Genomic DNA, 241,960 nt, shown 5'->3' on the forward strand with positions numbered 1-241,960 from the left:
ACAGAGGGACATGGATTGTCAGGCTCAGTGACAAGGGAACTCTGTGCAGGCCTCCTCCACTGCTTTGGCCACAGCTGCCAGTGGAGTCTCTCTAAGCTGGTAAACTCCAAAGTTAAAGTTAGAGAGAAATGAAGATAACTATACCCTTCACTCATGAAGGATGGATAAATGACAAGATGAGGAAAGCCTGGCTAAAAAAAACAAACAAAAAAACCCACTTAAACCTTCCCAGGCTCCCCTACTGCATTTCATTGATATCTTCCATATTTGGTAAAGAAACATGTAAACAGTAACACTGAAAATCTAAAATAAAAGGCTTTATTTTCTCCAAAGAGCATTTTTTCCCTTCTTTTTTTAAATAAAAATCTCTTAACATTTCTCAATAAAATCAAAATATACAGCAACCATGTAATCAACATTTTTTCTTCTACTTGAAAAAATATATGCATCCTTTACATCAAAAGCACACATTGATGACTTACAACACAAAAGCTTCATGGCTGTACAATCCTAAGGGTTCCCACACAAACATGAACACACTTGTGTGCACAAGAAAGGAAGCACACAACTGGTGAACTGTTTGTTCAGGTGGTAACACCTCAAAGCCTTTGTTTTAAGGATTTTTAGCATGGAAAGGCTGGCAAATCCCAGCAACTGCATGTTATGAGCCTCTCAGGGCTGGTGGAAGTTTCCTGCATTTAAATGTCTCCTAAAGGTTCTTCTTGTTACAAGCCTAAGTGTCTACAGCCACTGGCTAATTCTTCTAGCAAATTTCATTCTCGAGAATTGAGCTCAGCTTTGGACCCATAAGAAGTCACAAGAGAGGGCTTGATGGCAATCCAAATTATTGCCTGAAGAGTAAGCAATGAACAGCCAGAAGCTGAGCACTTCTCTGGCACAAACAGCTCCATTTGATCCTTCTGTCAAGTGACTGAAGTGCACAAAGAACTGGAACTCAGGATATCAGCACAGCATTCACAAAACAGCTGGAAGAATGAGATGGAGAAACCATTATCAGGCTTTGGCAGGGAAATCTTCATCTCAGTCCTCACTCACTGAAGTGCTACAGAAGAGGCTGATATTCAAAGGCTACGAGGTGAAAATTCAGAGGCTCTTGTTTAAGAATGGTAAATGGGGACATATACCCATAGCCACCACCATTTCCTACCATCCAAAATGGTAAGGTAAGTTACACAGCATTTCCCCCACATCACCATTAAGAATTAAACCAACTGTAAATTAAAGGGATGTCAAAAGACAGTTTTGAAGGATGGTAATAGGAGGCTCTGAGGCTTATGCTCGCTTGTCAGCCCTTGCTTCCATTGAATCAAAGATTCTATGTTATTCTGCATCCTAGAACACCCAGATCAATGGCCAGAAATCAATGTCTGGCTTTCTTTTCTCCTATTTCCTACACATACAATATGGTGCACCTAGGACTGACAGTTCAAAACATCCTGCCAGCACCCTCAGTGTCACACCAGTTTTGCATTAATGTTACCTTCACATTAACAACGTCTTTAACACCTGCCTGCCTTGTGAAACAAGGTCTAGCAGCAACAACTCGTGCAGTTCTAGAATTATTTAAAGTGGAATGTCACTAGTCATTCGCTGCTGCTGAGCTTGCACAATCAGGTGGAGCTGTCTCTTCGCAATGGCTGTGTTCAAATCCCACAGAAACTCCAACAGCTTGCCCTGGAGGAGAATCTCCATGGGCACGAACTGCAGAACCTGCTGGGGAGAGTCTGCGTCCAGCAAGGAAGTCATCAGTGCATTCAGATGCTGCAGGTACTGCAGAACGGGCGCGGGGAGGCCTCGGTAGCCAACGCAGAGCAGAGCGGCGCTGCTGCTCAGGGGCTCCCGCGAGGTCGGGCACGCGAACGCCACGCTCCTGAAACAGCGGTGCAGGATGAACACCAGGCCGGCTGTGAAGCGCGTCAGGCAGGAGAGAACAGGCAAAACCAACGCATCTCCTGCTGCCAGCTGCGCCAACGAATGCAGAACACACTCCAAAAGCTGCTGCTGGTACTTGGGTTCTCCGTCATACAGCAAGGAGAAGCTGAAAGTCAGCAGCGCGGCTGCGTCCATGGGCTTTATTTCCATACTGGCCTGGCCTTCTGTGTCACACAGGGTGGGAAAGCCCACCACAAGGCACTTGAATTGGTCACTACAACTTTCATTTAGGACTTCCTGATGGCACCTGGAAAGATCAGACACTTTTGCCAGTATGAGTTCCCCAGGAAGAACTTCACAAGAGTGACAAGGCTGCAGCATTGATCTGCTTTTCAGCCTCCCCCCACCCAACTCCTTCACAGCTTCATTAAGATTTTCTAAGACCTGAACATCACAAAATGGAGAACACTTTACTCTTGGCAATCTTTTTCCTTCCAAAATGTACCAAAAGCTACATTCAAGGTTAGAAAATGATCCTTCCAGGATGCACATGTTCCCAGCATTATTTACACTATGTTCCTCAGCCCACTGATTAAAATAGCCCTTTGACACTTTATCATTCCATGTCAGGGTTTCCATCATCTTCCTTTCATTGTATGTACTAAAATATTTGTTTCTTTGCCCAAACCATTTTGCATTCATGCTGCAACCAGCCTGGGATTTCTTGACAAGCCAGTTATTTCTGCCAATGGGTTTCACGTGGAACTTTTGCATGAAGAACTCTACTGCACAGTCTCTTAACTTGTTCAGTTTCACCTGCTCTGCTTCCTCCATGTGCTCAAAAAGACGGATATTCTCAGAGATAGTCTCTACCTGGCACTTGTGGAAGAACATGCAACACTCTTCATGTGTTTTAAGGAATGATTCTGGAAGCATATGCTGGGAGAAAAGAGCTTTGGTGACCATTTCTGTTCCAAAGTTCTGTATCATTTTAGGAAGAAGCAGATGAAGGCTTTCTCTGCCCATATAGCGAAGGCAAACCACATAGGCCTCTGAGTTTCCAGCTTTGCTGGTGGCTGGTTTAAAGACATGGACCTCTTCAAAAGAGCAGTTCAGCAGAAAGAGCAGGTTGATAGAACAGTGTTCAAACAGAGTGAACATCTTCAAAACAAAGGATCCTCCAGTGCCCAGGATCATTAAAGCAGTGACTGTTTCACAGTAATGAAGGGGCGAGACGAGAGCTTCCTGCTCACCTGGATTTCCCTGGCAATCAAAGCTGCCATCAGCAGTTACCAAGTGGACTGTGGTCATACTGCTCACAAAGCTCTGAAGTCCTGTTAGATGTCTTAATGTCATCACATCCCCAGTGTTATCTGGGCCAAAGTACCACCAAGGTAACGTGTTTGCTATCAGACGGTCATCCATGATCATCATAAGGATGTCATTGGCTTCATGATAAGGGTTTAGAGTATTAGCTACCCAATTCCAGTGGCAAGGGACATGGTGGGACTTCAAGTAGAAGTTAAGGCTGGCTATAAAAGCTCCAGGTGCTTCACAGAGGTGTACAGAATTCAGTTCTCCATCTTGAAGAGCTTCTTCTGGGAGAAGAGAAAAACTGCACAGTATCTCATGAAATTTGCACCATGCCTGGGTACAGAGCTCAGCATTCACAGATTTCTTCACGTGAGATATTATTTTCCCTGCTTTATTGGTAAATGAGGTGTGCTGATGCCAATCCTCCAGGTTCTTATCACTCAGTTGGTTCTTCACTTCATTCATTGAGTCCTTCAGAGCCAGGAGTGAGTGAAATTTCACATGATCACATGTAAAAGCATTGCTGGGATCTGGCAGCTTCCATTCACCATTCACTGGCTTAGTGTAAGTAAACTTCTTCGCAAAGAGCTTCTCAATTTCAGAAAGAATTTCAGGACTGAACTTTTCAAGGCTGGTCTTCTGGTTAACATAAGGCTGCTTACGTTTATCCATTCTTGGTTGGACTCACAACCTGGACAACATCAGGGGAGAAGAAACCATGTCATTCCAATCACACCAGTACAGAAATAGGAAAAGCTTTTTATGAAAAATAAAAATGTGTCCTGCTTAACAGCTATATTCTAGAACAGAGGTAAATGCTTCATGGAATGATGCACCAATGAGGAATGTAAATGAGGGCTATCCTCAATAAGGTCATTTGAAAATCAGGAGGTTCACTAGTTCAATTGCCCTTCTTGCTATTTACACAGCAAGTGAAGAAGAGTTTGCTGGTGCTTAGCCCTTCACTGACTCTGAATATGCTGCTCACTGCATGGATCTAAACACTTAAATACAAATATATCTCTCAGTCACAAAAGAGAACACACCACAAGCTCTCCAAATTCAGCAAGTGGCCCAGAAATGCTATCATCTGATTATGGCTGTGTTTATCTGAGAGCTCTAAGTATGGAGGATGAGGAGCCACAAGCAAAGGCAACTTTGAGAGGGAGCACAGCTGCTGCTCTGCTCCTCCAATTTCCCAAGTGGGAACAACCCTCCCACCTCTTCCACCAAACCCAGTATAATGCTGGGGTAGCCCCTCATTGGCACCCTGGAGAACTGCCCCTCAGCTGAAGGGCCTGGAGGGATGCTGGACACCAGCCAGTGAGCAAAACCTTTCCCTTTCTCTGCTCAGCATTACTGCTCTCTGCCAGATGGCTGCAAATCCTTATGCCTTCCTTTAATGACTGAAAAAGCTGTGATAAACCTGAAGTGAGAGGACTTGGTTGCAGCTGTGGTCAATGGGAATACGTGCTAGATGTTGAAGAAGAAAGCAGTGCTAAGTGCTGTGCTGCGAGTGGGTAAAGGCCAACAAATACGAGCACACTCCACACAAAGCTGACGAGGCTGCTGCAATCTGCTCCACTGCTCAGCACAAAGCACACAAGTGACAGGCACTAACCAGAAATCAGCCAGCCAGCAATTTATTCCAACATAAAATGTTCATTTAAGCAAAATAATTCAATCAAAATTACCACCCGAGATAGGCTGAGAGATTTCCTATCTCTTTAGCCATCCTTCAAGCCCTCCCATTCCCACAAACACAAAATACAATGACCCTAAGTGTTACATAACAACGGAGTTTGAGAAAATATTGGATTAAAACTGAAGGAGCTGAGAAAGTTTGGAAACAATGGCCACCCTCAGCACTTTATTCTTCCCCTCAAGCCCATGCAGCATCTCAGGCCACAGCCCACATCTGTTTCCCCTCAGCACCATCAGCCCTCTGAGGAGAGGAGAGGCACATGGTCACACACACAGCTGAGGTTTCATCTTGCCTTTCCCCAGTTCAAGGCCTTTCAATGGGCAGGTTTAATTCCACTGTTCTCTATGCAGATGTGCTCTGGCTTTAATCTCATCCTTTCTTGTAGGGTGTTCTGGGTAAAGAGGAAAACACAGATCACTGTGCCCTTGTCTAGTTTATTTCATTTTAAACACCAACTATGAGTATGGGCTTTATTTACAGCTCATCCCAATTATTCATAGAAGAGGTTTGGGTTGGGAGGGACCTTAAACATCATCTTGTCGCAACCAACAGCCATGGCTAAGGGATGCCTTCCACTAGACCAGGTTGCGCAGACCTCCATCCAACCTGGCCTTGGACACTTCCAGGGATGGGGAAGCCACAGCTTCTCTGGGCAACCTGTACCAGGCCCTTACCACCCTCACAGGCAAGAATTTCTTCCTGACATTCAATCTAACTCTCTCCTCTTTTAGTTTAAAAAAGTTCCCCCTTGACCAATCACTATTTGCCCATGTAAAAAGTTACTCTCCTTCTTCTGTATATGCCTCTTTTAAGTACTGGAAGGGGCCCTAAGAGCTTCCCAGAGCATTCTGCAAGGCTGAACAACGCCAGCTCTCTTAGCCTGTCCCACAGGTGCTCCAGCCAGAATACTAACAAGCTCAGCCCTAAATCCAAGCTCACTCAGCACACAGCAAGAACAGGCAAACGCCTGCTTTTTCATCATCATTTCCAGACCCCTTCCAGCCAGGACCGGGCTCTCCCCACCGCGCAGCTCCTCACCCATCCCCGCGCTCCGCTTCCGGCCCGGCCGCCTCTCTCCGCGCCGGCCGCTCGTAGCGCCGCGCCCGCCCGAGGCGCCTCCCTGCGCCGCCTGCTCCCTACGCGAGGCCGCGGCTGCAGCGCGGCCTGGAGCCGCTCCCGCTCTTACCCGGCTGGAGCGCGCCCGGCCCGGCCCCTCGCCCTCCCGGCACGCCCTCCCTTCGGGGGCACCGCCCCGGCCCGGCCCGGGAGCGTTCCTGCCGCTGCGGCTCGGCCCTCAGCCGTGGGGCGGCTCGCAGCTGGGATGGGGGAGGAGCAGTTGGGCTCCGGGCCCGGCACGCCCTCCCCTCGGGGGCACCGCCCCGGCCCGGCCCGACCCGGGAGCGTTCCTGCCGCTGCGGCTCTGCCCTCAGCCGTGGGGCGGCTCGCAGCTGGGCTGGGTGAGGAGCAGTTGGGCTCCGGGCAGCGCGGCTGGTGGGCTCCATCTCCTAAACAGGAGCTCAAGAGCGGCTGTTTCTCCCGAGGAAAAGGAGCAGAGGAGCCTCCTCCGGGCAGCGGGGCAGCCCAGCGTTGCTGGAAGTTCCCCGCGCAGCACTTACCAGCGCTAACGCTGACGGGCTGCTCAGGAGGAACGGAGGAGAAAGGCTGTGTTGGGATGTGTGGCCGCCCGCTGGAGAGGCAGGGCTGGGGCTCAGCGCCCTGTGTGGTTTATCCCGACGCCCTGGGCCGCCTGCCCTGGGAGCCTGAGCCCGGCGCGATCATCCCGGAGCCCTGCAGGGAGCACGGCTCGCCGAGTCTCCGGAATCAGCGGTGATGCTCCTCCAGAGCTTGCTTTGCCCTCTGTAACCCACAAGGCGGGTACTTAAGAGGACTCTTCACATAGTAACCCACCTTGCTGCCCTTTCTGAATCCCCGGGAGACTTGTTACACCCAGCTTGGGTTAGCAGGAGGCAAAGAGCCTTGAAATATTAACACAGTCATAATGAGCATCACTGAGCATCCATTTCAGCATGCCTGGAAACACGCAGACGCTTTAGACAGCAAAGCAGCATCTAATCTGCACACAGAAGCAGAAAGGTCAAAGCATTTTCATTATTACAGTAGACAGCAGGTGCAAGTTTCTTTCGAGACTTTAAATATTATGGGGATTTTCCTATATGCAGGTTCAGGAAGGTGGCACTGCCCAGCCCTTCTGGGAACAAATAGCCAACAATGGAGCATGAGTAAGCAGAAATCCTTTTGCTTTAATACCAGGCTTCCTGCTATTGATTTTTGCACTCTCACATATTCTTCATGAAGCTCAATCCAGTCCTAAGCCAGAAGCAGTTTTGGTACAGAAATTCAGTGCTATCAGTACTAGGCACTCCAGAACGGATAACTTGGGAAAATTTTGCTTGAAGACCAGTAACTGGAAAAAAAAAACAAACAACCCTTTACATGTCCTTCCTAAGGATATAATAATGTATTCATAAGGGATCTTTTCTCCCACTCTAGGTACATGAGAGAATTTATATGTTAAAGTCATAACTGAACACAGGGATCTATAACCAGACAACTTTCCTCCCCTTTTTTAAACTACTTGCTTGCTTTCTAAACTGAAGCAATATTACTACAAAATAGAATCTTAACTATAGAAAAAGCCCAGTGCTCCATATAAACAGGAATACAGGACTAAAACTCTTTAAATCCCTTGAGGGGAAAAAAAGAGAGAATGTATTTTCCAAGCCACATCATGTCATATGGACCCCTAATAGTGGTGTAACAAAATGGTACTTACTGGCTGCCTCATCAGAAAGAAGTTTTACCTAATGAGAAAGAGCTGAGGTGTAGATGGAAGATTTCTCTGTCTCAGTGCCTCTTCACCCTTTGACTGGCCTGTTTGAAGATAACCTTTACTCAAGCAATGTCTATGTAAAAGTAGAGGGAGAGCTGGGGCAAATGAATGAAAGCGGTGTGCAGCTGGTGAGGTGGGGAGCTGAGGGTGTGGTGGGTTCTCCAGTGCCTGGTCTGGTCTCTCTTGATTATACAGGGCACACAGTAATGGCATTGCTAAAATCTTATTTTTAGCTCATGAGAATTTAAAGTTAGTGGGAAGGTCAAAGGTATGTTGCAGTCTGAAATGTTTGTGTTTGTAGTAAAAGCCTGAGCAGGGCTTTCCTTTAGTTTTGGCTTTCTCACTGATGTTTCCAGTGGTGCTGGGATGTTTTGGTTGCCTTTCCTCTGTTATTTCTGTGTATACTCACACACAAGGTTTACACTGGCTGACTTCTGTGGGCCATAAGTAATTAAAGCATTGAGTTTAAGTGTTGATCCTTTTTAATTTCTTCTTAAACACATCACTTTTCACATGTTCTTGAGTGCTTCAGTGCTTGGATAACACTACCAAGAGAACAGCTACAATTCAGCTCGTAGGGCAAAGTGGTCTGTAAGCAAGGCTTGACCTTTGCATTTCTACCCTGCCAGGCTTTTACTGTGGCTTGCAGCTTCTCAGAGTCACACTCCCCTGGACTCCTGGAGATAAGGCTCTTCCAAATCACAGGGGAGAACAATTCATCACTGAGCGCATGACAGCACAAGAGTCCTAGCTAAAATAAATGTGGCTGAATAGCATGCTTAAGAAAAATGTGATGCTTTTTCTGAAATTAAACTTTCAATTCAGCTTGTGAGCTTCAGGATCCTTCTATGTTTTCTGAAATCTCTTCAAGTTAAAGCAGAAATTTTAGTAGACACTTCTGTCTTATGCAAAATAATCTATTTTGTTGTTGTTGTTGTTCTTGCTGGTTGGTTGGTTTGGGTTTTTTGGTCTATGTAAGATACTTAAAATGAGAACATAGCACTTTCTTCCTGCATTAGCCCTGCTTTTATGGAGCCAGACTTTTATCAGCTGATCTTCAGCTCATATTTTCCCAATCAGAGCGTTACCTCTGTGCACAGCTGTGGCACCAACAGCCCCAGATGGAAGCATCTGTCTTTAGGTGAATATTGGGCAGTTAAACACAGGGAGTTAAACACCTCATTAAGAATAAAATGGTCTTGTTCATGCCCCTGTTTTTTTTTTTCTTTTGTAGGGTGTAACTCTACTATGCGATGGAATGGGGAGTATTGCTGGGGTATTTGGGAGCTCTTTCAGTCATACTGGATGTGTGCAGGGAGTGGTCTGGGAAGACTATGCTGAGCCATGGAAGAAACTTCCATGGATTCCATGGGACACCCAGTACTTCTCACCCTGCTTCTAAAGATCTGTCCCAAACCCACATAATTTTGCACCAGATCTCACCGTGGTTTTATCTATCACTGTGCTGGATGCAAGATATTTGTCAATTGGGATGATGACATTGATGTGGCAGAGAAGGCTCTCACTCAGACATGAGAAGAATTATCCACAGTGATTATGTGGATGATGATGATTAGATTTATTGCTAATAGAGTAAACTAAACAGTGTGGTATCTGAATCACAACACTATTATCTATTGCAGTGTGGTGCACGATGCTGGGACAGCTGGTTGCCCTTAATCAAGTGGGTTGCCATGACCCTGGGGACTGATCTCTAGGGGTCATTCTTCTTCTGCTTCTGGCTTGCAGTCCAAAGTCAGGCAGATTTTTGTTTCACTTTCATCACCAGAGGAATTGCAGCCACTATCTGCTACAAGGAAAGTGAGTTGGGAAACTCCAGTAAACAGTGTCTGACGTAGCCAGTTAGTAAAATTATGTACAATTGTCTAACCTTTGCTTCTTTAAACAAAAATCACTGAAATTAAAGGGAAAACCTATCAACTGTTCAATAGTGTGTTATTATTGCATCACAGACAAGATAATGAGGAAGCACTGATCCTGTTGGAACAGCACAAATACATCCTGACAGACCACAAGTACCAGTGGTAGTGTGTTCATCTACTGACCTCCAGAAATCAGGGTTTTCCAAAGGGGGCTTTGGGGAAATGAGGACATCGTCCTGAGACCGAGTGAAAGATCTGGCATTTCACTGTGTGAAAGTATTATCAATTATGGAAGAGGAAACCAGACCACAGAGCAGGGTAAACTTGGGTCCTGTGTTGTTTTGATATGAGTAAGTGACCTTCCTAGGGAGAATTCATATTCTTCATATGGAGAAGCATATTGGAGCCCCAGCAGCTGGCTGTGGTGCCAGGATATGAACTGCATTTACCTGTGTTGAATAGGGAAATATATCTATTGTCAAGGATTCTTAGTGATACATGGAGCTGTGTAGTATAATTTAATTATCTGAGAATTGTTTTCTTCTGTGACAGGCCTGAAAGCATTTCTTTCTTATAATTTTTAGTTCAAGTTATTTGTTTTTATTGTGGAGCACAGGGGTACCTGGCCTTTTTTAAGTCTCTAGTTCACCAGGATCTGTGGTTTCTTTTCCACTTATTCTCACTAAGGATTGTTTCAGCCCTCCACCACACTTTCCCCTGTACTCTCTGATTTTTTGCCCGCCTCAAAGCACTTCCACATTGAAAAGCTCATCCTTTCATCCCAATCCTGACATACTGCTGATCCCTGGTGCTGTTTGTATCCCTTCAGAAGGTTCAACTCCTTTCCCTCAGATCCCCAAATAATCTCTTTTATACTCTTTCTCTCTAAGTTCCTTGCTACAGGTGCTTTTGCTTCCACAAACTCCCACAGCCACAACCCCAGTCTTCCCCTTTGCTGTTTGCTGCATCTCCTAGAGCTGGAAGATGGAAGTGTTGGCTGGTATTAGGACATCCCTGCTCTTTTACTGATTTCTGTGGTATCATTTATTCACAGGTTTCATCAAGTTGCTTCCTCTTTCTGCCTGAGTCATATAAAGATGGTGAGGTTTTACAGAGCAGGCATGTAATTTGTGAGTGCTGTGGCTGCTTCCCTGCCAGTAAACATCATAAACCCTTTGCATTAACTGATCTCTGTCCTAAAAGCCTTTTCCCACTGCCTTCGCAGGAGGGCTATTTAGGACTGCACATTTTGGCCAGCTGGAAGCTTTTTTCTGACGTCTGGCCTAGCTGAACACGCATCTCCTCGGTTTCCTGCTGCCTGTCTTAAGTTTCTGTATCTCTCCTGCCTCCATGGCAACATTTTCAGGCTGTCATGGAAGCATTGCTTTGCTCTCATTTTGCTCAGCTAACCATGACAGGCTCTTTGAACGTCTGGTTGTCTGTTCCCCTGGCCAGCCCTTTGCTGCATTCTCTGTGGCCAGAGGTCTCTTTCCTGTCAATGCACAATGAGCAGTATGCTCACCACTCCAGGCAGATCTTGTTAGAGATTGTTATTAAAATGATCTGTTGGGGAATAACTTTTCTGGTATATAACTCAATTTTATCTATCTTTCTTGGGGCTAGTAACACTCCAGTGGCTGTCTGGCTAGCCAATGTACAGACAATAATGAGTTTCCCAAACAAAGCCTTTCCAAATTGCTGAAAAAATTCCTGATTAATTATTGGCAGTAATTTTTAACTAAACCTGGAACATGTGCTTTCCATAGTCAGCATAAAAGCAGAATCTTTCCAAGCTTTAGCCATTTCACCTTCCTCCAAAACACTGAGGCACAATCCTGGCTTTTTTAACAATGAGAGAACTGGGAGAAATGCCCCCCAGGAAAGTGCACCAGTAAGGGCGTGGTGATGCCTGTAGGGTTTTGGGGGATACTTTCTTCTGGGCTAGGCTGGCCCCACTGTGTAGACACTCTGTGAATATTTCTGCAGCTCAGTTCCTCTTCCCAAAAGAGTGATGTGCAGTAGGTGTGAGAAGACTGCAAGATAATTTGATACAGTGATAATGTCAGCGCACAGGAAAGTGCAGACTTACCCTAAAGCATTAATTAAATGTTTTGATGAAATGCTTGCAAAATACTTCACGGCGCTTCTTTAGATGGAAATTGCTGTAGGAATGTACAGCATTGTTAGAAAATGATTTCAGGTGATTGTATCTGCATCCTGTAGCAGTTGAAGTTCTCACTACTGAAGCAGGGCTGGAATGACAGCCAAGGCAGTAACATCAGGATTATAGATACAAATTACTGCAGACACATACAGACAGAGACAACTGAGATTCCTTCAGGACAAAAGAGTCTCAATATTTTTTTTCAGCATTATGCAATCTATTCAATACCTTCTTTTTCTAGATAAATCTGATTTGGAGCATTCCCTGCAGTCTAATTGGCATGAATGTCCTCAGTGCTCAAATTAATTTTGTCCTAGTAGGGTGAACGTTTATCTCGTACTTGTCCAGCCAATGCAGCATTACAGGTTAAAACTCTAGTAATTTCTGTTGCTGTTAAATAACAGACATTGCAGAAAAATAGATAAAATGGCCCCTTTTTGATAATCCTGTTTTCCATGTAAATCCAAACTAGGAAGGAGATTGTCTTAGATGAGAGCAAATTGGGAAGAGCTCTCAGGCTGTCTGATCTCTCTTGTCTGCTTTGCAAAAAAAGAATCAGATTAATGAACGTAATCAGATTAAGGCAGAAGAAGGGAACATATCTGGGGGGCATCAGAACTCTGCTGATACCAACAAGCTATATGGAAAATCAACATTAAGGGCCTAACATTGCTCTGTAATTTAATTTAATGGCAGCAAATAACGAGTTTCAAAGAAGTCCTGAGTAGTGGCAAGAGGAGCCTGGACTTCCAGAGGGCAGAAAGACTTGAGTGAGCTGGTAAGTGGCTCTAAGACCCTGGGCTTGGGGTGATGGTGACTTGCAGAGTCCTTTGGCACACTGGCTCACAGCCAAGCAGTGTGGGCCCTCTTTGGGCACAGGGTTTGGTGTAGTTAAATCTACCTAAAACCATCTCTGCTCTCAGTCTGCTCTGTTTTGTACAAAAAACAATGCTGAAAAAAGGAGGATGTACCTAGAACAGGCAAAGTCAGATATGGCCAAGATTCAGAAGTACAAGAATGAGAATGATTAAAAAGGAGAAAAATTAGGGGAAACATGGTAAAAACAGAGTTAGAAAGAGGACGTAGAAGGTAAAATTATTTAAAAATCCTTAATGTTGATTTTCCCACTGCCTCCAGCAAACAAGAGCAAGATGCACCATGCCAGTGCAGCAATGTACTGTGGGTCCTGACGTGGCACACCCCACCTGCTTGTCTCTGCAGAAGGGGCATTTTAAGCTTTCCAAGAGAAAGTAAGAAAGAAATGGAAGTGTGAACTTGAGGGAGAAAGAGAGTTCAAGCACTTGAGGGGATAGACCCTCATTATGGTTTCTCTTCAGATCCATTTTCTATTTCTTCAGTGCCAACAGTACAACTGTATTTTTCAACAAACAAAACAGAATTGGATTTTTAAATTCTGCTGGTTGTTGCAGATTCCCAGCCTGTGCTGGCGTCGCTGGGTTTCTGCTTTCCAGCATGAAGTATATCTCTCTCTAAAAATGCCCTGGCTTTTTCTTGGTGCATTTATTGCCTTGTTTGATTTTGAAGTTCTCAGAGACAGTTTTCTGGGGCAACAATGGTCTGTTTGATGCAAGGTTTTCAAGATCAAAAAGGAAGGAGGAATGTAAGAAATAAGAAATCCAAGACCTGAAATGAGTGCTGCCCAGTTTTCTGAATTTTTGTTAATGTCTGGATGATTTGTCTAAAAATTGACAAGTTCTAATTTGTCCCTGCTTGGGATATTTATAAATGATACCCCCACGTGTCCTTTTTGGATTTATTAAGCTGTGAATGCGTATTGTAGATGTGGCCTTTCAGCTAGGGCGTGTGAGGTCTCTACTCATCACTGCTTTTCTTGAATTTTTTGGCATTCAATTGTCTTGGAAACATCTCTGGCTCTGTAAAATGTGGTTCACATCAGTGGCTGGGATCAAACACCGATGCACAAACAGATCCATATGACAGGGTTGTTTTTGTATTTGTTTTCAAACACAGCAAAGCTAAAATTAAAGGGACAGATGGTGGGGTGTCTGTCTTCTTTCCTGTGTCTCCCATATTCTGCTGAATGGAGGTTTAGCATATCTCAAAGAAGTACTTCATTTTGGGAAGGGTGAGACAATTAGATATGAACAAAAAACCCTGAGGGGAGCTACTGGGCCATCACCCCTGGCTGCCATGAAAGAATGGGTAGGCAATGATGTAAGATGTGGAAAGGTCTGGTGTCAGTGGTAGGTGCTACAGGTTATCTCACAGGGTCTGCACACTCCCAGAGGTTTGAATTGCACAGGAGCAGGTGACTCCAGCTGGTTCCCAGGCGATACAAGAGGTGCAAATCCAGGCAGATCCCTTGTCAGCCACTGAAAAGTGTGCGTGCCTGTGAAATTTCTAGGCTTAATCTGCATTACAGTGTGTGTGTGCATGCATGTAAGCTTTCTGCAGAGCTCTAGAGCATGTGTGTCATGTGGGGTGAGGCCAGAAAAGCAGATGTCCTGACCATGCCCCTCCTACTCGGGATTAGAGATGCTCAGGGGACAGCAGAGAGAAGCTGGGACACACTTCCCTGACTCACTGCCCGAGACAGCTGCAGCTTCTGCAGGTTCAATAGACCTCTGCTCTTTGCTCAAATAAAACCCTGCAGCTCCATTTCCAGCAACCATCCCCTTCTTTTGGTTAACCAGAGAGGAGGAGGATGGCCTATGCTGAGGAAGACAGGTAAGGTGCTGTGAAACAGCATGGACGTCCGAGCTGGATGGGGCTAACAAAATTACATCGCTTTTCCTCACCTTGTTTCTTTTCTACAGGGCACTCAATAAATGTCAGACAAAGGCTGCTCAGAAGTAAACATCTTATTATTGGAGAGGAATCTGGCCATCTGCCTGGGCAGGTGCTGGTGTTATGAAATATGGCAGCGAGTATGTGACCTTGGGAGAGGTTATGGGCCAGAAGAGGCAAATATCTCCTGTGGAGAGGCACAGACTGTGAATACGTATGGCCACGTGCCCCCAGACATAATGCTTTAGCTGTTTATTGGGATATGTCTGCTTTTTTTACATAGATTTGCATTCAGCCAACTTAGAAGCAAATAAGAGTGGGGGTTTTTTTCATGCCATAAAAGATCTGTCACCGGTGACAGTCCTGTGTTTTGCAACAGATGTGTTTCTCCAGTGGATGACAGCAATCACAATAAAGGGGATTGTGTTTTCAGCTGATCCTGTGATTTAATCCAAAGCAATGCTACCGAGCACTATTATTAGGTGTGCATTGTTAGAGCAGCTACAGGGGCCTTTGTGCTACATGTATTAATTCAAGCTGTCAAAAAGCTTGCACAGGCCTTGTGCTCATGCAGTTCCAGGCTGAACACTCTGCTTGGTGACCCACGGGTCAAACTCCCCCTTTGCTCCTGCTGAGCAGGTATCTCCCTTGCATTCAGAAATTATCAGTGCTTGCCAGTCCCTTTGATGTCATCCGGAAGGTTTCTGAAAGCAAAATACTGCAAGCAGATTAATTTTGGCATCGCTGTGCTCTCAGCACTGGGGACAGCTCTGATGTCCCCAAAGCCTTTGGGATGCCAGGCCCCTGTGCACTTGCTGGAGCTCCTTTCAGGCAAGGAAACATATGCACCACTGGAGAATTACTTCTTTGGTTAAGAAGTATTTTAATATCTTCTGTTTAAAAGGGAAAAAATCCACTGTAACTAGGCATAGCTCAGTGAGTCCTGATGTCTTCAGCAGACATTGAATGGGTTCCATCCCACATTTCTAAAATTTCTGATTATATAGGAATAATATCCAATTTTTAATGTTATTTTGCAATGGTTTATGCACTTTAAAGAAATACTGAAACAAGCAGTATTATGGTCATGAGGAAGAGCAGATCCTTGTGACCTTGTTCTTTTCTCATGTCTGCCACAGGTACATCAAAACCTTGGGCATTACATATAAATTCTCTTCGTTCCCTTGCATTTCTAAACGAGGATTACAGTTATTCAACAGAGAAATTGGGGGGAATTGTTCATTAATGTATGTAAAGCACTTTTAAAGCTTTTGTCTGGTAGCAAGTGATAACGTAGTCAAGTGTAGTCTTTATTAATGTCATTTTCACAGCTCCTGCTTATTTCAGGAGCTCATGATGCACTTGGAAAATTCAGTATGTGATGGTAAATAAACTCTCTCATTTCCAAACTTTTCCTTTGAAAAGTACTTCAGCTAAGTATGACTCTTCATTTTAATCTATGTGCATGGAAGTTATTTCTTCCCATTGGATTTCAGGTTTATGACATTTTTTTGGTATTTTTGACATTACATTTTTTAACTAGGACCGTAAGTTTGATGTATCTTATGCTGGATAGGACTTAAAGTAGTAACTAGACAGCTAAGAGTCTAAATGCTCACAGAAAACACCTGTGCAATAACTACTGACTCTGTCAGTGTAAAGAAAGAAAAAACATAGAATTGAGAACCTTTGTTTCAATATCTGGTGCTTTGGTTGGAGGAACCTGTTGTACAAGGACAGTCAAATCCTCTTAGCTTGAGACCTCCTGGAGTGAGGAGCACCACTCTGAAAGCTTTTCTGTCTGTCCTCTAAGACTGCTGAGAGCAGCATCACAACATTACTAGGATTTACACCTGTTGAAAAAAGAGACTTGCTAAAAAAGGACCAAAAGAAGCATTCCTGGAAAGATAGTGACTGCTTATCAACACCTCCAGTCAATTTTACATCACCTGCAGCCTCACAGTATCTGATTTTCTCACCTATCAATAATCAGATCAACTTTTCATACAGACAACTGCTGCCCCTGCCTGTGGGTTCACTCCAGACCCAGTCCTCTACCATGTACAATCATTAATTCTACTCATCATTGGTAATGATTGAGTTGCTTCCAAGAACTGCTATTAGTACTCCTGCTTTTGAGGATAGTTTCCAATCAACCTTGATATTGACTTTCAGAAAGTGTCTGCATTGTCCTATTGGAAACAGGATTATAGGATTATTTTGCTATTGATTGTGTTTCAAAACTGTGATTAAGGCATCTGAATACTGGGCTAAGAGGTTAAAAGTTGAGCTCTTCTCCTTTCCCATGAGACAGGTGTACAACAGGCACTGTAATGCCAACTTCTATCCCAGCTTCTGGCAATCCCTGCTGGATTAGACTTTTTTAACCTATATATTTGCTGAGTCCCCCTCTTGAATCACTTTAAACTCTGGCTTTCACTTGTTTTGATGGAGACTGATGTCATTGGGCCTCTTGGCTATGTCTGGAGTGCAGGTGTGATCCCACGCCCGCTCTGTGGGAGAGAAGAGGCTGAGTAAGATCTCCATGTTTATCCTTCTGAACTGAAGGCACGAGGTATCGAGAGGGTGGGTGTCTGACATGTGGTACCAGCCTAGATGGAAGTAGTGGGAGCTGATAGCACTCAACACTTAGAGAGATTGGCTCCTCCACCTCTGTCGGTGATGCTTGACCCATGTCTCAGAAGTTTACCTGGATCTTTACCTACTGCAGATGACAGTGTCTACTCCTTCATTAGCACAGCATTCCAGCTGTGTTGTTCAGGTGTCTTCAGAACTCCAGGCATTTGTATTTCCCCATCTCAGGCTGGACATCCCCATGCACACTCATATAGGTTGGAATTTCTCAGTCTAATTGTGCTTTTCCCTTTCTTCAGGAACTCAAGAGAAACCAGAGCCCATCAGAAGCAGGAGTGGTTATGCCTTGTGACATGTCTGTGATCTAGGTATCATTAGCCATTCTTCATCTACAGAATGAAACCAGCCAAGGGAATTCAAATGATTTCCCTGTAGTCAGGGGTAAAACACATGAGCCTAAAAGTGATGCAACTTCAATAACAGCAGCGAAGCTTCTATTGTTATACTCTTAATGAAATTTCTTTTTCTCTGCACCTTTTCAGGACTTTTATCCTTTGAAGCTTGTTCTTTGAATGGGCTGATAAGTCTCACTGGCCTGTTCTCCTCCTGCAGAAACGGCTACGAGGCGTGCAAGGAGGCAGCGGAGTGGCTGCGTGCGCGTGCTGCCCGGCGGCCCAGGATCGCCATCGTCTGCGGCTCCGGGCTGGCAGCTCTGGCTGATGTGCTGGACACCAGCACAGTCTTCCTGTATGAGGACATCCCTCACTTCCCACGGAGCTCAGGTGAGCAGCACCCCACCCACCAGCAGCCTGCAGCAGAGCCTCACACAGGGGTCACTCAAGTCTGCAAACCACTCCCACACTGGTGTTAAACTGTGTTCAAGGGTCTCAGGACGAGGGAAGAGATGAAAATCTTGACTCCATGTTTCAGAAGGCTGATTTATTATATTAAGATATTATATTATATTAAAATGTTATGCCAAAACTATACTAAAAATAATAGAAAGAAAGGATCCATCAGAAGGCTGGAAAGGAATAATAAGGAATGGAATTATAACAAAAGCTTGTGACTGTCAGAGAGTCCGACACAGCTGGATCTTTGATTGGTTATTAAGTAAAAATAACTCACGTGGACCAATCAAAGATGCACTTGTTGGTAAACAATGTCCAGACCACATTCCACAGCCATCAGATAGTTAATTGTTTACATTTCTTTTTTGAGACTTCTTAGCGAGGATAGGAGAAAAATCCTAGCAAAGGATTTTCATGAAAATATCATAGTGACACTGATGAAATGTGTGTTCACAGTAAAAAACCAGAAATATCATAGCACAGATATAGGTATTTATTTATTTGGTTTCCAGCTCCTGCTTTTGCAGTGCTTGGCCCTCTGGTAAAACAAAATCATCAACTAACAGATCCCTCTAAAGTCAAATTCCTTGAGACCTGTCACTAAAATGACACTTTGTTAATTTCCAGTGTCGGGGCATGTTGGCAGGTTGGTGTTTGGGGAGCTGAATGGCCAGCCCTGCGTGTGCATGCAGGGACGTTTCCACTCCTACGAAGGCCACTCTCTCAGCACGGTGAGTTCTCCTTAAGGAAAATATTCACCTTGGGGACATGTGTTGTAAAAGCTGCAGCAGTGACTGCTTGCCTTGCTATCTAGCTGCAGGATGTTAGCTCTTGCAATGAACTTACGGTGCTCTTGAAATGAGTCTTTCTTAGATTTCAGATCTGCCCCCAGAAAATAAAATTGGGAGTTCAGACCAAGAGGTAGTTGGCTTCTGCTGGGTGAAGGTGATGCTGCACAGCCACACAAACTGGCTGACCCTGCTACTCTCACAGGGGGAAATAGTTTATCATATAAGGCAGATTAATTTACATGCTTTAACTTAGTCAGTTTAATCATGATTTAAATCAGCAATGAGAAAACTGCAATAAGAATAATCTATTTTAATCTTCTATTGCATTTATATAGTTTACAGCTTTTTTCTTTCCCTAGAAAAAGTACCCAGGCTACTGCAAGCTGCTATAACCTCCCAGCTAACAGACTGGAATGTGTGGAGATTTATGTTACCTACCATGCACATATGTATACTTTTCTGCTAGAAAACAACAATAATATTTATTTATTGGCTCTTTTTTTTTTAATTTGGATAGCTTTGTGATTTTCCTTTTTTGCATTGAGGTTGTTTGAATTTGAATTAAAACTGCAATTTTTGGCACCACCCAACTTCTTATAGAAAACCAACTATTTTAAAATCACTCAATACAAAATTAGCTTTGTCAAGACATGTTTGTCTATTAAAATTAACTTACTTATTGAAGAAGTGGTGTTCATTACTAGGAAATGTTTTGCTCACAGTAGCATTTGATTGATAGCAGGTATCATCCGAATTCCTTCATGACTCCTCAAAATCAAACTTCTCTAAATTTTTGTTCTCCAGCTCCCAACTGTTCCTTAGCTTTGGATTACTCTCCAAGTCCATGTGCATAAGTAGTTACTCAATCAGCACAGTGGTTTGATCTCTGCAAGACCTTGGCAGTGAGCAAAAACTATCTGCATGTTCTTTCTGTACACCTTTATTTGACCTTCCTGCCACTGTAGGAAACGTGGTCTTGGATTTTAATACAAGATTTTGTTTCATTGCAAGATTATGTTTAATTTGTTTAAAAAGCATTAACATTCTATTCAAATTACAGGAAGGTTTAAAATTGCAGGAGGTTCTTTTGTCTCCATATGTAGACTCTTTGCACCCACAAACTGTGATATTACAAATGCAGTAGCAGTGGCTGTCTGCTGCCTGTGACACTCATTGCACATGTGCTTTTGCTTCTTGCAGGTCACCTTTCCCATCAGGGTGTTCTTTCTCCTGGGGGTGGAGATCTTGATTGTCACAAACGCTGCTGGAGGACTGAATCCCCACTTCCAAGTGGGGGACATCATGTTCATAAGGGACCACATCAGCTTGTTTGGCTTGGGAGGGCAGAATCCCCTGCGTGGGCCAAATGATGAGCGGTAAGAAGGCATCGGCTCTGTTGTTACCAATTCATCCTTTCCTCCTTCATCCATGGGCTGGGACTGCCAGTTGTGCCTGCTGACAAATATTTACTGAGAGGCAGAGTTTGGCTCCAGGTAACCACAGGGGAAGAGTTACAGCAGTAGCTCTATGTGCTGTGCCACTGCCCTGCCTTCCCTTGGCTGTTGCTTACTTTTAGAAGGAGCTTACACACAAACCCCCAGAAGGTTTTGTTTTGTACAAGTAGGCTTCTGATCTTTCTCCTGACATGACCAGCTGTACCATCTGCTAAACACACCCACTGCTCCTCTTTTTATCAGCCTCTCTCTCTGTTGGTTCCTCTTAACTGAGCAGTCAGTGAGCTGTGCTGTCTCCAGACTGGGTTTATCAACAGCCATTTCTGGAGTGATGGAATGGGTACAGCAGAGGCCAGGCAGTAAGTGGAGGGCAGACCAAAGATGAAACCTCTAAAATTCCTGATCACCGCTGCTGTCCCCAGGTCTGCAAACTGGAGTGCCTTTGTATTCACTGAAGGCATTGCTCTGATGAGAGGTGGTTGTCTTGGCAGCTTCTTCAGAAACCTTGAGATCTACAAGAGCCACCTGCTGCTGGCTGAACTGGGAAGTCAGGTTTCCTGTACTGGCTGTGTAGCAGAATCTTTACCTTACTGAGAGGGCAGAGTGGAGCTTCTATCATATCCTCACCCCTGAACAGCAGTTGCCAACAGATTTGGATTTGCTTTGAGCAAGATGCTGGACTAGATGACCTCAATGTCCCTTCCAAAATGAATTTATGATCACAAAATCCTTCCCAGATACCATCAGACTGGTAAGGTGGAAGGCCCATCATGAAAAATGGACGTGTTTGCAGGGCAGGCATCTGGATTGTCCTCAGATCTTTCCAGAGAGAAAGTTCTGCTGAGAGTAAGGTGGCCTGCCTGGCTTTCAGTTAGTTTCTTCCTGATGTAACAGCAGACCTGGCTCTTGCTTCTGAAAGAACCTGAAAGGTGCTGGCAGCTGCCTCAGGAGAAATAATCACTGTGCTGCGATTCCATGGCAAGAGGACAGTACCCATCTGAAGTGGAACATCTTTACATTTTTGTAGGTATTGCCGTGGGTTGGAGGAAAGTGATCAAAAGCAGAGAAGCTACATGGAGTGTTTAAAGCTCTCTGGGCTTGCATAATTGCTCTGGAGCAGGGGGAGAAACTCCAATCAAACAACTGCATCTGGACAGCGTTCAAAGGCAGCATAGCTGCCTCACTGCCTCCCCAAAGCAGCTTCTTGGTAAAGACTGCAGTGCTCTGGGAGGTGATTTCTGTACTGCTGACCAAGGCATCAAAATGGGCAAAAGGTCTTTATGAATCAGGTTTCAAAGCATTGCAGAGATTTAGCTGAGCAAACTCCTAAAATCCTGTCCAGCTGAGCTACCAGGAAGGATTTATCTAAGCACAACAGAGCAAAACTAGAGGCAATGAAGTGATGTGGAAATAATATTTTTTTAATAAATTAGAGATTGGGAGTCTGCATTGCTGGCCATCCTTCAGAAAAGGGAAGCAATTTTCATGGTGATGAATACTTATTACCTTAGACCAGAAGGGGACTTTTTTTTATTTATGTAATATTCAGTGTTTATAAAAACAAAATAAGCCACCTACTGCCCTAAGCATTCAGCTGGAAGAACATGTAAACAAGAAGAAGATTTAATAGCATAAATGAGGGACCTGGTCCACTCCTACTGAGCTGCATTGATGAACATGGCTGGGAGTTTATTTTCCAGGTTTCCTCAGTGGCAGCATAGCAATCTTTGCCATCTACTTCTGCTCTCCTTGAGTCAAGAGCAGGATTCACTCCATCAGGAGCAGGGCTGAGCTGCTATTTTAAGACCAAAAGCAAGAGACCAAGTCTTGAAGCAGGAGATGAAAGCTACCTAAAATACGGCCCTGGAGCTCCAAGATGTAAAGTAGCCTGCTGTGATGGGCCTTAAATGTAGGGACTGATGCTCCACCAGGCCAGGCTTAAACCCCCATCCAGGGACAGCCTGAGGGACTCTGTGCCTCAGAGCAATAGCTGTTTGGTGAGGAATGTTCAAAAGATATCATGAGCAGTTCCTGAGGAGAGAGAACTGGCCATCAGTGCTCCCTAGAGACAGGAGCCCTTGAAAGACCATTCCAGAAGGGTTCCTGCAGAAGGGAAGCAGTGCCAGACCTTCCAACAGCCATAAGCTCTGTGTGCTGACAGTCTTGGATGACTAGATCTAGCAGGAATGTCACACCCAGGCAGGTGCCCCATTCCTGGAAACATTCAGGGTCAGGTGGGACAGGACTCTGAACAACCTGATCTGGCTGAAGATGTCCCTGCTCGCTGCATGGGTTTTGATGAGATGGCTTTTGAAGGTGCCTCCCAACCTAAACTATTCCATGATTGATGGCAGAATTACCGATGATAAGAGTGGAATGAGAGAGATTGCATCCATGGCAGGTCTGCCCTTAACACTTCCCTTTTCTGTGAAGAGTGACCATCCCTGGACTCCGGCGGAGGGAGCAGTAGCACGATCACACAGCTGTGTCCTTTACTGCCTTTCAGGTTTGGAGTGAGGTTTCCCTGCATGTCAGATGCTTATGAGCAAGACCTGCTGAGCCTGGCCATGGAGAGTGCCCGGGAGCTGGGGTTCCTGAGCTTCACCAGGGAAGGAGTGTACTGCCTGCAGGCTGGGCCCAGCTACGAGACCATCGCCGAGTGCCGCCTGCTGCAGGCGCTGGGAGCTGATGCTGTGGGTGAGCAGGCTGGGCTGCCAGGGCTCTTTGAGCACGTGGATTGGACAGTTAATTCTGCTCAAGGCTGACTTGCTTCAGTCTTTGACTCTCTAAGTCTCCTGGGGCTGGAGAAATGAGCTCTGTGTATTCCTGCTTCATTCTGCAGTGGCTTAGTGCAGCTCCTGGGAGGATCTGCACAAAGTCCCTGTGCTTACAGCTGAGCAGGACAGGCATCCCAGCACAACTTCGTGTTTATTTCCCAAACACAAAGTCTCTCATGCTCAGATGGTTCCACTTCAGGAGGACTGAGTGGGGCTCAATAAAAATGAAGTCTTTGTAGTATTTTTCTTCTAATTCTGACATTGTAAAGATTTTCACTGTGCTTTTTCTCTACAAACCAGCCTTCCTTATGAGTCTTATTTAAGGATGGTAATCATGGATACCTTCCCAACTGTGAAAAAGAAAAGTGCCATGATCCATAATGATTCCTCCAGCTATGATTCTTTCCATGACCCCTGGCTCATGGAAGTCTGTGTATTAATACCTGCAGATTCATTGTGTGTGAGGAAAGGAGCTCAGGTCCCCTCAAAGCCATTTTTATTTGCAATAGCTTTTTTAGCCAAGGAAGAGCCCAATGACACAGCACATCAGTACTTCCTTAGCAAGTCTGCAAGCAGTCTGACACATCTTGAGGAGGGAGCTGTGGCACCAGGATTGAATGCAGGAGGTTTATTGTGCTGAGCAGAGTTGTAACTGTAGTCTGCAGCTATTTGAGCTTTGTACGTATCACAGCCTTTAACTATTCAGACAGAGCTGGGGGGAATGAGACAAGGGCGTGTGCTTGGAGGTAGGATGGTGCAGCCTTGGAGAGATCTTGTTTTGGTGTAAATCCTGACTCATTCTGGTCCTTTCCTCTCCTCCTGTAGGCATGAGCACTGTCCCAGAGGTAATTGTAGCCAGGCATTGCGGCCTCCGAGTCCTTGGGATCTCCCTCATCACCAACAGAGCAGTGATGAGCTACAACAGCCAAGAGAAAGCCAGCCACGAGGAAGTGCTGCGCATCTCGGTGGTCCGGGCTGCAGCCCTGCAGAAACTGCTCACACACCTCCTTGGGAAGCTGGGGGAAAGCACAAACTCTCTATGACCTCCAGCCATTAATCCTTCACGTCACAACGTGTGTGAACACTACCACGTGTTGGGGGAGAGCTGTTGGTGGGACTGTCCCTTTCTCTCCCAGTTTTAAATAGAATTTTTGATCTTTGTGGTTTATCTGATCAGGTGCAGAGGTTCGCTTTGAATTTTGCCAGGATGATCCCCTCATTAATAGCCAGTGACCAAAACAGCTTACTGGCACTTCAACACTCTGGCACATTCCCAAACCCCAGTGTCAGCAGAGCCCCAGAGACTGTGACCCCCAGCTGTCTCTCTTGGGACACCCTCCTGCCCCAAGTCTCTGCTCCCCAGGTCAGGAGTTGGCCATGGGGCTTGGTGCCTGCTTTGGTAGGGCCTGGGCTGAAGCCAGAGGAAGCTCAGAGAAAGACTGAGTTTTGGATACATGAAATGGGCCAGGCTAAAGATGAGATCTGCCTGGAGCAAACAATGGTGCAGAGCAGTTGAAATGCAATTGATTTTACAGCTTGGAAAACCACTGCACTGCTATGGGGTTGTGTGACTTCCCCTCCCAGAAGGTCTCCCAGAAAGCCCACTCTTTCCTCATCCTTGTCTCCTCATGGCCAGCTGCAGAGCTCAGTATCTGTTTGCTACAATGCAGCACATCCCCAGCACTCCTCTCACCTCTCTGTTCTGTTTCATTGCCCAGTTTAGCAGGATATGAAAATTCAGCTCAGTACAAGGCATGGCTTACCCGTGCAGCATGTAAACATTGCCAAGCTGGAAACAGAATCCAGGTCTATCTCTCCCTGGTTTTGATCAGTTTTTGGATGTCTTGGAGATCAGTGGCTTCAGCACTGCAGACTGGTTTCCTGCTGGTGCCCACAGACAGGGAGATTTGTTTGATCCCATGTTTCACATGAGCTTTGTTGCTGTCCTTGCAGCAGATTTTGGAGCATCAATGGTTTGTAGATTTTAGTAATGTGAAATTACAAAGGAAATATTTTGAAAGAGGTATGATATTTTTCTTGGTCCTCTTACATAAAGCAAATTAACCAAACAGTGAGTGAAGGACAGGAGAGGTTCTCCCTTACCAGTGTGCTGATGGTCTGTCAAGGAATGGGGAACATTCACCAGAACGGTGCATTATTCATTGTTCCTCAAAGGTCAAGCTGAGCTGAGGATGCAGCTGGATGTGAAACAGTGACAGTAATTATTAGATAACCTTTTTCCCTTCATTTATCTTGTAGTTCTCTATAAAGCCCATCACTGTCATAGTTAAATGTTTTTAGTTGACTCAGTGGTCTGAACTGAAGACACCCAACCAGTCATGGAGAGCTCCCAACGTGCCTTCCTAAATTTAGCTGACCAGTTGTTTACCATTGACACTTGCCCTCTGTCACAGCCTTCAGCCTTCCATGACATTTCTTCCATTTTTTTTCCAGATGGGTATTTGCTTGAAGCCTTTCATGCTGCAATTACTGCTGTCAGCTGCAGTATTCATGGTGCAGATGTTGCCACCAGGAGGAACAGTTGTGCTGTGAATGTTTTCCATTAAATGCTAGCACTTCAGGTGTAGGGGAGATCTTGGAGTGGCCCTCTTGTCTCCTCCTGGACAATGTTACCTGTGGTCAGCCCTGAGAAATATCTGCCTGGCCTGATCTGGAGGATTTGTGGAAGGAAGGATTCATTGCTTGTGCTTTCCTGGCAGACTCACTTGTTCAGCAGCTCCTGGCTCTTGGAGGAGCCCTCAGAGACAGCAGCTCTTCCCATTTTGTGGGTCTGACTGTCAGGACAGTCTCTGGGACCAGCTCTGGTGGTGATCTGCAAAGGGAGAGAGGCTCCAGCTCCATCTTTCACAATGCTGTTCCCTTTCCAGATCAAGCAGGAGTGACGTGCTTGTCAAGCAGGGAAATATGAAAAGTGGCAGATGTGCAGAGCAAGAAGGAGCCACTTCTACCTGCTCCCTTTTCAGACTCGTCCCAGTATGAGCTTGTTACAGGGCAGGGAGAGAGCAGATAATTTCTCCTGCCTAGAAAATGGTGCTTCACATTCATCTAATTAATACTTGGTAAATACAAAGTCTCTCAAGTGGGAGTGGAAGGCAGCTGTGCAGCTCGCTGTAGCTAGCAGCAGCCAGAGTAGCTAAGGCTGGGATTTCAGCAAACTCCATTAATTAATCAGAGTCAGGCTGGGCTGGGATGTGAAGGGAAGCATCCAAAAAAACCTGCTGTTGTGCTGGTACTTGTCAGGCAGGGTTTGAGATGATGAGGAGCTTGGCAGCAGCACCTGCTTTCAGGTCTGCTCCTCTCTCCAGCTGCACCAGAGGCAGATACCTGCTCTTGTGTCTGAATACAGCTGAAATGCAACTTAAAATTTAGCCTGAAAATCACCATGCAGCTAAATCTTCAGCAAATTGTGTCTGTTAAAAAAAAAAATCTAAATTGCATCTGAATCCTTAAATAGTTTGGGGCTCTTCTTTCAGCTGGCCAGAGTTGTCTTGGATGGCCCAAACTTTGCATGAACATCCTGATTTTTGTACCTGTCAATGGTAAGAGGGAGATGCCCTGGGCACTTTGGAAAGGATCTTATTCATTTGCAGGTGAGAGGGGAAATACAAAACACAGTGAGCTTATCTGGCTTTGGAGATACTTTTAATACAATTTTGGGTTCTTTTACTGATGATGAATGCCAAAAGTCTGAAATATGGTGATAAAAGGTGGGCAAGACATGTGGGGAAGAAACTGGGGAAGGAAATAAAACCTGCTGTGATCCTGAAAACTGTTTTTGTTTGCTGTGCCAATGCCACTGGTTAGAAAGAAAGGAGGTGCTTAACTGCTCCCCCTACACCCAACCCACAGGCAGGAGGATAACCCAGAGAAACCCCACAGAACCACATCCCTGGGGGACCAGAACTCAAGATAAGCAGGACCAACATTTGGCCAGCACTTGGCACAGGTATTTCTTACTGATCCCACTAGGCTGACAAACTTATGGAAAAAATACCAAGAACCAAAGTACCTCACTTAACTTCTGAGCAGCTGGGAAGTGCAGTGGGCTGTGATAATGCCAGAGCAAGTCATCTATGGAGGTAGGACACAGCTCCCTTCATGCTCTGCCTTTTGTGTAGTGCTTTTGGTGGTTTCTGGCAACATCCATGGCTGAAATGACAACCTCAGCTCTCTTCATTCCTTTACTCTGTGCCACTTACTTGCTTCTGAAGTCCAGGGCCTTGTGGTCATAGGGATAAACTGAAGGATGCATGAAAAGCTGACACCTGGCAAGTGGTAAAAGAGCCCCAAATGACATGATGATCGTTGCTGTCTCAGTGCTGTGGCTGGCAGTGAGCCCAAGTGCTGCCTGACTAGGGAATGCCACCAGCACGGGCTGTCCCATGTGGCTGTACCCACGGCAAAGGGACACATGAACACCTGTGCCAGTGCAGGGCAGAGCTGGCACAGCTCCTCCTTTACTCACTCACAGCCAAGGACTCATGAACAAGTCCATCTCATCCTCTGTGCCAGCCTTTTCTTTTTTCTTGCTCATCAGTCCAGAGAGAACTTCCCAGATCACAGGGTCCTGCTGTTTCCAGTCCCCTGAAGAAGACAGAGGTGTTATATTGATGCCTTCATGTGAGATTCACATAAAAGCGTGAAGCCAAGAGGAGAAACCTCTGCCACAGCCCTTGGCTGGACCATATCATGAGTGTTTAAGTAGAGATCTCTGCTGTTATCTGAGAAACAACCCTGTGACCCAAAAAATCTGATGGTGTGATTCATCCTGTTTCCTTTGCAAGCCTTGGTTTCCCACTTTTTTTTTTTTTTTTTTTTTTTTTACATTAGGTTTGCCTTTTGCCTTCTTTCCTATTTAAAAGTAAACCAGAAAGCTTTTAAAAACCTGTGCTGTCTCAGCTCAGCAGTGAGCGTGTGCCTTGCCTTCAGGTTATCAAATTTCCCTTAGATGTTTGTCTTTATTGAAAACCTGCAGCTGAATTAAGAGGATTCTGCTATAGTGGTGTGTTGTTTGGGGTTTTTTTTTCCCCAAAAGCTTTAGGTCTTCACTGCAAGGATTTCATTTGCAGGAAAGAACTAAACTCTCCCCTGCTGTGCTGAATGTGCAGAGCAGGGGGGAGTGATGTGGGTCACGGCAGTGGGTTGATCTCAGAGTGTTGCTGAATTAAGCCCTGGCTCTGTAAGCAGCAGGATGGTCTGTTCTTTCCAAAATCTGATGGCATGTTCAGATTGAATCATAGGCTGTCCTGAGTTGGACCCACAAGGAACATCAAGTCCTGGCACTGCACAGAACATCCCAGGAATCCCATCATCCCTGAGAGTGTTGTCCAAATGCTTCCTAAACTCTGTCAGGGTTGGTGCTGTGACTCCTGTGACCCTCTCTCTGGGTGAAGAACCTTTTCCTGATACCCAGCCTAGGTGGTGGGACAGGGGTGAAGGCTGGAGGAAACCATCCAGCCTTTTCTCCTGCAGAAGGGACATCCCAGTGCCTGGACACCCATGTGGGAGATGGCTTCAAACAGCAGCACAACCACCCCTTGCTTTCCTTTCCTGAAGCTTCACAGCCCTCTCTAAAAGTCTTTCTCAATCTTAGCAAATCCCTTCCTACAGCAATGAGCCCCTCTTGCACCGCCAGCTGCTTCAGAGAGGCAGCTTGGGGAAGCATTTCCCCAAAGAAGGGAGGGAGTACACCTGGAGCCCAAATACTGCTCCCAGGCCCCACCTTGGAGCAACCTTGGCTCTTTGTTAGCAGAGAGGTGGGTGTCATGGAGCAACATGAATGGCTGGTGACCCAGAGCCATCCCTGTGCTGGGCTGGAGCTCTGCTCCCTGTGGAGCAGATGATGGACCAGCGTTGGTCCCTGTGCCCATTCCGTCCCCTGCCTGGGCACAGCTGGGGACACATCCCTAAACCCAGCCCTGCAGAAGCAGTGAATGTTCCCTCTCAGCCCCCAGGAAAAATCTGCTCCGGAGGGTGTGGGACAGTAAAGCAACGGGCTCTGCTGGGGAAAATTGTGCTGCAGTAATGGAAAAAAAGGGGCTTTTTTGGACTAATTTCTGTGCCAAACCACAGGAAATGCAAATGGAATACACAGGACACCCTTCAGTGTCCCCTGTGTACCTGAAGGCTGCGTTGTGCAGCAGGGAGGAGGAGAAGGCCATTGCACAGCTCGGTGTCCCAGTGTGGCTTTCCTCATGGGATGCTGGCACAGCATCTTCTCCCCTGCCTGAGGTCCTGTCCTGCCTCAGCTTCCCACAGCATTAGAGCCAGGTGTGGCTCCATCTCCACTGCTCTGAGCTCCTCAGGCCCCTGCCATTCAGAGGGAGCACTCACCCTGCCTGTTCTTCCAGCCAAAAGACAAAAATAAGAGGCACCAGCACCCGTCAGGATGGGCAGTGCCCCGAATAACTCCCAGCAGCTGCCTGCTGCCGACTGCGTCCCCGCTCTGCGCGCATCTGAACTTCCCTGATGCCTTCTCATCTTTAATTAAGCACTTCCATCAGCTCAGCCTTCTTGCTGGATCTGAATTTTTTTTTCCCTGTAGCCATGGCAACGCTTCCCCTGGGCAGGCTGCGCCGGAGCCAGTGACAAACCCCATGTGTGGCTGTTTTGTTTGGGCCTGGAAACTTCCCTGCCGTTTGGGAAAACTTGGGAAAAGAAAATCCTGCAACGAGCTGGTGAGCGGCAAAGGGAGCCAGGCTGAGGAGTGTGTTTTGGGCTGAGCATCCATTCTATCCCTCAAGGAGCCCTGCTCCAGCAGGGAAGGCAGAGCCTTGATCTCAGGATGCCTTGGCTGTTCCTCCAAAAGATGGCTGCAGTGTCCATGTTTTGTGTGGGTGCAAGTGACAGCCCTGCTGCGGCCATTGCATGGTCCCTTGGTGGTGGTGACACAGGGACTGCCATTGCCCTGCTCCTCCTGCCAGGACCAGCAAATCATAAGCCATGAAGCTGCTGTGAGGCAGGGGGACAATGACACAGATGTGGTGACACGGGGCACGGACATGGTGAGTGGGGTAGGACTCAGTGGCACAGGAAGGGATGCAGGGACTTGAGGAAGGAATGGAGTGACAGACAGGAGGAGGCAGCAGGGCAGTTAGGTGTCAGAAAATAGGATAGGAGACATTAAGCAGGGTGGGTGATGTGGGACAGGGGTAAGTGGCACAGGGCAGGGATAGGTGACACAGGGCATCGGTAGGTGAGAGAGTAGGGTTAGGTGACAAGGCAGGGACAAGTGTCAGGGCACAGGCTGCTGACTCCAGTGCCCAGTGCTGCTCCCAGTGTCCCACTATCCTGGTGTCCTAATGTCCTGGTATGCCGATGTCCTGGTGTTCCAGTATCTCAGTATCCTGGTGTCCCAATGTTCTTGTATCCCGATGTTCTGGTGTCCTGATATCTCGATGTCCTTCTGTCCCGATATCCCGCTATCCGTGTGCCCCCCAGTCCCGCTGTCCCGCTGTCTGGGTATCCCAATGTCCCAGTGTCCCCCAGTCCCGGTGTCCCGATGTCTGGGTGTCCCCTTGTCCGGGTGTCCTGCTGTCCCCCTGTCCCGCGTCCCGGTACCCTATGTCCCTCTGTCCTGCTGTCCCCCTGTCCCTCTGTCCCCCTGTCCCGGTACCCGCTGTCCCTCTGTCCCGGTACCCGCTGTCCCGCTGTCCCTCTGTCCCCCTTGTCTCTCTGTCCCCCTGTCACGCTGCCCTCTGTCCCGGTACCCGCTGTCCCTCTGTCCTGCTGTCCCTCTGTCCCGGTCCCCCCGTGCCCGGCGCTGTCCCGGCGCAGCGGCGCCCTCTGGCGGCGGCGGGCGGCGCGGCGGCGGCGGGTATAAAAGGCGGCTGCGGGCGGCGGCGGGATCGGGAGCGGCGGGATCGGGAGCGGGATCGGGAGCGGGATGGCCGGCCCGCAGCAGGCCCCGCACCTCCACCTGGCCGAGCTCACCGCCTCCCAGTTCCTCGACATCTGGCGGCACTTCGACGCGGACGGTCAGTCCCGGGGCGCGCGGGACACTCCGCTCCTCAAAAAAACCGGCGGGGAGGGCAGCGGGCTGAGCATCCCTGGGGGCGCGGGGCTGAACGGGGGGTGGTGAAGAGTCCAGGACATCCCGGAGGAGAGGATAAAGCCTCCACCGCCGCAGGCCGGTGGTTACGGTGAGCCCCCGGGGTGATGGAGAGCCCCCCGGGATGCAGAGACTCCAGGATGGAGAGTCTCCGGGGTGATGGAGAGTCTCCGGGGTGATGGAGAGTCTCCGGGGTGATGGAGAGTCTCCGCGGCACAGCCCCGTCGGTTGAAGCTCCGGGGTCGGGGAAGCAATCGGTCCCCCAGGACGCCCCGCCGGGAAAGGACGGGGAGCCCCAGAACTGGACCCCACTGGGAGCCCTCAACCCATGGGATGCTGAGCCCGGGATATCCCGGGTCTCCTTGACACGTCCCCCGGGTGCCTTGAGAGCTGGGATTCGCTCGGGGCTGGTGTCACCTCTGGGGGCTGCTCTGGGCGTCTTGCCCTTCCCGGGGTGCCCAGTGTCCGCCCTCGGTCCCCTCCGTCTCCCCGCCTCGGCAGTGCCCCGCACTTGGGACCTGGAAGGAGTGGGGCAGCGCGGGCACCACACTGGCCCCAGGGCCACCCCCCTGCCAGGAGTGACAGAGAGGTGTCCCACGCCCGGAGCAGGCTGAGGAACGGTCCCTCCACGTCTGGAGTGCTTGGTCTCTGCCTCCCTGCTCCCCAGCCTCCCAAAACCTCTCCCGGGAGATGCTGGCAAAAACCGTGTCCACTATGGGGATGTCACCTTCCCACGGAGTCACATCTGGGCAGGACATCCCTGTTTCTACCGCTGTCAGCCCCAAAAAGGGGGGGGAAATGCAAAAACCAGCATTGTTTTGTTGGAAAACAGTTTCTTCCAGCGCTGCGGTGCCGTGAAGGAGGCTCAGCCTGCTGGGAACACCAGCCCAGGGGAAAGCTCCTGTCCTTCACTGAGACTCCTGCTCCTGCAGGGAGGTTTGGGGACCAAAAACCTCCTGGGAACTACGTCACGTAGCCTCCCCAGCTGCACTGCTGGAACTGGAGCTCATCTTGCTCCTGGCTGCATTTTGGGGTCCCCCCCCTGCAGCCTCACAGCATCAGGGACACAGACACAGGTCCCTGTCACTGCTGGCACTGGAGCAGCCACCAAGGGGTTGGGAAGGTGGCACTCCAGTGGGAGTGGGCAGCTCCTGATGTGGGTGTCCAGCTGCCTCCCTGCAGCGTGTCCCACTGCGCCCTTGGATGTGCTCTGTCATCTCCAAAACACCGCGGCAGGCACGGATCCAGCTTGGCCCACGGCCCCCAGGCAGGGCAAGGCTGAGCTGCAGCACGGCAGGTGCCCAGCAGAGGAGGGACTCAGGCATCAGGAAAGAAGGTGGCCTTGACAAGGACAATGCTCAGCTGCACCAGGCAGGAGCTCCAACAGCCCTGGCTGCTTCCCTGTGCCGATGGAGGGACCTGGGGTTCATCCTGCTGTGCATGGGACTACTTCACCCAAGCTCATCCCTGCATTTAAACCCCTTCAATGTGCCTTCCAGGCCTTGAGCTGCTTCCCCTCAAGGCTTGTCATGCCCCAGAGATGTCCCCTTGGATGTCTTTGTTGTCCTCACTTTACCATCCACAGCTGCCCTGAGGCTCCGAGGTGGAGCTGCATGGACTGGCTGTGGCTCTCCGGAGGGGATTTTCCATGACACTCCACATCCCGCTGCTCTGCAAACATGGATCAGACCTGTCCAAGCTGCTGCTTGGAGGAAGCCAAGCTACTGGCCACAGCTTTTCTCAGCTTTATTCTTTTTTTCACAGCTCAAAACTCTTGTTGATTTTTCTTTTTTCCCCAACTGAATTCAAAGCCACTCGGGGTTCTCCTGCACCCACAAAAGCAAAGTCCTTGGGAAGAGCAGTGGGAAGCCAAAGTACCTCAGTGGCTCACACCAATATCACCCAAGCCCCCCATCCCCTCCTGGGAAGGATGCTGTTCACCCATTGGGATGTGGTCACCAAAGAGGAAGGTACCCTGGGAATTCCCAGTGCTTTGAGCTGGGATGTGGATGGGTTATTCCCAGCTGCTGTGTTGCAGAGGGCAGCAGATGATGCTGGGGAGCCTGCAGGTGACAATGCTGAAGGTGGCGCAGAGCAGAGAGATGTAGTCCAAGCCTCCAGAGGCTGAAATGCAGAGTGGTCCTGGGAAAATATTCACAAGGAAGAGCCCTGGCTATCCCTCAGCCAGGCACTCCAGGGGAAAGGGCAACATCCCTCTGCTGTGTCCAGATGTTCTTAGAAGGGAGGATTTCTGGCAGGGAGGGGACACCTTTCCTGACAGCACCATGGAGCCAGTGTCTTCACTGCTGTCTCCAGCTGTGATGTGACCCTGCTGCTTCCAGGCACAGCAGGCACCCCCAGAGCCACCCAGGGCCAGCACTGTGGGAGCTGTGTGTGGCTGAGCCATCCGGCCATCCAGCACCCCACAGGCAGGGCAGGGATACCCCGGGTTCCAGGGAACCACACCTCAGCACAGGTACAGGCAGTGAGAGGTGCGAGGTACACAGGACACGGATATTTTGGAGCTCCTGGCCATGCTGGAGATTGGCAGTGGGGTCACCCTTCCTGGAGCTGATCCTGCACCCAGGATGGGTGGATGCTGTGCTGGGTGCCTTGTCTCTGCTCCCCATTTGCCCTTGAGGCCCCCAAAGGGGGGGAGACAGGAGACAGTCCTGACTGGGAGATGCTTGCATGGGATGGGGTGCCTCTATTTAAGGCATCTGATTGAAGCATCAGATACAGAAAATGCAGCAAAGACCAAGATGAACAAAGTCCCTTGTGCCCCACAAATTAGTGCAAGGGACAAGTCCAGGGCTGTGTCACCTTTGAGCATCACCAGTATGTGTAACACTCAGCATCAACATTGGCTGGCTGTTCCTTGCTGCCGCAGTTGCCTTGGAGCCATGTCCTGCTGCAGAGGGAACAAGTGCCGTGTCCCCTGGGAGCATCTGTCCCTCTCCTCCTATGCTCTGACACTGTGACAATCTTACTGCATTTTTTTTCCTCCTGCAGGAAATGGCTACATTGAAGGCAAAGAGCTGGAAAATTTCTTCCAGGAGCTGGAAAGCGCAAGAAAGGGGGCGGGTGTGGTAAGAGCACTTCTGGTTTTGCTCCCTCCTTTCCCTGTTCCCTTGTGTCCAAAGACTCATGCTCATGTCAGCCCTATCTCCTTTGGGCACTCATGAGTGGGACTGGGACTCCTCTGGGAAGAAAGAGGGAGAAGACCAGCACAGGGAATGGGAAAAATGCTCCCATTCTCTCTCTCCTTGCTGGCAGGACTCAAAGAAGGACAATTTGGGTGACAAGATGAAGGAGTTTATGCACAAATATGACAAAAATGCAGATGGCAAAATCGAGATGGCAGAGGTGAGCGGTGCTGGACCTGACAAACCCCGGGCTGCCCATGTTCCACACTTGTGTTTCCCCTCCACCATTCCACCATGCCTGTGTTTCCCACAGCTGGCCCAGATCCTGCCCACGGAGGAGAATTTTCTGCTGTGTTTCCGCCAGCACGTGGGCTCCAGTTCAGAGTTCATGGAGGTGAGTGGGACAGGCTGCGCGGGGGGGATCCCTAGGGAATTCAACCCAGCTCCACCAAGGGAAAACTACGGGGAGCTTGAACTGCCCAAATCCCCCCCTGGTCTCCCCAAAACTCTTGGCATTAACTCAGCACTGGGAGGCAATGCTGGTTTAGGGAAGAGCAGGAGTGTGGTGAGTTTTCCCAGTTCTCAGCACCCCTTGGATACTTCTCAGGGCAGTCGGGTGCCTCATCCCAGCCTCCAGGCAAGGTGAGCTGCAAGGATTTGGGGTTTTTTTTGTAAACTTCCCCTCATGGTTGCTCCTAAGTGCCCAAGGGATGTGCTGAAGCCAACACTGTTCTGGGCCATGCCACAACCTCGCTGACCCCTTGCATGAGGTGAACCCACGCAGGTGGGAGAGAAACTGCAGATGGGAAATAAAACATAGCTGGGGGTGGAAGGGAATGTGAAGCATCCTGGAGAGGAAGGAGCTTGTACATGGAAACTGAAGCCTGGGTGGAGGAGAAGGCTGAAAGAGGAGCACCTCGTGACATGGTGGGGGGTGGGGGGTGAGTAAGCAGACACTATTGTTTAATTGTGGGATGCAATTAAATATTATTAAATATTAAAGCCTGGTCTTGCATACTGACATGGGGATAAAGGTGCTTGAACTCTTGGTGTGGGGCTGAACAAAAGCATCTAGCCCCAAGGGAGAGCAGGCGGTGCCAGTGGGAGCTGTGAGATGGCCCCATCTCCTTGAGGGTGGTGGGGGACACTCAGTGGGGGTTTATGGGGACACACACAGGTCAGGGGGAGTGGGGACACGAGCCCCTGCAAAGGCTCACGGCAAAGGCTCACGGCAGTCCCTCCGCAGGCTTGGCGCAGGTACGACACGGATCGCAGCGGCTACATCGAAGCCAACGAGCTCAAGGTGGGCTGTGGGCACAGGGTGGGCCGGGCTGGGTCCCTGCTAGTGGGACATCAGCTGGGGACGGGGACAGCCAGCAAAACTCTCTCCTCCCAGGGCTTCTTGTCGGACCTGCTGAAGAAGGCAAACCGGCCCTACGACGAGCCCAAGCTGCAGGAGTACACACAGACCATTGTGAGTGGCACTGGGGCACTGTGTCCCCAGCGGGGGTCTCAGCACCCCAGGGCGGTGGCAGGCAGGGGAGGAGCAGGAGATGGGTGACAGGGTGCTGTTTGTATGCCCACAGCTGCGGATGTTCGACATGAACGGTGACGGGAAGCTGGGCCTCTCCGAGATGTCCCGGTAAGGTCCCGGGAAGCGAGAAGGAAGAGCTGGGGAGGGAAAGACAACTGAAATGCTCGTGTTTAGGAAGAGGCTGCTCCAGCTTCCAAGAAAACTGTTTTCCTCTTTAATTTACTCATGTTTCTGAGCAAAACATCACTTTAATTTAAGAAAATGCCTTTTTCTGGCTGCTTCCTGCTCTTCCCTACCCTTCTTTTGTTTTTCAGACTTTTGCCTGTGCAAGAAAATTTTCTTCTGAAGTTTCAGGTAACATAATACTACTCCTACTGCTAAAAATAACAACAAAACCAACCCACTCCTATTGCTTGTACCTCTAACCTCTCTCTCATACCCTGCTACCTCTCTCATTCACTTGTCACTTCCCAGGGAATGAAGCTGTCCTCAGATGAGTTCAATGCCATCTTTGCCTTCTACGACAAGGTAGGGAGCCAACTCATGGGAAACTGCCCCAAATAAATATAACCTGGCAAAAAATAACCCCAAATCATATGGTTTTGGTTGGGGCAATTCCCTGCTCTGGTTTGGGATGGGAGAACTGGGTTTACCTCTGGCTGTGCTGGGTGAGGGTCTGGGAATGCCCATTCCAAGGGGGAATTGCAGGGCTTGTGTCCTTCCTGCTGTTGATGTCCCTCCCACACCATCCAGGATGGAAATGGCTTCATTGATGAGAATGAGCTGGATGCACTTTTGAAAGACCTGTATGAGAAGAATAAGAAAGTAAGTGGGGGCAGAGCTTGGGTGCCAGCCCCAGAGCCCCCCAGTTCCTTCTCCCATCTCCCAGCAGCATCTTTCCATGTCCATGCTCCATGGGGACCAGGAGATTCTGGTCCAAGTGCTGGCCCTGCATCCTCATGGGAAGCTACATGGAACTGGGGGGGAGTGCAATCTCAGCCTGGGGCTACTCCCCTGGGAGAAAGGGGATGCCCACCCCCAGTGCCCCCCGTGCCTTGCAGGAGATGAACATCCAGCAGCTCACCAACTACAGGAAGAGCATCATGAACCTCTCCGACGGGGGCAAGCTCTACCGCAAGGAACTGGAGATGGTGCTCTGCAATGAGCCCCCCATGTAGGACCCCCACACACAGCCCACGCTCCTCCTCCCCGAAAGCAAGCACAAAGGGGAGCCCCCATCACTGCAGAGCTCCCCCAACATCTCTTGGGTTTGCTGTAGGTTGCTAAAATCCCATTTGGGGGGGAAAACTTTTTTTTTTTTCCCATCTGCCTGGTTTGTTTAATGATATGATTTTTTTTTCTTTGCGGGGGTGTTGTTTTCATTCCTTTGGTCTCTTGAGTTTTTATCATTTACCAAAGAACAGTTTACTAATAAATTCAAGTACTGCTAGACTGAAGTCCCTATTTCTGCATCCCATGGTGGGCTGTGGGGTGACAGGGAGGAGGGGATATCCCACTCTGATCCCAAGGAGGACGTGCCTGTGGGGTGGAGAAGAGAGATGGAGCATTTGGGAAAGCTCCTATGGAAAGAGGGTCATTGGAAAATCCCTGGGGAGCAGAGTGCAGGCAAGCTGGGTGTGTCTCCCAGTTCTCCCTCCCACACCTGCCAAAGCCTCTGGGACATCCCAAGGGTTGTTTCCCCCACTGCCAGTTTTGGAAACCAGTCCCAGGGTGACGATGGAGTCCCAGTGCAGGAGTCCCAGTGCAGTCTTTGCCACACCAGTACTGCCCAGTGCAGCCCAGCTGAGGCCTGTAGGGCCCAGCACGGTGAGGGCACTCCCATCCGGACACGTACAGCCCAGTACAACCCTGTGCAGCCCAGTATGGCCCAACAAATCCCACACAGCTCTGTATGGCTCGGAACAGCCCAGCATGGCACAGTGCAGTCCAGCACAGCCCCACACAGCCCAGCATGGCCCAGTACAGCCCTGTATATCCATCCCTCTGTGGCTCAAGACATTTCTGCATGGATCAGTACCACGCTATACAGACCTGGTGTTGTACAGTCCTGAGTGGCTAAGCACAGCCCAGGACAGACTTTACAGTCCACATGGTCCTGTACACCCCAGGATGGCACAGGGCAACCAGGTACAGCCCCGTACAGCCCAGTATGGCCTAGTACAGTCCTGTACAGCTCTATATGGCCAAGTACAGCCCTGTATATCCCTGCAGAGTCCCATATGGTGCGTTACAATCCTGCATAGCTCACTGTGGCCCCAGACTGCCCTGTGTAGACTTGTTTGGCTCCATATGGTGCAGTGCAGTTCTATGCAGCTCAAGTACAGCGTTGTGCAGCATAGTATGGTGCAGTACCATCCTGTATGTCCCAGTAGGGCCAAGTACAGCCTGGTACAAGATGGTTCAGCACAGCCTAGTATGGCCTGCTATGTCCTAGTTGAGTCCTCCATATCCCAGTACAGCCTATTACAGCCCAGTGTGAAAAACGCCAATCACTTGGGTTTTTTTAAATTTTAAAAGTTTAATATTAGTAATATAATTAGAATAATAAAGTTTGAACAATTGAGATTAGGACAATATGAGACAATAAAAACAAAGAGATACGGACGTCCAGGTCCCGGTTTCTGGGCATCATGAGCCCGAAAAAGGACCCCGGTTAACAGAGGATTAACCCTTAAAAACAATCGCCTGTTGCATATTCATACATCTCATACATGATGCATAAATTCCATTCAAACACAGGATTCTGTCTGGTCACTGTCAACTTCTTCCTCTTAATCCTAATGCCGTCTTCCTGTCTGAGCGAGGTGGGAAGAAGTTAGTTTTCTGCTGATAAGGGAGCAATAAATTCCCTTTCTCTGAAAGATTTAGGTGTCCTGTGGCGTCTATCTGGTGCAAGTCCTTTCTTAACCAAATATCTTACATAGCATAGTTTCTATTTTAACATTATGTTATAACCTAAACCAGTATTTAATAGTTAATTTAATACTTAAGAAAATTAATACAGCATAACTTTCTAACTTAACACATACAATATTCATTTTAATACTTGCGAAAAGCCAATCATAACATACACATTTTTCACACCAGTACAGTGTAGGACAGCCAGTATTTCCTGGTACAAGATAGCCCAGTACATCCCGGTCGAGTCCGGCACATCCCAGCACGGCCCAGCACGGCCCGGACCGAGCGGCAAGGCTGCACTGACCCGTACCGGCCGCCAGGGGGCAGCGCGGGCGGTGCCCGGAGCGCGGCGGCGCATGCGCGGGGCGGAGCGCTCAGCCGGCGCCCGTGGTGTGAAGTGCCCGCCCGCCGCTGCCACCACTGCCGCTGCCGCCATGGCGCTCCTGCACAGCCGCCGGCTCCTCGCCGCCCCGCGCCTCGCCGCCGCCGCCTCCCGTGCCAGGTGAGGACTGAGAGGTGGCTCAGCCCCTAGGGCCGCCCGCCGCTGTCGGCGGAGGGGTTTTCCCGCGGCTGAGCCCCGCTCCGGGGTGGCGGTGGGGGGAGGCTGCGGGAAGCGAGTCCCCCCGTGCGGCCCGCCGCTGACGCCGCGCTGGGGAAGGGGGTTGCCGGGGGGACGGACCGCGCTCTGATTGGCTGGGGAGGGGGGTCCTCGCGCTCTGATTGGCTGAGGCCCAGCCCGGCGCCCCCCGCCTGCCCTTGAGGCGCCGCCGTGGAGGGCGCGTAGGCACCGGGGACCCCGAGAAACGGGGCCGGGGCAGCTTGTGCCTTAACCACGGCCTGGGGACACCCTGTGCCTTCAGTGATTGGGTGGGGTGCTGCTAGTGATGTACACTGTGCTTCGGGGCACGAATGATGTGGTCGGTGAGCGGCTGGACGTGCCCAGGCCATGTGCGCTCGCAGCGCAGAAACCACCAGTGTGCTGGGCTGCATCACCGGCAGGGTAGGCATCAGGTAAAGGGAGGGGATTCTGCCCTCTGGTCTGCTCTGCTGAGACCCCACCTGCAGCTCTGCATCCACTTTTGGGAGCCCAGCACAAGAAGGACATCGACCTGTTCGAGCAAGTCCAGAGGAGGCCACAAAGATGATTAGAGGAATGGAGCACCGTTTCTATGGGGAAAGGCTGAGTGAAAGAGCTGGGGTTATTCAACTTGAAAGAGAGAAGGCTTCGGGGTGACCTAATTGTGGCCTTCCACTATCTAAAGGGGCTACAAGAGAGCTGGAGAGGGACTTTTGACAAGGGTATGGAGTGCCAGGACAAGGGGGAAAGGGTTTAAATTGACAGAGGGCAGGGTTAAATTAGATATTAGGAACAAAATCTTCCCTGTGAGGGTGGTGAGGCCCTGGAACAGGTTGTCCAGAAAAACTGCCTGTCACATCCCTGGAAGTGTTCCAGGACAGGTTGGACAGGGCTTGGAGCATCCTGGTCTAGTGGAAGGTGCCCCTGTCTATGGCAGGGGTTGTACAATGTAATCTTTCAGGTCTCTTCCAACCCAAACCATTCCAGGATTCTGCGTGCTGTAAAATGGGGCTGGGGTGGTGCTGTCTGGCTGCCCTGTGTAGTGGGACCAAAGGGATCTCTGCACTGTGCAGTGGGCCTCATGCACGTGGGTCATGCATGCTGCAGCAGGTCAGCAGTGACGCTGTAAAATGGGGCTGGAGTGGTGCTGTCTGGTTGCCCTGTGTAGTGGGACCAAAGGGACCTCTGCACTGTGCAGTGGGCCTCATGCACGTGGGTCATGCATGCTGCAGCAGGTCAGCAGTGACCCCATGATCCGTGAAATGGGGTGGGAGTAGTGCTGGCTGTGCCAGAGCTGTGCTCTCAGGGGTACAAACCCTGGCAGGAGCAGGGTGGGAGTGACTGTTTCTGTAAGGACCAGTCCTGCCCTGGCAGCTCTGGATTCTGCTGTCTCTGGTCAGCAGAGGTTTGGATAGAAGGATGTAGGGTGCTGCTGGAGCTGTGTGAAAAGCCCAGAACATCCAAGTTTCCACAAAGTACAGCTGACCTGAGAGCCACGGGGCTGGGAACATCACTGAGACCAGGTGGCCAAGAAGCAGAGCATGCAGAGGGATCTGGATGAGGCCTTGCTGCTCTCCAGAACCCTTTGACTCCTGGCCCTCACTAGTGGGGAAGTGTCTAAGAAACAGCTTCCAACCTATGTCAGAGCAGGAAAGCAGTGTTTTGGTTTTTTTAAAATCTCTATTCCAGCAGTCACTACTGCTTCTAAGCCAGCCTTCTGGCTCTTCTCAACAGGGACAGAAGAGCAGCTGTCTAAACTTGTGTTTTGTGCCCATGGACTATAGCAGGCCTGTGAAAGGCATGGAGCCTGCTGGCATAAGCTTTGCTTTTCTCAAGCTTGTTATAGAGCAAACTGTAAATTACCAAATTGCATTGAGGTCACCCAGGAGAGGTTGTTGAGTTTTGTAACTGTGCACAGCCTCCTTTTTCCGTTCAGGAATAGTGGCTTATTATGCAACAAGGGAAGCCAAGCACTGATTAGCAGTTTCTGTTTCCTTATCTTCAGCAATACAATGTGGTGCTCCAGCTGCTATCATTAATCTGTGCTGAGAATGCTCTTTCTGAAAGCAGAACAGAGGTTAAGAGATACGAAATGGTTAAAATGGCTCCGTTGACACACAAATGCTAATTAGGATGATAACTCAGTCTGCTGCTCTGATGTATCACAAGACAGCTATTTAAATACCTTTCTTGGTGGAAAACTTAGAAGCTCACTGGGGCAAGGAATTTTTAGGGTTGAAAAGCCCTGTAGTAGCCAGCAGCCTGTTGGCATTGTTCTTGTGTAAATATTTGCTTTAGATGTGGTTTACGTACAGCCTTTGGCCCCTCACTCTGCTCTGTCTTGCAGAACTGCTGTGGGGCTTTGGCCAAGCTTCTGAAATCCAGTATCTTATGTGGCTGTACCTCAGGGAATGTGGCCTCTCCACAATGGAAACCTTCACTGGGCTTGTAAATGCTTGTTCTCCAGGCTTGGCTTGAGTCCTTAAGCACTTCTTATGTCTGTGCACTTGAGGCATAAGTTCCACATATATTTTTGAAAATTGTTGCAAATTTATGCAATTCCTGGTGCATTTTTCCACCTTCTCTGTCCCACTGCACTTGCAGTTGTGCATTAAACCAGCTCAGAAGACCAGCATGACTGAGGAGTACAGAGACTATTTGGAGCTCTGATGAGCATCTAAACTCTGACTGGGCCTTGTGTGTGGAAGTCCTGTAGGTGGAGAATGTGCTTCCTTTGGCTTACATTGAGTATCCCTCGGGTAGTTCAACCCCAGCTTAAGTTTACCTCTGGTTAGTTTTCTGCACTGAATACCTCTGGCCTGGCAGAGATGTGCAGTTTATAGCTTTGACCTTTATTCAAGCCCAATGTTCTTTTAATTGCTCAAAATAAAATTCAAGGCAGTTCAGGGACAACAGTAACAGGGGGCTAGCAGTGTGTTAGGGTTTGTGGCCTTGGACCCCTAGTAGATCTCTTTATCCCAAACCCCTTTGGGAAAGCTTGCCTCTGTGATCTCTTTGGTATCCTGGTGTGTTTGTACAGCTCAGCCTAGGCTTTTTTTTCTCCTGTCTCCCTGCAAGCTCACTTCCGTGGAAACACCAGAGGAGTCTTGTTTCACCTGGAAACCTTCATGCTGAGAACAGGAAAATAAGTCCTAAACCTACCCCGTTGGTGCCTTAAGCCAACATAAAAACCGGCTCAGAACAAAAGTACTTAACTCTCTGGAGTGCTGCAGCTTAGGTAAATGCCTGCAGGATCAGCATTAATTGCAGTATGTTAGAGCTCAGTGACCTGCCTAAGCCTTAGCAGGATCAGGACCTAAATACCCCAAACACTGTAAGCTGCTTGGGGAAAAGCCCAGCAGAAAGAAGGCGCTGTCACCATCTCCAAAGTAGCAGCTCTTTAAAATAGATGGCTAGGCTCCTGCAGCCCTTGATACCAAAATAATCCTAAACCAAGTAAACTGAAGAGAGAGCCACACTACTGCACATTGTTTCTCTCTTTCCCTGCCTCTCCGTTGCCAGGAAAATGTTGGGAAGGGTTTGTCCAAAGCCTCCTGAACCCGCAGCAGGAGTTTGCCCTGACAGTCCCCTTGACGTGTCCAGCTCAGGTTGGTTCCCCAGGTCACTCCATCCACACTGGCTGCAGCCCCTGTCCCTCTCTGCAGGGTGTGTTGCTGGCATCTCTGACTCATCCTCCTTTCCAAGCTAATCCTATACTTAAGAGGTAATTAAGACTAGTTGGTGGTCTAAAAAACATTAAGCACATCTTCCATTTTTAAACTACCTGAGGTGGCTCTACCTCTTCCTCAAAGCCTGCCAAAAGGAATAGCAGGCTTTTTTTAAATTTGGAAATAGTGTACAGAGGGTTGTCTGAAGTTAGTCTGAAGAGGGCAAATGATTGAGGCTCCATGAGATGCAATCTACATACATGGGAGAGTGCAACATTTTTCTTCAGTGAGGAAGCTTGGCCTAAATGGACCTAAAACAGGGACAGAGTGGAAAGATGATGGTGTGAGTTCTGCTGGTCAGTTAGAGCTTCCTTAACCTTTGTGGCCCCGCTGCCCACAGATCTGTATCTGCCTACAGAGTCTGCACTACCCATTCAGCAGGAGGTCTGGCTGGCCCTGGGCTGGCTCCAGGCTGCCTGCATTGCCTGGGGCACGGACCAGCTTCAGGACAGCGTTCCCAAGTTTGGAAAGTATCTTATTATCAGATGACATAGCCTTTCCTGGGCTGCAAAGCATAGTAAAGCTGATGTCTCTCTGTCTGTGTGTTTCTCCTTCAGCAATCAAGGCTTGAGTTCTGTCCTCCAGGGGATAAACCCAATCTACTTTGTATTGCACCCTTTATTCCCCACTGAGCTGGGGGACAGGGTAGGTGCCTGTGTGGTGACTCAGGACCCTCAGAGCTGCATGCAGTGCCTTCAGGAGGGGGTTGTGACAGCCAAATCCCTCTGCTAGGCAGGTTAAAAAACCACACTGCTGCTCCTGCACTGTGTGCAGGCCTGCAGGGCCTGGACATGGGACAGGCCAGAGACTGTGGCCAGAGGAAATAACAGGTTTCTTTTTATAGCATGGTCTGCTCTGCCCTTGACATTAAGAGAGCCTCTCCATCTTCAGGGTGTGCTGCCAGCCGGGCAGAGGCAGGTGGCTCCTTGTGTTGGGGGAACACAAAGCTCCTCCTGATGCAGGGAGGTTTTGTGCTTGACAGCAGGGGAAGGGTCTTCACATTAGAGCTTGTCACTTGTCACATGGGGAACAAACTGTCTTCTGTGTTTTCCTGGAAAACAGTATTTGTCTACAACACCAGAGGAGGCAGAGTTTGTAGAGCAAAGAGTGGAAATACCTTTATTTTGTCAGCCAATGCTGGGAGAAAAACAAATTAGTTTTCATGTACTAAGCCTTTCCAGGAGTTTGGAAGAGACTCCATATTCATGCTTTTGTGCAATTGCCTGGGTCTGGCCAAGGTTCCCTGGAGGGGAATGACCTGTGCAATCCCACGTGCAGGCTCTGGGCACTTCTCCAGAGCATAGCAGTTCAAGGCTTCAGTTTCCTGGGCTCTTTGTGGTGTTAGCACATAAAGCAAACAGGAGCATTTCAACATGCTAATGACTGAGAGGGAGTCAGTTATCTTCAGCCACAATGAACCGAGGCTCTTTGCCCGTTCTGCAATATACTATGTGACTTAAATGGTTTGCTTTGGTTTTTTGGATAATTCTGTGAACACTATTTGTACCTTTTTCAGTGGTTTAAAGGCAATATTTCCCTTGGGGGTTTCTGTTGGTGCACATCTCTGCCCAGTTCTCAAGCCTCATGCTTAGCTTCTTGTTTCTCCCTTTAGCTCATGGTGGTCCCATGTGGAGATGGGTCCCCCCGACCCCATCCTGGGGGTGACAGAAGCTTACAAGCGTGACACCAACTCCAAGAAGATGAACCTGGGAGTGGGGGCGTATCGGGATGACAACGGGAAGCCGTATGTCCTGAACTGTGTTCGCAAGGTGAGCTGGCTGCTGGGCAGGGCCAGATCCAGGTGCCTGAGGGAGTCGGGGAAGGGGAAGGTCACAAAGCAGTTTTGTCTCTTGATCCTTAAAATAAGCTCTGTCTCTAACAGAGCAGTTCAGTACTCCTGGATGTCTCCCTTAGCGGGACTAATGCTTTTGAGACATGACAGAGCCGTTAAGTAGTACAGGATAAAACAGAAAATACATGTCCTGTTCCCATTCAGGTAACTCTTAACTTGTTGCTGACTTTTATGAGCCCTCCAATGCACCTGTTCTCTCAGCTTCAAGGTGTTTCTTGAACAAGCTGATGCTCTTTAGGGCACCCCACAAGGGAGGAAGGAGCTGACATTGGCCCCTTAATGGATTAGTCTTAGAAATTCTGCTGAGCTGACACTACTCGTTTCTCCATAAGCCAATCTAAAACTCCAGCCCACTGAGCTGAGTGTGGACATAGCCCTTGAAGGGATTATGGGATCTTTTAGGGCTGTAGGGGTAGAAACAGGCTGTTAAATAGCTGGCAGCTGACACATGCATTGATTGGCTGCACTGCCAGGGAGGGTGCAGGGTGAGTGCCTTTTCCATGTGTCTCATCAGTGTGGGGTTTAAAGCCATCCCTTGCCCTCCCTCTCTCTGTGCAGCTGGGTCACAACCAGGGAGCCTGGATGGTTTGCTACCTTTCCTGGTTTGGGGATGTATCCTATGTAGAGATGACATCTGCCTCTCAGTAACACTCAAGTCTTGCTTTCCTGCAGGACAATTTGTGCTTGGGCAAAGAAGTGTGTCCTTGTGCAGCTGGAAGTGGTGCTCTCTTCTGGTGCCAGGTTTCCTTGGCTCCACTGTACCAACACTGTCACCCACTGAGGGCTCTGGTGGCTGTGGGGTTTTATCTGAAATGTTTACTGCTGCCCCTTGCTTGGAATGAGCCCTGCAGAGAAACTCCTGTAAACCAACCTTTACCCCTTTCAAGCAAGCAAATGTGCAAAGAAGTGACCTTCAGCTGTCCATCACTATCTGCACGGTGATGCCTTCCTTGCTGAGCTTGTGTCCTCCCTTCCAGGCAGAGGCCATGATAGCATCCAAGAAGATGGATAAGGAGTACTTGCCCATCGGGGGACTAGCGGATTTCACCCGGGCATCCGCAGAACTGGCTCTGGGGGAAAACAGTGAGGCCTTCAAGAGCGGCCGGGTAAGGAGAGGGCAGGACACGGGGCAGGGAGGATACATGGTTGGTATGTGGGTGCTCAGCAAATGTGGAAGAACTGGTGGGCTGTTGATGCTTCTGAGTTGTGGGCTGGCTGGCCCCAAGGATCACTGCTTCCTCTGAAGGCTGGGGTGAAACAGCCCTGTCCAAGGAGGGGATTTAACCTTGCCAGGGGGCCCAACTCCCTGCCCTGGAGCTGGAGATGCTGACCCCTGTGGTCCCTCCAGCCCCTTGTCCCTGTTCTGGTGTGTGGCTGCTAGTGCTGACATAGTGACTGCACTCTCTCTGTAACACAACGTGGCTACTCAGACTCAGATTTTTTTTTTTCTTTTCTTGCAGTATGTTACTGTGCAGGGTATTTCTGGGACTGGATCTCTGCGAATTGGAGCCAACTTTTTGGTGAGTGCCTGACCAGCAGTGGAAGGAAAGGACATATTTTGACCAGAGCTGAATTTTTACAGTTTTCTAACTTCTTGTATGTATACAACCTGTCTGAACACTCTGTCTTTCTATTGACCAGCAACGATTCTTCAAAGCCAGCCGTGATGTGTATCTACCCAAACCGTCCTGGGGCAATCATACTCCCATTTTCCGTGATGCTGGCATGCAGCTTCAGGCTTATCGCTACTATGACCCCAAGACGTGCAGCCTTGACTTCTCTGGAGCCATGGATGACATTTCTGTGAGTTGCCTTCCATGTCTGGAGAAGGGAGGTCGTGTGGGGAAATGGGTGATGTGTTACTTTACTTTATATGTGATCATGTGGCATGGAGCCATGTCAGGGGAGTTTTAGGCTGGATATTAGGAAAAGATTTTTCACTCGGAGGGTGGTTGGGCACTCAGACAGGGTCCTGAGGGAAGTTGTCATGGCACCAAGTCTGCCAGGGTTCAAGGAGTGCTTGAACAATTCAGGCACATAGTGTGGTGCTCAGGGTTGTCCTGTGCAGGGCCAAGGAGGTGGACTCCTTATGGGTCCATTCCAGCTCAGAATATTCTATCATTCTGTGATGCCTGAAGGCATTAAATCAAGGCTAGAAGCCCCACAGAGCTCATCCAAGCTGTCTCATCTGCTGAGGAGAATGCTCAGATATCATTGATGATTCATTCTCTATAACATCTTCCTTAGAAAATTCCAGAGAAGAGCATCATCCTCTTACATGCTTGTGCTCACAACCCCACTGGGGTGGATCCCCGGCAGGAGCAATGGAAGGAGTTGGCAGCTACAGTGAAGGTAAGCAATGTCCCAGGGATACTGTGCCATTCCTGGGAAAACCACACCTCTGGCCTTTCATGGGTGGCACCTGGTCTTCACTTTGCTAAAGGTTATTCCCTTCTCTGAGGCCAGGATGGGTGTCATGTTCCTGACAGGAGCCAGCCATATGTACCCAGAAAGCTGCTAGCTGACCATTGGGCTTTCTGCTGGCACCTTCCCAGGAAGCTGGAGTAGGGAGACCTGAAAGGGGAGCAGCAGGGTTGAAAGCATGAGCTGTGATTGCTGGAGCAGAGCACCCAGTGCTGGTGTATTAAAAATGCTGGAAGATCTCTCACATGCCTGGTGTCTCCTTGCAAGCTTCAGCTGCAAATAGATAGGGACAGGTTCTACCTTCTCCTCCTTCCAGCTCTTCCATCAAGTCTGTAGACAGCGAAATTTGGCTTGGAGATACCTGGCCTTAGAAGGGTCCTGAGAATTGGTAGATGTCAAAGTGATCTCTGTGGCCTACAGAAGGGTAGATCTAAGGGGCAGTGTATCTGGGGTATCTGCCTAGCTGACTAGAGAGTTCCCAGGTGATTTTCCTGGAAAATGATCATACAGAAGACATTGAAGTAGACTATTTTATTACTATTGAATTTACTTCTGCTTCCTGGGCCAGACTTGCACATCCCATAAGTGCACTGGAGGATCTTTAGCTGCTGTTTTGATGTGTGCTGGGTAGCTGCAGGTTTTGGGCTGCTTTCCCTGGGGTGAATGAAGGGGAATGGCTCTCTTTGTGGAGGAGAATCGCTGCAGATGGACAGACCACTGTCTGCATGGCTTTTCTCAGCCTGCTGCCCTGCTCCTTGGAGGGGTGCTCAGCTTCTGTGACACTCTCTTCCATCTTTGCTGGCAGAAACGAAACCTCCTCGTGTACTTTGACATGGCCTACCAGGGCTTTGCCAGTGGGGACATCAACCGGGATGCCTGGGCTGTGCGGTATTTCATCGAGCAGGGCATCAACATCGTCCTGTCACAGTCCTTCGCTAAGAACATGGGGCTGTACGGTGAGTCGGGCATGTGACAAGGAAATAGTTTCATCCAGGCTGCTGGTGGAACCCTAATACTTCAAGGTTTAGCAGCCAGTGTCTTCCTGCTGCCTGTGTTCATCCTGCAGTACTGAGCAGGGATAACCCATCAGGAGCTGGTGGAGACCCTTCTAGAGAATGGGGATCCCCTACAGCTGTGTGGTGTTGGGTGCCACAGTGTAAGAAGGATATAAAGCTTTCAGAGAGTGTCCAAAGGAAACTACAAAGATGGTGAATGGTCTAAAAGAGAAGCCATCCAAGGAGCAGTTGAGGACACTTGCCTTGTTCAACCTGGACAAGAGAAGACTGAGGGCAGAGCTCATCACGGGCATCAGTTGCCTCTCAAGGGGCAGCATCTGCTCTCTGTGACCAGTGACAGGACCCAAGGGAATGACATAGAACTGTGTCAGGGAGGATTTAGGCTGGATATTCGGGAAAGGTTCTTAACCTAAAGGGTGATTGGATATTGGAACAGGCTCCTCAGGGGAGTGGTCATAGCATAAGCCTGACAGAGCTTAAGGAGTGTTTGGACAATGCTGTCAGACACAGGAATTGTAGGATTCTTGGGGATGTTCTGTGCACGAAGAAAAACTGGACTCAATAATCCTTCCAACTAGATATTCTGTGATTCTCTTAGGAGAGCGTGCGGGTGCCTTCACAGTGATCTGCAGTGATGCAGATGAAGCCAAGAGGGTGGAGTCACAGCTGAAGATCCTCATCCGCCCCATGTATTCCAACCCACCTGTGAACGGAGCACGCATTGCCTCTATGATCCTGAACACCCCTGACCTACGGAAGGAGTGGTAAGAAGAAATCTGTCATGTTCATGACAGTGAGGTCTCTTTGTGCAGCTCTGTGCTGTGCTTACTGTGTGCTGATGGCACAGGCAGCTCTTAGCTTCAGCAACAGTCAGAACCATGTTTACTCTGGAGAAATCCCTGCTTATGTCCTGGCATCAGGTGGTGCCAGTTTAACCTGACACAAACAGGTTTTCCTTGTGTTATCAAGGAAGAAAACTCTGTGTAAAGGAGGGGATAAAGCTCCCAAAGGATTGAGGGCTGCAGGAGCTGCCAATCCAAGAAGCATAAAAGTCTGAGGTGGTGTAGCCATGTAGTATGTCTCATGTGGGGGAAGTGGAAGCATAAGCCCCCTGGGAATGAGACTCAGGAATGTAACCCTCATGCCCTAAGCCTGATTCCTGGCGTCAGCCTGTGCTGTTTTCCCAGCCCCTTGGTGCCGGGTCCCTCCCAGCAGCTGGCCTGGCAGAACAAAGGTTGGCAGTGTGCTGTGGCCTCACTGGGGGCTGTGTTCTTTTGGCAGTGTGACATTTGTGCCTGATCCCAGGCCCAGCAGAGACATTTCCTAGCTGTGCTGCTTTGGAACCGGGCCTGTTTGCCAATGCTACCCCTGCACTCTTGGTTTATCTGTAGATACTGTTTTATCTGGGTTTGAGTAGTAGCTGCCATGCTACTGACCCATGGCTTTCAGATGTGAGAAATGTCTGTATTCTAGTAGTAGTGTCTAACAGCAATGGAATAAATAAAAAGAGGTCACCTTCTGGTATCAAGAGAATGAAGCAGCTCCCCCAGCTGGAGCTGCATCTTCATGCTCAGCTGCATCCCTCTGTGGGGCCCCTCCAGGTGGAGAGGTTGATTTTCAATAGCTGGGGTGGGGCAAGCAGCATTGGTGTGTTCCAGCCCTGCTCTGAATGGTTCCTGGGTTGATTTCTCAGGCTCACAGAGGTGAAGGGAATGGCTGACCGGATCATCAGCATGCGGACTCAGCTGGTGTCCAACCTCAAGAAAGAGGGGTCCTCCCACAACTGGCAGCACATCACTGACCAGATCGGCATGTTCTGCTTCACAGGGCTGAAGCCTGAGCAGGTAAACACAATTCCAGCGGTCTCAAAGTGTCATTTGCAGTCCTTGTCAGTAAGTTTTTGACTGCAGATGCCAAAATTAACCCTTGTAAGCACTTGTTCCTCAAAAGGAATATTCTCCAAGCCCTAAGCACTGGTGCATCATGGGGACCCCAGTCTTGCTCTGTTCCCTGCTGTACCTGGAATGTTGAAAGTAAACATGGCTGCCATGTCTATCAAAAAAAAGCAGTCACTTGGTGCTGCTCTGAAGTGACCTTAAAGGTCAGCTCAAGTGAGGTGACTCTTCCAGCTGAACATCTGCAGTGTTGCTGCTTGGCCTGAGAGCTGGGCAGCATCTCTGTGCACAGGGTACTCTGCAGGCAGTGGGATGCCCTGTCTGCTGGCAGCCAGTTTGCTTTGAGTTTCAGCAAGCTGGGCGAATTTGCACTGTGCTGACACAGCAGAGGTTGGCCTGCAGTTTGAACTTTGCTCTTTCACCCCAGGTGGAGCGGCTGATCAAGGAGTTCTCAGTCTACATGACAAAGGATGGACGCATCTCTGTGGCGGGAGTTACGTCAGGCAATGTGGGTTACCTGGCTCATGCCATCCATCAAGTCACAAAGTAAAGACAAAGGGGTGCCCTGGAGCTGGTGGCTTTCCCTTCCTCACCATGCGAAGATGAGGAGGGAAAAGAAACAAGCAGAATACTTCAACCACAGCACTTGAAGCCGCTGCTGAATGTATCTTGTAGATGAGTTGTAGAAGCCTAGTCAAATCCACCCTGTGTTGTGGAGCAGGGACATAATTGCTGGCTCCTGCTCGTCACAGCCGTTCTTCCCTGCTGTCCGTCCTTTCTCCATCAGCCCCAGCACCTATCTATGCTGGAGGAAGCAAATGCTTAGCAATGCCATCCTACCAGTGTAGGCACCAAAGGCTTCTCCGCACACATTTCTCCATGAGAAGGCTTTGTGAGGCTTTTGGCTGCTGGCCCAAGCAGCAGCAGGCAGGGAGCTGGGTGGGCTCCTCTGGTGTGCTCCTCCGAGCTCCTCAGCCAGTCCCTGCTGCCAGCAGGCTCCATCCTCCTCCGTCATCCCAGCCTGGGGCTGGGCAGCACCAAAGCCGTCCTCTGACAAACAGCTCTGAGGACTTCTCACTACCAAACTCTGCTCCGTCGTTGGCTTCGCTCTTTCCATCTGGGACTCTCCTGTCAGGTGTAATTCACAGTGGCATCAGTGCGTGGGGCAGACCAGCGTCCCTCTTTTAAACCTGTCTCACTTTCATACCTGGAGGTGAAACAATTTCTCACCAACCCCTCCCCAATAAGAATCTCCTCTGAAAACTGCTCTCTGGTGGTCTCTGCCTCACCCCATTCCTGTCCTAAGCCCAGCAGTCCAGCCCTATGCCTCCAGCAGCCCTCCCTGCAGTCCTTGTTGAGTGTCCGTAAGCCCAGAGGCTGGCCCTGCAGTATCCCCCTCATGTGGAGGTGTGGGGTATCCCTCTCTGCTCTGTTCAACCACATTCTGGTGACACCAGAAGAGAGTGATCTTGAGAGAAATCTGAGAGCTGATGACTCTAAAACCATTCTGTCCTAAGGCAGAAAACCATTCTGTCCTGAGGTCCTGTGACTTACTGGACTCTTGATTTTTAATCCAAATAAACTGGTGCATGGCTATGTTGAGCTGGGGAATTTATCCTGTCATTGTGCAGCTGGATCCTGTCCCTTCCATGCACCAAACATTCCCTCTCAGGACCATACTAGCACAGGGGATCTTACATGACCGGTGAAACCCGAATCTCCTGAGAATCCCATGTAGAGAGAGGCAGTTCCCACCGATAGGCCCCAGGAGTCCAGTGTGTCCAGGTCAGAGCTAGTGTCACAGAGCTGAAATTGAAGCATATGGTGTTGAACACAGGTGTTGCTGGCAAGAGGCCAAATTCCAAAAAGCTGTCTGCCTTGGGACATGGGGCCATCTTTAGCCACTGCCCCACGATGGAGTGGAGCCTCCCTACACGGAGCTGGAGGCATTACCTCTTAAGTCTGTGAGCTGTCTCCATCCACAGGCACCTCCTCCCTCTGCAGCCATAGCAGGGTATTTAGCAGGGCAGTCCTCATTCCCCATTCCTGCCCAGGGCAGCTGTGTGCCCATTGGAGCTGGGACAGGTCCAGTCTGGTGCACCTGTCCCGGTCTAGTGCGCGTTGTTGCCAGACTTGCTGGAAGGCTGGATCCTCCCGCCGCTCCCTGACAGAAGGTTTCCGCTCCCACGCCGCTTGTTTACTGGCCCGATGCCCACAGCCGCTGCTTGCTGTCCTTTGTGCAATAAACCGCTTTCCATGCCGCACACGCCGTAGGTGCTGCCCCACGGCGCTGTGGGTTCCTGTGCTGTGGTCCCTGATTCTGCGTGGCTCTGGAGCTGCCGCCTCCTGCCCTCTTACCCGCGTGGGGCCGTTCTTCTGCTCGTTCTCTGTACAATAAAAGCACCCTGGAGCACAGCCCCGTCTCTCGCTCTCTCCTTGCCTCGGGTCCCTGCAGGCTCAGCCTCTGGGAAGGGCTACCCGAAGGGGGATGTTTCCCCTTCGCTGATGTTCCCCCGCCCCCGGGGCTGGACTACAACCCCCGGCGTGCAGCGGGCAGGGCGGAGCCGTCGCCGCGCCGCCGCTGCCGGCGAGCTCAGCCGGGGCCGGGGCCGGGGCCGAAGGGAGCGGAGCAAAGCGCGCTCCCCGCCTGGTGAGTGGGGCCGGGATACGGACGGACCGGGGGGACACACGTGGGGAGCTCAGCGACCGGCTAGGGCAGGAGTCTGTGCATCCCCTGCGAGCGCGGGCTGACCGTCACCGGCTCCGGGCCTTGCTCCTCCGGGCGGGGGGCGCCGCAGGGGCCGCGGGTCTGTCGAGTCACCCTCGGTGAAGCTCCTGCTCTCGGGGTTTCTGGTTGCCAGAGTATGGCGGCTTTGCCTGGAGGGAAAGGACACCCTTCAGCATCCTCCCCCAGGCCATGGGAGAAGCATCGACCCCCTGCAGCATCCTCGGCCGGGTGGGAACTTCAGCCCACGCGGACCCACCGGCCTGTCCCTTCACGGTCCTACCCACGCGGCACAGGGTGGCCCTTACTCCCCTTCCCCAGAAATCTTTACAGAGGATTCATAGCACAAGCACAGAGTTTAAATAGCCCAGAAGCAAGGAGTGAGCTGGGCAGGTAGTCTCTGTAGATGTCCTCTAGGAATAAAAACCAGATTTCCTTGAAAAGAGATTTCTGGTGGTCGTGTAGATTCCTGCAAAATCCTGCCAGGTTGTGAGGGTCGATCTCCTCCACCTTGGAGACACTGGGATTTGGACTTTCTAACCCCCAAGGGCTGTGATGTTGGAAACACCAGATCTTCAAATCCAAAAGCTTCTGAGACATCATCAATCTCCTGCTGGTTGTCACCCTGGGGGTGTCCTGGAAGGGGCCAGTCCTGCTTTTCCTGTTGACACAGTATTTCTGCTGCACGCAGGTCATTCCTGTTGAGCCCAGCCTTGCCCTTTACTCAGGAGCACGTGCACAGCCACTCTTGCAGAGCTTGCAGAAATTAGGGCTGGAAATCAGGAAGTGAGCCAGGACATTGGGTCTTGTGCCCACAGAAAGACGAGTCTTGCTGTAAAGCTGCAGCGGCTCAGTCCCCCATCCAACAGCAGTTGTGTCCTCTCCCTGGATTTGAGGGACAAGAGGTGAGTTCTGCTACTTATCAGTTCTGCTATGTCTCTGCTGGTGTGTGTGTGCTGTGACACCCCAAGCTAAGACTCAGGGAATTCAGTTTGCCTGTGTCCCCACCTGATGCCCAGATTGTCCCTTGTTAATATAATTTAAATAAAACTTAACAATCATTCTTCATCCCCTTGTAGGAGCAGGAAAGTGCCTGACTACCGTATTGCTGCGTTCCAGCCTGTTTGTTTGCTGCCCTTCCTGCCTGATGGAGCCAGCACTGGCTGAGGACCCTCCTCGAGGTGCCCGGCTGAGCCTGGTGCAGGAGCACTAGTGGGACGTGGACAGTGGCGTGTGCCACCTGCGAAGGGACAATGGCTCAGGGCACTGGGAGCATCAACAGTGACTACAAGGATTGGGAATGGAGTGACGATGCCGGTGAACGGGCCAGGCTCCTGCAGAGCCCTAGTGTGGAGACGGTGCCCAAAAATTCAGAGAGCCAAGGAAACAGTCTGGGGGCCACATCGGCTCTGGGAGCTGTCTTCATTGTGGTCAACGCTGCTCTCGGGGCTGGGCTGCTCAACTTCCCTGCTGCCTTCAGCATGGCTGGCGGTGTGGCTGCAGGCATCACCCTGCAGATGGTGAGAGAGAAGGGAAGGGACAGTCCTCCATCCCACTCTGGGAGGGTGCATGGGAGGGACATGTGGTACCCCAGAAAGGGCTTCAGGAGGACCAGACTCCTAGGAAGAAGCTATTTTGGGTGAGGTGCACCAGAGATTCTCAGTGTATTCAGGAGTGTGTGCCTGGGGTGGCTCACTGTTCCCTCCCCATCTCTCTCCCATCCCAGTGCATGCTGATCTTCATCATCGGCGGCTTGGTCATCCTGGCATACTGCTCGCAGGCCAGCAACGAGCGCACCTACCAGGAGGTTGTGTGGGCTGTCTGTGGGAAGGTGCCTGGTGTGCTGTGCGAGGTGGCCATCGCTGTCTACACCTTTGGCACCTGCATCGCCTTCCTCATCATCATTGGAGACCAGGAGGACAAGAGTAAGTGCCTCCAATGGAGCAAATCATAACCAGTTGTTGTCCCTTGAGCTGGAAGGGCCAACCTGACCATCTCGGATGTCCCCACAGTCATTGCTGCTCTGGTGAAGGAGCCTGAGGAAGTCGGGAGCAGCCGCTGGTACACAGACCGCAAGTTCACCATCAGCATCACTGCCTTCCTGCTCATCCTGCCCCTCTCCATCCCCAAAGAGATTGGCTTCCAAAAATATGCCAGGTGAGTGGCTAGAGCCCTCTGGGGCTGGGAGTTGGGGTGGGCCAGCCAGCACCCACCTAAGCACGGTTGCAGAGGACAGGGACTGGAAATGCAGTGGTTCTAGTGCCGTATCTGCCCACTCATCCTCTGCCTTCCCATGCCTCAGTTTCCCCATCTGGGAAGCAGAGGAGTGGCTGAGCACCGTGCAGCCACAGTGTTGTACTTCAGGGCTTGTGTCCCTCCCTTCTGCCTGCTGGAGGAAGCAGGGAATGCTGCTTTCAACTACATTGTTTCCTATCTTTGGAGCTGGCAATCCAGCAGAAAGGAGAGCCAGTAAGTGTCCCTAGGCTGGGTGGTCTGCAGGCCAGCCCTGCTCCACCAAGAATCTTGTGTGACCTGGCTGCTGGAGCTGGACCAGCAGGGGCACCAAGGAGTGTCACTGCTTCAGCACTTGCCTCTTTCTCCAGCCCAAAACCCAAGTCTGACAGGTTTGCCACTCACAAAAGGATGGGATAACCCCCAAATGCAACAGAATTGTGTTGGCATCTGCTTGGGAGACAGCGGGTGATGTTTCCTGGTATATTCCCATGGGAAGGGAAAGCAAAAATGGGTCTGATAGGTAGGAGGGGGTAGCCTGGGCTGTGCAGGGCAGAAGATGGGGACAGAGAGGCTGGGAGGAGACCCTCCATGAAGTGGGGAGCCAGAGCACTCACAGCCTCCTATCCCCTTTCACAGCTCTCTCAGTGTGATTGGCACATGGTATGTCACAGCAGTCATTATCATCAAGTACATCTGGCCTGACAAGGAGCTGGTTCCTGTGGAGATCCCCACCAGGTAAGAGACACAATGCTGTCAGTGCCATCATAGCACTGCAGAGCCAGGCAGGGCTGTGGGAGCAGGACTGCAAAGGTTAGGGATGAATCTTTCATCAGTCCCTTCCCTGGTCCTGGGGACTCTGCATGTTGCTGCCAGAAGCTCCCAAATGGCTGCACCTTTGCGTGTTTCAGAGGAATAGATGGTGAAGAGGAGGAAAAGGACCTCCTGAAGGTCCCCATGGCTCCACCACAGGTTTTGATAGCACTGATTGGTTTTTATCTCTGGCATATCCAGGCCCTGAATTCCCTGTGTGTTTCAGAGGAGTAGGTGGTGAAGAGGAGGAAAAGGACCTCTTCATGGTCCTTCAACCATGGCTCCACCACAGGTTTTGATAGCACTGATTGGTTTTTATCTCTGGCATATCCAGGCCCTGAATTCCCTGTGCAGTGCTTGTGCTCACCCAGCAATAAGGGCTGTGTCTATATTTGGATGATTTTGGTTATTTCCTTAACCAGCACAACCACTGTGGCTTATTCCCTTCCTCACAGTGTATATTTTTGGATCCAGTGCGGGAATTTTATGGCAGAGCAAAGGTTAAACCAGTTTTTTGCACTTATTTTTTACTGATACGTTTACTTTTGTGTGCTTGGGTTTGGCTGTTTCTGTCTCAGTGAAAGGCCCTGGTCTTCAGGGAGTACCAGGTCCCAAGAAAACCTCATTCCACACAATGGCATCATCCTGGGTGGGGGGGATGCAGCAAGGCAAAGACACTGAGCACTCCCAGCTCATCCTCTCCTGGTGCACTGGATGGGGGTCACAGGGGATTCTGGTCTGACTGATGGGTGTTTCTCTCCTTCCAGCCCCTCCACCTGGACAGCTGTCTTCAATGCCATGCCCACCATCTGCTTTGGGTTCCAGGTAAGGCCAAGAGCTTGGCACTCCCCTTCCATCCTGTGGTTGCCTGGGTGGCAGACTAAAACCCTGCCTTGTGTGATGGTCTGGTTGATTGGCTAAAGCCCTGTGCTCACTGCACAACTTTGCAAGGAGGCTGAAGCCTTTTTCATATCTCACCACCTCTGGATGGAGATGGATCCATTTTACCCCAGCAAGGACATACAGGGCATCCTATACCCCACTCCCCTTTCCTTCTCCAGTGCCAGACCTGGGAGATCACGATATCACAACAAACACAATATCATGAGTAGGATTCCCCATGGTTCTGCCCATCACGTATCCCCACTGTCTCTGTGTCCTGGCAGTGCCACGTGAGCAGCGTGCCAGTCTTTAACAGCATGAAGCAGCCAGAGGTGAAGACCTGGGGGGCAGTGGTGACAGCAGCCATGGTGATCGCTCTCTTCGTCTACACAGGCACTGGTAAGTGAGGGGACACCGTGTGAGTGTGGCACAGTCCTTGGAGTGACTGTGAGCTTCAGGAGGGAGGATCAGCAAGGCTCAGAGGGAGAAGGGAGGAGAGTCCATCGAGCACCTCTGCAATGTGCTCTGTGCCATATCCATCCGAGTCTGATCCTTCAAACAGATGTTCAGGAGACTTGTCCCTGTCCCCTGGTGACTGCTCCCTTCCTGGCAGGCATCTGTGGCTTCCTAACCTTTGGAGCTGGCGTGGAGCAGGATGTCTTGATGTCCTACCCCTCCAATGACATCCCTGTTGCCCTCGCCCGGGCTTTCATCATCCTCTGTGTGCTGACATCCTACCCCATCCTGCACTTTTGTGGCCGGTGAGCGCTGGGAGAGATGGGGCTGGTGTGGGAAGGAGGAGCAGCACAAGGAAACCCATCTGTCCTGGGTCTGTGCCCACAGGGCTGTCTTGGAGGGTCTCTGGCTCCGCTATACCGGGGTAACAGTGGAGGAGGACGTGGTTCGGGAGCGGAGGAGACGCCTGCTTCAGACCATCAGCTGGTTCCTCCTGACACTCCTTCTGGCTCTTTTCATCCCTGACATTGGCAAAGTCATCTCTGTCATTGGGGGCTTGGCCGCCTGCTTCATCTTTGTCTTCCCAGGTAGGGCATCCTGGGATGCTCAGGGGCTGACAAAGGTCTTGTGGCCTGGTGTCTTTAAGAGGGGCAGGACAGAAACAGAGAGACAAGGAGATTTTTAGAGGAGGACAAAAATGTGTGAGGCCAGTCAGCAATTCAACTATTTTGGCTGGACTTGGAGCTCTGTAACAGGGAGTGCAGCTCCCTGTTTTATAGTGTCTGTTCAGTCCCCAGTGAAAAGTCCTCATCTGGTTCTAATTTGCCTCCCCTGGCTTTCAGGGCTCTGCCTGATTCAAGCCAAGCTCTCTGAGATCCAAGAAACCCGGGCAATCAGGTAACTGAAATGTGCCTCCCCTCTCCCCCATTCCCCTGGGGATATTGGGGTGAAGGACCCCTCTAAATATGCCCTGTCCTCCTGTATCCACAGCTGGTGGGCCCAGGTCAGCTATGGGGTGTTCATGGTCACCCTTGGAGCCTTCATCTTTGGACAGACCACTGCCAATGCCATCTTCGTGGATCTTACAGCCTGACTCCTCCAGGCTGGACTGCGCTGCTGCTGCTGAGGGGATGGAGATTTCCCCTGGGACCAAAGGGAAGTGGGAAGAAAACATGTTGGTGTGTTGGGAAGATCCAAGAGAGCTGTTGTGACTTGGGGCTTGGCTGAACAAGCCCTGTGGTGGTTTGTATCTCATTGTCTTAAGGCTGCAGGCAGTCAGGCTTCTCTCAGCCCTGGCTCCCTGGTGAAGCCAGAGCAACACTACAAGGGGACCTGTCAAGCTCTTTTTGCCCCTGGGAGTAGCCATCACTCCCTTAGACATCACTAAGGGGTCAGGGTTGGGGTTTGCAAAGCCATGCTGCTCTCACCTCTGTACCCTTGTGCTGGTGGAGCTCCTCTCCACAGGTAAAACTCCTTCTCCCAACTTTGGAGAGAGAAGCAGTGTTCTGCATAAAGGGAAATAGTAATCATGTTAATCAGACAGGGAGACACCCCACAGTCTTATTCTGTGTCAATGTTTGGTTTGAACTCTGGTTTCCTGCCAGTTTCCTGCCCCTACTGTCACATCTCCCTCTGCCTGGGCTGCACTTTGTGTTACAAAGGGTTGTCTTCAGCGTGTTTGGGTTTTTTCTGTTGAGGATCAGAATGACCCTGGGGTAGGGACATGCCAGTGCAGAGTTTTCCTTGCCAGGGGTTGCTCACTCAGTAGAGAAGCTGCTATGACTGCATCAGCCTACTGAAGACACTACAATAGAGCAAAGCTCTTCTCCAGTTTTACAATCCCGTTCTTCCAGGTGTCCAGGAAATGGGACTGGGCCAGGTTTTAAGGGATGCTTTTGGGATAAAGCAGTCAGTATTCATTTGTTTTATATCGTTCTCTTGGTCATTTACACTCCCTGTGGCTGGTGTTGCTCTGGGCTGTCCCTCTGTTGCCTGTCTGGATGATAGTTTCATTCCTGCTTTTTCTGGGTTGAGCAATTCCCCCAGCTGCAGATTTGGTGGGGGGTGTTAAACCTCAACAGCAACATTCTCTTGTTCTGTCTTTGAGTTTCTTTTTATGTTGTTTGGCTTCTAAAACCCTTGGGGAGGGAGGAGTTCAGGTATAACTGTTGATGCATCTGTGACGAGGGTTCAGCCCAGATTTGTGCAAAACCTGGCCTTGCACCTCCTGCATCTTTTGGAATCAGCACGGGCTGTTGTGGTGAAGGAGAACCATGCCTCATGCTCCTACACTTCTCAGTGTGGCTCTCCTGCTGCAACCAGTGGCTACAGGAGGGGTGACAGCACGTGGGTGCTTCCCCGTGTGGAAACGTTTGGTCTTTCCTTACTAACACTGCATATAAATGGGGACCTCCCACTGCAGCTTGGGACAGGGAGACCCAGATGGAGAAGGAGGAAGAAAAGCCCTAAGCACAGCAGGAATGTTGAATCTGAAGGCACAGATCCCTCCTGCCTCTCCCAAGGATCTCCAGCATCTGTGCCCTCATCTTTTGACAAAACCAGGCTCCGCCAAACCCCCACTTGTATGGCTCTGGCAGTGTCCCGAGCCCCTTTGCCAGGCTCCTGCCCGTGAGCAGGAGCTGGGGCTTAAAGAAGATGGCCAATTGTCCTGGATGTGGGGAGCACAGAGCCACCTCCCGTGGAGCCCAGCAGAGATGCTCAGCAGGTGCCAGTGCCAAAATGCCTTCCAGTGCCCACCCTGCAGGAAGATGAAGGTTTGGTACCTGGTGGGTCTTGTGGCTCTCCTGAAGGTGTGCAAGGCATGAGGAGGTCCCTTGGGCAAAGTGGACGAGGACACTGTCTCATGTCACCTGGGAAACACCTGGGCTCCGTTGGTGCCCCCGCAGAGTCCCCGTGGCTGAGGGCTGGGCAGGTCTGGAGGTGCTGTGGCCGTTCCTGTTTGCCTTACTGCTCCCCTGTTTACAAACACTGGCCTTTTAATACGTATTTTGTACATGCAGAAAGTGAAGGGAACTCAGCTCAATAAAAGTGACATTGTGATGCGTGTGTCAGGCCAGCACGAGGTGGTTTCTGTGGGAGAGGCTCCCGGGTGGGATACAGGGATGAAGCCATATCCTGCAGTGCCATCCCAGCTCTCCGAGCTTTGGGATGGATGGTGTGGAGCTGGGAAGTCGCGCTGCCTTCCTCAGGCCCTCATTCTCCGGGGTATCTTCACCCAGGGCCGGGGGATGCCAGGGGAGGCTCTGTGGGCCCCGGTCCTGGTGTGGCACCCCAGTGTCGCTCCCGGGGTCAGCAGGCGGCTGTGGTGTGGCTGAGACGGGCGGGAAGGAACTGAAGGGAGTTTCCTCTTGGGGACTGAGGCCGGCCATCCGGGAGGGTGCAAATGGCGAGAGGATTTCCTTAGAAAGGAGAACCCGCGGCTGGAGCGTGCCGGACCGGGCCGGGCGCTCTGAGGGTGCCACAGCCACCATGGGGGGGGGGGGGGGGGGGGGACAGCGCCTGGGCCGTACCAAGGCAGCGCGGGGGAGGGGACGCCAATTCATTGGCCTGTACCACGGCGCTGCGCGGGGGGGAAACCGTTCCTGGGGTTGTACCACTATCGGGGGGGGAGGAAACAGCGAGGCGAGGGGGAACGGGGCGGGCCGCACCACTCGGAGAGCGGAACACCCCCCCCCCCGCCATGACTCCGCGCGCCCTTTGGCACCGCCCGCCACTTCCCCTTCCCGCTCCGCCCCCGCGCGACGCCCCTCGCTCATTGGCCGGCCTCGGCAGCGCGGGTTGGCCGTCGGTGCGCACGCGCAGGCCGAGAGGGCTTCGGAGCTCTGATTGGCTGAGAGAGTAGGAAGGATTTCGGCCCCTCCCGGCCAATGGCGCGCGGCTCAGGCTCCGCGCGGAGGGCGGCAGGATGCCCTCCCCCGAGGTCGCGCTGCGCTGATTGGCCAGCTCTCAGGCGGCCCCGCGCTCTGATTGGGCGAAGGCTCCTCCGCGGGGGCGCGGCAGCTCCGCGCGCATTCCGCCCCTCCGCTCCCCCCGCGCCCCCCCCGCGAGAGGACGGGGGAGGGGAAAGGCCGCGGCGCGAGCGCGCGACCCCATCCGCCATTTTGTATCGGAACGGCGGCGGCGCGAGAGAAGCGCGCGAGCGGCCCCGGCCCGGCCCTCACGACACCGCCGAGGTGGGAGCGGCGCCCGCCCGGCCCCGGGGGGGTGCTCCGGGTGGCTCTGGGGGTACTGCGAGCTTCGGGGCCGGGGAGGTCGCGGTGGGGACGGGGCCGGAGGCAGCGGGACCGGGCCGGCTTGCGCTGGGGGCAGCGGCGCCGCTGAGGCACCCGCCCGGCCGGGCCGCCCTCCCGGGTCGGCGAGAGGCAGCGGCGGGACCCGCGGCCCCCTCCCCGGACCCGCGGCCCTCTCCCCCCGCAGTGCTCGGTCCCGCGGTCCCTGAGCGACAGAGGGAACTCGGCGGGGTCCGGGGCGGGAGCCGCGGGTGTTCCCCGTTGGGTGGCGGGGGCAGGTGGCTGCGGCAGCGTCGCGAGGTGGCGGGGAAACCGCCGGCTCCGGGGCTGTGCTCATTTCTCCCCCTCCGCTTGTGTAACGCCGGTGGTGACAGGTGGAGCTTTGAGGACTCCGGGCCAGGCCTGCCCCGGCCGGGCTCGGCGGCCTCCGCCGGAGATCGGTGTTGTTGTGACTTGCCCGCAGAAAATACGGAAAAAGTGAGCCGGAGTAAATAATCCGGTGACATAACCTTCTTGCAGACCACAGGAGAGAAATCCTTCTCAGTGCTGTCCTCCAGTTAAGAAAACGCTGCCCAGTAAAATGGACTTGTATAATTCGAAACTAGAAATAGCAACAGTTGGGTGTCTCCACAGATGCTGTATCAGGACAAGAGCTTCCTTACAATAGTTTCCTAACTTAGATTAGTACCATTTACTCCTTATATAGGAAGGCCAGTGAGTACTCATAATTTAATTTCAACAAACCACAACCAGTTGGGACTGTGTTTACAACAGAAGTGAGATAATACTGAAAATGCAACACTAGTCTGTGGGTGTATCATGTACTCAGATTGTTTCTGAATCCCACTTGTTGCCATGCTTCCTTGCAACTGCTCTCAGGAACTTTTTTTAAGCAGGTAACAAAACAGGTGTGACTCTGACAGGTCATTCTTAGTGTGCCCAACTGATTCCTGTTCCTAAGGTAACTCCTTTGGCATTGGCTAAAATTATGGGCAGGGTGAGCCCAGGTGGGGTGACTCTCTTATAATAAACAGGAAACAAAGCAAACTTAGTTGGAGCAGCTCTGTCCTTTCCACCATTGTTATTTTGATTCTTTCAGCCCTTTTGCTTCTAAGATCACTCTTAACTGTTGATGCCATTGGTCTGGTGTCTCCAAACCAAACTCACAGCCAGTTTGCTGCCTACCTGTGTCTCTTCTTCAGAGAAATACGCTATCCTGATTATCCTGTGTAGTGTTCCTATGTTTTTGATTTATGCTGAAAGGGCCACTCTTGGTGTTCAGCTGAATAATTGGAAGAGAAACTCTGGGAACATAACTTAGCAGTAGAGGACAGTAATGTTTTGTGTCCCTGTGATGGGACATGACTAAATCATATTGGGAATTGTTATCACTGAGAATCGTGGTTGAGGCCATCACTGTTTCAGCTAGATTTCTCTTTTCTTCCATAAATATCCCAAATGTATGAATATTGCAGGTTTTTTTTGACTTTTGAAATAGCATTTAGCTGTTCTAAAATGCATTTTGTGATGTATCCCAAATGTGTGAATACTGCAGGTTTTTTTGACTTTTGAAATAGCATTTAGCTGTTCTAAAATGCATTTTGGATGGTAAAAAACCATAAAGCATTTGATAACAAGTCCCTCATTTTTTTTCCCTCCAGCAGAAACTTTATTCTACAGTTCTTGTCTGAAGGAGAACTGGGAAGTGAGAATTTCCTGTTGTTTTTTTGGGGTTTTTTTTAACAGTCCAGGTTGAGATGTGAAAATGCCTGAAGCAGCCATGTCATGTTTGATGCATGTCTCGTGTGTTTGAGGTAGATTGCAAACTGCAGCTTCACTGGCCTGAGTGTATAGGAACAAGTTGGGTGCTTACTTCAGCCACACTCTGAAAACTAAAGTTACTGTCTAATCATCTTTTGACTTCCAGTTTACTGGAATTGGGTGCAGCTTTCCAGTGTGTGGACTGTTCAGGTCTTTTCTGTTTATAAACACCTGAATTTGAACTGGTCAAATGAATTGGGAGCTTGTTTTACTAATTTGACTTTCACTTTGTTTTTTTTTTTTCCTCAGTAGATTTCAAAGTGGTAGACATGCTGAAATATAAAGTATAGCATGATTCAAAACCACCTTTCTCCCTTGGATTGCTGCCAGTGCCAGCCTTCAGAGATGTGTGCTGCCCTTCCATGTTTTGTATTTGTTTGTGGGTTTGAAAAGAGGGTAAGGGACTGTTCTGGAGAGCAGGTTTAGCACTGGTCCCTTTAGCATGTTTTATGTGATGTTTAGTGGCAGGAGTTTAGAACCTAATCAGCAAACACATTGCTGTTTGTGTCACTTGATCTGCTTTATCCTCCACATGCAGCACGTGTGCCCTGAAATCTTACAACTCCTGAAATCCAGCAGCAGTAGTTACTTACCTCTGCAAAATTCTGAAAAAAAGATCCAAAGTTAGCTTAAAGTAATTTTAAAATTACTTTCTTCATAGGAGTGTTTCTGAATTCGTGGAAGACTTCAGGTTTGTCAACTTCAGCATCAAGGCTTAGTTACTGTCTCATGATTTCTGGTTAGTAGGGAGTGTCTTTGGTCACACCTGATGGGTGGTTTCATATTGGCCCACTCTGTTTTGTGATCTTCGGATTCTTGCCTGAAGTTTTATTGCATTTGTGTTTTAATGCAACAGAACTCTGCTCTTGAAAAAAGATCTACTGAAATAGATGCCCAAGTGTCTTTTGTTGATGGGCTGTTGTTTCCCTTAGGAAGTGTTCAGGGTGTGTAATGCTGTAGAGTTTGGTAAATATTTTTTATCTCTTTACAATGGGTTGTGTTGCACGGTATAAAATAGTAATATTGTAAGAGCTCCTGAGTCCTGTGCCAGGTATATGAATCCATTACTGTATAACAGGATCTGTGGCTGAAAGTAGATCATTTTGCCAGGTAATTGGAATTTTTTTTATAAACTCACTGAGGCCTGACTTGTCTGAACCTGGCATGTTTGTCCAATGGACTGAAAGCTTCCTGAATTGTTGAGGCCAGCGTAGGGAGATTCATTCCCACTGAGGATGTATGGATCTAAAAATAAAGTCTGCTTCACATAGCATTCATAGCTTCCTTAATCAGTGCTGCAGTAATTGAATTTTAGCCTTGCACTGAATGACCAAAGAGTACCTGTGCAGTTCTGCTTTGCAGGCAAGGCTCCCTTGGTTACTCTGTACTCTCCTGAGTTAGGTTGCATCATTTGAACTTCTGAAGTGCTGTTGATGTTGTGTCCGGGGGAGCTGTCAGGTTTGCTGTGTGCTGGGATACACACAGTGCAAACCATATGTTTAGAACATAAATAGGAAGCTGTTTCCTCAGCTATTGTGTTCCTTGAGTCTCCGTGTTTGCTCAGGCTCTTCCTTGAGAAGCTTCCTTGAAAGAAAAGATCCCATTTTGCCTTCAGCTTGGATTGTCCGGTGGCACTGCTAGATTTTGCAGTTGGAAGGTGGCAAAGCTTGTTTTGCTTCTCTGCAATCAGAGCCGTTCCCTGCTTTTTTGGAAGACAAGAGATGCTAATAGGAGGGTGGGATGGTCGGTGTGTTGTATGGCAGCAGGGAGGCTTGAGCCCAGCGTGAGGATTTCAGTACTAAAACCCCTGAGATTTAGGTGGAGTAGGCGTGATTGCCATGCTGTTTGTATTGGTATGATGAAAAATGCCCTGAGAAATGTGGGTTTTCTTCCTAGGGGCCTGAAAGGGAAACTCTGAAATTTTGTTATTGCCTTAAAAATTGGCCAAGTTGAAGTCTTGTGTTATGTCCTGTAGGCAGTTCAAACAGCCTGGGAGTTCTCCAGGCTGGTTGCTGTAAGCTGGTGCTCTGATGGGACTGAATTCCCCTTGCTGACTGCTGGTTTTAGTAAGGGAAAGTATTGTCCTGTGGTGTGTGCTTGATTTTTAACAAAGGCTTTTCAGAAGCTTTATATTGGTCATGTATGTTAAACCTTTCCAGTAAGTTTGTCTTGGAAGGCATATACTTGCCAAACCCAGTGACATTTTCTAGGTTATTCCAAAAGAGGAATTTAATGGTTATTTAAAAAAAAAAAAATCAGGTACTGTACTATTGAGAAATCTTTTCAAACTTCTGTGCCAGTCCTCCCTTCTACATGTTCCACAGTCAGTGGCCTTTCAAACCTTTATATATAAAGGTAGTGAATTCTAGCTTGTCAGATGTACTAAAAAGAAATGGAAGTTTTGTGTAATTCTTCTTACTGCGGTTTTAGACGTGTCCTGAAATTCTTTTAGAGACCAGCTGCCTTGTCATTGAAGAATACTTTCACTATTACTGCTTGAAAATTTGTTCTTTGTGAGATGTAAGCTTTATTGCATAAGAAGGATCTTGCATACCTTCATTGAGTAGTCAGGGTTTTCTTTGGCATACTGAAAGTCTGCAAGTCAGTTGATTTGACTTTTCTTACAAATGATTTACCCATATATTTGTGTAATATAATAAATTTTTTCAAACAGCAAAATGATCTTCATTGCCTCTGGCAGGATTTGTTGCTGCTCGTGTTTTGAAGCGTAGGCAGATGTTAAATAAGGTACGGGTCCGAGTGCACGCGAGTGAAACCTGTGTGTGGAGGGAATGGGAAGCAGAGTTCTGCCTGCCCCCAGCTCAGCCTGTTGAGCTCGCTGTGCGCTGCTGCTGTGGGAGCTGGCAGAGGGAGGCCCGGCATGCCGAGCCGTGCTGCTGCAGGAATGCTCCCCGGGCCGGTTCGCCCTCAGTTCCACGTGCCAGGCAAACGCATCACCGGGCCGTCCATTTCCATGGTGAGGCACCAGTCATGTGCTGCTGGTTCTTGCCATGGACAGCCAAGACCACAAAGCAAGAGTTTTTGTTCTGAAAAAGGGATCTTCAAATTCTTGGCGTGAAGCCCAGTGACCTTTGTGTTCTGATCAGGTAGAGCTTCCAAGCTGTGACTGTCCAGCTTGGTTCTACCTTTGACAATGCACAGTGCTGCTTCTCAGCAGCTTGGGGCTTCGTTTGATGCTCCCCACACTGTTGGTATGCAGGACTTGCTTTGGGATGCAATTTTGTCATACTGGCAATCTGTAATTTAACAGATGAGGTGTCAAGTGCCAAGTTTTGTGTTGTCATAGAAATTTATTAAGCTGGCAAGCTCTGCTGTTGTAGCTCACTGGAAAGCTGTTTCAGTCTAAGCCAAATGTTAGGGTTAGTTTATTGCAGTTCTTTGTGTGTTGCTCATTCACGACTGCTTGTTTTGGTGTACCAGGGTTGAGGCAATACTGCCTGGATGTACTGGGGCAAAATATAGCAGAGATGGTAAAAGTGTGTTTTTTATATTAGTTTATCATGGATGTTTTGAATGATTCTGACCTCTTATTTTTGCTGTGTATCTAGTTCATTATTAATCTCATTTTCTTTTTTCTCATGGTGCTGAAAATGATTCTACTGATTGAGCTCTTTGCTGGCTCTTTCAGACTGCAAAATGCAGAAACAGGAGTGGTCAGGTAGTGTGAAAACAACAGAGCTTGTGTTGTGAAAACTTAATACTACTTAATTTTCCTTGTGAGCATAGTTATGTGACGTTGCTACAGAACTTAAATCTAATTTAATACTGTTTTCCAGGTGCCATGTTTCAGAACAGACAAAGACAACTGAGAAAGAAGAGCTGAAGCAAGTAACACAGAAACAGATAAAGGCTCACTGGGGGAAAAAAAATTGACCTGTCTCTGAGGTGACTAAAGGGGAATAATGGTGATTTTGCGCCGGGCTCGGCCGCCTGCTTCCGCCCCAACCAGCAATGAATCTTGACTCGCTCTCGCTGGCCTTGTCTCAAATCAGCTACCTGGTGGACAATTTAACCAAGAAAAACTACCGAGCCAGCCAGCAGGAAATACAGCATGTAAGTAACGTGATCCAGTGCTACAAAATAAGTGTTGTAAAGAGAACTGGACTTTCTCTTCTCGTTTGTGTTTGTACTCTGCCGTGCTCTTGCATGTGTTACTGTTTGCTGTTTTCCGTGGTGTTGGAACTGCAGGGTGTGTCTGATACTCCTGCTGGTTCATCTGCCAAGCCATGGACTGCAGCTCAGAGCTGAGACCAGTATTAACTTTGTAGCTGAATATCAGGATTAAGTGCTGCTCCTGAAGGGTGGCATGAAAAGCTTTCATAACTTCTCCAGTTAAATCTTTCCACTTTTGCCCATTCAATGGAACACTGATTGGGAAGGGGAGGAAAATACATACATTCAGTGTTCAGAGTTGTTGCACTGAAAGCCTGAGTATGTTGTAATTTACCTTTGAATGCTCTCTCCTCCCCTGATGGAAATTTTTTTTCCTTTTCATTCAGTGACTCATGGCTTGGTTGTGAAGCGAGCTGACTGTCTTGGCCCTGGGTTTTCAGAAGGGAGGCAGAGTAATTGCATGTTAAAACCCAAATATCTATGATTTGGGCAAGAATTCTGTTTTAACTGACCTTTTTAAAAATAGCTCTGACTTGCAGGGTGGACTGAAAAGCATTATCTGCAGAGTGCTTAGGAGGAAGTGAACACTACTGAGCTAGTTTTAGAAACTGGTTTAGTTCAGTTCCCAGCAGACAGCTGGGCCACTTAAAGTTGAGTTTTTTTCTTGCAGCAGTGCAATCCTGCAGCGGTGTGAATGAGATTAGAAGGCCAGAGGGCTTAAGCAGTGAGTTTCTGTAACATTTGATGTCTTTAAAAGTGCATTCATTGGTTATCTTGAGGTGAGAAGAGAGTGATTTCAGCAGTATTGGCTTTTTAAGTGTAAGGTGGAATGGGTCTCTTGAACTTTTGTAAGTTTCTCATGTTTTTGCAAGTTCAGTACTCCAGGGGCTCTTTTGGGATCGTGCTGTCCTTTTGATCACTGTTAGTTTCAACAGATGGTTTTTGCAGCAAGGTATGACTAAAGCATGACTTGATTTGGGAGAAGATATGGTTGATCTGCCATTCACTTGGAGCATAGCTCTCTCAAACGGGGACAGATTGTTCCTTTCCCTTCAGCCAGGCCTCTTAGCTTCACTGTGGTGAAAGGGGTGAGAGGCTGGGACCTGGTCTGTGGAAATAGCTGGATTGTGTATGGTTATAAAGCAGATCTAGAATTTCAAGTCTACATCCTAAAATCCTAATCCTTTGTATTTTTTATTTTTGAATTTTATTTCCCTGGTATTGCTTTACTTTTGTGGTTGCTGATACAATATATCTTTAGTTGAAGAGAATATATGTGCTGTAACTCTGTCTCATGGTACACTGCTTGGGGTAAATTTTTGGCATGATTGCTCAGTTTTACAAAGTTTCCCTCTTAAGCATGTAGAGTTGTGGAAATTCATACTTGGAGTTGTTCTTGTCTCAGCTGACCAAAATGACACATTTATATACATCACTCGAGTGTAACAGTGGCAAAGCTTGAGGAACTAATTTCTGTTTAAATATGTTATCAGTAGTCATTTAATATAGCTAATGCTTAAATAAATAGAATGTATGTTTAAAAAACTCAGAAATATTTTATGCATTTGTCAGACACAAATTCTAAACCAAGATTTCCTCTGAAGTGAGTTTTTGTGGTCTCCTTCTCCTTAAGTGGTGAGGAGAACCTGGTTGGTGCAGGGGAAAGGGCTTTGTGGATGGATTTATCTAGGAAAAAAAACTTTCTGAATCTAGAAAAATTGAGTTATTTTTTGACTAAACACATTACCTGATAAATCCAAATACAAGTGGCTCAAGCTTTATCCTAAATCACAGACTGGTTGAGGTTGGAAGGGACCTGTGGAGGTTGGTGTGTCCAACCTTCTGCTCAAATGGTCACTTAGAGTGGGTTGCCCAGGAATGTGTCTGGGTAGGTTTTGGTTACCAGCATGGATGGAGACTCTACAGCCTTTCTGGGCAGCCCCTGTCAGTGCTTGGTGACCCCTGCAGTAAAAAAATAGTATTTTTCATCTGATTTTATGACTGGATACACTGTCTTGTAAATTGTAAATGTGTATCAAGGCTGCCAATACAAAGGTTTCTTTCAGCTCTTTCTTCAGGAAAACTGGCAATTCTCATTACCCGTTTCCTGGAAGAGCTTTTTTGGGAATGTAGCTAGAATTGAAATAAGATACACTGCACTTCTAGCCTTCTCTTCCCTTCCTTCCTGTATGTTAAATTTTCAAATTATTGTCCTTTGGAAGATACTTCAGTGCAAGGAAGCAATCTACTTCTGATGCAGGCAAGTTGTGTGGATGGCTTTAGTATTACAGTTTTCTTTGGCATCTGGTTACTTTGATTGATTTACCTTGGTCACACAGCACCTGGCAACTTCTTAGGAAATTGATCCAGCTTTATGTCAGTCTTGTTACCACATCCAAATCTTTGTATTTGATTGTGATTGCCTAAACAAACTGCCTGTTTTCTGAAGGCTGAGCTAGGTAGTAGGATTTGCTGTCAATTCAGGTTTGCTGCCTTTTGCACCAGTCTGAGCATCTTCCTGATCCTGGGGTATGGCTGCCTTCAAAGGCCCAGCTGTCCCCACAGCTGGGCTGTTTATCCTGGACTGACATACCACAGGCATGTATATTATAGCCTCTGGTCAAGAAGCAGAGCTAGATTCGACTTGGAAGTTTCTTTCCAGCAGAACAAAACTTGGCAGCCACTGGAATCAGCAGGCTCTGAGGGAAAGGGAAGCATAGCGTCAGATAACAGTAGAAAAAATGAGATTAAAACAGTCCAACATTAGAGCAGACAGAGCCTAAAGCAGCCCTGTTTGTCTCTTTGCACAAAGACACTACTGGCCAGCAAGGACATTCATGATGGGTGAAGCAGTGGGCTTGGTGTAGGCAGTCAGACCAGAGGCAGGGCTGCAGGTTTTTGCTGGCACATTTGTGTCTCTCCTGCAGCTAGAAAAGGGAAAATAGTGGGAAAAATGTTGCTAGTAGATGAAGGTTGGACTTGTTGGTGAAAGAGGCAAGCTGCTGTTGATTGGCTTCACATTTCTGACACTATGGATTCTATTAAAAACAAGTCATGCTGTCCACTTGGTTGGGGTGTAAAGAAAGGAGCAAGTTCTGAAACAGTCTGCAGCTATTTCAGACAACAAGCTGATGAGCTGGTCTGTAGCTAAGAGTTAAACTTAAGGTAAATGGTAGGGGATGCAAACAAAAATGAAATGTTGTTAAGATATAGTAATGAGTGATAGGTGTTGTAAGTCAGCAAATGCAGATCACCCGTTACACAGGTGCTGTCCCAAGGCTGTGTTCTTGCAGAGTTAGGCACTGGAGCTTGGGAGAAAATGGGGAAAAGTGAGGCTATGGACTGTGTGGATTCTGGGCTGCTTTGGTGGCAGAATCATGAGGGTGACTTGAAAACCCCTTTTTACTTAGCTTTGTAAGACTACCACCTCTGAAATGCATGGCTTTTGTGTCAGTGACTTGTGTCTAGATTCTTTGTTTATACTTCTTATTTGCAAATAGAGTAAATGATGTCGTTCCTAGGTTACTGATTAAAAGGAAATTTATAGCAGTTTCGTTGAAACTGTAGATGATTTAACTACTAGCAGTACTGCTGTATCCATGGTGCTAGACCCAGATCTTGCTCTGTATAAGCAGTAATGACTGTTTGCTACTAAGCTGGTTTTTTTGATACTTTTTTTCCAGATTGTGAATAGGCACGGTCCGGAGGCAGACAGGCATTTACTACGCTGTCTATTCTCGCACGTGGATTTCAGTGGCGATGGTAAAAGCAGTGGCAAAGATTTTCATCAGGTACAGTTTACACCAACGTGTCTGTTTATTAATTTTGATTGTTAAAAATCTTCATTGGGATTTCATCCAGGTCAAGCACAATGGCAGGTTAGAAGTAGTAGCTTCAAACAAACTTATTTTCTTGTTATATGGCCTTTCAACTGCAAGCACTTTTTGCCAATCCTCACAATATCTGACTTACAATCTCTCAATCTGGAAAAAAACCAGGTTGCATCAGTACAAATGCTACTTTTACCAGATGCAGTGCTCTAGTTTGAAAGCCTTTCTGTGTATTTTAAGAGTTTGTCCAGATCCATTAACCAGACATTTCTGGTGCTGACTGTGTCTGTTGGCAGGAGTGTGTTCATCCTTAAGCAATTTTGCCGCAGACTTTTTAGCTCCTAACCATGAATCAAATACTCTTGGGTTGTCTATTGCAATGTGTGAGGATGTTTACAGAAAGCAAAACATTGCACATATAATGGAGAAAGTTTAATCACTTTGTCAGTCTTAAAAGCAAAGCAAACCTGAAAAAAGCTTGAATGAAAAGAAGTTAGTTGATGTGAGAGAAAATTTGGGCACTTAAATAAGTATTTTATCTTTTAGTTTTTCTGTACACAGTGCATAGAGGTTTATTTTTATTGTCCTGTTACAAAACTGTGAGTCTTCAAGTTATCTTGTTCTTTTCAGACTCAATTTCTGATCCAGGAGTGTGCGTCGCTGATTACAAAACCAAACTTTATCTCGACGCTGTCGTACGCCATTGACAATCCCTTGCACTATCAGAAGGTTTGTATGCTTCTTGAAGGGGATCCCAGTGTCAGAAACTGCACTGAATTGGTCCCTAGGAAACCAGCTAGTTTTCCTTTGTAGTCAATTTTTCAAAACCTGAGCTTGCCTGGTTGGTGTGGGTTGGTTTTTTTTATTAAACTAAGCAAGTTAGTCAATACTCAGAATGACTGCAAATTAATTTTAATACTTCATCTAATGTTGGTTCTTCATGGCTTGTGTATGGCACCAGAACCAAAACAAATCATTACTGCTTCTGTTTCTTTGAATATGAAAGCCATGATAGTGGTTAAATAGTGGGATATATGGAAGAAGCTTTTAGATTAAATATATCCAAAAGTAGTTGGAAAGTTGTTTAGTTGTTAGAAGCTTTGTGTTAACCTGCAGCAGAATTGTTACTAATATTCCAAGCTTGCAAATAGACTCTAGATAGTCTGACACATTGCAAATGAGATAAATCCCAAAATAACTTCCATTGTATTCTTCTTACCTATTTCAGAGTCTAAAGCCTTCACCCCATTTATTTGCCCAATTGAGTAAAGTCATCAAATTAAGTAAAGTTCAAGAGGTAGGTGAACGCTTATTTGAAAAATACTTTTTTTTTACTTCTCAAATTGGAAAGGTTAAGGTCCCCTTACTATGATGTTTGTTTTTGTTTGTAGGTGATTTTTGGTCTGGCTTTACTGAACTCTTTCAGCTCAGATCTGCGAGGTTTTGGTAAGTTTTCTAAAGTACTGCTGCAGGGACAGCCTTTTTCAGCAGTGTGCTTTCTAGATGGGTAGATGTGTGCCTGCCTGACCTGATCTTGCAATTAGTGGTGCCATTGGGAGGGACAACAGTCATCTTGTGTGAAGTTGAAGGACCATTTCATTAATGACTTGCTTGATAATGAATCAAATTAGGGTATTGTGATATCTTAAATTGTAGTGGTCCATTAATATTTGAGTTCTCAGGTACAAGATTTCTGTTTAAATCTGAATTGTTGTGGCCTGTGGTAAACAAACTCAAATTAAGAGAATGGTGCCTAGCTGAATGAATCTCATATTAAAGCAGAATCCCAGGTTTTGACTCTTAACTCTTCTGTTTCCAAAAGCTGCCCAGTTTATCAAACAGAAACTCCCGGATCTTTTGCGCTCTTACATTGACGCAGACGTCAGTGGAAATCAAGAAGGTGGCTTCCAAGATATTGCAATAGAGGTCCTGCACCTTCTCCTCTCCCATCTCCTCTTTGGGCAGAAGGGAGCCTTTGGGGTAGGACAGGAGCAGATTGACGCTTTCCTCAAAACATTACGTAGAGGTAAGTGCTGGTGTTCAGGAAGCCTGACCAGATGCTGACTTGGAGCTGGATTTTCATGACTTGCTGTCAGTGCAGAGTGCTGAAGTGGTGGGGAGCTTGCTGACTTAGAACTCAGTAAATTTTTATAGTTCTAAACCAACAGAAAAGTACCACTGTTCTGTTTGCTTTCAGTGAGAAGTAACGTGATGCCGTGTTCTTGAAAAGTTTTGGTAACGTTGAGTAAGGGATATTCAAGTCTGTGTCCGCTCGTATGGCATGGTATTTGTGGATTTAACTAAAGCAGCTCAGTGCACTGTAGTTTAAAACCCCCTTACAGAGTAAGGAATATAAATTTCAAACAAAGGCATTTTAAGCATTGCTTTATTGTATTAGATGCAGATCTATGAGGAAACACTAGAACAGTGAGGAAGGTACTTCTGAGTTTAACTCTGGTTCATTTCCTGAAAGCTACCATTGTAGTCTGCTCCTTTCCAAAACCAGTGTTTGCTGTAAACCTGTCACATTAGGGTGTATTGGGACTCAAGATGGTAATTGAACTTAACCCACTCCTTCGTTCTGCACAGAGCTAGAGGAAGACATTTGTACAAGAGCAAAATATTTGTTCTAATTTTTTTAATATAACTTCTTAGCTCATATGTATTTTAGTAAAGATTAGTGTATTAGCTTATGTAATTCCTGACACTTTGTTTTGGGGTATTGGGCACTCCTCTTGGAACAGCCCTGGAGGGTATGGAGATGTTGTATGTCAATGGTGCTGTCTCAGGAAGGCCCACCCACAAGGTGGCTTTGCTGCTCTCCACTGTGAGCAGAACTCTGATCCACAGATATGATCCTCTCATTACTAGTCTCTCTTAAACTTTGCCTGCCAGGAAGGAAAAAATGAATATTTACTCTTTCTGTGCTCAAGTGCCTGGCTTAGTTTTGCTCTATTTCTTAGACTCAGTAGCAGATCCTTTGTTTCCTAATATTTCCTGAGTTGGAGGAGTGGCTTTTGCTGGACTGCTTATTGTTTCCTGCCCTGTGCTTTTTTTGGATAACTGCTGTTAGTGACAATCCAGTTCTAAACTTACACCAGCACAGCTGCTGGCCTTTTGGGCAGCTGCAGAGCTGCTGTGAACCTGCATGAGCCTAGTTTAGTCTACATTCTTCTTCTCTAGGAATATCCCAGTGCCAGTAGAGAACTGAAAATGGGATGGAGGGATGCTGCATCAGTGCTCTCTTGATTTCTGCAGCAGCTGGCCAACTCTAGCGCAGCAGTGGAATAATTTTGAATGCTCTTTCACGTGCAGCTGGTGTTCTGGGTGTTTTGACACTTTGTTACTTTTGCCTTTAGATTTTCCCCAGGAGCGTTGCCCTGTGGTGCTTGCACCACTTCTATACCCTGAAAAACGGGACATTCTAATGGACAGGATCCTGCCTGATTCTGGAGGGATAGCCAAAACCATGATGGAGAGTTCTCTGGCAGATTTCATGCAAGAAGTTGGCTATGGCTTTTGTGCAAGGTTTGTAGGAAAATGTAATTTTCAAGCATGTAACTTTGGGTGGTGGTGGTTTTCCTTCTTGTTTCTTGAGGTAAAAGGTAAAGAGCACTTTACCTACTAAAATAAGTAGAATGTTATCAAGTATTATGAGGTCGTTTATTTGAATTCTGGTTGTATTTTGCTTCCTTCTAATGTGTATTACGTGCCTGTAGACACTGTGTAGAATTTTGTCATGGTAAGAAGTGCTGCATAAAAGGATTCACATTGCTTGTGAAGACTTCATAAGAATTTGACTATCACCCTTTCATAAGTGAAAATGAAAGTGTCTGGTAGACATAAATTCCAGCTAAATCACACTAGAGTGTTGGAGGAACTTGCTCTTGCAAAACTTTGCCCTCAGAAAGAAGCTAACCTGTTTTTTTTTTTTTTGTAAGAAGCATGAGGTAGAATTAATTTATTCTGTATTTCAAGAGAAAGACTGTTGATTACTTTGGGGAGGTGATGAAATCTTGAAGGTATTAACATGAGTTTCTGTTTAAACCAAGAAGTAAAAACACCATGTGTTGGAAGATACTGAATTATTTCCTTTGTTAACACATTCCTGTTAATAAAACAGTTTAAACACTCATGCTATATAAATCTTCCTGGCCTAGTTATGAAGTATACACAAAATGGAAAAAAACCTGAAGTTGAAACTCAGGCATTTGAGTTTCTGTTCTGAAGTTGAAACTCAGGCATCTGCTCTTTGTTTTCTCTCTTGTCTCCTGGGAGGTTTTTGCTGGTGCCCTCTGCTCAGGGGTGCCATGGTTCTTATCAGACTGAAGGGCAAACGTTCACAGCTTAACTTTGAAGAGAGCATGTCAGCATTTTGAAATGTGCATTCTCAAAGCCTTTGTTTAGCTTTTAGGTAGCAGAAAACTTGAGTCTCTGAAGCTCTGTATCACAGATCAATAGTGGAAGTGCTTTTAACCAAGAAGAGTGCTAAACCTACCCTGTGCTTTTGCTTTGACAGAGCATAGTCTGTGAAACATCTCTGTAACATCCCTGTCACTTCAGTACGCATGGCTTTGAACTGGAAATGTGTTGCAGTGCATTTCATAGAAATGATTGCACAGATAGTCTACTGAATTTTTCTTCTTGATTGTCCTGGAATTTTGTTCTGTTGGATCATTTGACTAATTTGGCTGAAGTAGTCTTATGTTGTGCTGCAGTGAAACCTGCTTTCCTCTAAGATCTCTCTGTTTTGTTGCATCTTAGTGTCGAAGAATGTCGCAACATAATCATGCAGTTTGGTGTTCGGGAAGTCACGGCTGCCCAGGTTGCCAGGGTTTTGGGGATGATGGCTCGAACTCATTCAGGACTGACGGATGGAATTCCATTACAAGTGAGTGGCCTCTTCTCCTGGGGATAATATTTCAGCAGAAGAAGGAGTTAAAATGCTGGTCTCTAGGATTTTAACAATTGCTTGTATTATTCAATACTTGTACTTCTGACTGTTCTGCTGTAAATCTCTAATACTTTCATGAATGAAGGATCCTCAGAGTGTTAAACTGATGTCATTACTAGTCTGAACTTCTGTTTATATCTTTCTAGTGCAGGGAGTTCTGTAGGCAGTGGGTATTGAGACTTTTATTTTTTACTGGTGTTTGATTCAGTGTATTTGTCTTGCAGTCTATTTCGGCTCCTGGCAGTGGGATTTGGAGTGATGGCAAAGACAAGAGTGATGGAAGCCAAGCCCATACCTGGAATGTGGAGGTCTTGATTGATGTTCTTAAAGAGCTGGTAAGTCTTGTGAGCATCTTGGTTTTTCATATGGATAAAGCAGGGCATATCTCACTATGATCATAAACCTTTTTAAGCTCCTCAACAGCCCAAATAGCTTTGAATCTCTCTAAGTCACTGTACTTAAATGCTGGGGGTTTTTTCCCTCATGAATAAGAAAATTTTGAGGAATTCTGGAAAATGGAAGCTACTTGAATGCGTAACTGTCTCTCTAAGTAACTGTACTTAAATGCTGGGGTTTTTTCCCTCATGAACAAGAAAATTTTGAGGAATTCTGGAAAATGGAAGCTACTTGAATGCATAACTTGAGTGCAGTTTGAGATTCATTTCACACTGCTCCCATGTATTCCAGCATGTGTTCTGTGAGGGTTTTTGTGTTTCAATGTATTTCTGACAGTGGAAAGTTTTGTGCATCAGAGACCTTGTTTTGGAAAACTTCTTACTGTAGGCATTAGTGATGAAAATGAAAGTATTTTTGTAGCTACTTATTCCAAAACTATTCTTTATTGCTTCTTAGGTATGATAGCACTATAGAAATAGGAAGGTTTTTCCACTGCTTTATGAGCAGCTATTTTTGTGATGAACTCAGTTAAACATGAGTACCATTTCCTTTGCTTGCCTTATATGGGATTTTTTCTGTGTGTTCCCCATGCAGAAGTCACTGTTTTATTTTTCTAAACCTTGGGCCATAAAATAGCTTTGTCTGTGGTGCTCACCTATCTCTGAAATGAGTGGTTTGTGTTCCATAATGGCCACAGTGTCCTCTAAGCTCCGTCATCAATACAGTTTCACACTGTTCCTGAAAATACATTGGGTGCTTTACAAGGTCTAGGAGTTTACATTTTGCAAAAGGAGGAGCAAGTTCTGCTTGTGAGCAGATCAGACCCTTCTAGCTTTTATCAGAGGGTGTGAAAGCCTAGGAAGGGAGTAAGTTAATATGCTGAGAGAGGAGCTATATGTTTGGGGTGTTTAAAGAATTGTTAATTAAATGTTTGGAAGGAGAGACAGCTACTGTAGTGCTGGGGAAGTGCAATCTCACTGGGTAGTTTAAAACATTAACTTGCATCAAATTCTCAGAACTATATAAATACATCTCTTTTTAAAACAAAACCCTTGCTTTCTAAAAGTTGAGTGGAATGTTAAGCTGGGTACAATACTGATGAAGAGGGGCTCTTTCAAGACAGTACTGAAGATGTTAATGTGCAAAGCTCACAATCCTTGTTTGTCTGGTTGCAGAACCCTAGCCTGGACTTCAAAGTAGTGACATATGAATTGGACCATCCAGGATTTCAGATTCGTGATAGCAAGGGCCTGCATATTGTAGTTTTTGGCATCCAGAGAGGGCTTGGCATGGAGGTTTTTCCAGTTAATGCCATATACAGACCTTGGAAGCATGCAGAGGGCCAGGTAATGTTTACCAACATTTTTGCTCTATCTGTAGAATATTTGCAAAGTTCGCGAGTTTCTTAAATGATAAATGGAGATTAGTAGTGTGAATATTTAGATAATCCTCATTTGAGCCCTTGGCCTGTAAGGCACAATCAATCCTCAGGTGTGTTACAGAAGTACTGTGTGTGATTGAGTGCACTGTGTGGGACATGGTCACTTGCTGTGCTCTGTGACCCTGCCTTTGGCCCAGCACAGTTCTGGTGTGGAGTGCAGCTGAGCGTGGAACTGCTGCTGCATGGCAGTGCTCTGGAGTGTTTACCTGGTTACATTAACCAGGCCACAGCTCTTGCAAACAAGTATCCACAGCATGTCTGTACCCATCATTCTCAGATTCTACAAGTGTGAGGTTCAGTCTTGCCTAAAACACGCAGTGAAGCTTGGCTCATCCCTGCAGCTTAGTTAATTTGTATCATTCTCAAAATGTGGCACTTGATAAGCGAAAGGAACCCTGAAACTCTTAATGTCTAAACTACTTCTGACATCTTTTTTTTTATTCCAGCTCTCCTTCATCCAACATTCCCTCATAAACCCTGACATCTTCTGTTTTGCTGACTACCCTTGCCATACTGTTGCCACAGACATCCTGAAAGCACCACCAGAGGATGACAATCGAGAAATTGCTACATGGTAATAAACCTGATCTCAACTGCTTTTCATACATACAGTTAGAGGAAGATCAATTGTCTGGTCAAAGGTGGCTTTATCTTTATGCAGCCAGATTTATTGTAGCTGTAGATCAGCCAATAGTATTTGTGACATGTTTGGTGAAACTATTCACAGTATAGAACTTCCTGTGTACTTCCATAATAGCTTGCTTCTGTTGGAGTCTTCGGCTTGTTTGGAGAGTGTCTGTTGATGTGTTTTGGCATATCCTGCAAGCTGAAAGGAGGGGGCAGAGGAGGTGGTTTGAAATTTAAATCTGTTTTTCCCAGGATGATATTAGAGAAACTTGCTCTAATTGTATGAAAGTCCTAAAATTTAATTAGTAAATGTATGTGGCTATTGGTGAGTTACTGCATGAAGCTGACTGATGTGACTTTGAGCTGACCTTTACACCCCTTTTTTGGTATAGCCATGTAGCTTATTTCAGTACAGATATTTGCTTCTTTTTCAATTATACAGTCCAGAATAGGGAATTGAAGGATGAGGAATACAAGTAAATGGGCAATGATCACTTGTCTGTAAAGCAGGCAAAACAAGTAGAGTCTCCTCACTAACTTCCAGAAGTGGGGACTCTTAAGGTGCTTTAAGTATTCTGTTGCTGGAAGTATGTTTCAAGTTCCATTATCCAAATGACCCAGCTCAAGCTGAATTTCTTCAATATCAGCTTTCAGTTCCCTGTCCTCCCTAACATAATTAGGAGCTCCTAAGATATTGAGTTATTTTTATGGTTTCTTGCAGGCTTAATTGTACATAAGAGCTGCAGTGTCAGGTTGTTTGCAGTGGGTGTTGCTTTCTATGTCCTTACAGTTGCTGCATTAAAACATTTGATTCCAGGATCCTGTAAACTTGCTGCTTGGTAACTTTGTGGGGGTTGTCTATTTGGTTTTTCTTCTCTTTTGTTAGGAAGAGCCTGGATTTGATTGAGTCTCTGTTACGATTGGCAGAAGTGGGGCAGTATGAACAGGTTAAGCAGCTCTTCAGTTTTCCTATCAAGCATTGCCCAGATATGCTGGTATTGGCCTTACTGCAGATCAACACGTCCTGGCACACCTTGCGCCATGAACTCATCTCCACGCTCATGCCAATTTTCCTTGGCAACCATCCCAACTCAGCCATCATTTTGCACTATGCATGGCATGGACAGGTAAGTATTTTTTCACTGTAGTGTGTTTCTGTAATTGAAAGCTTGTCAAATGGGTTGAACAGTTACAGCAATGTTTGTATTGGTTTATTAACTGGTCAGTTTAAAACCCAAGAGGTAAATGATACATGGTTTATGCAAAGTAGTGGGATGTCTCTTCCCTGACTTGAAGCAAACTCTTTTAATTTGATTTTCAATAATATTCACTGAGAAAAAATTCCTGGAAAAGTACAGAGACCCAAGTTAAGTTTGACTTTTTAAACCTTTAGCTTTGAACAAAGTTGACCACAGTTTCATTTTAAGAAAAAGGAAAATGCAAAACCAAGCAACCCAAAAGAAACCCCCAAACCCCTCACAGCAGCATCACCTATCCCGCCCCCTCAACTCTCAACCTCACACATTTAAAGTGTAAAAACTTGAAGTAGTAAGAGGTGAGAAGGTTTAAACCAAAATAATCTCCTTTGTACTTGCCAAAAAGATGCAAGCTATTCTAGACATAAAGAAACTACCTTTGGAGTCTGAGTGTTTTCTGAAAACTTGAGACTGGCTGCTGACCTTTTTCAAGGAGAGCTTCCATGTAGAGATATGGTAGCTGTGTATGTAAATCCCATACTTCTAATGGATGTTTTGTTTGGTGTGGCCTTCATCATTGTGTGCACTGGTGGTTAAGCCAAGTCATACAGAATTTAAAGTGGAGGAAGTCTCTGGGGTCGGAGGGAATCTGCATTAGCAAACATGTTTTCCTGTTCATCTAGAGTAGTGTTAATGGCAAGAAGCTTGACCTCTGATGTCATGCTAAGAATGTTTTATATTTTCCTGATGGAAGTCTTTAAATTGAAGGATGAGGGGTAGAATAGATATGAAGTGCTTTTTGCATGAGGTCTTGAAATGGCAGAAGAGGCAGTTTTTCCACAGGGTAGGTCTGAGATCAGGGCACTGAATGATATGATTGCCATGGGACATGGTGCCATTCCATGACCCTTTTATTTTAAGCAAAGCCCTTGCTGCCATAAAAATCTTACTTGTGCTGCATTTTGAAATTGCCCCTGTATAAGCAATGATCTAGATACTGTGTTTTCCTTTTTAAGGTGTGGTACTGAATTTTCACTTCTGGACATCATGTCAGGCATAACATTTTATAAATATTTGTGTAGTCTGAAAACAGTTAGATGATAGAGAGGAATTGGTCCTGGACAGTGGTAGGAAGGAGCTGGGGTTGTATGTATCTACACCATTTGCAGCCAGCTACATAATTTACTTGTAGCTCCTGGGTAGTTTATTTTTCCATAAAAAGAGCTCAAATCAGAGGCAAGTTCTGAAGCTAAGGAGTAAATATGTTTGTATGTTAAGCTTTTTTGTTGTGAAGTACCCTCTTGAATGTTCACATAATTGATCCTGTTACTAGAATCGTGAAGTACAATCCTAATTTAATTCTCCTCAGGGTCAGTCTCCTTCAATTCGTCAGCTTATCATGCATGCCATGGCAGAATGGTACATGAGAGGGGAGCAATATGACCAGGCAAAATTGTCACGGATTCTTGATGTGGCGCAAGACTTGAAGGTGAGTTTTGCAAAATACTGCCATTCTTTTTTAGCTGGTGCTTTATGCAGACTTGCTCATCTTTTAACAAAAGCTAAGCTTAATTTAGACTAATTTAGTAAGGATTACACTGTTTAGGCATGTCTGAATTTATTTGTGGCTACTGTCCCTCATCTTAAAAAAAAAGCCTCTGTTCATGTGACTTAAAGTACTCTTCAGCTGAGTTGTGGTATCTGACTCCAGATGTTTCCAGCCTGTCCTATTGTGAGCCCAAGATGTTGTATTTGGTATTTGCAGTGGGGTTGGTTATCATGGCTTAGCTGACAAGTACCTTGGGAAGCAGCACAGCAGAACTGCTTGCTGTGTGAATCCAGGAAGAGCTTTAACTGTTTTAACCTTGAATATTATTGAAATGAGAATGTAGAACATTTCAGATGTTTGTGTGAAGGTGGCACTGCGAAACATAATGGAATGGGGATTTCTTGAGAATGCTACTAGTTCTTAGATTTTATACACTGACAAAAAACTGGAAGTTGTGGCTAACTTCTTTGGGGCCTTTATTGCTTCCTAAAGTTAGGTGCAAAATAATTGGGTGTCTCAAAGTGCAAGAGCACCAGCTGCTGCTTGAAGTCAGTTTTGTTGTAGCAATTACAGTGTTCAGAGATGACCTCTTAGAGCAGATATATTCCAAGTATCTCTGAAGTGGCTGAGGTCTGTTTGCAGGAAAATGCTATGTTCTTCTGCTTAACTTTGTAGCAATATCACTTCAGTAGCTCTTGACCACTTGCTGGTGGTTTTTCATATCACAGAGGAATTTAAAACTCTCAGCACAAGGTCACTTCAAAGAAGGTGAAGTCATGATTTCAAATCAGAGCTCTTGCTTATTTGTCTCACAAGCGAGCTATAAGTGAAGTTGATAGTACCAATCTTTGTTGACAAAGAAAGCATAGCAGCATGTCATAATAAGACCTCTTTACTAAAACATGTATGGGAACTAGAAAGAAAAGAAAGGAGAAAGGGTATCTGTGTGTCTTCACTAGTAGTCTTCTGATTTTTTTTCTTTAGGCCTTGTCAATGCTGCTAAATGGTACTCCATTTGCCTTTGTTATTGACCTTGCTGCACTTGCCTCTCGACGGGAATACCTCAAACTTGACAAATGGCTCACAGATAAAATTCGGGAGCATGGGGTAAAGCAGGATTTTTCTCTTTATTTTTGCACTCTTGTCAGTGACTAACTTAAGTCACTTTAACAATTTTCTAAGTAGCTTTAAAGTTGTCAAAAGTGTCTGTAGTCTGATAGTTCAACTTTTTCACTGAACTATAGTAGCTTAGTGCAATTCTTTCCATGGTGCAATTGCCAAGTTTGAAATAGTGTGTTGGATGTAGTTTGGGAGATTAAGATAACATTTTTTTCCTCAGGAACCTTTCATCCAGGCCTGTATGACTTTCTTAAAGAGAAGATGTCCATCTATCCTGGGCGGCCTTGCTCCAGAAAAGGATCAGCCCAAAAGTGCTCAGCTTCCTCCAGAAACCTTGGCGACTATGTTGGCCTGTCTGCAAGCTTGTGCTGGGTAAGAATTGTATTGGTTATGCTGAAAGAGTAATTTGTTTGCAACTGGCTTTCTGGCACATGGTCACAGCTGGTTTGGAATTTCGTGTGGAGGATGGGGTTAATGAGAGCATATAAACTTGCAGGGATAGTTGCTGTAGTACATTTAATTTTGCATTGAAACTTCTGTTGTAGGCTAGATCACAAGAGCTTGAGTATTTATTGTCATACAGGTGAGCTGATCGTGGTGGCTGGAGGCTGGCTGGTTAGTCAGATAATCAGTTGTTAATGATTAGATAGATGTAGGGCTGTAATTCAGAGAAAGGAATCCAGGCCATGGCTACAGAATGAGACAGCATCTTGGAAAACAGTGGCTCTGTAATGGATTTTGTGATTGTGTTAACCAGATGTTTGTGTGGTAACTGCTTTGGCACAAAGGACTCATGCCATCCTTATGTATAGGACAAAAGTGGGGAGTGGTGATTGTAATGCATTTGAGACTGAAACTAGGTATGTGTAACTTCTGTTGTCTCTGAGAGAGACTCAAAGTAGTCAAAGATGGAAAATGTTGAACATCTTTGCAGATCAGATTGTTTAGCTGAAGTCGAAAGAAAAGGGTTTATATTTGAGAGCTGCTAGAGGCAGGGATGAAATATGGGGCTGATGAAATCAGTCTTTAAATGCTGTGTACACACATAGTAAATGTGACTGAAAATTGTAAAGCATCTGTGGTGTTGTTTCTTAATGCTGTCAGATCAAGGTGTGTTGAACTGCAGCAATATTTCAGACGTAACGAGAGGCAGTGCAATGTGTGAGCCAGAGTGACTGGAAGCTGGAGGTGGGGCTTGTTTTGCTGCTGCATTTTGGCACCAAATGAGACTGGCATGTCCAAGTGTGTGTTACATAATCTGGAGTTTATAGTGTGTCCTTTGGCTTAGCCAGTGTGGTCTTGAAAGAGATAAGAAACTTCTTTAAAGGTACTCAGGGTGATTCATGGCTCTCATGTGGATAGTAGGAAATCAGTACCGACATAGAGTTGGTCACAATGAGTATTGGAACTGAAAGAGAAGTTGAGGTACCTGTAAGACTTTAGGAGAAAAGACTTCCTGTTTCCTGCTGAAACCTGTGTAATTGAAGTTCAAAGGCTGTTTCTAAAATAAAATTATCTAGCACATGTTTTGGTCAGAAAAGATAGCTCTTCATTTTCAAGTCAAAGTGCATCTTTTGAGACTGTAGTTCTCAAATGAACTTATATTCCTTATTTTGCATGCTGCAGTGTCTGTTTTAGAGGTTTAATAGTTAACTGTAGGTTTGAATTGCATCTAATGTCATTGTGTTCTGAATTTTAATGTGTTACCAAGTTTTATTTATTCCACTAATTCCAAACGCCACTAGTTCTCTACTGGCACAATTCTCGCAGCCTTTGGTTTCTTTTTATAGCTACTTTTATTCCCTTTTATACAAGAATGTGACCTACTTGCAGTCATTTTCTATTAGTTATTCTCTTTGAGCTTTAGAAAGAAAAAGCTTGGATTTCTTTCATGAAGCAATTGCTTTGATTAGCTTAGGTTTCAGTCACGAATGGAAGCAGGCGTTGTAAAAACTAGAAGGTTAAACTCACAGTAAATATGAAATACATTTGGGAAGGTAGTTGCACTTCACTAGCTGAAGCCTGCCATCTCCTAAATCTGTTGATTTAGGAGCCTGCTCTTTAATTAGGCTGTAGTTGGTTCTTGTCTGGTTTTGTCACCTGGGAGACACTTTTTTTAGCCACCAGGTCCCTGCATGTTCTGAGACTTATTTTTGGTGCGCCTTGTTTATCACTGGTGAACACTGCAGTTGTGGCATCATGTAACACTGAGTCTTCAAAAAGAAATAAGTGTTCCTTCTATTGCTGAGTGTTTTTACAGTGAAGTCAGGCTGGGTTGCAGGCACCGCAGGCTGACCAGCCATGTAATTTATTAACAGGGTGCTTGTGAGAAGTCCTTCCCTCGTGGAGCTGCAGTGAGTTGAGAGGGGCAGCAGTGCCTTCTCCCCACAGTCGTGTCCTGCATGGTCCAAGTGTGTCAGTGTTGGGAATGGCCGTTTCTTCTCAGTCCTTGTCTCAAGCAGGGAAGAGGCTTCAGTGTTCCTGTGCCTCAGGAATGAAAAGGCTTGTTCCTGCTTTGTGAGAAAGTGTTTGGGGGTAAAAAAGAGTAAGAGAAATGAACGGGTGATTCCAGCAAGCTGGAACTTCCCTTCCAGTGACAGTTTTGTTGCTCTAGACTCTGGTCCCTGGCTCTCAGCCCACCAACATCATTTACCTGAAATGCAGACTGGGTTTTTTTGTGGGTTTTGGTTTTGTTTGTTGGGTTGGTTGGTTTGGGATTTGGGTTTGGTTTTTTTTTTTTGTTTTTTTTTTTAGAAAACCTGCAGTTCTGTGCTATCTAAAAATACCATGATGTTTACAACTTGATATAGCAGTGTGTCTCTTGACATGATAAAAAAGTTAACCTTAACTCTGCCTAGATGGTGGGACAAAACATTACTGGTTCTCTCCAAAGCACAAATGGCCTAACCAGTCACCATAAATATCCAACTAGAGATTGTAAGTCTCTCTTTGTCCTCATTCTGGACTGCCATATTATCTATCTACAGCAAGTTGGAATTTGTTTTGCAAAAGCATGTTGTAGTATTTAAGCATAAAGACTGACAATTTAACCCTCAGAAAAGGAGAAGGGCAAAAGACTGAGGTTGGTAACCATATGTGAACTCCCCAGACCCATTCCATGGCTGACTGAAGTGCTGTATGGTCTTAAAATGCCTCCTGCATCAGAAAAAATCCTGTGGTGCATTTCAAGTGGGCATACATACATTTAAATGTTGAGATTTCTGACTGGCTCAGGTGAGGACAAATACATACTGTAGATACTGACTGCTGTGTACCAAGCTCAGACCTCCGTCTTCAAGTCTGGTTGCACTTTCTGAAAAAGAAATCTCTTTGGGGTTTTTTGAAGGTAGATTTCTGATTGCATTTTTATACATTCCCCACAAGGCCATTTGTTTTGAAGTCTTTGAAACAAGGCTCTGATGAGAGGATGTTAAAAGAGTGTAAAGGAGCCAGCTTGTGAAGCAGTTATTAACATGTCCATTGCCCTGTATAGAAACTGGTCACCCGTGGTACTTCCCCAGATTCCCATCTCTCATGGGTGGGATTTTCCCCACACTGCATAGTGGATTGTTGGCTCTAGGTGCCCTTAATTAATTCTGTGTGTCCCATAACAGGATACCTGCCAAAGCTGAAGGCTAATCTTCAGTTTTTCTGCCTTAATCCACCAGCATGGTTCCTTTGTTCTTTTTTCCTTCATCCTAAGAGTTGAGCAGTAAAAAAGCTTGTGAAAATTGAAATGAGGAATCTTCAGACAATGTAAACAGGACCACAAAGCTGCTCATCCTAAGAGTTGAGAAGTAAAACCTTGTGAAAATTGAAATGAGGAATCTTCAGACAATGTAAACAGGACCACAAAGCTGTATTAGGATAGTTGCACCATTACAGGAAGGAATCTGCAGCTTTAGCTGTCTTCACCAAAAAGGTATAACTGAAGTTCAGGAAAGCATAAATAATTGGCTGTTTTTTCCAAAAGGAAAATGTTAGTGTTCTGTTATTATGTTTGTGGTTAGGTAAGTCAGCAACAGAGCTGGCTTTCCTTCCAGTTTGGGAACCTGGCAGTCAGACATGGAGCACTTTGGAAAGAGGTACTGACTGCTCTGGGTTGTGCAATGACTTTGTGCCTAAGTTTGAGTTTTCTGATGTTTTTTTGATTATCATTTCCTTGATTAGTTAAATTTCTTGTCTCTGTTTGGGTTTAGTGCCAGTGTGTGAAGCACGTCTTTCAGTCTGTAGACAGATGAGTTTTAGTGAAGCAGGTGGTGGTATTTACCTCTTCTTTTTTTGTCTGTGAGTACATAGCCCATGTATCTCATCTTTTAGAGAGACCTTGTGTGTAATGAGATTCAGAATGAGAATAACCATAAATGGTGAAGTTTGGGTACAGGAAGAAGCCTTGAGGGGCAGATTTGAATAAGGGATCACAGAATCACTATCTGTGTTTTAAATTCCTGAGGCTAAAGCTGTTTAGCTGTTTCATAGCCCATAGTGTGGACAACAGCAGACAAAGGCTCTTCCAAGAACCTGTTGGAGCCATGTAGGTACATATCCCAGCCTTCTGTGAGCCCTTACTTGCAGGTGTAACTGTAAAGGAGTATTTGAATCATCAAAAACAAAGTAATAGTCTGTTGGACATTGTTGCAGAACTACAGTTTAAACTTTTCTATTTAAATATAGCTGTTTCTCTTGGGAAATAATCTAAGGCAAGTTTTTCTAACAGCAAAAGGTAGCTTTTGCTTGGGTTGTTTTGCAGCTTCTTTTTGTGAAATATGGCCTCAATTTCTCTAGGAAAATCAAATAAGTTAAGGGCCTTATTTTTGTGAATGTTACATGGCTCACTGTCGTGCTTCCACGTCCCAGGAGTGTTTCTCAGGAGCTGTCAGAGACGATCCTCACCATGGTAGCAAACTGCAGTAATGTGATGAACAAGGCTCGGCAGCCCCCACCTGGAGTCATGCCCAAAGGACGCCCGCCCAGCGCCAGCAGCTTGGATGCCATCTCTCCTGTGCAGGTAGAACAATCTCACGCTGCATTTTCAGAAAGTGCTGTTGATTTAGTGCTAGTTCTGCTGTACTAGTTGAGCTCTTTCTGCAGGACTAAGTCAAACATCATCTGGCTCACGTAGTTTTGTGCTTGCATGTCTTGATAGCTTGCTTGTAACTAGAGAATAATGTCTGAGGGATGTAGTTCAGAACTGTCTTTCACTTCACTGATGTCTGTAAGAAGTAACTGTGAAGTATTACAGGATGGGAGCACTGAGGAGGGACAGATATTTGGTTTACTTAAAATAACTGAGGCTTTCTTTTAAAGTGCTGAAATTTACTAGGACTTCTGAGAATTAAGCACTGCCTTTGAACCTGATGTGTCTTGTTTGTAGCTTCACGGGCCAAGCCACAGTGCTAGAGCATAAGGACTTGTTATAACTGGGGCTCTTCAGCTCTCAACTGAACTGCTCTTTTAAAAACAAGGTACATTTCAGTTAATCCCTGCCACTCATCATCCCTTCCTCCTCTGGGAGCAACACATTACAGACAGGTTTTGCTTCTAGCAGTTACAGTCAATGGCAGATTTTTAACTGGTGAAAAGTATTTCACATGAAATAGTGACAATTCAGCATTTAAGAATGACTGAATTGTCAGTAGATTATGTAAACTAAATGCAGACAGTGGTTTTCTGGTGAATTGTTGCTTTATTGAAGTTGCTCGTCAGATGTACCAAGTATCTTGGCTGCAAAATGACTCATGAACAAACAGCAGCAATTTTTACTCTGTAGTCATGTTGTCTTCTGGGTAGATAATACCATTTTCTGTTGTTCCTAGTCAGTTCCTTAAATTACTGCTTTGGCAAATTGTATTGTGCCTTCCCTCCTATTCATAAACCAGGTCTTAATGTTTTTTATTGTAGACTTCATTCAGGTATTTAGCTGTGAGAAGTTGGCATAGTAGGGTCCTTCAGACAGTCAGAAATACTCTTAAGTTTGAAATGAAACAGCTTTGTAAGTCTTGAGGTGGAGTCTGAGGTTGCAAACTGCAGAGCATAAACTACTCTAGTATAAAAATCTGCAAGTAGAAGTAAATGCTGCTTATTGAAAGCATTTACTGCTGTGTGACACTCAGCTACAGACTGTGGAAGAATCAGGCTTTCTGTAGAACCTGTGAGAGAGTAGGATTTCATGTGATTGCAGAAGAAAAATGAGTGCATTCTGTAGACAAACTAATCTTTGGGGGTGATCTGGATGACTTCAGAATTTACAGTAACCACGCAGAAGAACTTTTCTCATAAGTGTTTTGATACGTAGCTGTCTTTGTACAAAACATGCCAGAAATCATCTGGATTGTGGTTTATGGATCTTTGTATAATCTTCCTTTCTTCATTCAGATCGACTCGCTTGCAGGAATGGCCTCTCTTAGTTTAGGTGGCTCAGCTGCTCCTCACACCCAGAGCATGCAAGGCTTCCCTCCAAACTTGGGCTCTGCGTTCAGCACTCCTCAGTCACCAGCAAAAGCGTTCCCGCCTCTTTCCACCCAAAACCAGACAACCGGTTTCAGTGGCATCGGAGGACTTTCTTCACAGCTTCCAGGTACTGCTCTTCAGGTGGAGTGGTTTGTTTTTGACATGGCACAGCTAAGGCATTGTTGTTGCTGTGGTTGGAAATACTGAATGTGACAGCCCACCCCTTAAGGGTGGGTGGGGTGCTTCCTTCCCTTTATGGGTGGGAAGTCACACTGGACAGACAGCTGTGTCACAGGGAAGGGAGTTACACTCCGATATGGAGTGAGGAGTCCTCACTCCTGGGTCATTGCTGAAACAGCACTTCACAGTGCTGGAGCTGCAATAGGTAAAAGGTTTGAGTCAAGAGGATGAGTGTTTTGACAAATATAGCAGCCTTATTTTAGGTTGGGACAGAGATGAAGAACTGCTTATGTTAAAACTGCTTGATATTAGACAGCAATGAGGCTATAAAGCTCTGAGTTCTTGGAAATGACAAGTGTTAGGAGGAGTGGTAAGTGGACACTGTGAAAGTGCAACTGAGATGACCAATTGCTTTTTTTCAGTAAGTGGTCTTACTACAGGTTTGCTTTTCAGTAGGTGGTCTTACTACGGGTAGCCTGACTGGCATAGGAACTGGAGCTCTGGGCCTTCCTGCGGTGAACAATGACCCATTCGTGCAAAGGAAGCTGAGCACATCTGGACTGAACCAGCCTACATTCCAGCAGAGTAAGATGAAACCTTGTAAGTGGTAGTGTTGTCTGTGGCTGTGAAGTGTGACTGTGGTCTGCAGTTAATCTGTGTTTCCTTCAGGGGAAGCTTGGATCTGTAGGTGGTAAATGTTAGAAGTGTGGCTCTTTTATTATTATCTTAGTCTGAAAAAGGTGCTTCTAAACATGTATCCTAATAGCTTGCCAAATGTCTGGGGGTGGGGGTTGTTAAAAAAGAACTCATTAGCATAAAAATATAATGTTTTGTGGATTTGCATGAGTAGTGTGTTGCTATGCTGTGTTTTGAACAAAAGTGTTGTCCTGCTTTTGGCAGAGAACTGTATGTCCGTGGTTCCAGGGTGTTTTTTGTTTTGTTTGTAACAAGGTTAAACCTGGGTAAGCTCCTGTTGCAGCAGAGAACTTGACAGGTGAAGCAGTGGAATAGACTGCAACATTGAATACAAATAAGACAAAAAGCTGGTGGAAAGATAGTTTTTGAAAGGAATAATCTGGTTCTTAACACTAAGCCATTATCCTTAACTCATTTATGCCTCTGCAGCATGATCAGTGAGATGCTGAAGCAGTCAAATGGTCAGGAAGCACAGCCATATGCCAAACCTTCCACACTGCTGTTACAGAGTAGCTATCAAAGAAGCAGTATGCAGTAACAGCAGAGTTACCTATCTGTACAGATGTACAGTGGAGGTGGCTGTAATCACCATTGGTTTATATTCTGGATCTTGAACATCCCATAGAAACTTGCTGGAAGCTCACTGGCTGGCCTGAAAGTTTGTGTGCAAGTTTGTGTGCATGTTAGTGTTGTGTAGCATGCTTTATTCTAGACTGTTCTGCATTCAGTTATTTAGTTGTCAGCTGAGGTTAGCTTGGCATGCACTGGGTTCTAGGAGTAGAGCACTTTGAGGTAAGTGCTATCTTAGGGTGCAGGTTTTTTTGAATAAATATAGCATATTGAAAACAGGTTTTTAAATAGCAATTCCTGTCTGCTGGGAAGGTTAAATATCCTGCTCTTCAGAAGAACTAGCAGTTCTCTATAGGCTGGTAGAAGAATTGAAAAGGACTAGGTGAAATTCTGACTGTCTGAAGTTGTCCTGAGTATGATACCTGTTCCTTCTTTTAACAGCTGACTTATCTCAGGTGTGGCCAGAGGCTAATCAGCACTTTAGCAAAGAAATAGATGATGAGGCAAACAGCTACTTCCAGCGTATTTACAACCATCCACCACATCCAACCATGTCCGTGGATGAGGTGAGTTCCCTTCTGTGGCAGTTGCAGCACCTGTCCAGAGACTTGGATCGTAATTATTCCTTCATGTATTACTTTTAGTGGGAAATAATAAAGGACTCATGGTGGATGCTTGCAGCATTGCTTTTTTTGCTTGGTTGAAGTTGTTTTCACAGTGAACTTGAAGGTGTTCATTACATTCAGCTTTGACTTGTCTGGATTGAAGACTTCAGATGTCTAATTAACACTCCTAAAATACTGCGAAGTGGGAAGGATTCAGTGTGGTGTGGAAGCTTTTTTGTTGAAAATAAGTGCTAAAGAGTGACTTTAAATAGTCTATATAAATTATCTTAAATGTATTTGGTTTTAAACTATGTAAAAATGACTGCAAGATCCAGCTATATAAGTGTCCCAACTTCTACCTTCTGAGCTTTTGATAATTATTTTTGTTAGTCTCTATGAGAGTAATTATTGGTCTGATGTACTTACTCTTTGAAGTACTTCAAATTTGCTTTAATATATTTGCATGGTTATAAATTATATAAGACACAACATTAATTTTAATTTTTCTAATTTGAAAGTAATGGCGTAGGCGGTCACAAAAAAGTTTTGTGTGAAGAGAGTTACTTAAAAGAGAACTAAAGTCTGAAGAGGAAGCTGGTTGTAGTGATGTAGTGTCTGTCTGCTGTCTAAAATGAAGCAGTTACTTTGTGGTTGTGGTAGCACAATGTACCTTAGTAGTTGCAAACACTCATGAAACATGAACACGGGAAAGGGCTGAAATAAAGCAAATCTGTTGGTAACAATTTCCAATTTCTTTGCAGGTCTTGGAAATGCTGCAGAGATTTAAGGACTCCAACATTAAACGGGAACGAGAAGTGTTTAACTGTATGCTGAGGAATTTGTTTGAGGAATATCGTTTCTTTCCCCAGTACCCAGACAAAGAGCTGCACATAACTGCCTGTCTCTTCGGGGGCATCATAGAGAAAGGACTGGTTACTTACATGGCATTGGGCCTGGCCCTGCGCTATGTTCTTGAAGCCTTACGAAAGCCTTTTGCATCCAAAATGTACTATTTTGGTATTGCTGCACTAGATAGATTTAAAAATAGGTGAGTGTGGGTTTGGTGCATTTCTAATAGTGCCTGTATTGTCTTGTGAACTTTGAACCTGCTCTAATCGTGCAGTACAGGATTGCACAGCTCAGCTCTGGCGTTTCTTCAAAAGATAAACTGACTTGAAACAAAATGTGTGAATGTGCTAGTTAAAGGGTAACCTTTCTAAATTAAAATGTTCTGTGTGATACCTTTATAAATGTGGGACAAACTGAGATGCTGAAACTATGTAGACTATAAAAATCAGTGAAGTGTTGAGTTAGATGAAGTAACTGACAGCTTGTTAGACATGGGATTAATGTAATTACCCTGTAATTATCCAGTGGAGTGCCATTTGCACTGTTCATTACTGAGGGACTGACTGAGAGCTGAGCTCTAGAACTTTGCTTTTACACAGAAAAGCATGGCTAAATAATGTCAGAAAAAGTTCTTTCTCAAAACTTCTTATGAATTGCAGATAGAGAAGATTCTGGGTGTGAAAACTACGTAGACTATAAAAATCAGTGAAGTGTTGAGTTAGATGAAGTAACTGACAGCTTGTTAGACATGGGATTAATGTAATTACCCTGTAATTATCTGGTGGAGTGCCATTTGCACTGTTCATTACTGAGGGACTGACTGAGAGCTGAGCTCTGGAACTTTTCTTTTACACAGAAAAGCATGGCTAAATAATGTCAGAAAAAGTTCTTTCTCAAAACTTCTTATGAATTGCAGATAGAGAAGATTCTGGGTGTGAAGTGTGCTCTGGTGTGCTGTTTAAAATGCACTGAACCAGACTACAAATAACTTATCCAGTAGTCTTGTTGCAAACACTGGATATAAATGCAATTGTATACTAGGTCAGAAGTATAGAGATGTGGGAAAAGATGAGTTGCTGTGAATAAATCTTGTGCTTTAATATCGATTTTGCAGCAAAAAATATTTTGTAGGAAATGCTTTGTTTATAGCACAGCTGCTGTAAGGAGTCCAGCAGTAATTCTGTGGTGCAGTATGGGTATGATATACGTGATAGTTGTTTCTCTCTAATACTGTTTCTGATGTGGGCTTATTCTTCTGACTAATGCACATTTTGTCTGACAGATTGAAGGACTATCCCCAGTATTGTCAGCACTTGGCTTCTATTAGTCACTTTATACAGTTCCCACATCATTTACAGGAGGTGAGTGTGTCTGTAAGCAGCACTAAGTTTCTCTGATGTTAAATTCTTTAGAGCAAATTTCTGTTTTCCTTTGGAAAAGCAGTCTTGTCTGTGGTGATTTTAGACCATGTTACATCCACAGAACCAAATGCCTTTTTTTAAAGGTTTTGCTCTGGGGTAGGGTTAGGCAGGTGAAGGTGCCTTTCCTGCTTCCATAAATCTGTTTGGGTTGTTTATGTTGAAACAGCTATCTGAATATAACTGCATAATCAAGCAATGCATGTATGTCCATGCATGAAGGTTTTAAAGTGCCTCAGTGTATTCATAGTCCAGTCCCTTAATGATTTGGAGTTTTAGTCTAAAATAGAGGTCATTCAGCTGGCTTTATACAGTTTCATACTTAGACCTGATAAAATAATCCAGGAAAAATTTCTTTCCTGAAGGTCTGAGAGCCATGGGAATACCTTGTTGTCAAAACCAGTGTTCATCACATGGTGTCTGCCTTGAATGTGCTTTTATTGGTAGAAATACAGAAAAACTGATCCCAGTGGCAGAGCTTAAGAGCATGAGCTAAATAAGGAAAAATGTTTGGCTCTACCATTAAGATAGAGGCTCACACCAGAAGCTGCCAAGTCCAGTAGCAGTCTTGGTTTCACTAACAGCTTTCAGACTGTACCCCTTAAATGACTGTCTGTTTCCAGTTTCTGGGGAAATGTATAGTAGTGGGGAAGAAACCAATTTTCTACTATGGAACTATTTCAGAAGATGTAATATCTAAAAGTTGGCTATTTCTGAACTGTGGTTTTGCTTATTAATGGTGAGCTGCAGACTATTCTGTCTAGCTGTCAGAGTCCTTGCAGAAGACTTCTTACCTGCTTTGTAGCCTGCTTCTTGATATTCACACGTTGTTCTTAGGCTCTTTCTCCTCTTTTGTTCTGCTGCTCTAGGCTTGGAGGGATAGGGATGGAGTTTTTTAGGTAGTGCTCTGTAAAATATTAAGCATGTTAGGTCTTGTGATGCTTGACATCAGTTTGTTGAGGCCAGAGGCAGAGCTTGAGGCTCCTCTGCAGTAAGAAAGTCCATAGTGACAGGGATGTGATTTATCAGGGTATACAGTTGTATTTAGAGATTCCTTTATGGCAAGTCTGTCAAATATTTAAATGATTGTTGGCAAACCTTTATAATGCTCATGCTGAAAATCAGCCTATAGTTCTGTTGCTGCATGTGAAATTTTGTATGTGCTTGTTCTCCCTATTTTAGTACATAGAATATGGACAGCAATCCAGAGATCCTCCTGTGAAGATGCAGGGTTCAATCACCACCCCTGGAAGTATTGCACTTGCCCAGGCTCAGGCCCAGGCCCAGGTTCCAGCAAAAGCTCCTCTTGCTGGCCAAGTCAGCACTATAGTGACCACCTCAACCACCACCACCGTTGCAAAAACCATTACGATCACCCGACCAACTGGAGTCAGCTTCAAGAAAGATGTGCCGGTGAGCATTGTGTCATTGTGCCCTTCCCAGAGGGGCAGGTGCTGCTCTGGACTGAGTACATACAGGCAGAATCTGTTTTCATTTGTGTACTATAGGTTTTCAAACTGTGATCCTTATTTTTGATTTAAAACATATAACCTTTTAAAGCATGCCAACATTTTTGTAGAGGGCATTTTTCATCATCAGACTACCCAGTGTTACTTTGGGGCCAAGTTGAAATGTGTTCTTGAGGCTGTAATTTTAAAGACAATTACAGAAACATCATTTCTGTTAATGACTTGCAGCAGGACTCTTAAAATAGTTGACAGCTGCTATTCTGCTTGGGACTTAAGAGCATTTACTGCACACATCTGACACAGTTCTAACTCCATTAGGTTTTTCACATCTTTGGTAACTTGTGTAAACAGCTCTGAACTGCTTGTCAGAGTTATTACAGGGCTGGCAGATAGATAGAATTGGCTATTTCACAGAAAGTTTTGGGGCACCCTTGGCCCCATGTGGATCCTGAGGATGGGCAATGCTGTTCTGTGTGATGGCTGTGCACTGGAAAGTCGAGCCTGTCTGCTTGGGACTGTCTTTGGCTAGGTCTCTGTAAAGGAGGCAAAAGCCAAACGCAGCTGAAAGTGTTGTGAACACACTTGGGGGGACAGTCATTAGTGTAGCTATTGATGTCTTTCACACCTGATTACATCATGTAGAAACTTGTTACTTTGAGCTGTTTGTTTTCCCATTTAAACTTCAGTCAGGATTGCTACTGGAAGCTGCATTGCCTTTTCCTTTAATTGGAGTGTACCAGGTGCTAAACCCTGGGGTCCAGACCTGCAGCTGTAGAGACCAGGGTCACAGGTCTGTTGACTTAACCTGTCAACTCAGAATGAGAACCTGGTCTCAGACTGAACCTCTGGGATTTCTCCTTCCCAAATCAGCACTGAAGTGCTCCTGGAGACTCCCTGCTGTGTTAGGTGCTGCTCACTATTGTGTTGTGATTTTTCTCCAAGCTATAATTGTACACAGGCTTAAAGGCCTAAAGGGTGCCATTGCAATGGCATCTATTTTATGTGCATGTAGAGGCTTTTTCTGCAGCAGCATTCTTCTGCTGAGTATTGATCATCATTTTTAGAATAAAAAAATCCCTTGGCTCCTTCAGAGTGCTGCTGAAAATGAATCTGAGACAGTAGATGTCCCCTGATAAAGCTCAATTCTATTTTTGCATGACAGAACAGAGCAGAAGTTTCTTTTGATGTCACCTCTAGGTATTGTTTATGCTTAACTTCTTGTTCTCCCTCCAGCCTTCCATTAATACTACCAACATTGATACGCTGTTAGTAGCAACAGATCAAACAGAGAGGATTGTGGAACCTCCAGAGAATGTCCAGGAAAAAATTGCTTTCATCTTCAATAATCTGTCTCAGTCAAATATGACACAGAAGGCAAGTATGAAAGAATGCTAGTAAAAATAGAGTTTATACTCTTAATCCTTTTTTTTATAAATTCATTTTTAAGTGTGGGCTGATGATACTGCTACAGAATTTTAACTTTTAAAAACTTCAGGAGGGAGTACACTGTAAAGAAATTATAGTTTCCAACACTTTCTGCTTAAACATCTTTGGAGATAAAATTTTCCAGGGAGAGGAGTGATGGGTAAAAGATACCTGTTCTTAGTCTTAAATAAACATTCATATCATAAATGGACTGGGTACCATTAAATGTTGCAAGGTTAAGCTCTGATATTCTGAAATGAAGGGAATTTTTCTGAACTAATTGAGGTGTACAGTCCTGCTCCACCTGTGCTGTTTCGTGGATGGATGGCTTGAACTTGTTAGGTGACAACATTTATTTTCAGTTGTCTGGTAAAAAGCTGGGAATTGAAGGAGAGGTGAATTGCTATGCCTTGCTGATGTCATGCTTGAGTCCTTACTGGTTGACCACATCTTTGGATAATGAGACACTGATTTCAAATGCTTTTTTTTTTTTGTAAAAAAATCACCTTAGTTTTAGAAGCAGTTGACTGACTGTAAACTGTGTGTTGGTCAGAGCTGACCCCAGAAGGTTTTGATTATCTTCTCATCTGTTCTGTGGTGTGCTTTGTCTTTGGTTTGAGCACAGGTGGAAGAATTGAAGGAAACAGTGAAAGAAGAGTTCATGCCTTGGGTATCACAGTATCTTGTGATGAAAAGAGTCAGTATTGAGCCTAACTTTCACAGCTTATATTCAAACTTCCTTGACACACTTAAGAATCCAGAGTTTAATAAAATGGTTCTAAATGAAACCTACAGAAATATCAAGGTGAGTAGTGCAAGTTTTCTAAAGGCAACACAGGAACATGCTGTTCTCCTCATGCTATTTGTTTGTGTGGTGCTGATTCTCAAATATAGAATATAATTTAAAAATATTTTTTCTGGCTTACCATTAAACTTAAAGATTATCTTTAGGAATACTAGGATTCTTTTCAGTTAGGAATGTATGAAAGACTTAAATTGTGTAACAGGAGATCAAATTTACATTTGAATTCATTTATGTAGGTGGACTTCAATTTGTGTGAGGTTTGGAAATTATAACCCAGGGGAAAATTGCTTATGGTCTAGTTGTTTTCTCTGGAGGAAAGTGCAAAGATAGAAAATGACACTCTGCTCTTTTGGCCCAAGAGGAATAGGGGGGAAAGGGTGTGTTTAGAAAATGAGGGTGTAAAAGCCAAAATTTGTTGGAGGGCTAAGGTAATATGGATGGGAGAAGGAAGGAATAGCCCAGAAGTGATGACCAGATGAAACAAGTTTGTGAAGAATGCACTATTTTTAAACCTGTTGGTGGAATTTCGTGACCACCATGGGTTACGCTGTAGTGCAAAAGCATCTCCTGGCTCTTGAGAATACAGCTGAACCTGCTCTGTTCAGCTGATGCTCCTCTGGAGTTAAGGGACAGAACTAACAGCAGAATACTTGTTTTATGATTTATGGCATGATGACATGATTTGTGTTTTGACACCACAATGAGATGGTTTCCCTGGAAGGTTAAACTGTAGCCTTCAGGTCTGTGATGAGGCATTAAGAGGAAGCACAAGTTACACTCAGCTATGGGAGTAGTTGTAACAGTCTCAACAGTAAATGGTAAGGTCTGGGAAAACATAATCCTCTTTTGTTGATCCTTTTAAAGAAAAGAATTCTGTGGTCATTACAGTGCAGATGTACAGGGTGCTGCCTTGAAGTGAAAGCTGTTGAAGTACCTTTGTAATGTGACTGAAGCTCAGAACTTGATGTTCTAAAGCTTTGCCTTCATTCACATCAGCTGTTGGATTTGGAGTCTGGTTATCTTCTGCTTGTTCCTCGAGATGCTTTTTTTTATTCTTTGTTAGGTGCTATTGACATCAGATAAAGCTGCAGCCAACTTCTCAGACCGTTCCTTGTTAAAGAACCTTGGTCACTGGCTGGGAATGATAACGATGGCTAAAAATAAGCCCATCTTGCACACGGTGAGCTTCTGTCTTTACAGATTGCCTTGGCATGAGTTGGTATGCTGTTATGCAGTAGCATAGGCTATTTGGGAAATCTTACCAGCTTTCTGGTGCCTCTTTTGTATGCCAAGTACAAAGTATGACTCCAGAGTTGGTTATTTAACACTTCCAAATTATTTTTTTTTTATATCAGAAAAGTTAGTACCTAAATTTATTTTGGAAGCTTGTTAATCCATGTAAAAATGTAGATGTATAAATCTTTGTTCAAAAAGTAACTGCTGCTTAGCAGTCTGTAAAATTCAAGGGCTGTCTTGACTCAGCCTTGCTTGTATCTGAAAAGGAAGTAGTGTATTAGTGGAACTGTGCAGTGTGCTTGCTGTTTCCTCTACCCTCATTCCCACTTCAATTGTTTTTCAGGATTTGGATGTGAAGTCACTACTACTGGAAGCATACGTAAAGGGACAGCAGGAATTGCTTTATGTAGTGCCATTTGTTGCCAAAGTCTTAGAATCCAGTGTCAGGAGTGTGGTAAGTGTCTCTGTACAGAGAGGGTTATTGCTCAAATGGAAAAATATTGCAGGAAGTAATCATCTTTTGTAACAAAATGAAAACTGATTGAATTCAGTGGAGAGAAAGAAAAGGGATATAAAAGCATAAAGTCAAGGAGTTTTGTGTGGAGAGAAAGTACAAGGCCGTGCATTTTTAATAGGTGGTGTTAGCTGAAATATACTGTGGTATCCCTGAACAGAACTCCATTGAGAAATGGAGGGATGCCATTGAAGAGGTTCTAGGATATATTTATTCCTACTTTGTTGGTTTTTTTTCCTCCCACACACTGTGATCCTGATCAGCTTGTCAGTTCTGCTTGACATAGAACTGATCTTTCAAGAAGGACCAGGTCATTGTGTTTCCAGTTTTTCACTTAAGTTCCTAATGTATTTCTAGTTATACTGAATTACTGGAATAATTATTACCAAAAACCTAAATTCAGCTCTAATCACAGCTGTACAAAGGTTTTCATGGCTGTATGCACACACAGCTGCTTGTGTTTCAAACATTTCCAGTCATAAATTATCCAGATGATTCAGGAAGTTTCTGTAATCCTGCTGTCTTCTTTCTCTTGTAGGTCTTCAGGCCTCCAAATCCGTGGACAATGGCCATTATGAATGTTTTAGCTGAGCTACATCAGGAACATGATCTAAAAGTAAATCACTGGATTTTTTTCTGTAACTTCTGAGTGTAAGGTTTTATTGACATACTAGTCAAGAAGGATGTTGTAAGGGACTAAGCAGTCCTCACTGCTTTAGCATGGGGAGATTGCTTGGGTATTGCTTAATTTGGTAGAACTTGGATGAAACTCTTCTCCATGAGGCCAGCATCAAGATAGTTGTCTAATCCTCAGTCATTATTAGTCTCTGAAAGGGGTGGCATTAGAATGGGGAGTTTGGGAGTCAGGTGGCTCAGTAGATGTTTTGGCTGTTTTCCTTGTGACGTGACCTAAACTAGAGTCGTTTTGCAGTTGAATCTCAAGTTTGAGATTGAGGTGCTCTGCAAGAATCTTGCACTGGACATCAATGAGCTGAAACCTGGAAGTCTCCTGAAAGACAAGGACCGTCTGAAAAATCTGGATGAGCAGCTGTCTGCTCCAAAGAAGGATGTGAAGCAGCCAGAAGAGCTACCACCCATCACAACAACCAGTAAGTACATCTCATAGAATCCAGAACCACACTGTTAAAGTTCAAATAAGACAGGTTTTGCTATCACAAAATAAAATACTGTAATATTCCTGAGTGCTTGGGAGCACCTGGGTAGTTTTGTAAGAAATAGGTCTACAGAGTGTGGAGATGAGAAGGGAATGGAAGCCATCCTGAGGATTAATTCTATACTGTGTTTGTGTAGTTACTCACTTAGACTCCCTCCTATTAGTTTTAGCAACCGGTCTATAGTTATCTTACTAAACAGCTCTTTTAAAATGTACTGAAGCTACTTTGGTACTAATTATTAGGCAAATGAAGAATGAAAGTTGCTTAGTAAGTTTAGGAGGTTTCATGATCAAACTGCAAACCTTTTATTTCTAGGTTGTTTCCTGGTTTAAATAAGAATTATATACTTGTTTTATAAGCAGTTGCTTTTCACTGTGGTTTCATAGTGTCTCAATACAAACCTACTTGTGTTCTCCAGCTGCTTCTACAACTCCAGCTACCAGCACCACTTGTACAGCCACGGTTCCTCCACAGCCCCAGTACAGTTACCATGACATCAACGTCTATTCTCTGGGAGGGTTGGCTCCACACATTACCTTAAATCCAACGGTAAGTTTTAGAGCTGATTCAGTTTGCTTAAAGAATTCCTACAGCCAGCGTTGATGCAGATCTCAGCTGGTGGGAGCTGTCAGGATTTTGGGATAAAAGAAGCCTCTGTGCTCCTTTTGTCCAGTTAGCAGCTCAACTCTTAAGTCAATCTTTGCATTGTTACTCAGCTGCAAGTTGGTTAGAAAAATAATAATTTGTTCCGGTTTCAGATTTATCAAATATTTCAATAGCTGCATGGGGAACATGGGAATAGTGCACACTCTATGACAGTGCACTTCTGAGTCGTTGAGAAGATGCAGGAGTCTGGGATAGGTGTGATTCCAGTGTACTTTCTTCTCTCACCTCTCCGAATGCCCTGCAGATCCCGCTGTTCCAAGCGCACCCGCAGCTGAAGCAGTGTGTGCGGCAGGCCATCGAGCGTGCAGTGCAGGACCTCGTCCATCCCGTGGTGGACAGATCCATCAAGATTGCCATGACAACCTGTGAGCAGATAGTCAGGAAGGACTTCGCCCTGGATTCCGAGGAGTCCCGGATGCGTGTGGCCGCTCACCACATGATGAGGAACCTGACTGCTGGGATGGCCATGATTACCTGCAGGGAGCCTTTGCTGATGAGCATAGCTACCAACTTGAAAAATAGCTTTGCTACTGCGCTGAGGGTAAGAGCCCCACCATGTGGAGTTTATAGCCAGTTTATGGGACTGTAAGCATGCAGCATTAGTAAGTCAGTTCTCCACAATGTGGACTTGTTAATTATTGTGTGGCTTAACTAGCATGGGGATGAATTCACTGAGTAAAACTTCATTACTCTTGTGGAATTACAGTGGGAAGAAGTGTTGTGATTCTAGGTCAAACACTCTTAAACTGAGATGGTCGATCTTACTTAAATGGCACACAAATTTCCTGACTATCTTTTGATTTTGCCCTGTGTTCTCTCCACTTCAATCACATCCTGGAAGCCTTGGAGGCTTGAACTTTCTGTGGGGTTTGAGGCAGAAAAGCTAAAGTGGGGAGGACTGAATTGATTTGGTGATAGCTTGGATTGCTTCAGCATGCATGCTTCAAGCAGATTTTATTTATTTTTGCTGTTAGCAGAGAGGTAGTTTAGACTCTTCTGCACAGCTTGTGAATTCTTTGGGTTTTCGAGAGGCTGTTATCAGGTCTCTTAATGAAGAAAGTTTAAGCTTAACAGTGTGGACCAGCCTGTGAACTGCTGACCACAACAGCAGCTACTACCCAGAATTCTTGCCATCAGTGTCAGCAACATGCACAGGAGCATAACGATCTTGGAAAGATCAAGACACAGCTGTACTTTCAGCAATTAGAAATTAATCAGGTTTTTGTATCCCTGAAGACGTATGACATTAGTACAAATTGAGTTTTAATCCAAGGAAATTTTTAAAGGGATAATTGTTGAAAACATTTTGTTGCAGAAAAGGCTCTGTATGAGCCATCTTAAAATTCTTATCTGGTTATTGTTACGGAGTGGTTTAACAGAAATAATATAATTTTCAGGAATTAATGGAAGAACTCTTGGCAGACAGTGAAGTCCAGGTAGATAGGACAGGCTGCCTTTATAGATGTATTCCATTTCTAGTGGAAGTTGCTGCTTTGCACCCTGGAAAATAAGTGCATCTTTTCAGGGTTCTCATAAAGCAGACTCTGGGAAGGAAGGAAGAAAATCTTGATTCCTTACCAGAAAAGGAAGCCACTGAAAAAGGCTTAGGACTGCTCTTTTGCACTGTTAGTGGTGCACCTTTATATTTTCCAATTACAACCTAGGAAGCAGAAAAACTTCTACTGTGATGCAAACCCTTCCCTGCATTAGCATCACTGTGTGTGTCTGTCTAAAGCAGCCCTTTATTTCTGTGCCCTGGAGATGGGTAGGTGGAGAAGATGGAGAACTCCTGCTGTTTTGTTCCTTGTTGAAAGTCTTTACTGTCGTCTTGCCTACATGTTTTATTCAAAGCTATGCAAAATTCAATTTAATATTGTATATTCTATGGGAAGGGAGTGTGATCCTAAGAGCATTCCGTTTCATTGCTGGTGTTCTATATAAGCGGTGGTGCAGATTTTAAGGCTAGCTATATGCAGGGAAATTTTACATTCTTCACTGATGATTGTGATTTCCAATAGGCAGCCTCCCCACAGCAGAGGGACATGATGGAGCAGGCAGCTGCCCAGTTAGCACAGGATAACTGTGAGCTTGCCTGCTGCTTTATCCAGAAGACAGCTGTGGAAAAGGCAGGCCCTGAGATGGACAAGAGGCTCGCAACTGTAAGTATGGAACTGTTGAGGAAGTATCCTATGTGCTCGTACACGTCCAGATGGGTGTCTGAAATGCAGTGTGGTGTTTGTGTTTCTGGCAGGAATTTGAGCTCAGAAAGCATGCTAGGCAAGAGGGGCGTCGCTACTGCGATCCCGTTGTGTTAACGTACCAGGCCGAGCGGATGCCAGAGCAGATCAGGTTAAAGGTGAGTTCTCTTCTGATGCTGCTCTTCTCTCCCTCTTGATAAGGAAAACTGGATGGTGCAGCATCAGCTGAGTAATAATATATTGTTAATCTTGCCTAATGGTGCAGCTGCTGTTATTTTGATTAGTATGGAAACACATAAATACGTTATTCCAAATTGAGTATTTATATAATTTTCTCTATTCCTTCTCTATTTCTGTGCATTTTCTCTCACTGTTTTGTTGTCTTTATATTTTATTTTTCTTTGTCTCCTTTCTGTGTTCTTCCTTTAAAGGACATACAGTGTGCTTTCAGCAGAGCATTTCTCAGTATTCAGTCATTTCTGTTTCTGGGAGTGTGAGTTTCATTTTTCAAGCAAAATCCCCCTCTTTGGAGGTGTGGAAGGAGAGATAGGACCTCAGTGCAGAGCAACTGAATCCTACTCGATGTTTAGGCCACTCTGTTTAAGAGCAGCTACCTGCTACAAAAGCTGCCCTCATTTTTTACTGCCTCAGTCTTACAATTGAGTTAAATGCCTATTCTTTTTGTTGCAAAGGTTGGAGGTGTGGACCCGAAACAGCTGGCTGTTTATGAGGAGTTTGCACGCAATGTCCCTGGCTTCTTGCCCACCAATGACTTAACTCAGCCTACAGGATTCTTGGCTCAGCCTATGAAGGTAGAGGTTTCTGAATTAATCAGCTTGAGAGTACTATAGGCATTGTGGAGACTGTTGCAGAACTTGTGTTTTTGTTAGAAGGACTCATAAGAGTCAAGTGTTCCTATTGCTTGGGGACAGTGGTTGAAAAAATGCATTTGTTCTAAAGACAAAGTAATGGCAATATAAAACTTCCATCCAGTTTTGGGGATTTGTAACCCAAACTGGGACAAATTGTGCAATTTAGGGTTACTGCAAGTAGTTTTAATTGCAGTGAAACATTTTATTCAAATCTCAGTTACTTTTGAAGGTCAGGGATGGCAAGTCTGAATTTTAAGATAATTAACAAGTTTCTCTATGGATATGTAAGGCCTTACTGATAGAACAAGGGGGAATGGCTTCAAACTGAAAGAGGGCAGGTTTAATTTAGGTGTTAGGAGGAACTTCTTCTCTGTAGGCGTGGTGAGGCACTGGAAGAGGTTATCTGAAGAAGCTGTAGGTGGCCCATCCCTGAAGTGTTCAAAGCCAAATTGGGTGTGCCTTTGAGCAACCTGCTCTAGTGGAAGATGTCCCTGCCCATAGCAGGGCAGTTGAAACAGGATGGTCTTTAAGGTCCTTCCAACCCAAACCATTCTGTAATTCTGAAGGAAAAGAGCCAGTCAGTCAGTATTTGAGTGTCACAAATGCATTCCTTGCAAAAATCACTGATTCTCACTTTCTCTTAAGCAGCAAGCTTGGGCTACAGATGATGTAGCACAAATTTATGACAAATGTATGACAGAGCTGGAGCAGCACCTGCAATCCATTCCACACACCCTGGCCATGAATCCTCAAGTTCAAGCACTGCGTAGCCTCCTGGAGGCCGTGGTGGTGGCTCGGAACTCCCGGGATGCTATTGCTGCACTGGGACTGCTGCAGAAGGTGCGTGTTCACAACTCTTCTCTGTAAAAGCCTGCTTAGAATTTATTACTCATCTAGCTCATGGGTTGTCTTGCTGGTGACCTTGTTTCTTCATGCATCCTGTGGAACTTGCTGGGTGAACAGTACTGATCTGCTGTCTTTGGAAATCCAACAAATAAGATTGGGAGGGAGCCATTGTGTTCATGCAGGGTATTGTACACGTGGTGTTAAGACTGCTGTGGAAGAGGCAGGTGTACAGAATCCTGGGACTAAGTTTTGTTCAGATGTGGCAAGTAGAGAGCTGTTGCAGTCCAGAGTGGTCTGGTTTCAGGATGATTTGGAGGCTAAAAAGGTGTTTGAACTGTCCTTGTGAGTGGATAGTATTGAGCATAGTACTAGTGGCACACTTACTTATTAATAAGCAGGGTTTATTTTGCAGTAACTGATACATGACTACCCATGGTGGGTTGACCCTGCCCAGCTGCCCAACATCCATCCAGCTGCTTCCTCTTTCTGCTTTCCTGCAGGACACAGAGAAGATGCAGGGAAGGCATTTGTTCAGATTATGGCAGTTTTAATAGGGAAAATAAAGGCCGTGTGCACAGTTGAAACTAAAATCTCTACTTCCCATCAGCAGGGAGATGTCCAGCTACTCCTCACAAAGCAGGGCTTCAGCACATGTGACATTTGCCTGGAAAGGCAAACACCAGAACCATGAATGCTCTTTTTCAGCCTCCTTTCCCTGAGCTTTTATTGCTGAACATGATGTCATATGGTATAGAACATTCCTTTATTCAATTTGGGTCAGCTGTCCTGGCTGTGTTGCTTCCCAGCCTCTTGTCCATCCCCAGCCTACCCACTGGTGGAGGAAGCAGAGTGAGAAAGAAAAAGCCTTGATCCTCTGCTAGTGCTGCTCAGCAACTGGCAAAACTGTGGTGTGTTTTCAACACTGGTTCAGCACAAATCCAAAGCACAGCACCATATGGGCTGCTATAAAGCAAATTAACTCCATCCCAGCCAGAATTTGTAGGCTGTACCAGTGGGAAGTGTTGCAGTGAGCTCTGTGATCTGAGCTGGCATCATTGCCTGTGTAGTAGTGTAGAACAAGTGACAGACATAGAGAAGAATCCTCTTCAGAATAGTGTAAGGATACTGAGCTGTCTGCATGAGGATCCAAGAACAGTGCCAAAACAGAGGTAACCAAAAGCTGGAGGGAGACTCTTCGTTCTTGTCTGCTAGTGCTTTTACCTATTAAAGGATCCACTCCTGACTAGAATTTGACCAAATAAATTGTGTTGCCTGTGTAAAGAAACGATCCAGTCCTGACTAGAATTTGACCAAATAAATTGTGTTGCCTGTGTAAAACTTATCCTCCATTTGCTGTAGGCTAACACAGATACATCTCATGAGTATTGCAGCTCTTTTTCTAAGGAAGCTGCTCACTTACCTCTGGCAGGTTCTTTAAATACTTTCTCAGGTAGTTTTCCATGAGCCGTAAGCAGAATTGCTTGAGGAGGCATTGACTTAGAGAAGCTGCAGCACAAGCTAACATGGTCTGTCATGGTATTTGGTGCACATACAAAGCTAGTGGGGTGTAGAGAGACCTGTAGGTTTGTTTCTGATAGCATAGCTGTGTACAGTGCCTGTATAGATGTCATAGTAGCTGGTAAAATCTCACACAATCTTATCGAGAGGTCAGCACAATTACTAAATTGATTTTTTTTTCATGTCTTCTGGTGATAACTCTTGCTCATGTAATGTGCAGAAGATTTGGAAGAGGACTGTTTTTTTCCTCTGCTAACAGGTTGCATCTATTCTAGGCTGTAGAGGGCTTGCTGGATGCCACCAGTGGGGCTGATGCTGACCTCCTGCTCCGCTATCGTGAGTGTCACCTGCTGGTGCTGAAGGCTCTGCAGGATGGCCGTGCCTATGGCTCTCCGTGGTGCAACAAACAAATCACTAGGTCAGTTACAAGGCAAAAAGAACACTGATGTTACTTTGACCATCTTTTGGGAGTTCCTGTATTACTGTGAATTTTCTGCCTGTTAATATTTTGCTTTGCTGCAATTTGGACAGACAAAAAATAACCAGCTTTTTTTGTCAAAATTAACTAGATCTTATGATAATGCTGGTTCATCCCAGAACATGATAGGAATCCTTAATGGAGTTAAGCATTAGAGCATGGACTGGGCTTTTTTCCCCACTAATTTTGCAGAGAATATCTCTATGCTGTCACAAACAATGTGACATGGCATATGCCTGCAGCAGAAGCTTCAGCTAGGCAGATCTGCCAATTCATCCTTGGAAGAGAGACTTCTTATGCTGAATAAACTGAAGCTCTTGAAGGGCTCTTGTGACCAGTTGTGCAGGGCAATAGATGCTTGAGTCTAACTGTTCTGAACTTAAACATTACCTTAGAGAATGCTCCAGAAGAGGCTTCTTTGAAGCTGGGTAATGAATCACAGTGAATGTCACAGTTTCTGAAGTACTAGATTTGAGTTGCTTCACTTAAACTATGTTGTTGAAGTACACTTTTTGTAAGAAGTCCAATTCTTCAGGTGCCTGATTGAATGCAGAGACGAGTACAAGTACAACGTGGAAGCTGTGGAGCTGCTAATCCGCAATCACCTTGTGAACATGCAGCAGTATGACCTTCACTTGGCTCAGGTAAAGAGAGTCTGCTCTTTTAAAGGAGGAGGATGCACTCACTCCACTGTAAGATCTGTGGCTGAACTCTGTCTTTTTTCATGTTGACAGTCCATGGAGAATGGCTTGAACTACATGGCTGTGGCATTTGCCATGCAGTTGGTAAAGATCTTGTTGGTGGATGAGAGAAGTGTTGCCCATGTAACAGAAGCAGATCTGTTTCACACCATTGAGACACTCATGAGAATTAATGCTCATTCCAGAGGAAACGCCCCGGAAGGGTGAGGCTATAGTATTGTGCAATGTATTACTTTTTTTGTGCTCATTTCTGATTTGCATATTATATAGGCCATGTCTCATATCATTCAGTCATACAGCTTTAAACTTTCCTTGAGGCTGCAATCCTTTCTTAGTTTCAACTGTCACTCTAGTGTAAATGTGCTCATCTTAGTCAAAATAGAGGCAGCGCAGCAGCATGTGAAACTGAATGCTTAAGCAAGAAAATCTCCATGCACTATGGAGAAAATATGGTCCAAAATTCGGTGGAACTGTGAGAAACTTGTTGGAATTCCTGCTTTATCTCAAATTTATGCAATATTATTGCCAGTTTAAATCTTACATATTTAAGTGTCAGTATGTTAATTTATTAATCTCAAACAATCCAGTTGGACAATCCTTTCTGTTCAGAGCTTACAGAGCAATCCTCCACCAGTCTCACATGGCTTATGTATCCACAGCAAACTGCCCAAATCGTTTGGGTAGCAAATGTTGCCACAACACCTGGAAATACCTGTGGGACTTGGAGGCCTCCTATTTGTAAGGTGGAAGCAGTTGTTGCTGGGCTTGAGAGACACGGATTAGAGCTTGGAGAACTTTGAATAGCTGTGAGAGCAATCAGCAGCTGGCTGATGGCAGTGGCTGCCATTACCAACACAGCTGCTAATAGGATGTCACAAAACCAAAGTCCTTTCGTGTGCAGTTGGCATGGATAGACTGCCTTCACTGTATGGCTTGGCTTTCACTGCAGCCAAATCCAGTCAGGCCATTCAGTACTGGTATCTCCCTATCTGGGAGCATTTTAGGGCTCCTGAAGTCTGCAGAAGAGATGCTGCTTCTAGTCCCTGTAGTGTTTTGTTGCAGCACTCCACTGTACAAATTGGAGTGCAACTTCAAAGCTTATGTGATTTCAGTGTTCCTTTTTTCATCATAAGTGTATCTGCTTTCATGACTTATTTCTGCTATTCCAGTGAGGACTGTAAGATAGAAAGTTTTAGTATAAGAAATAATTTGCTTTCTTTCAACTCTCTTTGAGTGAGCTTCCAGTTCCTGCACCTTGTGGGGGAGGAGGAATTCTAACCCAACTCTTGCTCTGGTCTGTTGCATTAGGTTACCTCAGCTGATGGAAGTGGTCCGATCAAACTATGAAGCAATGATTGACCGTGCTCATGGAGGTCCTAATTTCATGATGCATTCAGGAATTTCCCAAGCTTCTGAGTATGATGACCCACCAGGCCTGAGAGAGAAGGCAGAATACCTGCTGAGGGAGTGGGTGAACCTCTACCATTCAGCTGCAGCAGGCCGTGACAGTACCAAAGCATTCTCTGCGTTTGTTGGACAGGTAGAGCTTTTGGAAAGAAAGGTGCTTTTTATTCAACATAAGTAGGGTGTGATGCCCTCAATTTTAAAGCAGTGTTATAACCTGTTAGGCATCCTTTTGAAAATTCCAGGTGTATGGCAGTTTACTGTCAAAATTGTCTGGTTTTGATGAAGCTCCTGTCCTCCACCAAATCTTGTTCTTCAAATACTGTAGCAACAGGCTGTCGCTTCAGACCATGAGTTCTAAGTTTGGTGGAAAAAGAACTTGAGCTGAAATAGCTCTTGGAAATAGTTCTGTCCTGCTCTGTAATAAGCCTTGACTGGTGTTGCTCCTTATGGGTAACAGTAAAAACTCTGACAGCCTACAGGAGGATTTCACCAGTAGAGATTCAGGTAAATTGTTTCAGGTCATGTGGGCAAGGGAATTCTTTTTCAAAATGAAATCATAATGAGGAAAATCTTGAGACTTCATTAGCTGAAGTTGTGCTTAAATTTAAACAATGGCTAACATCATGTTGGACATTGTCCTTTTAATCACTGTTAAAGGACTCTGAAGCACCTTAACAGGTGTGATGAACATCACATACCATCTGCCTTCTAGCTGTGATTGAGGAGGGAGATCCCCTCAGTAGCCCAGCATGTGTGGTAACAAACTCCTGTATTTGCAGGCATCTCCCTAAAACTCTGTTCTTTGCATGCAGCTCCTTGACTGCAGCTGCAAGAAAGCCCCTGACATGGCCTTTTTGCATTGAGATCTTTTTAAGTTTGTGACACAGCCACAGATATGCTGCAGACTTGGCAGCTACTAATGAAGAGAAGCTCAAGCTGTAGACTATGCATGAAGATTGTGACTGATGCAGTGGTTTTTTTCATTTGATTTTAGTGTCCTTTTGTACTGGTTATAGATACCTTTCAGTTGGTCTGACTTCTACTGCATAGGACCTTTGAATGTTTTTAATAGATATTGTGCTAAACATACACCTTAAATATTTTACTTATTTCTGTGATCTCACTTCTTTAAAACATGCTTCTAAAGCACACTTCAGTATAGAGTACTCACAATATTTAGTACACTTCTGTCCCACTTCACTCTTTATCACACTTGATTACCTTTTGCACATATTTGATCAGTTTTGAAATAGCAATTTAAATATATTTAAGTGCAGTGTTTATTTACAATTATTTCCTTACAGGCTTTAGTAATAAGTTTTTAATAATATTTTGGAATAGCTACATTAAATAAGGTTCTATTACTGAACTCAAATGGCTGCCAAAGTGTTGCTTCCTTCCCACAAGTCTGTAGCACAGGAAGAAGCACAGAACTTTGAAGGCAGATACCTAAATTCTTTGGGCTTTTTAGAAAAAAAGTTCCTCCAGAAATACTAGAAGTTCTCCACATTGTCTCCAAAATATCTATTGTGCTGTTTTTATAGCTTTATGTCCAGTAGGAGTTTAGAGATAAGATGCTTAATTCAAAACCCCCAAGTTTTCTGTAGTGTAATTTGTTTCATTGGTGGTGATTCTAATACTGTGGCTAACAAATAAAATGAGGTCTCTGAGGTTTTTTATGTGTATTATTAAAACAACTCCTCCATGCAAAACAAAAAAGCCCACCCAGTCTTTCTCTGTGTGTAATGTTCATGTAAGGAGAATTTGCTTTCCAAATGCAGTTTGCCTCTACAGAATGGGGCTGCCAAGTAGTGGTGATTCCTGAGCGAGGAGCTGGAGTCTGCCCTTCCCAGAGCTTGTACTCCTCATGTTCTTCATGCAAGGCTGTATGCTGGTGGCAGCACTGATGCTGAAACAGGCTTCTCAGCTATGCTGATGGTTGGAATTTGGGATTTAAACTTTTGTATTTGAGAACAAATGTGTTTGCTAAAATTGTGTTGCCACCCTCAAATTGCCTTGCAAACAATAATCTCTTAGGAGAGCATGACAAAAATTAACTGTTGTGGCAGGCAAAGCGGGTGCTTTGTAAAGGCTGTGTTGTTGGAAATTGTGAAATGAGCTGTCCGTGGTTATGGTGCTGACATCTTTTCCTTTCCTTTCCTGGTTAGATGCACCAGCAGGGGATCCTGAAAACAGATGACCTGATCACCCGTTTCTTCCGTCTCTGCACCGAAATGTGTGTTGAGATCAGCTACCGAGCCCTGGCCGAGCAGCAGCACAACCCTGCAGCCAACCCCACCATGATTCGAGCCAAGTGCTACCACAACCTGGATGCCTTTGTGCGACTCATTGCGCTGCTGGTGAAGCACTCTGGGGAGGCAACCAACACAGTCACAAAGATCAACCTCCTGAATAAGGTTGGAATCTTCCTTGTCCTCATTGCATTCCAAGTGTGTTGTCAGCTGTACCTTTGTTGATAAACCTGAGGTGCAGACCTTAATGTGGGCAGCTGCTGAAGTGTCTGATGAGAACTCAGAGATGGGTTGATCACTGATAAACTTTTGAGTGAACCATTAAGATGCCAAGTGGCTTTCTTGTTCTTGTTCACAAAGATTTCATCTCAAACCGATCTGAAACTCATCTTTGTGCCTTGAAATGAAATAGTCAGAAGCTGTTGTTTTAAGGTTGTTCATTCCTGACTGTTTGCCTTCATGTTGTGAGGGTCTTGCCTTTGCTCTTACATTACTTGGTTTATGGCTGAATTGTCTTAGGTAGTCTGAGACCTTCAGGTACTGCCCAGTCAGTCATTGTGACTGTGGTCCAAGGGAAAAGGAGAGCAAAGCATATTTTGCTGAAACAAATTGGAATATTCATTTATGCAACACTTCCAATAACTAGGATTTTTTGTTCTTGTTAGAATCTACTGATTTTATTTTTTTTTTTACTGATGGTTAAAGTATTATTTGTGGTCTGACTTGCAGAGTAATTCTTGCTGTCTCCACGTGTCTTAATCTCTTCAGGTTCTTGGTATTGTGGTGGGAGTTCTTCTGCAAGACCATGATGTTCGGCAGAGTGAGTTTCAGCAACTTCCTTACCATCGCATTTTCATCATGTTGCTGTTGGAATTAAATGCTCCTGAGCATGTGCTGGAGACCATCAACTTCCAGACACTCACAGCTTTCTGGTATGTATTTGGGATTAGCCACAGTGCTCATCCTTTCTTAGTAAGATCAAGGATTTTCACTTAAAGGCTATCTGACTGTTCTTTGTGGTGGCTTCATCACCTTTGGAGTAATTGGTTCTACTGTGGACTGACCACCTGCTTGTTTTAGGGAAGATGACTGGTAAAATCCAAGATGCTCCAATGCCTTTGCTTTTAGGGCTGTGTTTTTCCCTCAATGTTATGAAAAGCAATCTTATTGCTGTGCACTTCTAACCTGCTCTAACTTTTCTTTCAGTAACACATTTCACATCCTGAGGCCTACAAAAGCTCCAGGTTTTGTTTATGCCTGGCTGGAACTGATCTCCCATCGGATATTTATTGCAAGAATGCTGGCACATACACCACAGCAGAAGGTGTGGCTGCAGTTTATCTTTTCTGAATTAAAAGCTCACCCAGATGTTTTTCTGGTGTGGTGCTGTTTCACATCTCTTAAAGTGCACTAGTAGCATGGCTGTTCTGTTTTTGTTGTCTTCCATATTCACAGTAGCCTAACTGCATGGAGGAGAGTCTGTGTGTCAATAACTATGGAACACAGGGTGAATTGAATTTGATGAACATGCCTTTGTCAATGTCTAGAAGAGCTGTAGCCTTCCTTCTGGGCTAAATATTGTCAGCTCAGTATGGCATGCTGAGGGGTCTGGAAACACCCATGGCACATGGTGTGCAGCTGAAGCCCTTGAAATGAGCTGTGCTGCACTCAGTGGTTGAGCTGGCAGTTGCTAGCTCTTCATGCAGGTTTAGATAAAGATAAATCTAATTATAGTTTTGAAATTAAGGTAACTGGTCTTCATTGCATGTTTTCCACCTGCTGTTCTTTTCTTGACAGGGTTGGCCTATGTATGCCCAGTTATTGATCGATCTATTCAAGTACTTGGCTCCTTTCCTTAGAAATGTGGAACTCACCAAACCTATGCAAATTCTTTATAAGGTAAAAAAATGTCAACTAATAGATGCTTCCAGTCAAGGTAGAGGTGTTCTGGCAGCAAAATAGAATTAGCTGTTTTTTTCTAACTTACCTCTGAGAGTTGAATTTAAATTATGGGGGAAGCAAGCTGCCCTCCCAGATTAGTTTCCTTCTGGTAGTGTTAGCCACATGACATAGAATAATGGCTCTGCAAGCTTTTTGGACAGTTTCACCTCTTATATTTAATATTTAATATTTTATTTCACAGGGCACTCTGCGTGTGTTGCTGGTCTTGTTGCATGATTTCCCAGAATTTCTTTGTGACTACCACTATGGGTTCTGTGATGTGATCCCACCTAACTGTATTCAGCTAAGGAATCTGATCCTGAGTGCCTTCCCACGGAACATGAGGCTTCCAGACCCTTTCACCCCCAACCTAAAGGTAGAACTTAATTTTAAGGAGTATGGTAATAGGAAACTTTGATGCTCAAAATACTCTCTATCCAGGTTAATATTATCTAATTAAATCTTTGGGTATCTGCTAGGCAACTAATCCTGGAATGATTAGGAGACTTTCTCATGCTGCCAAAGCACTGTCCTGTTGCACTTCTCTGCCTGAGCTGTGCAGGGTGATGGGAGCAAAGCTGCATTGCTCATTGTCACTCAAGAAGGCTGTTCTTGACTTGTGTGGATGTTTGTGCTTTTTGAAACTACCAGAGTGTAGATGGGGAGACACCAAAGGCAGTGACTGAATTTCTCTGTGGCCTTCACCCCTGAATTTTTTTATCCTCTCAGTTCTTCAAGACATCATGTTATAAGTTTGCATGTTAGATATCAAGTTTCTTCTAAAATCTGCAGAAGTCAGGTGTTGCCATTTTATTGATGGAAGGAAGAGTGATCAGCAGCAGTAGTTGATGAAATATTGCTTATAGCTCTGCTTTGTAATTTGTTCCATTGCTGATGGTTTAGTTGACTGGGTTTTCTGTCAACAGGTGGACATGTTAAGTGAGATTAATATTGCTCCACGAATACTCACAAATTTCACTGGAGTGATGCCACCTCAGTTCAAGAAAGATTTGGATTCCTATCTCAAAACCCGTTCTCCAGTCACCTTTTTGTCTGACTTGCGAAGCAACCTACAAGTAAGTTTGAGGTTTTTGATGTTTCTGTGGGTGCTCAATTGAAATAATGTGGCACAAATGATCTCAGTGGTTCAGCCACCATCCTTTCCTGCAGGAATTTTGGTGTGTTGGCCAGCATGTGTTCCAGGGTAGAAAAAAGCCTGTGGAAATGCACACTCTGAATAAGTCTTCCACTCCCTGATAGGATGTGTTGAAGCCTTTTAGAATTTGATTAAATTTTGACTCCAAATAGATTGTTACAGAAATATATGGGTCCTCATGCCAATACTTGAAGGGTAAAAAAGATCAAATTAGCTAAAGCCCAGTTCAGAATCATGGCTAAAACCTCATTTCAGACATCTTATGGCTTAGCTTGAGTCTGAAGCTGGATTTCCTCGGAGAATTGCTTAGACAGAAACATTCACACAAGGGGGATCTTTCAGCCAGTGACTGGCACAGCTGGTGAATTCACATTGCCTTACCTGATGTTTTCCTTTAGGCAGAAAGTAAAAACAAATCTGTTGTGTCAACACTTTGATGTTTTTGAATATATATACACACACACACACACGTATATAATATATCATATATGCTTTTTAATATAAGCTGTATTAAAAAAGGCTAAATGCTAAATTGAATTTGTGCATGTCCCAGTGTGTTGTCTTCTGGATAATCAGTAAGATACTTGGATGCTGTTATTGTACATGCTGTACCTTTCAGTGCTGAAGGAATATTGACTGTTAATGCTTTTCATATCTTTGCTATTAGGTATCAAATGAACCTGGCAACCGCTACAACATCCAGCTGATTAATGCACTGGTGCTCTACGTAGGTACTCAAGCTATTGCACACATTCACAACAAAGGCAGCACACCCTCCATGAGCACCATTACCCACTCAGCTCACATGGACATCTTCCAGAATTTGGCAGTAGATCTGGATACTGAAGGTGAGCTGGAAACACTGCTAGTTCATGCAATGTCATGTTTACAGCAAGTGGGTGCTCACTTTAAAAAGGACATTGATGTGCTGGAATGTGTTCAGCAAAGGGTGTCAAGGCTTGTGCAAGGTCTAGAAAACATTTCCTCTGAGAAATGGCTGAGGGAGCTGGGTTTGTTAAGTGTTGGGCAGAGGAGGCTTAGGGGCCCCGAGCTCTGGAGGGTTCTTGTAGTGAAGTTGAGGTCTTCTACCATGCCTGCAGTGAGATGACAAGAGGAAAAGGTGTTACAGGGAAGATAGAGATGAAATATCAGAAAAGGTTTTTTCACTTTTTCACTGGTCTGATATTGGATTAGGCTGCCCAGGGAGGTGATGGAGTTGCCATCCCTGGAAGTGTTTGAGAGGTGTCTGGATCTGGTGCTGAGTGATGTGATTCAGTGGTTATGGGATTACAGGGGTAGTGCTGGGTTGATGGTTGGACTTTGTGGTCTTAAAGGTCTCTTCCAACCTCGATGATTCTGTGATTTCATGTAGTTGATGGTGAATTCACAGAAATGAATGCTACATTAGAATATAGGAGCAGTGTTCTTAACCAAAAGTTCAAAATATTCAAGGGAATTAGAAATGCCTTCAATGAAGAAGAATTGAATTCTTATTTCTCCATCAGCCTCTGTAGATAAAGCTTTTACATATCTTCAGTTGGTTTTGTTTCATGCACCTCCACAAGGCTCCTGAACATTAATCTCCAGCACTGCTGGTTGCTTCTCTGTTGCCCTTTGTGTGCAAGGGAAGCTGTGTGTGCTCAGTGCTCTCTCCTGCAGGCCGGTACCTCTTCCTGAACGCCATCGCCAACCAGCTGCGGTACCCCAACAGTCACACCCACTACTTCAGCTGCACCATGCTCTACCTGTTTGCAGAGGCCAACACAGAGGCCATCCAGGAGCAGATCACCAGGTGAGAGGGGTGGCATTTAACTTGCCAACATTCAGCTTTTTGCTTTCCTCCTTTCTGTATTTTTGATCTTTGAGCTCTGAGTGTTCTTACTTTTGGATTTCAGGGTTCTCTTGGAACGACTGATTGTAAATAGGCCTCATCCCTGGGGTCTCCTTATTACATTCATTGAGCTGATAAAAAATCCAGCCTTTAAGTTCTGGAACCATGAGTTTGTTCACTGTGCTCCAGAAATTGAGAAGTGAGTATAACTTAACCACAGAATCATTAAAATGGTACCTCTGAAGCAGCTGAACTTGAGTTTCTGGTGCTGTCACAGCATCCATTTGCTGCCATAAATGCACCTCCCATTGCTTTGCTTCTGTGTGCAGGTTGTTCCAGTCGGTTGCACAGTGCTGCATGGGGCAGAAGCAGGCCCAGCAAGTTATGGAAGGGACTGGTGCCAGTTAGATGAGCTGCATCCTGCGTTGTAAGAGTGCCAGCCTGGAGGTCCCGTCCCATCAGCTGACTGAAGACTCTGTAAGGCTCCTCCTGACCTTCCCAGCCCCCTTGATTGGGTAGACACAACAGACCCTGGGTGAAAGTCTTATGTGGGCATGTTCCAAAGTTTGAAACAAATTTTTTGACTTTCGGCCAAACTTCAGAAGATGCTGTGAATATCATTTGAACTAGTGTAAATACAAGGAACAGAAACATTTGTCTGGACTTTTGGGTTTGTGCAAATTGTGTAAAAGGCAGGTGGGTAACTGGTGCCTGTCCATCTTGTAATAAAGGGGCAGCTGCTGATGCCAAGCACTTGTCTGGGGCAGACCTCCTTGTCCTGACATTCCCAGACTCCCAAAGAATATTGAAAAGCCAGTAACTTATTTTTCTTTATGTGAATGGGGGACCTTTAAATCACTAAGTTGTTTAAAAAAAAAAAAAAAAGTGGATGTGTTTGGAATATGGGAATTCTGTGGAGTACAGGAGGGGTGAGGGAGGGGTTAAGGTTCAGTGTTGCTTTGCCCTCACCCTCATCAAATGCTGATAGACAGCAAGTGGAGTGGCAGTCAGAGAATGCCTCCTTTTTGTTGGAGAAGAAACAGGCCCTTTGGGTGAGGGTCAGTTGTTTTCAGTAAATAAACCAGAGACCAGGCCTATAGCTTTTTTTTTTTTTTTTTTTTGGACAGTTGTAAATTTTGGAAGATGAGGGGTTAAATCTAGACCTTTTCCCACCCTCCCCTGTGACCACACAGTATAAGTTTGTAAAAAAAAACCGAAAAAAAGAAAAAAAAGAAAAAATTTAACAAAACAAAAAACCCAAAGGACCAATACAGCCCATTTTGTAAGGATTTTCAATGTTTTGTAAAGTATTGGTCCACGTGTTGTATTTTGTAGCCTTTCTAGTTCTTGGGCTTTAGTTCTCCCACTCTTGTATGTATGCATACTGTAGTTACACATTAAAGTCATGACATGCAGCACGTGCCACTGTGCTTATTCTCTCCAGTTCTGTCCTGGCAAGATGGTGTCCTCCAAAGCCTGTTCTACCCATCCAAAACCTGCAGTTTTCCAATGTGTTTTGGGCACTGCCTGTTGAAAGCAGCTGGGTTTGTTCTCTAGCATGAGGTCAGTGGGCAGATGTAGTGACTGGACAGGGTCTTGCTTTGAAGTGCAGAAGAAAGGGCAGTTGTGTGAAAATAGAAATGGCTTGGTTGCAAGCCCATGAGCAGAGTTTGTCTCAGACAGGAGACTGCACTGGAGGTACAACAGAGTGTAGACAGCCCATCAGTTCCATTTCTAATGCCTTCCACCCTGCTGTGATCTCCCTGCAGCAGGAACCTGCCCAAGGTTGTGGTTACCTGTTGTAAGGGTAGGCAGCTTCAGTGCTGTTAATATTGCAAGGTCCTTTAACCTAGCAGATGCTAGGAAATAGAGCTTCACTTCTTTCTTTTTACATAACATCAGCTTGTTAAAGCTAACTGCTTTAGTTGACTGCTGTGGTGTGGGCAGAGAGGTCAGGAATTCCTACTCGGCTTGAAGGGGTTCCATTCCTGGCTTTGCATTTGCTGTACAGAGGAAAAAACAGCTCTGAGGGATCACTGAGCCAGCTGTGCCAGTGGGTGACAGCTCAGAGGGAATCCTCTCTCTCTCTCTTCCAGGCATCAGTCACCTCTGTGTCAAGGAGTAGATTGTGGCTAGGTCCTACAATTCCATGGCATTTCTTTGCCAGGTCAGCAGCTGAATTGAAACTGAGCCTTTTGCAGTTGGAACTGTGGACACAGTTCTCTTTTCTTCTTCACTATACATTTTACTGTGCCTCCCATTCCAGTCCCAAGGACACACAGTTCTGCATTGTTTTCCAGAAATTGTATGTCTGTGGTAAAATCCCTGTGATAAAACAGTACAGAATAATTGACAGCCCCCTGTTTGAGGGTTCTCCCATTCAAATGCAAACAGCTCCTGAATTCTGGCATCCAGTGGGATACAAAAGGATATATTTTTTAAGGGAATGTCTTTCAAGTCTGATGCCCTAAACCACTGACTAATGTTTTTTTTATGTGGTTGATGCACATCTTGTGTGCAAGCTTTATGGCTCTTAAATCTTGGACTAGCTGATACTCATCTGAGTGTGGTTTCTTAATGGGTGGAATTGGGGTATTAAACTGACTGGCATTCCTGAAGCAACCCAAAGCTAATAAATCTTTCAATGTTTGGTCTAGCCCTTTTCTAGCTTCCAGTTTAACAGGATGTTGTTTTCATCTTACCCATCTCGTGCCTGGTTTTAATTGGATTGTTACCAGTTTTCCTTCTTGTGATCTTGCAGGAGTGCCAGTCACCTACATGAGAGGAATCACTCCATCATCTATTTTTATGGATATCTCTTCCTCTCTGGCTCTTCTTGATCCTGTAACATAAATATTTATGCCCCCAGGGCTTTTTCTTCTGGTTTATGTACTTTGATCTCTCCTTTTTTAAAGGTTCTTTTTGCATTTAATTTACTTAATTCTCTTCCTAATAATGGCATTGGGCATTTGGATATGTGCAGAAATTTTATAAAACTCTTTCCAATTCCAAATTTGAGTGGCTGGAAGAATGGCTTAATTCTTTTCTTCATATGGCTCCAGCTATAGATGTGCTTTGATTACTGAAAGCATATGTACATCTAAGTTGCTCCTCTATTAGATATTCTGCCTTTTCATTCCCCAAATTTACTGTGACCAGGAGTTCTTTTGGGGATTCTCTGGACCTCTCAGCTGCCTCTTGGTCTAAATCCCAGTTGAGTGTAAGCAGTCAAGCTCCTACTTGTGGAGCCTCCCATCTTTGAGCATTACCTGTGCCCTGGCTTCTGTGGGCATTTGTTTCCAGTGCCTGTTCTGCTTACAGTAACTATGTTGAATTTTTCCTACTAGATGAGAATTTAGCAGTTGAAATCTGATTTCCTTACATTACCTCCTGCCCTTCCAACTATCACAGCAATCTGCCAGATTTACCATCCCTTTTCTGATCTCATTTCCTCTTTCCTTTCTCTTCTCCACCTCATTCTCTTCATTACACTTCCTTTTTATTTCTCTAGTGCTAGAACATGAGAGTCTGCTGTCATCCATCCACATTCCTTCCAAGCCTTATCATTATTCTGCAGTGCAAAGAACAGATCAGCATCTGGTACTTTGCCCCATTTTCCTTCCTGGCAACAAAGTAACATTGATTGCAGGATCCATTATGAGGCCATTTTCCCCAATTCTCTTACAGATAAAAAGGCCACCACATAATCAGCTTCTTAGGAAATGAATCCTTTCCAAGCTTTCCCCATGATCCAAAAATACATTCTTAAGAGTGAAGTTCTCAAAATGCCCTTCTCCAATGAGGTGGAACTTCCAATGCCCATGCAGGCAAACAATCACAAACAGTAGGTGTAACAAACTCTTGTTATAGGTTCAAACCTTTTATATGCTTTTGTCATCACCAACTATGTGCATATCTAAAAAACAAGTTTTAACCCAAACCCCAAACTTTAAGCAAGATACAAAACGTAACACTCCTCTGACATGTACATTTTCCAATATGATTACTTTGGAGACACAGAATAACAGAACAGCAGTTTTAACAATGTCTCTATGAAGGATAGTGGCAGTTGTGTGAGATCCTGCTCAAATTCACTGTTGTCCCATCTAGGAAACCAGAACAAGCTCCCCTCAGCACTGTTAAACCATCCTGTCCCCAAGCACTGCAGGCAGGGCTGCAGCTGAGCTTTGTCATGAGTGCAGCGTGGCTTTTGCTTTCTGCAATACTTTTTTAACTGCAGCAGCAGCAACAATCCCCCTGCACTTAGATGGGGCTTCACACCCTGTTGAAGGAGAGAGCATGGGCTGGGTAAGACAACTCATTTTTATTAAATAGAGCTTGACCTGTCAACCATCAGTGTTTTGTCATGCAAAACCAAAGCGGGTTCAGGGTAGAACTGCAACAAGCAGAGGGTGTATATCAAATACTCAGCTTGCAGCCACTGTGGAACTGTGACAGTGCTCCTCCAGAGTAGTCTCAAGCCCACACAGAAATACCTTTTGTGGAAATAAAAGGAAGTATTTGTTACACTGAGCCTACATGAAGACCAGCTAGATGGGCTTGTACTCTTGAACATGTTCAACATAAAATATGTACAGGTGAAGAGTTTGGTGTTAGCAGGTCCCCCTGCCAGATACTTACTCTGAACCTCTCTAAAATAAGAGCTACCAGCAGGATTTCTGCCCTCTTAATCTGGATAAGGAACAGGTTTTGCCATAAACTTCTGATGCTGAATGAGAGAATCCTCTGCTGCTCTGGCAGTGTATGTGTGCCTTTCTAAAACAGCCATTAAGATGGCTGGGGTTTCTTAAGGCCTCTGGGAAAAGGTGGTATTTGTGCTGCAGAGCTCTCATGGTGCAATAAGGCCACTCAAAACCACCTTTGTGCTGTGAAGATACTTCTTTATGTAGAGGTAGCTAAAAATCCATGTGCTGTATGAGGGACAAGTGGACCCGCAGTCAGTCTTGCCATCTGTCCTCTGTGCTACAGAAGAGATGGCCAGAGGCTGACCTTTCCCTCAGGATCAGCCCCAGCCAGGGCCTGGCCAGGGGCACTGAGGTTTCTACTGAACCAGCTCTAGCAGCTGATGCAAGATCCTCTTCTGTCCGTAGCGCACGTGCAGCGCTTGCTGCTCCCTTCGGCTCAGTTTCTCGTAAGCCTCCTTGTTATTTAGCACGTCCTGCTCTGCTTTCAGGTCTGCCCCATAGGACTCCAGGGTCAGCAGCACACTGTCATAAAGGAGCTTCTTGCAAGGGGTTTTAAGTCTGGAGAGGGCCTCATTTGAAAGGGTGGAGTTTTCCTCTTCGTCACTGTCATCTTCCCAGCCATCTTGCTCTTTATACTCCTTGAATTCTTCTTCTGACATGCAGAGCACCTGTAGTGACCCAGGCAAAGGGATAAGTCACTGGCAGTGTGAGTACATCAGGCTTTCTCCTCTGTAGAACAGAAGAGCCACGTGGAGCAGGTGAGTTATTCCTCAGCTGTGCTAAAGCTAAGAGACTAAAACAAGCTTAGATACCCAAGTGTAAGTAACTGTGGGTTAGAAGAACGTTAAAACAGTAAATCTGAGTATTGGCAAGTCTGGTAAAGCATCTCAGCTGTCACCTACAAAGTTGTGACAGCTTTCTAGAACAGCAGTAGCCATGGAGCCATTCAAGACATGTGAGTACACACTGGATGGCTACTTCAGGAGAGGATGATGACTTAACAGCACCTGGGAGCTGGGCAGCCACAGGCCCCTACTGCTGTTCACACAGGACTGTTAGTGCCAAACTGCCTTCAGGTGCTCGTCCCTTCACTGAGCCATTCTGCACTGCTGATTTGCCCAGCTGCACTCTCTGCCCCCTTCTGCAGTTCTTCTGGCCATTCTTACCTTGAGGGTCATGGACAGCTCTTCCTCTGTCAGCACCTCATCCCAGCCAAGCACAAAGGCACCTTCCTCCCCCACCATCTCCAGCTGGCACAAGAAGTCCCACTGCTCTGAGACCAGCTGCTGCTGCGCTTCACTTTTGGCACCTGTTTTGAAGGCAGCAAGCTGTGAACACAGCCAGGACAGCAGCAGAGGGGGGAGCGTGAACGGAGAAGGGGAAAAAGGAGGCAGAAAACCAAGGCCTGGCCCCACCCCCTGGTTTTCATGTCATCCCTGCTGCACAGAGCTCCCTGTCCCAGAGGGGCTGGTGGCACTCACGCTGCAGCGCCGCCCTGCGCAGTGTCACCATCTGGATGTCGGCCGTGTCGTGGCTGTTGCCGGGGTAGGGCTCTGCGAAGCCGTACATGTGCAGCAGCTGCCAGTTGGCCATCTGCCCGTACGTGTTGAAGATCTCCTGTCCTTTCCTCACGGGCTGCGTTGTAACCATCCTCAGACACTGCTGCAAGCAGGGAGAGGAGAGGAGAGCATCTGAGCTGTGCTGAACCGACTGCTCGTCGGGGGCTTTCAGAGAGTCAGATGGCCCCGAGCTCCTCCTAACCAAACATGCAGCAGGGCTTTGTTTTAACGAGATCCAGGCCAGACTTGCTGCCCTGGGCTGAGACTCCACCTTGCTGTGCCCCCGTTCCCAAATGTCTTATTAAAACAGAACCAAGCTGTGACAATGCCTGGTACAGCAGCTTTGCACTCACTGGAGAGTATTCCAGGTTGGCATTGTGGTTGGCCACGTGATTCAAAATATCTGCTACAGGCACCATCATGGGAGGATTGGGCCCCTTCTCATCTTCTTCTTCCTCCTCCAAAGGTTCCTGAAAGCTAAGACAAGCCAGTGGTACACACGGCTGCACAGGGCAAGCTTCACCTTACACTCAGATTCTTGTGCAGCTGCAGCCTCTAACAGCCTGTACTCCTTCCTTGTCCGTGCTGCTTGCTGGATCAAAGCCCTTACTTCTCACCTGTAAGCCATGACAAATGCCACCAGCTCCTTATACAACTCCAGAGTGTGCAGTTTGGGGTCAAAGATGTCGGGGTGGGTCTCCATGAAAGGCAAGATGATGGAGTTGTACTCCAGCTGGATGTTAGCTAGATCCTTGTCCACAGCTTCTGGGATGCCTGTGCCCTGCAGGAGCCTTATTCGCTCTTCTTGAGGCCTGTTAGAAGAAAAACAGCTTCTTCTCCATCTGTACTAGTGCCAAGGGGTATAAACTTCTTCCTCCTTTAAAATCTCAGCTTCCCCCTGCTCTCCAGGTCCGTGTTCTGTAGCTCTGCCTGTACTGTAACTCCAGGAGGGCCCCTCAGGCTCTGGCCAGTGCCAGCAAAGGGCTTGAGCAGTGAGTTGTTACCCAGCAGGACCACCTCCCTTCCCAGGACAACAGCCCCTGGCCTGTGCCTGCCTTCAGCTGTAAGACTGAGCCTCCCCAAGCCCCCCTGCTTTCACCTTACCAGAACATGGGGTGGTCCAGGCTCCGGAAGCCCTGCCAGAGGGAGAAGTACGGCTGCCAGTGGGAGTTGCTGGCTGTGTACTCGTGGAGCAAGGCCAGCAGGAGAGGGACCCAACCAGACTGGCTCTGCAGGGACTCCTGGGCTACAGAAGCAGAGAGGATGGAGAAAACCTTAATTGTTCTGTGGTTCAGAGCCAAAACCTTATAGGACAAGCCTCCATGCCTGTCTTCAGCCTGGAGACCAGGGTTGAGCTTTTATTCTGGTTTGTCCTGAGCTGAACCAGAACTGGCTTCTCTGGAGTTACAGATGAGCTCTGCCAGGCCCCACAGCCTTGTCCTCCTCGGCCTGAGGCTCTGTGCCTTCAGGAACCAAGGAACTGTTCTTTTTCTTACCAGTTCTTCAAGGAAAGCAGCATCGTACAGGTGCCTGTCAGTTAGAACTTGGAGATGTTGCACTGATGGACTTTTCTCCCTGTCCAGCACAGCTCTTGGGGAAGTGAGGGGATGCCCAGCCCCCTCCCTTCCTACCTGGCATCAAACAGCCCTACAGCATCCTGCGCAAATCAGAAACCCGAGGCTTTACCACAGACCCATTTACTCCTTTAAAAGGTACAGCAGACTCGAGCGCCACAAGAAGCTTGCACTCACCTTCCTGCAGGAGCGCGTGGATGGAGGTGGTGTGCTGGGACAGCAGCGCCGTGCGAGGGATGGTGAACAGCAGCTCCCCCGGCTGCAGCTCCTCGGCGGCCAGCATGCCGTACCCCGCCACCGCGCCCTCCCTGCTCAGGCGGACCTGGGGCCGGAGGGAGCGGTGAGGGGCGGAGCGAAGGCACCAGGGCGGACCTAGGGCAGGCCCGGGCCGGCCCGCGGTGCCTCACCTTGGGGTTCAGCTCCACCCCGGCCCGCCCGCACCACGCCAGGAACCCGGAGAGGGGCTCGGCACTACTCTTGCCCTGGGCGCCGCTCTCGACCGCCGCCTGTGGATGGAACATGGGGTGAAGGGGAAGGAGCCGTGAGGCCGATCGCGGATCCCGTCAGCGCCGCCGTCCCAAGAGCCGCTGTGTCCCCGGCGGCCCGGGAGCCCCCGGCTTCCCCCGCACCTTGAACCTCTTGGGCGCCGACGCCATGACACTGCCAACACGTGGTCCCGCACCACGTGGTCCCGGTCGGGCCCTTCCGCGTGGGCGGGAGCTCCGCCCCCATGGGCCGGGCTAACGGTGGCCAAAAAGGGACAGAAAAGGTCGGGGGAGCAGCGGCGGAAACGCGCCCGGGAGCCTCCTGCGCGGGGGGCCTCGCAGTCCGTGTCTGCGGGGTCCGGCTCCGAGCCCCTCCCTGAAGGCTCTGAGCTCCGCATGGTGCCTCTCTGTGGGAGCCAGGGACCACCGCCTGTCTGTCTGCGGGTGTGTCCAGCACTCGGGGGGCTGCCGAGGGGCCGCGCACCGGTGCGCTCACAGCTCCAGGCGTGGGTAAAAGCTCTAATTAATCAGCGTAATGAAGCTTGTGCTCTTGTTCAGTCGACACCTCACGGACTCCCACCGTAGGTACGGGCTCTGATCTCCCCTCCAGGGCCGTTCCCCCGCTCATTAGTGCTGTCCCCAGCCCCTGCAGGACGGGGGCTGCCCTAATGAAGCCAATTAGTGCGCACGAGGCGTTTGAAGAGGCCCCACGGGGCTCTGTGCGGGGTGTCCCTGGGGCTCCCCCACCCCGTCTGCAGCTGGGTTCGGCTGTCATCGTCTGTCCCTTCCGAGCTGGCAGGGCTGGCTGGCCGGGTGAGCTCCTGTGGGGCAGAGGGTCCCCTCCTGAAGAACGGGGAGGAAGGGCAATAGAATATGAGGGCTGGCAGCTGTAGGTGCCCTCCGCGGCTCCGTGTCTCGGTAACGCAGAGCCCCCGGGGCTCCCTCCTGCGGAAGCGCCGCCGGGGCTCGGGTTGGAGCCGAGGCTGCTGCAGCCCGGAGCGGAGCTCGGAGCCTGCTCGGCCGCAGCCCCCGCGGCCGCCGCTGCCCCGGCGGGGCCCTCCCGCCTCCCTCGGGAGCGGCGCAGTTCCAGAGCCGCTCCCGCAGCATCCCGCTCCTCCCTGCCGCGCGTCCCTGAGCCTGCTCGGTGCCCGGTGAGATTCCCAGAACCCGGCTTCGGCCTGGCCTGCGCTGGCAGCTGGGGTGGCGTGGGAGTGGGAATATCGAAGTGGGTGCCCCAGTGTCCCTGCAATGCTGAGGAAAGCGGGGTCCCCCCCGCCGGTGGCAGAGCTGCACCCCAGAGCCCCAAAGTGAGCCTGGATAGCTCAGCTGGGAGAGCATCAGACTTTTAATCTGAGGGTCCAGGGTTCAAGCCCCTGTTCAGGCGGTGGCTTTATCCTTTAGGACCAAGAAAGGGAGCCTGTGGGCAGGAGCAGCATCCCTCTTGCTGCTGGGGCCCCTGTGGGGTCTGCAGGGTCCCCAGGGCACCCCCTCCTTTTCCTGTCACCAACTCCCCAAGCTGTTCAGAGCTGGCTCCATCCCACCTGACACCCACACAGCATTGCTCTGTTCTTCCAACCACCCAATACTCAGGGAGATCTCATGTTGGATGGTGAGGACAGACAAAGGAGCTATCATGGGTACACCTGAAAGGAGGGAGAAGGAGGATGGATAGAAAAGGAACATCAGAGCTGGAGGGAAGGAAGCCCAGCCTGGGCTTGAAACTGGGGGCTCAGGGATGGCTCCAGGCTGAGTGGGGAAAACTCTTGGGGGCACCCTGGGACTGTGGTTGACTCTCAAGGGGATGTGCAGCACCCTCCACTTGCCTCCTGGCATGCCCAGGCCTTCTCTCACCTTTGGGTGTTCATCATCCCTGTCCTTACTGCCCTGAGCTCCATTCTGGGCCCCTGCCCACCCAGCTCAGGCAGATGGTCCCTAAAAGCCACCCCTGGTGGCAGGGAAGCCATCCCTGGCCCCCTGACAGGGGGCAGAGCGATGTTTTTGCAATGACACTGCACCCACATCAACCCACGAGCTTATTTTATTGTCCTGACAAACTTTGCTTCCCGGCGGCTCCGATCCTTCCAGGCGCATGTGCCATGGCTCAGGCCGAGCTCCGGCCCATGCTCCGTCGTCATTCATTTCTTGCCAGCAAGAAAACAAAGAGATAATAAATAGGAAGCTTATTTGCAGGGAGGGCCCAGGGGACAGCCTGGGGTCACGGGGCAGGCTGTGCCTGGCCCTGGCTGGGGCTGGTGGGGGGGCTGCAGGCAGGACAGCCCAGCCCCGGGCCATGCACACTGTGGGGCTGGGGCACTGAGGGGTCTGGGGGGGATATAGCAATCTCTATTTAATTACATTAAAATAGACTATTTAAAAAAATTATTTCTAGTAGTTAAAAAAGTGTCGTGGTCCATCCCATTCCGGCAGGGTCACGGAGCTGTCCCAGAGCTCTGGGGACACACTGGCCAGTGCTGGGATGGACCCCAGTCTGCTTCACCCTGGGCAGGCCTGTCCGGGGGATGGGCTGTCACAGCGGGCTCCAGGGGAGGGTGCTGGCAGGGTGGCCACCGCGGGTGACAAAGCAGGACACCGTGCCACCCGCTAGCCCCACAGCCACGACGGACCAAAGGCAGGGGAGTGGGCACCCTCCCAGTCCCCACAGCAGGGCCAGTCCCGGGGCATTAAATGACGTGGCAGCAGTTGAACTGCCCCAGAGATAAGAGGCTCTCCTTGGAGCCCGGCCGGAGTTTGAAGGCCAGGGCTTTCTCGCAGAGCGGGAACTGCAGGAGCCTGTCCCGCAGGCTGCCCCCCTTGCTCTTGCCCGGGTCCAGCTTGATCACACTCTCTGCGCCCCCTTCAGGGCCTGAGCTCTCCGCCGACTGCTGGGCCGGGCTGATCTGCTCCCCCTGCCCGGGGGACGTGTCTGCAGGACTTGGGAGGGTGGCAGGAGTTGTCTCTGCCCCCAGTACCTGGGGAACTTCAGCTGAGCTGCTCTGGGGTGACAGGATGGCTCCCCTTTCCTTGGGGAACTCTGCTGAGGAGCCCCCAGGCTCTGTGTCCTCCTCCCTCCTTAGGGGCTCACCTCCACTTCCCCGCGGCACGGGGGGACCCCGGCCCCCACTCACTCCCTTCCCAGCCCAGGCCGTCCCCGAGCGCCCGCCCCGGCCCCCCAGCTCAACCCCCGGCCCCCAGACCTCCCCGCGGCCGGGCGGGCGGTGGGCACGCAGGAAGGCTCGCATCTGCTCCTGGTTCAGAGAGCTGCTCTTCCTCTCCATTGTGCTGGGCCTCTCCTCCTCCTCCTCGTCCTCCTCTTCCTCCTCACAGATCTGCTGCAGGGCCGGGGTGCTCTTGGTGATGGCGGTGTCAACGGCAGGGACCTTCAGCAGGGTCCCCATGGGCTGCCGGCCGCCGATGTCCCCTCCAGGGGGCAGCCGGGACCCCCCGGCGAGGCCACCTATCTCCGTGAAGGGCAGGAGGCTGCCGGCGCTGCCCACAGAGCCAAATGTGTCTGACAAGTTTGGCCTGAGGAAGGGGAGAGACGTGTCAGTACCCAGCTGGGCATCACAAAGGCTGTGACAAGGAAAAGGACAGGGGACCGGCCAAGACCCTGCACTGGGGACTCAGGATGCTGGGGAGGGTGACACAGGATGGGGGCAGCAGGGGGCTCACCTGCTCTGTACCTCCTTGGCCAGGTTGTAAACGAGACTGAGGCGGTGGCCCTGCTTCTCCTGCTTCTCCCGCAGCATCCTCTCTGCCAGCAGGAAATACGTGGCCGTGATGTGGTTGTAGCGGTCGGCTTCCAGCGCCCTGTGTGGGACCAGGGAGTTGCAGCAGCACACAAGGACCGTGCTCGGAGGGACCCCCAGAGCCCCTCAGTGGGGCTCCCAGCCCCGCATCCCATCACTCACTCCTGGATGGTGTCCCGATCCGCGATGTTCCCGCACGTCATGGCCTGGAGGATGATCTCGTGCTCCTCCTCAGACACGCGCTTGTGGGAGGTGAGGGGCAGCAGGGAGCGGCTGGCAGGGGACGGGTCCACCCCCTGCAGCCACGCGTGGCCCTCGATCTGCTCCAGGGACGCTCGCTGCTTCGGGTCCCGCTGCAGCATCCTGGAGATGAGACTGGGGGAAAGGAGTGACGTTGCAGCCCCGCAGCACTGTGTGAATCCCAAAGCAAGCGGCTTTGCCCGCTCTTCCCACCTCAGCTCCCAGGCATCTGCCAGGCCTGGGGCACCCACCCTGGGGGCAGCAAGTTGGGGTCTGGGGGGTACAGTGAGGGGGTGGTGCTCACTCAGCGCACTGTGCCGAGACGTGCGGGGGGATGGTGTAGCGGCAGTCCATGATCATGGTGAGGGTCTCGCTGTCGTTGGCCTCCTGGAAGGGGGGGTGGCCACACACCAGCATGTAGAGGATGACTCCTAGGCTCCAGATGTCTGCAAGAAGCAGCAGCAGCAGTTCAGGTTGCACTCACCATGGCCCAGGAGATTCCCCGCCCCAGGGACCCTGGGAGAGGCTGCCCCACCAGTGCTCACTGGGATGTTCCTTGGAAGTAACAGCCCCCAGGTCTTGCCCCATGGACAGGGGGACCATACTCCACCAAGGCAGGGAAGGACCTTCCCATCAAAACAGGTCTCAAGGGACTTCACCAAAGCAGTTGAGGTGTTATCACCTTGTTCAGGTAGGGACAGGAAGGCCAGTCCTGAGCTCTGCCCCACCTCTCCACTCTCCCCAGTCACACACCCCCCAAGGCACTGTTTCATGTCATTCCTCAGCTTCCTGATTCCCAAACCCCACCACAACCATCCTGACACTGGGCTGTGCTTTAGGAGACTCTACAGCAATCGGAGAGGGACATAGCACTGATCTAGGCTCTCCAGCTGCATAGGGACCAGCTGCAGCAGGATTGCTGCCCTGTCCTGGGGACAGGGATGGAGCCAGAAGCATCTTCACTGGCTCCTCCTGCCCAGCACACAAATTCCTGCAGATGTGCTGGTTTAGGATGCTGAGCACGCCCTGGGGCGCTCCGTTAATACCTTCAGCTGCTTAAGTCGAGTGTTCGAAAATTTCTCATCTGCGTCAGTTTTCTCTCTTCATTTCCCTTTGCAGCGCCACCAGCTTATTTTTCTACCGCCTCCATAAGCTATCCCTGTTCTCAACTCAGGATCCGCCTTTCCCTGAGCCAACGCTGGGCTTTTGCCTTTAAGGGCTCGTGTTTTGCTTTGCTAAATCCTCCTGCCCTAATTCCAGCCAGCCAGCCAGCTCGGATCCTGCTTCCCTCCCACGTCCACTCTGTCACGGCAGAGCTTCTTGGAGCCCCCAGCCCAGCTCCCTGTGCCCTCGGACAGTCTCCCCAGACCCCTGCACCTCCCCTGCACCAGGGGAGGAAAAGCACTGCGAGCCATGGGAAGGAAGTGGTTTTCAGGGTGGGGATGGAGCAAAGGAAACTTTCGGAGCTCCTCCGCCCAAAGAGCAGCATCCCGAGCAGATTTCCTTCCTGCCTCGCCCCGCCAAATAACCACCAGCGCCAGATTGCTGGCAGCTGTATTCTCACACTGCTTCTCCTGGCGGCTGCCACGCCAGGCTCACAGCCTGCTTGGGCTTTTTCCCTTCTCTGGCAACCATCACTCTGTGGGATCTCTGTGGATGCCGGGATGGTCTCCGCAGGGAAGACCCCGCTGTGCCAGGGCAGGGCCAGGCAGCCAAGCACCCAAGGCACAGGCTTGCTCCTTGCAGGGACAGCAGTGTCACTGTATGCTCCTAGTGTAAGGGGCCAAGTGGGAGGTGGTACCCAGCTGGCAGGACCGTGCTCCAGGCAAGGGACAGGAGGGAGGCGGGTCCTCAGGGCCCCCCTCAGCCCTTACCAACAGCCGGGGCATCGTACTCATCCCCAAGCAGGATCTCTGGTGCCGAGTAGGCCAGGGAGCCGCAGCTGGTGGTGAGCATCTTGCCAGGCTGGAAGCGGTTGCTGAAGCCAAAGTCGGTGAGTTTGACCACCCCTTGCTCCTGGAAGAAGACCACGTTCTCGGGCTTGAGGTCACGGTGCACCACGTGGAGCTTGTGGCAGTAGGAGATGGCATGGACGATCTGGGCAAAGTAGTGCTTGGCGCGCGGCTCGGCCAGGCCGCCCTCGTGCCGCATGATGTGGTCAAACATGTCCCCGCCGTCGCCCAGCTCCAGGATGAGGTAGAGCTTGGCGTGGGTGTCGATGACCTCGTAGAGGCGCACCACGTTGGGGTGCTGCACCAGCTTCATGCAGCGCACCTCCTGCAGGAGCTGCCCCGCCGCCTCTCCCGCCAGCTTGCTCTTGTCGATCACCTTGACGGCCACGCGCTGCCCAGTGAAGACGTGCCGGGCCAGCTTCACCACTGCGAAGTGGCCCTTGCCCAGCGTGCGCTCCAGGTCGTACAGCCCCGCGATCTTGCCCTCGCCGCAGCCCTGTGCCCCGGCCATGGCGGTGCCGTCAGGTGGGGACGGGCATCAGGCGCTGAGGGATGGAGGAGATGCTGAGCAATGTGGGGTGAGGGACGGGGTGCCCCAAACACCAGGTCCCCCAGCACCGCTGACACCAGCACTGCCAGGACATCAGGTCCCCAGCAGCCTGGGTACCCCTGACACTCTACCCCCAAGTCCCCATCCCGGGATGTAGACCCCCACCTATATCCCCATCTCCAGTTCATAGTACTCTGGAAATCTCAATTCTTCCATCTCCTAGGGCACCCCATAATCCCCAGCATCTTGAGCACTCCAACACCTCCCTTTCAGTTCCCAGCATCCTGGACATCCCGATACATGCCTCTACTTCCCAGCACCCCAGGACATCCTGATGCCCTCTCCTCCAGGTGTCCAGAACCTACAGCACTCTGAGCACCCCAATACTCCTGCCTCCAGTCCCTCATTACCCTAAGCAGCCCCATACTCCATCTCCTGGATCCCAGCAGCCTGAGCACTTCATACCCCTACCTCCAAATCGCCAGCACCCCTGTCACCCCGTACTCCCCGACCCCAGCATCCTGAGCACCCCAACAATACCAACCTCCAGGTATTCGGCATCCTGGCCACCCCAATATGCTCACCTCCACTACCCAGCACTCTGGGCACCCCCACACCTCCATCTCCAGTGCCCAGCACTCCGGGCCACCCCCATAGCGCCAACCTTTAGGTCTCCAACGCTCCTGTCACTCCCGTATCCCCTTCTCCAATCCCCAACATCCGTGCCACCCCCATGCCCTCACCTCCAGACCTCAGCACCCTGGGCACCCCCGTGCTCCCCCTCTAGCGCCCCGGGCAGCCCGATACCCACCCCTGTCACCCGGTGCGCCCCGGCGGAGCCGCACTCACTGGGGCGCGGAGCTGCGACCGCCGGGGCTGCGGTGCCCGGGCGCGCCCGCCCCGCTGACGTCAGGGCGGCTCCGGGATCGCGCCTTAAAGGGCCCGGCCCGGCGGGCCGAGCCGGGGCGATGCTCATCGCACCTCCGGAGAGGCAGCCCCCGGGCACCGCTGAGTCCGGCAGCTGCCGCGGCCCGGCTCGTTCCTGCCTGTTTGGGGTAGCGGGGACTCGGCTGGCCTCAGCGGTAACGAGGGCTGGTGATGAGCTAAATGAGCCGCCCGCCTGCCTGCATGCTTCCAGGAGGAGAGGGAGAGCCCCCAGCCCGGGCTTGTCTCCGGAGGGTCCCACCGCTGGGGGCTCCTGCCCGGGATGCCCGCTCATGGGCATCTCTGCTGTGCCACTAACCCACCCCATCACCCGCTCCCTCTCTCGCTGGAGCCTGAGCCACTGAGCCGGGAGCGCAGCCCTGGCCCCCCTTTCCCCCTCGCTTTAAGCCCGTCTTTTCCTGGAAGCGGCCCGGCGAGCGGCCGGCCGCCTCATTTAGCTCGTTACTGGCCATCGGGATGCGCACAAAGCAGATGTTGCTCGGGCAGATTAAAAAGCTCTCAGCGCGGCCGCCCTCGTTCCCGCTAATGCCTTCCCAGAAGTCCCGGCCCGCGGCCCCGCCGGCTGGAAACAGGCCCTAATGAGCTGCGCTGAGGGCGCCGTGCGGGGGCTGCTGTCCGCGGGGACCGGCAGCCAGCACCAAGCACCCGGGCCCCCCAGGGCTCAGCAATGGAGGAGCTGCGGCTGGATGGGACACTCGGCACCCAGCTGGGCCTCAGGAATGGAAGGGGCTGCCAAACCTGCTCCTCATCCAGGATGACTCTCTCCAGGCATGCGGGGTGCAGGAGGCATCCAGGTGCCGTGGCAGGGGATCCTCACTGGGTGTTGTGCGTTGGGGGACACAGATGGGTGCTGAGTGTTTACTGCAGCCACACAGCTGGAGAATGACACATGGCAGATGAGCTCCTCACTGGTCCTGTGCCTGCTCAGCCTGTCCCTCAAATGCAGCAGGAATCAGACCACGCCAGGACAGGGGATGTAGGAGCAGAGGATGCCTGGAAATACCCCCAGAGGTGGTGCTGCAGCCAGGAGCAGGGGCTCGTGCTCTGCTGAGGATGTGCTGGGAAGCCTGGGGGTCCTCCTGGTCTAGGAACAGCCTGGAGAAGGCAGAGCCTGGGGATGTCAGAGCCTGCTGAACTCTTCCTGTTGTGTCTTATTCCCCCAATTCCTTGCAGGGCTGAAGCCATTCAAGGCCACAACTGTTCCCCAAAGGAGCCTGGCTCTGGGGAGATGCAGGTTTTCCAAATAAGACATGAGTAAGAGATGCAGTTAGCACAGGTGGAAGTCTGGAGAATCTGCAGATGGTTTGTGGTCAGGAGCTGGAGGACTTCTGGAGGCTCTGCACTATGAGTGGATGCTTGCTGGGAGACCAAGATAGGCAACTTTCCCTTTGAAAACCAGTCAGGCTTGGCATGGTTTTGGTGAGGAGGTTGTAGCCCTGTTATATCTGTATTTGGGAACTAGGAGATGTCTCCTCAGGTTTGGTGCTGGAAAGGGAAGTGGGCTGCAAGGGCAGCGTGGATCACTTCCAAAAAACCTGGGAGTTTGGAGCTAACAGGGATCTGTTCCTTCCTGCAGCTGTGCAAGGCACAAGGCAGGAGTCCCCCCTCCCATGCATCACCCCACTGGCTGCCTCTCCATCCAGACAAAGCCCGTTTTCCAGAGACTCCCACCTACCTGGTAGTTAGCGAAGTCATGTGGCCACAGCACTTAATTAATGAAAAGCTGATATAAATCCCAGTAAACATGTGGGGAGGAGGACACTGAGGCAGAGGGCGGTAGCGGCGCTTCCAGCGAGCTCAGTGGAGCAGCGGACAGCAATCCCCTCTCTGCTGGGAGAGGTCAGTGCTTACCATGGGAAGGGTCCTGGGAGCGTGTGGGATGTGATGCCCATGGCTGTGGGGCTCCCCACAGTGCAGAGGGGTCTCTCCCAGCAAAGAGCTGGGTGGTTTTGTGGGATGGGGAGATGAGGAGTGGCCAGCACTGGGCTGCTGGAGCCAGGTTTGGAACCTCAAGGCTGCCCAAGCAGCAGGCACAGGGTTTCCAAGGATTTGGCTGACATTGGGTGGATACCACCTCCTGGCTCCTTTACTTTTGCTCCCTAAGAGATCACCTACTTTTTAGAGCCTTCAGGCCCCCAAAGCCCACAGCCTGGCCCTGCAGCTTCTCCTGTCCCCAGCTGTGTGTGCTGTGGTCCATCTCCCTGCCCAGCACTCAGATTCTAGTGGCACTTCCAGGCTCGGAGCCTGTCAGGAGCCATGTCAGATGTTTTGGCCACACACTGTGCACCTCAATGGTCTGGTGGCTGCTGTGTGTGGGGCAGAACCTGAACTGACACAAAAAAGATCAAATCTCAGTCCATTCTCTGTTGGTCTCCCCTTTCTGTGGGGAGATCATGAATGTGCCTACATGTGGAATACCCCACAGCACATGACAGAGCTTTGGGGGCTCCTGCTCCCAGGTGTCTGTGGACCCAAAAAAAGGCTCTCAAGTCCAAGGGAACAAACAGCTGGGAGTGGTAGCTGTGCTGGCAGAGGCTGCACCTTGCTGACATGGCACTTCTCGGGGTGGCGGGGGACGATGGCAGTGGAGGGGACAGGCCAGGCTGCCAGCAGGCGGGCTGATGCTGGCCAGCCCCCTCTGCACAGGTTTCCCCCCAGGACCATGCTGAACGTGCTGCTGCTGTGCTGTGGGCTGCTGCAGGGGATCCAGGCTGTCCTGGATCTCAGGACTGCTGACCTCAGCTGTGGGCACCTGCAGAGGGCGAGCGGCGGGCTGGAGCGGGTGGACAGAGCCCGCCCGGCCGGCCCGCAGCGGAAAGGGAAGGAGGCGTCTGCGGAGCCGGCAGGTGAGTCCCGGCGCCGCCTGCGCGCCACTGACCCCACCGGCTGCTCGCTGGGAAACCCACGGCCAAAACTGAACTGGGGATGCCCTTAAAGCAGCACAGCTTCTCCTGGCCCTGGCTAGTGACAGCGGCTTGGCAGCCCGCAGGGAGCGGGGTCTTTTTTTTGTGGGGACGCACGAGCAAAGGGAGAAGAATCAGAGCTGACCCTCCAGCAGCCTCCTGGTCCAGTCTCTCTGTATCTCGCAGGAGTTCTCCCAAGGCTGGGGTTTGAGCAGATGGCCCTGGGGGTCCATGAAGCTGATGATGACCTTGTGCAGAGAGGCAGCCTGCTGGAACCACAGGTATGGCTCCCTGAGCTTACAGACAGCCCTAAGAGCAGGGCGGCCTCAGGCCACAGCAGCCTTCTCTGTGTCCCTGGGGCTGGGGGTCTGGAGCTGGTGCTGCCTGGGATGGGGCTACCTGTCCATCACCTGAGGAACTGGGATTAGCTGAGGCTGCTCTGACCTGCAAGGGGCTCCAGCACTCAAAGGAGAGTGGTCCAAGGCTGTGCTCCTGTAATCCATTTAATTAACGTCAAGTGCAGCCCAGGAAGCCTCTGCAGAGCAGGAGCTCGGTGGGCAGTGCCCTGTGTTGCCTGGCTCAGCCCCTGGAGCCTCTGTTCGGGCAGAAAACACAGCACCGTTCGCTCAAGTTCAGGCTGCGCTCCGAAGTAAACGTGTGCAGCAAGGCCTTGAGACACCAATGCCTGCAGAGTGCACAGTGCTCAGCAGTGATTTCCAACAGAAAATAGAGCCCGGAGTTGAACACGACAGAAGCAATGCCAAGCTTCAGCAGCCACTCTTGGCTCTCTCCCACGCAGTTCTTTATTGCTGGCACAGCAGCCCAGGACCACCTCTTCCCCTCCTCTTCCTCCTGTCTCCCCTGCAGGCATCATCCACAGAACTGCAAGCTGAGGGCCGAGAGGAGCGCTCCCCCCGCCGCTGTGTCCGGCTCCTGGAGTCCTGCCTGGGCCACCAGATCCCCTGCTGTGACCCCTGTGCCACCTGCTACTGCCGCTTCTTCAACGCCTTCTGCTACTGCAGGAAAATCAGCACCGGCTTCCCCTGCGGCAAGAACTAGCGCCCCAGGGGCTGCCAGCTGCTCGCCCCTGTGTGCGCCTCCTCCTCTGCAGCTCCAATAAACCAGCCCTTTGCAAAAGCCACTGCAGAGTGGGAACGGTGCGAGGCGTCTCGGGCTCTCCTGGGGTGGCAGCGAGGTGAGGGTGGGCTGCGCACAGCCGGGCAGCGTCCACACCCCAGGGCAAACCTGATGTGCCTTTCCTGGATCCAAAAGTGCAGTTTCAGCAGCAGGGCACCCCAGGTGATGTTCTGGCTATGCTGCTGTTACCCACAAAGTCGGGCTCGCTCCTCGGTGTGCCCCGAGCCGATAATGGCACACTGCAGAGAGACATCGATGATTGATTTCAGAGCTGCCCCAGCCTGGCTGCTCGGTGCTACTCCACAAACCCAGCACACCCCGCCAGGCTTTCTGTGCCATTATTTACACAGAGAAGTTCAGGGTTAGTGAATTCCTGAGCACAGCCCCTCTGATAAGATTGGTTAGTAATTTCCATAGAAATCGCATTACTCCAGATACCTTCTACTCATGCTCAGGGAAAAGACCTTCATCTCAACCGGGTCTTTTTGACCCTGCAGTGTGATTGTTAGTGTTAAAATGAAGACAGCTCAGCCATAGGATACATGGACCTGGAGTATCTCGCCAGGTTAACAACATACATGTAGACACACATCACCATCTTGACTTACTCCATCCTTAAAGCTTGTTCTGGGACATTCTGGAGTGAGGGGTGCTCGCTGCTGCCTGCTCCACTGGTTAGGTCTCCCTTCTTCCCAATAGCTTTAAAAGTACACCGAGGTCTTACATCAAAGAACATCTTGCCTTAATATAACCTTGACATACCCCACATTTTGCAACACCTTTACCTCGAACAAAACTATTTCATTTTTGCGCAGAGCAGCTGCTGGCAAAGCCCTTTAACCGGCTAGGTATTTCCTGACTAACAGAAGTGCTGTCTCAGCAGTAGGCGACACCGCGAACTTTACGTGTGCATCCTCCTTGTGCCTGTACCGCTCACGGTGGAGTGAGGGGGGCTCACGCTTGGCGCCGGGCAGGCGGAGCACGGGCGCGGGCTCATGGCGGCCGCCATCGCCTCAGGCCCTTCCCGCCCCGCGCTGGCTGCCGGGAAGGGGCCGCGGCCACGTGACCCGCCGCCAGTCACGTGAGGCGGCGGGCGGTACGCTGCCGCCTGTCGCTGCCGCCATGTCGTGTTTCCCGGAGCTCTATTTCAACGTGGATAACGGGTACCTGGAGGGGCTGGTGCGCGGCTTTAAAGCGGGGGTACTCCGGCAAGGCGACTACGTGAACCTGGTGCAGTGCGAGAGCCTGGAGGGTGAGTAGCGGTGGAGGCCTGAGGCAAGCGGGAACAGCCCCCCCCCCCGCCATCCTGAGGGGAATGTCCGGGCTGTGGGCTGAGGGGAGATGGTGGGGGGCTGTGCGGAGGGGCTGCCTGGCAGTGGGGAAAAGAGCCGATAGCGGCGTTTATGAGGAGCTGTTCCCGCTTTACCCCGTGGCTGCGGGCGCAGTCGGTGTCCCGTACTGGCCCTCAGCTGACTCAGGTTCCCGGTCGGCCCGGCCGTGTGATTGCAGCAGCTGATGCAGTGCTGTGAGGGAACTTGGGCTCCCACTGCTTTCTTGAGGTGGCCGTGTAGCTGTACCTGCGGCTTTTGGGAGCCTGGTGGGTTTTGACAGGCGTTGCTGGTGAGACATGTTTGTGCCTTGACAGGCAGGAAGCCTTTTAAGGCCTGGAATAAGGTTATTGGTATAATCTAAGATCCGTGATGTCCATTATTAGTGTTTAAGGAGATCAGGACACTAGGAAAGTACTGGCTGTTATTGAAAGGTCACTAGTGGAAAAGAAATCTACTGCACAGATGAGTAAATTCACCAGTGAATTATCTGTTGCCTCTGATTTGGTGATGTCTTTCGAGGCTAATTCTGATTTCCAGCCATCATCTTTTTTTTCTAGATCAGTGTGTGCAAACTTGCAGAGCTGTCAGGATTTCTTTTTTAGTTGTGGGGGTGGTGAAACACTGGCACAGGTTGTGCAGAGAGGTGGTGGGTGCCCCATTATTGAAAACATTCACGGCCGGGTTGGATGGAACTCTAAACAAAGTCAGCTAGCTGAAGATATCCCTGCTCATTGCAAGACTACATGGCCTTTGAAGGTCCCTTCCAAACCAAACTATTCTGCAATTCTGTGATCACCTGTGATCATTGTCTTAATCAGTTGGTGCTGAACTGTTCCTCTGATCAGTGACCTGCTTAGCAGTTTTCACTCCTTAGTGTACAGAACCTGGACCACAAATCACAAAGATTAAAACTAGGCCTGTCTTGAAATAAACTAGAAACACACGTATCCAGAGATGTTGGTTGTTTTGATCAGTGGAACTATAATTATTGGATAATTTTTTCTTCTAAAAAAATGAGTTAAGCATCAGTTTTATCTAGACAATCATTGCTGAGTGGTTAATTGGCATTGACAGTTTAGATGAATCCCTGGCCAGCTGAACCCTGGATGTAGGTTAACAATAGAATGGGAACAGAGTGCTGTGTTGTGCCCCAGTCTCTATCTTAAAAATCCCCAGTATATTTTTACTCAGGACAGAATCTCTTTTTCCACTTCTCTTTTTTTTGCAGCTCTTTGCTTGCAGCAGTCGCTGTCGTTCCTGCTGTGGAGCCTGAAGGAGAGCAGTGGGAGTGACTTCTGCTCTCTTGGTAGTCACAAGTCTCAGCACGCCCTGAACTGTGACTTTTTCACCTTTCCTGCAGATAACTTCCTCTTTGGAGTCTTTCTGTGCTTGGAGCTTCTCTTTTCTCTCAGTTTCTGAAGCAAGCTGCTTGAGCCCAGTTCTCCCTTGGATGGTGTTGGCTGCGTTTGGAATGAGTCACGTTGGAGTTCCCGTATGTTTGTCATGGGATTGTTGCTGTTCTGTCCCCAGCAGCTCTCTGGTGGTGGCAGCTGCTCTTGGTCACGCTTCATTCAGAACCTGAAGGCTCTTCCAAATTCACTGCCCATCTTGTTACTCCTTCACTTGGCTCGCCGTGCCCTTTTGGAGAGGGATTTTTCTTCAAAGGAGAATTGTTCTTTATTACTTATGTAGGTCTCTAGTCAAACAATTTCTTTCCTCTGTCCTTTTAGTGCTGATTTTCTCATTTCAATATTTGTTTTCTGTGCTCCACTAACTTTTAACATGTTTCTTTCCCTCCCAGATGTTCTTCTGCCCTAAATCCAGGCAGTGGCTGATGTATTAGCAGCCAAAATAAGTACTGGGGCACAAATTACTGATACATTCTTCTCTGCTCTCTGTTTAGTCCTTGCTGCTGCCTCTCACATGTCTGGCTCTGCAGTTAGTCCCAGTCCTGGAGCAAGTGGTTGCCTTGGCCACAGAGAAAGCCTGAAGGACCAAGGCTGTTCTGGGTCTGGCTCTGGGAAATGGGTATCTGGCTGCTTGGAGGACATTGTGCTTCCAGGTCTGAAATGCTGCTCCCTCTGGTGTGCCCAGATCAGTCTGGAAGCATAAAGGGACTGACTTGTCTGTTTCAAGACTTCAGCTGGCAGTTTAGTGCTGCTGGAAGGGAGGAAATCGTGCTTTTCTGCATGATCCCCTGTTGTCTCTGCTGGTCTGATCACAAGGTAATCTGACCCGGGCTCTCCATTGCTGAGTCAGAAACAGAGAGCCAAACGGGCTGTCTGTGTCAGGCAGGCTCCTGAGCTGGCCATAAGAAGTGCAGAAAAACATGAACTGAGGATGTGTGTGCGAGAGCTGTTTTGGTTTAAGCTTTCTTTTAAACCCTTTAGCAATAACACGTTTAATCCCTTCTTTCAGCTCCAAAAGCCCTGGTGCTCAGGTTGTTCCTCAGCCCTGTGCAGTACAGATGAGCTGGGAGCATTTGGAACCGGCCTGGTGGTCGCTGTTGTATCCAGTTCCTGCTTCTGACACAAGGTGTCAGTGAAGGACCTGGAGCTGCTTTCCCCTGCTCCAGTGCGGTGAGCATGGATCTGTGCCTAAGTGGAATCTGTCTGGGGCAGCCAAACTTAGGAGTCACCCAGATTTCTACTGTCAAAAGATTGCTGAGTCATCTTCAGCTCTTCAAGCTGTGGTGGCCTGTCAGAGGTCTGATGTTCTGTCAGGAGAATGAAGAGCTGTTGATGCAGTTGAGCAGTGGTGATGCTTTTAAGCAGCAGAGTTCAGTCTGGGACTGGAATGTAAGTGACAAACTGGCTTTATTGTTGGTCTGCAAAGTTCTCTTCTGCAAAAAGCATGCAGAGCCCGAGAAGTGCACAAAAGCATCTTGAACCAGGAGTGTCTTTACTTCTAGGTCAGTGTTCATGAGCCTTGTATTACTACTACTTCTTCTTGCTTCCACAGCAGCAGTGAAAAGAGCTACTTTCTTTCTGACTTGCCAGAGTTGTAGAGGTGATTGGTGGGTGAAATCCAGCAGCAGGATGTGTCACCTTCTAGCTGGATGATGAGGTTGAGGAGTGGCAGCGAGTTGGCTCAAGCTTGTGGGCCTCTTTTCAGAGAGGCCTTCTGGAGACTGTGGATCTCAGCACCACCACTCTGTGGGTGCTTGTGCCTCTGTCCGTGCAGTTGGGACCTGGGATACCTTGTAAGCAGTGGTGTGCACTTGGAGGAGTGGGATCTGTCCATGGAGTTTGTCTGTCCAGGCTGCGTGCAATGTGTGCTTTTGTTTTTGTTGTCCCAAGGATCTTTTCTTCTCCCCTGCAGGCTGCCTTTGCTTTGAGGTGTTCAGCACATCTCCTTTCACGAGAGAAGAGCAGGGAGGCTGTGCTATCATCTCTTTTCCATTTTATCACTGTGGCCCTGGAATTTAGGCCCCAAGAAGGCTGGAGCTGGGCTTCTCTTTCAGCATAACCACATGGGCAGTGTGTCCTCTCTTGTGTGAGGGTGATGCAGAGCTCCAGACTGACCTCAAGAGTGCTTTTGGTGGAGCTCATTATATTCCCCTGTGTGAAGGGAGAGCAGCATAGATCCTTTCCTGTGCAGCTCCTTTACTGTACTACCAATCAGGGAGAGGCCGCTTGATGGTCCCGAGGTGTGGCCATGCTTAGATCCATCCTGAGCTCTGAGAGTGGTTCAGTCTGAACTCAGGGGCTGTAGAAGCCAGGCCTTAATGTGCTGGAGACCTTTCATTGTCATTCACACTATGATGATTTGTCACTTTCCTGACATCTTGGAAAGTGAAAAGCTGACCCCTTTGTGTTGGGACTATGCAGCAGGACTGACCCCTGGGCCCAAGAGCTTTCTCCTGCCAAAGGAGGCAGAGTCTACAGGCAAGGTGAGATCTGAGGAAAGTACAGACCATTCCTGTCCTCCAAATGCTGACTTCTTGTGTAGCAGTAGAATAGTGTCCAAAATGCTGTCCTGCTAATTTTGGTGCTTTGTCTTGCATCCTTTATGGGTGTAACCACTGGCTGTGGCTGTTTCATCAACTCTCCCGTTAAATCAAGCTTCAGGAAAACATCATTTATTGGAAGAATGATGGCACTTCCATAGCCTGCTAGATCATGGTGGCAAACAAACACTGTGGTCACTGGCTTCCTGCAGGGTTCAGCAGAGGCTCTTTGCTGTTTGTTCTGGCCTCCTTTACCAGGCAGAGACCTGCTTCATAGCTTCTCCTAGCTAAACTTCAAGCAGCAGCTGAGGTCAGCTTCTCAGTACTGGTGCAGCTTCAGCCCTTGTTTGGGTCCTGCCCCTTGTTAGATGATGATGCTGTCTGGCTTTCCTGGCAGGTATTGCTGCTCGGCAGCCAGTCAGTGCTTTCATCTTGTTTTTCCTCAGCTGTCGGCTCCTGCAGCATGAGACTGTGTTCTGCCCTGTTTGTTTTAGTTTCTCAGTAATTTGTTGCCTCTCCCTTAACGCCTGCACTAGGTGCTGGGCTGATGTCCTGCACTGGGCTTCTGAGGTTACAGAGTGACTTAGAGGAGTCTGCTTTTGGAGGGGGGAAAAAGCTTATTGGGGATGCAGGCAGATGAGGAGGGATTACCTTGCCTTTTGGACAGTTTAGGAAGGGGCTGCCTAGTTGAGGGGCTCTTCATGGAAGATGACCTGGCTGTGCTGGGTTTGAAGTCTGAGTGGAGTGAGTTCAGGCCCAGGAAGGGATGGGCTAGAAACACAGGCTGCTCTTTGGTGCTGAGGGCATCTCAAACCGGTGAAAAGTCAGAGGTGAGATACTGATGGAGGAAAGAGCCAAAGATGATGCTTTTCTGAGTCTAACTGTGGCTCATATGAATTTGCTGCCTGACAACAGAGAAGAAGAGGTAGCACGTCACTGCTGTGTGTGCATCCACAGGAAAGGTCTTAAATTCTGCAGGGAACAAAGGGTCTCTGAGTTCTTCTTCAACGAGATTTCAGAGAATCAGCTTCAGGAGTGTCTGAGGTGGCTATAAACAGACCAAACAAACAGCAGCAAGGCAAATGGTAATGACTGCAGTCTCCTGAAGGGAGACGTGGGCGATGCAGCTCATCTGCAGACTGCTTTGTAATCCCTCGGCTGCTTTACTGCCTCCAGCCTGGGAGATGGCAAATGATATTTTAATTTTTCATATAAGCGGTGATGGCCCCAGGTGTTGTGGAGGAAGATGTCGGGGTTACAGCAGATAATTTTTGTGAAAACATCAGTTCAGCTCAGTTGTGGAAGCTGATTCTGTGCCTGTGCATGAGAAGACAGATCAGTCCTTGCCTGGAAGTGCTTGAGCCCTTAACTTGATTCAGAGCTCTGCAATGCAGTTACAGCGGGAAAGAAGGAAGGGTTGGAAGTCTGAGCTGATGGGCCATGGATCGCTCTGTCTGAGCAGGGCTTACAGGAAGGGATTTGACTGACAGATGTCTGACTGACTAATGGCTTGGGTCCTTGTTATGTCAGAGCAAACTTGCAGGAGAGAATAGTTGCATTAGTGTGGATATCAAGTCTCTTGTGAAGATGCCATCTGAAATGTCAAGGTGTTGGCACAGCAGTGTGTTGATTAAGCTCTGGTTGTGTTTGTGGCTCGTGTACAGGCAGCTGCATGAAAACCAGAGGGCCTGATCTGAGAGTTGATACGAGGTGGCTGTAAGTACACATCATGGTAATCCCAAGCACTACCCTACCCAGCTGAAAAAGATTCTCATTCTGACAAACGTTTGTGTTCTTGCACGAGACAACTTTCTGGGAGCAGTGACCTGGCCATAATTTCCTAGGTTTTACGGGGGAGGAGAGAACAAAAGTTTTGTGGTCATTCAAGTGCTCCCTTGCCAAATGCTGGCTCAGTCTGTTACATAAAGTGTGTGAACCTCTTGGAAAAATGCCGGAACAGGCAAATGGATCTCTTAAAATCAATCACTGGGTTGAGGCTGTGTGGAGGGGCTGGGCTCTAGGTGCAGGTCTCCCTCCCTTTCAGCAGCAGCTGGGGAAGAGGCGCTGCAAAAGCCTTGCAGCCAGTGTCTTATCGACATGCAGCGTGTGGGATCTCTGGCAGCTGCCCCTGCCACGGTGCTGCTCTTGCTGCCAGAGGCCAACTCCAGCTCAGTCCAAGCTTGTGTTAGGAACCTGAGCTTTTGGAGAGCTTGGGGCTTGCTCAGCAGTGTGTCCATTTATTAGTCACCGTGCTACTGGGACAGCTCTTCTGGCAGCAGATTTGTGAAACCACGGGATTAGTTTGCTCTCATCTGAGAAGCTTGACATGTGAATAGTCCTATTAAAAGCTCCTGAACCCTCTTGGCTGAAGCTTGGTGACTAGCCCAGCAGCTGGAGGAGGACAGGCTAGTGTAAAGCACTGATACACCGTGGGATGCACTGAGTCAGGGTTCATAAATCCGGTCCAATTTTTGCAAAATATGTTCCGTTTTGTCTGCTTGGATGCTAAAAGATTCAGAAAAGTTTAGTTCTGCAGTTTGTGGCTGGCCTTCCTTGTAAAAATGAATTCCAAGAGTTATATAAACATGGCCCTTATTCCAGTTGCAACATAATGTGCTGGCTCTTGTGCTGTGGAGTTGGGGGCACAACCCCTTCATGGAGCAGGGCAAAATGTTCCGGCCAAGCAGCTCATGGGAGCTTGCTCAGAGCTGTTGGAGGGCCTGCAAGGCACAATGTGCAGCCTGTGTGCCTCTGGTCTAGATGCAGTGCAGCTCTGACTTCCTGGAAATACAGCAAACTTATTTTTGTGTCACCGAGTCTGTAGCATCAAGTGGCATGATAGAGAAGCAGTTGCTTGCAACCTCAAAAGCGGAGTTTCAGGTTGTGATGACAACAAAACAAACCAATGATGTTGGACTTGAGGAAATAAGCTTTGGCAGCTTCCCTACTGAAGGCAGATCTGGGATATGCAATAGCTGCTTCCTCTCCAAAGTCCTGTATGCTGCAAAACAACATCACATGCCTTTTTGGGCAGACTTAGCTTCCACTAGAGCTCTGCACAACTACCTACTAACTACAGGGAACTGCAAGTAGGAGTATATGAATGCAACTATTGCCTATGCCTTCCCTTGCAATTAAGCTTAGATTAAGCAATTAAGATTAAGCTTTTGCTTAATCTTAGCAGGACCTTTTCTCTCATATTCGTTGAACATATTAATTGATCAGTTTTGTTCCATGTTTTCTCCAGTTTCTGCTAAAAGCAAACTATTGAAGTCCTGATCTGTCAGAAACTTATTTTCCACTCAGACTCCAAAGTTCATCATTCAAGAGCTTTAAAAAGTGGGACAAAAACTCATTAAGATGTAGTTCAGGTAGATTTCCCATCTGTCTTCACTTTCAGAAATCAAGCAATTGCAGACCAGATGGCTCAGAACCCTTTGCACACAGGGTGCTGCCCATGAGCTGGGCTTTTTGAAGACTTTAGGAAGTAATTACTATCAGTAATAATCCTGTGCAGGCTGCATGGAGGTGAGGGACATTCCAGGTTCTGGCATGATCTGGTGTTTGACCCTGTGGCAAGGTTCATGCTGCAGACTCCACTGAGTTACTCAGGCAATGTCTTCTCTTGCACATGTGAACATAAGCTGACCATGATTTGGTAGAACAAACCACAGCTGTTCAGCTGCAGATTACCCTGGGGAACAGAGATCTAGGTTAGAGCTCTGCTTTGCTTCAGCCTTGATGTGTGTAGTTGGATGGGGAGCTCTCTTTGCTGCACCCAGGACTCATAGAATTATTGAATGGTTTGGGTTAAAGACCATCTTGTTCCAAACCTCCTTCCATGGGCAGGGACACCCCCTAGACCAGATTGATCCAAGCCCTATCCAGCCTGGCCTGACAAACTGAGCAGTATATAGGTCTCTGGCCTATATACTGCTCAGTTTCCAAGCCCTATCCAGCCTGACCTGACAAACTGAGCAGTATATAGGTCTCTGGCCTTTATTTCCCTTCCCTATAAACTCCATCTGTTTTCTGTAACACTGAGCAGTGGGAACATCTTTGTAACTACAGAGTGCTGGGTCAAAACCATCTTTGCTAGAGCTCCTTTGAAGTACCCAGAAGAGTCAGTTGGCTTGGAAGCCGTTTGACCCCTGATCCCTTGGGCTGAGAACAGTGTCATGCTGTACAAGCTCTGGTTGGGGCCTGAGGAGGAGCTCTCCAGCTTGTGCTCTTGGCTGAGTGTAATGTCAAAAGGTCAAACTCCTCAAACCAGGCTGAGTGCTTGCTCTGACCTTGGTGCTGTGGATGCTTGTGCTAGAATGTATGGCTCAGTGGAAGTGAAATACAGCCTCAGTAATGCTGCTGAGAAAAACCAGGGCTTTTGTTTTCTCTGGATGCTGTGTTCACATCTGGTTTGACTCAACTCTTCCAGCTCCTCTCCTTACCCCATAAAGGTCTTGAATTCCTGGGAGGATGCTTGCCTAACTGGCCCTCTGAGGTGAAGCTGAAGGGAGATGAACATTGTGTACCAATGCAACTAGTAGAGCTTTGAGGAGTAGGATTGTATGACGTTCCTTAGTTCTGGATTCAGTTTTTCCACAGAGACGCTTAAATGCTTTTGGCTCAAACAGTGCTTTTATCTTGACAGAACTCAGCATGTTGTGGTTGCTTGTTGGCCAGGACTGCAGCTTGGCTGGGCACCTGACCTGCAGGCAGGGGTAACAGAGGAAACAAAGGTTTCCTCTGCTTGAAACTGGAGAAAGGGAAGAGTTCTGAGCATGTTCTTCAATCCTGGACAGGGATTGCCTACCCTGTGAGATGGATTTAAATGGCCTTCATCTTCACTAGTCCCTCTTTATCTATTAATGCCTGAATTCTATTTACCAGCACAATTAGCTGGGCTGCTTTGATAACATAAGACCAAGATGGTTTATAATTTCTAAGTTGCTATTTCTGTCTTTTTTGTTTTGAAAGCTTTACAAATCTCTGCACATCACTATTATCTGGGGGGACTTGCTGTGCATGCAGTTAGGTTCTTGGTTGTGATTTTTTTAGAGGAGCCTGCACCCTGAGCCCTTTTGGCTAGACAGAGTGCTTAAGTTATTTGGTTTTTTTCTCCCCCTGGATTTCTAGCAAGTTCCTCCTAGAAAATCAGTAAGCTTCTACCTTGACCTAGCAGAGTGAACAGCTGGCACCAGTGTGTGTGCTCAGTTACACAGATGGTGTCACAGATTTGTCTTTAAGATGAGGCAAGGCTGATACAGTGAAACACTGATCTTTTCCTGCATTGGGGTTGTCCATGATAAAACTGAGAACAAATTCAAATGTATGACCTAATACATGGGATTTGTCTAGGTAATCTTTCAGAAAAGAGAGTGCCTAGAGAAGTGCTGAGCAGCAACTTTCTTGGCTGTGTTGAAAAAAACCCCAAACCAAGACCAAAACCCTCTAGAGTGGAATTTTTCTTTCTTTTTCAGACTTGAAACTGCACCTCCAGAGCACAGACTATGGGAACTTCCTGGCCAACGAAGCCTCCCCGCTCACTGTGTCCGTCATTGATGACAAGCTGAAGGAGAAGATGGTGGTGGAGTTCCGTCACATGAGGAACCACGCCTATGAGCCCCTGGCAAGTTTTCTGGACTTTATCACGTGAGTACCAGCTGGTCATGAACAGCATTTGAAATGCTGGTGTTCTTCCAGACTTGAGAGCTCTCAGACCAGCTTTCTGCTCTCAGCCTGCTGTGTTTTATGCAGCTTCTTGAATGAAAGGAGTGTGATTGTATCTGGAGGTCTCAAAGCAGCAGCATTGTGTCACTCTGTTGTTAAAGGCTTCTGTTCCCAGGGAGCATGTGCTCCATTGGTACAGCTGCTTGGCTGCCTTCCATTGCAGTACTGATTCAGTGTCTTAGAGGTACCATTTGTCTTTGTCCCTTGTGTTAAATGTTCTTGTTTTTCTAAAACTGTGGTCCCGCTGCAAAACATAGGCATGCCATGCATGTGCATTACAGGAGGTGCCTGCTGGTTCTGAGCCACTGAGGTTGATCAGCCTTCATCAGGGCTGATATGATTCTCCTGTCCCACCCTAGGGGCTCTGGCCCCATCCTCTGGCCCCACACAAACTGGTTCAGGGAGTTGAGCTGGCCAGAAATTGAACAACTTTTCCCTTTTGGGGTTAACCTTTGACTGGTTTGTTTTTCTTGGACAGCTCAGTGGGATCCAGCAAATGCCAGCACTAGGTGAAGGCAGGACCTGGAATGCACAGCAGGGAAAGACAGGGCTTCAGCAGCCTCAGCATGTCTGTCAGTTGGTGGAAACACGTGGGGCTTCCACAGTAGGTTCAGCTGATGTGAAAAGCTTGAAATAGCCCAGCAGTCTCGAGGTATCTTCTCCCAGAGGTTTTGTATAACCCTCTGCTTCCCAGTGTGCTGCTCTTGTTTTGTTCAGTAATAAAATGGAATTGTTAGTGGCAGAGGGATACTAGTTGTCCTAGCTTGCATCTGAAACATGGAAGTAAAATTGACTTTTTTCCTTTCCTTAGTCTATATTCCTCTAAGCTCTAGTTTAGCTTGCAAACTACACAGCCAGTGGTCTCCTCTAACCACCAAGGAGATGCTTCATGGACAAAAGTGAGTTTCTGGTTCAGTAGACTGTGACTTTAACTTGCATTTCTGAGAAGGAGATCATACTCTATTCTCGAGTGGGATAGTTAATATATCACTTCTGGTACAGTGAGCCTGGGCTCATCACAGGTGCTCTGGCAAGTGATATTTAATCATGCATTTTTGGCACTTGTCTGTTATCCTGCTTACCAACTACAAGTTTTTGAATGATGCAGGCTGGTGTAGAAAGATCTTTGTGGTTAATGGAAAAATTTTAAATTTTCAGCTATCTGTGGCATCTCCTGCATTTGCAGACATTGAGTAAACACCTGTCTCTCTGCCACCTGCCTTTGTGTTCACTCCTTTCTGTGTCTGGGTGCTACTGCTATCTCACTTTCTAACCCAGTGGCTCCTATCTATTATTTTCTGTGTCAGTGTGTTAAAGCTGTCTCCTAAGCCTTTCCTGTTTTCTGAGAAATAGTTTTTACTTATAAGCTTGTCAGTAAAATTTCTAGAGTTTTCATGTTTGGACCCAAATTGGAGCAAAACATTACTAAGCTCCTATTTTGCAGCAGTGTTTGCAATGGATGAAGCAATTTCTAATTCATCATCTTAGCTGTATGGAGCAATCTCTTCTATTCTCTCAAATTTAAGTTAACTCTTAAAACGCCTCTTTGCCCATCTTGAATTTTCTGTCAAGACATCAGTGCTGTTTGAGCTTGTCAATATTAGGTGGGTGGTCCTCCCCCATTGCTTTTCCTTTGCTGTGTTACAGGTTTATGAACATGTCTCCATGGAATTGTCATATTAATCACTAATGCTTGTCATAGTTTGGGCAGCAATAGTTTGGGCAGCACAGCAGTATCTTGCAGACTTTAAAATTTTGCTGTTGCCTAAGAATCTCACTTTAAAAACCGGTGCAAGCATGAGCTGAATGGTCTCAGGCCAGGCCTGCCTTGGTTACACACTGCCTGACCTGGTAGGAAGGCTATGGATGGTCATGGAAATCCAGTTCCTCTTAATTTCAGTCCTGTTGATCTTTATCCAGTGTCTACATCCACCTCGAGTTTTGCAGAAGACCTCAGACATCTTGTGTAATCAGGCTGGTTCTTACCAGCTGTTGGAATAACTTTTTTAAACTGATGTTCTGCCCTCCACTTGATTTAACTTTGATCTTGTTCTGCTTCTGTCATTCTGATTTTGATGAGTTCTCTACAGCAAAACATAATTCTGTGCAGATACCTCTGTCTTTTGCTAGTGCATAATCTCTTTTTGAATATATTGTTTCTGTTCAGCACAGAATGTTCCTTCCTCAAGTTGTCTTTACTCTTAATCTCTTCTTTTCCTTTTTACCCACAAGATTTGCTTTAATGCCATTGTCTGCAGTGCTGCCTAGAGGAAGGCAAAAGGTGAAGAAGAAAGTTGTTTTTCCATATGGAATGTCTGCACTCTCTTGTAAAGTCTTTTGTGAAAAGAGGTCAGGTGCTGGGTTTTGTTGTGGTTCTGCTGCACCACTGATGGAGGGGTCTCCTCTGGGTCTGCACTCAGCACACCAGTGCTGTATTGCTGAAGTAGAGAATGTGTTACCAGCTTTGACTGGTCCATGGTGGTATCAGGGTATAAGAAACTCTGGTAACTTACTCTAATGACTAACCTACTCTAATTACTGACTCTAATAACTAAACTCTAATGACTCTACAGGCAGGTTAAAACAAGACACAGTGAACCACAAGGAGTTTGGAGAGCATGCTGCTTTTGCCAAGTGGGTTTTAGTATCTTCTCTTGTTAAATGTGTTATTTTGGTGACAGGCCTAGTAGAAAAGAGGCTTCTTAGGCTGTGACTTCTTAAGCTGCCTTTCAGACTGTGTTCCCTGAAACTGTCCCTTGAGTTGTTGTAGGTCTTGGTTTGGGGCAGGGGACAGAAATTAGAGAGATTTTGTCTGCTGACACTGTAAAACTTGCCATTTGGGTCCCAAATAGTTGGAGTGGAGAACAGCTCTCTTTGGAGCTGGTAGCACATACTTGTGCCAGTGGTTTTCATCTAGCTCAGTCATGTATGGAGGCAGCACTGTAAAAATGTTCAGCCAAAGGATGCTGGCAGTACTGGGGATTTTGTGCTTGTGCACCCAGAGGTACTGTGTCATCCTGCCTGCCTGGGTGACACTGGGACAAGCCTTTGCCTCTTGATTTTTCATTCTGGGTGCACACACAGATAGGGGGTGATCTGTCTTTGCCTTTTGAACATGACTATTTCCCACTCCATTCTTTCAGGGTAGTTAATGAGACTTGAGCAGGAAATGATAAAGACTGCTCCTGGTAGACAGCTCAAGGCAGTTGAGGCACCAGGTGGTCAGAAGAAGAAATTGTATTCAACTGGATGTGTCTGTGTGCTAATAGTATACAGGCTGAAGTGAAATAAAAAATAGTAGAAAGATGTGGAAAGTTTGAGCAGGGCTGGCTTCTGCAGGAGGAAAGCTTGAGTTCACAGAGACCTCTTTTGAGTTGTAAACAGAGATTTTTTACACTGAGTGGGATTGTAGGAGGTGTGTCTGGCTCAAATTGGAAGGAAATGTTTTGTAGCATGTTCAGTTCAGCTTTGAAACTCATTGCTGCTTGGATGTCTTTGTATGTACTTACCTTTTTGGCCTTCTTAGGACTCCTGGATAACCTCACATAAGATGGGCACATTGGGGCCTCTTGACACTGAATGATAGTGGCCACACTCTTCGTGGCTGATGCCAGGAGATGGATCAAGCACTTAAAAAACAGTCAAGCTTTCTCCTTCCTGAATGTCCTGCTGAATCTTTGAGGTGGTTTTGAGTGGATCACGGGGTGACTGTTGTGCTTGTTTTTTGAGGATGCTCTGATCTGACTCAGGACACGTTGCTGAGATCTTGGGAAATGTCTGATTGTGGGAGCAGCTGTAGTCCTTGTCTCCTCTGGCCCCAGCACCAACCTGCCAGGAGCCATGCCGTTTGTCCCAGGTGGAATGATAGCATATCATTCCACTTGCCTCTTTGAAGCAGCCCCTGCAATAAGTGAGGCCAGGGAAAGGAAAAGCAGCAATAGGGGCAGTGCAGGGGCTCTGGAGCAGAGGGTGCGTGTTCCATTCCCGCTCCAGGGAGGGTGCGTGTTCCGTTCCCGCTCCAGGGAGGGTGCATGTTCCATTCCCGCTCCGGGAGGGTGCGTGTTCCCTTCCCGCTCCAGGAGGGTGCGTGTTCCCTTCCCGCTCCAGGGAGGGTGCGTGTTCCATTCCCGCTCCGGGAGGGTGCGTGTTCCATTCCCGCTCCGGGAGGGTGCGTCTTCCATTCCCGCTCCATGAGGGTGCGTGTTCCGTTCCCGCTCCAGGGAGGGGAGGCCGCGCTGCCTGTTGCTTGCCGGAAGGTGGCACTCCAGCCCCGTGCTTCCTGTCCCCAGGTGCACAGCCAGCGTGGGTGAGGATGGTCACCTGGCGGGGTGGGCAGGAGTTAACCTCTGTCCTGAGCATAGGTGAAAGGACTGTGTTTTAAAGCACAAGAACAAAACTGACCCCAGAATGCGGCTAGGCAGCAACCCCAAAGTAAGGTCTTTGTTCCCCAAGTCACTTGCTGACACTGATTTTTTTTTTTTTTTTTTGTCCTGTTGTGCTCCTCTCCTGGCACCTCATTGACTCTTTCCTGGCTCTGGTTCTCTCCAGGAACTCTTCTGTGGCAAGTGTTGTGTTCTTAGTACCAAAATAAGGGAAATCAGCCAACTTCCTCAATTTGTTTTTTCAAGTGGTGGCTGTAGCTGGCAGCCTCTGCCACTGCAAGCAGAAAGCTCGACTTGCTGAGCCTGCTGCAGTCTCCATAACACACCTGCTAGCTCTGCATCTTGCCACGCAGCTCCTTGCTGGAAGTCTGCTGGTGCTTCCCCATGTCTTTGAGCCAGCCTTAGTAGGTTCTGAGTGATAGGCACAAATTGTCTGTTAACATCTCTGCTCCAACACAAACAATGGACTGTTTGGCTGGGGGAATGTAGTGATGTTCTGTAGGGCAGCAACAAACAGGTATTAAGTGTTCTTGAAACAGCAAAAGCCACTTCCTGAATTCAACAAGCACATATTGACTTGTGGGATGGAAGTGGGTTTTAGGTTCTTCTTAGTGATGTGCTGCCTTGCTGTTCTGTACAGGCTTTGTTCTTTGTGTTAGCCTGACACGGTGCCATGGCCTGTCTCTCCTTCCTTCCAGTGTTCTTGTATATGATTTAGATAGGAGCAACATTATGATAAAGAATCCTGACTCCAGCCTGCTGTAGCCTGATGATTGTCAGCTTTAGTATTTTTCTAGTGGCAAGGAAAAGGGTTTAGTGGTTTTTTTAGGTTGGTCTGTTTGATTTTTGTTGTGTGTGGGTTTTTTGTTTTGGGTTTGTTTTGGGTTTTTTTTCCCTCCCCACTTCTTCGGCACAGTCTCTTCCCTGCTCTGGGAAGTCTGGCTTTGCAGCAGAACAGTGTCAAGGCCCTGGCAGCTGTTGGGCCTCTTGAGCCCTCACAGCAAACTGATGGGCAGAGAAGGGTTTGGTCTTGTCTTCAGTGGGGGAGCTGCTGACAACTGTGGACACTGAGTGTGCTGTGGGAGTGAGGGTTAGGGGCAAGCTGGGTCTAAATACGTCTTCCAAATCTGTGATCAAGCCTGTCATCTAGAGGACAGACTAGGTCATCTTTTATCTTTGTCTTACCAGCCTGCAAAGGCTAGGAACCAGGTTCTTTTTTTGCCCCGAGGATGCAGCTGGGAACTTGGCTTTCAGTATGTTTTTGTGGTCACAAGATGTGTTTTTGATGAGGCTGCATGTACCTTTTCCCCTTGTGTGTGCCTTTTTTTCACTGACACTTCCCTCTGTTACCTTCTCCCTGACCCAGTCCTGCTCTGCCTCTCCCCTGCACTGGATAGATCTAGTTTCTGCTGCACAACTTTGAATTCAATTTTAATTTTGCAGCAGTGGTTTTTCTGAAGCCAAATTTTTCAATTGCTACTTAAGATGAAGAGCACTAATCTTATTCTCTGGAGTAGGAAGTTGCCTGTCTTCATTCTGAATGTACTTGAGTGTGCATCCTGGTATAACTGTGGAGGTTACAAAATATGACTGCATCCTTTTGAAATCCTTTCCTGGAGAAGGAAAAAACCCTTCAAATGCTTTACATTAGGTGTAGTTCATTGTGACAAATCCAACAGTCTGAAGGATCTTTCCTTATGCTGCTGCATTTAAAATTACACTATACCATTTCAGTCAGGTTCCTTGGTGGCAGGGGGGTTAGGAAGCAAAAATTACTGTAGTGGCTGGGGATTCTGCAATAAAAGGTTTAAGAGCTTTTTCTGGCAGAGATTGTTTTGGCAAAGCAGCACAGGTTTCTGACAAACAGCTTCCGTGTTTGCAGGGAGTGCAAAGTTGAACTGATAAGCCAAGTTCTTGGAGGGATTATGCAATATTCAAAAGTAGAGGGCATGTAGCTAATGGTCTGGAAATGATCCGAGATTTGTGTCCTCTGGATGGTGGCATCAGATCTGCATCTGCTCACCTGCATTCCCAAAGGATGCTGGTCTCACACTGCTTTCCCAGAACCAATACCTGTGATGATGGACTGGGTTGCATGGTGGTGACTGTGGGAGTCGTGGTGTGACTGCGGGTGCCCTCATTAGAAAGGGAATCTCTGAAAGGTGTGTTTCACTGTATATTACATTAAAAGGCTCTTTGGGTTTTTTTTGGTTTTTTTTTTTTTTTCCCTGATGCCTGAAAAACATTTCCTTTGGCCAGTGGATTTGAATGGGAACAACCTAACTGTTCTGCTACGGAGCAGCACTGTTCTTCACAGCGTGTTAACACAGTGCCTGGCAAACAGTGAGCTGTGGTAGTGATCAGAAAAGCTAACAAAATGTTACTGGTGGCAGTAAAGATGCTCAAAAAGTGAGTGATGAGCTCCAGATTTCAGCCCATGTGTCACTAAGGGAAGTCTTCAGTGGAATTCTGCAGAGTTTGAGAAAGGGCTCTAGCATGCAGGCTCTGGGTGATTAGGTGAGAATTTATTGCCCCTGGATATCATCCCCGTCCAAGCTCATGCGGTGTCATCCACAGGCTGTGTGTGGACTTCTGTGTCTTCTTGGGCTTTGTTTAAAGATGAATTTCTCTGGTGAGTCTGCAGTTTGCAGGAACAGTCCTTGTACTTCCTCCATGCTCCTTCTTGCAGTCTTTTCCTCAACAGGCTGAAGAGAATGTCTGTTAGAGGCATCAAACAGAAAGAGAAGGGGGTGTGTATTAGGAGGTTATCAGTGCTGCTCAAATCAATTTGTGTGACTGCAGCTTTTCCAGAAGAAAACCCATGTGCAGTGCCTTCAACTGAGTGTGCACTCACTAAGCAATTCTGTTTACATGTAACATGCTTCACTCCTTGACTGAAACCATTCCCAAGGTCTTTCATGCTTGACCTTAGCAGCTTTTGTTTTCCTTTTACCTTTCCATTGATTTGCCTCACCCAATGCTCTAGACTGGCAAGTTCAGCCCAGAGAAGGTCTGAAGGCCAAGAGCACTACTTCTGAGACTTCCTGGGGGCATCTTGGGTCCTAGTCCCCTCTCCCAGGTCCATTCTGTAAGCTAGTTGGAAGTCTAGCAAGCACTTGTGTAGAGCTTTGAATAAGTACCACAATATTTAGAGGCTGAGCTAAATCTTGTCTGCCTGCTATGGTTTACTGCATGTCAGGTGGGTTGATGAATTTTCTTGTCTTCTGCTGGCAGCAGCTCTGTATGCACAGAGACATTCTACACATTGGCTGGATCCAGACCACACATTCACTGAGAAGCAGGTAAAGGCTTTTAGACCTCTAAACTCATTCAGGTTTCTTAGCTACTAGAGACAGTTTGGGGGATAATGTGAACAGTGCAGCCTTTCGTCTTATTTTGTATCCATGAAATGTTGTGGGGTTTGTGCTTTACTGGTAAGATAAGAAAAACTTTATGCAAGTTTGACTTTTGCAGCTGGTTCCTGTGAAAGCAGCATAGTTACATGTTTTTGGTCAATATTTAAAATTTAATTAGGGCTCAAGTGTGTTCAACATGGTGCAGAGTGCCAGGGCTCAGCTTTGCATATCAGCCTTGTGTTTCTCAAACTTTGAGACATCAAGTTTAGGCACCAGGCTGCAAGGTGATCAAAACATTCCCTGATGTTTCAAGGAGTTTTTGCAGATCAGGAACACTGAGTCAAATTCATAAAGCCTTAAAATTAAAAGTATTTCTTGTAGCTTTTTTCTTGTTAGTCTTGAATGCAGCTAACACTGTATCACTGCATGTGAGTTAACAGATGATACCAGTGGAAAACTGAGGTCAGTATCCCCAGAGACCTAGACTAGAGGATGGTAAAAATCATGTGGAGATGCAGCTAAATATAGATTAATGCTGAGAACATTCCTGGATATTTGGTTTTGAAAGGCTGCCACAGCCTCTGTAGTACTGTGAAGTTCTAACTCTTTGCTCTCAAATGGTCTTGTTGATCTAAGTTTAGCAGAGCACCCACTTCCTGGCTGAGCGCCCTTGGTTTGTGGTGGCAACCATGAAATTCTCAGCTTTCTCTTTGGCAGGTTCACGAATGTAGCTCTTAGGTATGGTTTGTATTGGTGTGACTCTAGGAAGGACAGTGTGCAGTGACAGGAAGAGACCAGCAAGGACACTTGGAGCAGAGATCACCACACATTGCATCTGCTCTTGCTGTTCCTGGACTGTCTGAGCTTCAGCTGCAGATGAGAGGTGGAACTGCTGCTGATCTGACCTGTTCTAATACGAGCTGAAAAACTGATTAAGGATTTGACTCTGTTCACATCCATTGTCTGTTACTCAAACAAGTCTCAGTGAGGCACTGAGATCTTCCTGATGTGCAACATTCCTCTCCTTTCCAGATCAGGACATCTGTGCAGTTATTTACTAATGATCTTAGGCCGACCCTGCAGATACAAACATCTCAGCTGTTGGCACTATTCTTAGTGTCAGCCACTGCTCTTTGGGGCTTTGAAGTCTGTGTGTTGCTTTCCCCCGTGGCTGCTTAACATTTGGAGCTTGAGAGAAGTGTGACAAGTGGCTCTGTGTACCAGCACAGTATCCACTGGGATATAGATGGATCTGAGTATTTATGCACAAACCCAAGGAAGCAGTGGTACGACCAGCCTGAAAGTTTTTCCCTGAGTTACTTCTCCCAACACCCCCTGAGTATGTGAACTAAACGAGCTGCAAGAGGGAAGCACTAGATGCTAAAGTGACTATAGTCAAAACAACTTCATTATCTTTTAAAGCTGTCTCTAGAATTCTTGCAGAGTTCAGAGCACTGCTCTGCTCCCACTGGAAATTTCCCTTTTTCATCCCAAAATAAATTCCTGCTTCTATAGTAATCTGAGTAACTGCCCAATGCAGTCACATAGGAACTTTGGCCTTGCTCACAGTAGTCTGAGTTAATGTCTACTGCTGGTTTTGGAAAGCATTAAAGCTGCCTGAGCAAGGCAATATCTTAACCCATCCTGACAAAACCCCTGCTATGCACCTCTGCATTGGCCCACTGCTGTCTGTTGGCTGTGACATGGAGGGCTGTCCTCATGATCCCTTACAGAGCAGCTGTTTGAGCTACAGTTTTGGCTCTACTTTTGGAGGATCCCTGAGAATCTCAGGTCGTGCAATATTCCATCATTAGTCATGCTTTGTGACTACTTGCAGTATTGTTAACGGATTTTTTAGTATCCTGGAACAGAAAGCAATAAAAGACCAACCTATCTGCTGTAGGACAATGACTCTTTATGATTAGATTAGATTAGTATGTGGAGGAGGGAGAAGCTGTAACTGTTTTGGGGTCACTGCCTTGTAGTGCTGTGCCTGAGTGCCTTGAGGCCAAGTTGTAAATGCCCCATATGATGTGTGTTCATGCATTTCATGTGCTCCCAGCCTTTCCAAATATTCAGTGGGCCACTGCAGTTTTTCTTGCATATCTCATTTATCAGTGTCTGTACTTCAGTAATGCCAGAAGGAGGAAACATACATTGTCAGAGTACTTGCATATGGCTTTTGCACTTGTGTTCTACTCCTGCTTGATTCTGCTCCATAGCTACCCGTGGGTGACTATGTCAGGATTTAGCTTCTGGGGGCTGGCTCTCCCCTCTTCTCTATGAGGGTTCTCTGTGGTGTCTGCCTGAGGCCATACCTTCCAAACCCAGCAGTGAGAATGAACTCTGGCCTGCTGCTGCTGGAAGGAAGGTTTCCACCACCAGTGCCCCTTTTTTGGCTTCTCTAGGCATATCCTAGCCTGACTTTGTTCTTGTTATCTGAGTGTCACCCAATGCATATTGTTCTGCAGTGGGAGTTGCTGGAGGAGCAAAGATAGTGGCTCCAGTTGTCTCGGACTTCAGGAAGCTGTAAATCATTGTCTCTGAGGATATTTCTATGTTTGCTGGTTCTTTTCGGTCCCTTAATATGAAATTATACTCTCCTGTGAGATGTAATTGACACTTCTCAGTATTGACTAAAATTGTATTTCTGTGAACCTGAATTTCTGGAATATACGACACCTCTGTGGGTGACAGGAAGAGTTATGGCAGACTCTGGCTGGTTTTGTGCCCATGTCCCCAGGTGAGCAGAAAGCAGCTCAAAGCAGGAGTGTAAAACATGTTTGTGTGCAAGAGTTTTGCTATGAAGGGGCCATCCAAGTGAGCTGAAGCAAGGCTTCATGGTGTTGCAAGTGACAAACTACTTCTATTTTATGTGTCCCAGAACATGGTCTTCTTACTAGTTGCACTGAGAGCTAGTGAAGGTTAAAACACTCTTGGAGGGGTCTGAGCAGGCACTAACCATGAAAGCTGAAACATTTGAAGCTGGTCAGAACTTGATAGGAGATGAGGAAGATGACCACAAAAGTTGCCCTATTGCATAAGTAGTTGGAGGTTCTTAGAAACACTGCTGCTGCTGTACTTACTCTGTTTCTTTGGGCCTGGGAGGAAATGCCAGCATAGCCAGGACCTCTGCTGTGGTCTTGGGACAGCTTTGCTGATGGAGGCAGGTGGGTCCTTGTTGAAACCTGACACAGCAATGTGACTGTTGCCCCTTCCACATATGAGAAGAGGCTTCTCCAGCTGGCCTGGCACTGGAAGACTTGTCCTGTAGCCAGGAGTGGCTAAGCTGTGACTGGTTTTATTGGGATGAAGTAGGGACAGAATGTGAATGAGGATGGTCTGGCCTTCCTTGAAGTAAATGGAACTATTTTGAAGGATTAGGTAGTGCTGCTGGCGTCTGCCTGGCCTTAACAGGTACAAGAAGACCTTTGTCCTGCTCTATTTACCTTATTATTGTGAAGGTTTGAAATGTTTTCAGGAGGGAAATTTGAATGAGAATTCCTTTCTTTCTCACACATATTGACTCTTCCTGCAGGGATGAATCCTTTGACAGCAAGATTTAAGGAGGTGAAGTAATCTTTAAAACAGTTGGTGCTTCCTTGGCATTTGGGCTGTAGACCGTGCATTTCCCAGACCTCCCTGAAGGGTGAGGAAACAGTCAAGTTAAGGGGTATAAATTAAACAAGGAGGGCCATGCTTTGCTGTCTGGCACTGGAAACCCAGCTGGATTGCCTTTCCTGAGACCATCAGTCCAAAAGCAGGAGCTTCCATGTGTGAAGACACTCAGATTTTGGCAGCTCTCCCGAAACCTGGCTCTGGCTTTTCCGCTGAGCTGGACTGGGAAGGCATGAATGAGCTTGGTGGGACTCCAGTGAGCTGCTCTGAAGACCAGAGAGCAGTAGGGCTCCAGACACTTCTCAGTTCCTTTCTTGTACAATTGACATTGGCCAGGCTCCTTGCAAATATGTTGTGGAGGGTGGCATCCATAGTAAACTGGGGATAGGAAAGAGGTGTGCTGGCATACACGGCTGTATTTCCTTACCTACTCCTTCACTGTAGGCTGTTAAAATAACAAATTTGGTAGTGTTGTATATTGTTGCCTTGCTTTGTTGAGAGAAGTGCTGGCCATGGTCTTTCCTTAAAGCTACTGTGTTGCACTAAGGAAACTTGCATGTTGAGGGCAGATGTTGGAGCTGGGAAAAGATCTGTATCCTCGTTCTGGTGCACCTCCTGGAGAAGCATCTGTGTTAGGGTGCAGATGCTTTTATTTACCAGGAACCAGCTGCTTACTGCAAGGGGCTTACCTCTGTTCTCATAAACAGGCCCTTCTTGCTGTCCTGGAGATTGCAGTCATCTCCATGGTGAGAGCTGCACAAACAGGAGGGAAGATAATGACCTTGCAGATTAAAGGGCAAAAGGAGGTTTCCTAGTACATGAAGCTTGTGCTGATTGCCCTGGTTCTAGATTGAACCAGGAAAGGTAAGCTGTGAAAACAGAAGGGCGCTCTGCAAAAATCGTAGGGCCAGGAGGTGCATTGCTCAGCCTTGCATTGTGGAGAGAAAAAAACAGCACCTGTTTGAGGAACTAAGGTGTGGATTTGATGTTTTCATGGACGTGCCCTTTGAGCATATTTAAGAGGCAATAAGCCCGTCTAATAAAAACTAGCAAAATCTGCCTTTAACTGGCTCTGCTTACCTGCCTTTGATGTAGTTAAAGGGAAGCAGCTCTGCACCGTGCTCTTTGTTAGCTTGGAAATGCAAAGAACAGCAGCATCCCAGTGCATGTCTGGTAAATATCACCAGAGCCTTGCCATGCCTGTCTTCACCTCCGTCCCAGGATGCTGGCCTTAAGTTCTCTTTCTTCAGTACTTAAGTACCTGTGGGAAGCCTGACTCTCTACAACTCCAGATATGTATAGCTCCTTTTGCCATTCTACTTCAGGCCTGATCTCATTTGTTTTGAAGCATCTCCTGCCAAGGAGCTTCTTCAGGTGTTTTTCGTCATCTAACTTTTTAGAGTTCTAGGAATGCGATCAAGGGAGTGTGAAATGCCACATACCCTGCTCTTCAGCATCTGTGCCTCTTCCCTGTGCTGCTGAGGGATATGTGCAAAGGCGACTTCTGCTGACTAAAAATCCCCTCATCTCACTTGATGTTTTTCAGGTTCTCAGTTTGGTTGGCTTGTGGCTTAGCTGGTGGTGAAGATGCCTAGAGTATCACTGCTGTTCTTGCTGGGGACAATTGGTATTTATGTGATGCCTCCATCCCTTGCTTGGACCTTCTACTTGGAGAAGGTTACCAGCCTTTCATGTGTTCCCAGTCTTCAGGCTAGCTGTGTCTCTCTTCTCTAGCTGGACTGGGAGTACTGGGAGGTGTTCTTTCTCCTCTGCTCAGGCGAGGCCTCACCTGGCATGCTGTGCCCAGTTCTGAGCTCCTCAGTGCAGGAGAAAAATGAACATATTGGAGAGGAAGGCCACAAAGGGCTTGTGTTGGTGGAACTTATGCCAGGTACTGTGATTCCAGATTGAATGTCCCATTGCTGCAGTGCCAAAGACTGAATCTGCTAATCCTGAGCAACATAAGTGGAGAACTTGGTTTGGGGCGTCATAACTTGGGCTAATGCGAAGAAGTTTGTAGCTTTTGGTGTAAGGTGTGAAAAACCTTGTGTGTAGTTTCTTGAGGGTGTGAGTGAAGGTTGTGCCAAAGCTGCCAGTCCTGTTGTTGTTGGAATGGAGTGAGGCGGCAGAAATGTGACCCTTCCTCCTTTCACTTGGCAAGATGGAGCAGTGTTGCTGGCACTGAAACTGGAGCCAGGCTCCTCTTGGAGGTGTGTGGGGTTAGAATGAGAGACAGTAGACAAATGACCATGGGTGAATGTTAGGGAAAGCCTTTTCATTGCAAGTGTGGTTGGATGCTGAAGCAGAGCCCCGGGGAGGTTGTGAGATACATATTCTTGCAAGTAATTCAAAGTTCATATGAACATTCAGAAGTCTTTTAGCCTGAGCAGCTAGAGCCAACCATGCTCAGAGCAGGATATGGGGCCAGAGACCTCCAGAAGTCAGTTCCAGTCTAATGCTCTTCAGTGGTGGGTGGTACCCAGATGGTGTGGTTCAGCTGTGGCATAAATCACAGCCTGGGATTATGCCTGATTGCCTTTTCCTAGGCTGGCATGATAAACACATGCTAAGGAGGTGCCTTAGTACTTCTTTGTGGGAAGTGTGCATCTTTCTGGAGATGTTCACGAGGAGATGATGAGTGCCTGTTGCTGGGTTTCACATTGTATGTATTGTTTCAGTCTTCCTCTTTCCTTCCTCCAGGTACAGCTACATGATTGACAATGTCATTCTGCTGATCACTGGGACTCTGCACCAGCGTTCCATCTCCGAGCTGGTGCCCAAATGCCATCCTCTGGGAAGTTTTGAGCAGATGGAAGCTGTGAACATTGCTCAGACACCTGCAGAGCTTTACAATGCAATCTTGGTGGACACTCCCCTGGGTGAGTGGAGCTGTTCAAAATACCTCTCAGCTGTCTGTGGTGGAACAGATGTCCCTTTTTCCCCCAGTCTAACTATCTCCAGCTAAGCCTAAGTTGTGCTCCAGGAAGACACAAAGCAGTGGGTAATGCACAGCTGTACTGCCTGTGGTGGCTGGGCTTGAGTTCAGGTTTATGTCTGTCCTATGCCATTTTTTCCTCTAGAGGACCAGCTACCTCTCTGTAGCCTTCAGTCAGTGTCCAGGGAATCACAGTGGTAGGGCGAAGTGCTGGACGGTTTGGTTTTTGTGAGCCTCCTTAGTGGAAGGCTATTGGTCTTCTGCTGGAATGAATCACTTGATTTCTAGCACTTTTAGTTGGACCATTGGGTAATTTCTTGTATGAATTTTTTATAGATAATTATAGAGATCTGCACATACCCAGCCTTGTTCTGAGACTACTAAAATTAGCACTAGTTAAATAAAAGCCCTTTATGTAAACAAAAAACGAACCCAAACAACGACATCAAAACAAAGAAATCTCCAAAAGCCTTTTAAAACTCATTGTATTGCAGCATCCTGGACTGAGGTGTATTGTCTCAGGGCTCCAGGCTTATTCAGGAGGCACATAATGCTAAAACCAAGTGTCTTATGAAGAGATCTGTTCTTTAAAGATAAAAGGTGTAGGAAGTGGTTCTGGAGAAAATATGGAAGTCTTTGCAGTAGTAGGGGAGGTAGTCACAGGTGACTTTCTAGTTTAGCATCTGTGGGCAAAAACGTAATGAGATATGCCTGAGTCAGTGATTAGTCATTCTTTTGGGGATGCTAGAAAGAAGAAAACACTCAAAGTCATCATGCTGTCTTTGATAGAAATGGTTGGCTTTGGAACTGAAAGTGCTTTTGTAAATGCTCTGTGTAATAATGGGGCAAATGATGTAGTTGTCATGGAAAAATAACTTGTGCCCAGTAAAGAAGGGAGAACCTGCCTCAGAAGATCTGGGTTGCAAGGCAGGGCAACAACAGAGCAGGAGAACTGAGGCTCTGCATGCAGATAAGTTGAGCCCACTGTAGGGATGATGTGTGGGAAGAAAATCCTCCTCACAAGTAAGTGGGAACCTTCCCATTTTGGCAAGAAGATAGAACAGAGTATTTCAGAGATATTATCTCTCAGAGACCTTAAAGCTTCCAGCAGAATATGGAGTGAAAATGCCCCATGTGAGTGTTGAGATGCTTTTGGACAACATGGCTGGCAGTTGAGGGTCTTTGCCTCTTGCTTTCATGTACTTGTACATGGATTGGTTTTGCCTGCTTCAGCCCTGCCTGGGCTAGCTTCTCCAGACCTTTGCCCTGGCCATGCCCTTGGGGCTGTGTACCAACCAGTGTGGCATTTCTTCAGCAGGGGAACATGGGGAGTAGCTGTGTTGCCTAAACAAGCAGGCATGCAGGCTTCAGTTGTTTAACTTGCACTCTTTCCAGTGACCACACGCAAAGAAACAGCAGCTCTATCTCCTAAAAGGACTTGAGTAGCTACGTGGCTTGGTGGGAATGCCTAACCCCAAATGGCTTTCATAGGTTAACAGGGCTGTAAGCCTAATTTGGGATATTGGAGGGCCAAGAACTGAAATAGCTGTGTACTCATTCCTCAGCTACTCTGAAGTAGCCACTGCTTAGCTATCCAGGCTGGCCAGCACATCCTGCAGTAAAAACCAGTCCTGGCACACTCTGTTTGCGTTTTTGCCAACCATCAGGAGCAGCGTTCCCCCGGACACGTGGCATTGTGCTCTTGGTGCTGCAAAGAAACTTCTGCAGAGGTTAACCTCTGTTCAGGACCCTCCAGACCCACACTGTGACTGGTGTCCTTCCAGGCAGCTCATGCTGTAAAAGTGGTGCAGGCCAGAGGTGTGAGCCTGCATTGCAGCTGGTTTGTTGCACAGAGCAGAGCACTGGTCAGTTCTCAGCATGGCTGTGGTGTCTGTTACCCACAACTGCACTGTGTAAGCTTGAGACAGATCAGATTTCTTTTTGTAGCAAATTCAGCAAAGTTGGTTACTGAGTGAGAGTTGAAGTCAGGAAGTCCTGTCAATGGGTTTTATTGTACTACTCGTTTGCATTTACACTGTAGATGTAAAAGACTCGTCTATATCTGCAGCTTGCAGCACCTGTTTGATCTGAAATCTGTGTTATTTAGGTGGCAGCAACTTCTTCAACTCCCTCTCAGCAGTATTCTGACAAAGTATGTAGGGCTGAGCATCCTACCAAGTCCTACTAATTTATTCTGTCTCCTGTTACTAACTTTCAGCTACAGAAATAAAAGCCTCTGGAAGAAGTAGAAAATGAGACTGATAGACTTGACCAGGAGAAACAACTCCTGGCTCCAACCATGACCAGTGTCATGGGCTATACAAGCTATGGCATCATGATACCTTCTTAATCCTCACTAAGATATTGTAGAAGGAGGGAGAAGCATCAACTCCCTGTGTTTCACTATCTGGTGTCTCACAGGTGCTTAAGCACTCCTGCAATGCTGTAGCAGGCTGTAGCAGTTCAAAGCTGCCTTGTCACCTCCAAGTGCCTGCATCTGGGAACAGTTTGGGGACTGCTTATTTTTAAATACAGGTTTCTTAATCACTGATACCAGGAGCTAGAGATGAGAATTTCTGCTGGGAATAGGCTGTTAACAAAACCATAGGACTAAGGGGTAAAGAAAGCTTTTCATATGAGAATCCCAAAAATTATTATGGCCTAAGGAACCATGGTGGAGCCTGAGGTTTTGAGTCATGACAATTTGGCTGCTGAAGATAAGGGCTAGACCTAGGAGGGACAAGCTCAACACAGGATGTGCTTCTGCCTGGTATTGTTGAGGAGTCTGGAAAGTGCTGAGCATGGCTCTGGTTAGGGCAATGCTAACTCTGTCTCTGGCTCTGTTTCAGCTGCTTTCTTCCAAGACTGCATATCTGAACAGGACCTGGATGAAATGAATATTGAAATAATTCGAAACACGCTGTATAAGGTAAAAGAGTCACAGAGTTGCAGAATGGGTTTGGTTGGAAAAGGCCACAGTGGGTCATCTGGTTCAACCTCCCTGCTCAAGTAGGGCTATCCTAGAGCACATGGCACAGGATTGTGTCCAGATGGTTCTGGAATATCTCCAGTGAGGGAGGCTCCACACCCTCTCTGGGCAAACAGTTCCAGTGCATGGTCTCCCACACAGTAAAAAAAGTTCTTCCTCATATTCAGGTGGAACTTCTGTGCATCAATTTCTGTCTGTTGCCTCTTGTCCTAGTGTCCTCTCCTTCCTGCGAAAGGAAGGAGATGTAAACTTTCCTATTTATTCCTGGCATGGTGATTAAAATGGCCAAAACTTACTCACATCCATTGGAAAGTAAAGATAACACTCCTGGAGGGGCCTGACACCTGATCACACAGCTCTGCTGAGTCAGGGCACCAGAGCTAGGCAGAGAGGATTTTCTCAAGAGTCTGTGCAAGAATTCTGCAGAGGTTGTGTCTTTGAATTTACTCATGCCCCAGGCAGGCAGGAGAAGTCTCCTCCATTACCACAAGGGTTCAGAGGTGCAGTTAAACTGCATTCACAGTGACTAAACTTAAACTTGGTTGAAGGACTCCCACTGGCTTCGCTCCCTGTCTTGAGCCCTTCCCAAAGACCTTCTAACTGTCTGCTCAAGCCTTCTGTGGCTGTGATTGGGGTAGGATGTTCTTGGTAGAGCAGTGTGAAAGATGCAAGCTGGGGAGAGTATTGGCAGAGGGATGTGGAGGGGGCTAAGGATGTCCTTGTCCCGAGCTGTCATCTCTGCAGGCTCTGTCTGGTTTTAGCTGGCAGTGTTGAAGCATGTGTTTATGTGCAGGCTGTGGCTATCGCTCCATCTCGACTCTCTGGATCAGGGGTGGGATGTAGATTTTATCTGTCAATCTTGTTTTGGCTGGTCACGTCCAGCCTGCAGTCAGTGTGACCTCTTCTTCCCAAGAAAGCTGTGGCCTCTTTGGAGAGGCAGAGAGCAGGTCAGGCGTGAAGGGAAGAAGGCAAAGGGAGGGAAAAGGAGCGGCATGTCAGCAGTCATGCCCAGCTGCCTGTGGCCTCTGGCATGTACTGGTCTTTGCTGTAACAGGGAGGGACACCTGTGTGCATAAACACCACAGCCTTGCAGGGCACAGGCCTCGGTCTCAACATGAAGCAGGAGGGGGAAGGCAGGCAGCAGAGTGGGCACAGGGAAAATTGGTTGGGAGGGAGGTGGGATGTATCCCCTTGGATCCCAGCTGCCATGTCCTTTCCCATATCCTTTTTGAGGCTCAATACTGCTTTGTAGTCTGCTCTTCCTACCCACAAATGGAAATATAGGTGCCTGTAATGCCTCAGTATGTGCTGGCACTTGTTCTTGCTAAGGAGCTGCCCCTGGGGAGTACAGGGGTTCTGTCCATAACAAATCACAGGGATGAAGGGGTGGAAAAGGTGATTGCTGCTTACAGACTGCTTGAAACTACCTCTCTCCCCAGGGACTGGAAAATGTATAATACGATGCAAATGAAGGAAATAAAATCTGGTCTGAAATCTGCAAAGAGCTGCTCTGAAAAGCACAACAGGCCTGGGACAGATGCCTGCGTTCGTGTGGAGTTGGCATGGGAAGGGGAAGTGCTATCTCCCAGACATACTGGAGGCTTTTAAGGAATCTGAGTGTGTTGACAGAAGATTTGAGCAGGATTCATAGGAGGAAGGCTATTACAAAGGCTTCTTGTTAGCAATGAAGATTCTCAAATGGAAATATTATTAAAATGGGGAACAGAGGTTACAAATGGTCAGTGCTTAGTGTAGAGTGTAGTCAGCAGCCAAGTCTTGCACTGGAAGTGTGCTAGCATTGTTATCTTTATTGCTGGCCTTGTTATCTCCTGTGCTTACTCCCTTTGTTCCATCTCTTGTGGAAGTGAAGCCAGCTGACTGTTGGCCTTTGCTGGTGACTTTCTTGTAGCAACCATTTGAAGGAGCTTTGCGACTGGACAATAAAATAAAGCAGGCAGATCAATGTGGATAAATGTGGAGTGGTGTATGGGAGAGGCCAGGAGGGAACCCTAACTGTGCTGGTATAGTGAGGGTCTCCTTGTTCCTTCCTACTACTAATTGGAATCTTGGGTAATGATTGACCTAAGTAATTGTCTCTATACAAGGTTACTTGTTCTTAACAGTAGTAAAGAGCTGTATGAGTATCACTGTGCTACTGCATGCATCTGTAAAGTGTGTTTGACCTGGATACTATCTCATTCCTCTCATGTCAGAGTATGAACAGCAAAACAGGAGATGATGCTAAGGCAGACACATTTAGAGGATTGGGTATGATGGCTTCTGTACAGAAAACTGCAGGAAAAGGCTAGGATTCCTCACCTGGCAGAGGAGGGTGGTATCCACAAATGAAGTTGGAAAAGTCAGTGTGGATGGACAGGCCAAGGCCTGTCTTCAGACTGGATTTGAGGACAGATGAGGCTAGCAGGAGGCAGAGTGGGTGGGTTCATGAAAGAGAAGACCCATTGAGGATGATTAAAGGAAAAGACACCTCTGTTCCTGGGGTAAGGGCTTCAGGACATTGGAGTTTTTCTGCCAGTTGCTGTCACTGGAAGGGTACCCAGTGCAGCTGCTTACAGACTGTTTCCATGTTGTCTGTGATATTGGATCCCCATTCACTGCTGGATATTCGAGTTCACCTATATTTGCTTCTAAAACCTTAGGCTTGTGCATGAGCTCTGATGAGGGCAGAGGTAGTGACTGAATCTCTTCTCCACATTCACCTGTCAGCCTCAAACAGCATCCATTATCCATGTCCTTGTTCCTGTGGTAACTCTGCAGTCTGGTGCTCTGTGCTGTCCTCCACCTCAGCAGTGGCAAGTGCTGGAGAGGCTTTCTTTGAGTGATGCTCACCCAGCATTGTCTTCTTGCACTGTGTGGTAACAAATATTTACAGAACACGGTAATCCAGGTGCTTTCCTGGTGCAGAGGGTGGGGGTATCCAATTTTTACATTCTTAGTCCCTCTTCAGTCCTAGAGTTGTTGTGATAAAGCAGAGATTTGTGGTGTCTCAGCATCCTTTTATTCCATCCCTTTAAAGTGATTCTGGTTGCAGCTCTCTGCTCGGGGAGGCGTTTTATTACTTGATCACTTCTTCTGAGAACATTTTTGCTGAACGATACTTTTAGCCATCCACAGCCTTCTTAGACTCCCCCTGGGAGACAGAGTCATCTTCCAGATGGATTACGGAACATCTCCACAAAGGATTTCCTGGAGGCAGTGTAGCTGTGCCTGGCCGTATGTTTTCTGCAGTGCTTCAGTTGGGATAGAGACCAAGTGGCCGCAGTGTGAAAAGAGAATTAGAGAGAATGGCTGGTTTCTTTCACAGATGTCCTGTCTCATCTCTTGACTCTGCTTACACAGCGCTCCTTTCTGAGTGTAGGTCTTGCAGCTATGGTTGTGTGGCTTGGCATGTTTGTGGAGGCCAGAGCAGGGTCAGGAAACCATGTGAGACTTCAGTAAAATGAGTTAGGCGACTCAAAGGAGAAAAATAGGCTTTAACCTTGCTGCCTGGGGATCTTGCCCACAGTAAGCTCATGCAGTCACTTGAACAAACCCAACCACAACCCTTCATGTCTCTGGCTCCTGGGGAAAGCACAGTCGTTGTGTGGGCAAGTTCACATGGGGCCAGAGTGCCTGTGCTGTGTTACAGAGCGTCTGGGAGCAAGCAAGCAAAGTCTGCTTGCTGTCTGTCCTCTGCTGAAGGGCCCTGTGGGGGAGTAGATGAAGCTGTGTGGAAGAATGCTCATCTGCCCTCTCTCTTCCAGGCTTACCTGGAGTCCTTCTACAAGTTCTGCAAGACGCTGGGAGGTACCACGGCAGATGCCATGTGCCCAATCCTGGAGGTAGGTCTGGAAACTTCCATAGCTGGATGATATTACAGTGATGGTCATCACTCCCTGCTCAGGCACAGCTTGTCTGCTGGCTGTTAAGCATTGTCCAGGTCATGCTCAGCATCCCCACGCCCACTTGACCTGCTCACTGGGAGACCTGGGGAACACTGCCTGAGCCTGACTTTGGTTCCCCAAGTACTGATACCTTTGTTGCTTCTGTGGCAACATCGTCATCCTCTCACATAGATAACTTGTAGGAGAGCTACCAGAGCTGTTTGGGTCACAGCCTCTCTCCATGCCAAAGCTTGCTGTGAGATGTGCAGAACTCAGCAGCAGTAGATGAGAGACACTCCTTGACTTGGGCAGGATTTGACTTGTGCCTGGGGGGGGGATTTCCTCACCCAAATGCTCCCAGCACTGGGCATACTGGGAGCCTGCACTTGTAGCCTGCCCTAGCTGAGCACTGGAAAGCTGTACACATCCCAGCAGCCTCCTTATGCAGCACTTATCAGAGCAGCACTGATATCTGCCAGCCTCTGGTAAAGATGCTGCATCCCAGCATGAGCCACTCTTTTCCCACAGTTTGAAGCTGACCGGAGGGCCTTCATTATCACCATCAACTCATTTGGTACTGAGCTGTCCAAGGAGGACCGAGCCAAGCTGTTCCCACACTGCGGCAAGCTCTACCCTGAGGGCCTGGCTCAGCTGGCCAGGGCAGATGACTACGAGCAAGTCAAAAATGTTGCTGACTACTACCCTGTGAGTGCTCTGGGGTGAGGGCCGTGGGGATTGGTACAAGAACCTGCTCTGGGTCAGAGCTTCTTGGGAATATTGGGGAACTTGTGGCTTGACAGCTTGGGGATAGAGGTGCTAGTCTTTCATGCTGTTGGTCCTGTGCTCTGCTTGGACAGGACTTGGCTTGCCCGAGATGTCGTTGGCTTGTTAGTCATGGCTGTCATTTTAGGGGTGATTGGGAGACAGTGTTCCCTGTCCAAGGGTGTGGGGACTGCCCTTACCACCAAACCCTTGAGGTGCTGATGTGGCAGCAGTGACAGACTCTCCTTGCCTTACTTGGGAATGGAAATGTGTTTTCAGTGAGAAGTGGAGATGCCCCACTTCCAGCCTTGAGCTCTGGCTCAGTTCAAGGTGAGACACTGACCTGGGAGGACACGTTTGGATTTGTCTGTGTTCAAGCCACTTTGTGCATGGCTGGGTACCTGTTCAGAGTCAGAGCTCAGTGTCCCCTTACTGAGCAGCCTGTGTACATGGGCACAGGGGTCTGGCCCAGACACTCCAGTCTGTATGTGGAGGGGTCTGTACCTGATGCCCCTTTTCCTGTGGCTCAAAGCAATGATACACCTTTGAGAACTGCACATTTTGGAGAAGGGGCAGGACTCTTGGTTTCTCTGTCCTCTGACTTGACAGGGTGGCTGGAGTATCTGTGACACAGTGGGCCCTCAGGTGCTGCTGAGTGTGGGTACAGGGTATATCCTCATGTAATGCCTTCCTGCAGGAGTACAAGCTGCTCTCAAGTGCTGCTTGAGTATCTGGGCCCTCAAGTGGCTGGAGTATCTGGGCCCTCAAGTGCTGCTGAGTTTGGGTACAGGGTATATCCTCATGTAATGCCTTCCTGCAGGAGTACAAGCTGCTGTTTGAAGGGGCTGGCAGCAACCCTGGAGATAAAACCCTTGAAGACAGGTTCTTTGAGCACGAGGTGAGTGAGCCATGAGATGCTGCTTGACGTGTGCCATTTGCAAAGCTCCAGGTGTCAGGAAGCTGGTCTACTGCCCTGTCAGCAGCACTGTGGCTGAACAGGGTTTGGGGGAAGGAGAAGCATGCTTGCCCTCTGCTCCTGCATGAGAATGGGAGCCTGGCATAGTGCTTGGCCCATTGTCTCACCCAGACAAATTCTAGCAGTGTGAGGAGGCATGTTTGGGGCTGCTAATGGATATTTGGTCAATCAATAGCAAAACCAGAGTGTAATTGCATGGAAAATAAGGAGTTTTATGGTGTCTGAGTTATAAATATTTCTCCCTTCAAATGTCAGAGTCTGTCCTGAGCCATGTGCTATAGGTTAGAGCTGTCCTGAGGACCTAGCAAGATGCAGAACAGGATACCTGTGCAGAGCTTCCAGCATTGGTCCTTCCAAGCAGCTGCATGCTTGCCTTGACCGACTCCTCCTATCTGAGGTGAACAAATGACATGTCCTCCTCTGGGCTTTCCCCAGGTAAAGCTGAACAAGCTGGCCTTCCTCAACCAATTCCACTTTGGAGTCTTCTACGCCTTCGTGAAGCTGAAGGAGCAGGAGTGCCGCAACATTGTGTGGATTGCAGAGTGCATTGCCCAGCGACACAGGACCAAGATTGACAACTACATTCCCATCTTCTAACTCTGCTCTGCTCCTGTCCCACCCCTGGAGTCCGGAGGGACCCCTAACTCCCTGATTTGTCCCTTGCCCAGACTCCAGGGATGTCCCATCTGTGGAACTGGATCAAATGATGAAACTGTACAGTTGCTAGTTAAATTATTCACAAGCTGGAGTTGTGTGTGCTGTGAGACGTCCGGAGGGACCAGTGGTCCAGACTTAGCCCTGTGCAGCAGGAGGGCCTCCCGTTGTGTATGCAGTAGTCACAGTGTTCCTGTACTAATTGCTGTGTGTGCTTATGCTCATAGAGCTGCAGGGGGCTGCCTCTGAGGAGGTCCCACTGCTGCAGAGGAATGGGTCAGGTCTGCCATGGCTGGGGGCCCTCTGTCAGTGCTCTGCAAATCTCCTACTCAGTGTTGTTCCTGTGAGATGTAGTTAGAATGTGGTTTGTAGCGTAGCCCATGCTGCTGTGCAATCCCTGCATCCCCTTGTAGTGAACCCTGACCTGGGAGAGACCAAACAACCCTGGCCAGGACTGGAATGGAGCCTGTGGGAATGTGAGGGCAGAGCCAGAGTGCTTGTGGAGCACAGTCCTCCCACTCTGGCAGTGTTTGCACTCATGCAATCTTTCTGTGTCTGCAGAAGCAGCTCTCATTAGTCTCCCTACTGCCCTGGACAGAGCTCCATAAGCTGGCTGAGCTCCTTCCTCAGAGCTGTGGAGAACTACAGCTTGCAGTTCACTGACACAACCATGGAAGAGCCGGGGCTCCTCTGGGCTCTGCAGATGGTGGTGTACCCCTGCACCCCTCCAGGGTAGACATCCAGGCTTCTCCCCTGCAGAGGGTGGATTGGCACTGCCATGGAGCTGTATGGCATAGCTGGCCAGGGGACAGAGCAGCCTTAGTCACCCTGGTGGGGGCAGAGATGTCCCAGACCCTGCCTGTCTGTGGTCTAGGGTGGGAACCAAGCCCTGAGCGTGGTGTGGCAGCCCTGCTCTTTGCTGCTCTGTTCTGGCTGGCTCCTCCTTGCACTTGAGTTCTGGGAGATGTGCAATGGCAGCAGACAAGCTTTGCTGGAGGGAAACATGCTGGATGCTGCTGGGAGGAAGGATCAATGGAGAGTGGTTCTGTCCCAGCTTGTGCTGTGGTCACCTCTGCAGTTTGTTTTCTTGTGATCCCTTCCTCTCTACACCAATAAATATCTGCCTACTGCACTGTTCTCTCCTGCTTACTTGGGCATCTGCTCCCACAGCCCCAGGTGGAGCCTCCATCAGTCACAGGGAATCTGGTAGTTGTGGTAGTGGAGCCTGGTGTGGTTCCTGTGTGAGTTGGGACACTTGTTTCTACCACAGGCATGGTTGTGGTACCACCCCATGTGGCCTAGGGTACTCTCTCCAGCGCAAGCCATGACAGTGCCTGGTCTGTGGGTGCAGCTGGCTGCTGAGCTAAGGGCTGCAGCCTTATGGGAATGATCCCTAAGGTTAGGGAGCTGCATGGTTTGTCCCTGGTGCCTGGGGCTGTCCACATGGGGCACTGTCACCGCTGCCATCCTTGCCCCAGCAGGGCCACAGAGTCAGAGCAAAGCAAAAGAAAGCTTTTGACATAAGGCTGGGGAGAAGCAGGGAGTGGGCACAAATCCCTCCTGGCAGGCTGAGCCCTTTTCTGGGAGTACCTGTGGCACCTGCTGCTGCATGCGAGGCTCCTGCCACAGTGCCAGCCATGACCCAGCTTAGCTCTGCCCACAGGCTGGGCATCCCTGAGCCACATTGCAGCACTGCACTGTGGAAGGAGACAGCCAGAGCCTGCTGGAATATCAAGAATGGATTTATTTAAAAAGTGACAATCACATAGTTCATCTCATGAAGAGTTCCGCAGCACTGGCAGCCTGGTCTCGGCCCCTGCACTCGTCAGGAGCATGTGGAGTGTGTAATGAGTGGCAGGGAGGCAGCGGCCACAGGGTCCCAGCCCTGACCCAGGCAAGAGGGGATGAAGACAAACAGCTCTGAGAGCAGTAAGGAAGGTGGTGAGTAGCTGAGGAGGTACATCCCAGCCTGTGGTGCAGAGCTGCGGAGTCAGGCAGGGATGGGCCTCTTGGAGGGTACACGGTTAGAAAAAATACAAAACCAAGGTCTCTAGAAAATGTTGATTCTTGCACAATAGAAAATAGATCTACCTGATTTTGGAAAGAAATTTGGTTTTTAACGTCTAGTGCTGATTGTTCCTCCACGGTGCAGGAGGGCGGTGCCTTTGGCTTTGCACGTGCTCAGGGGCCGGTGTGCCTGCAAAGCCCGGGAGAAGGGCCTGTGCAGGCCGAGGTCAGGCCTTCTTCACATCATTGTGGTGCTCTCGCCGCAGGGCTCGGGGTAGCTTGGGGTTGATGAAGAATCCTTTCAAGAACAAGTCTCGGACAAAATAGGGCAGGTAGCGGTGTATGAAATACATGATCCCAAGGCCCTGCCCTGGGTAGTAGCGCACGGCTGGGTTGGCAGCCAGAAGCCCCTCTGTGATGCTGTTCACCACCGCGCTGAGGTCCTCCACCGCCACCTTCATGAACTGGATGAACTGCTGGTTGATCTCTTCCACGTAGTCCTCGCCATAGGCCTGCAGCAGCTCCTGGGGCAGACTGGCCAACAGCTGCTGCTTCTGCAGGTTCCAGAAGGCAGGGTCACATGTCGTCCCTGCAAGGAAACAGTCCCCGTGAGCTGTGTGGGGCCCCCCACTCCAGCCCCCTGCCATGGGTGCCAGCAGCCCCAGTCACCGTCCAGCCTCACAGGAAAGTCCAGCTGAGACCCTGGCAAAGATTGCCATGAGGGAAGTACAGTAGTAGCACCATAGTGGCTCTTGCTAGCCTGAGACTGGACCAGGGGTCTTGGACCCTGCCTGCAGTGGGGATGCCACTATCATAAACACAACTGAGCTGCTTTGATCAGTCCTAGTGCTATGGGGTCTGCTGGCAGAACTTGATCCTGATGCTGTTTCCAGTCCAGCAGAGCCTAACGGCCGCAGGATAGACACTGTCCCTGGATGGCTGGAGCTGCTTAGAAGCTGCATGTTTGCACCACCAACTACTACTCATCCCCTTGCTCCATCTTCTTCCTCCCTAGGATACCTGTCCTTTGCCCACAGGCACAGGCAGGGAGCAGGCACTGACCCTCTCACCTGTTTTGTAGTAGCCAGGCAGGATGAGGCTGACTTTGATGCCCCAGGGCTGGAGCTCGCTGCGGAAGGTGTCCATGACCAGGCTGAGGGCTGCCTTCGAGGCCCCGTAGGCTGCCAGGCAGGGGAAGGGCATGTCACCTGGCACAAGTGAAAGAATGAGTGAGCCAGTGCTTCAGCAGGGACAGAGGGGGGAAAGGGCAGGGCTTGTGCAGGACTGTGTTCCTGGCCAGTGCTTAAGGAAATGACTTAGGGTTTGTTTTGCTGAGAAAACAACTGAAATTAGCTTCAAATTAATGTTTTAATAGGGGAAAAAATGTGGTGAGGGAAGAGGAAATTGATTTTGCTCCCTGTCCAGCTAAAACTTGGCATTGTCATCCCCAGTGGAGGATTAGAGTGTTTTAATGGGCAAAAAAAAGGGCAGGGGAGAGGAAGTTGGTTTTCCCACCCTGGCCAGGGCTGTCATCCCCAATGGACGCACATGGCAACTGGGTTTGGGTTGTGACCAGGCTGACTGTCCCCATCCCCCATGTCTCCCCTATGTCTTGGTGGCTGCTGTGGGGTTCAGAAGTGCTGCCAGCTCATCCTAGAGTTCCTGGTGCCAGCTGGCTGAGAAAGTTGGAGCACCTGGGGGTTGGGAACTGCACCACACCATGAGGATACTCAAGCCATGCCTGGGCTGAGGGTGCCAGGGGTGCCACGCTGGAGGGAGGCTGCTCACCTGCAGGGCTGCTCACGGTGACAATGCGGCCGCCGGCAGAGCGGAGCAGGGGCAGCAGCCCCTTGGTGAGCTCCAGGGAGCCAAAGAAGTTCACCTCCATGCAGGTGCGGAACTTGCCCAGCGGCGAGAGCTCAGCGTCGGCGATGGTGTCGTTGAACCCGGCATTGTTCACCAGGCCCCAGAGTCCTGTGGGGATGGGGTGTTTAAAGAGGTGACCTGAATGGGGAAGCCCCACCCTGGGATTCCCAGCTGCTCCCCATGCTGATGGGGGTTCTGCAAGGGAATGGTGGGGTCCCCCAGGACAAGAAGAGAGCTTGGCAAAGGCTGTTGGCACAGGTGCCTGCAGGGACGCAGCCCCCGTGGAGACACATGGAGGTTTGCCACTGCCATATGGCTGCAGGCTGAGGTCCCAGGGAGTTCTGTGCGGTCCTGTGAGGTTGCCAAAGGCAGCTCCTACCTGTGCTGTTGGTGTGGGCCTGGATATGCTGCAGGACACGCTGGATGTCCTCTCTCTTGGTCAGGTCCATCTGCAGCAGCGTCAGCCTCGTCGAGCAGCTCTGGCGCAGCTCCTGGGCACCAGGACTCTGCAGGTCCAGCACGCTGGCAAACACCCGAAAGCCCATGATGTCCAAGTGCCTCGCTGTTGCCTGCCCAAAGCCCGAATCACATCCTGAAAGAGACGGGAAGAGCCTTGCAGTGGCCAGTGACAGCCACTGTCTGTCTCCAGTCCCCAAAGATCCCCTAGCTCTGCCTCTCTGGCACCAGGAACCAACCCCAGGAACCAAACATCCACCCCAGCATCAGTTTCCCTTGCCTGAAGACCACCTCGGTGCACCTGCTGTAGCTCCTGACTCACCAGGATGTGACCTTGCCCTGGGGCATTAGCAGGTCCCGGAGCTGCTGTTTTCTCTCATGCAGGAGGAAGAAAACACTCCCTTTATCTGCAACCCCATCGCCCCAGCACCTCCCTAATTTAAGGTGCAGGTAAACCTGCAGGCACCAGCAACTCACCGAACAGCCCAGAGCCCTGCAGAGATGCGGGGCCATCAACCCTCAAAATAGCCTCTGAAAGCTCCATCAAGCACCATTCATAGCTGGCAATAAGGCTCAGTGGGAGACTTTTGTCAAATGCTTTTCACCCAGAAAGTGGTCAAGAGGCAGAGGACCTCTTCATCTGGCTGAGCCATGAGAGGATTAAAAAGGGTGAGGGGAAAAAACCGGATTCTGGTGTGCTCCTTCTACCCTGCATCCTTCAAGGGAGCATCCACACGGGATGGACCACTCCGGAGAGTGCTGGTGCTCCATGCCCGGTCCCAGCCTCATTTCCTCGATCTCTGTTCAAACAGGGCACCACAGGTGACACTGTCACCTGCAAAGCCACCATCGGGGTGGCTGGAGGACAGCCCGGGCAGGAGCTGGCTGTTGCAGAGCAGTGACAAGGCCAGTGGCCAGGGTGGAGCGGCCGGGATGCAAACAAACAGCAGCGGCAAGGTACAGGCTGTTCCCGGGGCCGATGGCAGCACTGATAGCTCAGGGAGCCTGTGCCACAACTGCTGCCCAGTCACATTAACCATTAACAGGGGAGCACTGCAGGGCCAGCCCCATGGCCCTGTACCCTCTTGCCCCGCACCTTTGGGTGCTCCTGAGGACATCCTGAAAACGGGAACCCTGTGTGGTATCTGGAGCCACCCCAGGGTAGACACAACAGTGGCCCTGGGGACTCTTATCTCATGAGATTCAGCACCCCTCTACCAGCCTTTGAGTGCGGGGGCGGGCTGAGTGGACACAGGGACTGGCTGCCTCACTCTTCCATACCCCACAGGCTGGGATCAGGCACTTACAGCTCTTGGGGTGCCAGCTAAGCAGCAGTTCAGCATCTCTGTCCCAGTCCCCAGCTCAGTTTTACTCTATTGCTGCGTCAGAAACCTGTAATTAAACCTCTGGCCAGAGGCCAGAGTGATAACACAGCCCAGAGGTGCTCAGTTGGCAGGAAGGCGCTGCAAGGACCTCCTTTTCCCACACAACACTCAACACTCATCATGGATGTGTGCCAGGTTGGCTCAGCATCACCCCAGCATTGTCCCTGGCATTGCCCCCACATCACCCCCAAAACCCTCATCTGGAGGGCATGCTGAAGGTGCTGCCGGCACAGCACATCCACCTCTCCCCTCCCTAGGAACAGTGCATGCTGCCAGCAGACAAACAGATAAGGTGCATTTCACCTTTCCAAGAAGTGCAGGAGAAAACTGCAATAAAGATAAGGTTTAAAAATAAAAGTGTTCGTGGCCACAGCCTCACCATGACGCAGCTGACAGGAGGGTTACCTGCACTGATCCCATGCAGCCAGCAAGAAAGGCTTCCTGTCCAAACATGAAGCTTCCTATCACCATGTAACTCTCAAAACCCCAGGAAACATCCCAAAAAACTGAGAGCCAGGTTTGCTGGCTTCTTATGGGCAAGTCTGGCAAGGAGGGATCAAACACAGCCACATGCTGTCCAAGCCAGGCAGGGTTTGTTTTGCCTTAGAGGAGCAGGGCAGTCAGAGGGTTTGTTTCGGAAGTTCTAATTTATTCACACACATACCAAAAAAAAAAAACTCCTGGGAGGCTGGCGGGAGGCCCAAGGCCAGGAGGGTGAGGATGCTCTGGTGTTATTTAAGGTCTCCGCTGCTGCTCAGCTTCCCATCCGCTGTGCTCAGGCATGGCCAAGAGTGCAGGGAGGGACAATGAACCCCCTGGGCCCATAACACGTGGCCCCAAAGTATGGCAGTTTTCCCAGGGCTATGTTCACTCCCTATGGCCACCAGCACATGAGCTGCTGGCCACGCTGGAGCTGGCACAGGAGCCATTGCCGCTGGCCCGGCCCCGCCGGGAGCGCTGGAGCCGTCCAGTCTGTGCAGCTCCAGCAAGGCTGGCGCTGGGCTCGCTGCCCTCCCAGGATACTGCATCACGAGGAGATGCCGGCGCCAGTTCCCCCCGCCCCAGCTCCCAGCTTGCCAGCTGGTTTCACAGTCGTGCTGGAGGGAGGGACGTGGTCAGATCAAGCACAGGAGCCCAGCATTGGGAGCGCAGCAGAGGAGAGCAGGTACCTTGAAGCCCCTGCATCGCATCCCCACAGACCCTGGGCCAGCAGACAGAGGCTTTTGCTGCAGCAGGAACAGAGAAAAACCTGAGTCCAGGTTGCAAAATCCAGCAGCCCTCCACAGGCTCAGCAAGCCGGGACAAACTCCTGCACCAGGGGCCGGACGGACGTTTTCCAGAGCAGCGGGTCAGTAGCAATTCCTGAGGACTTTGCGGAAACTCCAGCCACTTCAGCGGCTCCCCAAAGAGTGAGAGATGCAAGCTTCCACTAGAATTTCGGCATGACAAGCCCCAATTTTACTTATCTTGAGCAAAAAGGTTTGGCCTCCAGCATCATCATAAGGGGTGTCCTCCCACCCACTCAGGGAAGGCAAAGAGGACTGACACCGCAGCATCCTGCATCCATTGTCCAGAGCTGCTCCTCACCGGTGACAGCAGAGCCACCGCCGGGGCTGAGCTGTGCCAGCTGGGCAGCTCCCAGCCAGCCTGCACCGCTCGTGCTTCCTCGCTGCCAGGAGCCAGCTGAAGCTGCAGTCCCGGTTTGGTGTGGACACATTTCTTTCAGGTGAGTCAGGCATGGCACGCTCTGACATTTTGCTGTCTCAGGTATTCACCCTGCTCTCCTGCACCAGCACCAAGGCCACCACACACAGACATGCTCAAAATTAGTGCTACCATTTTCTCATTGGAGCAGAGAGGGTCAATAACACAGCTGCAACCCGGGAGCTGCTGAACCACAACCACGTGCCTGCCCCTGCCCCCACTGCTGGCACAGTACATGATGGAGGGCTGGCAGCACAGGTCTGCGGTGCTCACCCCAACACAACCTAGGAGTGACTTCCCTTCCCAAGCTGTGAGCTGAGAGTCCCTATCTATGAGCTGTGCAGTCTCATTCTGGAGCTGTGGAACGCAAGCTGGGCATCTTAAGCCCTGAAGCCAACCTTCTTCATTCCCAAGCCATGAGCTGTGTACATCCTCATCCCCATCCCTGAGCCATAAACTAAGCCTCATCTCTGAACCAGAAGTTGGGCATCCTTGTGACCTCTGCATCCTCATCCCTGAACCATGCACAACAGGTGAGGACCAACAGAAACCTAAGCAGTGAGAAGCATAGCTTCCCTGAAAAATTCCCATGTGCCTGCAAAACTGCCCAGAACCTGGTGGGTACAGTGGCAGCTGCCTGGATCTGGTACCTCCACAGCCACCCCAGCTGAGGACCCTGGTGTGGAAGCTGAAGAGGGGTTGCCCCAGGGCTGAGCACCCTTGTGATGGACCAGCTCCCCCATGGTCACCCTAGCAGCATGGTCAGTCAGCATCCCTAGGGGCTGTGCACCTGGCAGCGAGGTAGCTGGAGGCACCCTTGAGGATGCTCCATCTTCCACCAACTGAGAGCTTGACAGCTGAGCTGGGCACTCAGAAGGGCATCACCCCCTCCACCCCCATCAGCTCTGCAGGCCCTTGCTGGGTGCCCCCTGCTGCTCACCAAATCCCAGGACATCAATCCCACCTCCCCAAAGAGCTTTAGGGCTGTGTGTCCCACCACCCTGTCCAAGAGGCCTCACCAAGATGGAGCTGTCACCAGGCTCAAGGACACCATCAGTGGGGAGGAGCTGGGGCACCAAGGCCAAATGGATTAACATGCTGAGCCACTTGTTTCCATAGGCTCAAGCTCAAACCCTGCCTGGGATGCCAAGCTAAATGTGGCCTTCTGGCTCTGACAGGATTCCCTGCCATCGTGGATCCAGCTTCTCCGGGCATGGTATGGGATTTATCTGGGCAGCACTGAGGGAGGCTCAGCTGGGTGCCAGAGCAGACACTGATTCTAACTCAGCTGTTCATCTCAGCTCCATCCTGGGAGTGCGGGCACCTCATGGATGCAGAAGCACAGGACAAGGTGGCACCAGCTGGGGATGGTGCCATCAGAGGGGATGGCAGTCCCCCAGAGGAACTTGATGGGGTCCTTGCACAGTGCAGGTCCGGGCATGATAAAATGCCCAGCAAAATCTTGTGTGGGCAGGACAAGGCCCAGTGGCCAACACCTTCCGGATGCTGCACACATTTGGAGCAAGGAGTGATAAAAGGGTGATGTCAGCCCTGGGCAAAAGGGAACAAATTCTTGGCAGGGCATAGGAGAGGGAGGGAAAGGCAGGAGCACCTGTCCCCACAGCAGCTGCCCACACCACAGCCATCCAGCAGCCCTGGCATCAGTCACCATCTGCCCACACCCAAGTACTTCTGTGGGAGTGGGGCTGGGAAGGGGCACCCACAGCCCCCAATCCATCCAATGTCATCACTGCCCACAGGAAACACCACCCCAGCCACTGGCTTGCACGGAATGCCACGTCCGCATTCTCTGTGGGAGCAGCCCTCATGCCCAAGCACAGGCAGACAGGGTGGCAGCAGGCCTGGTGATGCTACTGTTGGTCCTCAGCACTGGGGTTCAGTAAGCCACAAGCCTAATTAAATTAAATTAAAGCCAGAAGATACCTTTAGGGATGACCCAAATCCCATCCTCAAATCCCTAGTGAGTGGATAATGCAGGAGCCCCCCACCCAAGCAGCCTGGGTGTGCATCCCTGCAAAGCCTCAGCCTCCTTCCTGAGCAGGACCTGAGCCAAGGGGGGCACACACTGCCCCTACTCCCCTAGGACCATCTCCCTGCATGACACAGTCGGCACAGGCAGCTGGAGGGAGATTGCTGATGGCTCTCATAGCCCAGGATAGACACATCCCTCCAACAGGTCCTATGGGGCAGAGCAGGGGTCAGACAAACCCTCAGCCCCACAAGGAGACTCATGACAGAAGGCCCATGGCAGGGGGTACATGGGCGACCTACTACCCCTCCGTGTGCTGGGGACAATAGCCAGATGGTTTGAATTACAATGGATTAGCCAAGTGTTCCTGGGGCCTCACAGTCATCACCTCCACCCGGGAAGTTATCTCCCACTTAACAAAGAGAAGGGGGGAAATCTGATTTTCTGCCTAGACAACCAACACAACCAGACAGAAATGACGAGGAGCCCCCAGGCCAGTGTGAATGCACCCACAGCTTCTGGATTAAAGGCCATTTCTCAGGAGCTTTACTGGTGCATCCTATTGGGGACTGATTGCACAAAACCAGCTGGGTAATAAAAAAGGTGTCAGAGTCCACAGCCCTCCCCATCACTGTCACTAAAAGCCATCCAGACGCCTTATCCCCCACCAAAGCTGTGAGCAGCAGATGCTGCTTGCCACCAGTGGGGCTAATGAACACAGGAGCTTGTTCGTGCCCTGGGACAGCAGGGCAGGAATGAGCCCAGCCACCCCCTGCAATGCCAAGCCAGTGCCTGGTGGGATGCTCAAAGAAGCTGGGACCCAGGAATTAGCCCAGCCCTGGCATGGCAGTGATGCTGCTGCGGTGAGCAGTGACCCTGGGCTCACAAGCTGACGGGGGTGGGGGGAGGAAGTGCCACCTCCAGCCTTGCTGTGACACTTCGCAGAAAGAGCACAGGAATTTCCTAGAAGCAGCCGCTCACCGCACACCGGGGCTGGATGGCATCTTCCGGCAGCTGCTGTCTCCACCGAGGGGAGATCCTCTCCCCAAAAGGAGCAGTGAGACTCTCACAGTCAATAATTTGATCTTGCAGCAGGCAGGGATACACGAGAGAAGTCAGCAGCACAGACATCACCTGGCACAGGCTGTACATGAGAGCTAAACCGGGATGGATGGATGTCCCTCCAAGAGGAAGTTGTCAAGAGCTGTGGTGATAGCCAGGTTAATAATCACCTTCAAAGGGAACATGGTGAACTGGGAACATGGAGCTGACAAGCCTCGAAAGCCATCCATCAGGAAGAGCTTTTGCTGGGAAGGACACCCATGGCCCAGAGACAACTCGACCAGACCACTCAAGATCAAGTGCCACTCAAGATCAGTGCCAATGGCAAGCTGGCACTGGTAACACATCCACCTGGGCTCCTGGAGAGGGAGAGCCTGGGTAGGAACCAGGCTGAGAAGCCAGAAAGCTCCACCAGCTGTGTCTGGAATGTCTGAAGATGCTCCTGGGGAATAAGGTGGTGGCAATAAAGCCATGGCTGGGGCACCTGCTGGTGGGCCAGCTCTAGTCTGCAAAAGGGCTCTCCAGGGACTCCCAGCAGGCTGGAGAACCAGCAGCCGAGCCCCATATCCATCCCTCCTGTGTGCTATACAAGAAAAGAGAGGCATCAGGCCATGCCTAAGGTCTGCTACAGGCAGGGCTAATCCATCCACAGGCAGCTGAAGGGAAGAACAGCTCTTCTACATGGACCACCACGAGCCATCATCACCCAGGGACATCTCAGGAAAGGTGTTTTTAGCTAGGACAGCAAAGCACCACAGCCATGGCATGACCAGGAGAACCTCTAACCATGTGGTAGGACAGGTCAGCCATGGGAGAGCTTTGAAGTGCCACCCAGACAGCACTGTGGGCAAGTCATAAATGATGCCAGCAGAGACAAAGCCATGCTGGGACAGTGCTGACCAAAGCAACAGGTCAGAGCAAGCCCAGGGGATCATCATGTTAAGCATCTCAGAGTTGCAGCACCCCAATAAGGCTATGGCAGTTTCAATGGAGCACTACCAGTTTAGGGGTAGTTTGCTGATGAGCAAACTACCCCTAAACTGGTAGTTTGCTCATCAGTTTGCTTATAAGTTTCTCATCAGTTTGCTTATCAGTTTGCTCATCAGTTGCTCATTTGCTTATCAGTTTGCTCATCAGTTGCTCAAAGTTTCTTTGCTTATAAGGTGCCATCTCATCACTCTCCTTGACACAAGAGTGAACTCCCACTCATGCCACAATCCCAAGCAAGCAGAAGTGGTGGAAGCCCTAACCATTCCCACATCATGATAGTCTCTACAGCTGCACCAACTATTTTCTTTTGCAGCTTCCAGATTCATGTGAAGCGGGGGACTTTTTTTTTTTTTAGAAACAGAGCAAAACACTTGAGCAAACACCAACTGAGCTTCTGCCAAGACAGCTTTTGAAATACACTGAGCTGTTTAAGCCCCCGGGCTCAGAGCTGTGCCTCATGACGACCTCAACCCACCTGCCCTTTCCATACACAGTTCAAGTTGGCCCCTCCTTACTCTTCACCTGCAGCACTCACCAGCTCTTCAGAGTAAGAGTTTGAGTATCATAAGGCTAGTTTGGTGCATTTTCCCCAAAATACATGAAGGTAGCCCTCCAGGCTGATGTGCTTGGACATAGTTGGGCTGACTCAGGCAATGTCAGGGCAGCACCCACACGTTCCCTTCAGCTTAGGCAGAGCCCAGCACAACAGCTGAAAGAGTGGGACAGAATTCATCGTGGGATGGCTGCACATCCCACACTGGAGATTATCCCCACCTGGTAACCAGGACCCGAGAGAGGAACAAAAGTTGGTCACAGTGGGTAACTCATAACAGGATGAGGCCCTCGTAACCCAGAGAAGCTGCAGCTGCCCCATCCCTGGAAGTGTTCAAGGCCAGGTGGGATGCGGTTTGGAGCAACCTGGTCTAGTAGAAGGTGTCCCTGCCCATGGCAGGGGAGTTGGAACAAGATGGTCTTTAAAGCCTTTTCCAACCCACACCATTCAGAGCTTCTATGATTCTGAGAGGCCAGACCTTCAGAGCTGCCACAGAAGGATCACGGCAGGTACCTGAGCTTTCCAGCCCATCCCTTCTCTCTGTTCCCAGCCTGCCTGGGAGTCACTCGCCATCTGGCTCCACAGGGTCAACCACCCAACAAGAGGAAGTGCTGCCGCAAAGCCTGTAAAGCCAAAAACTGCTTTTCAAGATTACAGCCTTAGAGCCAGCAAATCCCAGGACAGCGCCATGTGTGACAGGGAAGCCAGCTCCCGAGAGGGAAGCTGATAAAGCTCAGGGGCTGGCAGCTCTCCAGGGGAGAAGGAAGCAGAAGTGATACGTTGCACATACAAGCCGAGACAGAAGAATGGGAGATGGTGGATATACCGCAGCCACTGATGGGAGCAGGGAAGGAGGTAACAGGCACATGCTGGGGAGGTTAAAAATAAAAATAAAAGGTCCTAAAGTATACCTGTAGCAACATACTGACAGCATGAGGGCAGTTTTTCCACCTTATCATAGAAAATTTGAGCATTTTTCACCTTAATGTAGAACAGTTTGGTTGGAAGGGACCTTATAGGGTCATCCAGTTCCAACACCCCTGCTGTGGGCAGGGACAACTTCCACTAGCCCAGATTGCTCCAAGCCACATCCAACCTGGCCTTGGAGGCTCCACAGCAGTACCTCAGATCTGAGATGACAGGAGGGACATCAGGAGGTGAAGAGGTACCAGAAGCCCTGCAGCCTTTCCCCCTCGGAAAAAAAAAAAAAAAAAGCCCCTCCAGCTGGAGTTTTAGATCAACACTGAAAGAAGACTGTGGGGAGAAGGCAAAGATTTGGTGGAAACACCTTGAAGAGCCCCCTCAAACAAAACCCTGGCTGGGCAAGTCCAGCAACCCTGTGCTGTGCTCCCAGCAGTAAAAGCAGCAACGAGGTCTTCTGTAACCAGATCCTGGCTTGAGGGGAGCTAGACTCAACAGTGGGTAACCCAATCCCAGACCTCATTAAAAATGTGCTGCTCATTGGACTAGAGGGCAGCAACTGCCTACACTTCTCTCCTTCCGAAAGCATCCGTTCCCATCTGACAATCTCATTTCGGCAGGGAAGTCTTTGCTTTGTTGCTCTCATGTCCCCGCATAACCCCGAGGTTAATCAAGCCAGCTTGGGTTTCTCTACCAACTCCAGTCTCCCACAGTATGAAACCTCAATGTGTTTTTCCTCCTAATTAGCTGTGCTCATCATTTTTTTGGTTAACGGTGCTAAAAACTCCCACCTCAACAGGTCTGTGTCATTAGTAGGCTTCAAAAGTGCTTATTTTATAGATAAGTGAGAAAAAGCCAAGCGTATCTATCCACATGCCTGCGGTGAGCAGGGGTAGGTATCTATTTCTGAAGAAACCTCACGTGGGAAAGAAGAATCCTAAATCCATGGAGGGCTGCTGACAGAGCGGGGGGAGAGCTTCAGCCTTGCAGATAGAGGCAGAAAAAACAGCTTTCCTCCTCTGTTCCCAAAAGCCAGCAGCAAACCCTGTAACTAGAGTTAAATGTTGCATTTTTTTAACTTCAAGTATACCAGGAATTGCTTGTGCACCAGGGCTGGAGTTCGGGTGTTTGATTTTGGTTCTGTCCCACCCCTCAGCTTGGAGGCAGCAGCTGCCTCTGCTGTTAATTTTTAATAGATTCTGAAAAAATCAGAGCAATTTCAGGGAATAAGCTGATTTTCAGCTTTCACTTATAGAATCACAGAATGGTTTGGTTTGGCAGGGACCTGAAAGATCACCTAGTTCCACCCCCCTGCACTTAGGCTGGGGAAAGATCCCAGGTACCCTCTGAGCTGGATCACTGCCTCCAGAAGCAGAGTGAAAGTCACCTATGGAGAGCTGCAGCACCTATGCACAAAGCATTTCTCACAGCAAGGCTGCTGGCAGGCTCAGCACCAAACACAGGCTGTGAGCGTGCTGTGCAGGTGCTCCGGCCACGCCATGGTGCAGAGGTGCCCATCCCAGAGCCAGCCCTGAATCCTTGACCCTGACATTTCTCAGTCACCTTGTTTAGCTGGAAAATAGATCTAAGACAACATCAAAGTCCAGACAGGAGCAACATTGCTTTTTTTACCACAGAAAGTGATTTACCTTCATGGCAGAAAGCAAGAGTCCCAACATCTGGATTGAATCACTCAGTCCTGCTGCAGCCAGCAGATGCTTCAACATCTGTGGAGTCCATGGGAAACACTGAAGCGCTGCAAGTTGCAAAGCCTCTGTTAACCTTGAACATGATCTGGAGCTCTGACCCATTTCAGATTGTTAATGGGGCATGCAATTGTGACAAGAACGCTTCACCAGGAAAACCACACTTTCCCTGCAGCCAGGAAGGAGAAGAGAGGAGGACAGGGCAGGTTTGGGTCTGGGCAGCCTGACCAGCAAACAATTTTGCTCACAGAGATTATTTGTTGGAAGACAGACCAATCTGCAGGTGCTCCTAGCTTCCTTCACAGGCTGCACCAAGGAAGAGCAAGGATACAAGAGACCCAGACTGCTTCTCCCAGGCAGCCATCCTGATGTTTGGAGAGTTAATTCAGGTACCACCATTACAGACAGAATAACAATTCACTATTTTCAACTTTCCATCCAAGCTGAAGCGTATGAACCAGTATCTTGTAACACAACTCCTGTCCTTCCTCTGCTCTGGTAAAGCCCTGCAGGCAGGCAGACTCTATGGGCTGCTTTGCATTTGGTGCTTTTCAAGGATCTGCAGTAAACTGGGCAGTTGGCTGCTGTCCAAAGAACCACCCCACACAGTCACACATGGCAACAGCAAGAGGCTTCTCCAGCTGCTCAGTGGAGCCCTGGGATGCTCTTGGCCATCCCTCCACCACCTCCAGGCACCCACTTGAGTTGGATGGTTTCAATAGACTCACTGAATTCCACAGGCATCTGCTAAGACCACAGGAACCAAAGAATGTTGTAGGTTCATGTCTAAACTGACCCAGCCAAAGCCCAACCTTGCACAGAGCACTGCCAGGCTGAATCTGGAGAGGCCAAGAAATGGCAGCTCATCACCTCCCTCCAAGACTGCTCTTGCAGACCACCAGCCCTGCCCATGCTCCAGAGGCTGGACTGCTTTTTGTATCAATTCCCCATGGGAAGAAGTATGGCATATAATACCCCTCTTTGTTGACACAGCTCTGAGGAGTCCAGTGGCCCTAAGAACAGCCAGCAGTGCCATTTCACATTTGGGAAGGGGGATGCACACACAAACCAGCTGTCTGGTGTTTGGAGTGAGCTGCTCTCAGTGAGCCACTGCCACCACTGGCCCACAGGTGCCAGTCAGCAGCACCAGCACCCTGGAGTGCCCTGTCACACACTGGTGAGGGATGCCAGGCACTGGATGCCTTGCAGCTTCCCCATGCTGGATCAGGCTCTGGTCAGGCAGCTGCCCCTACCAACCCTGCCCACACTGCAGGTATGTTTGGGTCCTTGTGGTTTTCCAAGTTTGGCTAAAGCTTGTGCCAGGTGTGAGCTCATCTTTAAGGCAAGGGCAGGCTCAGGACAGCAAACCAAGGGAGGCATGGGGATAGCTGCTATCTCCCTCCCAGCCCAGGCCCAGCAGCTGACCTCTGCTCCCCTCCTCATCCCCACCATCCTCCTGGGGCTGACCTCTCCCAGCCCCTGGCTGCAAAGGAGGGCATTCTCCTCCTCCCTGAAAACAGCTGTTACATCCCCTAGGAAGACAGGATTAACACTTTCCTCACCCTCTGCCCCCCTCCAGGCTGCATGCACCAGAGCCATGCTCCTGGAGAAGCTGGACCATTGGGATGCAGAACAAAAGACCCAAGGTCACAGCCCCAGACAAACACAGCACTGCAGGGACTAGTGACCACTTACTTTGCTAGCCCATGAGGGGATGCCTGCTGGGAAAGCACAGCATCCCTTGTACCCCTCTAGCAGCAGGTGGCTGCCCATCCCTGCTCCAGCCAAACCCCAGTCCCACGTGCAACAGTCAAAATGCAAACCTGCAGCAGATGGGAAACGCCACAACTTTCCAGCCCCTGCTGCTACCACAGGGTCAGCAGCTTTGCTCTGCAGCAGCTCTACATCTGCTCTGCTATTTTCCCACTGGGCTGCACAGTTAGTTTTCCTTCAATCCCTGCCATAACTAAGTTTTATTTAGCCAGTGATGTCTGAACAGCACATGGGGCTGGAGCATCACATGCAGAGCTCAACTTAGGGTTGTTCCCCGGGAGAGTGGGCAGCTGGAAGAGCTGAAACTCATCACCTGGGAGATAGAACAGCACTGCAGCCACCTTAACTTGCCCCAGATAAGCATCACTGAACCTGCTGCAGGATTAAGACAGCAGCCAAGATGTGTATACAAGGAAATGATGCCCAAAGATTTTCAGGCTGAAACCTGCGCTGCTCCATCGGGAGGGAACTTTGTACCATTTGTCAGTTGATCTGCAAGGTCCAGCACAACACACAGCATGGCAGTAGGTCTGTCCCTGACCTCACACACCTTCAATGAGGCCAGCATTGCCAGCCATCTATGCTCAAGCTGCTGTCTCTGCCAGGCTTTGCTTCCCATTGGCAAGAGGAGGAAGGTCAGGCTGCCTTTCTCCCCGAGCTGATCCTTCCCGTCTGCTCCCACAGGAGACACAAGCAGCTACTCAATATCTAGTTGCCTGGAATTAATCCATAAAAGAATCAGGCTAATTACTATACAAATACTCAAGTGAGGGATGCCATCCCCATCAAAACAGCCCTCACATCTGCCCCTTGGCAGGCACTTGCCAGAGCAGCAGCACGGAAACGCCAATCCCGCACCGCGGGTTGCGCCTCGAACCTGTAAAACCACAAAGTATTTACAGCCAAGAGCAAACACATCAGAGCTGCAGAGGTGCCACCTCAATGCACTGGGGCAAGAACACCTTGTTCCAGTCACTGACTCACTAATTATACAGGCAATGCCAGGGAGCCAGGGCTGCCAGAGCTGCTGTGCCACAGGGCACCTGTGAGCGCATGGCTGTCAGACATCCTCCACAGGCAGCCCTACCCTGCTGCAGCTTTGACCTTCACTCAGTTGAATCATTCATTCATCCACTGCCTTGCTCCTCTGATCTTCCTCCTCGAGAGAGGATTCCCTGCACTTCCTACTGCTGCCACAGAACCCTACAAGCTGGAAGGGGGATGCAGGTCTTGCCTTAATTTTCAAGGAAACAAGCAAACTGCCTTCTCCAGCTTCAGCACCTCCAAGCCCAGCCCAGACATCCCCACCAGGATGCAGACTCCCGTCCTTGGGAGCACTGCCAAGGTCATGCCCAGAAGTTTCCCTACCCTCTGCATCCATGCGGAGCCAGCGGCACCTTCCAGGCACACCTGGAGCAAAAACCACCCCAGCTCCAGCACTTCCTCCTCATCTCTCCACTACCATTGCCTCACAGCAATGCACTGCTGAGCCTGGCTCTCATCCTGCAGTTCCACTGCCAGGAGGAAGGAGTGAGAAACCACGTATATACCAAGATAGCCTAAAGAGCTTCAGCCAGCAAGCCAGAGCTGTGCAAAACTTGGGAGCATAGCACATCCTCTAAGGAGCTCAGGACCACAGAGGAGCTTTGGACCAGGCAGCCCAAAGAGGAGGCAGGCAGCAGCTGGGCAGCATTTCCCAAGGACACCCACACAGTGGAGGACCTTGTCACCAGCAGCTCCCTGGATGGAGCTCTGGATGAAGCAGTGATGCTCAGCACTAGGTAGCCAGCCCTGTTAAAGCCTCTAGAGATACTATGAAAACCTTTCCAAGAACAAGTACAACTCCAGAGGGGAGGAAGGGAAGGGGAGAAGAGGAGAGGGAAGCCCTTGGGCCAGCCGACAGGGTCCAAAGCCAGCTCTGTCCCATCTAATCTCAGGGCTTCCAGAGGAAGCAGCTCTCGGCATCATGCTGCAACTAGTGGTCAGCACTCGAGGGGCCATTGCAACTCCCTGCTTCGCGGGGCAGATACTGCCTGGCCGGTTCTGCTTGGACGTGGAAGAGGACGAGGGATGCGCTGGCAGCGGTGGTTGGTCCCCAGCGGGACCCCACAGACAGCAGCGTCCTGGTGCCTGCGGGACACCCCACTCCGCTCCCCGCCGAGCCCAGGCGGTGCCGTCGGGGCGTCGAGGCCGTGTCCCCGCACTCACCTGTGACAAGGACGGCTCTGCCCGCCACCGGCAGCAGCCCGCGGGGCGCCGCCCGCCACAGCAGCAGCATACCCGCCCGGCGGGGGAGCGGGGCGGGGCGGGACCGGCCGCCGCCAATGGGAGACGGGCGGGACGGGAGCGCCGGGCACCGGCAGCTGCCGGGGCACCGGGACCGCGGGCACCGGGACCGGCTCCGACACCGACACCAGCGGCCGGGGAGGGGGGAAGGCGGAAGGCGGAGCACCTTGGTACCCACGGCTCGGCACGGCTCGGCTCGGCTCGGCGTGGCTTGGCGCGGTGCTGCGCGGCACGGCTCGGGACATCGTGCTGCCTGGGTAGGCACGGCTCTCCTCGGCTCGGCACGGTTTGGCTTGGCTCAGTCCTGCTCAGGATATTGTGCTGCCTAGGTAGGTGCGTTCAGTGTTGCTTAGTCTGGCATGGCTCGGCTCAGCTCAACTAGGGGTATGATGCCACCCAAGTAGATTCAGTTCAGCACAGCTTGGGGCATTTTGCAAGCGCAGTAGACATGGCTCATCTTGGGTCTACACAGCTTAGCTCAGCTCAGCCCTGCTCAGGACATTTTGCCACCTAAATAGGCACAATTCAGCTTGGTCCAGCTCAGCTCAGAACAGCTCCGGACACCTCAATATGCACAGCTCAGCTCAGCACGGACCAGGACACGATGATGTGCCAGATAGTCACAGTTCAGCTTGGCTTGGCTTGGCCTGGCTGAGCTCAAGACATTGTGCCACCTCAGTAGGCACAGTTCAGCTCAGCTTGGCATGGCTCAGTCTTGCTTGAGACATGATGCCACCCATTTAAGGCACAACTCAGCTTGGCACAGCTTGGCTTGGCCCAGCTCAGCTCAGCTGAGCCCTGCTCTGTACATTGTGGCACCTCAGTAGGCATGGTTCAGCTCGGCATAGCTTGGTTCGACTCAGCTCAGAACATTTTGCCACCTAGATAGGTGCAATTCATCTCAGCTCAGCTGTCTCAGTTCAGCACAGCTCAGGTGGACTCAGCTCAGTTTGGCCCGGCTTAGCACAGCTTGGGATGTCATGCCATGTACAGGATGGCTCAGCTCATCTTGGCACAACTCAGGACAAGCAGGCACAGCTCAGCTTGACACACCTTGGCTTGGCTCGGCTCAGCATATCTTGAGACATCATGCTACCTAAATAGGCACGGCTTAACTCAGCAGACCTTGGCATGGCTCAGCATGACTCAGCTCAGCACGGCTTAGGACATCATGCTGCCTAGGTAGGCACAGTTCAGCTTGACTCGGCTCAGCTTGGCTCAGCTCAGCTTGACACAGCTCAGCTCATCTCAGCCCAGCATGGTTCAACTCGGTTCAGTATGGCTTGGTATGTGGTACCTACAGCACAGCTCAGCTCAGCTTGGTTTGGCACAGCTTGACATGTCATGTCACCTAGGTAAGCACAGTTCAGCTCAGCTTGGTTCAGCTCAGCTCAGCTTGGCCTAGTTTGGCCTGGCACAGCTTGGCTCAGTGCCTGTCCAAGCAAAGCTTCCTGCCAGGAAGTGGCATTGCATCCAGGGTGGCTTGGCAGTAGGGAGGCTGCCCAAGGCAGAACCAGTGCCACCAGCACCCACAGGGACAGGGGGAACACGGGCCATGGCCACCATCAGGGCCACCTCCCAGTTGGGTCTCCCTGCACAGGGAGAGCACTATAGGAGCAGTGGTGCCTTGGCCAGCCATGCTCAGTTCCTCGGTGCCCAGAGCAGGCAGGTGAGGTGTGAATCTCTTCCAGCTGCTCCTTGTGACTAGGGGACAATGACTCCAGGGGGATCCCAAACCGTTTCTCAGCACCCAGAGCAGGCAGCACTCTGCCGCTCACCTACCTGCTGTTATTCTGGGCTGCAGCAGGGTGAGCCATGCTGGGAGGTCAGGTCCTGGCTTGCCCCAGCGAAGCCTGGGGAAGCCCTGCCATGCACTGCTGGGTGCCAGGTCCGTGCCACCTCCAGCAGCTGCTGGCAGGAGCTCCCTGCACCACCTGGCTGGGGGACAAAGTCCTCTCCTTCCCAGGTTAATTACACAGGGTAATTGCTGCCGCTGGGCTCGCTTTATGAAGCACCTGCTTTAATATTTCACCAAGTCTCCGTACTCGGTGATCCTTCGTGCGTCCCTGCCGTGGGCCTGGCTCTTGGCGCTCTCTGGGCTCTCATGTGCCATCATCAACACCGCTCTCCCTCCCTGGCAGAGCCAGGCCCTGCAGCTGTGCTGCCATCAGCACTGGCCACCCAACCAGACCCCCGAGCCCTGTTGTGGTGGCAGGGATGCCCATGCCATCCTTTTTGGAAACAGCCTCCCTGGTACTGGCAGAAAACCACATTTCATCAGTGGGGATGGCAACAGCTGCAGAAGTACAGCGTCGAACAGGCTGGGGTGGTTTGGCTGGGGTGTGGTGGTGTCACCCAGCTGAGTTTGAAGTGCTCAAGGGAATGTTGGGAAGCCGGCAAGGTAGAGGAGGAGGAGGAGGAGGGATGATCCCAACACCATGGCCGCGGGCTCTCCCACAGGAATCTGCTCACTTGCAGCCCTGGGCTACTGAACATGGTGAAAAAATAGAGGTGGCCACAAAGCAGAGCCTCAGGGAATTTGGGCTCTGAAGAGGACCCAGTTAAACCTCACCACACATCACTTCACCAAGGCTTGAAAAATCCTGTTGGAGAAAGGTTGTTTTCCATGAGAGGCCATCCCTCACTGTGCTGGCCAAGCTGGAAGTGTTGGGGCATGCAAGGAAGTGGGGTCAGGGATATGGTGCTTTGCAGGGACAGACAGAATGTAGTCTGTACCCATGTCAGTGTTTCACAGAGGGTAGAGGTGGCCATTCCCAAATTGCAACATGAATTTCCACAACCCACAAAGGTGGGTTGGATGTCCGTCCATCCATCCATCCATCCATCCATCCATCCATCCATCCATCCATCCATCCCTTCCAGATGTCCTCACACATGGTCTCGGGATGCCCTTCTTGTGGGACACCTCAAGATGGGTTTGTAGACAGCCGTGGTGTTCTTTGTCACACCGGTCAGGGCTTTCTGTGGGTTTTCTCACCACAGCTCCCATGTGATGGGGCTGAACCAGCAGCACCATTTACTGTCTCTGGCCTCTCCCCAGCTTTCCCCCAAAAGGCTGGTGTGCAGTCAGGGTGACTGGTGGCTCTTCCCTTGAAGACAGTGCCTGGCCTTGTTCATCTGCCCATTGCCCAACCCCGAGGGTGCCTCCCAGCAGCGCTGTGCTGTTGGGAAACGCCGGCGATAGCCCCATTACCTTTTGACCTACTTGAGCTCTTCCGTGCCCGTTCTGCTAATTACAGCTCACCTTTCACAGGGGAAGCAGGGCTGGTTCAACCACAGCCACCTCCCACACCTTTCCTGGGGCTGCTCAAGCAGGTCCCTGGGAGGGAGGACACAAACACACCACATCTTCCTAGTGCTCCCCTTGCCCTAGGCTGTTCCTCCAGCTCCTGGAGCCTCCCATGACTAACAGGTTTTGAGATAATTGTTCCACTCCCTAATCTGATCTGCAGAAGATTCATGACATTGTTTTCAAAGTGCCATAAGCCATTTCCAGGGTCTGTAAGCCCATGAGGGTTGTGATTCATCCGCATGCTGCTGCCACAGGTACTTAATCTTCTCCAAAACAGCAAGTCCTTCTTCCAGGGCTATTATCTCCTCAGGAAACGCCACCCAGGCAAGCGTCTAACAGGCCTCTTTTGCCTGTTCAGTGCTGATGGATATTTGTGCCAGCTCTTGCTACCTCACAAATGCCATGAGGTTCAGTCCTTCCCTGGGAGCAGCTGTCTCAGGAGAGGCGACCATGGGGCTGAAGCCTTCTTCAATGTCACTTGAGGGCTGGGTACCTCCCAGGGACTGTCAAACCCACAGGAAAGGGGATGCTGCACTAAAGCACAGAGGCCTCCCTGTCTCCCACACAACGTCCTCAAATTGCCCTTGAATGGACAGGGGTTCATTCTTCATGGTGAAGATGTGAGACACTGGAGCCCATTGGCATCTGGGGCTGGAGACAGTTCAGGGGTGACAAAGACTGTTGCACCACCTGGAATGAATTCTCATTTTGCCCCAAAGCATCTTGCAAAGGACAGTGATTAATTACTCCTGGCACCAAATATTTGTGTCCTACTACTGAACTTTGTGCAGTTGTCTTGGTTCTGGTTGAACTTTGCTACTGTAGCGGGAACTCTGTTATTGTGGCATTCTTCTCTGGGGAGCACAGATCCACGGGTGTCTGTGATTCAGCTAAGCCAGGTTCACCTCCAGGAAGCCTTTCCTGCACCCAGCATCCCTGTGATCCTTTCCCAAACCTAAGGCAGGGGAAACTGAGTCTAAAAAAGCCCAGCCTGGAGGCACTTCTCATGGCACAGCCAACCTCAGCCACAGCCTCCATGGAGCCACCTTAGCTCTCTGTTCTGGGATCTTCTTCCTCTTCTTCCCCAGCAGTTTCCATTCTTTGTTTCCAGTTTAATTGACAAGAGATTTTTTTTTTATCTTTCCTTATATTTTGAAGCTGTAAATCACAGGTGACCTTTGTTGCTCATTGTCTGCTGCATCTGGTGTCATGTTGATGGAATCAGCCTGAGACCCAGGTTTCGATCCTCCATCTCTAGGGCATTTCCACACACCTCAGCTGGATGGTGGGCACAGCTCAAACCTTTCCCCTGCAGCTGGGCAGGACCTCCTTGCTCCTGGGGCGCTGTGGCTGGAGCAGCTCCTTTGCAGAGTAACAGGGCTGCTCCCCAGGACAGCCTTGCTGGAGCATCCAGCCAAGCCCTGGGTCTGGCTCTTTCCAGACCCCCTGTCCTTGGAACACTCCTGCCTCTGACTTGTTTTTTCAGGTTGCACATGATCCCCAGGTATTTACAAAACACAGCTCCGTTTCCAGACGCATTCATGGCTTTGGGAGGTTTCACCTCCTGCCCTGGCCAGGACCTTGTGTCACTGTGCCTGCACAGCCTTTGGCAGCCAGGATTTCTGCACCACGGTTCCCCAAACCAGAGATGATTTTGGGCTGCAGGGACCTTACTTCTTCAGTGTGGCTGTGAAACAGTGATACTCCAAAGTGATTCCATCTCCACTAGTACTTAGTGTTCTCCTGGGTGATGTGTGGTACCATACCAGGCTTGCTTTGCCAGCTCAACATCAACCTCCCATCTCCCATCTCTGCCCATCACAGAGTCTGTATCTCAACATTGGAGTGAAGGGGACAGGGGAAATGTGTCTCCCCCTTGGTCACAAGACAGATTCCAGGGGAAGATGACAGGGCCGTGCTCCAGGTGACATTCTGCTTCCTCTGCTCCTAGGGAAGGTGGCAGTAGGTCACAGCAGCTGTGACCTGGTTCCCATTCCATGCCTCCATCCTGCTGGGGAAGGTGGTTGCAGAATGGAGCATGTTGTCAGCCTGAAGTTGCTTAAGAGGGTTGAGGTCAGGAAGTAGAGTAGGTGTCCTCCAGCTGAGGCAGGAGGAGGAATTTTGGAGGGGGGGAGGGTAGATGATCATAATTCTTCTGGAAGGTGGCCAGAGCGCACCAGTATTTGAAAGTGTTCAAGATGGCTCTGACCTGAGAAGAGAAAAGAGACTGTGCTGTCACTGATGGGAATTGTGCTTCCCACACAAGGTGGTGGGGCTTTGTGGCAACCAGGAGGCCAGGACCACGGGCAATCCCCCATCCTGAGCTTGGGGGTGGCAGTGGGGACATGCCCATGTAGCATGAAGCTGGAGCTGACCTCAAAGTGTGGCAGCAAACAGGATTCTGTGCTGGGAGAGTCTCATGGAAAAGATGGAATAGAGAAGGCAGGGAACATCTGTCACAGTAAGGGTGGAAGCTATAGAATAGCAAAATCGCAGCATAAAGTGGAGCCAGGTTCATTCCTGCTGTCCCCTGCTCCTCCTCGCTGCCTGGAACGGGGCCAGGGCAGGATGAGGGCCAGGGACAAGCCGTGGAGACACAGCTGATCACAGGGGACAGGAGCCTGTCCCGCCGGCCAGACAAACAGCCAGGACCAAGGACACGGCTGTCATTCCACAGGAGACATGAAAGAGGCAGGCCGTGTCTCCGGGTAGGGGGAGCAGGGTGAACCCCGCCGGCTGCCAGGCAGGGGAGAACAACAAAATGAAGGTCAGCGGCGAGTCGCCGAAGAACGGCGGGACACGGGGCGTCCTTTCGGGACGGGAAGCATCCTTTCGGGTGGCCTCGCCGTGCGTGTGGCCACCGTGCCCCCTCGTGGCAGCCAGACACAGCTCGTGGTGCCGGGCTGGCGTGGGCAGGAGCCGCGCAGGGACGCAGGCAGGGATGGAGTTGGAGGAAGGAATGGAGATGCTGGGTGCCATGGGGTGCCCTGGCAGGGTCACTTCATCCCACCTCAAGAAGTCCACTGGGCGTGCAGCACCCCAACCCCATCTCTGTTGATGCTGCCCGAGTACACAGGTGTCCCAGGTCCCCACCAAGCCTCGTGTGACTGCCCCAAACCCCCCTCATCTCGCAAAGGTGCCTCCAGCATCCTGGCACCCCCTCTCCTCCTCAGGGGTCACCCCTGCTGGTCATAATTTTGGCATAAACCACTTGTGCTGTGGCCAAGCCAAGCACTTCAGGCGCCACTCAAGGGCAGCGTGTGTCCAGGGTCAGGCTAGGAATCCTGGAAATAACACCAAGGCTGGAAAAAAAAAAAAAAGGTGGAAAAACCCAAACACGTTCCCCTGCACCCTGCCTCAGTTTTCCCCAGCAAGCCCTCAGGAGTAACAACTGTGGTGCTGTCACATGTGCAATGTCATTTTAGGTACCTGGAGTAGATGCAGGGGGTCAAGAAGATGCTTTCTCAGCCCCTTCTTCCTCCTGTGGCTCATTGCTGCCTATCATAACCTCTTTGTCTTCTCTTTGCAGCCCCAAGTCATGCACCCAGAGGGCAGGAAAGCCAGACCGTATCTTGAGGCACTTCTGGAACACTTGCAGCTCTCAGTGTGGCAACTTGCTGCTTTCAGGGCCACTCAGGAAGACCTGCAAACCAGGGCAGGCTGGCATGTCCAACCTCGTGGGAGAGGAATAACCCTGGGCAGAGATAGCCAGGAGGAAAAAGCTGCCCTGCCTGGTGGAGTTTTTCTTCATTCCTTGAAAGCCACAGAGACCTGCTGTGCGGGATTCAGGGCTGGAGGCAGCGCCAGGGCAGCGCCGAGGTGGAGCTGTCGTGATGGATGACATGACACCATTCCCAAATGCCTCTACCACAGGTGAGAGTGCCCAAAGCACTAGCAGAGGGGGATGCTGAGAAGTGGTACCCACTGTGAGGAGCATTGCACCCAATGTGGGGTTTAATCCGTGTCTGGCATGGCATGAGCCACAGTGGGACAGGAGGTGGCAGGAACATCTCCCAGGCTGCCATGGGGACAGGCAGATGCTGTCCTTGGTGCATTTACAGGAACAGGCAAGGCAGCCTGTCTTTGCCAAGCATGGGTATTTCCGAGGCTTGCAGCTGGAGGACACATGGCTGCTGTACCCTGGACCTGCTCCTAGAGGGGAACAACGACCCTGCCTCCGACACAGGTCTGGGTCTGGGTAAACCCCCTAGGAGAGGTTTGTAAAGGAGAGGTGAAGTGTAAGACAATTTTACTGTGCTGTGGCCTTGTGCTCGAGCCACTGCTCCTGTCCTTGAGCGTGTAGCCTTGAGCCTGGCAGCAGTCCCTGCCCCTTGTGGAAAAGTTCCCCAGCTGTTCCAGTACAGAGGGGATCATGCTGTCCTCAGAGGGACAATGGTGCCTACAAGCCACAGGGTTGGCTGAGTGCTTGCCTCAGGCAGCAGGGTTGGGGTTGCACGAGAAGGGATACTGGCTTGGCCAGGGAGGGAGTATCACATCATTCTGGCCTCTCAGGTACAGGAACAAGAGATGCTGGCAGCATATCAGAACATTTTATTGCCACAGTGACCATGGGCCAGACCCAGTTCCCAGAGAGGGTTTGAGTCCAGCCCCTTGACCCTTCTAATACTGTTAAGATGAACCTCGAGCCTCCAAGCACGAGTGCTGAGCATCCTCCATCCCAGTTGCCATGGAGCAGCTCTGGGGCATGACTCCCATGCTGCTGCCTGCATCTCTGGGAGCTGGAGGCCAGCAGGGAAGAGTGAGGCGAGGCCAAAGGTGCAGAGTGTGCCTTTCCTGGGACCCCAGGGGCTGCCACCACGTCCTGCCCTGGGGCTGCTGGCAGTGGGGAGCAGCAAGAGTCCCCTCAAACCTCCATGCCAGGCGCCTGCCCCAGGCCCAGTGCCTGCACCAGCTCCTCGCTGAGCCCGCTCTTCAGCGTCCGCCGCACTGCGGGAAGAGGAGAGTGTGGCACTGCCAGCACAAGCAGCACTGGGTGCCAGAGTCCCCACGCACCGGGAGCCTGCTCAGGCAGGGTAATGGGGTGCAGAGGCATGGACTGGTCTCAGGGTACACCCTGTCTGGTGGGCTCAGCATGGCAGGTCATGGGTGGCCCATGGGGAAGGAGCCAGACAGGGCGTGGGAACAAGGACACAAAGGACAAGCCATAGGGACAGAGCAGAGAGACATGGAGATGAAACAGAAGACAGAGACAGGGACAGAGATGAGAGGGAGTATGGGGATTGGGCAGAGCCTGGGAAGAGAGATTGGACAGGGCATGGCAACAGAGACAAAGAGATGGGAAAGGGTAAGGGGACAGGGATACAGAGCTGGGAAAAAGCATCTGAGCAGGGACACAGATATGGGACAGGGACGTGGAGATGGGACAGAGTACAGGGACAGAGCGTGGATGGAACAGGGCATGAGGACACAGGGATGGGACTTACAGGACTTCCTGTTGCCACGGGACCTCCTTCGCTCCTTGCTGGGGCAGGGCCGGCGGTTGGCATTGTGTGTCACTGATTTCACCAGCTGGTCCATGATTTCATCTGAAGCATCATCAGGTGAGCTGGGAACATCCTCCTGGGCTGGAGAGCTCTGAGTCGGAGTGCCATGCCCTGTTCCTGCATGGGGACAATGAGGATGCTGGCACCAGCTGTTCCCAGCCAGCTGGGCATGTCTTGAATTCCTTTGCTATCCTGCTCCTACCCTGGCTGGCTCGGCTGCGGCGGGCAGGGATATCTGTGGGGGAGGTCAGCACAATCTTCATGCTCTCGTGACCCGCTTCCATCTGCTCCCTGGGGCTGCTGGACACCACGGCGAGCGGCAGAACTGTCTCGGCAATGCCGGAGAATTTCTCAGTCTGCAATGGGAGGAGAGGTTGGTGTTGGGACACAGGGAGCATCACCTCCTGGTGATGCCCAGCCCAGTGTCCCCGTACCTCGGTGATGAGCCGCCCCCGGGTTTTGCTGCGCTCGCGGTGGGCGGCGCGTTTCTTCTGCTGCTGCAGGACGCGCTCCCAGCAGGTGCGGTACTCCAGGGCGAACTCCCGCAGCAGTTTGCAGATGGATGTCACCTTCACATCCCGCGCCGCACTCGCTGGGTACCCCAGGTACAGCAGGAAGGAGTGAAACCTACGGGAGCATCAGTCACGGAGGGCCACCAACAGGACTGCAAGGTTCCTGCTGTGTCCCCAGCCACCAACCTGTTGAGGACACGCCTGTGCACCACCTTCAGGACAATGATGCGCTGGGTGCTGTCCTTGAGGAACTCTGTCAGCTTGGTCTTCAGCACTGGCTTGGTCTCATGCTTGGCAATCACCTTCAGGTTGTGCCAGGAGGCTCTGCACCTCCGCTCCAGCTGCACCAGGCTGTTGGCCAACTCTTCAAAGTCAATCTGGAAGAGTGAGGTGTCAGTCCTTGGCCATGCTGGTGTAGCTGGGCAGCTACAGGACCCACACCCTTCCCCTGCCCAGGTGTCACCTGCCTTGCCTCACCTGGGCGGAGCGGGTGATGGAGGCAATTTCTGAGTAGAGGTCAGTGGTTTCTGGGAACTTCTCGACCACCATCTGGCAGAGATGGTAGAGCAGGGACTGCCGGTGCACTGTGTCCTTCACTTCCGAGACCTTCTCCAGGTAGCCGAGCTCAAAGCCTCTGCTCTGAAACCCAATGGACTCAGCAGGGACTCTTGTCCCTACTCCAGCAGACCTCCAGTCTGCAGATCCACTGGGTCCCCACCAGCACCTCCCAGCTCCCCACAGACCCTTCTGGGTGCCCACACAACATGACTGGTCCTCACCCTGCTCCTCACCTGGGAACCATTCAAGAAGTTGCCCGTGGCCAGCAGCGTGGCCAAGATGCACTTGAATGTGTGATTTCTGGCCAGCTGCTCCATGCCTACCTTCAGATCAAAGAGCGGCTCTGCGATCTCCTGGGTGAGGGGAGAAGTAGGTGAGGTCCCTTGGCCACTCTCTCCCTTGGGAGCTTCAGCATTCACCCATGAGGACAACCACCTCCTGATCAATCCAAGCCCATGCTTGCCTTGGGGATCTGCAGCCCATCCCCAGCCATGCTGGAGCACCTCCCATGTTTGGCTATGACTGCTCCTCACCAGAAACATGCTTGGCTTGGTGCTTAGCACTGCTGGGGTGTCAGCAGTGGGAGGGCAAAGGGGAGATGGGGTACATGGCCCTGTACCTGCTCCAGGCTCTCATAGTCCAGCTTGAAGGCCCAGAGCTGAAGCCTGGCCGTGAGGTCACTGATGGAAGACAGGGACAGCAGGAACTGCTCTGCAGAGCCCAAAGGCACATCAGGATTGGCCAACTGGGCCTCCTGGATCTTTTGTTTTTCCTCTTCAGTTGGGACCATGGTTAGGATTTTCTGGAGCAGGGAAAGAGGGGTATGTCAGACTCCATACAAAGGATGTGTCAGCCCAGGCATCATGGCATGGATGTCTCCTAGCCTGGGGAAGTGACCTGTTGAGGACCTTAGAGGAGCTGAGCCTGCTTCTCTTGTGCTCACCTCAATCCCTTCCTTACTGACTGCAAATTCATCAAAGTTGAGCACAGCTGTCTTGATTATATGGACAGGTGGCAGCACAGTGAGGCCAATGTTGATGGCGTTGCTCCTCTTGGGGTCCAACACCACCACCACCTTCTTCCCATCAATGGCTTTCTGCAAAGAGGACAGGATGGATGGGGACAGCCAGGCAAAGGGCTCACCTTCATGAGCTTATGAACATGGGGAACCAAACACAGACCAGGCAGTGAGCCAAACCAAACCTGTGCACTGCCCGTAATCATCCCCACTGAGCCTCCAGGCTTCTAGTGCCCCTCCTTGACATAGGGTAGGGGTAACAGAGTCCCCACAGGAACCCACAGCCTTCCTCCCACCCAATTCTCCTGGGCCAACGGGTGTCCACTGGTACCTTTGAGGTTGGCGCTTCCTTTGACCGTGACTCAAAGAGATGCTCCAGTTTCGCAGTATTGATTTCGACATTCTGCAGGGATGCCCAAAGTGTCCCCTGGCCGAACCTGCCAGGCCCCACAGTGCCATCCAGCTGCTTCAGCTCCTTCCAGAAGAGCTTCACTGTCCTCTTCTTCTTGGCCTGGGAGGGGCCATCTGTTGCTGAGGGACCTGGCAGCCCTGGTGGGGGTGGGCAGCCAGGGACTGCAGGAGGTGGAGGTGGTGGTGGTGGGCAACCGGGGAGGGCAGGAGGTGGAGGTGGTGGTGGTGGGCAACCAGGGAGGGCAGGAGGTGGAGGGGGAGCCATGAATGTTCCAGCACTCATTGCTTCAATGCCAGGAAAAGACCCGTTGGTCATTGGCCCTGTGTCCAGAATGTCAAAATCTTCTTCTTCCCCCAAATCAGTAAAGTCCAGGTCCTTGATCTTCAGCTGCACAGGGATGGTCTCCAGGCGCTCCCATGTCAGCTCTGTGTCCTTTTTGATGGGCATCATCCCAGTGTTCTCCAGCTTCTGCGTGTGGGTCTCATCATCTATGCTGGACATGGCACGGACCAACTTGGCATGGGCACTGGCTACTGGCCCATCCGGAGCCCTGCCACAGAGCCGGGCACTCTCCTGCTCCTGGCTGCTACTTCCCTTGGTGTCCATCTCCACCTCACCCTGGATCCTGGGAGATAAAGGTATTTCATGGAACACCTTGTCCCTCCCTGACTCCGAGGAGCCCTTGGCATAGAGCATGTCCAGCATAAACTTGGTGTCAGAGGAGATGGTGCTGCAGGAGTCAGTGATGTCAGATCGAGCCAAACAAGACCCTGCAGGGAGAGAGGGAGAAGCTGGGACAATCTTGGAGGGGGCAGGTGGTGCTGGGCTCAATGTAGAGCTGGAGTCCTGCTCTGCAGTGGGGTGTGCTCAGATGCTGGCATTTTGAGCAAGGAGGTATCACCAGCTCCTCCGAGGCTCTGTGTGCCACAGATACAGGCATGGGATGGGGACTGAGGGGCCACTAATCCCCACCCCAGGGACCCAGATGAGCTGGGAACACACACCCTGGCAGCACCTACTTATGCTGGGTGGCTCCATCCCAGAATCAGAGGTGCCGTGGTCTCTTTCCCATGCAAGAGCAGTAGGATGTTCCAGTGTAGTATCGCTGAGGACATCGAGCCGTCCCTTGGCCATGGAAGAGATCTTCTCCTTCTGGGCTGCAGCCAGGTTCTCCAAAAAGCGAGCTCTGCAAGATGGGGTGGATGTTGGCCAAAAGCAAATCAGGGAAGGGGACAATAGGAACAACCAGCAAACCATGCCATGCCACACTGCACAGCCAGTCCCACAGCACAGAAACCCCCTGCACTGGCCACACCACACTGGGGACACCAAGGATTCAACGTCCTCTGAGCCCTGCAGAGAGAGGTGATGGCCCCACGGCTGTGCCAACAGGGTGCTGCTGTCACCAGTTGGTCCTAACAGACCTAGTGCTCACTGCAACCCTCATCCAAAAGCTGCAAAACCCAGGAAGGCACCAAGGCAGAGACTTGAGGGCATGATCCTGCTCCTTGTGCCCTGTGTGGCCAGAGCCCAGATACCTCCAGCCAGGTACCGGTCCAAGGAAGTGCATGCCTAGAGACACACGCATGCCTCTACTTACTCAAATTTCTTCAAAATAGGCTTGTCCCCATGCAAGGAGGGGGCATCCTCCCGCCTGAGGGAAAACAGGGGTTAGCCCCCACTGCCAGCAGTCCCCCGGGGCTCATGCATCCTGCACGCACCCACCTGGCAGCCCTCCAGCATGGAACCCTTGCCCCATGGCCCCAGGGTTCACAGGGAGCCAGGAGAGCCCTGGCAAGTCCCCTCCGGTGCCCCAGGCACCACATGGCATCAGGTGCTGGAGAGATGGGACATTGTCCATCACCTGGAGCAGGCTGTGCCACCCCCAGCAAGGACACCTCACCCCAAAGCAGGGATCACAGGGTGCCACATCCTGTGGGGTGATGGGGGAGTGGGTTGGGGTCCCACAGGTAGGACTTGAAGGGGAGAGGCAAGGGACAGGGGCAGCAACGTGAGTGCAAGTGACTGCTCCTCCAGAGCGTCACAGGATAGGGCAAGGGAGAATTAGTAGCACATTAAGCTGAAAGAGATTAGGTTTAAATTGGATGTTAGGAAGAAGTTCTTCACTGTGAGAGTGGTGAGACACTGGCATGGGTTGCCCAGAGAAGCTGGGATGCTTTGTCCCTGTAAGACCAGGCTGGGTGCTTAGAGCAACCTGGTCATGTGGAAACATTGGAACTAGATGATTTTTAAGATCCCTTTCAACCCAAACTATTCCAGGATTTTATGATTCTGTGATCATTCTATGATGCTGGGAGGGAGCACGCACGTGCAGAGCCAGGCACTTACCAGACAGGGGCAGTTTGGTGCAGCCTGCAAAAGGAAAGACAGAAAGAGTGGGCAGAGGAGAGGACAAGCGCGGGCAGAGAGGAGAATGAGGAGGAGCTGGAGCAGAGCTGTGTATGCCCGAAGGATGCCTTGGAGCCCCGGGCTGGACCCTTTGATACTGCTGCCCTCTCATACATCTCTCCAGCTCCAGTGCCCTCCAGACTGTTTCCTCAAGGGGAAAGGCAGAGTGTGCCATGGGATGGACACACCTCATGCTCCTGGGAGCCCACCCTGCTGCCCTGGGGGACCTCCATGCCCCCAGCCCCTCCTGGCTCCTTACTTGTAGACGCTGCGCTCTCCTGGGCCTGGGGGCTGCTCCTTCTCAGCCGGGGGGGAGGCCAGGGCCAGCCGCACGCTGGACGTGCTGTTGTAGATGCTGGTGGGACAGGGTCTGGAAGAGAGACAGAGACTGAGAGCAGGTCCTACAGGACTGCTCTCCACCCTGGCACCAGAAATGGATCCAAGTGCTGCTTATGCAGCATCTCGGTGTCTTCACCATCCCAGGAGCATCCCCACCACAGACCACCTCCAGCTGCACTCACTCTGCTGGGCTGCTTGGTGCAGGGACAGGCAGGATGTCCTCAGCTGGGGGCTCCTTTGGAGTGCCAGGAGACCCCAGCAGTGGCTGGGCATCAGCACTGGGATCCTGGGAGCCACCCTGGGATCGCCACCCACGCCGGCCCTCTTCTGTCCTCCTCCGCTCTTTGCGTCCCCCTGAGGGCGGCTCTTCCACATCATCCTCCAGCTTGAGAGCACTCTGTGGAAGGACCAGAGGCATGGCACCGGGCACAGCAGCATCCCTGCCACCCCACGCACTCACCTCCCTGCTGGAGGCAGGTGGCACATGGCCAGATCCTGCTGGAGCCCCGCTCACCTCGTAGAGTGTGAACTGCTGCTTCAAGTCGAGGTCGGTGCCCTTGCTGCCCAGGTACTGCTGCACCACCTGCTCCATGCCCTGCTGCTCCAGGCAGTCGGTCACGTCGTAGAAGGTGTCCTGGTCTGGGAGGGCTGCCAGCGTCTGGGCAGAATCAGAGGGATGCTGCTGGCACTGGGGTGACCGGCACTGCACCCCAGCAGTGTGGCACCACGGGGACACCCCCACAGACCTTGTTGATCAGTGTCATGGTGAACACCAGCAGCTCCGTGTCAGCCCCGTTGCGCTGCTCCAGGATGGCCATTAAGTTGGACCACGGACAGGAACCTGGGAAGAGGCATGAACAGGTGACATGCAGGCTGGGAGGGGACACTGTGCCCCAGCAGGGACCTCGCAGGAGGCTGGAGCTGCACTCACCTCTCGCCTGGTCCACGGCATTGACGGCGCGGATGAGCAGCAAGGCGTTGGGCTCTGTGTACTCCACAAACACCAGGAGCAGCTTCAGTGCCGTCTTCACCACCAGGCGAAACTGGGACAAGGGATGGCAGCTGGGACAGCAGCAGCGACAGGGGCCTGGCAGCGTGCTGCTGGGGCACTGTGGGGTGGCTGTGCCCATGCCCCAGGACTGGGAGCTTTGCCGTGGGGCCAGGGACCTGCAGCTGTGATGGCCAAGAGGTACTGGGAAGGGACCTGGAGCAGGAGTGTCTTACTCAAGCTCTGTGCCTGGGAATGTGGTCACATCAGGATAGGGAGATCTGGGTGACTTCCAGAAGGCTGGGAGCAGGACCCGACACAAGCAAAGGTACCAGGGTACCGAGCCCAGAGGCAGAGAGTGAATGACATCCTCTGAGGGACAATTCAAGGGGACAGCCACAAACAGGGAAGGGGATGCAGTGGAGGGCACAGGCAGCCCCCCAAGAGCAACAGGCACTCACTGGGCTTCCTGACAGCGTGTACAGCCACTGGACAGTCTCATTGTGGTTGATGACACCTTGCATTCCATCCACGAAGAGCATGATCTGGCTCAAGGCTGCAAGGCAGAAAGTGGGCAGGCTGATGGTGCAGCAGGCAGGAGTTGGGAATTCCCATTCCTGCAAGCATCACTGCAGCAAGGACAATGTCTGGCTGCTGGGAAGGCAGAGTAGCCCTGGCAGACTTTCTGGCTCGCCTCCCCTGAGTGCCTGCCTTCCTCCCTAGGGACAAGCATAGAATCCTGGAATGCTTTGGGTTGGAAAGGACCTTAAACATCTTCCATTAGACCAGGTTGCATAAAAGACCCATTCAACCTGGTCTTGAACACTTCCAGGGATGGGGCATCCACAGCTTCTTTAGGCAACCTGCTCCAGGTGTCCTGTGCCCAAATACCAACCCCGGAGGATGTAATTCTGGTAGTTCTGGTCAGCCTCTGTCCCCACTTTGATCAGGCATGTCAACCCCTCCAGGTTCACGAACTCTGGCACCAGGTCCTTGTCCTCCTGTGGGGAGAAGGCCAAGTGTTACCACAGTGGGGTGGGCAGCCAGCCCTGGGGGAGCCCCTGTCCCCCACCACACCAGCACCATCTCACCTGGAAGAGCTGCTTCAGGGAGAAGAGGGACCTCCGCAGCTCAGGCCCCTGCGAGTTGTACAGCTTCTCTGGAAGGAAAGGAGAGATGTGGTGTGAGTGGCTCACTGCTGAACTGGAGCTCCCAAATTCTCCCAGCTTCCTGGGAAAGCCCCTCACCCTGCCTTATCCTGATCCTGATCTCTGTGCCATCACCCTGGCATTGCCCCGGCTGTGGGACACACTGGCTGGAAGCAGCTGCTGTACCACAACTACATATTTCAGCCCTCCCACTTTCCTATTTCCTTTTTTTTTTTTGCCCTCTTTTTCTGACCAGCAATGACACAAATATCCCCTCTGGTTTCCTGTGCAGAACCTAAACAGGAACACAGGCAAGAGGTTGAGCTACTTTTAGCCATCCCTCCCTGGGCACAGCCATGCCATGGTTTCCAGAGGTCCCAGCAGCCCCAGGGCTTGGGAAAAAACACAGGATGGGGCCAGTAGTGTGACACAGGTTGCTCAGGGACAGGACTGTCACTGGGCTGGAGACTATCTACTTATGGGGTTGGTGCCTCCAGGCAGGAGCCAGCGTGGAGCAGCCAGGGCATTGGGAAGCTGGAAGGCCCATGAAGACACCAAAGCCATTGGGAGCCAGCACTTCCCACATGCAAAAACTGAGTTAGCCACACATCCCAACTTATTTGGGTCAGGCTTAGAGTTGCAACAAGCCAAAAACAAGATGTCCAAGTAGTCCTCCAGACAAGCCCTGTAAAACACAGTGTCCCGGCAGCCTCCTCCACTTGCTTATCAGCTTGTCAGAGAGCTGAGAGGGAAGACAGAGCTGCTGGGAGGAAAAGCAGAAGAGCTCAGGGTCCAGATAAAGCCTGGGAACTGCTGGCAAAGAGCATGACCATGACCCTGACCCTGGGCTTCCTGCCCCTTCCTGCAAGGTTCAGCTGCAGCCCTGCACAGTCAGCTCATGCCCATCTGGCATCACTCTGCTCAGTGCTTGTTTTCCCCCTGCCAAAGATAAAAAAAGGCTTGAGACTCCTGAATATTTTGTAGGACCTCAGAGCAGGCTGCCTGAACCATGGCAGCACTTTCTGCTGTGCAAGAGCCCTTTGTTTATGTCTTCACAGCTATATTTAGAGCTTGCCTGAATGACCCAGAATAACTGCAGTGGGTGGTGGGCTCTCAGCCCAAGAGGAAAAAGTCCTGATTTCTGAGGATGGAGGGGATTAACCCAGCGGGTACCCCACGAGGACCACATCCCCTGAGCTCTGGGAGGGGTTACAGGGTAGAAGCAGCCCCCTCCATCACAAAAACCCTGGCCAAAACTCACTGCAGAGGCCAAACATCCCCCATGCAGGGCAGTGGAGCTGCTGGACCAGGCTGGAGGAGGGAGCAGCCCCGACTCACCGATGATGGCGTGGACTCGGACGGAGAGCTGCGTGCGCAGGATCAGGGTCGGCCGTCTCCCCTTCCTGAGGTGGGGAAAATGTGCTGTGAGCAGTGGGATCACCCCAGCCCCTGGCTCCCTGCCCGTGGTGTACACACACATGTGCGGTCCCTGTGTCCCCACAGGGCTCAGGTACCCCATGTGCCCTACCTGACCTCCTCATAGAAACCCTCCAGATCATCCTTCTGTTCCAGCAGGGATAAGTCAAGGTCCAGGTAGTGTCCAGAGGGTGAGACCTGCAGTGTGCAGTCCTCCAGCTGGGGATGTAGACAGCAAGGCTGAGTGCCCATGCCCACCGCAGCCCTACAGGCTCCCAGAGCATTCCCAGGTCACTCTCCCACCCACTCCAAACTCAGTTGGCAGACATCCTGGAGTGGGGTGTCATGTCCAACCTGTCCCCAGTCACTGGCTCTGCAGGGAGATGCCCCAGCACCTTCTGCCTCAGCCTGGTGCTGATTATGGAGAAACATGGAGCCCCAGGCTGGAAAAGGCTGAGTGAGAGCAGTCCTGCCAACACTGAGCTCCTTGGCAATCCCTGGGTGGAACCATGGCAAGAGGCTGATTGGCTCCCTGGGGCTCCCCATAGTCAGCAGGGGCTCGGCTGGGGCAGGATCTGTCTCCTCCCAGGGCTGGCAAATTGCCCCCGCCTGCAGGGACTGGGTCTGAGGGAACTGTCAGGCACCCAGCCCAGCCAGGGACCCCCCAAAGCAGTGCATATCCCTGGGATGTGCCCTGGCTGACACACCCTCTGACTCAGCCCAGAGCCACGTGGCATCTTCCATCAGAATTTGGATAAGCACAGCCCTGAGACAAGGCTGGGGCAAGGGGCACCTTCCCAGAAAGTCCATGCACAGCACCCATGGTGCACAGCCAGTGGACATGGCACCCACAAAGTCCTTAAGGTACCCTGGAGCCAGCAGCACCCCACAGCACCCCGGCAGGTCTTCTGGGACATGGCAGTTCACCCTCGAGGCACGAGCAGAAGCAGAGGGAGGGTAGTGCCAGCACCCTGCCTCCCCTGCACATCTGGATCTGTTCCTAAAGCACTTGCAACTCCCCTGCCCCACCCTCTCCCTGCTCAACCCATCTCCGAGGAACAGTCTGCACGGCAGGAACTGAGGACTGGGGATAAAACCCCATTATTAAAGCTGCTCATGGTGCAAACAAGAGCAAGCAGCAATAGGGGAGAGAAGTGGGGATCCATCAGCCGTCTAAAACCCCACCTCAATTTCAGCCCCACATTGCAAAAGTTCCAAGCACGGTCCTGTGGCTGAAGAGCTCAGATGGCAACAGTCACAGCTTCTTTGCCTTTCCCATCAATGCCTTTCCCCACTGTGGCTCTGGAAATCCCACAACACCAGGTATGGCTCCTGCATCTCACTGGGACTCTTTTCCATGACATTCCCATCTCCTTGCATCCCAGCATTGTGCATGAGCTCACACATATGAATTCACTGTGAGTGTGACATTAATACCAGAGGGTAAAGTCAAATGACACATGCACTGAAGTATAATATGGGCAATTTGGCAGGGCACTGTTGTTGGGTTGGACGTTGACGTGTCCTGCTCCACCTCCTGTGGTCACTGGCCACGCCAGCCAGCCATGGCAATGTGCAGCAAACACAGGCTGCTGGCACTGGGCAGGTCCTGGCTGCCAGCTCTGCCTTCACAATGTGAGTCCCTAACGCTGACCCCACACAGGGTTTGCTCACTGGGGAATGCTTCAATTCCTCCACTGGGGCAGGCTGTCCTGCATCCCTGCATCGACCTGGACATCCCTGCATCCACACAGCCAATTCCTGCATACTCCTGGGCATCCTCCCAGACATCTCTGTATCCTCCTGGCCACCCTTGCATCCCCATTGGCACTTCTGCCAGCCTCCTGGGCATCCCCTCAGGCATCTGTGCATGCACCCAGGCACTCTAAGTCAGCAAAGAGCAAATCACCCCAGTACAAAAGCCTTGCCTTCTCTGGGCTGCCACAGCCCCAGCAAGCCAGAGCTAACATCCCCAGCTCCTCTGGGGCTGGTGACATGTCTCAGCTGGCGGGGGGAGGCCGAGCCCCTGGGACCTGACCCTGCGTATTTCCCGTGTGAGCTTGGCAACGTTTCCCACTAGGGATGCTCCAAGCACAGGGCCCTGGCTTGGCTGTGGCCTCCCTGGGGATGGAGAGAGGCTGTCCCAGGCTCCTGCAGCCCTGCCAAAAATCCTGGGCAGCACTTCCACGCCAGGGAGCAGCAACTGCCCCAGGGCCAGGGGTTATTCAGACAAGGGTTTTACACCCTGTAGGATCAATCTGGGATCTGTGTCACGGTGCTGGGGGCAGCAAGTTGGGGTCACAGGTTACAGCTGTCTCCTGCCTGGTAAACCATTACAAAATGAGCCAGACTTTGAGGGCAATGGGGACTTGAGGGCAAAGCAGAGCTGGGAGAGGAGAGTGTCCCACAGTCACACATCCAGCCCGTGGCTCCTGGGAGTCCCAGCCACCCTGCAGCAGGACGGATGTCCTTCACACATTCACGGGGAGGTTCTGGGGTCTTGATGAGGACACGGTGCTGGTGCCAGCCCTGATGTGAAACAAGGATCCATGACCTGGAAAAGGTTTCTGTCTGTGTTGAATGCCCCATCCCTGGAAGTGTTCAAGGCCAGGTTGGATGGGGCTTGGAACAAGAGGTCTAATGGAAGGTGTTCCTGCCTATGGCAGTGGGGTGGAACAAGATGATCCCTTTAAGGTCCCTTCAACTCCAAAGCATTTCAGGATTCAATTGGGGTGTGATGGAAACCTCCTCACCTCCAGTAAGGAGACATCGTCCATGCACAGACAAACTCACACCACCCACCACAGCATCACATTTTCCTGCTCACCCCTATCACAGCATCCCCACATGCTCCAAGACCAGACAGCGAATATCCTCTTTATCTGCCAGCAAAGGTAACACTTTTACCCCCTTTCTAACACTTTCTTTTTGCAGTAACCACAATTTCTCAACATTGCTACAGCTCTTCTAGAAAGGCTGTGGGAAAATGACAGGAAAAATCTATTATTTAAATATAGTAGGCAGCAGTTAAACACAAGGCACTGACAGGTCAGAAAGCATTGGCATCACCAGCCCAGCTGCTGCTCTTCCTGCTAAAACACACAGGGGCTGATGGTTTATAGAGTTCCACCAGCCACAGGATCCACCCCAACCCCAGCCAAGCACCTTCACCACAATTTAGATGCAGGGTTAATAGAGGTGTCTACTGCCAGGACACCCAGGTGCTTGTCCACTCCTGCACGATGGATGAGAAAACTGCCACTGCCCTATCATGGGGGCAGGAAATAATACCCAATCCAGGAGGGATCTCTGGAGGTCACCCAGAGTCGGCCCAGAAGTGCAAACTTGCTTCCCTCTGGAAGCTCCTCCAGCTGGGCTCATTGCTCATTAACAGATCTCTTATTTCTCATCAACAGACCTGTGGCAGTGGGAGGAGCCCAGTCCCAGGCAGCAGTTGGTGTCCTGGAAAAGCCATGGCACGAATGCCTGGCTGCAGCTCCCTTCCAGGGATCCATGCAAGGATGGTGTTGGGAGCTGGGGAGTGCTGGGGGCCGCTGATGACCTCTCCTCACTGCTTTTGTGCCATCCAGAGGTGAAGTGGGGCAAAGACCCTCACCAAAGCCCTCCTCAATCCTGTTAGGAAACAGAGGGCAACAGGGCCGTGGGATGGGGATTGCTCACTTCACACGCAGAGATTGCCCCACCAGCACGTCTATTGAGTGCAAGAGCTCTCAGCAAGTTTATAGCACTGAGGCCAGCGAACTGTTTGCTCTTCCCAGATTTCCGGGGGAGGAAGGAGAATGCAAAGCTCTAGCCTGATGGGTTTTGCAATTGTTTGGAAAAATCCCCAGATTCAGAGGTGAGATAGTGCTCAAGGGAGCCGCAGGGGCACTTGGGGACTTAAAGGACAGCCAAAAAAACCTGCCCTGTCAAAACCTGCCTGCAGAGGTTCAGAGAATGGCCACGCCCTGCCCAAGCATCACCCAAGGGTACTAGAAAAATGCGGGAAAGCTGAGAAGATAGTATCAGCCTGGAGGCAAACAATGCAGCAGCAGCAAACAAAGCAGGAAGGTATTTCCAAGCACAAACACACTTCCCGGAGAGCATGAAAAAGTCATCAGTGACAGGTCGTGTTCAGGGAGAGGAAGCACCAAGGGTGTCATGGGGCAGGACAGGCTATTCAAGACAGTGATGCTTGCCCCAGAAACCTCTTGCTCATCATCTCTAAGCTGTTCTCAGCACAGGGAGCTGCTTAGCTGTGCCCAGCAAGGGTAGGGCTCGGCTGCTCTCCCATGGCAGCTCATCCCCTGGGTGTCTGCAGCTCAATCTTCCCCAACGATGAGGGTACCCCAGCCCAGCTCCCTCCTGGCTGCTGCATCCTCTTCCAGTGCTCTGCAGGTCCAGGCATGCTGCCCAGCAGGACAAACCTGGCACCAGGCATTCTGAGTTGAATTTTTTTACAGTCAGTTCTTTGGGAAAAATCCGACTGTTTGTTTAATAATTTTAGGGCGGTGACTAATGGAGCTGAGTGCTACCTGGCACAAAAGGCACCAGGGGAGGCTTTGGCTGGTCATGCCAGGGGAACGACATCTGCATGGCTCCAAGGGTGCCAGCTCTGAGTTTCAACAGAGCTGGGTGGCCTGGGAGACTGACCTCGCTCCACAGGCTGCAAATCCCAGTGTGGGAGGCTCCCAATGGACACATTTGCTCATGCAAACCCCAGCCAGCACCCCAGCTTGTCAGGTGGGACATTCTGCAGCCCTTGCTGCCTCAGAGAGTGCTGTGTGGTAAAGGCAGCATGGTTTATAACCTATATAATGCAGAAATCTGGTTTAAAAACCCAGAACAGGATCCAGGCGGTTCACCTGTGATTTCATCAAGGGTCATGGGATGAGACAGGAAACAAAATATCCAGAACTTGGATTAGGTAGAGAACAGAGCCTGAAATCCCAGGATCAGCACACTTCTGCTGGGCACAGGAGCTCCTTGCAACGCTCCCTCCCTCGGGAACGCAGTGTCCAGTCTCCCTCCCCCCTCCCACTGCCCCGTGCCTCCATGGCAGCACTCCGGGCTGGCGATCCCGTTACAGCCAGCTCCTGCCCAGGGAGCACAGCACACGCCTGAAATTTGAGTTTGCTCCATTCGTCATGTCTCCAGGCTGTTTGTTCCCAAACAAACTCCCTTTAGTCACCGCCTAAAAATCCCATGACGGCGACGACATGAGACGCTGCTTCTTTGCTCCAAGAAAAATGAAAAGGGGAATAACGGGAGGGGTTTTTTTTTGGTGCAGGCAAAGGTCTCAAAGTGATCCCCTCTCCCCTGGAAGGCCAGCAAGCTCAGTGTCGGGCACACCGAGCTGAATTTCCCCCTCCTGCTGCTCCCTCTCTCTGCTCTGGCTCTGAGCGGAGCTCCCCCAGGCAGCCGGGGTTCCTGCCTCCCTGCCCTGCACTCCTCTAGTGCTGCAAGACGGAGATGCTCGGCTATTGCCAAGCTCTGCCGGGTGCTGCGTTCCTGAGGAAGACAACAAGCCTGTCCCCATCCTGAGAAGGATGCTCCGAGAGCATCACGCCCACAGGAGATACACAGGGAGGGTGCCCTGTCTCCCCTGTCTCCTCCACATCCCAGCCCGAGCCAGACTTGAGGACACACAAACAAGACACGGTGCCTCGCTTCACATTCGGCCTCCTGCCTTCCTCCCAGCTGAAGGATATTGCTCAGCATGCATTTCCGTACTGCTCTCCGGTGACAGAGCTGCTGCCGGGCCGGTGACATGAGGGGCTGGTGGCCCTCAGCCCCCACCATCACCTCCCCAAGCTCCAGCTGCCGCAGCAAGACGGAACAAGGAAGGTCCCAGGCAGAGCCGGGGTGCTCCGCTGCGGGCTGCCGGCGTGGAAGTGCGAGGCCGGAGGGAACTCGCTGCCTGTCTCAGACCCGACCGTACGGGGATAGACGCCTGCCCTCATCCTGTTTCCCCCTCCAGGGTTCCTGCCTGCTCTGAGCAGCACATCCTCTTCCTCCAGCCGACTCATTCGGGGCCGGCCGAGGCTGGCATCTCCCACAGAGGCTCACAAATCCCGCCGTGACTCACACCGGGAGCGCTGCCGGGGACATCCCGTCCGATCCCTGGCCCCCCGGTCCCCTCTAGCCAGCCATCCCCACCCCGTCCCCCGCACGGTGCCCGCACGGTGCTTTCCCCGCCGTCCCCGTCCCTGCTCACCGGCAGCGGGGCCCCGACCAGGCGGTGCAGCGCGGGCAGCTGCACCCCCAGGGCCAGCGCCTCCTCCACGGCGTAAACCGGGGCTCGCCGGGGCTCCGGGAAGCTGCCGAAGGCGAAGGGATCCCCGTCCTCCAGGTACTGCACCCGGCATGGCACCGTCGCCTCCGCCACCGCCATGGCCCCGCCGCCGCCGCGGCCCCGTGCGACACGGGGCGGACACGGCCCGGCTCGGCCCAGCCCCTCCGCCCTCCCTGTCCCGGGAGAGGCCGTGCCGGGCTCGGGGCTCGGCGCGCCCTCCCGCGGGCGCATCCAGGATGGATGCTGCAGGCACTGGGGGGTTCCGCTGGAATGCTCTGCCATCAGGGGTGCTCCAGGAAGGATGCTCCAGGCTCTGGGGGCTCCCCTGGAATGCTCTGCCATCAGGGGTGCTCCAGGAAGGATGCTCCAGGCTCTGGGGGCTCCCCTGGAATGCTCTGCCATCAGGGGTGCTCCAGGATGGATGCTCTGTGTTCTGGGGGGCTCCATCAGGGTGCTCCGGTATTGAGGCTCTCCAGACCCCAGGTTGCTCTGGCATCAGGGGTGCTCCAGGCCCTGTGGAGCACCACTGGGATGCTCCAGGATGCTCCAGGCCCCATGAGGTTCCAGGCTGCTCCACGGGATCAGGTGGGTTGGCTCCCCCCAGGTGAACTGGAGCACGGATGGGTAGCTGGGCTCAATCTCCCCATCCTGGGGCGGGGGGGAAGCAGCACAGGATGAGCTTCCTGGATCCAGGGGTGTTATGATGCCACACTGGAAGTGGGGCATACTGAGCTTAAACTGCAAAGCAAAGCTTGTGTAAAACCTATTTTACCTTCTTTTTGACAGATTACCTGGACAATGACAATGATCAGATGTGATGGAGTGGTGGGCAGGGAGCTTTCCCCTTGCTCCTGGGCCTGCGTTCCCCAGCCTCTGGCTTCTGCTGGCAAACATTTGTAGCACATTTGTACCCAGGCAGAGAGATAAGAAAAGGTGATGCCACCGAGGCTGCCAGGGAAGTGTCCTGTGGCCCATTCCTACCTGGCCAGTGGGCTCAGGCTGGCACTCAGCATCTGAGAGTGCCCATGCCATAGGCACTACCAGCCAGAGGTGTTGCTCTGGCTGTGGTGTCCTGTCCTGTCTTCCAGGGACATGTGGACACACGTGAGAGCTGGCTCTGCATGGAGCACTCTGCCAGCGCCCCTTCTTACCCCCTGCCCAGCATTCCATCTCTCTAGGCTGCTTGGGCATGGCTTGCTGCCCACCCAGGACATGGATCTCCTGGACTGGGAGCCTCAGGGATAGGGTGTGGGAGATGGGGCACCTCCCAGGGCATGGTGGATGGCCTAATCAGCAAGCAGGAGATTTTAGGAGTATCTGAGAGGGGCTGAGGAGGTAAAGAGGAGACAGAAATTTTGGGCCCACCTCATGGGTGCTCCCAGGCTGGTGCTCAGGCAGCACCTGGGCCAGGGGTGAATGGTTTCAGCTGGGAAGGGGCTGGCTGGGAGGGGGATTGCGTGTGGAGGAGGGTGGGGAATTTGGTGGGTGCATGAGGACTCAGACAAAGTGGGGAGGCTCAGACAAAGCAGAGGCACGGGGGGAGAGCATGGGGGACTGGGGCGGTGCGGTGGCACCGGGACAGCTGCAGAGAGGACTGAGACGGGGACAGGAGACCAGCACGGCCCAGGGGGCTCCGGGAGCGCGCAGATGAGCTGGGATGGAGCGGGGGGATGCAAGGGGTGAGCAGGGGGGTGCTGGGTCCGGGGCAGGTGCTAATGGCTGGGGCGGGGAGCGGCGGGGGGGGGGGGGGCGGGGGGGCCCGGGGGCGGCCGCCATGCAGCCCCCGGCGGCCTCCCCCGGCCCCGCCGCCCCGGCGGGAGCCGAGCTGCTGCGCTGGCAGTGGCGGGAGGTGCAGGCGCCCTGCCTGGTGGCCGCCTGGATCCTGGTAGCCAGCCTGGCCAAGATCGGTGAGTGTGTCCCATGTCCCCACCCGCTCCGGTCCCCCGGGAGCAGACGCGCCCACCCCCGGGCAGGCAGGGGGGATGCGGCATCCCCGGCGGGCGCGGGGGCACGCGGGACGAGGGGTGTCACCGCACGCCGGGACACGGGTCATGGGGACAAATCCGGCTGGTCACGACTCTCAGCTGGATTGCGGAGGTCGGGGACACGCCACATCCTCCGTGCCCTGCCGTGGGATGATGTGCGGCGGCGGGGTTGAGGCACCACCCGAAGGAAAAGGTGGGGGCCCGGGCTGTTTTTTTCCTGCGAGGGATGGATGGATAGATGGGTGGGCACAGAGGATGGAGGGTTCATGAGAGGAGAAGCCCCAAAGGATGTCCCGTGTTCCCAAAGGCTGGCACAGCACCTGGCACTGGCAGGTCTGGAAGCCATTGTTCCCCCCCAGGCCCGGGGAAAGGCTCGGTGGTGCCGGTGCCAGGCAGGATGTGCCCCCAGCAGCCTGGGGATGGCAGGTGCCTGCAGTCTCCTCCAGTGGGTCACTCCGGATTGGGTTGGCCTTGGACTCTTGTGCTCCCCAGCACAGAACCACACAGCCAGGGGAGGCTCTGCTGTGAGAGGCTGTGTGGGAAGGCACAATGAGGATGTGTGTGAGCTGCGCAGGGCTGGGCTCCCCACCAGCATCCGGGGTGCTGGGGAGCAGACACCCGTGCGTGGGTGCCAAGCAGGGGTGCCCAGAGGGCTGGTCCCCCACAGTGCCCCTGCCTGCTGTGCTGCGCCCAGGGGATGAGATCGTGACCTTGAGCCAGGTTTTCTCCTCACAGACCCCATTGTGGGCACAGCCCCTGTGGTGGGGGCACAGACACTCTCTTAGTTTTGAGTTGGATCAAGAAATGGGGGTTCAGAGTTTGGCAGGGGAATCTCTGATCAGCCAGGGATGTGCAGCAGCACCCGTTACACAGGAGACAGCTACAGCTGTGACCACCAGCTGGCCTCTTCCTGTCCCAGCATCACTGTGGAACTTCCGTTCCTCTCCTTCCTTGCCTTCTTGCAAGAGAGACTTAAAACCTCGCGAGGAATTTACTAAAAGGTATCGTGAGTTTAAAAATACAGCACTCTGCTGTAGCTGTGCCACCTCCAGCTGCCGAGTGCGTCCCTCCTACCTGCAGAAGATCAGAGAGAAAATTCCTTCCCCTGGCTGTTATTTTCTTCTCTCCAACCTCTCCCCAGAGCTGTTCCCTGTGCAGGTTTCCATTGACATGCTCCCCTCAGCCACCCTGATTTTGTGCTGGTGGGTGCAGGGAGGCCTGAGCTGGGATCATTCCCAAGTTCCCAGATCTGCCACGTTCTTCCAGGCCTGAGGCTGATGGCCACTCTCCTCTCTGTCTGTGAGACACAACCCTGATGGCTTCCAGCTGCCAGGTTTAGTGTATCCAGTGGGTCCAGTGGATCCTCAGAGCCTGGAGCCAATAGCGGCGCCCAGACCTGCAGACACGGCTGGAGGCAGCACCCTGACATGGGTGTCCCCACAGATGGCACCTGCAGTCCCCAGGGTGCACAGGAGCCCACAGAGGAGTTGAACCAGGGGTGGAGGATTCTGGGGAGCAGAGAGGGCAGTGCCAGCTGTGGACACTGGGCTGGGCTGGCGCAGAGGATCCGCTGCGGTTGTGGCGCTGGGCTGCCAGCTCACAGCCCTGTGACTGCAGGGGAGGAAGCGGCCCCACGCCCGGGTGATGGGGAAATGACACTGTGGGCTCTGTTCTCAGAGGCAGTCACGATGCTGGGGTGACCAGAGCCAGCAAACACCCGGGGCAGGGAAAAACTGGCTTGGGTGTTGTCTTCCTGCACAGCGAGGCATCATCCGGGCTTTGCTGCCTTTTCCATCCACAGTCAGAGCACAGGATGGGGAGCACAGAGGTCATGAGCATTGCCCCAAACATTCTGCTTACACATAGCTGCCCCACAGGCAGGAGTTTGCCAGCAGACAGATACTTTTCTATGCAGCAGCATTGCAACCATCTTTCCTCACCCCATCACCTCTGCCCCCATCTGCTCTTGTCTTGGTTTAGGTGTTTTGCCATTTCCCAAGCTCTGGAGGAGCACAAGAGGTTTTGGCCCTGAGTTCTCTCAGTGGCAGATCCTTTATTATGTATGCCTGAGTATGGATTATGTCTCTGAAGTTAATTCACATGTGGCTAAGTTACTGTTGCTGTGGGAACCTTTAGTACTGAAATCCTTGACTATGGTGTATAAAATTAGAGCTCGTTCAGTCTGTCCCCACTGGCTGCTCTCTGTGACACATGGGAGCTCATGTGCTGCCATTTCCTGGGGAGGCTGGCAGCTCTCCCCATCAGCCAGCAGATTTTTGGACAAGCATGATCTTTCCCATTGATGCTTCTCCTTTATTCGACCAAGTTTCTGGCGTGGTGAAATCAATCATAGAACACAGAATGGTTTGAGTTGGAAGAGACTTTAGAGATTATCTTTTTCCAGCTACCCTTCCATGGGCTGAGACACCTTCCATTAGACCAAGTTGCTCAAAGCCCCATCCATCGTGGCCTTGAACACTTCCATGATGGATGACAGGCAGGACCCACGTCCCCACAGCATCCCTGCACGCTCTCCTGGGTCCCCCAGCCAGCCAGGACAGCTCCACAGCATGAGGAATGCAGCTGGGCTGCCGAAGCAGAGAGCAGGGATCTTGGCAATGTTCCTGAGAATGCAGAAAGGGGCTGGACGCCTCGTTCCCTTCTTGAAAACTTCAGAGCTTTGTTCCCGTGGGTGGGAAGCAGCTTCACAGCCTGCTGCAGGCGCTGAGTGAGCACCATTCGTCCACCGGTGAAAGCAGCTTGTGTGGGGTGAACAGGGCTCTGCAGTCACTTGTGTGGTCATTTAGCAGGAATTTGGCCTGGATGAAGCCCAGCCAGCATTTCCTCAGGTTGTGGGTCTGCTTGGAGGGCTGTAGTGTCCATATCACCACAGTCTCCAGGGCTGTATTGCAGCCCACAGCAGTGAGCCCAGGTGGCTGGGGCTCAGGGGGGTGCCCCAGGCTCTGTGGTTGGGGTGTTCGGTGGCAGAGGCTTGGCCTGGGTGCTCTTTCCTGTTGAGGTGCCTGGTGGTGGAGCTGCAGATCGTGCTGCCCCTGTGCTCACTGCTCTGCCCCTGCTGGCTGCAGCCGGGCTCCTGCTGTGTTATGGCAGGGAGCCAGTGCTGGGGCATGGATGGAGCTCACTGTGCCAAGCAGCAACCTCTTGAGGTCCTCAGCTGAAGGAAAAGTGGTCCTTAACCTGCACATTGGGTGGTGGGTTCAATGATGTCTCTGGTTGTGAACCAGATCTTTGTCATTCAATTATCTCTGCTAATTCAGAGTTCAGCTGTGGTGAAGGAAAGAAAATCACCTAAGAGGTGCTGGGAAAGGAGAAAGGAAGAACATCAGGAGGCCACAACCTCAGTTCTCTGGCTGCCCACATCTTGGGGACCCTGGGACCTGTCCCAGAAGGATAGAGCAGGACCAGGACAGGTGCAGAGGAGAATGACAAGGGCATAGACACATGGAAACCTACTGATGAAATACTGCCTGTTCCTGGGCTCCTGTCCAGGTCTGTGCCACTGGAGACAGCACCCTGGGCTAGGCAGACCTTATGGTCTGTCCACTGGGGTTCCAAAGGAGGGAAGCAGCTGAGTGACCCAGGGCTGGCGCATGACCACAGCACAACTTTCCTTCTGGAGGGGTAGCTTGGCACAAGCAATGGGCAGCCTTAGTCCAGCTAAAGGGCTTTAGGGACTGGGTTTTGGGCTTGGCAGCAGGGCTGGGCTCGCAGCCAACTAATGGCTCAGAGCCTGCCCTGATGTCCCTTGTACCTGCTGGGTGCACAAGGACAGAGGTGGCTCTTGGAGTACCTGGAGGAACCCATCCCCATTTCTTCATCTGATGGTCAAGTCATGCAACAGAGCTGGGCTGGATGTTACAAGTGATGGCAGAACCCAGTGATGGGGGGACAAAATCACTCAGTGGCCTTTCCCCAAGCAATGCCCTTTTGGAGGGGCAGCAGAAATACAGCACCTTGTGCTAGTGAGGAGAAACCCCCAGGGATGGGGGTTGCCTGCCTGGAAGCTGGACTGATTTGGGATTACACAGGACACCCTGACATGGGAACAAGGGTGCCTGGAGGAACAAATCCCCTGTGCTGACTGGTGTGGCACCCTGTTGGCTTGTGCCTGAGCACAGGCTCACTGCCACATTACTGACGGATGAATACAGGGCATCCTCTGCTTGCTTTAGAAAATACATCCTGTTCCATGGCAGCTTAAGATTTGGCCCAAACCTTGCATGGAATAAACTGATTATTCCAAGCATCTCTAAATCTGCAGCTCCCAAGTGCCTGTGTTTTTGCATGCAGGTAGGTTAGCTGGTGCTGAGGGAGGTTGTGCTCGGGCATGGCTTGTGCTGCAGTGGTTTGCATGCTCTGGCTGCTTGCTCAGATGGATGCAAACAAGGTCACCCTGTCACCAGGGCTGAGCATCCTCGTCTCTGAGTGGGGTGACATGTCCTGGTGTACCAGGATTTCTTCACTTGAAGAGCAGCCAGCAGTGCTCGTGACTGTGAACGTGTTCGCTGCCTGTTTTAAACCTTTAAGTGCAGATACCAGAAGCCAAGAAAAGTAAAATGCCTGGCTGATTGGCTTATTAGACAGTGGCTGAGAGGGAAATCCTAAAGAGTCAGAGACCTGGAATCCTGACCTGGGAGGCAGCTGGAAGGCCTTTTGTGCACATGTGGCCATAAAGCAGCTTTTCCATAGGTGCTCCCTTGTTCTTCTCCCATCCATCATGCATCACCCAACCCTTCTGTGAAGCCTGTGGATTTGGGATGCTCTGTCCACGTGCCTGTTTGGCTGATGCTCTCATTCTTCTTTTTCTTCTAGTTTTCCACCTGTCAAGGAAGGTGACATCTGTTGTCCCAGAGAGCTGCCTTCTCATCCTGCTGGGGCTGGGCCTGGGGGGCATCGTGTTGGCCGTGGCAAAGAAAGCCGAGTACCAGCTGGAGCCCAACATGTTCTTCCTCTTCCTTCTGCCCCCCATCGTCCTGGACTCGGGGTACTTCATGCCCAGCCGGCTGTTCTTTGACAACATCGGTGCCATCCTCACCTACGCAGTGGTGGGCACGCTCTGGAACTCCTTCGCCACCGGCACCGCGCTCTGGGGCCTGCACCGGGCCGGGCTCATGGGTGGGTGTGCAGGGCTGCCCAGCTCGGCCCACATCCCAAAAATATGGGTTGGAGGTGCAAAGCAACCCCAATTTCATAGCCCACTGCCTCTCTCTGCTGTGGATTCCTAGGAATTACAGCACGAGCAGGGTCCTGACATCCTGGGAATGGTGCTCTGGCAGGACGGTCAAGCGTGCAGGGCAGACGGGCCCTGCTTGGCTCTGGGCTGACTCATGTCTTTGCTATTTTTGTCTGCCGACCTTGGCTAGCGTTGCTGGCTCACTGCCGTGTGTTCCCTGTCCTTGGCTGGAGCCACTGGCTGGCCTGGGCTGTGTTTTGAGCTCTCCTGAGCCCTGAGGAGCCACTTGATGCCTGGACCCGAGGTGGGGCTGCTGAGCCACCTTTGGTGGTGCCTGCTGGAGGAGCAGTGATGCACCTGGGGGCCAGCAGGGACATCCCTCATGCTCCTCTCATGTTGCAGCAAGAAGGCACTAAGTCCCACTTTTCCAGGGGCATCCTGGAGGTCTGCGAACACTTTTGGCCTCATCCCACTGCACTCCCAGTTGAGATGCTGCAGCCAAGTCACTGGGATCAGATGAGGGACGGGCTTATTTCCACCTGGTGAGAGGGGCTCTGGGGTGGCTGGTTTGCCTGACTTTGGTCCTTCTGTCCTAACAGATCCAGGTGTTGAAGCTGGGCTGATGGATTTCCTGCTCTTTGGCAGCCTGATTTCAGCTGTGGACCCTGTGGCAGTCCTGGCTGTCTTTGAAGAGGTCCATGTTAATGAGACCCTCTTCATCATTGTGTTTGGCGAGTCTCTCCTGAACGATGCTGTCACTGTGGTGAGTTGCAGCTTGGGGGACTCTAATGTTGAGCCCAACACATCCAAGGTTCTGGAATTCCCCAGGATGGGCAGAGGATGCAGGTGATATCCCTGAGCTGGGGGCAGACCCATGCCATGCTCTCTTGGCCTTTCCTCTCTCCTGGCCCTGGGAGACTTTGCTGAAATGAGCTGTTACCTGACAGGTTTGGGGTGGAAAATGCCTCTTCCACAGGACCCTTCCTGTCCCTCTCAAGGCAGGGCAATGCCCTGTGTTTCTCACGGGGTTTGCCTTGCCTGCAGGTGCTGTACAAGGTCTTCAACTCTTTTGTGGAGCTGGGCCCAGCGCACATCCACGCCACAGACTACGTGAAGGGGGTAGGTGAGTAATTGCCACACCAGCCCCTCCACCTCCTCCTCTGTTGTGGAAGTGGAGCAGGGCAAGCACAGGAGCCATTGTCCTGTGGGGTGGGCACTGAGCACCACAGCTCTGTCACCCCCATGTGTCACATGCTGGCCATCAGCATAGAACTGCAGAATTGTGTGGGCTGGAAGGGACCTTAAAGACCATCTTGTTCCAACCCCCCCTGCCGTGAGCAGGGACACTTTCCAGTAGACCAGGTTGCTCAGAGCCCCCCCAAACTGACCTTGAACACTTACAGGGATGGGACAGCCAGTCTGTGCCGCGGCCTCATCACCCTCACAGGGAAGCATTTCTTCCTAATATCCAATCTAATCCTGCCCTCTGTCAGTTTGAAGCCATTCCCCCTTGTCCTGTTATTCCACATTCATGTCAAAAGTCCCTCTCCAGCTCTTTTGCAGTACTCTTCAGGTACTGGAAGGGCTTCTGAGGTCTCCCCAGGGTCTTCTCCAGGCTGAACAGCCCCAATTCTATCAGCCTGCCCCCACAGTAGAGGTGCTCCAGGGGAGCTTTGGGATCATCCAAAGCTTTGTGCTCCATGGGATGCTTTGGAGGGGAGCTGGGTAGGAACATGGCACTTGGCCAGCCCAGCATGGCATGGCTGTGGGGCACAGGAGCTGGGCCCACTTCCTTATGGCTCACATGAGACTTCTCCTCCCACCAGCCTCCTTCTTCCTGGTGAGCCTGGGGGGCACAGCCGTGGGGCTGCTCTTCGCCTTCCTGCTGGCCCTGATCACGCGGTTCACCAAGCGCGTGCGCATCATCGAGCCGCTCTTCGTCTTCCTCCTGGCCTACGTCGCGTACCTCGCCGCCGAGATGGTCTCGCTCTCCGCCATCCTGGCGTGAGTACTGGGTTACCCCAGGGCAACCCAGGAAACTGGGGTTGCAGTGCTGAGCAGCAAGAGGCAGTGAGTAGAACCACTCCTCATCCTGCCATAGGGCCATGCCATCTCCTCCTGCCCCTCTGCAGAGTCACCTTCTGTGGGATCTGCTGCAAGAAGTACGTGGAAGCCAACATCTCCCAGAAATCCCGCACCACAGTCAAGTACACCATGAAGACACTGGCCAGCAGTTCAGAGACCATCATCTTCATGTTTCTGGGCATCTCGGCTGTGGACACCTCCAAGTGGACATGGGACACAGCTCTGGTGCTGGGCACCCTGTTCTTTATCCTGCTCTTCAGAGCCGTGGGTCAGTCTGTCCTGCTGTGTATATGGCCGGTAGCACACAGCCCTTTTCAGGCCAAAAAAGGAGATTGCCTGGGAAAGCTTGGGGCACAAGGCCAGCCATGGATCCTGGCTGGGATTTTGTGCTGTGCTGCTGGAGCAGGCAGGGTTCTCCCAGCATTCCAGGCTCTCCTCCTCCTTCTTCCCCAGGTGTTGTTCTCCAAACATACGTGCTCAACCGCTTCCGCCTCATCCCCCTGGACAGGATCGACCAGGTGGTCATGTCATATGGTGGCCTCCGTGGGGCTGTGGCCTTCGCCCTGGTCATCCTGCTGGACAGGGAAAAAGTGAAAGCCAAGGACTACTTTGTGGCAACGACCATCGTGGTGGTGTTCTTCACTGTCATTGTGCAGGTGAGGATGGGCACTGTGCCCTCCTCCGGTGCTGCTTTCTTGCCACAGAACTGGCCTGGGGACACGTGCTTTGGGAAAATATCTTTTTTCAAGTGACCTTTGGTCCTTGGTTCTGACACCCCATCCATCAGCAGGTGGGCAGGACCACTATGGGGACTGTTGTGATGGTGGGGCCATGGCCCACCTTCTTTTCCCACTGGCATTTTGTTCTGGGACTGGCTCCAGGAGCTCCAAGAGTGCATGCCTGTCCAGGCTCTCTCTACAAATCTGCTGATGGGCCCCAGCTCTGGCAGTCAGTGCCCTGGGAAGGGAAGCCACAGGGAGGATGAATATGAGTCTAGGGGAAGGATGACTGGGGGTGCACACCATGGCACAGGGGTTGGGTTGATAGGGGCATGTGTGGCTGGCACAGCCACTGTCCCCAGTCACTTCGTGCTGCTTCTGCTCCCCATGCCCCAGCCATGCACCCTCTCGCCCTCCCAGTCTTTCCCTTGCCTTCTCCTGCCATTCTAGGGCCTCACCATCAAACCCTTGGTGACGTGGCTGAAAGTGAAGCGTAGTGACCACCACAAACCCACGCTGAACGAGGAGCTGCATGAGCACGTAAGTGATAGTGCCAGAGGCTGCCCGGCTCCCCTCACCTGTGGGACTGGGAGAGGGCCATGTACGACCTTGGCATCCCCAGGGCACCCACAGCCTGGCACCACTCACCCTCTTCCCCTCACTCAAGGCCTTTGACCACATCTTGGCAGCGGTGGAGGACATCGTGGGGCACCATGGCTACCACTACTGGCGGGACAAGTGAGTGTGTTAGACAGGATCCTCTGCTGGCTGTTAGTGAATGGAGATGCATGGCAGCCACAGGGACATCTTGGGGTTCTCACAGGAGAACACCCCTGCTGTGGACAGGGCAGCAGGACCAGGAAGCCTGTATGTCTGTCCATCAATCTGGATAGGTACCATCGGACTGCTGTTGTGCAGCAGACCAAGATCACAAAAGCATCCCAGAAAGAGGTCAGGTTGGGATGCTGTGGAGCTGTTCTTGCCAAGGTCAGAACTTGGGGTGTCCATGTTGGTGGCAATGGCCCTCTGCCTCCTCATGGATGGAACTGCTCTGGGCACTGAGGAGGGAACAGCCCTGTTCCTGCCTGGGCAGTGTTTATCTGCAGAACAGGGACAGGAAAAGGATGCAAAAAGCCTGTTTCCTGCAGGGGAAGTGCTCCAGCAGGGTGGCCCCAGTCCTGCTCCCACTGCCTCTCACAGATCCAATGGTGTCTGGCTTCCCCTTGGGCAGGCTGAAGGGTCACTATGTCCCCTCCCGTCCTGATCTCCCTGGCAGTGTGTCCCTGTGCACAGCCAGGTCCTGCTGCCCAGCCTCCCTTCGCCATACTTGGGACACTCAGCCTTGTGTGGGTAGATATCCCTGGCCATGGTACCCCATGGGAGCTGAACTGTCTCTGTCTTCATCTCATGGCAGGTGGGAGCAGTTTGACAAGAAATACCTGAGCCAGCTCCTGATGCGGAAATCTGCCTACAGGCTGCGGGATGAGATCTGGGATGTTTACTACAAGCTGAACATCCGGGATGCTATCAGCTTTGTAGATCAGGTACAGGCAGCAGTGGCCCTGGCAGGAGAGGTTCCCCTCGTGTAGGGCCATATGTGCACCCTCTGGCCAGGCAGTGGGGACCTGCCCATCCCAGCTGGGTCCTTGCTGTCCTGATGCCAGCCTTGTACCTTGTCCTCCCAGGGTGGCCACGTGCACTCGGCTGCCAAGCTGGCGCTGCCCTCCATGCCCAGCCGCACGTCCATGTCAGAGTCATCAGTCACAAACCTCCTGTGAGTACAACCATCCCTCTGAGCTCCTGCACAGACCTCCTTGGACCTCACAGCCGCCCTCTTCCCTGGGGGCGGGTTGCCCCAGGGCTGGCATGGAGCCCAGCCCGTCCACGTCCATCTCCCCGCAGGAGGGAGAGCGGGAGCGGCGCGTGCCTGGACCTGCAGGTGATCGACACGGTGCGGAGCCGCCGGGACAAGGAGGACGCCGCCATGCACCACGTGCTGCGAGGGAGCCTCTACAAGCCCCGGCGGAGGGTGAGCACTCCCGGGCCACGGCGTGCGGCTGACCCCGAGGGGAGCAGCACCCGCAGGAGGAGCGGGGATGGACCGTGCTCCGTGGGGCCAGCTGCTCACCCTGTGTCTCTTTGCCTCTCCCTCGGCCAGTACAAGGCCAGCTACAGCCGTCACTTCATCTCTCCAGATAAACAAGAGCGCCAAGATAAAGAAATCTTCCGGCAGAACATGAAGAGGCGTCTGGAGACCTTCAAGTCCACAAAGCACAATGTCTGCTCCTCCAAGAGCAAGGCCAGGCTGAAGGAAAAAGGCAGGAAAAAGGCAAGTCCTCCCCAAGCTCCTGTTCTTTTCCTAGCTCTGAGATTTGGCCACCCCAGGATGCAGTAAGAGAGTCCTTTTGCGGTGTAGGTGAAGTGTTGCAGGGCATCAGCAGCTCCAGAGCCAGAGGGGAAAGCAGCTCGTCTCTTCTCCTGTTGATGCTGCATGTGAGCATGCAGGTGTTGTGTGTCTGTGTGTCCCCAGCATGCCATCAGTGCTGTGGGGTGGCTCTTCACTGAGCAAAGCCCTGGAGGAGCCCCAGGTTTTTTTTGCAAGAGCACTCAGCATAAAGCAGCCTCAGTGTTGGTGCAGATCCAGGCTCAGAAGTGTGGCACCACACCTCAAACTGAGCCTTAGGTATTTTCTTTTATTTGGAGGCTTTTGAAGCCATTGCAGCTGAGCAGTTCCTTGTGGGGCCATGAAGATGCAAAGCCTAAGGACTAGAAACCATCTGCCATGTAGCCAGGATGGGAATCTGCATGCCCAATGTTGGCTGGCTTGCAGAACCACCTCTTGGTTTAGGGCTTTGCACAAGGCAGGTCCCTGCCAGTTCCTCTTCTTTCACAGAAGAACATCTCTCTGACCAAAGAGACACCCAATGGGAAGACTCACAGAAATGTCCCCTGGCAGGATGCAGGTAAGGCCAGTGGCAGGTGAGGATGGCAGGTCCTGGCAGGGGGGCCTGGTGGTGTGGGATGGGAGCACCTGCTGTGCTTACCCACTGCCAGATCAGTGGGATGACAGCACCAGGGTTGTGCTAGCACCAAACCAACCCCTTCCATCTGCCTGCAGCTCCTGTCCTGGTGATGGTCAGCTCAGAGGAGGAGGAGAGTGACAGCTCAGAGACGGAGAAGGAGGACGATGAGGGGATTGTGTTCGTTGCTCGAGCCACTGATGAGGTCCTGCAGGGAAAGACAACTCCTGGTAGGCACCAATGCTCCATGCAGGGCAGCTGCCATTGGGTACCTTATCCTTCCTCTGCCTGTGGAGCAAAGCTGCCTTGGCCTGGGCAAAACCAAAAACCAGAGCATGAATGGGAGAATCGTTGTCCTCTGGGGGCATGGCAGAGCCTCCCTGTGTCCTGCATCCCTGGGCCAGCACATGGTGTGATTCTTGGGGTTGTCCTGCATCCTTGTGGGTCCTTTCCAACTCAGGATATTCTAGGGTTCTGTGGCCATTTGGTAGTGGTTGGTTCTGCAATGTTTGCAGGGTCCAAGGAGAGACTGAGAGCTGTGCAAGCTCCCTCTCACTGTCCCTCCATCTGCATCTCCAGGCAGCCTGGATGTCTGCCCCAGCCCCTGCATCATCCCTCCGTCACCAACCTTGGCAGAGAAGGAGCTGCCATGGAAAGGAGACCAGGCTGATCTGGCTGTTTATGTCTCCTCGGAGACCACCAAAATTGTGCCAGTGGATATGCAGAAGGCGTGGAACCAAAGCATCTCCTCCCTGGAGAGCATCGCTTCCCCCCCAGGCATCGAGAGCGGACCTCAGCACAGGAGATTTGCCTGCCCTGTGCTGGAGGAGCAACCCCAGTCTGCAAGCCAAGCGATGCCAGAGCAGAGCTCCTGCTTCCAGTTCCCCAGCCATGTCTCCAAGAGCGGCCGGTCACAGAGTGACAGCAGCCCGGACGGTCCCGAGCAGCAGGAGCTGCAGCCTTTGATGGCCACAGAGGAGCAGGGCAGGATGCCACCCTCTGCAGAGCCCAGGTGGCTGATGTTCAACAGAGCAAGCCACCTCTGAGGCACCCTGTGGATTGGGAAGGGTCTGAGAGCTGAAGACAGGCTATGACCTGGGACTGCTCTGTCTTGCACTGCAAAGCTTGTGTGTGTCTCCATAAACTCCAGGAGAGACAGGAGAACCCAGTATTCCTCCTGGAGCTGTTCTCCAGGTTGTGCTTTGCCCATGCACCTGCTGATGCAAACCTGGACAATAGTTGGTCTTTGTGCTGTGACAGCAGGTACCAGCCCCTGTCCATCCAGGAAGGCACAGATCCCAAACCTCATTCTTTCTCTCTGGTCCCTACACATCTCTGCAGCTGGGGGGTTAGAGATATTTCTCCCAGGGCTGGGATCCTGAACAGACTTGATCCTCTCCTGGCTGTGCTGCCCTGCGGTGGTGGCTGCTGGAAATGGGCTGTGGCTGCTCACAGGTGTAAGAGTATGAGCTGGTCTCCAGCCTGGCTGTGAGTAGGAGATCTCTGGGAGAAGGGCTGAGAGCAGCGCTGGTGCACAGGAGCCCACCCACACCCAGTGACTGAGCCATTGGCTTCAAGGTGGCCACAGTGCTGGCTCCTCACAGCATGCATGGAGCTCAGCCAGGAGCTCGGAGATGGGCTCCTTGCCACGACAGCCCCGTGTTCCCCAGGTTATGGAGGCACCACAGAGGCAAGGCCGTGGCTTTCTCAGGACTGGGAGCAGCGCTCCTGGGGCTTGGCTCCACCAGGAGCTGGGTTAGCAAACCTGTACGCACAGGGACTCCTCTAACAGCCACCCTGCTGTGCCGCCTCGCAGCCTCGCCTGGATGTGTTCCCAGCAGCTGCAGTGTTCAGCTTTCTGGCTTTACTGGGAGGCACTGCCCTGCACAGCATCCTTGGTGTTCCTTCTGCCCACGTCTGAGTCTCCCAGTTGCCTGGGGTGCATCAGCTGGGAGGACTGGTCATGGTGCAAGGAGTGGAGTGAGCAGCAGGTATGAATGTACAGCAGGATGGGTGTGACCAGTGTGCATCTTCAAAGGTCTATCCCCAACACCTGCATCCCAGCCACCCCTGTTCCCTCCTCAGAGGGTGGTGGGAGCTGGTGGCACACACGATGAATTACTTCTGGTGTGACCTCAAGAGCCAAGAATTTCACCCCAAGAACTGCTCAGCACACAAAAGAGCACAATGGCTGGGCACCGGCAGAGCTGGAAGGTTGGGGGTCACTCCTCTTTGGGAAAAATGGGGTCTTGGACTGTTAATGCTCCAAAGCAGATAAAAGGCTGCCTTTTCCGGCTCTGTGGGTGTGCTGAGACAGCAGGTGCCAAGGGGACCTGGATGCACTGGATGCACTTGGATGCACTGGGTGGGCGAGTCCAATGTGGAGCAGGTGAGCTGGTGGAGCTCCCAGCCCTGTCAGCAGGGCTCAGCAGAGGCCCTTCAGCTCTGTACCTGTTCCACCAGATGAGCATGAAGTTTTTAAAAGGTTTTTATATAGTTTTGCATTTCTGGTATGACTTATTCTAGTTTTGATTTCTGATATTGGACCATACTAAATCTCTAGTTGGGTCAGTGTTTTCTGTAGCCATGGGCACCACAAATGACTCAAGACTTAATATATTATTTGCAAGGATATTGTTATAATGTGAAAATATATGCAGAGTATTTTGTAATGTTCAATAAACTGGAGTTGGAGCAGACATTGTGGTCTGGTCTGTCTGTTGCCTGGGAACCTCTGCCCATCCTGGTTTGGTTCTCCTTTGCAGGCACCATGTCCTTGTGCCTCTCCATTCTTCTCCACATGAGGCCCCAACGCCCCCCTCTCTTGATGTGCCTAACTGGATTTCCTGGTTTCCATAAAGTTTGTGGAAAATGTGAAATTCTTTCCAAAGAGATGCGTGCCTGCAGCCGTCGTTAGGCCGTGCAGGGGGAGCAGCCAGCAGAGACCAGGCCCTTCTGCCCAGAGCTGTGGCTGCACAGCCACCAGCATCCTGGCAGCCCACGTCCTCTCTCCTTGCCAAAAATACATTTTAAAGGGCTCTGTTTTGGGGTATTCTGGGTCACAGGAGCCTCCTTGCACCGGTGTGTGCTGGTTTTGCTCTTCGCTTTGATCTCCTGGTCTCTGCTTTTCCTGAAGGAAAGTAAATGTGGTTTACTTGATTCACAAGGCAGATGTTTGGCTTGTATTGAACCTGGCATCTACCATCAACCCCTGGTCCTTTTTAGCAGGGTCAAATGTAGGTTCTAGCCCTGTTAGCTTTGCACTGGCCCCCATGGAAGCTCTTGGTCCGTGTGACATTCCCCATCTGCCCTGCATCCCTCCAACAGCGCTGCTGGCTGAGCTGTGCTCTGTGTGCTGGACCTCAGTGCCAGCACTGCCTGCAGCCACAATTGCCTTGGCAGTGCACCAGGCTGTGTGGGCCAGGTGGTTTCCTGGAAGAGGGGAATACGTCCTTTATGTTCTCAGAGGAGGGAAAGCTGACATCTCAGCTTCAGGAACTGCTGGGGCTGGTTGCTGCTCTCTCATCCATCTGAGCCTCACAGCTGGTGTGTGTGCAGGCTGTCCATGCCACCAGCCAGCAGCTTGGAGCCCCTTCTTCCTTCCCCCCCTCAACCCCTCCCTTGTTGTGAGCAGGGATGGTGGCTCCTGGCTGGTTTTTGGTGTTGTACTTCACTCGCTGTATTTCACCTTAGAGCGTCCTGCCTGCACAGGACTGCCCTGATCCTTCCAGCATAGCAGAGAGTCGTCTCTTTCAGCCTAAAAATACTAAAGTGCTTCAGTGGAAAAACACAAGGAGAGGGCCAAACCACGAATGCATGTGCCCAAATTTCTGCTCCAGGACAGAGTAAGGCACAGCCACAGGAGCTGCTTGTCAGACTCTAGCCCAGAACATACAACCCTCCAACTGTGACTGTAAGCAACCCCATCCCAGAGCAGACTATCACAGACCTATCATTTTGCACTCAGGCTGCTGTTTAGAGCCTGCCATTAAACCCACACATTTTTCCACAGGCATTTGCTTTCTCCAATACTCAGCTCCTCCAGTTCCTCTGTGGTAGCAAAACTTGTGAAGTCAGCAGGGGACGTAAGGCAGATCTGACATCAGCTGTGGAAGAGCTGTGGGCAATGGATTGGTGTTGGCCATCTTACAAGTGAGTCTTAAAAATCACCACATTGCCTTTGAATGATTCACATTGGAGCATCAGGTAAATTTCAGACTGGAAGGAGCTTGGGAAGCCCATGGTCCAATCCCAGCTCCATGCAGGGCTGGTAGCAAAGCAAGACCAGGTAGCTCAGAACCCTGTCCCACTGGATTTGGAATGTCCCTGAGGATGGAGGTGTCAACTCCTGTCCCAGAACCACACCATAACTACACCAGTTGTGCACAGAATGAATTTCTCCTTATGCTCAGTAAATATTTCCCCTGGGGCAGGTTGTCCCTGTTATGTCTTGCTCTTCCAGGTGCTTCTCTGGGAAGAGTTGGGCTGTGGTTTTCTGTGCCACCTTATTGGTAGCTCCCCTCTGCCTTATCTTCTTAAAGCTGGTTCTCTCTGACATATGTACGTGTATATATGTACGTGTATATATATACATACATGTATATATATATATAAAATTTTTTTGGGAAGCCCCAGATTTGAACTAGCACCCAGTTGTGTCTCACAGGTACCAAGTCCAAGAAATAATAATTTTCTTGAACATGCCAGCTTCATATTCTCCACTGCAGCAAGGGTGCTGCTGACTCACGCGTGTAGTTGCTGATCCTGCTCTGTTTCTGGGGCACTTCTGACACCCTTTTGGGAGTTTTTCACACTGCTCTGCACAGGCAGAAACAGGGGGAAGTGAGAGAATAGCAGCCAGCTCCTCACCTCTCACTCACACAAAGCATGGCAGAGGCTTTGGCCATGCTCATGTTTTCATGGAGAGCAGCAGGAAGGCAAATGCAGAAGAATTCAGGAGAGGTGCTCAGTCTGATTGTATCAGGTACAAATATTTTGGAGACCCATCAGTCTGTTCCTTGCTCCTGCCTCCTCATGTCCATCCCACCAGCGATCAGACCAAACACCTCCCCAGAATTCTGCATTTTCCTTCCCGCTCTTCGCACCTGAAGCAGCCATCCCTGCTCCCCGCTTTCACTGGAAGCCTCCTTGGCGAAGGGAACAATTCGTTTTCCCTCTGGCATCACCTCCGGAGGGGGGTCCCGGCCCTGACGCTGGTGTGCCCCCGGCGTGCAGAAGCGCTCGGCTGGCGGACTGGGAGCGGTGAGGAGCCGGGGCGGATAATGAGGAACAGATCCGCGCTGGGCAGCGGTTCCCGTGCTGCGTTCCAGGGCACAGCGGCCAGGATGGGAGAGCCTTTGTGCTCCGCGCTGCATCCCTCCGGCTCGCGGGGAGCCAGCCCCTCGGCTCCCCGGGCTGTCCCCGCCGGCCGCGGGCCCTGAGCGGCCCCGGGCTCCCGCAGCGCTGGGACCGACCCCAGCGGCCGTGCCACCGTCGTGCCTTTCCCCAGGAGGCTTTCCCCGCGGCCCGGCTGGGCAAGGGAACTCCGCGGACTGGCTGAGGACAGGCTGGAGCACAGGGATCTCCGGGTCAGCGGGAGCTGGGCGGGGTGATCCGCACCTTCCTTCGCGGCTCAGACTTCCCTGCTCTTCCCTGGAGGAGCAAACAAAACTGTAGGGATCCCTGAGGACCGCGTGAGGAGGTTGCTGCTCCTGGGGATTTCTGCAGAGCAGCCAGAGTGGAAGCCAGCGTGGTGGGAGCTTTGATTTTATGAGGATCCAAGAGCTGTGATCTTCCCTGCGGCCAGATACAGCTGTTCCTCCTTGCCTCTTGGAAGGCAAGGATCCCTGGAGAAGCCACCTGGGTTCCTCTCACCTCATCTTCTGGCATCTGTGGCCAGCATCCAGGCTGTCCTGAAGGTAAATGAAGAAGAAGCCACCTGGGCTCCTCTCACCTCAACTTCTCCTGGCATCTGTGGCCAGCATCCAGGCTGTCCTGAAGGTAAATGAAGTGTTGGCGGGTTAGCTGGAGAGGGAGGGAGGGAGAGTGCTGAGGACTCCTTGGGGAGGTGACACCAGTCTACATCAGACCACAGGTCATCCTGAACTTGTGGGCAGCCCAGGAAGAAGGATTGGAAAGGCCACAGGGTACTGCTGGTGACCAAACTCTGCAGCAGCTGTGCTGTATCTGTGCTTTCCTGTGCCACAGCAATGCAGGGCAATCCCTGCCTGCACACAAGCTTTGCCTCCTGAAGCCCAGCTAAGCCCACGCTGTTGGAGAGGCATTTAAAGCCTTGCTTTGGCTCCTTGGCTGGCTGGGGGAAGCTTCCTTCTGGCTGTGCACCCACCTGAGGCCTCACCATGTGTGGCTGCCTGGCAGTTTAGGGTCTCTGAGGCTCTCACAGACAGCTGGATGAGCTGTGGGCTCAGAGCCCCAAGAGCCCCCCTGTAGGCATGGCTGGGACCATGGAGTATCACTTGTGCAGGAGTAACAGATTTCTCCTAGACATTTGGGTCCTTTCTGCTCTCTCAGAAATCCCAGTGTCCCAAGGGCCAGGATATTCTCTTTTCTACCACATAGTTGCATGTAGATACACCTATTTTCAGTAGACATCCCTAACCTCTTCTATTTATGGAGAAAGCTGGCAAAAGCTTCAGAAAGACAGAGAAAGAAAGAAAAAAAGAAACAAATATGATGGCTAGTAAGCTTTCCCACGTTGTGGTGTGGGGCTGGCTGGTGAAGGAGCACCAGCCACATGTGCTGGGATGGAAAGGCTGTGGAGCAAAGAGGTGGGACAGGTTGACGGGGAGTTAATCCATGATCCCAGCTAGGTTCACTCCGATCTTTGCTTTATTCTGCTAGTGAACAAATAGAACTGTTAAAAATGCTTAACTTTTTTTTTTTTTTTCCTTAGTAAAAATAGCTTTAAAGGCAAACAGGAAATTACAGACTGAGAAGTGCAACGAAGAGGGGAAAAAGTCAGGCAGCTACCTCGCTGTGCTTGGATTTGTCTATAAATACAGCTCCACGTGGGGTGCCCAAAGGCAACCAAACCGCCCCCGAGGTGGGGATCGGGGGTGTAGGGGAGCATCTCCCTTCCGGCGAGGGAGACGCGCCGAGGCTCGGAAGAGGGGCCGGCGCTGGCTGAGTACGGAGCTCGGCTGGCGCGGAGCGCGGAGCTCGCCGCGCGGAGCTCGCCGCTCGGAGCTCGCCGCGCGTATCTCGCCGCGCGGATCTCGCCGCGCGGAGCTGCCCAGCACCGCCGGCAGGTGTCGCCCCGCGCCGAGGCCTCGCCCCGGCCCGCCTGCCAAGATGGCGCCGCGCCCCCTCGGGGAGCCCCCGGCGGGGCGGGTGCGGCGGAGCGCGGCTCCAAGGCCCCGGGGATTCCGTGACGGGGTAGTCTTAAGGGAAAGGACGCTACGTGTGGTAGTTTCAGGCCGCCTTTGGTGTGCCAGCCCCAGCTGCCCAGCTCCCTCCCGCTCTCCTGATGGCGGGTGTGATGTCCAGGTTCAGTCACCAGCTCTTTCTCAGACGCCTTTATCTCACCTGGCAGCAAACGCAGGCAGGGGCTGCAAAATATGATCCAAAACCAAAGCCTGCTTTTACTGTGAGGGTGGTGAGACACTGGAACATGTTGCCTAGGGTGGTTGTAGTTGTCCCAGCCCTGGAAGTGTTTAAAGCCAGGTTGGATAAAGCCTTGAGCAGTCTGGTCTAGTGGGAGGTGTCCCCGCTCATGGCAAGAGGGACTGGGACAGAATGATCTTTAAGGTGCATTCCAAATTCTTGACATTTCCTTTATGAGTCTGTGAAGGAAAAAAAAGCAGCAAAGAACACACACTTGGACCTGCGTTAGGGAGGAAGCTCTTGACCACTTGTCCCTCCTCCCACCGAGCTCCTCCCAAGGCTCACGGCCCCAGTCTAGCAGTCCCGTTTGATCCCAGAGGGGTCTAAGCCTCCTCCAGCCTTCCCGGGGCTGCTCTGGAGCTGGCCTTGCCCTGTCTCGATTTGGGAGCAGAGATTGCTCTGCAAGGGGGAAGAGCAACGTGATGGAAGAAGGGCAAGTGAGAGAGGACAGATTGCTGACAGGAGGCCGGACCCTCCGCCCTGCCTGTCTGAAGGGGAAGCTGCTCATCTCCTTCAGGAGGCACATTGTTATTGCTGCTGATGGCATCGATTCACACAATTTCCTGCCGGTGCTCTCCTGCCCTGGTGCCAGGGAGGGGAGGTGCCCACCCCAGCTGGAACCAGCTCACAGCATGTCAGTCATGCGCTGCTTTCTGGTGCTTCCAGTGCCTCCAGCCCACACTGGGAACAAAGGGTCCCTGGTACAGCAGCTATGATCCACATCACACCACCTCCTCACTGTGCCCTGTGTCCCACCTGCTCTGTGCTCCTGCCTGGCATCCTTGCTGTAGGCATTCCCTGAGGTTCACTCCTCTAATTGCCAGCTGTGGATGTTCCATGGCAGACTGCTCCTATCCCTGCCAAACCAGCCCTTCCCAGTGGCATATAAGGATCCTTCGCAGTGCTCTGGATCTGCAGTCAGCAGAGCTGGCTCTAGATTCCCCTGGGGAGAAGACCCTGACCCCAAACTGCTCTTTGCCCACTGCAGAGTGACTTGAACATCAGCCTGAAGCCTTGTAGAGCTACTGGAGAACTGAGATCTTTCCCCTGTGCTGCCAGCTGGGCAAGGCTAGGGGGGGACAAAGCAGGTTTCTTCTGTATCTGGGGAAACTGTCAGACCTGAGCAGGTTGTCATTCCCCTGCTGGAAATACCAGCTGGATTAAGAGTACTTTGAGAAGCACCTGGAGGACTCACAGTGGGACTGCTTGAGTTCAGTGGGCAACACAGCCCAGCTGTGATAGGCACCATGACAGCTGGTCCCTGGGAACGCCCATGCAGCTCTGTGAGGCACTGACTGGACCTGGAGATGCATCTTGGGGCTATTGCTCTGCCCCAGGGAGTGCTGAGCTAACTCAGCTGTTTGCCTGCTTGCTCTGGAGAAGCAAACTGTAGGCAGCTGAGAGTCTTCCCTCTCTCTGGGTACATTCTGCCATGGGAGAATGGTTTGCAAGATCTGCTGGGATCTGCTGGGCAGAAGCTCTGCAAATGCTGGATGTAAGTGTGGGCTTTGGGAGGGTTGGAGGGTTGGATGGGAGCTTGGCCAAGTGTGCACCCAGGGGAACAGCAGTTCTGGGGATCAAAGCTCCTGGATCAGAATCCCTGACTGTCACCCCAGGTAGGACCCTGGCTCTGCAAACTGTGGAGCAAAGACTGCAGCCAGTGGTTGGAGAGGGGGCCCTGGCTTCCCTGGTTAGAGCTGCCAGCCCTGCCTCCTAGCAGGGCATAGTTGGATTTAGGTTGGCTTTGGGAAGAGAAGGGTTGGTCTCCAGATCAGAAGTGTGTCCCAGCCCTCGTGTGGTACTGGTTGGTGCTCAGTGGCACCCTCCAAGGGATGGACCCACTTCTCTTGGTGCGGGCTGGGCAGGTGTCTCAGGCATGAGCTGGGCACAGAGCAGGGACACAAGGGGGGGACTGCTGGTGGCATGGGGCCATGGCGGGGAGTGTCTGTCTGTCACCACAATGCTCACTCTGCCAAGCAGACCTGGAAAGAGGAGCAGGCCCTGGCAGCTGTGGCTGAGGACGGAATTGGCAGTAGTGTGTGACCCTGTGTCCCACGAGTCCCTTGTCTGCGGGAGAGGGGCTGGGGCAGGAAGGGTGTGGGTGCCCGCTGGCACGTCTAGCTCAGAGGTGAGCCTGCTGTCTAGGAGAGTACAGTAAACATGTGCTGTGGGGCTAAATGGCATGCAACGTCCCTGCCAGGAGGGAAGGTAAACAGATGACTCCTCTGTGCCATTAAATACGTGGGATCTGGAGAGAGATGGGTCACTTTCAGGCTGCTTTTCAGAAAAGCTGACCTATCCTTCTGTTCAGAGACTCTGGTGAGTTTTGAAGCAGCAGTCCTGAAACCACAGCTGGATTTCTAAGCCAAGAGCACTTTGTTCTCAGGAAAGGCAGGCAATGCCTAAACTCTCGGGAGACAGACAAGTAGCTCCTCTGAAACATTCAAGCTCTCTTGACTCCATATTCACAGAGGTGTGTGGAGAGCCTGGCTCTGTGTCCTACAGGCTCTTGTGGGGGGTTGGGATATTTTCTCCAGTATGGTCACATCCTGCCAACCAGTGCACCTGCCTAGTACTCAAAGCACCAGAACGCTGAGACCCAAGAGGGGAGTCCAGTGCAGTGGGGAAACACCTTCAGGGTGTGGGTGCACTGAGGTGTCTGAGTGGGCAGGAGGCCAGGTTTCCATCCAAGCCCTCCTCCTGCCTGTGCTGGCTGCGTTCATGACCTCAAGGAGAAGTCTCTGGAGATTGTTGTAGCAGCATTAACCCAAGAGTGGTGTGCAGCAGGGCCACTTCATCAGGCCTGGGGGCACCTCTGTGTGTCCCCTCCCTGGCCCAAAGTTAAAGGAGCCCAAAGCTGCTCAGACTGAGATGGGTGTCTTGGATGAGTGCAGACGCAGGACTTTGTCCTGTGGACTCTGGCAGTGATGGATGCCAGCTGAGCCAAAACCCTGGGTGCTTGGGGATGCCTGGAGCTAGTCTAACCAGCAAGTGCTCTGCATGTATTGAGTCCAGCTGGCTTGTCTGGGGAGACACTGTGTGTCATCAAGGTGTGCCTTCATCTCTGGGCAGAGGCTGTAAGGCTGATATTGCCCTGCCTCCACTGCTTCTCTGTGGCACTGCACACTATGAGCTTTGTCTTAGAATCATGGAATGGTTTGGTTTGTAAGGGACCTCAGAGTTCCAACTCCCCCGGCACAGGCAGGAATGCCCCCCACTAAACCAGGTTGCTCAAAGCCCTGTCCAGCTGTGCCTTGAACACTTCTAGGGATGGGGCATCCACAGCTTTTCTGGGCAACCTGAGCCAGTGCCTCACCATCCATTGAGTAAAGAATTTCTTCCCAACACCTAATCTAAATTTCTCCTCTTTTAACTTAAAACCACTCCCCCTTGTCTCTGCCTGCATAAAAACCTCTCTCGTTTTTGTAAGCTTCCTTTAAGTACTGGAAGGGGCTCTAAGATCTCTCCAAAGCCTTCTCTGCTGCAGGCTGAACAGTTCTCTCTCAGGCTGTCCACAGAGAGAAGGTGCTCCAGCCCCAGGATCATGTTGTGGCCTCCTCTGGACCTGCTCTGACAGGTCCATGTTATTCCTGTGCTGAGGACCCCAGACCTGGAAGCAGCACTCCAAGGCAGGTCTCATGAGGGCAGAGGGGAGAATCACCTTTCTCAGTATGTGCTGCAGCCAGCCTGATGTGTGAATTTAAAAAAAAAAAAAAAAAAATTCCTCTCCCTTCTTTCCCTTCTGACACACATGGGTATTTGAGCCCCCCAAGTGAGACCTTCCTGATTTCTGTCCCTACAAAATACCTCCTGTAAGACTTCCTGATGGTTAACTGCTGGCCATGGTTGCGTGTGGCACTGGACCACATCTTGAATTGTAGCTGGAGACCTGGTAATTGAGTTGCTTCTGTTCCTTCAGATGGTGAGCGTGACCAGCTGTTGTTATGTAGTCTCTCCTTCAGTCCTTCTGGGAAATCACACCATGATTATATTTCTGGCTTAAGAAATTTTTTCCCTAATCAGACTGGGCCTCACAAAGAGGTTGCCACTTAGTGGTAATTACTTGCTTTAGAAGCTGAACGTCTCCTGAGGATTGCAAATAGCGGATTATCAAATTAATTAGTTAAACCAAGATGTGCTTTTGTGAAGCCAAGACCTGCTTTACTTGTGATCTGAAATAAAGGTTTAAATGTTATTAAACTGCATACAACCTGTTCTTGTCTCCCAAATGGGGGGAGAGAACTAGTTCTTTCCTGAAGTGTGGTTGGTACAAAGGGCTGATTGCACCTCTACTTGCTGCATCACTTGTTGCCTTTCTTTCACAAACCCTGTTTTGAGCAAGATCTATCCTTGTTTTTAAGGCTTGTTCTGGGTGGGGTCTAATGCTGCTTCTTGGCAGCTTCCTCTGTTTTGCAGGCTGCCAAGTTGAAGGGATATAGGGTTGGAGCTGGACTTCAATGATCCTTGTGGATCCCTTCCAAGTTAGGATATTCTGTGAGGGTTCATCGTGGATAGCTTGGTGGGATTGGTAACATACCTTTCCTTTCAGGGTGCAGCTTAATCCATGGGATATCTGTATTGCCATGTTTGTGGACATGGGAGCTGGTGGAGAGCCCCAGTCTGGTGATGAGATGCCTGGAAGTAGATTCAGACATCCACTTATCAATGGGTTAGCAGGAGCCATATACCCTGGAGTAGTGCTCTCCCACAGCCCATTCCCAGGATCTCCATTCCCTCAGAAGTCCCTGGGGCCACAGGAGGTTCTCTGTGCTGAGGACTGCACCAGTGATCACTCTAAGCTAACAGGGAGCTCAGGGGGGTATTTTCCTAAGAGCTGTTGGCCACAGTAATATAATCATCCTGCTAACATCCATATTGCACAACTTCCCCTAGGTCAGGAGATGTCCTTATCTGGCATCTAAAACATCTGTCTTGTGTTGTTTCCAGCACAGCTGAATTCTATTCATAAAAGAATTGAGCATTTCCTGATTTGCACAACCAAAAATAAGCAGAACTCTGCTAAGTGTTGACCCAAAGGCAGAGGTCCTTTCCCTGCCTCCTACCTCCGTCTGTGCTCTCTCCCAGCTCGAGGATGTGGTACTGCTTTAGGCACTTGAGAAATACTGCAACTCCAGAAACCAGATCCAGGAAAGGAGAAAGGAACAGAGAGGAAAGATATGAGAGTCTGAAATTAGAACCTCTGAAATTTTCAGAACAATTGGACTGATCCCTCTTCTACCACCTTTTCTTTCAACTCTGGGGAGGACCTACAGCCTTCCAAGGGTGGCTCCCATCCTTCCTAATGCCAGCATTTGCTGCCTTTTGCTGTAATTCACCTCTAGGACAGGCTGTGCTTAGCAATGGTCAGCTGCTGCTGAAGGTGGGTACCAAAGCAGTCCCTTGGGAGTAAAATTTTCCCTCAGTCCATGCAAAGGAGCTGGGTCTGCGGGATGTGAAGTTGGGGCACTCAGATTTCTGCCAGCATGGATGCCAGCAGCCTTTTGCAGCGACTTCAGCAATTAAACCAGCCCTGAGGAACGCGCAGGCCTCGCGCGAGAGCGAGGAGCTGCTCCTGCGAGGAGACAGAGTGAGACTGTGCTGGGAACAAGCGTGGCATTGTTGTCAGCCTCAGTCAAGAGGGGCTGTTTAACACCCACTGAAGTGCTGGCTACAGCTGTCTCCCATGTGCTTGTGCGGGAAATGGATCTACAATGCAGAAGAGGGAAAGGCCACTTTGCAATTAAAAAAAAAAATGGAAACTATATAAGGAACCAGCCATGAGCAAACAGTAGTGTGATGTTCCCCTTAGCACCGTGCCATGGCAGAGGAAATCACATCACTGCCTCTGGCTGGGGTGGGGGTGAGCTGAACTCAGGTTCTTCAGCCTGGAAATCCGTATGGGGGAAGGTGCTCCTGAGCTTTAAGTGCAGTGTAGGAAAGGGAGGAGGTGTGAGGTTGGGCTCTAAGCTGCTCTTGTGTTTGGCAGCCTCTATAAATGGTGCTGCCAACTTCCCTGCATCCTTCTGAGTGGTGTTGGCTTGAGAGCTTGTGGAGATGATTCTTTTGTCATGGGAAATGGGGTAGGAACAAGGCTCTGAGTACCTCTATGGTGCCTTCCTCATCTGTTTATGGGGATGCTGCAAGCTCCTGTACCACTTTTCTCTTTCTGGCCATCAGAGAGCTGAAATTAGGTGGCTTGGCAGTACCTTAGCAGGTAATTCAGAACTAAAGGAGAAGACAACCTTGTGCTCCCGGGCCTGTGCTGCTCACCCTGGATCTGCTGCCAAAGCTCTGAGTGTAGGAGACCTGACCAGTTCAGTAACAGGATGGGAGCAGGTTCTCTGCTCCATCCCCTTCATCCCCATGGGCTGTAGGGATGTACCAGTCCTACCTGGCTCTGCATTGCCCTTTGTGCTGCCTGGGGAGCACATGTCTCTGTTTCAAAGCTGAGGTAGCTCCTGGCGTGTGCAGTAGCCCTTCTGAAGGAACAGGAGCTTTGGCCTGCAACTGGAAGAGCCCCAAAATGCCCAGGCTTGTTACCCAGGCTGCTGATTACCACACTTTTTTGAGACTCCAGATCTCTATTTGAAGACTTGTTCCTCTGCAGAACCCAGGGTAATTGCAGTGACCTGTTTGCTAGATAAAAATAGTTGTGTGCAAGGCTGGTGCAATCACACATGGTATAATTTTTGGGGTTGTCCTGTGCAGAACAATGAATAGCATCTGATCCTTGTGGGTCCCTCCCAGCTCAGGATTTCTCTATGATTCTGCAATTTCTGCTGCCCTGGGCAGCCATGGCCTCTTGAAAGGAAACATAAATGTAATGCTGCAGTTGTAGAAACAGTGCATAAAACTGTTTCTACAGTTTTCTGTAAAACATCTGGGTGTGAGAGGCATGTTAGATCTCTTCTACCTCCTTTTATTCTGTGATGGGGATATGCCTCCAACAGAAATAGCCTGGTACTTCTGATAGCACAGGGCTTGTCACGGCCAGTCACGTGTGTGCTGCAGAGACATCACTCCTGCTCCCTCCTCTCTGGGAGTGGGCCAGTCCCTAGGGAGACTCCCAGCACCTGCAGGAAGATATTGCAAAGGTTAGCCAAATGTGGTCATGCTCCTTGTGTGGGAGATGTGCTGGAGGAATAGATGAAGGACAAAGCTACTCTGCAAATTTACAGACCCAGGCCTTGTACAGACCCTGAAAGCTGTGATCAGAGGCTCTGCTGGGGAGGTCTGCCAGGCTCCTCATCCTCCTGATAGGAATATGAGGGGGAAAGTGGCTCTCTTGCATGCACAGACAAGATCTAAGATCTCAAATTAGTTGTTGCAGATGACAATAACTAGGTTGTGCCTGTGCTGGGTTGTTAGTACCTGAGGTGGTAGGGATGCTCTCCTTCACCCAGTTTGGCATTAGCAACTGCTGTCACCTGACATGGGCACTGCCTACAGATGGAGTGCTGCTGTGGGGAGAAGGTGACAGGCTGTTCCAGGCCATGGGGAGCCTCTGGGAGCATGGGCTTTTTGAGAGCCAAGTGCTGAACAGTGAGGCAGCTGCTCAGCTCTGGTCACTGACAGTGTCCCAGCCCCTTTGAGCAGGACATCTCTTTGGCTTAAGGAAATGCAGCAGCACACCAAGCAGCTGGTGGATTGAATGTTTGGCTTTGGGGCTGCTCAGACTCCTGGTTGCTGGTTGGGCCTGGAAACATGTGATGAGGCCATCAAATGCAAAGGGGTTTTAGGGCAAACTGTTGTCAATCCTCCCTGGGAGAGGAGTATCTGAAGGTGGTCTTGAGCTGGACTAGCTGGCATAGCCTCTACTGCTGGCCCTGTGGAGCAGGGTTTGGGAAGGCTGTGGGACTCTGCCCCTTGAGCCAAGGCAGCAGAGCTATTGGCAGCAGTTGCTCAATCTGCAGCAGGCAAGTACCCTGTGCTGGTCCATGCAGGAGAAGGAGATGTCTTCCCTTCTGCTGTAGGCTCTCACATCCTGCCTGAGTCACCCTCTCTCTTGGGGATGGATTAGTTTGTGTGACCTCTCCCATAAGTGGGGACAACCAAGTTCCAGCACTGTGAACTCCTTGATGGAGGGTCAGTCCCAACCGAGGCTGCTGGGACCCTGCACTGCTCAGCCTGGGGAGGCAGTTTCTGGTCCCAGGCCCTGCATCTCGTGCCCAGGTTTTGCCCGTGTGTCACTTCCCGCCCTGCTTCCCGTTACACAAAGCCTTTGTGTGTCAGCAGATCCTGGGATGCCCCGCGGCACCTGCCTCTCTCCTCTCTCTCCGCCTCTGTGGCTCTGCCCTTTCCCGTTGTCACTTCTGGAGGCTGCTGCCTGCCTGTTTGGTGACCTTCCCCACTGCTCGGGCAGTATTTTGGCCCCTGGCCATCTTAAACAATTAATGGAGGGGTGGAGAAACTTGCCGTGTTAAATTACTTACTCCTTTGGGAGGGGGTGAGGTCTCTACAATCTCTTG

At 50.1% G+C, this 241,960-nt stretch overlaps 13 protein-coding genes, 1 long non-coding RNA gene and 3 other non-coding genes across 30 annotated transcripts; 11 read left to right on the top strand and 6 right to left on the bottom strand.

The window, feature by feature from the left end:
• Positions 1–407: 407 nt before the first annotated feature.
• On the bottom strand, positions 408–6,583 carry CMTR2 (cap methyltransferase 2). 3 transcript variants are annotated; one of them, XM_041400682.1, is made up of 2 exons: positions 6,529–6,583; positions 408–3,898 (listed from the first exon to the last, which is right to left on the bottom strand). In XM_041400682.1, the coding sequence occupies exon 2, from the start codon at positions 3,877–3,879 to the stop codon at positions 1,585–1,587; it is 2,295 nt and encodes a 764-aa protein (XP_041256616.1). In that variant the 5' UTR covers positions 3,880–3,898; positions 6,529–6,583; the 3' UTR covers positions 408–1,584. The 3 variants fall into 3 exon arrangements, with proteins under 3 accessions (XP_041256616.1, XP_041256615.1, XP_041256614.1); XM_041400681.1 differs by lacking the exon at positions 6,529–6,583 and adding an exon at positions 6,099–6,116; XM_041400680.1 differs by lacking the exon at positions 6,529–6,583 and adding an exon at positions 5,951–6,087.
• Positions 6,584–14,496: 7,913 nt separating this feature from the next.
• On the top strand, positions 14,497–24,090 carry LOC121334003 (purine nucleoside phosphorylase). The gene is made up of 6 exons (XM_041400860.1): positions 14,497–14,519; positions 17,787–17,956; positions 18,653–18,756; positions 20,017–20,192; positions 22,777–22,967; positions 23,873–24,090. The coding sequence occupies exons 1-6, from the start codon at positions 14,497–14,499 to the stop codon at positions 24,088–24,090; spliced, it is 882 nt and encodes a 293-aa protein (XP_041256794.1).
• Positions 24,091–30,907: 6,817 nt separating this feature from the next.
• Positions 30,908–37,248, top strand: CALB2 (calbindin 2). Its single transcript, XM_041400764.1, has 11 exons — positions 30,908–31,044; positions 34,131–34,207; positions 34,395–34,484; positions 34,578–34,658; positions 35,511–35,567; positions 35,661–35,738; positions 35,851–35,906; positions 36,113–36,152; positions 36,273–36,326; positions 36,552–36,623; positions 36,860–37,248. The coding sequence occupies exons 1-11, from the start codon at positions 30,954–30,956 to the stop codon at positions 36,974–36,976; spliced, it is 813 nt and encodes a 270-aa protein (XP_041256698.1). The 5' UTR covers positions 30,908–30,953; the 3' UTR covers positions 36,977–37,248.
• A 1,820-nt stretch (positions 37,249–39,068) lies between these two features.
• Positions 39,069–52,627, top strand: GOT2 (glutamic-oxaloacetic transaminase 2). Its single transcript, XM_041400641.1, has 10 exons — positions 39,069–39,222; positions 44,638–44,794; positions 45,855–45,983; positions 46,338–46,397; positions 46,519–46,680; positions 47,125–47,229; positions 48,107–48,257; positions 48,916–49,081; positions 50,011–50,161; positions 50,640–52,627. Exons 1-10 carry the CDS (start codon positions 39,077–39,079, stop codon positions 50,760–50,762), a joined length of 1,350 nt encoding a protein of 449 aa, XP_041256575.1. The 5' UTR covers positions 39,069–39,076; the 3' UTR covers positions 50,763–52,627.
• Positions 52,628–52,771: 144 nt separating this feature from the next.
• SLC38A7 (solute carrier family 38 member 7) lies at positions 52,772–60,382 on the top strand. 2 transcript variants are annotated; one of them, XM_041400980.1, is made up of 12 exons: positions 52,772–52,862; positions 53,629–53,842; positions 54,017–54,457; positions 54,664–54,862; positions 54,950–55,094; positions 55,809–55,907; positions 56,750–56,807; positions 57,149–57,263; positions 57,478–57,625; positions 57,708–57,907; positions 58,163–58,217; positions 58,311–60,382. In XM_041400980.1, the coding sequence occupies exons 3-12, from the start codon at positions 54,191–54,193 to the stop codon at positions 58,411–58,413; spliced, it is 1,389 nt and encodes a 462-aa protein (XP_041256914.1). In that variant the 5' UTR covers positions 52,772–52,862; positions 53,629–53,842; positions 54,017–54,190; the 3' UTR covers positions 58,414–60,382. The 2 variants fall into 2 exon arrangements, with proteins under 2 accessions (XP_041256914.1, XP_041256915.1); XM_041400981.1 differs by lacking the exon at positions 53,629–53,842 and having other exon boundaries at positions 52,781–52,862.
• A 959-nt stretch (positions 60,383–61,341) lies between these two features.
• CNOT1 (CCR4-NOT transcription complex subunit 1) lies at positions 61,342–117,110 on the top strand. Of its 5 annotated transcripts, none has more exons than XM_041400982.1 (49): positions 61,351–61,513; positions 67,189–67,465; positions 71,209–71,316; positions 71,986–72,084; positions 72,584–72,652; positions 72,747–72,801; positions 73,178–73,381; positions 74,715–74,883; positions 76,120–76,246; positions 76,534–76,644; positions 77,881–78,051; positions 78,593–78,720; positions 79,660–79,900; positions 81,339–81,458; positions 82,503–82,625; positions 82,858–83,009; positions 87,495–87,645; positions 89,013–89,214; positions 89,721–89,867; positions 90,975–91,099; positions 91,900–92,186; positions 93,270–93,348; positions 94,588–94,818; positions 96,108–96,248; positions 96,925–97,104; positions 98,168–98,284; positions 98,684–98,794; positions 99,393–99,470; positions 99,786–99,963; positions 100,448–100,578; positions 100,940–101,236; positions 102,714–102,854; positions 102,947–103,051; positions 103,586–103,705; positions 104,414–104,605; positions 106,405–106,547; positions 107,143–107,251; positions 107,342–107,511; positions 108,617–108,848; positions 110,884–111,132; positions 111,736–111,899; positions 112,174–112,291; positions 112,765–112,866; positions 113,111–113,284; positions 113,835–113,984; positions 114,732–114,912; positions 115,724–115,856; positions 115,960–116,094; positions 116,225–117,110. In XM_041400982.1, exons 2-49 carry the CDS (start codon positions 67,364–67,366, stop codon positions 116,301–116,303), a joined length of 7,131 nt encoding a protein of 2,376 aa, XP_041256916.1. In that variant the 5' UTR covers positions 61,351–61,513; positions 67,189–67,363; the 3' UTR covers positions 116,304–117,110. The 5 variants fall into 5 exon arrangements, 4 of the variants coding, with proteins under 4 accessions (XP_041256916.1, XP_041256919.1, XP_041256917.1 ...); XM_041400985.1 differs by having other exon boundaries at positions 89,721–89,852; XM_041400983.1 differs by having other exon boundaries at positions 89,724–89,867.
• On the top strand, positions 87,975–88,110 carry LOC121334094. Its single transcript, XR_005952405.1, has one exon. It is a non-coding gene; the product is annotated as a small nucleolar RNA SNORA50 (small nucleolar RNA).
• LOC121334092 lies at positions 97,601–97,739 on the top strand. The gene has a single exon (XR_005952403.1). It is a non-coding gene; the product is annotated as a small nucleolar RNA SNORA46 (small nucleolar RNA).
• A 3,667-nt stretch (positions 117,111–120,777) lies between the features above and the next one.
• On the bottom strand, positions 120,778–124,852 carry SETD6 (SET domain containing 6, protein lysine methyltransferase). Of its 2 annotated transcripts, none has more exons than XM_041400988.1 (9): positions 124,364–124,852; positions 124,142–124,240; positions 123,912–124,056; positions 123,265–123,406; positions 122,778–122,972; positions 122,514–122,637; positions 122,083–122,260; positions 121,768–121,910; positions 120,778–121,269 (listed from the first exon to the last, which is right to left on the bottom strand). In XM_041400988.1, the coding sequence occupies exons 1-9, from the start codon at positions 124,388–124,390 to the stop codon at positions 120,958–120,960; spliced, it is 1,365 nt and encodes a 454-aa protein (XP_041256922.1). In that variant the 5' UTR covers positions 124,391–124,852; the 3' UTR covers positions 120,778–120,957. The 2 variants fall into 2 exon arrangements, with proteins under 2 accessions (XP_041256922.1, XP_041256921.1); XM_041400987.1 differs by having other exon boundaries at positions 122,083–122,263; positions 124,364–124,851.
• A 678-nt stretch (positions 124,853–125,530) lies between these two features.
• On the top strand, positions 125,531–125,603 carry TRNAK-UUU. The gene has a single exon. It is a non-coding gene; the product is annotated as a tRNA-Lys (tRNA).
• A 636-nt stretch (positions 125,604–126,239) lies between these two features.
• On the bottom strand, positions 126,240–131,620 carry LOC121333760 (SNF-related serine/threonine-protein kinase-like). 2 transcript variants are annotated; one of them, XM_041400406.1, is made up of 6 exons: positions 131,519–131,620; positions 130,080–130,702; positions 128,510–128,651; positions 128,128–128,340; positions 127,889–128,026; positions 126,240–127,741 (listed from the first exon to the last, which is right to left on the bottom strand). In XM_041400406.1, the coding sequence occupies exons 2-6, from the start codon at positions 130,666–130,668 to the stop codon at positions 126,901–126,903; spliced, it is 1,923 nt and encodes a 640-aa protein (XP_041256340.1). In that variant the 5' UTR covers positions 130,669–130,702; positions 131,519–131,620; the 3' UTR covers positions 126,240–126,900. The 2 variants fall into 2 exon arrangements, with proteins under 2 accessions (XP_041256340.1, XP_041256341.1); XM_041400407.1 differs by having other exon boundaries at positions 131,557–131,609.
• A 776-nt stretch (positions 131,621–132,396) lies between these two features.
• On the top strand, positions 132,397–135,614 carry LOC121333762 (agouti related neuropeptide). 2 transcript variants are annotated; one of them, XM_041400410.1, is made up of 4 exons: positions 132,397–133,491; positions 134,299–134,498; positions 134,742–134,836; positions 135,423–135,614. In XM_041400410.1, exons 2-4 carry the CDS (start codon positions 134,315–134,317, stop codon positions 135,612–135,614), a joined length of 471 nt encoding a protein of 156 aa, XP_041256344.1. In that variant the 5' UTR covers positions 132,397–133,491; positions 134,299–134,314. The 2 variants fall into 2 exon arrangements, with proteins under 2 accessions (XP_041256344.1, XP_041256343.1); XM_041400409.1 differs by having other exon boundaries at positions 132,397–134,498.
• A 3-nt stretch (positions 135,615–135,617) lies between these two features.
• Positions 135,618–136,712, bottom strand: LOC121333763. The gene is made up of 3 exons (XR_005952359.1): positions 136,478–136,712; positions 136,301–136,391; positions 135,618–135,931 (listed from the first exon to the last, which is right to left on the bottom strand). It is a non-coding gene; the product is annotated as an uncharacterized LOC121333763 (long non-coding RNA).
• Positions 136,713–136,755: 43 nt separating this feature from the next.
• Positions 136,756–171,387, top strand: ATP6V0D1 (ATPase H+ transporting V0 subunit d1). Its single transcript, XM_041400408.1, has 8 exons — positions 136,756–136,944; positions 146,450–146,621; positions 160,756–160,934; positions 163,840–163,919; positions 167,744–167,821; positions 168,392–168,568; positions 169,446–169,523; positions 170,037–171,387. The coding sequence occupies exons 1-8, from the start codon at positions 136,815–136,817 to the stop codon at positions 170,196–170,198; spliced, it is 1,056 nt and encodes a 351-aa protein (XP_041256342.1). The 5' UTR covers positions 136,756–136,814; the 3' UTR covers positions 170,199–171,387.
• Positions 171,388–171,979: 592 nt separating this feature from the next.
• On the bottom strand, positions 171,980–188,946 carry HSD11B2 (hydroxysteroid 11-beta dehydrogenase 2). The gene is made up of 5 exons (XM_041400861.1): positions 188,877–188,946; positions 174,508–174,720; positions 174,051–174,236; positions 173,333–173,470; positions 171,980–172,851 (listed from the first exon to the last, which is right to left on the bottom strand). The coding sequence occupies exons 1-5, from the start codon at positions 188,944–188,946 to the stop codon at positions 172,490–172,492; spliced, it is 969 nt and encodes a 322-aa protein (XP_041256795.1). The 3' UTR covers positions 171,980–172,489.
• A 7,857-nt stretch (positions 188,947–196,803) lies between these two features.
• FHOD1 (formin homology 2 domain containing 1) lies at positions 196,804–213,010 on the bottom strand. 3 transcript variants are annotated; one of them, XM_041400948.1, is made up of 24 exons: positions 212,789–213,000; positions 206,684–206,790; positions 206,494–206,558; positions 205,099–205,166; positions 204,903–205,008; positions 204,469–204,563; positions 203,951–204,062; positions 203,766–203,860; positions 203,534–203,677; positions 203,202–203,416; positions 202,940–203,050; positions 202,621–202,644; positions 201,872–201,925; positions 201,291–201,457; positions 200,191–201,041; positions 199,785–199,937; positions 199,461–199,643; positions 199,075–199,194; positions 198,761–198,922; positions 198,470–198,660; positions 198,206–198,398; positions 197,974–198,127; positions 197,712–197,888; positions 196,804–197,214 (listed from the first exon to the last, which is right to left on the bottom strand). In XM_041400948.1, exons 1-24 carry the CDS (start codon positions 212,963–212,965, stop codon positions 197,132–197,134), a joined length of 3,807 nt encoding a protein of 1,268 aa, XP_041256882.1. In that variant the 5' UTR covers positions 212,966–213,000; the 3' UTR covers positions 196,804–197,131. The 3 variants fall into 3 exon arrangements, 2 of the variants coding, with proteins under 2 accessions (XP_041256882.1, XP_041256883.1); XM_041400949.1 differs by lacking the exons at positions 201,872–201,925; positions 202,621–202,644; XR_005952395.1 differs by lacking the exons at positions 196,804–197,214; positions 197,712–197,888; positions 197,974–198,127 and having other exon boundaries at positions 198,257–198,398; positions 198,470–198,647; positions 212,789–213,010.
• Positions 213,011–214,636: 1,626 nt separating this feature from the next.
• On the top strand, positions 214,637–228,568 carry SLC9A5 (solute carrier family 9 member A5). Of its 2 annotated transcripts, none has more exons than XM_041400950.1 (16): positions 214,637–214,773; positions 219,685–219,987; positions 220,645–220,808; positions 221,090–221,168; positions 221,872–222,049; positions 222,178–222,398; positions 222,584–222,786; positions 223,300–223,389; positions 223,517–223,587; positions 224,264–224,393; positions 224,535–224,623; positions 224,752–224,878; positions 225,008–225,178; positions 225,743–225,812; positions 225,968–226,099; positions 226,449–228,568. In XM_041400950.1, exons 1-16 carry the CDS (start codon positions 214,641–214,643, stop codon positions 226,913–226,915), a joined length of 2,628 nt encoding a protein of 875 aa, XP_041256884.1. In that variant the 5' UTR covers positions 214,637–214,640; the 3' UTR covers positions 226,916–228,568. The 2 variants fall into 2 exon arrangements, with proteins under 2 accessions (XP_041256884.1, XP_041256885.1); XM_041400951.1 differs by having other exon boundaries at positions 226,385–226,672.
• The last annotated feature ends 13,392 nt before the right edge of the window (positions 228,569–241,960 follow it).

This window comes from Onychostruthus taczanowskii, unplaced genomic scaffold (assembly GCF_017590055.1).
Source record: "Onychostruthus taczanowskii isolate IOZ18803 unplaced genomic scaffold, ASM1759005v1 scaffold18, whole genome shotgun sequence".
NCBI lineage: Eukaryota > Metazoa > Chordata > Aves > Passeriformes > Passeridae > Onychostruthus > Onychostruthus taczanowskii.

Bases quoted from the DNA above. Each gene is read 5' to 3' on its own strand.
- CMTR2 (XM_041400682.1), bottom strand. From the start codon at position 3,879: ATGGATAAACGTAAGCAGCCTTATGTTAACCAGAAGACCAGCCTTGAA.
- LOC121334003 (XM_041400860.1), top strand. From the start codon at position 14,497: ATGGCCTATGCTGAGGAAGACAG. The intron at 14,520-17,786 runs GTAAGGTGCTGT...CTCCTCCTGCAG, and splicing joins GCCTATGCTGAGGAAGACAG to AAACGGCTACGAGGCGTGCA. The intron at 22,968-23,872 runs GTGAGCAGGCTG...CTCCTCCTGTAG, and splicing joins GCTGGGAGCTGATGCTGTGG to GCATGAGCACTGTCCCAGAG.
- CALB2 (XM_041400764.1), top strand. From the start codon at position 30,954: ATGGCCGGCCCGCAGCAGGCCCCGCACCTCCACCTGGCCGAGCTCACC. The intron at 31,045-34,130 runs GTCAGTCCCGGG...TTCCTCCTGCAG, and splicing joins GCGGCACTTCGACGCGGACG to GAAATGGCTACATTGAAGGC. The intron at 35,568-35,660 runs GTGGGCTGTGGG...CTCTCCTCCCAG, and splicing joins TCGAAGCCAACGAGCTCAAG to GGCTTCTTGTCGGACCTGCT.
- GOT2 (XM_041400641.1), top strand. From the start codon at position 39,077: ATGCGCGGGGCGGAGCGCTCAGCCGGCGCCCGTGGTGTGAAGTGCCCG. The intron at 44,795-45,854 runs GTGAGCTGGCTG...CCTCCCTTCCAG, and splicing joins TCCTGAACTGTGTTCGCAAG to GCAGAGGCCATGATAGCATC. The intron at 46,681-47,124 runs GTGAGTTGCCTT...CATCTTCCTTAG, and splicing joins GAGCCATGGATGACATTTCT to AAAATTCCAGAGAAGAGCAT.
- SLC38A7 (XM_041400980.1), top strand. From the start codon at position 54,191: ATGGCTCAGGGCACTGGGAGCATCAACAGTGACTACAAGGATTGGGAA. The intron at 56,808-57,148 runs GTAAGGCCAAGA...GTGTCCTGGCAG, and splicing joins CCATCTGCTTTGGGTTCCAG to TGCCACGTGAGCAGCGTGCC. The intron at 57,908-58,162 runs GTAGGGCATCCT...CCTGGCTTTCAG, and splicing joins CTTCATCTTTGTCTTCCCAG to GGCTCTGCCTGATTCAAGCC.
- CNOT1 (XM_041400982.1), top strand. From the start codon at position 67,364: ATGAATCTTGACTCGCTCTCGCTGGCCTTGTCTCAAATCAGCTACCTG. The intron at 101,237-102,713 runs GTAAGAGCCCCA...GATTTCCAATAG, and splicing joins GCTTTGCTACTGCGCTGAGG to GCAGCCTCCCCACAGCAGAG. The intron at 112,867-113,110 runs GTAAAAAAATGT...TTTATTTCACAG, and splicing joins CTATGCAAATTCTTTATAAG to GGCACTCTGCGTGTGTTGCT.
- SETD6 (XM_041400987.1), bottom strand. From the start codon at position 124,390: ATGGCGTCGGCGCCCAAGAGGTTCAAG. The intron at 124,057-124,141 runs GTGAGGCACCGC...CTCCGGCCCCAG, and splicing joins GGGTGGAGCTGAACCCCAAG to GTCCGCCTGAGCAGGGAGGG. The intron at 121,270-121,767 runs GTAAGAATGGCC...GGGTCACTACAG, and splicing joins AGCTGTCCATGACCCTCAAG to GTGCTCTGCATGTCAGAAGA.
- LOC121333760 (XM_041400406.1), bottom strand. From the start codon at position 130,668: ATGGCCGGGGCACAGGGCTGCGGCGAGGGCAAGATCGCGGGGCTGTAC. The intron at 128,652-130,079 runs GTAAGGGCTGAG...TGCTTCTTGCAG, and splicing joins GTACGATGCCCCGGCTGTTG to ACATCTGGAGCCTAGGAGTC. The intron at 128,341-128,509 runs GTGAGCACCACC...CCTTTCCCCCAG, and splicing joins GTCTCGGCACAGTGCGCTGA to TCTCATCTCCAGGATGCTGC.
- LOC121333762 (XM_041400409.1), top strand. From the start codon at position 133,916: ATGTTTTGGCCACACACTGTGCACCTCAATGGTCTGGTGGCTGCTGTG. The intron at 134,499-134,741 runs GTGAGTCCCGGC...TGTATCTCGCAG, and splicing joins GGCGTCTGCGGAGCCGGCAG to GAGTTCTCCCAAGGCTGGGG. The intron at 134,837-135,422 runs GTATGGCTCCCT...TCTCCCCTGCAG, and splicing joins GCAGCCTGCTGGAACCACAG to GCATCATCCACAGAACTGCA.
- ATP6V0D1 (XM_041400408.1), top strand. From the start codon at position 136,815: ATGTCGTGTTTCCCGGAGCTCTATTTCAACGTGGATAACGGGTACCTG. The intron at 146,622-160,755 runs GTGAGTACCAGC...TCCTTCCTCCAG, and splicing joins AGTTTTCTGGACTTTATCAC to GTACAGCTACATGATTGACA. The intron at 163,920-167,743 runs GTAAAAGAGTCA...TCTCTCTTCCAG, and splicing joins TTCGAAACACGCTGTATAAG to GCTTACCTGGAGTCCTTCTA.
- HSD11B2 (XM_041400861.1), bottom strand. From the start codon at position 188,946: ATGCTGCTGCTGTGGCGGGCGGCGCCCCGCGGGCTGCTGCCGGTGGCG. The intron at 174,237-174,507 runs GTAGGAGCTGCC...CCATCCCCACAG, and splicing joins GGCCCACACCAACAGCACAG to GACTCTGGGGCCTGGTGAAC. The intron at 172,852-173,332 runs GTGAGAGGGTCA...GTTTCCTTGCAG, and splicing joins GCCTGGCTACTACAAAACAG to GGACGACATGTGACCCTGCC.
- FHOD1 (XM_041400948.1), bottom strand. From the start codon at position 212,965: ATGGCGGTGGCGGAGGCGACGGTGCCATGCCGGGTGCAGTACCTGGAG. The intron at 201,042-201,290 runs GTAGGTGCTGCC...CTCTCCCTGCAG, and splicing joins GATGGAGCCACCCAGCATAA to GGTCTTGTTTGGCTCGATCT. The intron at 197,215-197,711 runs GTAAGTCCCATC...CTCTTCCCGCAG, and splicing joins CCGTGGCAACAGGAAGTCCT to TGCGGCGGACGCTGAAGAGC.
- SLC9A5 (XM_041400950.1), top strand. From the start codon at position 214,641: ATGCAGCCCCCGGCGGCCTCCCCCGGCCCCGCCGCCCCGGCGGGAGCC. The intron at 214,774-219,684 runs GTGAGTGTGTCC...TTTTTCTTCTAG, and splicing joins AGCCAGCCTGGCCAAGATCG to TTTTCCACCTGTCAAGGAAG. The intron at 223,390-223,516 runs GTAAGTGATAGT...CCCTCACTCAAG, and splicing joins ACGAGGAGCTGCATGAGCAC to GCCTTTGACCACATCTTGGC.